This window comes from Natrix helvetica (assembly GCF_964273705.1).
Source record: "Natrix helvetica genome assembly, chromosome: W".
In the NCBI taxonomy this organism is placed as follows: domain Eukaryota; kingdom Metazoa; phylum Chordata; class Lepidosauria; order Squamata; family Natricidae; genus Natrix; species Natrix helvetica.
The window spans coordinates 76851921-77084771 of NC_138555.1; the positions used below are offsets into that span (position 1 = coordinate 76851921).

The following is a 232851-nucleotide window of genomic DNA, read 5'->3' on the forward strand; positions in this document are numbered from 1 at the left end:
GCTTGGTCACTCCTTTCATACTTCAACTGCAAACCTGTTGGGATGACAGTATTCCCACAAGAAAGCTGTTTGTTTTGACCGCTAGCCAGTCTATTTGCTTCCCCCTCCCTTCCCCATTTCAGAATTCGTGGCAGCTATGAGGCAGCAAAAGATGGCTCCAGACAGGTTTGTTTCAGAGTTGACAGCAAGTTTTTGGATGCCCTAGGCTTCACCACTTCCAAAACTAGAGCCCGGATCCAGATGTTGTTACAGATCCAGATGTTGCCTTTCCCCCCCCCCCCCCTCTCTCTAGGAGATTTTGACCTCATGGATCCTGCAGGGAAGCCCAATGGCTCCATCCACCTCAGCCTAGAATGGAAAGCCCTTTACATCCCTCCTGAAGATGTTCGCTACAAGGCCACCCAAGCACGTTCCTTGGAGATGCAGATTGCTGATGAGCAAAACCTGTTGCGCAGACAGGTAGGGCAAATATCCGTAGCTCAGGCGTACGATGAGGATGGAGATGCATTCAACTGAGCTTGTGAATTGCTTTCGGGACATTTAGTTCCCAGGCTAAGTAGCAGTTCTACTGAAGATGTTACAAACAAACTAAAAACAACAAAAAAGGAGAACTGTTTCCCCTTTTGCATTTGAGCATGTAAGAAGGGACAGAAAAGGAGAAAGGGAAACCGGAAAGGGAAAGAAAAGACAGATGGGAAGAGAGCAAGGAAGGAAAAATAGGGAAAAAAGGAAGAAGGAAGAAAAGAGAATGAAGAGGGAAGGAAAAAGAAGAAAAGGAAGGAAGGAAGGAAGGAAGGAAGGAAGGAAGGAAGGAAGGAAGGAAGGAAGGAAGGAAGGAAGGAAGGAAGGAAGGAAGGAGATTATGAGAGTGAAGGGGATCTGAGACAACTCCTGCCCTAGCACTTGGCCACCACAGGTGCCCTCAAGATGAGTGATGCCCACCCTGGCCCCCCAAGGTCAAACACAACTCTGAGGCAGCCCTTAATGAAATCGAGTTTGACACCCCTGTTATAGAGCAAAGATTTGTAAGATGTTCAAGGGACGCAGTGGCTCAGTGGCTAAGACACCGAGCTTGTCAATCAGAAAAGTCGGCAGTTTGGCGGTTCGAATCCCTAGTGCCGCATAACAGAGTGAGCTCCGGTTACTTGTCCCAGCTTCTGCCAACCTAGCAGTTCGAAAGCACGTAAAAATGCAAGTAGGAAAATAGGGACCCCCTTTGGTGGGAAGGTAACAGCATTCTGTGTGCCTTTGGCGTTTAGTCATGCCGGCCACATGACCACGGAGACGTCTTTGGACAATGCTGGCTCTTCGGCTTTGAAATGGAGATGAGCATCGCCCCCTAGAGTTGGGAACGACTAGTACATATGTGCCGGGGGAACCTTTACCTTTAGGTACATGTTTCGAATGTAATAAATAATTTCGTAAAGCCTGCCCAAGATTTGAGGGTGGGGAGAATAAAAATGATCACCTGCCAATGTCAAATGTTGGTGCAATTGCAAGAGAAAGAACTACGTCTTGTCCTTTGAAACCTTCCTTACAGGTGACTGAAAAACACCTTCAGAAAAGCAGAAGGATAAAAAATGAGCTGGAGCTCCTTTCGGCCCAAGTGATTCCAACACGAGAACTCAAGCGAAGAAGGATAAAGAAGAAAGGGGTCAAAACTTTCACCAAGGTAAGGGATAAGAGAGCCAGCTGGTATAGTACTTAAAGCACCAGGTTAGAAACAAGGAGACCTTGAGTTCTAGTCTCACCTTAGGCATGAAAGTTGGCTGGGTGACTTTGGGCCACTGACCCGGAGACTGGGAGTTCTAGTCCCACCTTAGGCATGAAAGCTGGGTGGGTGACTTTGGGCCAATACTAGGAGACTTGGAGTTCTAGTTTCACCTTAGGCATGAAAGTTGCCTGGGTGACTTTGGGCCAATGATCAGGAGACTGGGAGTTCTAGTCTCGCCTTAGGCATGAAAACTGGCTGGGTGACTTTGGGCCACTGATCTGGAGACTGGGAGTTCTAGTCCCACCTTAGGCATGAAAACTGGCTGGGTGACATTGGGCCACTGATCTGGAGACTGGGAGTTCTAGTCCCACCTTAGGCATGAAAGCTGGGTGGGTGACTTTGGGCCAATGACCAGGAGACTGGGAGTTCTAGTCTCGTCTTAGACATGAAAACTGGGTGGGTGACTTTGGGCCAATGACCAGGAGACTTGGAGTTCTAGTCCCACCTTAGGCATGAAAGTTGGCTGGGTGACTTTGGGCCACTGACCCGGAGACTGGGAGTTCTAGTCCCACCTTAGGCATTAAAGCTGGGTGGGTAACTTTGGGCCAATGACCAGGAGACTGGGAGTTCTAGTCTCGCCTTAGGCATGAAAACTGGCTGGGTGACTTTGGGCCACTGATCTGGAGACTGGGAGTTCTAGTCCCACTTTAGGCATGAAAGCTGGCTGGGTGACTTTGGCCCAATGACCAGGAGACTTGGAGTTCTAGTCTCGCCTTAGGCATGAAAGCTGGTGGGGTGACTTCAGGCCAATAAACAGGAAACTGGGAGTTCTAGTCCCACCTTAGGTATGAAAGCTGACTGAGTGAGTTTGGACCTATCAAATTGCTTGGAAGAATAATTTGACCCCCTCTTCATTGTGGCAGTTCCTCAAATACTGAAATACTCCCATCATGTCCCACCTATACCTTCCTTTTTCTAGACTAGCCAAAACCAAATCCTGCAATCGTTCTTCATATGTTTTAATCTCCAGGCCTTTAATCACCTCAGTTATTTATTATTATTATTACTTATTATTACTTATTAATATTGTTTATTATTATTATTATTACTTAATATTAGATAGGAATTTGCCACATACGATGTGCAATCCGCTTCAGGTTTCCCCGAACCGTGACAAGAGAAGTTAAATTCTCTAACATTATAATATCTAATTCAGTGGTGAAATCTAAATTTTTTTCCCAATGGTTTTGTGGGCGAGGCTCGGTAGGGGGATCATGTGACTGAGTGGGCGCGGTCAACTTTTTTTCACTTTTTAAAGCATTTTTTTCCTGCCGGATCGGGCAAATAGGCAGGAAAAAAATGCTTTAAAAAGTGGGGGGGGGAAGCTTCCGACGATCACGCGGATCAGCTGTGAGCCCCGCAATCCTTGGAAGCTTTTTTTTTTTTACTACCGGTTCGCAGAACCAAGGACAATTGTCCCAACCGGTTCAGGCGAACCGGATCGAACCAGGCCGAACCGGGAGGATTTCACCCCTGGTCTAATTGAAACGTATCTGTGGATATTTGCTTATCTGACACCAACTATAGTCCTAAAGTCACAATCCATTTTGTGAGCAAACTGGGTTTTATATCTGGGCAGATGGAGGTGGAAGAGAAGATAGAGGAGGAAGAAGAACATTCAACACCGAATATTGAAGAGACAGCAAAGATGGCCGAACACCGAGAACTGGATGAAGAATCGATTCTAGAGTCTGGGCCAAAGGACAATGGTATACTGTCACATGACATTGTTGAAGGACTGTAGGAAGAAATGTCCACATGGGTGCAGTTCCAAGTGGAGAAAAACACACTGGATTCATGGAAGTTGCTTGGAAAAAAATGGTTTATTAATGAACAGGATCGCATGGCTTGAGATCCTGGGCAAAATGAGAAGAGATGCTGAGAGTACCTGGGTTTTATGCCCTCCGTTGGGCTTTGAAATTTGAGCTTGTGTTCTGATTGGTTGTCAGACTCCCATGGAGCCATGCAGGGGTAACTTTGTAGGTTGTCGTTTGAGCCCCAGGCTTGGTTGACTCTTGCTGAGTGATGATGTAATGAAACAGCTTTGGGCAATTCCTACTATGGCTGTGCTGAAGGAGGTAGATCTTTGTCAGTGACGTGCAGTCAGGGGAGGCAGAGCCTCGCCGCTCTCATTATGAAAATTTTAAAAAAATTACTCCGGGAAGCCGTGAAAGTGGCTGGGAGAGGCGCGCGGCTTGGTTTAGCCTCCTTGGACATCGCAGCAGCAGCCCCAAGTGCGTCGATCTCGCCATTTTTTGCATGGGGCGAGCCCGGGATCCTTGCAAGGGGAATGGGACCACGTGTACAGGAGGCTCCTCAGCGCCAGCCTCAGATCAGCGCAGCCGCGGTCCCCTTCATGTTGGCTCAGGAAGGAGAGGAATGGGACCACGTGTGCAGGGGAAGGGGACCGCGGCTCACACTGATCCGAGGCTGGCGCTGAGGAGCCTCCTGCACACGTGGTCCCATTCCCCTTGCAAGGATCCCGGGCTCACCCGATGCAAAAAAATGCCTAGGTAACATCATCAGTGCTAGAAGGGAGTGGGGGGAGGAGGAGAAAGGAGAAGTTTCTCTTCTCAGAAATGTCTTCTCAGTGGAGCTGTGGCAGCCTGCCTGTCCCTTTCTGACATTTCTGAAAAGAGAAACTTCTCCGGTCGGGCTGCGCCCGTGCGATCGAAGCAACCACACGGTTTGATGACGTCACCAGCCTCACCAGCCATAAACCTCACCGCACGTCACTGATCTTTGTTATGTAGAATATGCTGGCCTGGACCTGAACATTGACAAAGGTAGGGGAGGAGCTGAGTTTCTGCCTCCCTTTTAGGGGAAATATTCTGCCCTTTTCATATTTCCTAAAATATCTCATTTTTTCTAGGAGAGGGGTGGGTGCTAACTTCCTACAGGACAAACCTACACCAGTGTTTTTCAACCTTAGCAAATGTAAGATCTAGTCCCACTTTAGACATGAAAGCTGGGTGGGTGACTTTGGGCCACTGACCAGGAGATTGGAGTTCTAGTCTCACCTTAGGCATGAAAGCTGGGTGGGTGACTTTGGCCCAATGACCAGGAGACTTGGAGTTCTAGTCTCACCTTAGGCATGAAAGCTGGGTGGGTGACTTTGGCCCAATGACCAGGAGACTGGGAGTTCTAGTCTCACCTTAGGCATGAAAGCTGGGTGGGTGACTTTGGGCCAATGACCTGGAGACTGGGAGTTCTAGTCTCACCTTAGGCATGAAAGCTGGGTGGGTGACTTTGGCCCAATGACCAGGAGACTGGGAGTTCTAGTCTCACCTTAGGCATGAAAGCTGGGTGGGTGACTTTGGCCCAATGACCAGGAGACTTGGAGTTCTAGTCTCACCTTAGGCATGAAAGCTGGGTGGGTGACTTTGGCCCAATGACCAGGAGACTGGGAGTTCTAGTCTCACCTTAGGCATGAAAGCTGGGTGGGTGACTTTGGCCCAATGACCAGGAGACTGGGAGTTCTAGTCTCACCTTAGGCATGAAAGCTGGGTGGGTGACTTTGGCCCAATGACCAGGAGACTGGGAGTTCTAGTCTCACCTTAGACATGAAAGCTGGGTGGGTGACTTTGGCCCAATGACCAGGAGACTGGGAGTTCTAGTCCCACCTTAGGCATGAAAGCTGGGTGGGTGACTTTGGCCCAATGACCAGGAGACTGGGAGTTCTAGTCCCACCTTAGGCATGAAAGCTGGGTGGGTGACTTTGGCCCAATGACCAGGAGACTGGGAGTTCTAGTCTCACCTTAGGCATGAAAGCTGGGTGGGTGACTTTGGCCCAATGACCAGGAGACTGGGAGTTCTAGTCTCACCTTAGGCATGAAAGCTGGGTGGGTGACTTTGGCCCAATGACCAGGAGACTTGGAGTTCTAGTCCCACTTTAGGCATGAAAGCTGGGTGGGTGACTTTGGCCCAATGACCAGGAGCCTGGGAGTTCTAGTCCCACTTTAGACATGAAAGCTGGGTGGGTGACTTTGGCCCAATGACCAGGAGACTGGGAGTTCTAGTCTCACCTTAGGCATGAAAGCTGGGTGGGTGACTTTGGCCCAATGACCAGGAGACTGGGAGTTCTAGTCTCACCTTAGGCATGAAAGCTGGGTGGGTGACTTTGGCCCAATGACCAGGAGACTGGGAGTTCTAGTCCCACCTTAGGCATGAAAGCTGGGTGGGTGACTTTGGCCCAATGACCAGGAGACTGGGAGTTCTAGTCTCACCTTAGGCATGAAAGCTGGGTGGGTGACTTTGGCCCAATGACCAGGAGACTGGGAGTTCTAGTCCCACCTTAGGCATGAAAGCTGGGTGGGTGACTTTGGCCCAATGACCAGGAGACTGGGAGTTCTAGTCTCACCTTAGGCATGAAAGCTGGGTGGGTGACTTTGGCCCAATGACCAGGAGACTGGGAGTTCTAGTCCCACCTTAGGCATGAAAGCTGGGTGGGTGACTTTGGCCCAATGACCAGGAGACTGGGAGTTCTAGTCTCACCTTAGGCATGAAAGCTGGGTGGGTGACTTTGGCCCAATGACCTGGAGACTGGGAGTTCTAGTCCCACCTTAGGCATGAAAGCTGGGTGGGTGACTTTGGCCCAATGACCTGGAGACTGGGAGTTCTAGTCCCACCTTAGGCATGAAAGCTGGGTGGGTGACTTTGGCCCAATGACCAGGAGATTGGAGTTCTAGTCCCACCTTAGGCATGAAAGCTGGGTGGGTGACTTTGGCCCAATGACCAGGAGACTGGGAGTTCTAGTCTCACCTTAGGCATGAAAGCTGGGTGGGTGACTTTGGCCCAATGACCAGGAGACTGGGAGTTCTAGTCTCACCTTAGGCATGAAAGCTGGGTGGGTGACTTTGGCCCAATGACCAGGAGACTGGGAGTTCTAGTCTCACCTTAGGCATGAAAGCTGGGTGGGTGACTTTGGCCCAATGACCAGGAGACTGGGAGTTCTAGTCTCACCTTAGGCATGAAAGCTGGGTGGGTGACTTTGGCCCAATGACCTGGAGACTGGGAGTTCTAGTCTCACCTTAGGCATGAAAGCTGGGTGGGTGACTTTGGCCCAATGACCAGGAAACTGGGAGTTCTAGTCCCACCTTAGGCATGAAAGCTGGGTGGGTGACTTTGGCCCAATGACCAGGAGACTGGGAGTTCTAGTCTCACCTTAGGCATGAAAGCTGGGTGGGTGACTTTGGCCCAATGACCAGGAGACTGGGAGTTCTAGTCCCACTTTAGGCATGAAAGCTGGGTGGGTGACTTTGGCCCAATGACCAGGAGATTGGAGTTCTAGTCCCACTTTAGGCATGAAAGCTGGGTGGGTGACTTTGGCCCAATGACCAGGAGACTGGGAGTTCTAGTCTCACCTTAGGCATGAAAGCTGGGTGGATGACTTTGGCCCAATGACCAGGAGACTGGGAGTTCTAGTCTCACCTTAGGCATGAAAGCTGGGTGGGTGACTTTGGCCCAATGACCAGGAGACTGGGAGTTCTAGTCCCACTTTAGGCATGAAAGCTGGGTGGGTGACTTTGGCCCAATGACCAGGAGATTGGAGTTCTAGTCTCACCTTAGGCATGAAAGCTGGGTGGGTGACTTTGGCCCAATGACCAGGAAACTGGGAGTTCTAGTCCCACCTTAGGCATGAAAGCTGGGTGGGTGACTTTGGCCCAATGACCAGGAGACTGGGAGTTCTAGTCTCACCTTAGGCATGAAAGCTGGGTGGGTGACTTTGGCCCAATGACCAGGAGACTGGGAGTTCTAGTCCCACTTTAGGCATGAAAGCTGGGTGGGTGACTTTGGCCCAATGACCAGGAGATTGGAGTTCTAGTCCCACTTTAGGCATGAAAGCTGGGTGGGTGACTTTGGCCCAATGACCAGGAGACTGGGAGTTCTAGTCTCACCTTAGGCATGAAAGCTGGGTGGATGACTTTGGCCCAATGACCAGGAGACTGGGAGTTCTAGTCTCACCTTAGGCATGAAAGCTGGGTGGATGACTTTGGCCCAATGACCAGGAGACTGGGAGTTCTAGTCCCACTTTAGGCATGAAAGCTGGCTGGGTGTCCTTAGCAAATGTAAGATGTGTGGACTTCAACTCCCAGGATTCCCCAGTCATCCTGCTGGAATTGAGGAATCCTGGGAGTTGAAGTCCTCACTTCTTCAGAGGTGCTAAGGTTGAAAAAACACTGGCCAGGATGTTGAATTCGTACAGGAAAACATAACAACAATTAAATTATTACATCAGGGTCAGAGAGAGAGAACTTTTCCACACTCCCTCATATTAATCCCAATAGATATTAAACTAGGTTTATAGGGTGCTTCATCACTGCAAATTTTGAAGAAGAGAGTAGGCTGCCATTTGTCCTAGTCCTGGATAATACTTATGAGGTGGCATCAAAAACATTGCACAACAAGATCTTGATGGAGTAAACCCAAACATCAACAAAAGATTGTATTTGTAGCTCAGGGTTACACTGGGGAGTCCTTGGTGCTTGGTTTCTTTAGTCATTTCAATACCCAACTAGATGAGATCTGTGTTAAAAGGAAAGGATGATCAAAAAGTTAGAAGAAACAAGAATAACCGAGCAATCCACACCCAGATAAGCAGGGATTGACTCTCCAGAAAACACCAGACCAACAATCAAGAGTAAACAATACTCCAATCAAAGAACGGCCAAGCCAGACGAGCAATTAAACAGTAAATAGCTTAATCGAGGAACTACCAAGAAGAAAACAACACTCCCACAATTACTGATTGGGCAAGCCACTAATATATAGAGGGCAAACCCTACTCCCTTCTAGCACTGATGATGTTACATAGTTGGGTAATGAAACGATTGCAAGAAAACCGCCAAGCTCAGAGAGCATTACAGCCAAAGGCCAGATAATATCCTTCTTTGATTTCTGGAGAAAACCAATGAAATAGCGGTGGTCTTATTTCAACACCGGTGATGGGATCTTATCTTGCAACGGGTCAATTTAAGAGAGCTAAAAACGGGGCCCTAGTTTTCTAGACAATAAAAGAAACTAGTTTAGATTGTGTGTGCATTCACAATACTACTTTCCCCTGCTCAGCGGGTGCTACAATTTTTTTTTACTCCGCTCTTATCTGCAGATGGGGGGGAACAAGAGACGAGTGAATCTCACACCACAGAAAGCGACGAAGTGGTGGTGGGGTTACCCACACTGCAGGGGTATCCTGATCTGGTGAGTAGCTACCACTAAGTTCCAGAAGGAAAAACTGATTCTTACAAAGGCTGCTTACCAAATACAGTGGACTGACTTGGTTAACACACTGGGCTAAAAGACGCTGGAAATAAAATGCAGGCCATGTGGAAGGACTCTGCTTATTTGGTTTCCAGAAACTTCAGTGACAGGAGCCGTGTTTCTGGGGTAGGTGGGGCCAGCCAGTCCTTGCAACTACCAGTTCAGCGAACGAGATGTAAAATTAGTATCCGGTTCGCCCAAACTGTTTCCGAACCGGCTGAATCTCACCCCAAGATATGCATAAGGCCGGCAGGTGAGACCAAAATAAGAGGACAAGATAACGTGAACTGTAAGAATATAATGACGGCGGCGAGAAAAGTTGAGAACTTTTTCTCGGCAAGAAATCCCTCAACCTCAGAGAGCGCCAACGACCCCACAGTGCAATCCTGAGCTACAAATGTTTTTTTTCCCCTATTGGTTCAATTCTTTTCTATCCTCAGCAACCTTCAGAATGGATTCGGGTGGAGGTCATTTCCCTTGGCCTCTTGCCCGAAAGCTGGCCTGCGGTCGATGAGACCATCCAGCAACTGTACGTCGAGTTTCACTTCCCTGGAGTGCCTCTGGAGGAAACGGAGGCCCCTTTCTCCTTGCGGAAACCCAGGGGGACCGAGGAAATCTATTTCCACTTCAGCAAGGGTGTGCACACGTTCACGTACCCCGTTTTTAAAATTATTATTATTTGCTAAGGGAGAAAATAGAGGGAAAAGTGGATTTCTGTAACTTGAATCCCCTCCGGATGTTATTACTATGTTGGCTTGTGGGGGGGCGGGGGGGAGCAGAAGAAGCTTCTTGGATGAGAAGCAAAACCTCTTCAAAGAAAAAAAACAGAAAGTCCAGTCGCCTCTCAAAAAAGCACCTTTGGGTTTTCAAGGGAAAAACCCCCATTGCCATTTGCAAAAAGGCACCTCTGGGACAACCATGACTTGGATAATTTGAGAAATTCCATGGATACCAGAATTAAATAACTTGCTGTATTCTTTTGTCACAGTGGTCAAACTGGACGCAGATCCCGGAAGTTTTCAGAGGCAAATGCTGCTTTCCATGCTTGTGGCTGAGGATCCCGAATGGAACAAGTGAGTGTCACAGCTGCTCTTGTTCTGACCTAGGCTTCCCCAAAAAGCACGAGGGAGAGTCCTGGTCCCGACAAAACCCCTTTTATTAAACAAATGTGAATTCCTCTCATTCACATTCAGCAAGGCCTGGCAAACAGTCTTTCAAAGGAATATTTACGACCACAGACCTCATCTATCTTGGAAAGCTGCCATGTAAATATTTTCCAAATGAGGTGCTGTGCAGGGAAAGACTGGGCACAGAGTCTCTGAGATTCACGGACAGATCTTCACACTCCTGAAATGAATCTAATGACCAAACGAACGAATTGTTACTTGTAAAAGCCCACTCCCCTTTTGCTCCTCTTTTATGTCCTATGGAAGGGGCCAATTTTCTTCCACCTGTGACATTACTCCCAAGTCTACCCTGATTTATGAGTTTTTCTTTTCTTCTGGCAGCTCTGTGCATGCGCACACTGGGAACAGGCTCCAGCTGTTCCTCTGCCTCACTGCTGTCTAGCTCCGTCACTGCCAGACGGCCCCGGCCCCATCTCTGCCTCTGACGCAGAGCCTCGTCTGAGCCTTCCCCGGACTCCAGGACTGGCCCATGCTCCTCCCCAACATCCTCACTCTCCGACTCTGCTGCCAGCTCCGCCGGCTGCTGGCGGGCCACAACAGCTCTTCTCCTAAAAGGTTGTGGGGAAGAAATTCCCAGGGCATGTATGGATCAAGTTTTCCCCTTGGCTATAGGCTGCAGTTTATAGTGGTGAGTGAGCCACTTCCTGGGGCCAGCGGGGAATGCGAAGACGTGGGTTTCTCCAGCGTGGACTTGCGAGAGATTCTTCTGACTGGAAACGACATCTTTGCACAAGACTTACAAGGTAAGACGATGCCCACCCTCCCTCCAAAAAATGGAAGAGATCTAACACAACCCAAGGCAACGCTTAAGGCAGGGGTATCAAACTCAAGGCCCGCGGGCGAGATTCGGCCCACGGTGTGCTTGGATCTGGCCCATCGGCTGCCCTGGAATGAGTAAAGGACTGGCCTGCGGTGCTGAAGGAGCCAGGGAGGGCCGTGCACAACCCCCTGGGCTCCATTTTCACTGGCAGAAGGTTGCAGGAGGCAATTGCAGCCCAAAACAGAGCCTGTTTTTGTTGGCACAAACAAAAACAAAACAAAAGGAGAAATGTTTCCCCTTTTGCATTTGAGCACGCAAGAAGGGACAGGCAAGGAGGAAGGCAAAGAGGAAAGACAAAGAAGGAGAAGAAATGGTGGGAAGCGAGCAAGGAAGGAAAAAGAAGGAAAGAGGGGAAGGAAGAAGAAAGGAAGGAAGGAAGGAAAAAGAAGAGAAGGAAGATTATGAGACTGAGGAAGAGTCTCGGGGAAGTCCTGCCTTAGCAGATGGCCGCCACAGGCGCCCCCGACACCAGTGACGTCGAGCTGGTCACGTCCACCCTGGCAACGCCCCCCTCTGCCTCCCCCCGCCATAGGTCAAATACAACCCTGCTGCAGCCGTCAATCAAATCGAGTTTGAGACCCCTCGCTTAAGGGATTAACATCCAAATGCGGTTTGATTGCCTGATGTTCATAGAGGGTGAAAGCTTTGCAGCTGCTCAAATGTGGCTGGATTTGAACTCCAGCCAGTCAAAATCCCGGGAACTCCTTTCCCAAGGCCAGAGAGAAATAAAAATAAGAACAGAAGCAGAGTTTTCACCTGAGGTTTGGATAGCTTAATCTATCTATCTATAAATGGGTGTCTGTGTGCGTGTTCCAGCATAACTCTGGATTGCCTCGAGCAATTTCAATCAAACTTGGTACACAAATGACACTCTCTGGATACAAATACCGTGGGGGGTAATAACACCCCTCAGTGTGTGTGTGTGTGTTCCAGCATACAGTAACTCTGGAACTCCTGTGACGCTGAAATGACTTTGTACACAAATGACTTACTCTTTGGAAATACGGTGGGGATAAGACACCCTTTGGGGGTGTATGTGTGTCTGTCTGTGTGTGTTCTAGCATAACTCTGGAACGCCTGGGCTGCTGAAATGACACTATAGATACAATTCTGCTCTGACCCCCCTCCATGCCTGTGAATAAACCAGAACACAGACTTGGCTGTTTGCCACTATTTAATTACTGAGATAACGAATCCTTTGGCTGAGGGCCCACACAATTCACTTTCAATAGATTAACTCTGCAGCAACCCAGATAATTCAAATGAAGCCACGCAGATAGTCCAAACGAACAGACACGGCTAGAATACAGAGAGATTTTCTTAACTACTAATTCGAACGGTTGTTTCCTGCAAATGTCCCCTCCCAACGCCTCACCTATAATCTCTCTTGGGAGGGGCCAATCCACAACCACCTGTGCTTAATCATCTTCTGTGAGTCTGCCTACGGAGTTGCTGCTTCCGTTTCTCAGTCCTTCTCAATCTAGCATCAGGGACAAACTGCCTTTGATCCTCCCCACCGCTCCATGCCTCAGCGCCTCCTGGTGGACAATCAGCCTCTCTGGTCCCTGCTCTGAGTCTGAACCCTGCACAGGGTCCTCCACATCGTCCAGGGCAGACTCATATGGTTCCTCGCTATCCGAATCCATCAGCAGCTCAACGGGATCCTGCTAGGCCACAACACAATTCATTCCTTTTCCTGTCCGGATTAGGATGAATAAATAGCCAGGCAACGTCGAGTTATCCACTAGTTTAAAATTTAATTTAAGAGTATCGGAATACCGGTAGCCCTTGACTTAAAACAGTTCATTCAGTGACTGTACAAATTTACAACAGCACTGAAAAAAGTGACTTACTGTAGGACCGTTTTTCACTTATGACCTTTGCATCATTCCCATGGCCACGCGGTGAAAATTCAAACACTTGGCAACTTGTCTCCTATTTCTGCCGTCGATGGGAGAAGCGTCTGAGGGGGTTCGGGAGTTCATGGCTTCCATGACAGCCATGGACCTGACCCAGTTAATTCAGGGCCCTACTCACGAGGGAGGCCACACCCTGGACCTTGTTTTTGTCTCTGGCCAGTGGACGAGTGATCTGGGAATAGGGGATCTAGACACTATTCCCCTGTCATGGTCGGATCACTCACTTCTCCGGCTGGACTTCCCTGGTGCCACCCCCCGCCGCGAGGAGGCGGAACTGGAAGGTATTAGATGGTTCCGCCCCAAGCGCCTGATGGAACCGGATAGGTTCCAGACGGAACTTGGGCCACCTACTGTGGACCTGACCCGCCCCCGAGTGGAGGACCTGGTAGACGCATGGAATAGTGCGACTACCGGGGCCCTAGACCGGGTGGCGCCTTTGCGGCCTCTCTTGCGGCGACGAACCACCCTGGCACCTTGGTTTACCGAGGAGCTAAGGGTGATGAAACGCCACAAGAGACGCCTAGAGAGTCGTTGGAGATCCTCCCGTTCCGAATTTGACCGAGCACAGGTACGAGCATATTTGAAGACGTACCTTGTGGCATTAAGAGCGGCCAAACGTCAACATTGTGCCGCTCTTATTGCGTCTGCAGATAACCGCCCTGCTGCCCTGTTTCGGGTGACCCGTTCCCTCTTGTTTGAGAGACCACGGGAAGCCCCATTACAGGGCAGAGCAGAGGAGTTTGGGAATTATCTACAGGATAAAGTCGCTCAAATCCGGATGGGATGGACCCCTTTCAGTGATTCAGTAGAGACGCCCGTTGCGAGTCTTGAGGGACCGCTTTGGGAGGAGTTCGACTCGGTTGCCATCGAGGATTTGGACAGGTTGCGTGGACGTCTGCGACCTACCACATGTTTATTGGACCCGTGTCCCTCCTGGCTTGTACTGGCATCCTGGGAGGTTACGCGCGACTGGCTCCTGGGCCTGGTGAACGCCTCGCTGGGTGAGGGTTCTCTACCGGCCGCCTTGAAAGAGGCGGTGGTGAGGCCCCTGCTCAAGAAGCCTTCCCTGGACCCAACGGACCTAGTCAATTATCGTCCAGTCTCCAACCTTCCTTTTTTAGCGAAGGTTGTAGAGAGTGTGGTAGCACAGCAGTTCCCACGTCACCTGGAGGAAAATGATTATCTAGACCCGCGCCAGTCCGGCTTCCGACCCGGGCACAGCACAGAGACGGCCTTGGTCGCATTGGTTGATGATCTCTGGAGGGCCAGAGATAGGGGTTGTTCCTCTATCCTGGTCCTATTAGATCTCTCGGCGGCGTTCGATACCATCGACCATGGTATCCTGTTGCACCGGCTAGAGGGGCTGGGAGTCAGGGGCACCGTCTTACGGTGGTTTGGCTCCTACCTCTCTGATCGGACGCAACGTGTGTTGACAGGGGAGCAGAGTTCGACCCGGAGGCCACTCACATGTGGAGTGCCACAGGGATCGGTACTCTCGCCTCTCCTGTTCAACACATATATGAAACCGCTGGGCGAGATCATCCGTGGTTTTGGGGTGGGATATCATCTGTATGCTGATGATACTCAGCTATACATTTCCACCCCGAACCACCCCAATGAGGCCGTCGAAATGATGTCCCGGTGTCTGGAGGCCGTACGGGTCTGGATGGATGGCAACCGACTAAAACTCAACCCTTCCAAGACGGAGTGGCTGTGGCTTCCGGCCTCCCGGTTCAACCAGGTGTTTCCATCTCTGGCCATCGGGGGCGTCCAACTAGCCCCCATGGAACAGGTGCGCAATTTGGGCGTCCTCCTGGATGCCCGGCTGTCCATGGATAACCATGTAACAGCCGTGGCAAGGGGGGCGTTCCATCAGGTCCGCCTGATGCGCCAATTGCGCCCCTTATTGGACCGGGATGCCCTACGCACAGTCACCCATGCGCTAGTGACGTCTCGCCTGGATTACTGCAATGCTCTCTACATGGGGCTTCCCTTGAGATGCACTCGGAGACTACAGTTGGTCCAGAACGCGGCCGCGCGGGTGATTATGGGGAGGACTAGGTACTCCCCTGTAACACCTCTCCTGCGCGAGCTGCACTGGCTTCCTGTGGTCTACCGAGTGCGTTTCAAGGTTTTGATTATGATCTTTAAAGCGCTTCATGGCACAGGGCCTAGTTATATGCAGGATCGCATCCTGCCCCACACATCCCTACGACCAATTCGCTCACACAGAGAGGGACTTCTCCGGGTGCCGTCCGCCAAACAGTGCCGGGGGGCGACACCCAGGAGCAGAGCCTTCTCTGTGGTGGGCCCAGCCCTGTGGAATGACCTCCCCCGTGACATCAGGATTACTTCCGATCTCCGCTCCTTCCGTGTACAGCTGAAGACCCACCTCTTTCAATTATCTGGCCTGGCTCAATCGTAATTATTCTTATTCCTCCTAACTGTTTTTAAATTGTATTTTAAACGTTAAATCTTAATTTTATATCGGGTTTTTACAATTGGGGTATTTTAATGCGGGTCTTTTAACTGTCTATATGATGTAAATTGTTTACCTCCTCCGAGTCCGTGTTTGTGTATCTGTATGTATGTTCTGTATGTACGCCTATGTGTTTTATATATTTTCTGTGTTTTATATGCCCCATTGTACGCCGCCCCGAGTCCTACTTGGAAAGGGAGCGGCTAATAAATTCAAACTTATTATTATTATTATTATTGTGACGGTCCCCTTTTGCAACCTTCTGACAAGCAAAGTCAATGGGGAAGACAGATTCACTTAAGAACCGTAGTACTAATTAACAATGATGATAAGAAAGGTTGTAAAAACCGAGCGAAATTCACTTAAGAAATGTTTCCATCAGCAACAGAAATTTGGGACTCAATCGTAGTTGTAACTTGAGGACAAGCTACAGGAAATTAAATTGATGGGTACAAACATTTCAGTGCCATTGTAACTTTGAACGGTCACTAAGCAAACAGTTGTAAGTCGTGGTATAGGCTCTCCTGCTTGAGCAGGGGGTTCGACTAGAAGACCTCCAAGGTCCCTTCCAGCTCTATTCCGATTCAAGTGTATGCCATTTACACAATACAGGTAATCCTTGATTTACAACAGTTTGTTTAAGGACTGTTCAGAGTTACAACAGCATTGAAAAAAAGACTGAGGACTGCTTTTCAGTTACCTTTCCCGCATTCCCATGTGATCCAAATTCCTATTTGTGGCAATTGGCTCATATTTATGACGTGGGTCCCGGGGGTCATGCGATCACCTTTTGCGACCTTCTGACAAAGACAATAGGGAAGGCCAGATTCACTTAACAGCCGGGCGACTGATGTACCAACTGCAGTGATCCACTTAACAACTGAGGCAAGAAAGGTCCCGAAATGGGGCAAAACACACTTCACAAATGTCTTACTTAACAACAGAATTTGGGGGCTGTATTGTGGGTGTAGGTCGAGGACAGTGGTGGTTTCCGGATCCCGGTGCGCCCTTACCTCCTGCAATGCTCCCGCAACACTCCAGTGCCGTGAAAGCGCTGTATTTGCCGTGCATGTGCAGGGAAGCGCCGAAGAGCTCAAATACAGATAAGGACGGTGGGCGGGTGGGCCATCCGGAGTACCGTACTGGAACGGTACCTGGTGCTCCCGGCGTACCGCCTACAACCCACCACTGGTCGAGGACCTGTATTAAGTGTACTGCTTTTATTATAAAGGCAATTTTTTGCGTCAATTTACATATGTACATGCATGCGTGCCTACGCAACTTCCTAGCTCAACTGATTCTGCCCTCCAGTCCGATTCTCATGTGGGAAAATCATTGAATTTTTAGGGGGGCAGGACGCACTTCCACCCCTCCCCAAAATGTGGGTGGAAATGTCTGTGCGTCTTACACAGTGAATATTGTGGCAGCACGGGAGGGAGGGGGGTTGGTGCAATGCTGCTCAGCTATTCTAAGTGGCGGGGATCCCTGCCAATGCCTATCGTCACCACATTCGCTGTTGATTAATGGCGAACGGGCCCCAGCAAACAGGACGTGACGGCGGTAGCTTAGCTTAGTTGACCAGTAGTGGGCACAAGGGAGCAGAGCCCTGACAAGCAAGGTGTTGGGGCTACGATAACGCGTTGAAGCTGACCAGGCTGTTTGCTGCTTGCTGCAAGGATGCTAGCCACCATGAATACCAGATGGATGCTGGGAGGCTGAGGCAGATTTTGTTATTCTTGTTTTCCTCCGCTAAAGCTAATGTACGTCTTAATAGTCCAGAGCGTGTTATAGTCCCCAAAATACAGAAATTACCCACCTGAGGCAGGCTGTATATACTGTAAATTCTGGGGAAATGTAAAAAAAAATTGCCACTGGTTCTCTAGGTGTGGCTTGGTGGGTGTGGCTTAGCGGGGATTCATGTGACTGGGGTGGGAGGCAAACTTTTAAAGCATTTTTTTACTACCTATTTGCCCGTATTGGCAGTAAAAAAATGCTTTAAGAAGCGGGGGGGAAAGATTCAGCTGTGCCATGTGATCGTGGAAACCTTTTTCACATTTTGAAGCATTTTTTTTTTTTACTACCAACCAGTTCAGGTGAAAAAGTAGTTTAAAAATGCTTTCAGAAGTGTGGGGAAAAAAGGTTCCCTCGATCACGCGGCACAGCTGATTGTCATGGAGCCTTTTTCTTCACTTTTTAAAGCATTTTTTCCCTGCCTATTCGCCCGAACCGGCAGGAAGAAAATGCTTTAAAAAGCGGGGGGGGGGGGGGGGGGGACTTCCGAGGATCGCTAAGATCAGCTGTGAGCCACGCGATCGTCAGAAGCTTCCCCCCCCCCCTTCCACTTTTTATAGCATTTATTTCCCCCCTGCCGGTTTGGGCAGGGAAAAATTGCGTTAAAAAACGGAAAAGCTTCCAATGATCACGCGGCTCACAGCTGATCCTCGCGATCCTCAGTTGTTTTTTACTACCCGTTTGCAGAACCAATGACAATCGCCTCTATTGTTTCACCCGAAGTGGTAGCACTTCACCCCTGCTGCCAAGTAAAGGGTGATACCAGTTACTATCCATGTTTCTCTGAAAATAAGACCGGGTTGTAGATGCTCCAAAAGACGTCATTAGGTCTTATTTTTCTAGCTAGGTCTTATTTTTGGGAAAATACATTACTAAACGCGTCCAACTGGCCGACACTCTTTACTGGGACTTATTTTGGGGGCAGGGCTTATATTACAAACATCCTGAAAAATCATGCTAGGGCTTATTTTCCAGTGGGGTCTTATTTTGGGGGAAACTGGATATCAGCAGCGTCAGGAAGTTCCCGTGTTCAACTTGAAAACATTCCAGTCGTTTTTCTCTTCTTCTTCCTCTCACCCCCCTTCGCGCACGATTTCCAGATCGGTAAACAACACTCTCTCGTACTTTTCATTTCTTATCACCCAGTTTTGAGCTCTTTAGACCACGCCACCAAGATTGGGAACCTGAAAGTCTCTGTTGAAGCGGCGGCCGCGCTGTACGCCATCTACCGTACTGGGGAATGGCCGGGCGGCGAAACCGAAGAGGGATGAACAGGCTCCCATCGTGAAAGTGAGGGTTTCTTCGGCGCCAGGGATCGAGCCAGCAAAATAAACTTTCCAAATCTTTTTTTTTTTTATTTTATAAAAAAAAAACATTTTTATTGTTCAGTTTGTCTCCAAAGTCAAAAATATCGAGAGTGCTAACGGCTACGAAAGAAAAAAAGAAAAAGAGAAAAAGAAAAAGTAGAGAAAGCCCCATTCCCCTAACCCTCCCCTCCCTGGCCTGGATCAGGTGGAGCCCGACCCACCCACCCGAAGGAAACAAGGGAGGGTCAGGGCAGGCAATGCATTTCTTCCGTTCCCTCTACGCCCCCCTCCCTTCCAACGCTCGTTCACTGGATACCTTTGCGGCGACCCTGGAAACAGATAAATACAAACAGGGAGCTTGACAGTTAGAAAAAGGGGAGGGAGAAGATCCCGTAAAAGGGGGAAAACAATAAAAATAAAATAAAGAATAGAAAGAAGCAAGAATCTTTTCTTTCGCTTGTGTCCTAATCTCCCGGTCCTGCTAGCTTGCGTCTTTTTAGGTAAGCTTGGTTGCGTATTCCTTTCCATCACAGTCCCAAGGTGGATTTCCTGTTGTCGCTTGCGTCAGAAAAGCGCAGCGCGAGTCCGCTTTTCCCTATCGGTTCGAAACGCCCACAGAACGAGCAGTTGGCTTGAACCTTTGAGTTCTTGACATGGGTGTACTTTACAAAGTCAATCCGGCTTCTGAGGATGCAGACCCAGGGGGGAAATTGGGGGGGGGGGAATGGGGAAGAGTCCCTATGCAGAAGGGGGTTCGAAGCGAATATACCCCTCCCCCCGGGGAGGAGAGCGGGAAAGGGAGGGGCAGTGTAAGCTGCAGAGAAGTATGGTCAAGTCACTCCCGCATTCCTGAGTCTCGCCCAAGACGGCCTTCCGTGCCTCCTCTTGCCCCGGCATGGGGTTGTTGTTGTTGTTTTTTTGTCCATTGTGAACATGGCTTGGAATTCTCTCGCAGCGGATTGGTCCATGCGAAACGGTTCGAAAAAGACGCGGGGAAGAAATAAAATAAAATAACCCGAAATGTGCTCCAGAGAAACAAAAAGAGGGAGCCTGAAGGGGTGTGGATGTGGGAAAGGTGAAAAAAAAAAACAAGAACGTAGTTTGTGTGGAGGAGCTGACCACCTCTCCCGGGACCCTAAAGACTGGCTGGATGGAGGGAGGCCTCTGTAGCTCTCAAAATTTCCCCCGCCTCCCTCCTCCTCCCAACTGACTGATGGGAAAGGTTTGCCATCCCCCGAATCTACTTCCTCTTCTTCTTCGGCGGGGCGGAACTTCGGCCAGGGCTGCGACTGTGGGAGCTGCGGTGGTGTCCCGAACTCTGGGAGGGGGGAACCTTCCTCTTGCGGCTCAGGGTGCGCTCCTCCTCCTCCTCGTACCGACTCTCTCGATCAGCTGCAAAGGAAGGGAGAGGGAGATGTCAGGACCTCCGCAGAGCTATGGGTGACGTGATAGCAGTGAGATCAGCGTCATCGGACAGCAGAGGGGGACCCGCCTCTTCTCCAAAGCCCCTGAAGGGCAAGACAAGAAACAATGGGTGGAAACTAATCAAGGAGAGAAGCAACTTAGAACTGAGGAGAAATTTCCCGACAGTTAGAACAATGAATCAGGGGAACAGCTTGCCTCCAGAAGTTGTGGGGGCTCCAACACGGGAGGGTTTCAAGAAGAGATTGGATAACCACTTGTCTGAAATGGTACATTTCTACACCTTTCTATTCCCCCTCCCAATTACTACATTAATGAAACAGCATAATGAAATAATAGAGTGTGTGGCAGGCCAAAGATCCTAAAATGGAATATAACTGCAGGTCTGACAAGAACTGGAAGAGGGAAGGAGGCTTACCTTTCCGGGCTTCTTCCTCCAGTTCATCCCAATCTTTCCCGCTCTCCTCCTCGCTGCCCAGGGACTCTTTGGAGTAGTCTGTGGAAGAGAAGACAAGACTCAGAATTATACACACCTTGAAGGAGCAAGGGGAAGAGATGGGTGGAAAGAGGTAGGGAAGAGAGCAAGAGGGGGAAAAGGGGGCAGAGAGAAGGGGAGAGAGAGAGAGGGAGAGAGAGGGGAAAGGGGAGGTAAAGAGACAGAGGGAGGAAAAGAGGGAGGGAGAAAGGGGGAGAGAGCGAGGTGAAAGGGGGGTGGAGAGAAGGGGAGAGACACAGAGGGAGAGAGAAGGGAAAGGGGAGGGAAAGAGACAGAGGGAGGAAAAGAGGGAGGGAGGAAGAAGGGAAGAGAGCGAGAGGGGAAAGGGGAGGGAAAGAGAGAGGGAGGGGGAGAGAGGGAGGGAAGAGAGGGGGAGGGGAAAAGGGGGCGGAGAGAAGGGAAGAGACACAGGGAGAGAGAAGGGAAAGGGGAGGGAAAGAGACAGAGGGAGGAAAAGAAGGAGGGAGGAAGAGGGGAAGAGCGAGGGAAAAGAGCGAGAGGGAGGAAGAGGGGAAGAGAGCGAGAGGGAGAGGGGAAAGGGGAGGGAAAGAGGGAGGGAGAAAGAAGGGGAGAGAGGGGGAGAGAGGGAGGGAAGAGAGGGGGAGGGGAAAAGGGGGCAGAGAGAGGGAGAGGGAGGGGAAAGGGGAGGGAAAGAGACGGAGGGAGGGAAAGAGGGAGGGAGAAAGAGGGGGAGAGAGGGAGGGAAAGGAACAGAGAAGGGGAGAGGAAAGGGGGAGGAAGGGAAAGGAGGGGGAGAGGGAGCGAGAGAGCACTTACATGACAAGGGAAGGAATCCTCCAGAGAAGTCCAGAGTGACCTTCCTTCTTACCCTCACCTGATTCTTCTGCCTCTGAAGAATAGTCTTCATCACTGTCCTCCTCCTCATCTTCATACTCTTCCTCGGAAGGGTTGAAAGTCTCGTCCTCTATTTCGGACTCAGATTCCCCAGCTTCAGCATCACTTCCCTGGGAAGGAAAGGGGGACAGGAATGGCGTCTCTTAAGGAAACCCAGGCCTTCAAGTTGCACTCCTTTATGGGTTTGGGGGCTTCGTACTGGACAATGATTGTTCCCCTCCCTGGGCTCAAAACCCAACACTACATTACGAGAATGGGAACAATTTCAATCTGTCAATGGAAGACGACGTGTGTGTGTGTGTGTGTGTGTGTTACAGATTTAGGACCCTGATGAAAAAGGTATGCTTGAGGTTAGGAAGGCATGCTATAATTCTAGATTTGTTAGACAAATATCCTGCAATCCATACGCTATAAAATATATATTACAAACCTGGTGTTGTCCGGGTATTTATTTATTTATAAGGGAAAAATGTCCGGACCAAACGTAATTTTTAATGTTGGATTTTCCCCCTTATCAGAGGGAGTCCCCTTTGTGGAGTACTGTGAAGCTGTTACCATGGCAACTCCACTGTCCTGTAGAGTAAAGCCATTTTATAGCCGTACAGTAGAAGCCATTTTAAGGCACAACAGGCTGCATCTTAACAGAACACACACACCGTGGGGTGTTAGGGGTGTCTTATCCCCACAGCATTTGTTTCCAGAGAATAAGTCATCTGTGTATCAAGTTTGGTTGAAATTGTGCGAGGCGTTCCAGAGTTATGCTGGAACACACACAGACACACATAGACAGAACCATTTTTATATATACATATTATATAACATGCCACATGACACCACTCCACACATATAACATCCCAACCCAACCAATCCAAGCCAAACCAACCCACAAGTTTCCCCATCCTCAAATCATTCTTTCAATCTTTGGCACTGACACCCCTCTACTTTTCAAAGAAACTGATTGTGATTGGAGGTGTGTGTGTGTGTGTGTGTGTGTGTGTGTGTGTGTGTTGCCCACATCCCTTCAACCCAGGTTGGTTCACCCAGCATACCTCTCCCTCTGGCTCGAGGAACGACCAGCCGCCTTGCTCAAAAAAGCCTTCTGGGTCATCCACAATTGTTTTCATGATTTTGGTCCAGTTGAGGGATTGGACCCCTTCGGTGTATTTAATGTCGCAAGAGCTGATTGAAGACGAAAAAGGAAGACAAGAGATGAGTGCATAGCCTTCCTCACGCCCACTTCTCCAAATTAGCCCTATTCACAAAGCCAGATGTGAACGTGCTTCACTTCTGGGCCAAACTCAAACTAATAAGGCTGTAACCGAGACTCCCCTTGGATTTTTCACTGACACTGGAGGGAGAATAACAGGAGCATTTCAGTGGAAATATTGCCTTTGAGAAGAACAAGCATTTTGAGGGTGGGGGGTATTATCTAAAATATCCCTTTTGTCAAGAGGCAACTGGACTTTCTTGTTTTTTTCTGTTGAAGACGTTTCGCTTCTCACCCAAGAAGCTTCTTCAACTCTGACGGGATGGTGGGGAAGGATTTATACTCCTTGCAGACAACTGGTCATTTGCATCCTTCTAGAGAGTCGCTGAGGCCACTTGGAGTTCCAAAGTTGCTTTTTCAAGAGGCAACTGGACTTTCTTGTTTTTTTCTATTGAAGAGGTTTCGCTTCTCATCCAAGAAGCTTCTTCAGCTCTGACTAGATGGTGGGGAAGGGAAGGATTGATACTCCTTGCAGACAACTGGTCATTTGCATCCTTTGAGAGAGTCAACTGAGGCCATTTGGAGTTCCAAAGTTGCTTTTTCAAGAGGCAACTGGACATTCTTGTTTTTTTCTGTTGAAGACGTTTTGCTTCTCATGCAAGAAGCTTCTTCAACTCTGATTGGATGGTGGGGAATGGAAGGCTTTATACTCCTTGCAGACAACTGGTCATTTGCATCCTTTCAGAGAGTCACTGAGGCCACTTGGAGTCCCCAAAGTTGCTTTTTCAAGAGGCAAGTGGACTTTCTGTTTTGTTTTTCTTGGAAGACGTTTCGCTTCTCACCCAAGAAGCTTCTTCAACTCTGATTGGATGGTTGGGAAGAGAAGGATTTATACTCCTTGCAGACAGTGAAACATCTTCTAAGAAAAACAAGAAAGTCCAGATGCCTCTTGGGAAAAAAAAATCACCTTGGGGTCAATTGTGACTTGCATGCCTGCAAAATCTCCAGAGACATTTAAGTAGGTACTTTCTGATGAACACTGTTGGAATGTTGCGGGAATATGAACGGATTTCCAGAAAAAAATGGCAGGTTACAGGAACCCTTTCACCAGTTCCCAAAAGGCTCCCCACCCGTTTACACTGCTCAGGTGACCTCAACCACTCTCTAGAGCAGTGTTTCTCAACCTTGGTGACTTTAAGTCCTGTGGACTTCAACTCCCAGAATCCCCCAGCCAGGAGTTGAAGTCCCCAGGACTTAAAGTCACCAAGGTTGAGAAAAACTGCTCTAGAAGGATGCAAGGAATATAAATCCTTCCATTTTCCCACCATCCAGGAAAAGCTGAAGAAGCTTCTTGGAGGAGAAGCGAAACATCTTCGAGGAACAACGGGAAAGTCCAGTTAACTCTTGAAAAAAAAAAGCACCTTTGGGATCCTCTTTGCCACAGCTTCATTGGAATGTGGGACAAAATCCACCAGTGTCTTGATTTGCGCACTGCTCATCTTATTTAGAGGTGACTCTGGGGCCGTTTACAAACATTAAAAACCAGTAAACATTAAAATGATAAAACTGTAATTTCGTGGCTATCCAGAGTTGCCCTGGAGTAAGGCAGGCAGTCAATCGATTAAACCAACAAACAACGATAACTTAGAATGGAAAGATGAGGGGAACCGAACACAAAGCATCTGGGGAAACATGGGGTTCTTCTGTTAATCTGATAGCTACGTCCAGGGTGGGGTTCCCCCATTGGGGTCCCAGTCCTTGAGGAACGTCAAGAGGGTGAGTGCGAGTTCTACCTCGGGGAGTACAATGTGCCAAAGAGTAGAATAGCCTCTTCTTCTGGACCCAATCAGCTGAAATTCCTTGACCTGATGGTGGTCCATAACATGGTCTTTCCGTCAGCAAAACTGGGGTGGGTCACTCCCATGGGGATGAGATGGTTCCTCAGACAGTCTGGACCAGGGGTGTCAAACTCAATTTCATTGAGGGCTGCATCAGGGCTTTGCCTGACCTGCCGGGAAGTGGGGGGGGGGGGGGGCAGAAGCGACTGGGTGGGCGTGGCCAGCTGCTGCCATGTTTGCTCTTCGCATTGGGCAGACTGGGCCGAAGCCACGCTGGCCCGATCTTTCCTCTTCGCATGGGGTAGACCAGGACGGCGCCGCGGGCTGGATCGGACATCGCGAGCCGCATTCGGCCCGCGGGCCTGAACTTTCCTCTTCACGCTGGGTAGACTGGGCCGAAGGTATGCTGACCGGATCTTTCCTCTTCGCACTGGGTAAACTGGGCTTAAACCACACTGGTCCGATTTTACCTCTTCACATTGGGTAGACAAGGACAGCCCTGTAGGCTGGATCTGACCATATCACGGGCCGGCTTCGGCCCATGGGGCTTGAGTTTGGCATCCCTGGTCTGGTGCCATGAAGATGAGAAACCTCATGGGTTGGAAGGGACCTTGAAGGTCTCTTAACACCTCAACAATTACCACTCAGGGGAAAACGATACCAATGCAAGAGATACGCCGCCTGTGTCCATACTCACTTGAGCCACTCCTTGATGGGGTCGAGCGAGGCCACGGGGATGGCGTTGATCATCGTGACCTTCTTGCTGTAGTCCTTGTAAACGATGACCATGTCGAAGTTCTTCAGGTGGAACTGCACCCGCTCAAAATGGATCAGCTCCACCTCGTCCAGCGTTACCACAAACGGAGGCTGCAGGGAGGGAAATGTGATTGGTCTTCCAAACCTTTGAGACATTGAATGGCATGGGAGCGATGCTCTAATTCAGAGGTGTCAAACTCAAGACCCGTGGGCCCTCCCCTGCCTCTAGCAGCACTCTGCCGGCCAAAAATGGGCCACATTGAGGGCCCGCAACACCTCCGCGCAGCCTGTTTTTGGCTGGCAGAGTGCTGCAAGAGGCCATTCAGGCCGAAAACGGGGCAGAGGGGGCTGCATGCAGCTCCCCCTCACTCTGTTTTGGCCAGCAGGGCGCTGCAGGAGGCATCCATCCCGTTCCCCCCCCCTGCCTTCAGGCCCATGGAAAACCACCACCTCCGGAAAACTACAATGCTTATCCAGTCCTGAAAGAAATCCAGTTTGACACACCTGCTCAAGATCAGGAGTCTCCAGACTTGGCAATTTTAAGACGTGTGGACTTCAACTCCCAGAATTCCCCAGCAGGACATGGCTGGCTGAGGAATTCTGGGACTTGGAAGTCCACAAAGTCTTAAAATTGCCACGTTTGGAGCCCCTTGCCCTAGACTACAATGGCCACAGACTTTTCTTCTCAAATCCTGACCCTGCTAACGTTGCATCGCTCTGGTGTCAGAAGCACTGAGGCGCTTCCGGTTGAAAGGATGAGCTGGGTTCTCGCCGTTGCACCGGGGAATCCCAGTTTGGGTCTCTTTCCATGTTCTCGGCACGAGCTGGAGCGAAGGATCGGAGCTTAACCCTGCTCCACGACAGCACTCAGGTCTCGAACACAGTCTTGCTATAACCTCCCCCTCCCCCAGCGTCCTAGTCTCACGAGCCCCCGTCTCCTACCATGTTACCATAATCTTAGCATATCGAAGACAACTGTCAGTAAATATCACTTAACGGGAATGCAGATCAAGAGATGAGTGACACACGAGGATTTGAGAAGGCCTAGGAACCAATTACTCTACGTGGGCACTAGGGCATCGCCTGCCAGTTTGTCAGAATTGTCCCTTGCTAAGCTCTGAAGGCCAGATCCAAAAAAGCCACTCCGAGACCATCCCTTTATATCCTTCCTCTCACCGAGCAAACAAGCACTCACCCATTCAGTACAATTCACCAGGGCGCTGCTGGTTGGTTGGAGCAGGCAGGTGCTTCGGTAGGGGGCGCCGTTGAACCTTTCACATGAGATGAAGGAGGCAAAGAGCAGAGAGTGAATAAGCCCCTTATAGGAAAGATGTACATAAAATCTCAAAAGAAATCAGAGATTAGCCCTACCATATTGATGGATAGTACCCGTGTTTCCCCGAAAATAAGACCCAAGTCTTATTTTCTTTTGGGCCTCAAAATAAGTTTCCCGTTTCCCTGAAAATAAGACCAGATAATAAGCCTAATTGGGCTTTTGAATGCATGCGCTAAAATACGTCCTCCCCTGAAAATAAGCCCTCCCCAAAAATATTGCAACGCAGCAGCAGCCATGAGGTAACCATGCTCGCTGCCTTTTGCACCTCAAAAATAATAAGACCTCCCCGAAAATAAGGCCAATCACTTATTTCGGGGGTCAAGTCTTATTTTCGGGAAAACACAGTATATGAGTTCTACTATCTATCTCTCTCCCCTCCCTCTCTCTCCCTCCCTCTCTCTCATCTGTCTATCCATCTATATCAGGAGTGTCAAACTTGACGCCCGTGGGCCAGATCTGGGGTACTTAGATCTGACCCGCAGGGCCACCCTAGAAACAGCAAAGGACCGGCTTGCAGTGCCTCTACCAGTGAAAACAGAATTCGGGGGGAGAGGGGGATGCTCCATTTTCACTGGCAGAGGGTTGCAGGAAGGTGGCATAGTTTGGGAGCTCCGTCCACAAAACGGAGCTTGGGAGCCAGTTTTGACTGGCAGAGGGCTTGGGTCACCACAGGTGCCCCCGACACAAGTGATATCAAGCTGGCATCACCCCGACATGCCCCCTCTCCCAAGGTCAAATACAAACCTGATCCAACCTTCAATAAAATAGAGTTTGACACCCCTCATCTATACCTACCTACCGCCCATCTCAACGTGCCTTAAAGCCTGCCTATCTATCTATCTATCTATCATCTATCTATCTATCTATCATCTATCTATCTATCTATCTATCTATCTATCTATCTATCTATCTATCTATCTATCATCTATCTATCTATCTATCTATCTATCTATCTATCTATCTATCTATCTATCTATCATCTATCTATCTATCATCTATCTATCTATCTATCTATCTATCATCTATCTATCATCTATCTATCATCTATCTATCTATCTATCAATCATCTATCTAATCTATCCATCCATCCTCTGCCAGGACTCAAACAAAAGCTACCAGACCACCGGCGGTCCTTACCCCAACTCTCGGAAGGGAACCTCGAATTCCAATTCCTCCTTGGTCAGACCTTCTACCTTCTCAATGAAATTCTTGAAGGCTGTTTTCAGCTTGTGTCTCATCTCCCGTTCCATCTGGGCCGAAGAGGATCAATCAGTCAACATGGCCCCCAACTGGTCTCCCGGCTTCCCAGCTTCCCCTGTCCACACACACACCCCGGCCAGGGTTTCAAGCAGCCTCTTTCCCTCACCTGCTCGGCGTAGAGGTCGTCCCGATCGTGCATGTGCTGGTGCTTGCCCAAATCGGTGGTGATTTCGCCCACCTCCGTGTAAAATTGCACATCCGTGTGGCGTTTCTTCCCGAACATGATAGCATTCTGGAAGGGCAGAGAGGGGACTGATAAAAACTTCAGGACTATGCAGAATTATAGTCTGTGCTTGGGTAAGAGTGGGAGTAATCTTCTACTGGACTTTGTAGTGGGTGGGGGAAGAATAAGATCTCCTTGGTGCTCTCTAAACTTGGTTTTTTTTTGGCAGACTGTCATTACCAAAAGACCGTATTTTGAGGAGTATAAGACACAACTTTTTCCCAGAGGCGGGGCTTGACGTCGCTATGACACGACATGCAATCTTGGGGCTCCAGGACTGTTGTCGATATCTCTGTTGCTGGATGATCCTTTTTGGATCTAAACCGTTCTGAAGGAACGGTGATAGAGGGGCAAGTCCTGCTGATCTCAGGGGCATCGCAAAGCCTCTGATTGATCCAGGGAAAGTTCTTTTTGCCGGCTACAAGAGAAGCAGCCATGGCTGCAGAAGACTGGGACATGCCCCTGAAATGGAAGCAGTACAGGAGAGACAGTGTGTCGAAATGGTGAGAAAAATCTTTATTATTAGAGAAGAGAAAACCCAAAAGACTTAAGAGTTAAAATAAAATTGAAGACAGAAGGAAACAAGCGGTGAATTAACCCTGGTTTAAAACTATTGTGTTATCTTTTCCACTTTAATTTTGTTTGTTTTCTATGGATGGACCTTTTACAAATGCCTCTTACTTTTAAACTGGACTGGTCTTTTTTTTTTCCTTTTTCTTCTATACTTTTCCCATTTTTTGTATTCGTGGATTAAAAGCCTCTTTCCTCGCAAGGCTCGGACGGATCGTAATCTTTAAACATTTCAGGAGTTCGGAGCTTAGAAAAGAGAGGCAAAAACAGAGGGAAAAGATGTAACACTGCCATCTAGAGGCTAGAGGCTTCGCAACATCTGATATTACAAAGCTATTGGCTTTGTTTACTGAAAGGGTCAGTGGAAAACATTTTGTTTATACAGGTGTTTCTTTGAAGGAAAGAGAAAGCCTTGACCTGAAAAACTTCACTGAATTTGTTTGAAACCTAGCAAAAGTCTTGCATGTTTTAGTGGCAGTGTTTATAACTTGGAAAAATGGCGCAATATGAAGAAGAAAAGGAACTAACATTGCAAAAAATTGTTAGAAATTCAAAAAGTCTTAATAATCACAGAGAGAATTGAAAAGAGACTTGAAATTATAGATCAAAATACAGAAAGTACGGAGGGAAGAGTTGAGAATACTTATAAAACAATGATGAAATTTGAGGACAGAGTTCAAAAAAATCACAGAGACATATGAAAGTGATAAGAAAATTGTTCACACTGACAGCAAATTGAGTGCGGAGGGAAATGATAAGTGCAAAATACGGAAAGGAGAGATCGATGAACTGGAACTCTATCTCAGATGTCAAAACACAGATGAAGAAAGGGGAGAAAATTTGGCAGAAACAATGAGAGTAATTTCGGCAGAAGCACCAGTGATAACAAAACTCAAGCTGATGAAAGGAACAGATGGAGGGTTTCGAGTCCTTATAAGATAACCAATGAACAACAACTTGTCAAGAGAAGTCCACATAAGACTTATCAAGAAAACACTTAGAATACAAATCCTACAAATGGCAAGAGATATTGGACTGCACTATTTCTGGAAGGATACAGGATGATGAAATGAAATGTCACAATAAAATTTAGTTAAATGTAGTTAAACTTTGAGTACTATGTATAAGATAAAGTAATAATAGCTACAGTCAAATAAATGATCAATAATGATAATAAAGCTTTTATATATACTAGATTGATAATATGAAATTTTATACAAACTGTTAAGTGAGGATAATGGAGATGATGTTGAAAAGCCTTTTTATAAAAGATAAATAATTCTATATAGAATAGAATATAAAGATGGAATATCATTAGATGATTTCAGGATGATGTAATGAAATGCCATAACATAAGCTTACTTCAAATTTAATATGCTTCATATAAAAAGGATGTAATAATAGCTAATGGATGTTTAACAATTATAACAATTTTTATACATGTATATTAGATTGATGATACTAATAATGGAAAAACATGGAATTGAAAATTATTAGAGAATGTTATTAATGCTAAAATAATAGTATGATTTAGAATAGGATATAAAAAATTCTTTATTATTGGATATAGTGAAGATGATATAATGAATCGTTATAATATAAATGGATATTTAGAATACCTTGTTTAAAATGGAGAAACAATAGTGATAATTAAGTATAATAACAATGTATACAAAGATATTTGATTGACAATATGTGATTTTTGGTAAAGCTCAAGTGATGACTATGAAAAGGACGCAGAAACCAATCGACACACTGTATGCAGTTGAAGAGGTTTTTATGTTATGTTTTGTGTGTTTGTGTTTGTTTGAAAATAAAAATTTTATTTAAAAAAAAAAGGCACACCTTTTTCCCCCCAAAAAAGAGGGTGAAAATCTGGGTGTGTCTTATACAATCAATACAGCATTTTTGCCCTACTGAAACCCCGCCCCCTTTGCAAAAATGGACGTGCAGAGGGTTTGGGAGGCTGCGCTTGCATTTTCGAGCACCCTACAAGCCTCCCAAAGCCGCTGCGTGCTCTTTTTCTTTGCAAAAAATAGCCTGTTTTTGAGAAAAATGGGCTGTTTTTGGGTTGTTTCCTCCCCCCCGCCAGGAGCTCTCTACCAGCCTCCCAAAGATATGCATGCCATTTATTTATTTATTTATTTATTTACAAAAAACAAGGCGTACAGAGCATTTGGGAGGGCTGCAGAGTGCAATTTTTTCCTTAAATTTATCTCTTCAAAATCATGGTGGGACTTATACTACTTTATGACCTTCTGTGTGTTTATCTCCGCTTGCTGGAATTATCCCTCGGTCCTGGGACTCCCTATCTTGCCCTGCTGGAGTGATTGATGGCAGTCATTCTGCTTACAGCGTTTGGGCTGCAGGTTTGTGGAAGAGTTGAAAGGCTCAAGCTCACGTCTGAAAACAGGGCAAACCGCTGATCAAAGTGGCAAGCTGACTCAGTTAGAGCGATGATGCAACACGGTGCTAAAGAAATGGTGGTGAACCGACCTCCGCAGCACAAATGACTCTCTCTGTATTCCACCGCAGATTGAGCGTGAAAGGAAAACTCCGCCCCTTCCTGTTGTTTTTCGGCTGGGCAAGGCTACTAACAGCTCAAAATGGCCGGCGCTAGCAAACTATGGCTGCCATTCTTCTCTATCCGGAAGGAAAGGCTCCGGCTGCCGAAATGACATTGCTAAGCTCACCCGGGACTGCACGGCAGCAGCAACGCTCCAAAACGATAGGGAACGGTCATCCGATGCATGGTTGACCGCGCTCGCGCCTGCTGGAAATAATGATGTGCTGCCTCTCTCTGCGGCAACCAGGAAGGACGGGAGGTGGTAACAAGCGGGTCGTTCACCCCCGCGCCAACTCGAGAGCGGCGAACCGACTCTCACCACGGCCACTGATCAAGATTGAGAGTGGCGAACTGACTCTCTTCTGATTTAAAACCCATTCAAACGCCCGATAAGCAATCCTCCTGGCGAACGTTCTTCTGGCCACTAGAGCCGCAAGGAAACGCCAATTATTTAAATTCAAGCGCGAACGAACTCCAACAATCCTCAATCAAACTGTATTCCAAGACAAATTTGGTAGCAATGAAGAATCGGAATTAATGAGTTAATTTTGTCTATTATCCTAGAGGAAATTTTTTTGCATCTCTATAAGGCTGGACTGAGTTAAAAAACTGAACTATCCCGGTCAGAGGAGGCATGGTCAACAATAACATAACTCAGTCTCTAGGCTAATGGACAAAGTTAACCCATGTTTGCATTCCCCAAGCAGCGCACAGGAGAATGGGGCGTTTTTTGCTTGGTTTTGCCCCTACAGCCCCCAAGAGCATTTTACAGGCCTCCCAAACCTTCTGCACTTCCATTTTTTTGCAAAGTGGGTGGGGTTTCAGGAGGCCAAAAATGCTGTATTTAGTGTATAAGACGCACCCAGATTTTTACCCTCTTTGTTGGGGGGGGGGGGGGGGGAAAGGTGCGTCTTTTACTCTGAAAAATACAGTAATTTTCAGTTTGGATCATGAACCGCCCGCCTGAAAACACTCAAGCTCAGAGAGCACCAAGGATCCCTCCTTTAAACCCTGAGCTACAAATATTCTCCTTTATTGGTAAAGGGCTTTTCTCTGACCGTAAAGGATGGGCCAAGTTTCTCCTCAAGATGAGGCTGCGCTAGGCAGGAGATGCACCCATCGGTTTGAGGATTTGCACGACGGCGCGAACCACCGGGCAGTAAAGGCTTGCAGAAAGTTCAAACGCAGCAGGTCGCGTTAAGGGAGAAAACCGAGGGCCTCGTCTGTCCTTTGCTACCCGCTTCCCCCTGCGAGGATCTTCTCAGCCCTCCCACCCTCTCCCGAGGCGCAAGGATTACCTTCAGATGGAAGTGAAGCACGATGATCATCTCCCCGTCGCAGGGCTGGAACACGGCGTGCTTGATGTTGTTGTATAGGATGTCCACTTTGTCCCCCCGCACGGAGGTGAAACGAAAGCCTGCGGAGGGAAAGCTGCAATGAGAGCCAATCTGGGCTGTCAGATTGGAAATGCCAGCAGAACCTCCCTGAGCATGTGGGAATTCATTTTTTATTTATTTTATTTAGAGTGTGGCGTGGTTCCATTAGTCAGAAGACTACAATGCCAATGCAGAGTAGTGGTTTGCCTGCCAATTGACGATCGCGTTTCCCCGAAAATAAGACAGGGTCTTGTTTTCTTTTGACCTGCAAAATATGGCCCGGGCCTTATTATCGGGGGGGGGGGGGTTGCTTTGGGGTTGCCAGGTGGCTGCTCTCTTGTGAATGGGCTCCCGAAGAGCTGGGCACAGCCCCAGGGGGGAACGGCTGTGTTGCACTCACTGACGGTGAGTGACGCTCTACCTGGACGGTGGGGGAGGGGGGGGTATTGTCCAAGGGTCTTATTTTTTTTGCCCACCCCAAAAATCTGGCATGGCCTTATTTTCAGGACATGTCATATTTTCAGGGAAACATGGTAGCTCTGTTCTGGGACACGTTTGCACACTTCCCGAGGTGTGCCACAGCAGGGCAAGCTAGCTTCACACCAGAACGAAAGAAAAGTGTCTCTTCTTGCGGCGTCATCCCTTGACCGGAGCTGCCTCGGAAACCGGCGTCACAATCGGGAAGGTTCAGAAGCCGGCAGGAATCTGACTGCCTGCATGAAGCACCAGCTCGTCTCCCCACCAAAGTGGTACCCATTTATCTACTTGCATGGAACTGCTAGGTGGGCAGAAGTCGAAGTGAGTGATGGGAGTTCACCCTGCCACGCAGTGCTGGGGCTCGAACTGCTGGAGAGGAGACCATCTCCAGGGTCATCAAGCCGGAGCCGACGCACCTTTCAGGCATGGAAATATGGAAGATACAAACTTGGGAAGGCTGGTTGGGCAAAATTCCAGGGATGGGGTTGCTCAAGAGACGATGGTGAAACTCAGGGGAACCTCTTTTAATGTTCTGCTTTTGAACTACCTGGCCTTAAAAAAAGTCTAAGGGGATGTCCTTCCCAGAGGCACAGCTCTGTTCATCTCGCAATTACCGTTGACGTGGGCTTCCAGCGATCCCTGCATCCGCTTCTGGGCAATGTTGGGACGGATGTAGAGGTCCTTCAGTTTTGGATTGCTGCGGTTGAGGTTGATCACCAGAGAGTCTTGTTTGACAATTCCCTGCAGAAAGAAAGAAAAAGGTTCAACTGCTTCCACTCCAGGAGCCTCTGTGTCTTCTAAAGGTGTCCTCTCCTGGTTGTTGATCTCAGCAAACATCTCCTCCAACCAACACGCTTTGCTTTCTCCAGCCACCTTCAGGAGATGCTTGCCTGGAAATTTGGCTCACCTCCTTCTCTTTCTCCTCAGCTTCCCGGGTTTTATAACGCTTCTGCACCTCCTTGATGATACGGAAGGCATTCTGGAGATTGAGAGCTGGGACCATTTGCTCCCCAGGTGTTTTTATGTTGGATGCTCGGTATGTTCTGAAGGAAGAACAGCGTTAGCATTAGCAAGCAGCCAGTGATGACACTGAATGTGATCACCCGGGACAAGACGCAAAGGTCTCACGGCCAGCTGAGAGTTCAAATTCCCCTTTAAAGCTCCAAATTTCCCCTCAAACGCTCCCACGCTCGTGGTAAGTCCCAGAGCAAAGTGTGTGAACACACAAGCATGGCAGCCCCTGACTGTGCCCAGTCCAGCAAAACAAAGGAACAAGGAAATGAGTCCATGAAATGAGGAACAAACATCAGGAAGTCAGGAAGAAGGCTCTGAGTCCACAAGTAAGGAAGAAGCAAGCAGTCCTGCAAATGTCTGTACCAGCACACTAAACTTTGCCAATTCAGTGTTTGTTCCTGACAAATGCTCCTCCCCACAGCATCTCCTTAAGTCTGTCCCCAGGTGTGTCTTATGAAGAGGGGCGGGGCGCTCTCCTCCCGACAAGACCCGGGTTTTCGGGTAAGCCTACGCTGTTCTCGCTTTCTCTCCACTCTCCGTGCTCAGGGATCAGGAGGGGGTGGTCCTTGCCCATTGCCTGAGCTCTGTCACTCCTCATGTCCAAAGTTTGCCCTCTCTCAGTCAACCAGCCCCCGTTCCTCCCTGCTAACAAGCCGTCCCAATCCTGAAGGGTCCTGGGCTGACTTGGCTTGCTCCCTCCCCACATTCCTCAGACGTTAACGAAGCCAGGCTCGATCTCCATAGCTATGGCTTGTCCTCCTCCAGAGATTCAGGCTCCAATGGGGGCATGGCACTGAAGTTCCTTTTGATTGGGCAGCAAGGAGCATGAAGGAGGGAGAGGGAAACTGCCTGGAGTCTGGACCTTCAGGAATTCCCATTATATCCAAGAAGGCCTCTGGTTTCTCTTCAAGGCATGGGCTCTAACTCAAGACAATCTACTCAAGAATATCAGCCCTGCAGCCCAGGTCTAAACACACAAACTACCACTATTGTAAGCACCTTCCTAATGGTAATTGCCAGGGAAGGCATTCACTCACATTTCTTTTACAAACGTGGCTTCCGGGTTAGGAAAAATGTTGCCCTCATTGCGACCCAAGGCACTGCCTGGACAGTAGAAGTTGATCCTCAGGTAAGTATAGTCGCCTTCTACAGACATGCTGATGTTCTGCACGAGAAAACCAGAATCACAAAAAATAATAACACTTGGAAAGGATCTTCGAGGTCTCCTAGTGTAACCCCCTGTTCAAGCAGAAGAAACCTATAACAGCGATGGAGAACCTTTTGTGGCTCGCGTGTCAAAAGCGGAGGGAGCGCAGGGGGGTCATGCGCAGGCACGCCCCACCCATAATGCTATGTGCACGCTCCCAGGGCATATGCGCGCACAACCAGTGCCCCCCCCCCATTTTTGGCATACTTTTTTTTGCCCTCCCCAGGCTCCAGAGGCTTTATAGGAGCCTAGGGAGGGTGAAAACAGCCTCCCCCGCACACACACAGATACACGGAGGCTGTCCGGAGCTTCCCAGAAGCTCCGAATCACGAAAAACTAGCCCTATGGGCAAAACGGAAGTTCAGGAACAGACTTCCGGCTTCCTCATAGGGCCAGTTTTAGCCCTTCCTGAAGGCTCCAGAGGGCAAAAAGTGACCCTACGAGTAAACTGGAAGTCACTTCCGGTTTGCTTGTAGGGTGGTTTTAGACCTCCAGAGCCTTCAGGGGCCTTCCGGAGGCTTCCCTGAAGGCTCCGGAGGGCAAAAAGGTTTGCTCATAGGGTCGTTATTTGTCCTCCGGAGCCTTCAGGGAAGCCTCCGGAAGGTCCCTGAAGGCTCCAGAGGACAAAAAATGGCCCTACGAGCAACCCGGAAGTGTGTTCCAGAACTTCTGCTTTGCCCGTACGATCGGTTTTTCGCACTACGGAGGCAAGCGTCCGGAGGGTGAAAAATGGCCTCAAAAGAAGTCAGCTGGCCAGCGCACGCGGGCTGGCCAACTTGACAGGGCAACGCCTTGCGTGCCCTGACAAATGGCTCTGCATGCCATAGGTTCGCTATCCCGTTTATGACTGCCCAATCTCTTCTTAAATACTTCCAGTGATGGAGCTCTCAGAATTCCTGTAGGAACGGATACTCGATTGTTTCAAGTATCAGGAAATTTTTCCTTAGTTCCAGGTTGCTTCTCTCCTTGATTAGTTTCCATCCAGTGCTTCTTGTCAGACCCTCAGGTGCTTTAGAGCAGGGGTGTCAAACACAAGGCCCACAGGCCGGATCAGGCCCGTGGAGGTACTTAGATCTAGCCCAGGGGTACGCCCCTGGAAACAGCGAAGGACCAGCCCGTGGTGCGTCTGCCAGCGAAAACAGAGCTCGAGTTCCGTTTTCGCTGGCAGAGGGTTGCAGGAGGTTTTCCCAGCCGAAAATGGAGCTCGGGAGCCTATTTTCGCTGGCAAAGTGCTTAGGCCACCATAGGCACCCCCGACAAGACTGAGGTTAAGCTTGCCACGCCGCCCCTGGCCACGCCCCCAGCCACCCCCATGTCAATCTGGCCATGCCCACCCTGGCCATGCCCCCCAAGTAACCCTGATGTGACCCTCAATGAAATCGAGTTTGACACCCTGTCAGGCCTGCAGCCATCTTTTCTTTTGGATCTTTGGCCTGCCACTTTTTCTATTATTCTACTATGCATTTTCTCTTGTGGGAAAACGGGAGGGGGGATTGTATGGAGTTAGATGCTACGTAGCCAAAACAAAATTCCTTCTAGAAAACCAAGGTCATCCTTTGTCTTCGCACCTCTGCACCTGACTGGAACTGGATGGGTGGAACTGCCAGCACGGCAGTGGGAGATTGGACCATGGGATGGACTTGTGGGCGTGGGGGCAAGATCTTGAACTTTCAACCGGGTGGGGAAAACCGGGAAGCTTTCAGATTCGGGTCTTCCCAGATGTGCCAACACGGCTCTCTTAATAAATTGGAACTTTGAGCAATACTTTGCCTTAGACTCTTGATTTACTTTTGGATGCTATTTGGAATCCTGACACACGCTTTGGAGAATAGATTGATCCCCACTTCTGAGGTCTCCTCCCCCTCCAATAATTGGGTGGTCTTTTCTAAGCCCAGCCCTCTCCCAAGACCACAACCATACAAAGCAATACCCTCTGTTTATTCCTTTTTTTCTTGGGCATCTCAACAATCACATTTCAGCAGTTTTCCTTTTCAACGCCATTCTCTGCTCCTACTTCTCCCGAGTCGTGCCTTCCTAAGACCTGATTAAGCCTCTAGTTCCCACCCTAGCCCAAGGAATGGAAGTCCTCATACCTTGATGGTAGCAATGTGGAATGGAGTAGCGATGCCAAAAACAGGCATGATGACCGTCTCGTACTTCTTGTCGATGTAAATCTTCATCTCCCGAATGTACGGTTCTTTGGGCATTAGAGATGGGTTCTTATAGGACACATTTGACTTGCGGGCTCTGCAAAAGACCAGAAAGAATAGGAAAAAAATCAAATAGAATAGAGTCTCCTACAGGCCTCAGGGAACATGGCATGCAGAGAGGCAAGCAAGCTCAAGTATGGAGGTCCTTGGTGCTCTCGTGCTTGGCAGCTGTACAGGTACTCCTCAACGGACGACCACAATTGAGCCCCACATTTCTGTTGTTAAGTGAGACATTTGTTCAGGGATCCATCTGCTCCTAATCTGCGTCACACGGAGGTTACTTAACTGTTGTGGCCCAGCAGGATCCGGTTGAGCTGCTGATGGACTCGGATAGCGAGGAACCATATGAGTCTGCCCTGGATGATGTGGAGGACCCTGTGCAGGGTTCAGACTCAGAGCAGGGACCAGAGAGGCTGGTTGGCCACCAGGAGGCGCCTGAGGCATGGAGCGGTGGGGAGGATCAAGGGCAGTTTGTCCCTGATGCTAGATTGAGAAGGGCTGAGAAACGGAAGCAGCAACTCCGTAGGCAGACTCACAGAAGATGGTGGTTGTGGATTGGCCCCTCCCAAGAGAGATTATAGGTGAGGCGTTGGGAGGGGACATTTGCAGGAAACAACCGTTCGAATTAGTAGTTAAGAAAATCTGTGCATTCTAGCCGTGTCTGTTCGTTTGGACTATCTGCGTTGCTTCATTTGAATTATCTGGGTTGCTGCAGAGTTAATCTATTGAATGTGAGTTGCCTGGGCCCTCAGCCAAAGGATTCGTTATCTCAGTAATTAAATAGTGGCTAACAGCCAAGCCTGTGTTCTGGTTTATTCACAGGCATGGAGGGGGGTCAGAACACTTAACTATAGCCCAGGAACAACAGACAGCCAATCAAACAGTCTGAAATCAGACCATGACTCAGAAATAGCCAAACAAAGAACATTCAGGCACTTTTGCATCTCATAAAAAGCTGATAGACCTGATAGAGGAACACAACTCAAAACGTGTTGAAGAGGTCTCTTCAAATGGGACGAAGACTCTGCCAATCGCAGAGTCTCAAACCAACAGCTTAATTTGTTCAGTGAGTTTTGCCCCATTTTACGACCTTTCTTGCCTCGGCTGTTAAGTGAATCCCTGCGGTTGATAAGTGAAGTCACCCAGTTGTGAAGGGAGTCTGGTTTCCCCATGGACTTTGCTTGACAGATGGTCGTAAAAAGGGGATCACGCGAGCTTGGGACGCAGCCAACGGTCATAGATATGAACCCGTGGGCAAGCCCGTGAATTTTCGATCCCACAATCGTGGGGATGCGGCAAAGGTCGTAAGTGGGAAAAAACGGTCCTAAGTCCCTTTCATCAAGGCTGTTGTAACTTTGAATGGTTCACTAAGTGAACTGTTGGAAGTTGAGGACTACCCGTATTGCAGATGTTTCATTGCCGAACTAGGCAACGTCATCAGCGTGATGATACCAGCTAGTTTTTAGTAGCTTTGGATTATGAAGGACTCCAAAATTCAATCCTAAGCGACAAATATTCCCTTCTAATTGGTAAGCTCAGATACTTTTTGAAAAGAAGGATGCTTTCTTGTCCTGTATGAGCCAGGAGTGGCTATTCGGCTGCATGTGACATGCCCCCCCTGCCCCCCCCAGGTTGGAAACAGGAGAAACCCATTATTGCTCCCACCGCACACAATTCTTACTTCTGGATCTGCTGCTCCCCTTTTTGTTCCGTTAAGCGTCTCCGGGCTTCTTCGTTTAGCTGCGTGGCCAGCTCTTTCTGATGTGCCCGGCGTTTCTCTTCAGCGGTCAGTTCATTCTGGAAAGATGGAATGATTGCTGCTCACAAAGCATTGGAAGATCCCTCTCTCCATCCCTCCCTTTAATTTACTACCTCTGCCTTCGGTGACCTGGCGTTCTGATCCAGCTCCCCAAACACCAAAAACTCCCGGAAGTTAAATCAATGATTGTTTTATTTGGAGCGCCAGCAGCCCTGGCAAAACGTTTCTCTCTCACCGCAGGCTAACAAGTCCATGTCTCTGCGTTAATTGTTTGCTAGCTGAACTGAAGAGTTACTGCGCAGGTCATAGGCCTTATCAGCAATGATTTACTGCGCAGGCTTCTTAACACGTTTCTAAATACATCACACATTCCAGAGACTTCTTTTACTTTTGATCTTTGTTCGTCTGCCAAGTAGGTGGACGATAACTGCTCTTGCCAAAATGTAACAATTAGATAGGTTTGTTTTATTTTATTTTCATATTAAAGTTTGTTTTCATTAGAACATGATCTCGGATTTTTATTTTCGCTTCTTCTGAAGATATGCTGTTTGGAAAGCCATTGATTCTAGACCTCGTTAGCTCAGGGTGAAATTTTTTTCCCTGACAGTCCATCCGTGTCTGCCACACTTATTCATCTCCGCTCCCTCCCTTTTATACCCAGAGCTAGGGTGGGGCCTCGCTAGCAACGGTGGCTGTTCTTTCCCGAGGACCGGCCCATAGATTTCCACTGCTCTCCTCTCCTCTGCCTTCTGTGCATCCGCACGTCAGGCACCGAACCCAGCTGTTCCTCCTCTTCCTCATCAGCAACCTCCAGACCTGGGGGCTGTTGACTCTCCATCTGAAGCCTGACGGATGGCCCAGGCTCTGCCTCTGTCTCTATCTCTGACAGTTCCATTCCCTCTTCCTCCTCGGAGCTCTTAGGTGCCTTGATGCTGACCCTGGCTCCCACCCCTCCTCTGATTTGGCTGCTGGAAAGGCCGGTGCCTGACAGGCCACAACACTTGGTCTGCCGTTGGCCGGGCAGAGAAATCTGGAGTTGTAGTCCCAACAGTTGTGATGTTTGCGTGTGTGTGTGTTGGAGCAAAGAGCTTGAGGAAGTATAGCCCAACCGTTGAGCTAAGAAATATCTCACGCGAAGACACTTTTTTCAGTGTTACATGATACAACTCCCTCCCTCTCTGCCCTCAACCCATCTACATTTCTCTACCCGTGTTCTTTCTGGCAGCAGGGCTGCCCGCGAGCCACGCCCAAGGAGGATTCCTTCCGTATCATCTTCTTCTTCCTCTTCCTCCTCATCCTCTTTCTGTGACAAAAAAGGAGGAAAACGACATCAACATTCGATCTGAAAAGGGCACAATTTTTCACACCCAAACGTATTGTGCAGTACAGGTGGTCCTTGAGTTCTGATTATAGTGAAGCCTGCCTGTCACGGTTGCAAAGCAGATCGCCCTGCGTGACCGGCCTGATTTCATGACCCATTTTCTGGAGTCCGTTAAGTGAATGCCAATGTTATTAAGTGAGCCAAGGGTTTGCTATCGGCCAGTTTTGGACAAAAACATCGTAAAATTGTGGCCACGTGATTACGGGACTCTGCAAACAGCTGTAAATGCAGGCTGTTTACCCAGTGATATGATAACGTGGGAAGGCCCAGTTGACAAACCTGGCTTATAAAGACTCTTGGGGAGGATCGTCATAACTTTGAATGGTTGCTAAGCGACCGTTCCTAAGTCAAGGATTGCCCTCATTAGAAATTTCTCATAGACTGTAGAAGTAAAGGCAAGTTTCAGGGAAAATGTTCTCATCATGGTCCTCAAATGCCCTTTTTGAACTGACGTTTGAAAAGGTAAAAACACCCACCGAGCCCTTATCTGTTTGAGAGTGATCCAGCTGAGAACTGAAAATGTGATATTCCCCCCACCCCCCAAAAAAACGGGAAAGGAAATCTAGGGCTGACATATCTGTTCGCGCGAGAACCCATCTTCTTTTTAAAAAACAATATTTATTGTATTTTAAACATGCAAACACATTGACAAAGACATTCACAAAACCCCGGAACTGAATATTCCTTCTTACAGCAGATATCTATCGGTGCATCTTTACAAGTATTGTTTCCCTCTCTATACATTCTAAAAAATGTTACACTTAAGGTCCTTTTATTTCTTATTCCTTTGCTTAACAATCTATGTTGGGTCTTTTGTATTAGACTGTTACCTTTCTTCTATTGTACATCTTTTTCTACTTTTACAAATCCTACTTTCTTATCCCTGTTTCCTCATTCTTCTATGATACAAATTGCATTTCCCAGATTCTTATTTCCTATTTCTATTATCTAACCACTAACTGTATTTTTCGGAGAATAAGACGCACCCTTTTCCCCTCAAAAAAGAGGGTGAAAATCTGGGTGCATCTTATACACTGAATACAGCATTTCTGGCCTCCCGAAACCCCATCTCCTTTGCAAAAATGGCTATGCATAGCCTTCAGGAGGCTTCCAGAGTGCTCCTGGGGGCTGGGGAGGGAGAAAATGAGTGAAGAAATGTGCTGTTGTTTGCTCATTTTTGCCCCCCACCCCTGGAGCACTCTATAAGCCTCCTAAAGGCTATGCATGCCCTTTTTTTTGACAAAAAACGGATCGGTTTTTGCTCGTTTTTGCCCCCACAGCCCCTAGGAGCATTCTACAAGCCTCCTAAAGGCTATGCATGCCCTTTTTGTGACAAAAAACGGGCCCGTTTTTGGGAGGTCTGCAGAATGCAAAACCCTTTTTCTTTTAAATTTGCCACTTCATAATCTTGGTGACGGCCATGTGACGGCCGTGGCTAGGGGAGCGTTCCACCAGGTTCGCCTGGTGCGCCAATTGCGCCCCCTACTGGATCGGGACGCCCTTCGCACAGTCACTCATGCCCTGGTGACGTCCCGCCTGGACTACTGCAATGCTCTCTACATGGGGCTCCCCTTGAGATGCACCCGAAGGCTGCAGCTGTTCCAGAATGCAGCCGCGCGGGCAATTATGGGGAGTACTAGGTACTCCCATATAACACCGCTCCTGCGCGAGCTGCACTGGCTACCTGTGGCTTTTCGGGTGCGTTTCAAGGTGTTGATTATCACCTTTAAAGCGCTCCATGGCTCAGGACCTAGCTATTTGCGGGATCGCATCCTACCCCACACATCCCTGCGACCAATTCGCTCTCACAGAGAGGGACTCCTCCGGGTACCATCCGCTAAGCAATGCCGGCGGGCGATGCCCAGGAGTAGGGCCTTCTCTGTGATGGGCCGAACCCTCTGGAACGACCTCCCCCCCGATATTAGAATCATTGCTGATCTCCGCTCCTTCCGTAAGAAACTCAAGACCCACCTGTTCCAATTAGCTGGCCTGGCCCAATCATAATCATAATCTAATCCCCGACCCTCCTGGCCAGTATTTTAAATTTTGGGGTATTTTAATTGGTTTTAATTATTAGCTAATTTTATGATCATTGTACAGACTTTTTGTTTAATTTGTTTTTCTGGGGTTTGTATTTCTGTTGTTTATAGTGCATTTTATTTCTGTCTGTACACCGCCCCGAGTCCCCTCGGGGAGAGGGGGCGGTTTATAAATCTAATAAAATGAAATGAAAAAATGAAAAATGGTGCATCTTATACTCCGAAAAATACCATTTTCCCCAAACTAGAGAGTACTCTGATTCCTCTTTTCCTTGAATTTCCTCAGAACCCCTCTTCAAGTTCTTTAAAAGCTTTTCTGCTTTTCTGAACTCCGTCGAGTTTTGGACTCACCTTTAATAAAATGCTCACGTTCTTCACCTTCTTTTTGACAGAGGTGAGGAGAGTAGCTGGACCGTCCTGAGAGGATTAAAGGGAAAAAACAAAACCATAGCAGAGAAACACAGCCACACCCATTTTCACCACTCAGGACACAGATGGCCTCAACGACTCTCTAAAAAGGATGCAAATGACCAGCTGTCTGCAAGGAGTATCAATCCTTCCCTTCCCAACCATCCAGTCAGAGCTGAAGAAGCTTCTTGGGTGAGAAGCGAAACGTCTTCCAAGAAAAAGAAAACAGAAAGTCCAGTTGCTTCTTGAAAAGCAACGTTGGGACTCCAAGTGGCCTCAACGACTCTCTAAAAAGGATGCAAATGACCAACTGTCTGCAAGGAGTATAAATCCTTCTCTTCCCAACCATCCAGTCAGAGCTGAAGAAGCTTCTTGAATGAGAAGCGAAATGTCTTCAAAGGAAAAAAACCAGAAAGTCCAGTTGCCTCTTGAAAAAGCAACTTGGGACTCCAAGTGGCCTCAATGACTCCCTAGAAGGATGCAAATGACCAGCTGTCTGCAAGGAGTATCAATCCTTCCCTTCCCAACCATCCAGTCAGAGCTGAAGGAACTTCTTGGGTGAGAAGTGAAACGTCTTCAAAGGAAAAAAACCAGAAAGTCCAGTTGCCTCTTGAAAAAGCAACTTGGGACTCCAAGTGGCCTCAATGACTCTCTAGAACAGTGATGGCGAACCTTTTTTGGCTCGCGTGCCACAAGTGGGGGGGGGCGCAGGAAGGGTTGAGTGCGGGCGTGCCGCACCCATAATGCAATGCGTGACCCCCCCAGTGCGCGTGCGCGCACAATGCGCGACCCCCCCATTTGTACATGTTTTTTTCGCCCTCCCCAGGCTCCAGAGGCTTTATAGGAGCCTGGGGAGGGCGAAAAGAGCCTCCCCCGACCCCCCGGAGGCTTCAGGGACTGTCCGGAGGCTTCCCTGAAGCCTTTGGAGCGCTTAAAACCACCCTCTGAGCAAACTGGAAGTGACTTCCGGGTTGCTCGGAGGGTCGTTTTAAGCGCTCCGAAGGCATCAGGGAAGCCTCGGACAGTCCCTGAAGCCTTTGGAGCGCTTAAAACCACCCTCCGAGCAACCCGGTTTGCTCGGAGGGTGGTTTTAAGCGTTCCGAAGGCTTCAGGGACGGTCCCTGAAGCCTCCGGGGGAGCGGGGGAGCCTCTTTTCGCCCTCCCCAGGCTCCTATAAAGCCTCTGGAGCCTGTGGAAGGCGCAAAATAGCTTTTAAAAAGGTGAACTCAGCTGGCCAGCGCGCGCATTCGTGCTGGCCAGCTGACAGGGCAGCGCCTCGCGTGCCCTGACAAATGGCTCCGCGTGCCACTTGTGGCACGCGTGCCATAGGTTCGCCATCACGGCTCTAGAAGGATGCAAATGACCAGCTGTCTACAAGGAGTATCAATCCTTCCCTTCCCCACCATCCAGTCAGAGCTGAAGAAGCTTCTTCGAGGAGAAGCGAAATGTCTTCAAAAGAAAAAAACCAGAAAGTCCAGCTGCCACTTGAAAAAAGCACCTGTTGGGACAGCCGTGACCTGCATGACTGAGAATCTCCATAGAGCTGCAGGCTGGATTTCCTGGCAGAGAGGGTTCCTTCCCACGACTGGGAATTAGCGTTTGCCCTTATGCAGGTAGCCTTCGACTTACAACAGTTCATTTAGTGACCGTTCAAAGCTACAACGGCACCGGAAAAAAGAGACTTTTGTTCGTTTTTCATACTTATGACCCACAGTCATGTGGTTTACATATGGATGCTTGACAACTGGTTCATGCAATGGTGCAAAGCTCACTTGGGAAATGTCTCACTTAGCAACATAAACTATGGACTCGATTGTGGTCATACGTAGAGGACTAAGTAGACCGCAGAAAGAAAGCAAGAGAAGTTTTTTTTTGGTTGAATTTGCTGAAAGGGAATAATCTGCCTTCGATGTTTTCCGGCTGCCATTTCACCTCTCTTTCTCAAATCCCCAGGACTAATTTCTGACTTTTCTTCCTTCCGTTAACACTCAGAAAGTAATACAATAGTAGAGTTGGAAGGGACCTTGGAGGTCTTCTAGTCCAACCCCCTGCCTAGACAGGAAACCCTATACCGTTTCAGACAAATGGCTATCCAACATCTTCTTAAAGACTTCCAGTGTTGGGGCATTCACAACTTCTGGAGGCAACTTCTGTTCCACTGATTAATTGTCCTAACTGTCAGGAAGTTTCTCCTCAGTTCTAAGTTGCTTCTCTCCTTGATTAGTTTCCACCCATTGCTTCTTGTTCTACCCTCAGGTGCTCTGGAGAATAGTTTGACTCCCTCTTCTTTGTGGCAACCCCTGAGATATTGGAAGACTACTATCATGTCTCCCCTAGTCCTTCTTTCTCTTAAGCTAAACATACCCAGTTCCTGCAACCGTTCTTCATATGTTTTAGACTCCAGTCCCCTAATCATCTTCGTTGCTCTTCTCTGCACTCTTTCTAGAGTCTCCACATCTTTTTTACATTGTGGCGACCAGAACTGAATGCCGTATTCCAAGTGTGGCCTTACCAAGGCATTATAAAGTGGTATTAACACTTCACGTGATCTTGATTCTATCCCTCTGTTGATGAAGCCTAGAACTGTGTTGGCTTTTTTGGCAGCTGCTGCACACGGCTGGCTCATATTTAAATGGTTGTCCACTAGGAATCCAAGATCCCTCTCACAGTTACTACTACTGACCAAGGTACCACCTATACTGCTCAATAATAGTAACTGTGAGAGGGATCTTGGAGTGCTGGTGGACAACCATTTAAATATGAGCCAGCAGTGTTTTAGTAATATTTAGTAATATTACAACTCATTAAAAAATATACCAGAGCGTGGTGCGATGGCCTAGAGGCGGAGCTCTCACCTGCCAATCAGGAGGCTGTGAGTTTGATCCTAGGTGCAGGCCAATATTTCTCTCTCTGGGCTCATCGAGAATATATCTACTGAAAAAAACTCCGCACTGGGGACGGGAAAGGCATCTGGCCAGTAAACGCTCTGTTAGCTCCATTCAGTTGCCCAGATTCCACCCCACGAGGGATTATAAAGTCATTGAAACAGGATGATTAAAAGAAATATACCAGACAGATTACAGGTAGTCCTTGATTGAAGACCACATTCAAGCCCCAAATTTAGGTTGCTAATTGAGACAGACCAGTGAATTTTTCCCCCTTTTACAACGTTTTGTATCACAGTTGCTAAGTGAATGACTGTGCCTGTTGGGTTAGTAACACCGTCATTAACTGAATTTTTCTTGTCAGGAGGTCGCAAAAAAGGGGATCCCGTGACCCAAGGGACACTGCAATCGTCATAACTATAGTTGGCAAGCATCCGAATGTTGATGACGTAACCCGCAACCGTCGTTAAGTGTGAAAACCGGATACAAAGTCCCTTTTCCCCGCCCAGCGCCGTTGTAACTTTGAACAGACACTAAGCAAACTTGCTGTAAGTCGGGGACTAAAATAAGAGAAGAAGAAACTCCTTCATTGGAAACCAAGCCCAAACTTGCCAAAACTTTTTGCGTGTTGCTCCGGCCACATCTCCCCCTCACTTCCTCGCTGCCCTTGCACCCACCTCTTCCACCAACACGGTGTCCCCGATGAAGAGGGCGTAGGTTTTCTCCTCAGGTTTCTTCCCCTCTCGGTTGGGCAAGTCGGAGAGGCCAACGTTGAGGCTGAACACCATCCCTGGGTGGAGAGAACAGAGCTTCGTCAGTCAACAAGCTACCTACACGGGGCCTCTGGGACTCTCTACCCACCACAAAAGTGTACGTGACCTTCTAAGAGCAGGGGTGTCAAACTCAAGGCCCGCAAGGTGCCTAGACCGGCCCGCAGTGCCTCTGCCAGCGAAAACTGGGCCAGTGTTCTGACCTAGGCTTCCCCAAGTAGCACGAAGCCGAGTCCTTGTTCCGATAAACCCCTTTTATTTAATTGACAGTGAATTCCAATCCAGCAAAGTCTCTCCTCTCCTGCAGTCTTTCAAGATAGTTCACAATTACCGGCCTTTTATCAGGCTTGGAGAGCGGCCAGGCCGATATCTTTCAGACGCCGCAATACTTGGCAAGAATGCAGGAATGAACTAACTGTCTCCTGCAAGCTCCACTCCCCTTTCGCTCCTCTTTTATTCCCTAGGGGAGGGGCCATTCACGCCCCACCCGTGGCATGAATTTGACGTGGGATGTATTTTATCAAGGGTTAGACCATGGGTCGTCAACCTGGTCCCTACCGCCCTCTAGTGGGCGTTTTGGGATTCCAGGTGGGCGGTGGGGATTTCGGAGGTTAAAACCTCCTTTTGAACTAACGCGCGCGAGAAGCGCCGTCCCGTCGCCAGGGAAACAGTGAGTGAGGTGAATCACGTGGTTGCTCAGATCACACGGGCGCAGCCCGAGAAGACATTTCTGAGAAGAGAAACTTCTCCAGTCGGGCTGCGCCCGTGTGATCTGAGCAACCAATTCACCTCACTCACTGTTTCCCTGGCGATGGGACGGCGCTTGCCTGCACTTCACCAGCTCAGGCGCGACCGGAGAAGTTTCCTCAGCTCCTCACCGCTCCACTGAAGATATTTCTGAGAAGAGAAACTTCTCCGGTCGCGCCTGAGCTGGTGAAGTGCTAGAAGGGGGGAGGGGGGAAGGAGCAGAAAAGACAAAAAGGAGAATGAAAGGGAGAAAGAGGAGGTGGGGGATAGTGGGATCCTTGCTGCTTTCTGAGCTTGGGGGGGGGGGAGGAGCAGAAAAGACAAAAAGGAGAATGAAAGGGAGAAAAAGGAGGTGGGGGATAGGGGATCCTTGCTGCTTTCTGAGCTTGGTGGTTTTCTTACAGACATTTCATTACCAAACTAGGTAACATCATCACTGCTAGAAGGGAGTGGGGTTGTGGGGAAAGGAGGAGGAGGAGGAGGAGGAGGAGGAGAAGTCGAGTAGAAACTGATAGCAGGGACAGGCAGAAGCGGAGCAGAGCAGTTGCAAAATAGGAGAAAGGAAAGGCAGGAGAGAATTGTTGTTGGCTAATAATAATAAGTGGGCTAACTAGCTCAGCCTTACTTTTGTACATAGCCCTAAGGAAGATAAAAAAAGGAGATAAAAAGGAAAAGCACCAAAAGAGGAGACCTTCATTTTTTCCTTACGAAAATCGAACCAGATATCAAATATTTAGTCTCGCAGCATCAGCCTCAAGGATCTCATTAATCACTAGTAAAGCTAATTTCAATTTACTTTATTGTTTTCTAATTAAACTTTATAAAGTTAAAAACATTATAAACATGCATAAAGTAGAAATAAAAAGATAAATGTATGTACATTTCTTTTTTTTTAAAACACCCTCCTTTCTAAAAAATATTCCGCACTTGCGCAAAAACTGGTGGGCGGTAAGGAAATTTTTCCATCAAGAAAGATCCATTAGTGGGTGGTAGGTAGAAAATGGTTGACTACCACTGGGTTAGACAATAGAAGCAGAAGTTAGACAGGAGGAGATATAAAAAGAGGAAATGTTAACGTGGAATTTGACAACGAAGATGTTATGTATTATCGCAATTGTATTAAGGTATAGTTATATTATTAACATTAGGATGAATATGATAACAAATAGGTGGATTATGACTGTTCAAATAACTGGACCCAGATCGCACACCGTTTGACGGAAATGGAAAGTAGTACGAACAAAACAAATAAAACATGAAAGAAGAGAAAAAGGAAATGATGTAGTATCTCCTGCTTGAGGAAGGGGTTGGCCTAGAAGACCTCTAAGGTGCCTTCCAGCTCTATTCTGATGGGATGGATTGAATTGGAGAACAGAAGACCCTCCCCAACACTTCGTAGGATCTGCCTCCCCGAGTCTCACCTTTCTTGAGGCGGTACTGGTTTTTGCTATTGATGACGAGGGATCCCTCTCGGAACTCAATGCCCATGGCAAACCTAAGGGAAGAAGAAAGGATGAGTCCTCCGAAGGACGTTACACCTGTGCATAACTCTCGGAGGGGAGGAAAAGCTGGTTTACCCCAGGTTCTTGGTGATTTTGCTCAAGAGCTCCGGCTTCTGCTTCTTCACCATATCCATGACGGCGGCGTAGACCTCGCACAGCTTTGCACCTAATGCCAACGGGAAGCAGATCAGAGGAACAGAAGAAGGCGGCTCCGCCTCGGAGGAGAGTCTGCTCGTTTTGGCGAGACGTGTGGGGCGTCCGGGGGGCTCCAGCTCTTTCCCCACTCACCGTGCCGCAACTCCTTCAGCATTTCCTCCTGCAGCTGCAGCAGGAAGGCGTAGTTGTCCTGGGTTTCCTGAGGCGGGTCCACCATGAGGGTGCGCACCAGATTGGAGCAGTACGATTTGTAACGTATGCCCATGGCACAAGTGACAGTCCCAAAGTGCATGTAGCTCTTTTCGCTGAGGGCAGAGAGGCCAAGGTTAGAAAATCGGGACGCCGGCACAGCATTTGAACTTTTAAAGAGCTCGCTCTGACGATGTACATTGTTGCTCTTGAATTTCTTGGAAGGAACAAACCCGAAAGAGCTTTTTCAAGATATAGAAATGGGCTGTGTGTGTGTGCTTTTGTGTGTGTGTGTGTGTTCCAGCACAACTCTGGAACGCCTAGAGCAATTTCAACCAAACTTGGTACACAGATGATTTACTCTATGGAAACAAATACTGTGGAGGTAAGATGTCCCTAACACCCCGGGGGGGAGGGGGCTGTTCTGTTACGATACAGCCTGTTGTGCCATAAAATGGCTTCCACCATGCTGCCTTAAAATGGCTTCTACTGTACATCGCTGTGGAGTTGCCATGGTAACGGCTTCACAGTGCTCCACAAGGGGGCTCCCTTTTGGTAAGGGGGAAAATCCAACATTAGAAATTACGTTTGGTCCGGACATTTTCCCCCTATAAATAAATACCCGGACAATGCCGGGTTATCAGCTAGTTATAAATACAGTAGAACCTCTGGTCCCGACCATAATTTGTTCCATACCTTTTGGTCTCAAATTGATTTGATTGTGATCCGAACCTAGTTTTGGAAATTTGGTGCGTTCGTGACCAGAGGTTCTACTGTATTTTCATTGGGTTGGCTTTTATTTACTCATGCCATGTTTCCATTCGCTCCTTCCATAAATGTCTATGGCAGTGATGGCGAACCTATGGCACGCGTGCCACAGGTGGCACGCGGAGCCATTTGTCAGGGTACGCGAGCCATTTGTCAGGGCCATGCGCGCGCTGGCCAGCTGAGTTCACCTTTTTAAAAGCCATTTTTCGCCCTCCCCAGGCTCCAGAGGCTTTATAGGAGCCTGGGGAGGGCGAAAAGAGCCTCCCCCGCCCTCCCAGAGGGCCTCCGGAGGCTTCAGGGACCGTCCGGAGGCTTCACTGACGTCTTTGGAGCGCTTAAAACGACCCTCCGAGCAAACCGGAAATGACTTCCGGTTTGCTCGGAGGGTCGTTTTAAGCGTTCCGAAGGCTTCAGGGACCGTCCGCAGGCTTCCCGGAAGTCACTTCCCGGAGGTCACTTCCGGTTTGCTCGGAGGATCCTTTTGAGCGCTCCAAAGGCTTCAGGGAAGCCTCCGGACGGTCCCTGAAGCCTCCGGAGGGCTTCCGGGGGGGGGGGGGAGGCTCTTTTCACCCTCCCCAGGCTCCTATAAAGCCTCTGGAGCCTGGGGAGGGCGAAAAAAGCATGTAGAAATGGGGGGAGGGGGTCACGCGTTGTGCGCGCATGTGCACTGGGGGGTCGCACATTGCATTATGGGTGCGGCATGCCCGCACACGACCCCCCTGCGCTCCCCCCCTTGTGGCACGCGAGCCAAAAAAGGTTCGCCATCGCTGGTCTATGGAGATTCTCAGTCATTCAGGTCATGGTTATCCCAAAGGTGCTTTTTCAAGAGACAACTGGGCTTTGGGTTTTCCTGGAAGACGTTTCACTTCTCACCCAAGAAGCTTCTTCAGTTCTGAAGAAGGGGTTTGTGATCCGTCAGAACTGAAGAAGCTTGGGCGATAAGCGAAACGTCTTCAAAGTAAAACCAGCTGCTTCTTGAAAAACCATGCCCTAGAAGACTGAAAATCTCCATAGACATTTGTGGAAGGAGCAAGTGGAAACGTGGCATGAGTAAATAAAAGCCAATCCATATCTATAATTTCTATGTTCTGTCTTCCCATGCTGTATGGAAGAGGAATATGGACTGTGCAATTCCTCTGTGCAACACACAGTATAATTATAATTTCTATGTTCCGTCTTTTCATTACCGTATTTTTCGGAGTATAAGATGCTCCGAAGTATAAGACGCAGCTAGATTTTGGGGAGGAAAACAAGGGAAAAATATCTGCCTCTCAGCAATTTGCCTCCTTGCAACAAACAGTACAGACAATATACCCTGCTTGTCGTGTTATATTCCAGACTAAACTGGTACAGATAGCTGTTAAAATGGATGTGCTTTCTGGGAGTAGAGTTATTCTCTGCTATTTAAAAGAATAGCACTTTTTAAAACAACAGCACGGGGCCTCTTCAGAGCAAGCATTTATTTTAAAAAGCTTCTTCATTTTGTTAAGTTGTCTAGAATAATAATAAAGCAGTCTTTAAAAAATAAGTCTAATAATTTGAACATTCTATAGGCATTTAGAGTTGTTGCTTACCTCCTTGCAGCAAACAGCCTGATTAGCACAAGAAAAAACAACAACTGCCTCCCAGCAATTTGCCATGTGGAGCAAACAGCAAGTTTCATTTTCAATTTCTCCTGATCATCAGCTGTTACAGGCTGCAGGGATTGCTATAGCTTCTTGAAGCCTCCGCAAACCCCAGTTTGCTGCAAAGCGGTAAATTGCTGGGAGGCAGAGGCCAAAGGGTGGGGGATGGTGAGTGGGTGGGGCTACATGCGTTGTATAAGACGCACCCAAATTTTCACCCTCTTTTAGGAGGGAAAAAGGTGTGTCTTATACTCTGAAAAATACGGCATGTGTGGAAGAGGAATACGGTCTGTGTAATTCCTCTTATTATAATTATGCACATCACATTTATAAAGAAGATTTATTTTAATGGCAAATCAGGGGCCGTTAGTGGTTGGTTACAAACCACGGTGATGGGTGCTCCGTTACGGCGGGCTCTCAAAAAGAGACTAAACCGTTTGTCTGAAATGGTACTGGGTCTCCTGCTTGACAGGGGGTTGGACTGGAAGACCTCCAAGGCCCCTTCCAACTCTGTTATTCTATGTTCTAAACCTGTTTGCGTGTGATTTCATTCAGGAGACGTGAGAGTTAACTCCAGGAACGTCATTTACGCCTTGATCCGACGATCAAATAATTGAAAAGTGAATTTTTACACACATTTGCTTACCTGACAACACTGAACTTGAGATTGTAAGTTCCTCCACTTTGGATAATCGGCGGGTAACACATCTCCACGGTGGAAGGGTCAGCTCCAGAGAGGTATTTCTTCTCCTCGATGGCCTTCTCCACAGACTCGGCCAGCTTGCTATGCCGTACTTTCTGCCAGATGATGGAAATTATGAGGTCATCAAACATTGGAAGGAAAGCGCCCCGCAAATTATACTTGACGAGGGGGCTGCTTGGCGGAGGTTACGATGCACCCACTGGATTGGGGAAGACTGTGTTCTCAACGAGGCTTCCCGAGAGCTCCTGGTCCTGACAAAAGCTCCTTTTATTTATTGACTGTGAATTCTGCTCATTCATATCCAGCAAAGTCTTTCAAGGGAGGATTTACAGTCACAGACCTTATCTGGCTTGGAGAGCTGCCAGGCCGATAACTGCAAAACTTGGCCAGGAGCCTCGGAGAGTCACGAACCAATGAAGAGAACTAATTGTCTCCTGCAAACTCCACTCCACTTTCGCTCCTCTTTTATTTCCTCTGGGAGGAGCCATTCACTGTCCACCTGTGGCCTTACTTCCAAGTCGACCCCTGTTCTTTAGCTGTTCCCTTCTTCTGGCAACTCTGCGGATGCGCACACTGGGAACAGGCTCCAGCTGTTCGTCTGCCTCAAATGTCTGACTCTGAAGGCAGCTGATAACTGCCATACGGCTCCGCCCCTCTCTCTGCTTCCGACGCAGAGCCCTCATCAGAGCCTTCCCCCGACTCCAGGACTGGCCCATGTTCCTCGCCAACCTCCTCACTGTCTGAATCTGCTGCCAGCTCTGCTGACCGCTGGCGGGCCACAACAGACTGATCCGCAGAACTCCCAGATGTTTGGCCAACGTTTGTGAGACAAGTGTAGCAATTTGGATAAAGCCCTTTCCTCCAACCTAAAAAAATATCAACTCTTTCTCTTGCCCCTTAAAAGAAAAAGTCGATGCAGCCAGCAGAGTCCTGTGTAATTTTATTGGGAAAAATCAGGAGAGCCGTGATGCCCCAGTAGGACATCCAGGTTTAAAAAACCAGGATACGTATGGATGAAGCATTGGCATGGCATCGGGCTCAATTTGAGAGAGGAGATGGAAGCAGAAGGACAAGCTAGTCCAAGGGTCAGCAACCTTAAAAATTCAAAGAGCCACAAAGGTCCTAACTGGAAGCCTCCCGTTCATTTCTGGAGCCGACCGGAAGTCCAGTTCCCCCACCATAGAGTCTCTTCCTAGTGCAGCATCCTTTGTCCTCTACGTGTCCTAACCGAAAGCCCTATCAATTGTGGAGCGACAGGGAGCCGCAGCAGAGGGATAAAAGAGCCACTTGCGGCTCCAGAGCCGCAGATTGCTGATCCGAGCTAATCCATGGTGGCGCTCTTCTTAGAAGGCACCCCAAAGGTCTTTTTTTCAAGAGGCAATAGCTATAGCACTAACACTTAGACTTATATACCGCTTTACAGTGCTTTACAGCTCTCTCTAAGCGGTTTAGAGAGTCAACCTATTGCCCTCAACAATTTGGGTCCTCATTTTACCCACCTCGGAAGGAATGGAAGGCTGAGTCAACCTTCAGCCTGGTGAGATTCGAACTGCCAAATTGCAGGCAGCTGGCGGCCAACAGAAGTACTGCACTCTAACCACTGTACCACTGTGGAAAGGCAATTGGACTTTCTGGTTTTTTTTCTTTGAAGACGTTTTGCTTCTCATCCAAGCAGCTTCTTCAGCTCTGACCGGATGGTGGGAATGGAAGGATCTTTACTGCTGAAGGTGCAGACAGGATTTCCAGAAAAATTCCAAACTACAGGAACCGTTTGCAGTTCAGTTTGAGGGGAAGACACGCAGACTCATCCCCGACAGCCTACAAACGACCAGCTGTCTGCAAGGAGTTTAAATCCTTCCCTTTCCCCACCATCCAGTCAGAGCTGAAGAAGCTTCTTGGATGAGAAGCGAAACGTCTTCAAAGAAAAACCAGAATGTACAGTTGCCTCTAGAAAAAGCACTTTTGGGACAACCATGACCTGGATGACTGGGAATCTCCATTAGATACTCCTAGAAGGCAGTATTGCAAGCTGACTCTGCTCACTGCCAAGTTAGATCCTGACCGGATCAAGATTGAACTCAATCTTCCATCCTTCTGAGGTCGATAAAAATGAAGACCCAGATTGTTGGGGGGCAATATGCTGACTCTGTAAGCCACTCAGAGGGCTGTAAAACACTATGAAATGGTATTTCTTTCTAAGTGCCATGTGCTATTGTTAGTCAATGGCCACAATATGTGGGAAAATTGCTAAATAACAATGCTTAGATCCAAGGAGGAAAAATGACCATCTTCTACCATCCAAGTATCCGTCCATCCATCCATCCAAGCATCCGTCCATCCAAGCATCCATCCATCCATCCAAGCATCCATCCATCCATCCAAGCTTCCGTCCATCCAAGCCTCCATCCGTCCATCCAAGCATCCATCCATCCATCCATCCATCCATCCAAGCATCCGTCCATCCAAGCATCCGTCCATCCAAGCATCCGTCCATCCATCCAAACATCCATCCATCCAAGCATCCGTCCATCCATCCAAGCATCCGTCCATCCAAGCATCCGTCCATCCAAGCATCCATCCAAGCATCCATCCATCCAAGCATCCGTCCATCCAAGCATCCGTCCATCCAAACATCCGTCCATCCAAGCATCCGTCCATCCAAGCATCCATCCATCCATCCAAGCATCCGTCCATCCAAGCATCCGTCCATCCATGCATCCGTCCATCCAAGCATCCATCCATCCATCCATCCATCCAAGCATCCATCCATCCATCCAAGCATCCATCCATCCAAGCATCCATCCAAGCATCCATCCATCCAAGTATCCGTCCATCCAAGCATCCGTCCATCCATCCAAGTATCCATCCATCCAAGTATCCGTCCATCCAAGCATCCGTCCATCCAAGCATCCATCCATCCATCCAAGCATCCATCCATCCAAGCATCCGTCCATCCAAGCATCCGTCCATCCAAGCATCCATCCATCCAAGCATCTGTCCATCCATCCAAGCATCCATCCATCCAAGCATCCTTCCATCCAAGCATCCGTCCATCCAAGCATCCATCCATCCAAGCATCCGTCCGTCCAAGCATCCGTCCATCCAAGCATCCGTCCATCCAAGCATCCGTCCATCCAAGCATCCGCCCATCCAAGCATCCGTCCATCCAAGCATCCATCCATCCAGGCATCCGTCCATCCAAGCATCCAAGCATCCATCCAAGCATCCATCCAAGCATCCATCCATCTTCTATATATAAAAAAGGCTGTATGTATGTATGTATGTTCCAGCATAACTCTGGAGCGCCTGGAGCAATTTCAACCAAACTGGGGGTTGCAGCATGGATGGGGGAGACACCCCTGGTCTGTGTGTCTGTCCGTCCCAGCATAACTCTGGAAGGACTGGCCCGTTAAGGAGAGCAAGTGCCGCATCCTAGAGCGGCAATTGTTTGTGATGTCATGGGAGGGAGAAGGGAGAGCCTGGCCAGGATGATAGACTGAGCGGGAAAGAGGAGCAGATGGGAGGGGGAAGGGAGAGGGCAGGGATGATGGGCATGGGAGTAGGAGGAATAAAGGCCCCTCCCAATGGCTCCCCGTCAGACAAACGCTTCCACGTCTATAAATACCCAGGCAACGCCGGGTTATCAGCTAGTCAAACATAAAAAGCTCCTCTCCCACTTTCCAGAAAGCCCCAATATTCCATTTCACCCAGAAGTGACCAGATATCTCTGCCCTTACCTCGTCAGCGTCTACAATCTCCATGACTCGCTCCTTCAAGAACTTGGTGAAGACCTCTGAAGTGATGGCGGCCGCTTTTCGCATCAGGCCGAGTTCCCCGTCCTCTTTCACCGCCATGGTGTAGGCCACCACGGCACTGATGTCCCCCTGCAGCAGAGTTAGGGGAAAGGTGAGCGAAGGCCCCCTGTTCCCCGAGCCGGAGTCATCACCTGAGTGTGTCTTCTCCTCACCTTCTCAAAGCCTTCCTTGCTGAGAGCGTCGTTCCAGCTGTTCATGAACTCCCCGGGGAATTTGTCTTTGCTGAAGACCCCAAGGCGCTTGCCTTTCTTGCTGCTCTTCAGAGCGTCGATCATCTTCTCGAAGTTGGCCTTGTTGCTTTCATTCTAGAGCAGAGGAAATCGGGACGGAGTGAGAAGCAATTTCTCAGCTCCTTCAACCCTCCAAACTTATTTTATTCCACACGGTACACGACCAGGTGGGATGCCACGCCTCCCCTTTTGCGTCCCTGAAAATCCCATCCAACTGATAGCTGGAAGGGACCTTGGAGGTCTTCTAGTCCAACCCCCTGCCTAGGCAGGAAACCCTACACCACTTCAGACAAATGGCTATCCAACATCTTCTTAAAGACTTCCAATGTTGGGGCATTCACAACTTCTGGAGGCAACTTCTGTTCCACTGATTAATTGTTCTAACTGTCAGGAAATTTCTCCTCAGTTCTAAGTTGCTTCTTTCCTTGATTAGTTTCCACCCATTGCTTCTTGTTCTACCCTCAGGTGCCCTGGGGAATAGTTTGACTCCCTCTTCTTTGTGGCAACCCCTGAGATATTGGAACACTGCTATCATGTCTCCCCAGTCCTTCTTTCTCTTAAGTTAAACATACCCAGTTCCTGCAACCGTTCTTCATATGTTTTAGTCTCCAGTCCCCTAATCATCTTTGTTGCTCTTCTCTGCACTCTTTCTAGAGTCTCCACATCTTTTCTACATCGTGACGACCAAAACTGAATGCAGTATTCAAGTATGGCCTTATCAAGGCATTATAAAGTGGTATTAACCCTTCACGTGATCTTGATTCTATCCCTCTGTTGATGCAGCCTAGAACTGTGTTGGCTTTTTTGGCAGCTGCTGCACACGGATGGCTGCTATTTAAATGGTTGTCCACTAGGACTCCAAGATCCCTTTCACAGTTACTACTATTGAGCAAGGTACCACCTATACTGTACCTGTGCATTTCGTTTTTCTTGCCTAAATATAGATCCTTACTCTTTTCACCATTGAATATCATCTTAGCTGCTCTTCTCTGAACTTTTTCTAAAGTCTCAACACCTTTGTTGTAGTATGGTGACCAAAACTGGCTGCAGTATTCCAGGTCTGGTCTTACTAGGGTTTTATAAAGCGGTAGTGATACTTCACTCCATTGTTTCAAATAACCAGCATGCCCCTAAAGTAGCCTTAAAACAAACACACACACACAGAGACTTCCTAAAGTAGTCTTAAAACAAACACAGACACACACACACACACACACACACACACACACACAAACAAAGACTTCCTCACACTGTGGCCCTTGCTTTCCCAAAACTCTCCAAAGCTTGTGCATTCCAGGTGTAACACAAAAGAACCTCAAAGGAACCATGGGTGGTTAGAGTGCAGCATTGCGGGCAAACTCTGCCCACCGCCAAGAGTTCGATCCTGACTGGCTCAAAGTTGACTCCGCCCTTCTTCCTTCCAAGGTCAGTAAAATAAGGACCCAATTTTTTGGATACAACTAGAGGGGCAAATACGAAGCGGTACATAAATCTGGGTGCTATCCTGGTGCCATTTACCTTTTCCCGTACAAGTAGGGTGACGGCCGGCACCCCGTTCGTATTCTCGTTGCTTTTGCTGTTTGCAATCTGCTTCAGGAATTCCACCTTCTTTTTGCTGGCCATAAAGATGATCTTGTCTTCGCAGAAAATCATGATGGTGTCCGTGAGTTCGTAGCCAAAAAGCCACGTCTGGAGGGGGGGTAGAAGGGGAAGAGGACAGGTGATCAATGAGGATTCTTTTCCCACACCAGATTCCCAAACCTGCCTGAGGCGAGAGCAGGCTGGCCCCAGACTGCCTTACCTGCAGGGCCGTGGACTTGGCATAGACCGTCTCTTCGTCCACTCCCACGGAGACCACGATAGCGTCAATGGTCGCATATTCATCCTCTCCTTTCTGCAGGGAGGACAAGAACGCCAACCTCAGGCGGAGAGTTTGCTAGTTAACACCCCGCGGATTTTCCCCTTTAAAAAAAGCTGCGGCATATGTGCAAGGTCCCACCCGATAAGAGTTTTTAAGTGAATCAATTTTCTCAAATGGGCATTTCTTTTGCCGGATGCAGGAAGTAAATGCAGGAAACTGGTTTTAAAAAAAATGTAAAAAAAATAAAATAAGCATGGTCATGTGACCACAAGACACCATAAAGGGGAGCTGACTGTCAAGCACTCAAAACGCAATCAAATGATTACAGTGTGTTTGTGTATGTGGCCATGGTTACTTTGAAAATGGGTCGTTTCGAGAGGGTCTGTTGCAGTGGCGAAACCCTCCAAAGTCTGCTGCCGGTTCGGTAAGTCTGCTACCGAGTTCACGCTTTGCGCGCCTATGCACGCCTGAGGTGCGCCCGTACAGGGCTACAAAACATTTTGAAGCCTTCTGAGTCTGCAAAGATAAGTAGAACAGCAAAGGAGGGGGGGAATCCATGCAATTTATATTAGCTATAAAGCAGGAAATCTGATGATTCTAGCTAATATAAATCGTGCATCCCAGCTGATCGTCGGAAATACCAGTTTGCTCTAACCGGTAGCATTTTTTTACTGATGTCCCCCTGCAGCAGAGTTATGGGAAAGGTAAGCAAAGGCCCCCTATTCCCCAAGCCGGAGTCGTCACCTGAGTGTCTCTTCTCCTCACCTTCTCAAAGCCTTCCTTGCTGAGAGCGTCATTCCAGCTGTTCATGAACTCCCCAGGGAATTTGTCTTTGCTGAAGATCGTCGGAAATACCAGTTTGCCCTAATCCAGGGGTGTCCAAACTTTTTGCAAGGAGGGCCAGATTTGGTGAGGTGAAAATGTGTGGGGCCGATCATTCAGCCTGACATTCTTTGAACCCTTAACATTAAATGCGAATTGACTACCGTATTTTTCGGAGTATAAGATGCACCAAGATTTTGAAGAGGCAAATTAAAAAAAAGAGTTTTTGCACTCTCCCCAAAATGGCCCATTTTTCACGAAAATGGGCCTTTTTTTTAAAGGGCATGAATAGCCTTTAAGAGGCTTCTAGAGTGCTCCTGGGGGCTGGGGGGGGGGGCAAAGTTGAGCAAAAAAAATGGACATTTTTTGCTCATTTATGCCCTCCACAGCCCCCAGGAGCACTCTGAAAACCTCCTAAAGGCTATGCACAGCCATTTTGGTGAAGGGGGCAGAGTTTTGGGAGGCAAAAAATGCTGTATTCAGTGCATAAGATGCACCCAGATTTTTAGCCTCTTTTTTGAGGGGAAAAAGATGCATCTTTATACTTCGAAAAATATGGTATTTTATGAAAGACTAAACAAATAATTCCAGTGGGGAGAAGAGGCTGCGGGCCGCTTGAAATTTGAAAAAGGGCCACATTTGGCCCCCGGGCCGCACTTTGGACATGCCTGCCCTAATCGGTAGCATTTTTTTTTACTACTGTTTCAGGCGAACTGGTCTGAAACGGGAGTATTTCACCGCTGGTCCATTGTAACTTTGAATAGATTTTAAGCGACCGCTTATAAGTCGAGGATTACAAGTTAGCCCTCAACATACGATCACAATTGAGCTCAGCATTTATGTTGTTCAGGGAAAAATTCATTAAGTGAGTTTTGCCACATTTTCAGGACTTTTCTTGCCACATTTGTTAAGCGAATTGCTGTTAAATTAATAAGATGGTGAAGTGACTCTGGTTTCCCAGCTGACTTTGTTTGTCAGAAGGTCGCAAAGGGCGGGGGATTACGTGACTCCCGGACACCGCGACTGTCATAAATGTGAATCAGTTATCAAGCATTGGAATGTAAATCACGTGACTGTGGGGATGCTTCCCAATGGTTGTAAGTCTGAAAAATGGTTGCAAAGTCACCTTTTTCAGGGATGTTGTAACTTTGAGCGGTCGCCAAATGAACTGTTTGTAAGTTGAGGACTATTTGTGCCTGTATTTATGTAACCAGCTGTTACATTGTATACTGAAGAACATGCCAGTTTTTTTCTCATTCCAATTCAGTCGCCTACTTACTTCCCTGAATCATATATGTCTGTCTGTCTGTCTATGTACGTTGCAACGTAACTCCGGAGAGCCTCAAGCAATTTCAACCAAACTTGCTACAAAGATGACATTCTCTGGAAACAAATACTGTGAGGTTAAGACTCCCCTAACACCCCTCAGGATGGGTGTGTCTGTGTTCCAGCATAACTCTGGAACGCCTGGGCCGCTAAAATGACTTGGTACACAGATGATTTGCTCTCTAGAAACAAATACAATGGGGGTAAAAAAAAACTAACACGCCTTGTGTGTGTGTGTGTGTGTGTAGTGTGTGTGTGTAGTGTGTGTGTGTTTTCCAGCATAACTCCTGGGCCACTAAAATGAAAAGGAATGAATTATATCTAGAGTGTCAAATCACAGTACTTTTGACAGTGATAGTGTGCATTTTGGATTCAAGTTTGTGTGTGTGTAATGTGTTTGTGTTCCACCATAACTCTGGAACGCCTGGCCCGCTGAAATGAAAAGGAATCAATTATATCTACAGTGAATTACTTTGACTTGACACTATAGATATAATTCATTCCTTTTCCTGTCTAATACAGGGTTAGGATAAATAGATACCCGGCAACGCTGGCTTATCAGCTACCGTAGTTATTTGATAAAAGATTAGCTGCTTTGCTTGGGTTTTGATCTGCTCAGTACCTTTTTCCCTGGAAACGTTTAAGTACTGTAGAAATTCAGTCTCCCAGCAGCCTTCTTGAATACACATGTCCATTTGTCGACTTAAGTTAAGGTTAATGAATACACTGGTGTAGATTGGGCCGTTAACTGCGGACGATTATAACAGCTGACATCGATAATTTTTGAATATTGTAGTGCCAGGAAGACAAGAAAACATGATTTGGGACAGATCATTACCTCATTTTTCCACCCTGAGTGTCACTCAATAACCCAAAAAATCCTCTTAACATCTTAAACCGAGACTACAAATGAGAAGTCAAGGCAACAAATAAATGTCAAAGTTTGCTAACTGGACTGTTAAAAGAGCTTTTAAAATAATATACATGGGTAGGAGATGGTGTTGCCTGCGAGGTCCTTACAATCCACACCTGGGAAGTCCCAATCCTCACAGCTTATGCAGGGAGTCCCTGACTTAACAACTGTTCATTTAGCCATCAAGGTTACGACGGGACTGAAAAAAAGTGACTTACGACCGCTTTTCACACCGTTGCAGCATCTCCCATGATCAAAATGCAGACGGTTGGCACTTAGTTTCATATTTATGACGGTTGCAGTGTTCCCCGGGTCAAACCTTCGGACAAGCAAAGTCAATAGGAAATCCAGATCCACTTAAACAACCGTCTGAACAAATGCAACGATCCACTTAACAACAGCGGCCGGAAAAGTCGAAAAACGGGGCAAAACTCACTTAACGAATGTTTCGCTGAGCAAGGTAAATTTTGGGCTCCGTTCGTAATTCGAGAATTACCTATTAATTGAACATTGCATGACAAGACAGTGCTTTATATTAGGGTTGTTTCCTTTTTAGATTAGATCCATCGCAAAAAAAAACCTGGTCACTGTAGCACGACTAGGGATGCGGTGGCTCAGTGGTTAAGACGCTGAGCTTGTTGGTCAAAAGGTCAGCAGTTTGAATCCCTAGCGCCGCGTAACGGAATGAGCTCCCATTACTTGTCCCAGCTTCTGCCAACCTAGCAGTTCAAAAGCACGTACACAATGCAAGTAGAAAAATAGGGACCACCTTTAGGGAGAAGTAACTGCGCTCCATGCGTCTTTGGCATTTAGTCACCGGGCCACAGCTCTTCGGCTTTGAAAAGGAGATGAGCACCGCCCCCTAGAGTCGGGAACGACTAGCACATACACGGGAGTAGAACCTTTACCTTATAGCACAACTAGCCCCAACAAAGTCAAAGTCTAAGAAGTATATAAAAAAGATGTTCAGGCTACTGCAAGCCACTTCCATTTCCTGATTTGTTATCTCCTGCTCTTTTACCAGCTTCCTCCCTCCCCAAAACTTATCTTATCCTCTTTCAAAGTTCCCTGCCATACCACAACAGATTAGATGCTGCTCCCTTCTTGAGCTGTCCCCCACCTCCCTCCCCAAAAAAGCTGTTAAGACACAATATAAGAGAATCTGGCTCAAATGTTACTGTGCATTACATGATTTTTTTCACTCCAAAAGAGGCATTACGGCTTATTTTCTGGTTAGGTCTTATACTGGGGGAAAATACAATACTAATTGCATCTGTCTGGCTGATGATCTTGACTGGGGCTTATTTTGGGGGGTAGGGCTTATATTACGAGCATCCTGAAAAAAATCACGATAGGGTTTATTTTCCGGTTAGGTCTTATGTTGGGGGGAATGGAGTAGCTTTTTCAAACATCACGCTATGTATGCGCTTAGCATAGACGTTGCCTATGGAGATTCTCAGACATCCAGATCACGATTGTCCCTTTTTTTTCAAGATGGAACTGGACTTTCTGGTTTTTCTTTGACGGCGTTTCTCTTCTCATCCGAGAAGCTTCTTCAACTCTGACTGGATGGTGGGGGTGTGCAAATGGGTGCGGAGAATCTATTTCCAATCTACAACACAGTCTTTTCGACAGTTCCAAGAAGGCTCCACATTCATTTGCACTAATCAGGTAGCCTGGAGGACACAGGGAAACCTCCAAGCGGCCTCGACGCTCTTCTGAAAGGATGCAAATGATCAGATGTCTTCAAGGAACATAAATCCTTCCATTCCCCCAGCATCCAGTCACAACAGGCAGTCAAGGGTTCATTAATGGTTTCCTGAGATTCAGTCTCTTTGGTGTCGTCCCAAAGGTGCTTTTTTCAAGAGGCAAGTGGACTTTCTTGTTTTTCTTTGAAGACGTTTCGCTTCCCATCCAAGAAGCTTCTTCCGAGCTGAAGAAGCTTCTTGGATGAGAAGCGAAACGTCTTCAAAGAAAAACAAGAAAGTCCACTTGCCACTTCGGGGGGGGGGGGAGCACATTTGGGATAGCATAGAAGTGTGATGGCGAACCTACGGCATGCGTGCCCACCGCGCAGGCAAATTCGTCCCACCGGCCAGCTGATTTTCGGGTTTCTGCCGCACATGCCCGGGGGGGGGGGACATATGGGAGATGCGTGTGCATGCGCAGGGGGAAAGGGAGGTCACACATGCATGCACGGCATTATTATAAGGTACTTCAGCATAGGGAAGTAGATCTGTCCAATCATCCTGCTGATATCGTATGTAGCAACGTCAATATCGCTCAACCATAGCATTTGCTTTCTCTGCAGCCCCATTGGTTGCTGGGTGCCCTCCCCCTGCCCCGCGGCCCGTTTTTGGTCCCAGGAGGCTGCAGGGAGGTCGACTAGGCCCCAAAAGGGATGCGGAGGGGTGGTATTGCACAGGGGGTGGGGGGATGTCGCGCATGCGCAATTTCAGTACGCAACAACAAAAAGGTTAGCCATCCCTGGCATAGAAGTTGTTCCTGGATTGTATTATAATATTCATTGCCACTGTTTCACTTATTGAAATCCTTTCCACCACCACCCTCTCTAGAACATTTTGAAAAGTTATTTTGAACAAAAACAAGATGTAACTACATATGCAGAACTTCTTAGTATGGATAGAGGTGTACTACAGTTAAAATCTTTGAATGCATTAAGAGACGAAAGAGTAATTCAAACCTGGTTCCAGTATGGTCAGTTACAGGCCAGATGGAAAAAAGACCAGAAATCCGGTATTATTCAAAATGAGGATAATTTGATAAAACAAATTAGGGACCAGGGTCAAATGCACATAAAAAGGTTGTATAATGTATTGATAGAAATAGACTCAGAAACAGAATTAGTTAAAGATTGTATGATAAAATGGGCACAAAATTTTGAAGAACCAATAATGATGGAAACATGGGAAGAGATCTGGGTAAGAAATGTAAAATTTACACAAGCTCAGAACTTGAGAGAGAATTTCTATAAGATGCTGTACAGATGGCATTTAGATCCAAAAAGGCTAGCCTGTATGTATCCGAACCTACAATCTAAATGTTGGAGATGTGATTGTGTTGGTGCCACGTGCTACCATATTTGTTGGACTTGTAAAAAAGTCAAAGCATTTTGGATAAAAATATGGTGGGTTATTCAAAATATTTTGAAAAAGAGGATAAAGTTTACACCCCAGTTGTTTTTGTTAGGCATAGTTTCAGATTGTACTGTTATAGAGACTAATCTGATCTTGAACCTAACAACGGAAGCAAGATTGTTGGTGGCGCAATACTGGAAGAAGGAAGAGTTGCCCACTATCCAAGAATGGACGTTAAAAGTAGTAAACTTAGCAGAGATGGCCAAAATTTCAGCGTACCTGAAGGACCACTCAGATGAGAAGTACAAGCTGGACTGGAGAAGGAGGATTGACTATATTCAAAACAAATACCGGACTAAAAAATTTCAGTTAGCTTATGAATGAAGGCATAAGGAATGCTACAACTTATTCAAAGCTAGTTTAATAAAGGGGGAGTTAAAGCACAAGAATAGTAACCTGTTAAAATTAGTTAGCTTATGTTAGTGTACGGTTGTTAAATGTTTATACCCTGTATTTTGCTTTGGGAGTATTTGTGCAAAATACGAATGGGGGTTATAGGAAGCAGCTTGATTTTGCCCTCACCCTCTTTAAGATGTTTGAAGAAAATATATGATCTGATGTGATAGTAAAATGCATCATATGCCTTTCCTGGTCATTGATACAGCTTTGCACTGAATAATTGAAACAGTTTATCTATTTGTCCCCTGTCATATATGCAAATGTAACATGCAATATATCAACAATGACTGGCTTCTTAGGAAAACTGAAGACACTAGTTAGATTTGGACAAATCTTTTCCCTTACTTACGTGTTCCCTTTTTGCAAAAAGGAAGATTATTATGCCAATCAAACTCTTGATGAGAATCAAAGAACCGAGAGAAACAACACATGTGTTTTCAAGTGCTTATGTAGCATATCAACACCACAATGGTAGACCTACAACTGAATGTGTTCCTAAAACTCAACACCATTATTCCACCTCCTCTCCAGAATCAGAGATAATAGGTCGTGACCTCCTGTGTGGCATCTTTTCAAGGTGTTTGAAGAGTGCTGTCATATTCCCTCCCTTAGCTGTGTTATCTTAAGCCTAAACTTCCCCGTCCCTTCAATCTGCCTTTACAAATCTTATCTTCCAATCGCCCTGATAGTTATTGTTGCCTTTCTCTGATCCTGTCCAAATCCTTCTGAAAGTGTGGTCCCCACATTGGGCGACTATTAAGGTGAGTAGCTAAGACGATGAACTTGTTGATCAGAAAGATCGGCAGTTCGGTGGTTCGAATCCCTAGCGCCGCGTAACAGAGTGAGCTCCCACTACTTGTCCCAGCTTCTGCCAACCTAGCCGTTTGAAAGCATGTAAAAATGCAAGTAGAAAAATAGGAACCACCTTTGGCGGGAAGGTAACAGCGTTCCGTGCGCCTTCGGCGTTTAGTCATGCCGGCCACATGACCATGGAGACGTCTTCGGAGAGCGTTGGCTCTTCGGCTTTGAAACGGAGATGAGCACCGCCCCCTAGAGTCAGGAACGGACTAGCAAGAGGAACCTTTACCTTATCTCAATCAAAGCACCAAAATCACGAATCCCTTCATTAATTTTAAATAAAGGTGCTAGCAGCATGGCATCCATGACTCTTTTTGAAAAGTTTAGGAAACAAATGTTTTCTTTTAGCCAAAGCCATTTTTTTTTTAAACCGAGTCTCTTTAGAAACTGAACAACATGGAGCATATTCTGGAAGTCCTTGAATAGGCTTGTAAGAGTTAAGAAAGGAAACAAAACTCAAGCTGGAAAAGAAATGATGTCATCCATTGGCACTTGCTGTACATTATCTAGAATCAATGTTTGCTATTGTTTAATTCTCAGGTCTAATTTTCTCTTGTATTATTTGATTAGTTTCCAACACATCACATCTACAAAAAAGTATGTATCATTTGTTTGTGCAACCTATGTACCACCTACAGAACTTTTACTTTACCTGAAGTATAGGTAGTCCTCAACGTACGACCACAAGTGAGCTTTACAGTGAGTTTTCTCCCATTTTACAAACCTTGCTTGCTGCAGTCGTTAAGTGAATCACGGCCGATGTTATGAGTAATATGGCTGTTAAGTGAATCTGGCTTCCCCATTCATTTTGCTTGACAGAAGGTCGGAAAAGGTGGGTCACATGAACCCCCGAGACATAGCAACGGTCATAAAAATGAGTCAGCTGCCCAGCGGCTGGATTTTGATCACATGACTGTGAGGAGGCTGCAACGATCGTTAAGTGTGAAAAAAAAACGGTCGTAAGTCAGCTTTTTTCAGGGCCGTCGTTAACTTCGGTCACTAAAGGAACTGTTGTAAGTTGAAGACGGCCTGTACTTGGGTTTCATGCTGGTGTGTTTACGTGTGTCTGGAAAAGCCACTCTGCAAAGCCAATTTGTCTCCCAAATTCAGATAAGTTCTTAGGACACTTTAAAGGAAACAACCACAATTTGGGGGAAAAAAAGACTTATGTCCTTACAACCTGAAATCACACTTCTTTGCAAGCACACAACACACTTTGTCCTCTTTGCCTTGCCCTCAACTGCTATTCCAGGTTTTTTTTCCCACCAGGACCACATTCCAGCCTTAAGCTTTCTGATTTTGCTTTCCTACACAACAAAACTTCACACATCACTGCGAAAGTGCCTTCTAACCTATTTTCTCGGGCAACAAACTCACCCAGCCAACATCTGGGTGAGTTTGTTTTCTCCAACATCCACCAATATCGCTTGAAGTTTCACTCCGTCCGCTGGGGTGTCCGTTAGCCTCAATTTAGCGCCATCTGCGACCCGAACAACCTTCCCCGCATTAATACAGGTAGTGCTCGACTTGCGACAGTTCATTTAGCAACTGTTCGAAGTTACAACGGCACTGAAAGAAGCGACTCGGCAATGTCTCAGTTACAACTTTTGTAGCATCCTCACGGCCACGTGATCAAAAATTCAGACACTTGGCAACAGCCTCATATTTATGACAGTTGCAGAATCCCTGTGTGTGTGTGTGTGTTTGTGTGTGTGTGTGTGTCACACGATCCTTTTTTGTGACCTTCCAATGAGCAAAGTCCACGGGAAAGCCAGATTCACTTAACAACCGGGTTACTAATTTACCAATGACACTGGTTCACTTAACAATGGGGGGGTAAGAAAAGTCATAAAATGGGGCATGCTGTCTTAAGTTTCGCTTAGCAAACGGCAACGTTGGGATCCATCGTGGTCGTTGAGTCGAGGACCATCTGCCTCTCATCACGCTGTCATCCAACGGATTCCTATTTATGACCGTTGCTGCGTCCAAATTCCCGCGATCCCCTTTTGCGACAGTCTGACACGCCCGGATTCCCTTAAACAACTAAGTCGCTAACTTTTAACAACGGCAGGGATTCACCTAAACCAGGGGTGTCCAAACTTGGGAACTTTAAGACTTGTGGACTTCAACTCCCAGAATTCCCCAGACAGCCATGCTGGCCTAAACCTGACCTAAACCATCACGGCAAGGAAGGCGGTCCAATGGGTCAAAGCTCCCTTTCTTTGCTTAGCAACGGCAATGTTGGGCTGGATTGCGGTCGTAAGTCGAGGACCACCCGTATACCGAATGGCTGGATGGATCCAAGGGGGGAAGCTGGTTGGAGGCGACTTCCTGCACCGAGCCAGGCCTCGTTGGACCTCCTAAGAGAGGGAGGGGAGCAGGGACCGACCGGCTGCTGCCTAACCACCCCGGTTTAATGACGTTTATTACAGCTTTGGGCTTTCGGGGGAGTCACCGGTTCCCGCTTTAAACTAACCCCCCAGTGAAGCGATGGGACCTTTGGAAGTCGATCGGGCCTCCCGAGGATGGGGAGATGCTCTAACGGCCAACCCCGCCCCCTCTAACCGTCCCAGTCGCACACGGGCCTGTTTCAAGCATGCGAGAACGCGGCGCCCGACGGGTTTAAGGTCGGAGGAAGAGACCCCCCCTCCCCCCCTCCCCCCCCCTCCGCCGGCGGGCCCTCTCGCGCGCGCCTGAGGCCCGACCTGCCAGTTGCTGTAGAGGCGCGAGACGCGGCGGTAGTACGCCTCGCGGTCCAGACTCAGCGCCATCGGAGCGGCTCCCCCTCAGCGTCGTCCCGCCTCCCCGCTCGCTCGCACGGCCGCTCGCGCCGCCGCCGCCGCGACCTCTCTCCTCGGGGCGACCCCGGAAGTGGAAGGTCTTCCTTCCCCACGCCCCTCAACGCGGCTCTCTGACGAAGCCACACATTCTTCTCGCGAGATTTACCGCGCTGCTGCTGGCGGTTCGGCTTCGCGCGCCCTCGTTCTCCTTTACCTTTAAGCGAAATGGAAATGCCCCCCCCCCATGTCACCCCAATACGTCTTCACCTCTTTCCGCCCCTTCGCTTTTATTATTTAACGTTGGTTGCTTAATGGTGTTGGTTTATTTATTTATTTTATTCGAATTATTTTATTTTGGATTTATTTTTATTAATTTAATTTCATCTAAATTTTATTTATTCATGATCAAGCAAGCAGGCCTTCATTTCTTCCAGCGTTGCGTTAGCAGGCAGCGCGCGCCCTTCTATGCGAGCCGTCACGTCCTTAAGGAATAAAATATGTCTTATTTTATATATGTGTGTTATATATGTATATGTATTTTTTGCTGATAAAAAAATGGAGACTACTATAAATCTATTCCAAGCTATTTAGCTCATCAGCTGTATGTATGTATGTGTACACGAGGAGAAAAATAAAACTGCCGAAGTAATACAAATTATCGATACTTTTTCAATAAACACAATATATACACCTATAAAACATGTACGTATGTATGTATGCTATAATATAGATATGGATATAGATACATGTTTATATGTGTGTATAGCGATATATTAGATATCGATATATGCGTACATATGTATATGTGTGTATATATGTGTGTGTAGATATTAAAAAAGTGTTTTATTATTTCTCCCGCGCTTTCCCCCCCCAGAGTGCGTTGAACTGAGGGGACCGCGCATGCGCATGCGATTGGCCTTTCAACTGCCTCCCTCGCTTTGACCGGGTTCATGCTCGCGCGCTTACCACGTGACCGCGAATGGCGGGAAGGGTTTTTTTTTTTTTTGCGGATCACGCGACCTCTTTTCCCGCTTTCTTTTGGCCCGCCTCAGGCTGTTCTGCGGAGGGGGGGCGGTCCCCTTCGCTATTGCCAAACGGACACGTGATCTCGGGAAACTGTGAGGAGAAAGCACGCATGCGCTTAGGGCAAAGGCCCTCTGTCTACAGAGATAATAACAGAACACGTGGTTTACAACTTTTGGAATGGGTCAGAATGGGTTTAATTTTTTTAAAAAAACAACCTGCATTCACGGCTGAAAAGTCAGGATCACCCAACGCTTTTATTTTCTATTTATCTTGCAACGTTGGCATTTGGCTAACACTCCATAGTTGCCCTAAGCCAGTTTTTTTTTCTCAGCCTCTTATCTTTAAAGGTGAAAGGCCGACTTTCCATAGGGACATAAAATCTATGGATAGATTGAAAACGCAAAGCAATTTTGTAACTCCCTGCTTGATGCCCGTCGCCCCCTCTTCCCAACAGAAATAAGTTCTTATAGTTATTGACATGACAATAATAGTATGAAATGATCCCGGAAGTATTGTATCCATGTATGGAGGCGCTCTAATTTGTAGCTCTTATGTCAAAGCCCTTCCACCGCCCTGGAGTTACATGAATATTATTCGGCGCATGCGCGGAGTATATTCAGATCCAGTGGTGGCTGCTTAATGGGGGGGGGGGGGAGTCCCAAGGAGTGTTACACAACATTTAAAAGTGCACGTGTGTACGTGCGCGTGCTTTACAAAGAACACAAAATTATTTCCCCTGCAGTGTCTTAGGAAACCTCAATCTGGCCTCTGATCCAGGATATGGGGCAAAAAGTAGGAACTACTTATGGTTAGTCCTCCAACTTACGACCACAATTGAGCCCTGTTGCTAAAGTGAGACATTGGTTGATTTTTGCCCCGTCTGACGACCTGGCCGCTGTTGTTATGTGGGTCACTGCAGTCATTAAGTGAATAACTTGGCTGTTAAGTGAATCTGGCTTCCCACGTGGATTTTGCTTGTCAGAAGGTCGCAAAGGAGGATCGCAGAGCCTTGGGGCGCTAAATACGAGTCAGTTGCCCAGCGTCCGAATTTTGATCATGTGACCAACGGTCGTGTGAAAAATAGTAATTGAGTCCCTTTTTGTCAGTGCTGTTGTAACTTAGAACAGTCACTAAATGAACCGATGTTAGCCAGTGGCTACCTGTATTCTCTCCTTAGGCTCTGGAAGGAAAAGCACATAAAAATATAGTAACTCAGGCTTAGATTTGAGGTACAGGTAAATAAGGGACTTACAACCATTCCATTTTGTGACCGTTTGAAGTTACGACAGCACTGGAAAAAGTGACCCATGATCCTTTTTCGTGCTTTCATGTTTGTCGCCGAGACGTTTGTGTAAAAACTTGGCAACTTTTAAGATAAGTGTCAACTTGTAAAGCGTTTCCACGACTATTATCAAGTTGACATAAAAAAGGGAGGAGAATTCCATGCATACCTTCGGCCAGAGTCGGATCTCATACTTCTACAGCTGGCATGTGAGGTGCGCAAGTTCATGGGCTGCCACAGCACCTCGTTGGTGGATGTGATTTATGACACAGATGGAGGGAAGGGGAGGGGAGCCACAGTGGTAAAGTTCAGACGCCATTAAACAGAAATCAGATTTGGCTCTGCAGCAGAATGTTGCTCCTAATAAATGACTGGATTTCTTTTTAACTTTGTCTCGAGGCTCGTATTTTACTTAGGGCATCTTTTGGAAACCTCACAATAGGTGGATTTGAACTAGCCAGCAGGGAAGTCTTGGACTTACAACCGTTCGTTTAGTGACCGTTAAAAGTTACATCGGCGCTGAACAAAGTGACTTAAGGCCGTTTGTCACACGTACGACCACTGCAGCATCTCTACAATCACGTGATTCAGATGCTTGGCAGCTGACTCATATTTATGACTGTTGCAGTGATCACCGATCACCTAACAAACAAAACCCCAAGGGGAAGCCAGATTCGCTTCACAGTTGTTACTAACTTAACGACTGCAGTGATTCACTGAACAATTGTAGCACGAAAGGTAGTAAAGTGGAGAAAAACCCATTTAGCAACTCTCTTTGCAATAGAAATGTGGGTCTCAATTGTGGTCGTAAGTCGAGGACTACCTGTAATGTGTGGGCTCAGCAATTTTGGTCCACCCCATAAGCCAGTGGTGGGTTTCAAAATTTTTCAGAACCTCTTCTGTAGGTGTGGCCTGCTTTGTGGGAGTGGCTTGCCGGCCATGTGACTGGGTGGGAGTGGCTTGCTGGCCATGTGACCACTGTGAGTGGCTTACCAGCCATGTGACTGGGTGGGTGTGGCCAACTTGTAAAATGTGGTGAAACTCACTTAACAATGCTCTTGCTTAGCAACCAAAATGTTGGCTCAGGAACTCTGGCATTTGAAGTACGCAAGTCTTAAAGCTGTCAAGTTACAAGATCCTTGCACCCCTCTTTAGAACCCCCCCCCCCCAGGAGTGTTCAAACTTGACAGCTTTAAGACTTGTGGACTTCAACTCAGAATTCCTCCTCCAGTCATGTTGGCTCAGGAACTCTGGCATTTGAAGCACGCAAGTCTTAAAGTTGTCAAGTTACAAGACCCTTGCACCCCTAACCCTTTAGAAAAAAAAAACCCAGGGGTGTTCAAACTTGACAGCTTTAAGACTTGTGGACTTCAACTCCCAGAATTCCTCCTCCAGTCATGTTGGCTCAGGAACTCTGGCATTTGAAGCAGGCAAGTCTTAAAGCTGTCAAGTTACCCCTAACCCTTTAGAAAAAAAACCCCAGGGGTGTTCAAACTTGACAGCTTTAAGACTTGTGGACTTCAACTCCCAGAATTCCTCCTCTCGCTCTGCATCTTGATGATGTGCGGACGGGCGGGGGAAAGGAGCTGGAATCGGTTCTAAACGGCACTGTAGATTTGTGGAACCTCTTCTATAGAAGAGGTTAGAACTGGCAGGAACCCACCCCTGCCACAGCCATAGGTCAGAATGGTGGGGAGACAGGAATTCCTTCCAAGATAGGGGGAGAGAGAGACACCAGAGATGGGATCTGCATATTTGAAGGCAAGGGCAATCCACTCTTCGGGGATTTCACACAAGATCGAAGCTCCAAGAGCAAACTGCATATAGTAAGGACAAGTTAAAACCAACACGTGTACAAACCATACCCCAAGTTCAAAGACCAGTGTCCCTTATAAAACCAAATCCCTGCACAAGGGGTCGGTTGCTGCTGCCATTACTAGCGGTTCGGGCGCCCAAAGAATTTGTAGGCTTTCGTGAGCCTTGCTGGATGATGTCATCTTCCCAGGTGCCATGCGGCGAGATGGGTAGAGGGCTAATCCTATCATGTCTTGAGGGCAACGGTGAGTTCCGGATCCCAGTGCAACTGGTATGGTGCAACGGGGCCCGGCGTTTCCCACATGCACGAGTGCAGCGCACGCATGCGTCCTTACCTCCACAATGCCTCCGTGATGGGTAGAGGGCTAATCCTATCATGCCTTGAGGGCAACGGTGAGTTCCGGATCCCAGTGCAACTGGTATGGTGCAACGGGGCCCGGCGTTTCCCACATGCACGAGTGCAGCGCACGCATGCGTCCTTACCTCCACAATGCCTCCGTGACACTCCAGCTGCTCGGCGGAGCGTCGAGCAGCTGCTGTACGTTCCGTGCACATGCGCGGAACAGCTCAAATACACGTAAAGAACTCGGGCGGGCAGGCCCTCTGGAGCAGCGTACTGGAACATTACCTGGTGCTCCTGGCAGGCAGCGGTATGCCCGTACTGGGCCGTACCGGCTGCAACCCACCACTGTTTGAGGGCCATGTCTTAATCCCATTAAGGGGTGGGGGGGCATGTCTTAATCCCATTAAGGGGTGGGGGGCAGGGAGCTGCAGGAAGCTGCCTTGTTTTTACAAACACGTTTCTCCTTTTCTCCTCCAGGGAAATATAGTATTCCTCCTTTTTAATATTTCCCAGAATACTTCATTCTTCTAGGAGGGAGAGATGGGTGCTTAACTTTCTACACTCCTTTTTCGCGATGTGTCTGGGTTTCATTTTTTCCCCTTCTTTTGATCCGTTGTTCCTTCGCCCCGGCGCGTGAAAATCCCAAATGATCATTCTTCTAACAAAAACCGTGAAGGTCACAAATAGTGACCGTGTGATTGTAGGATATATTGTGACTCAGTGGTGGGTCCCGGATCGTGGTGCAACCGGTACGGTGCAACGGGGCCGGGCATCGACCACATGAAAGCGCAAAGGCCGCGCATAAATACTTACCACCCGCGATGCTCCACGACGCCTCAGCAACGATCCAGCTGCTCGGCGGAACGTCACACAGGTGCCGTACACTCCGTGCGTGTGCGCGAAAGCCCCAAAAACCTCAAATACCAGATAAGGAGCATGGGTGGGCGAGCGGGCCCTCCTGAGCATCATACCAGAACGGTACCTGGTGCTCCCGGAAGGCAGCGGTACGCGTGTACCGGGGAGTACCGGTCGTAACCCACCACTGCTGTGACCCTTGTAAATGCATGCCGGTGGCCAAATGCCCAAATCACAACCATGTGACCACAGGGACACTGTTAGCTGCAACTTTAAGGACCGGTTGTAGGCCTTCTTTTTCAGCATCCTTTCAAATGATTAGCAACAGCACTTAAGAATTTATATACCGCTTCACAGTGCTTTTTTCAGCTTCCTCTATGCGGTTTACAGAGTCAGCCTCTCCCCTCCCCCCAAACAATCTGGCTCCTCATTTTACCCACCTTGGAAAGATGGAAGGCTGAGCCTGGTGAGAATCGAACTGCTGGCAGTTGGCAGAATTAGCCCGCAATACTGCATTCGAACCACGGCTCCTATTGCTAAGCGGTTGGTAAATGAGGATTACCTGTACGTTTCACTCTGCTGAAGTTATACCAGTGCTCAGTTACAACCCAATTAATTGAGGAAAAACGGGGGGAGGAGGGGGGGGAAACGTTCTCCCAGAAAACTACAATCCCGAGGGACAACATTGTACCAATAAAGGAGAATATTGTCCCCAAAAGGAGAAAATTGATTGACTAGGAATTGAAGTCACAACCCTACTTAAAATTGCCTGTAAAATTCATATGATCGGAAGGGACATTGGAGGTCTTCTAGTCCACCCCCTCCAATCCCCTTCCATTGGTTTTGTGGAAACGGCTAATGATTTTAGAAAAGTTTCCAATTCAGGGTGGGGATGCCTTTAAAAAAAAAAAAACTCCCGCAAAAAAACAAACAAACTTCAAAGTCTCTTTTGTGAGTAGCCAATCACAACTTTTGAAAGCCAGAATAGTTTCGGTGGTTGTCTGAAATTTTGCAGTCTAGGTGGAGGCAGAACCTGGAGTGATTGCAGGAATGCAGACGTCAATAAGTCAATTATATTAACACAGAACCAAGCTTGTGTTTGGAATACATCTTGTGCTTATTTACTTATTGCCTGCTAGAAATACTTCTACCAGATTCTGTAACAGCTTTGTTCCCTGTGCCACCCATCTGGTAAACTGGCAAGATTTGTTTTTCTTGCCATGCACATTTATACGTCTAGACTGTGTTGTTTCTGTGTCATATGTGAGTATATGCATACGTATGTATGTATGTATGTATGTATGTATGTATTTATGTGTGTGTGTGTGTATGTATGTATGTATCTATTTTGTCATGTTTATGAGGTATATTGGAAGTGACCCTTTGAAGTGTATGCAAAGAAATTTCATTTTAATGTATGATGATTATTGTACATTAAGTGACAAGTATTCTATTCCTTTCTATTCCATATTCTATAGGTGGTACCTTGCTCAGTAGTAGTAACTGTGAAAGGGATCTTGGAGTCCTAGTGGACAACTATTTAAATATGAGCCAGCAGTGTGCAGCAGCTGCCAAAAAAGCCAACACAGTCCTAGACTGCATCAACAGAGGGACAGAATCAAGATCACGTGAAGTGTTGATGCCGCTTTATAATGCCTTGGTGAGGCCACACTTGGAATACGGCATTCAGTTCTGGTCGCCACGATGTAAAAAAGATGTGGAGACTCTAGAAAGAGTGCAGAGAAGAGCAACAAAGATGATTAGGGGACTTGAGACTAAAACATATGAAGAACGGTTGCAGGAACTGGGTATGTTTAGCTTAAGAGAAAGAAGGACTAGGGGAGACATGATAGCATTGTTCCAATATCTCAGGGGTTGCCACAAAGAAGAGGGAGTCAAACCATTCTCCAAGGCACCTGAGGGTAGAACAAGAAGCAATGGGTGGAAACTAATCAAGGAGAGAAGCAACTTAGAACTGAGGAGAAATTTCCTGACAGTTAGAACAATTAATCAGTGGAACAGCTTGCCTCCAGTAGTTGTGAATGCCCCAACACTGGAAGTCTTTAAGAAGATGTTGGATAGCCATCTGTCTGAAACGGTATAGGGTTTCCTGCCTAGGCAGGGGGTTGGACTAGAAGACCTCCAAGGTCCCTTCCAACTCTACTATTGTATTGTATTGTATTGTATTCCATTCCATTATATTCTATTCCAGCGATGGCGAACCTTTTTTGGCTCATGAGCCATAAGTGGGGGGAGCGCAGGGGGGTCGTGTGCAGGCGTGCCACACCCATAATGCAATGTGCGACCCCCCCAGTGCACATGTGCGCACTACAGGCGCAACCCCCGTGTTTTGCATGCTTTTTTTGCCCTCCGCAGGCTCCAGAGGCTTTATAGGAGCATGGGGAGAGTGAAAACAGCCTCCCCCGTCTCCCTGGAAGCCCTCCAGAGGCTTCAGGGACCTTCAGGAGGCTTCCCTGAAGCTTCCGGAGCAGTGAAAACGACCCTCCGAGCAAACCGGAAGTCACTTCCGGTTTGCTCGGAGGGTCGTTTTAAGCGCTCTGAAGGCTTCAGGGACCTTCAGGACGCTTCTCTGGAGCCTCCGGAGCAGTCAAAATCACCCTCCGAACAAACAGGAAGTCTATTCCCAAATTTCCGGTTTGCCCATAGGGCCGTTTTTTTGCGCTCCGGAGGCTTCAGGGAAGCTCATGAAGCCTCCGGAGGGCCTCGGGGGGGGGGGCAGGGGGAGGCTCTTTTCGCCCTCCCCAGGCTCCTATAAAGCCTCTAGAGCCTGGGGAGGGCGAAAAATGGCTTTAAAAAAGGGTGAACTCAGCTGGCCAGCGCGCACATGCGCGCTGGCCAGCTGACAGGGCAGCGCCTCGCATGCCCTGACCAATGGCTCTGCGTGCCACCTGTGGCACGCGTGCCATAGGTTCGCCATCACTGTTCTATTCCATTCCATATTCTATTCTCTTCCATTCCATCCCATATTCTATTTTATTCTATTCCATGTTTCATTCCATTCCATTTTCTATTCCATTCCATCCCATATTCAATTCTATTCCATTCCACATTCAATATTCTATTTTATTCTATTCCATGTTCCATTCCATTCCATATTCTATTATATTGCATATTCTATTCCATTTCATCCCATATTCTATTTTATTCTATTCCATATTTCATTCCATTCCATCCCATATTCTATTCCATCCCATATTCTATTTTATTCTATTCCATGTTTCCTTCCATTCCATATTCTATTCTATTCCATTCCATTCCATATTTTATTTTATTCTATTTCATGTTTCATTCAATTCCTTCCATATACTATTCCATTCCATCCCATATTCTATTTTATGCTCTTCCATGTTTCATTCCATTCCACGTTTTTATTCCATTCCATGTTCTATTCTATTTTATATTCTATTCCATATTCTATTCTATTCCATCCCGTTTTCTATTCTATTCCATCCCATATTCTATTTTATTCTATTCCATGTTTCATTTTATTCCATAGCCTATTCTATTCCACTCCATATTCTATTGTATTCTATTCCATGTTTCACTCCATTCCATATACTAATCCATATTCTATTTTATTCTACTCCATGTTCCATTCCATATTCTATTCCATTCCATAATCTATTCTATTCCATATTATTTTATTCTATTCCCTGTTCCATTCCATTTTATATTCTATTCTATTCCATTCCATTTTATTCTATTCCATATTCTATTTATTCTATTTCTATTCCATATTTTATTCTATTCCATTCCTATTCTAATTCTAATTCTAATTCCATTCGATCCCTATTTCTATTCTATTCCTATTCTTCCTACTCCATTCTATTCTATTCTCGTAAACCATACTGAAGGCAGCAGACTTTGCTCCCAGGTTCAGGGGGGCTGTGGTTTAAATGAAAGCAATAGGTCATTTCCAAACGAGACTGCAGCTTGGTGACCGTTTTCTGAGCATCCAAGCTGCTTTTCCATGAAACTAAACATCTACTCCAAACCCAAACTTCCCCAAGGTGTTACCCACCAGAGCTACCGGACTACAAATTCCATGCAACCTGTAATTAAAGATGGGAGTTGACATTTCCAGAAGGCACCAGGGTGAGAAATGATGTTTCGATACATATCATTCATCCAATTTCTAAGGCTGCTTCACAGTTAACCCCACAACGGTCCCGAGAAGTGAGTTATGCGAAGAAAGGGGGTTCGTTTCTTAAGAGGGGATTCATTATGTTAAGAAAGGGGATTCAAAACCAACTTTTTCTGATGGCAAATGCTGACTGTGGGGTCACGCCAGACTTATAATAGCCAAAGTCTCTCAAGAGAGACGAAGGCAGGAAAAGGAAAACTCTTGAAGAGGAAAACAAAACACCCTGCCATGTAATTCTCAATCTAAGCTCAGACCCCTCGGTCAGAGTTAAAGAGGGTTAACCCTACCGTTGGAGCAGCTGCCAAAATAGCCAACACAGTTCTAGGCTGCATAAACAGAGGGATAAAATCAAGATCACGTGAAGTGCTAATACCACGTTATAAGGCCTTAATAAGGCCACGTGTGGAATACTGCGTTCAGTTTCGGTCGCCACGATGTAGAAAAGATGTGGAGACTCTAGAAAGAGTGCAGAGAAGAGCAACAAAGAGGATTAGGGGACTGGAGGCTAAAACATAGGAAGAACAGTTGCAGGAACTGGGTATGTCTAGTTTAATAGGAAGAAGGACCAGGGGAGACATGATAGCATTGTTCCAATATCTCAGGGGTTGCCACAAAGAAGGAGTCAAGCTATCCTCCAAGGCATCTGGGGGTAAGGCAAGAAGCAATGGGTGGAAACTAATCAAGGAGAGAAGCAACTGAGGAGAAATTTCCTGACCGTGAGAACAATTGATCTGTGGAATGACTTGCCTCCAGAAGTTTTAAATGCTCCAACACTGGAAGGTTTTAAGATGATGTTGGATAACTATTTGTCTGAAGTGGTGTAGGGTTTCCTGCCTAGGCAGGGGGTTGGACTAGAAGACCTCCAAGGTCCCTTCCAACTCTGCTATTCTAAGTATTGAAAATGACATCAGTGCTCGGGTTGACTGAAGGTCTATGATTATGTTTCTGTATCTTCCTCCCCCCATTGCCACTTTCAAATATCTAATGCAGGGGTGTCAAACTCAATTTCATTGAAGGCCACATCAGGGTTGTGTTTCAACTGGGGTGTGTGTGTGTGGCAGCCAGGGTAGGTGTGGCCAGCTTGATGTCATTCGTGTGTGGGGGCACCTGTGGTGGCCAAATGCTAAGGCAGGACTTCCCTCAGACCCTCCTTCCCCTCTCATTATAATCTCCTTCCTTCCTTTCTTTTCCTTCCCTCTTCATTCTTTCTTCTTCCTCCCTCCCTCTCTTCCTTTTCCTGTCCCATCTTTCTTTCTTTCTTTCTTTTTCTTTCTTTCTTTCTCTCTCTCTCTCTCTCTTTCTTTCTTTCTTTCTTTTTCTTTCCCTTCCTCACCCTTCTTGGATGCTCAAATGCAAAAGGGGAAACAGTTCTCCTTTTGTTTTTAGTTTGTTTTGCTAGCTGTCTGCCAGCCAAAATGGAGCCCTCCCCCCCCGCATGGTCCGCCAGGCCCAGGGGTGAAACCCAGTGGGTTCTGATAGGTTCTGGAGAACTGGTAGCAGAAATCTTGAGGAGATTGGAGAACCGGTAGCGGAAATTTTGAGTAGTTTGGAGAACCGGTAGCGGAAATTTTGAGTAGATTGGAGAACCGGTAGTGGAAATTTTGAGTAGTTTGGAGAACCGGTAGCGGAAATTTTGAGTAGATTGGAGGACCGGTAGCGGAAATTTTGAGTAGTTTGGAGAACCGGTAGTGGAAATTTTGAGTAGTTTGGAGAACCGGTAGTGGAAATTTTGAGTAGTTTGGAGAACCGGTAGTGGAAATTTTGAGTAGATTGGAGGACCGGTAGAGAAATTTTTAGTAGATTGGAGGACCGGTAGCGGAAATTTTGAGTAGATTGGAGAACCGGTAGCGGAAATTTTGAGTAGTTTGGAGAACCGGTAGTGGAAATTTTGAGTAGTTTGGAGAACCGGTAGTGGAAATTTTGAGTAGATTGGAGGACCGGTAGCGGAAATTTTGAAGTTTGGAGAACCGGTAGCGGAAATTTTGAGTAGATTGGAGGACCGGTAGCGGAAATTTTGAGTAGTTTGGAGAACCGGTAGTGGAAATTTTGAGTAGTTTGGAGGACCGGTAGTGGAAATTTTAAGTAGTTTGGAGAACCGGTAGTGGAAATTTTGAGTAGATTGGAGGACCGGTAGAGAAATTTTTAGTAGATTGGAGGACCGGTAGCGGAAATTTTGAGTAGATTGGAGAACCGGTAGCGGAAATTTTGAGTAGTTTGGAGAACCGGTAGTGGAAATTTTGAGTAGTTTGGAGAACCGGTAGTGGAAATTTTAAGTAGTTTGGAGAACTGGTAGTGGAAATTTTGAGTAGATTGGAGGACCGGTAGCGGAAATTTTGAAGTTTGGAGAACCGGTAGCGGAAATTTTGAGTAGATTGGAGGACCGGTAGCGGAAATTTTGAGTAGTTTGGAGAACCGGTAGTGGAAATTTTGAGTAGTTTGGAGGACCGGTAGTGGAAATTTTAAGTAGTTTGGAGAACTGGTAGTGGAAATTTTGAGTAGATTGGAGGACCGGTAGCGGAAATTTTGAGTAGTTTGGAGAACTGGTAGTGGAAATTTTGAGTAGTTTGGAGAACCGGTAGTGGAAATTTTAAGTAGTTTGGAGAACTGGTAGTGGAAATTTTGAGTAGACTGGAGGACCGGTAGCGGAAATTTTGAGTAGTTTGGAGAACCGGTAGTGGAAATTTTGAGTAGTTTGGTGAACCCGTAGCGGAAATTTTGAGTAGTTTGGAGAACCAGTAGCAGAAATTTTGAGTAGTTTGGTGAACCGGTAGTGGAAATTTTGAGTAGTTTGGAGATCCGGCAAATGCCACCTCTGGCTGGCCCCAGAGTGGGATGGGAATGGAGATTTTGCAGTATCCTTCCCCTTTCACGCCCGCCAAGCGACACCACGCCCATAGAACCGCTAGTAAAAAAATTGAATTTCACCACTGGCCGGGCCCCATTTTCGGCCATGTGCACCCCACCCCAAGCTCCATTTTCACTGGCAGAGGCCCCACAGGCCAGTCCTCTGCTGTTTCCAGGAAGGCCCCACAGGCCAGATTTAACCACCCCATGCGAGCCGGATTCAGCCCGCGGGCCTTGAGTTCGACACCCCTGATCCAGAGGGAAAGAAACCCAAACCAGAGACACCGATCCCGAGTCGTCGAGATTATTTATATGTTCGATTTACGCAACTTGTATAACAGCGCCGCAAAAAAAAAAAGAAAAAAAAAGAACGGGCCGGGCCGGGGAAGGCTGTGGTTTTGTGCATTTTGTTCCTTTTATTAAAAAAAAAAAAACAAAAGAGAAAAAAAAAGGAGGATCCAGCTACAGGAAGCTCTCTCTATCTTCTCTTTCTCCCTCGGCCCCCTTGCCACCCGAAAAAAAAAACCCGCCCTGGCCGTCGTTTTAAATTCCCTCGCAATCAATTCTTTCTCCCCCTCCCCCCCCCACAGCCTCGGCCATTATTACACAAGACATATTACATATTTATAAATATAAACCCCTCCCACCCCACACGGAGACAGGGGGTACGGAGGGAAAGGAAAAGGCGTCCTCCCCTCCCAACCTCCCTTTTGCACTTATATTACAGCATGTGAAATGGCGGCGGCAAACGGAGCCGGCGGCTGTGGGGGGACCCAAAGGAAAGGTAAGGAGTTGCTACCTAGAGCCAAGGTCGTCTTAGCTTAATGGGGTTGGGGGGAGAGGAAGAGGACGAGGAAGAGGGCAGGGTGGGTTTTTTTCCGCTGCCTCGAGATGGCAGCCACGGAGACACGTTCTCGGGCGACAATTCCAAGTGCTGCAGGAAGAGAGGGCGGATCTGCTCACCTGGCCGACAATTTTTTCTTTCTTTTCCTTTTTCTTTCTCAAAAATAAGAAGCCCTGGGAGGCAAGTCGCTTTTCCCCCCCACCCCCATTATTTCAACCCCTCGCTGGGGTTTTTGAAGGACCCTGTTTTGTCCTCCGGGCAACCGACGTGGGGGACGAAAGGGAGCCTTGTCTGCCTGAAGCGACCCCCCCCCTCTCGACGGGACTCCCCGAGTTCTCTGGCCTTTCAAATTCAATGTCATGAGGACGGCTAGCTCCCCCGGGGAATGAGCTGGCCTTGTCGGAATCCGTCCGTTTGCCCTCCGGACTTCAGTTCAGTCTTCTCCTTCCTCCTCTCCTTCGTCGCTGGAGTCGGAGTTGGCCGGCATCATGGGGTCGTCGTCCAGCAATGAAAAGTCCCGTTCCGAGCTGGCGTAGCCCTGAGACAAGTCGTCCATCTCGTCTTCCTCCTCGTCTTCATCCACGCGCTGAGGGTGGCCCAGGTGCAAAGGGGCGGCGGCGTAGCCGGCGTGGCCCAGTCCCGGATGGAGAAGGGTGCTGGAGGTGGTGGCGGCAGTGGCCGCGGCCGCTGCGGTGGGGAACGGCATGTATTGCAAGGCGGAGCCATGGGCTGGGGTGGTTTGGAAGTGGGCGTGGTGGTGCAGAGAGAGGGGTCCCGTGGCTCCCAGTTGGACCCGGCCGGCTCCCATCAGAGCCATCATGTTGGAAAACTCCATCGTGGTCTGGCGACCACGTTTCTGTGCGTTGTCGGCCCCCACGGCTCCGGGAAGGAGGCGATTCATCGTCGGATCCGGAAGGAAACCCTGAAGGGGAAGCGAGAGGCTAAATTAGGCCATGTTCATACTCCCGTTGATGGAACCTGGTTAGTGGCTCCTTCAGTGAATGGGCTCACTCTGGGCACTGGCAGCAATTGATTTTCAGTGACCTGCTCAAGTGGGAGGAGCCAGTCTCTGGGTTGTTTTTTCTTTTTTTGAGAGAGAGAGAAGGGAAAATAAATTCAGCCCTCGACTTACAACAATTAATTTAACCACCATTCAAACACTGGAGAGAGAAAAAAAGACTGGTCCTACACTTAATAAGAGTCGTGACCTCCTTAGGGTCACCCAATCAAAATTCAAGTGCTTGGAAATCCACTTGAACTTATGGCATGCCAGGGTCACGTGATCGCCTTTTGAGACCTTCCCAGAAAGGTTTTGACAAGCAAAGCCAATGGGGGAAGCTGGATTCGTTTAACGACTGGGGCAAAAAGAGTTGTAAGATCAGGTGCAACTCATTTAACAACTTCATCACTTAACAATGGAATGTCCAGGCCAAATTGTGATCATAAATCAAGAACTACCTCTCTCTCTCCCTCCCTCCCTCAATTTTTCCATCATTATCTACATATCATCCATCTACCTACCTATCATTATCTATCATCCATCCATCATCTTTCACCCATCCATCATTATCTATATATCGTCCATCCATCCTCCATCCATCCATCCATCCATCCATCCATCATTATCTACATATCCTCCATCCATCTATTATCCATCCATCATTATCTACGTCTCATCCATCCATCTATCAACTATCATCCATCCACCCATCCATCATTATCTACGTATCCTCCATCCATCCATCATCCATCCATCCATTATTATCTACGTCGCATCCATCCATCTATCATCTATCACCATCCACCCATCCATCATTATCTACCATCCATCCATCATTATCTACGTATCATCCATCCATCTATCATCCATCCACCCATCCATCCTTATCTACGTATCATCCATCCATCCATCTACCTACCTATCATTATCTATTTTCCATCCATCCATCCACTACGTATCATCCATCCATCTACCTATCATTATCTATCTATCTATCTATCTATCTATCTATCTATCTATCTATCTATCTATCTATCTATCTATCATCCATCAACTATGTGTCATCCATCCATCCATCTACCTACCTATCATTATCTATCTATCTATCTATCTATCTATCTATCTATCTATCTATCTATCTATCTATCTATCTATCATCTATCTATCTATCTATCTATCTATCATCTATCTATCTATCTATCATCTATCTATCATCTATCTATCTATCTATCTATCTATCATCTATCTATCTATCATCTATCTATCTATCATCTATCTATCTATCTATCTATCTATCTATCTATCTATCATCTATCTATCATCTATCTATCTATCTATCTATCTATCATCTATCTATCATCTATCTATCTATCTATCTATCTATCTATCTATCTATCTATCTATCTAACATCTATCATCTATCTATCTATCTATCTATCTATCTATCTATCATCTATCTATCATCTATCTATCTATCATCTATCTATCATCTATCTATCTATCTATCTATCTATCTATCTATCTATCTATCTATCTATCATCTATCTATCATCTATCTATCTATCTATCTATCTATCTATCATCTATCTATCATCTATCTATCTATCTATCTATCTATCATCTATCTATCTATCTATCTATCTATCTATCTATCATCTATCTATCATCTATCTATCTATCTATCTATCTATCTATCTATCTATCTATCTATCTATCATCTATCTATCGTCTGTCATCATCCATCCATCTTCTTAACAGCCCATCATCCTCATAGAAAGCCTCTGGGCGGTGTAGAATTTAATCAATATATTACACCAAAACTGAATAACTTTAAGATTAATTTTTTTTAAAAAATGTAAAAGAACATTATAATATTGCAGAAGACGGAGCATTCTAAGATGGGCAGACTAGAAGCAGGGATAGGTGTGTTGGCACCACCATTGGCAGAGGAAAGAATGGGGATTTATCTACTCTTGCTATTTCTTGACACCCCTCTCTCCCCGCTTCATTGTGCCCTCCGGTTGTCAGCATGAAACCTCAAAGAAGGTCCGAGGTCGAGTTCTTAAAAGCATTTTTTAAAAATATACAATTCATTAAAAAACTTAAAAGCATCAACCATCTACTATGACACAACGTTAGGATGGTCGCAAGGTCTCTGTTTTAATCACCTTTTTACCGTTGGCAGAAATGCCAGCTACCTGCATCCTCTCCAGCCCTACCAGACAGTTTGGCTCGATCGGAACAGGTTTTGGGAACCGGGGCCATCTGTGCTTCCGGCGTTCTTCCATGTACTGGAGAGAAGAGGAGGGAAAAGAGGTTGAGTAAGGCCTTGCTCAGTGAGTACAACTCCTTATTACATGCGTGTTTTAAAGCAGGGGCGTCTGGTGTATGGAAAAGTGAAAACACCCCTTCAGAAAAGGAGATAATAAGGAAGCTATTAACACGCGCAGAAATGGATAGACTAACGTTAGAATTAAGAAGAGAAGAGAATAACAGAGTTGGAAGCAGGGTTGAAATCCAGCAGGTTCTGGAGAACCAGTAGCAGAAATTTTGAGTAGCTCGGAGAACCGGCAAATAGGCTGGCCCTGCCCCCTGCTGCCTCCCAACTGATCTTCTTTTGTTGCCCTGAACAGGAGAACGGAGCTGGAAAGCAGGTTAACGGGATGGCGAGGGAATGGGGATTTTGCAGTATCCTTCCCCCGCCACGCCCACAAAGCTACGTCACGCCCACAAAGCCACGCCCACAGAACCGGTACTAAAAATTTGTTTGAATCCCACCACTGGTTCTAACCAAAAGCCCTGACCCTAACCCTATCAATTGTGGAGTCAACCGGCGACAGGGAGCGGCAGCAGAGGGATGAAAGAGCCACATGCTGCTCCAGAGCCGCTCGTTGCTGACCCCTGTCTTAGCAGGTAGGACAACATCCTGCAGGAGGCGTGGAGGGAGAAATGATGTCTGTGGATGGAAAGGAAAGGCTTCCAGAAGGGAAGGGAAGGGAAGGGAAGAAGGTTAGCACCCCATCTGCAAATGGGGAGCAAAGACATGAAGCTAAAGAAATACTTACAGCCAGGAAGCGAGGATCTACCGCATACTCCGGGTGGGCCTGCAGCCACACCTCAAGATCAGCCCGGCGGGGAGCCGCGTCGCCCACCAGCAGCGTCCCGTCTGTCTTGTTCACCACTGGGATATGAGCCTCCAGGTCGATATCGGGGCCTCTCAGGGCTTCCAGACACTGCAATTCCAGCTGAGATGAAAGAAAGAAAGAAAGAAAGAAAGAAAGAAAGAAAGAAAGAAAGAGAGAGAGAGAGAGAGAAAGAAAGGAGAGGTAGAGGAGTGGAGGAGAGGGAAAAAAGTAAGTAAGAAAGAAGTAAGATGGAGATGGAGGGAAGGAAGGAAGAAGAAAGATGGAGAGAGAGAAAGAAGGACAGAAAGGAAAAAAGAAAGGAAGGAAGGGTGAGAGAGAGAGAAAGACAGAAAGAAAGGGAGAGAGGAATGAGGAAAAGAAAGAAGGAGGAAGGGGTGGAAGGAAGGAAGGAAGAAATAAAAGGAAGAAAAAATAAAGGAGGAAGGGAGGGAAGGAGAAAGGAAAAGAGATGAGAGGGATGGGAGTGAAGAAAGGAAGGAAGAGAAAGAAAGATGGAGAGATAGAAGAGTGGAGGGGAGGAGAGGGAAGAAAGTAAGAAGTAAGATGGAGAGGGAAGGAAGGAAGGAAGATGGAGAGAGAGAAGGACAGAAAGAAAGGAAGGAAGGAAGGAAGGGTGTGAGAGAGATAAACAGAAAAATAAAAGTAGGAAGAGAACGGATGGGTGAAAAAGAAAGGAAGGAAGGAAAATAAAGAAAGAGAGGGAGGGGAGGAAGGAGGAAGAAAAAAAGAGAGGGAGAAAGGAAGGAAGGAAAAGAAAGACAAGAGGGAAGGGAGGGGAGGAAGGAAGGGGGGAAAAAGGAAGGAAGAAAAAGAAAGATGGAGAGATAGAATAGCGGAGGGGAGGGAAGAAATTAAGAAGACAGAGAGGGAAGGAAGGAAAGAAGGAAGATGAGGAGAGAGAAAGAAAGAAAAAAAAAAGAAAGAAAAAGAGAAAACCAAGCCAGCCAAAAAGTTAGGGTCTCTAACACGGTTTCTCCCTCCTTCCGCCCTTTGCACCTCAGGGCCACAAACCTCCTCCCCTCCCCTTGACTGATGGGCCAGCTGCCTCTGTCTGCCCATCCCGAGGACCGGACTCCGCGAACCAGCAACCGCTCACCTCCACCATTTTCTTGCTACTTTTCTTCTGGGTGAGAGCAGGCCGATCCCGCACGGTGCCATTAGGGATCAGCTTGTGCTTTTGGAAAGTCAGTTTGATGCCTTCTTCCTAGAGAAAGGGACGGAGCGTTAGGGGCGAGGGTGCAGAATGCAGGAGCTCACTTCCGCCCCCTCCGCCACACACCTTCCCAATTAGCCTTGCAAGCTCCCAATGGGTGGGGTGGTGGGAATTGAGGGGAGGGGGGGGGGAAATAATAATAATAATGTAAGATAGGTGGCACAAAAATCTGTGGATTATCCACAGGATAATCGAAGTTTCTAGACAGGCGTGGAAGGAGTGGGGGTGGGGGGGCACATAGGGTCCTTAGCAGATTTCCACTTCTGTCCTTAGCAATGGATGGAAACGAATCAAGGAGAGAAACATCCTAGAACTAGGGGGAAAGGTTCTAACACATGGGTGTCAAACTCGATTTCATTGAGGGCCGCATCCGGGTTGGGTTTGATCTCAGAGGGCCCGGGGGGGAGGTTGTGGGTGTGTCCAGGGAGGGCGTTGTTATGGTGGGCATTGCCACGGGACATGACACAGGACCGCACCTCTGCACATGTGGTTTTGTACACTTATAAAAATAGGTAAAGGTTCCCTTCGCACATATGTTCTAGTCATTCCCAACTCTAGGGGGCGGTGCTCATCTCCGTTTCAAAGCCGAAGAGCCAGCGCTAGCCGAAGTCATCTCCGTGGTCATGTGGCTGGCATGACAAAACGCTGAAGGCGCACGGAACGCTGTTACCTTCCCACCAAAGGTGCTTCCTATTTTTTCTACTTATATTTTTACATGCTTTCGAACTGCTGGGCTGGCGGAAGCTGGGACAAGTAACGGGAGCTAACTCTGTTGCGCGGTGCTAGGGATTCGAACCGCTGAACTGTGCTGATCAACAAGCTCAGCGTCTTAGCCACCACATCCCTATAAAAGTAGAGAGGTGTACATTTCTGTGATTTTGGTTTTTTTAAAAATACATACTTGATTACTTCAAAGCTGTCAAACTCATGGCCGGGGGCGGGAGGGGGAGTAGATCTGGCCCGCGGGATGCTTAGATCTGGTTCACAGGGCCACCCTGGAAACAGGAAGGATCGCCCCGCGGTAACTCGGCCAGCGGAAATGGAGCTTGGAGGGCAGCTCTCCCAAGTTCCATTTTTGCTGGCAGAGGGTTGCAGGCGGCCATCGCAGGCAAAACGGAGCTTGAGAGCCCACTGGCAGAGCGCTCGAGCTGCCAGACACCCCCGACATGAGTGAGGTTCAGCTGACCACGCCCCCTCTGCCCCGACAATGGTGGGATTCAAATATTTTTACTATTGGTTCTATGGGCGTGGCCAGGTAGGCGTGGTGTGGCTTGGTGGCCGTGGCAGGGGAAGGTTACTGCAAAATCCCCATTCCCTCCTGATCAGCTGGGACTCGGAAGGCAGAGAATAGATGGGGGCGTGGCCAGCCAGAGATGGTATTTGCTGGTTCTCTGAACTACTCAAAATTTCTGCTACTGGTTCTCCAGAACTGGTCAGAACCTGCTGAAGACCATCTCTGCTCCCCAAGGTCAAACACAACCCTCAGTGAAATCGAGTTTGACACCCCTGATCTACTTGATCCCCCTATGAGAGAGACCAGATCAAGAAACTGACTTCATAGGAAGACTAGAACTATAAATTATTGACGTAGCCTATAGTCGCAGAATCCTGCAAACCTGAAAGGTATAATATTTTACCTTTCCTCCCTTTTATAACCGTCTGAGTCAAGGGCGGCCTCCTCCTGCAGCACTCTGGCAGTCAAAACGCCCCATTTTCAGTAGCAAAAGCACCCCATGGGCCAGTCCTTAAGTTATTTAGAGGCCGGCCCCACAGGTCAGATCTAAGCACCCTGTGAGCTGGATCTGGCCCGTGGGTCTCGAGTTTGACACTCCTGTCCCAACAGAACAATCAATCAGTGGAACGACTTGCGTCCAGAAGTTGTGGGTACTCCAACACTGGAAGTTTTTAAGAAGAGATTAGACAACCATTTGTCTGAAATGGTACAGGGTGTTGTGACTCTGACAGTGAGGAGGTTGGGGAGGAACATGGGCCAGTCCTGGAGTCTGGGGAAAACTCTGATGAGTGCTCTGCATTGAAGGCAGAGATGGGGCCAGGGCCATCCAATAGTTATCAGCTGCCTTCGTAGTCAGAGATCAGTGGGGCAGAAGAACAGCTGGAGCCTGTTCCCAGTGTGCGCATGGACAGAGCTGCCAGAAGGGAACATGTTAAGGAACGGGAGTAAAGGCACAGGTGAATGGCCCCTCCCATAGGGAATAAAGAGGAGCGAAAGGGGAGTGGAGTTTGCAGGAGACAATTAGTAGTTCAATTCATTAGGGTAAAGATCTGTTCCTGACTTCTTGCCAAGGAATTGCTGCTACAGCGTGGCGTTTGGAAGATATTGGCCTGGCAGCTCTCCAAGCCTGATAAAGGTCTGCAGTTGTGAAATCTCATAAAAGACTTTTGGCCGGGACTTTGCTAGAGAGGAATTCCCTTTAACCTAAAGAAAAGTGGTTTTATCGGGACGATAATGATCTTGGGAAGCCTAGGTCAGAACACAGGGTTTCCTGCCTGAGCATGGGGTTGGATTAGAAGATCTCCAAGGTCCCTTCCAACTCTGCTATTCTGTTATTCTCACCAGACGAGCTAAAACTAGCCTACAAAAGGATGACCACGGGCTGTGAGAAGCTGGGAAAAAGAGGTCCAAGAGTGGGAATGGGCACAAGGAGCTGCTCTTCAAAACGGTCTAACGTGGAAACATGGTGATTTTTGCCGCTTTATTTAGTAGCTGAATCTCCATTTCCATCCATTTTTCAAATTCCCTAATGCAGGGGTCAGCAAACTGCGGCTCTGGAGCCACATGTGGCTCTTTCCTCCCTCTGTTGTGGCTCCGTCACCTGTCGGTGCCACAATTTTGAGAGGAGCTTCCGGGGGGGGGGGGGGGAAGCACAGTGCGCCAGGAGAAGACTCTATGGCAAGGGGAGGTTATCTCCACAATTGTACGGCTTTCGGTTATGACAGGTAGAGGAAAAAGTACGCCGCGCTAGGAGGAGACTCTATGGTGAGGGAACTGAACTTCCGGTCAGCTCCAGAATTGAACAGGGGACTTCCGGTTAGGACTTCTGTGGCGTCCGGTGTTTTCTTTTCTGGGGAAACGGGTCCAAATGGCTCTTTGAGTGTTTACGTTTGCCGACCCCTGCCCTAATGATAGAGCTGTTTGGTTTTGCGCAGGGACTCGATCCTGGCATGCACAGAGGGCTGGGTGTGGGTGGGGATGGATGCTGTTCTTCCAGACCTATCTTGAACTCACATCTTTGATCTGCACGGTAAACTCCTTCTCTTGGCCACCGTGTCGGAGGCGGGTGAAGGAAGCTGTGCCTTCCTCTTGGGATGCCAGAGGGCAGATGTGAGGGATGGGGGTGGTGGTGTACTCTCCGTGCAAGTGGGGCAGGCCTTCTCCCTGGCCAACGCAGGACACTACCTGGCCCTGTTGCGGGGAGGGCCACTTTCCGGACAGCACAGCCTGGCACACCAAGTCGATACGGGTGATGAGGACACGATCCTGCAGAAACAAAAGGAAGAGAGAATCATCTGGGCAAAAGACGCCATTCCCCTGTAAAATTGCCTTCAAACTCAATCCGCAATTTTCCCACTTGGGAACTGGGTATCTCCAAGGCATCTCCGCTTCTCTCCAACACTTAATGCTTTGATGACGTTCAACCCTAGTCAACCAAGCACCAAGGACTCCATACTTCATAAGTGCATTTACAGCTCTCTCTAAGCCAGGGGTGTCCAAACTTGGGAACTTTAAGACTTGTGGACTTCAACTCCCAGAATTCCCCAGCCAGCCATGCTGGCTGGGGAATTCTGAGAGTTGAAGTCCACAAGTCTTAAAGTTCTCAAGTTTGGACACCCCTGCTCTAAGCGGTTTAGAGAGTCAGTCTATTGCCCCACAACAATCTGGGTCCTCGTTTTACCCACCTCGGAAGGATGAGAGTCTGAGACAACTTCGAGCCGGTCAGGATTGAACTGCTGGCAATCAGCAGAATGATCCTGCAATATTGCATCCTAACCACTGTGCCACCACAGTTCTTAATAGCAATTGCACTTAGACTTATATATTGCTTCACAGTGCTTTTACAGCCTCTCTAAGAGCTTTACAGATTCAGCCTATTGCCCCCCAACAATCTGGGTCCTCGTTTTACCCACCTCGGAAGGATGGGAGTCTGAGACAACTTCGAGCCGGTCAGGATTGAACTGCTGGCAATCAGCAGAATGATCCTGCAATATTGCATCCTAACCACTGTGCCACCACAGTTCTTAATAGCAATAGCACTTAGACTTATATATTGCTTCACAGTGCTTTTACAGGCCTCTCTAAGCGCTTTACAGAGTCAGCCTATTGCCCCCCAACAATCTGGGTCCTCGTTTTACCCACCTCGGAAGGATGGGAGGCTGAGTCAAACTTGAGTCGGTCTGGATCGAACTGCTGGCAGTCAGCAGAATGATCCTGCAATATTGCATCCTAACCACTGTGGCACCACAGTTCTTAACAGCAATTGCACTTAGACTTATATATTGCTTCACATTGCTTTTACAGGCCTCTCTAAGCGCTTTACAGAGTCAGCCTATTGCCCTCCAACAATCTGGGTCCTCATTTTACCCGCCTCGGAAGGATGAGAGGCTGAGTCAACTTTGAGCCAGTCAGGATCTAACTGCTGGCAGTCAGCAGAATTAGCTTGCAATCTTGCGTCCTAACCACTCCTCCACCATAGTTCTTAATGCTTTTTCTGTCACAAGGACTTAAGTTTTGTGAGTGGTGAGGCAGCCTAGAGGTGGAGCTCTCGCCTTACAATCAGGAGGCTGTGGGTTCGATCCTAGGTAGAGGCAGATATTTCTCTCTCTGGGCACCATTGGTGGGTTCCGGGAGGTACGGCCCAGTACGGCCGTACCGGTAGATTGCTCCTGGGAGCTGGGGTGGGGGGCAAAAACAGCCTGTTTTTGCCCTCCCCAGCTCTCAGGAGCACTTTGCAAGCCTCCCAAACCCCCTGAACGTCCATTTTTGCAAAGGGAGCAGGATTCCAGGAGGCCAAAAATGCTGTATTCAGTGTGTAAGACGCAACCAGATTTTCACCCTCTTTGTTGAAGGGAAAGGGTGCGTCTTGTACTCCGAAAAATACGGTACGTCTATTTTTTTTAGACTCATACAGATATCCGAAGAAGACGGCAGCTGCCTTAAATTAGGAGGCTTGAAGCACTCCTGAATCATTTCCAAATATGTAGAGACCTAATAAATTGGGTAAAAGATAAAGGTAAAGGTTCCCCTCGCACATATGTGCTAGTCGTTCCTGACTCTAGGGAGTGGTGCTCATCTCTGTTTCAGAGCTGAAGAGCCAGCGCTGTCCAAAGACGTCTCCGTGGTCATGTGGCCGGCATGACTAAACGCCAAAGGCACACGGAATGCTGTTACCTTCCCACCAAAGGTGATTCCTATTTTTCTACTTGCATTTTTTACGTGCTTTTGAACTGCTAGATTGGCAGAAGCTGGGAGCTCACCCCATTAAGCAGCACTAGGGATTCGAACCGTCAATCTTTCTGATCGACAAGTCTTAGCCACTGAGCCACCGCGTCCCAATAAATTGGGTTAATCCTGCCTAAATGGTAGGGGGAAGCTTCATAGATCTAAAGTGACCACAATATGGGCATATCATGTATTCTACTACAAAGGTGTGCTATTAAAAAAACCAACACTAATACCTGCCCAGATAAATGAGAGAGGTCTGTAGAGATTCTCCATCATCCAAGTCATGGTTGACCCAAAGGTGCTTTTTCAGAAGGCAACTGGACTTCCTTGCTTCTTTCTTTGAGGATGTTTCGCTTCCCATCCAAGAAGCTTCTTCAGCTCTGACACCTTTGCTTTAGCTACGCAATTTGGGATTGAACATCTTTCGAATGGTGTGGGAGTATGAACGGATTTCCAGAAAAACTGGAGATTCAATTTTTCGCGCAGAGTTGGAAGGGACCTTGGAGGTCTTCTAGTCCAACCCCCTGCCTAGGCAGGAAACCCGATACCGTTCCAGACAAAGAGGAACCATTGGCACCACTCAGGTGACCCTGAGGACACGGTTAAACCTCCAAGTGGCTTCAACGTCTCTTGAAAAATCAACCTTTGGGGTCCCTTTTGCAAATTCATTGGAATTTGGGACAAAATCCCCCAGTGTCTTGATTTGCGTACTGCCCATCTTATTTAGGGGTGACTGGGGCGTTTACAAACATTAAAAACCAGTAAACCTTAAAATGATAAACTATAATTTAAGGCCACCCAGAGCTGCCCTGGAGTAAGACAGGCGGACAATCGATGAAACAAAGAATGATGAGAAGCGAAACGTCTTCGAAGAAAAAAACAAGAAATATTCAATTGCCTCCTGAAAAAAAAAACATCTTTGGGACGTATATGGGACGTATTTATCCCTGTTGAGAAGCAGAGCAGGGACAAATTAAAAAAAAAAATCATTGCCCAAGACAAACGTTTGCATTAAATTACTTCTTCTGAATCCTATGGGAATGATACAAGTAAAAGTCTGCTCAGGTGGAATGGGTACAACTCGCTATGGAAAAACATCCTGCGGACAATTCAACAATTCAATTTCATTCTTTATCGTAATTTTTTAAAATTTAAAATTTATTTTAAATGTTGGTCATTTGCATTCCATTCCGCCTCTCCTTTTGCGCGCTGCCTTTAATGATTCTATTGCCCCGTTTCTTCAATATTACGTAACTCTTGTCCCTGTGCCAAGTTGCCCTGCGGCGAGTTGGCCAACGGAGCAAGCTGGCGGTGGCAAATTGACGGTGGCGAGTTGGCCGTAGACAACACCGCCCCCCCCCCCGGCCCACATTTGAGTCTCAAACGGAAGACTATGCTCTTGGTGCACCATACAACTCCAGGAGTGTCCCTGCCTTCTCCGGCTCGCCATTACCTTTGGCCACTCGTGGGCCCTTTGGCGCTCCTGGAGCAGCAGATCCGAGGCACTAGGCTGCGGGGAGTTCCCCTCGTGGGAAGTGGGCAGGGAGAGCAGCGAGGATTCCTCCTCCTCAAACAGCTTCCCACCACAAGAAGCCTCTTCACCTGGGACAAAAAACAACGACGAGAAGGTAGGAAGGGATGGAAAGAGAATACGGGTCTGCTCCAGAAGAGGGCCCTGAAGAGAAGGAAGTGGCTGGGTGGATTAAGTTACAACAGTTCGCTTAGTGACCGTTTAAAGTTATGATGGCGCAGTTACATTAATTCTACTCACCTCATTATGATAGCATTGGACATAATACAATCATCTCTCAACTTCTAATCCTTTCCTCTACATACTGATTTTAAAAACCTTTATATATAAAAGTGTGTGTGTGTGTGTGTGTGTGTGTGTGTGTGTGTGTGTGTGTGTGTGTGTGCTCCAGCATAACTCTGAAGCACCTCAGGCAATTTCAACCAAACTTGGTACACAGATGACTTACTCTCCGGAGACAAATACTGTGGGGCTAAGACACATCTAACATCCCTCAGGGTATGTGTTCTGTTAAGATATAATCTGTTGTGCCTTAAAATGGCTTCTACTGTACTGCTGTAAAATGGCTTCTACTGTACAGTGCAGTGGAGTTGCCATGGTAATGGCTTCACAGTACTCCACAAGGGGGCTCCCTCTGGTAAGGAGGAAAATCCAACATTAGAAATTACGCTTCTGAGGGCACAGGGAAAACATTTCTAACTAATTTAATTGTTGCTGAAATCCGGACTCAGGGAGAAGTCGCTCTTGCCATCGCCTCTTCAGGAATTGCGGTGACATTAATGGAAGAAGGGAGGACAGCGATGTTGCACTTACGTTGCCACTTGACATCACCATTCCTGTCTAATACAGGACTGGAATAAGTAAATACCCGGGCGACGCCGGGTTATCAGCTGGTATTATATAAGAATATACAGAATAATATTTTCCCTCTTCTAGGGAAAATTCTATTCCTACCTCTATTTTAAACCTTAATGGCACAAATCTTATATTAGTAAGATTGCCAAAATTGTCAATATTATCGCTATTATTTTATATAAAAATTAACGACATCCAGATGCCACACTGTTCATGTATTCAATATTTATACATATTTAAAATAAAATAAAATATAGAAAATAAAAAGTCACAATGGCGCTAAAAAGGGACTTACCGCCAGGTTTTTCCTCTCTGCGTCATGTAATATATGTGGGCATGTACATAATTTTATATGCATTTATTTATTTTGTCATGTTTATATAGTGTAAAATTGGAGGTGGTGACCCTTTGAGAGCTGCATGCGACGAAATTTCATTTTTAATGTCTGCCAATTTGTGTACAGTAGTGGCCAAATTTATGGAAACCTTTTGGGAAAAGTGTAGTTTCTAAAACTAGCTAATAACACCACTTTTTATTTTGGAGTAGTACCATAACATTATATATCAATGGAAATATAATTTACTGACTGTAAGATTGCAATGCAATAACTTTTATGAAGGATTTGCTATTAGAATAGCAGTTTATAAAGAAGAAAAACGAAAGGAAATATACAAAAATGATCACCATAGAAAAAACGAAATATACAAAAATTAGCACCGTGTCAGTTAATATTTAGTTGGGTAACCTTTAGCACGAATTACGGCCTTACGTCGTCTTCCCATGGAGTGAACCAAGTCTTTTAGTTTTGCAGCTGTTATAAAGTGAAACCAAGATTGAATGATTGCTTCTATTAACTGGGTTTTATTGTTGGGTCCCTTCTGACTAACAAGTTAGTTGGCTCCATAGATGTTCAATTGGGTTAAGATCTGGGTATTCCCAGGCCATTCCAGGAGTGGAATCTGATTATCTTGAGACTCCCAAAGAAAGGTGTTATTAGCCTTCAAATCTCAAAAATAACACTTTCCCCCAAAGTTTTCCACAATTGTGGCCACTACTGTACATTCAAAGTGACAATGAAGTTATTCTATTCTATTTTCACACTTATGACCTTTGTAGAATTCCCCAGGAACGTGTGATCAGAATTTGGATGCTTGGCAAACTGACTCGTGTTTATGACGGTTGCAGTGTCCCGGGATCATGGGATGGTCACCTTCTGCGAGCTTCGGACAAGCGAAGTCCACAGGGGAGACAGGTTCTCTTAACAACGGTGTTACCAATTGAACCGCTGCAGCGATCCACTTAATGAAAGTCATAAAATTAGGGGGGGGGGAAAATCACTTAACAAATGTCTCGCCTACCAATGTAAATTTGGGGGTAAATTGTGGTCATAATTTGAGGACTACCTGTACTACAGTGCTAATAGAGGGGTTTTGGGGTGGTGGTAGCTTTTAAGTAAGGTCATGTATGTCCCTTTGCTAAAAGTTAATCCAGGCTGGCATTGATTCAATGCTTGGCAAGAGGACCAGCTGAATATCTCCTAGTGTGCCGTTTTACAAGTTCCACAAAAAAGCGAACGTCAAAATATTTTGGACATGCGATGCGGCACCAGGAAAAATACGGCATACTTCCACTTAGTCATCCAAGGAAAGATTAAAGGTAAACCAGGTCCATACAGAAGAAGGACATCATGGCTTCAAAATCTAAGGGACCGGTTTGGACAAAACTCAGCAGCACTTTTTCCTCTTGCTGTTGATCAAAATAGGATCGCCAAAATGACAACCAACGTCCGGCGATGGATATGGCACAACAACAAGAAGTTAGTTAACAAACAGTCCGTAACTACAGCACAGGTAGCTAGATTCTGTGCAGAAGCACTGGGGATTCGGCAGAAAAACAGGTGTCTAATCCACCATGGCTATTTTATACTACAAATGTGGCAAAGCCCTTTGCACTACCTATTCCTTTTAGTATTAAACTGACTACGGGCCTCACTTTTTATGGATTGTAATTTTAGTATAGTTAGACCATGTGACAGATTGGATTTTATCATAGATTTTACCTGTTTTTATACTTCTATTCTAAAATGTTTAATTGTATATTCACTGAGTGTCTTTATTTGTTCTGGTTTCAGACAGTAATAAACTATCCTGACTCCTGAGTTTAAAGGCTATAGTTCTGTTAGTGGAGAAATAAGGGACAGAAAAGGCTTTTAATAAACTTGAGTGGTAAAAAAATGCTTACTATGGAATGCTGTATTTCGTAAAAGACTGCTTTAGAGAAAATCAAGTATAATCATAAATAAAAAGGCTTGGCTTTTAGAAGAATTGCAGATTGATCCAGCAATGATAGATTTACGACTAAATAAATGAGACAGGCTACAGATACGTTCAGCCACTAACACATCCCACACAACAAAATAAACCAGTATTAGCGACAAATAAACTGGGGTTGGATTCCGTAATATGCCTGTCAGGACAATCTATGTTTGGGCTGTTGGTGTATGTTTAATCAATGTTTAAGCTGACTTATTGAATTGGTGTTGTGGCAGACCCGAGCAGTGAGGAGGTTGGGGAGTAACTTGGGCCAATCCTGGAGTCTGTTGGGTGCTCTGGTCAGAGGCAGAGATGGGGCCAGGGCCATCCGACATTTATCAGCTACCTTAGGAGTTGGAGATAAGTGGGGAAGAAGAAAAGCTGGAGCCTGTTCCCGATGCACGCATTTACAGAGCTGTCAGGAGAAGGGCACAATTAAGGAACAGAGGTCAATTTGGGAGTAAAGGCACAAGTGGATGCTAAATGGCTCCTCCCACAGGGAATAAATAGGAGCAAAAGGGGAAGTTTGCAGGAGACAATTTAGTTCGTTTATTATCGTGAAGATTTGCATATCTGAGTTTGTGCCTCACAGAGATTCTTTGCCAGGTATTTCATTGTACAGAGTTGCAACTAGAAACTCTCGGCCTGGCATTTATCCAAGGACTAATGAGGTCTGTTGCTGCAATTAAACCTGGAAAGACTTATCGCCAGGACTTTTCTGGATGTGAATGCTAGGAATTCACATTAACCAAATAAAAAGGGTGGGTTTTTTTGCAGGACAAGAAGTCTGTTTTGTGATTCTGTGAAATGTAGGTCAGAACAAAAGAATTCTTGTGAACTCCCTAGAAGAGGGGAGACAGTTTGGAGAGCCTATAAAAAAGGCAAGTTAAAAATACCCTTTCTATCAACAGGCATTTCTCTCCTGCCCTTGCATTCCGGAGCTGTCAACAGTTTCAGCAGTCATTAATGGCTGCCTCGCAGCTGCCGGTAAAAGGGGCTTTTCCCGGATCACCAGAGACTTTGCAATGTCTCTGGGATCAACAGGATGTGCCCATTCCTGTCACCGTCTCTACGGGACAGTTTAGGTCCAGATGGAACGTCCAGTGACCTGGATATCGGCAGCAATCTTGGAGCTCCAAGATCGCCCGACCATTTCACTGTGACGTCAGCTCCGCGTCTCCAGGCATTTCTCAACTTTAGTAGATAGGTTGTCTTTTTGGCCAATCTCTCCTGATTTTTTTTTAAGCAAGGAAGGCCTTGGCTATTTCTCTTCAGGAGATGAGGGGGAAAGAAGAAGTGATATCTTTAAAAAAATCAAAACACCAACTCACCCTCACTGTCGTCAGAGCAGCCCGAGGAGGACGAACACGACGATGACGCAGAAATCTTGCTGAGGTCAAGTTCAGAGTCAGAGTCCTCGGCCGATTCAGGTTTGGGGGGCAAGGCGAGCGGATGTGGCGGAGCAGGTGGCTCATTCAAAGGTGGAGCAAGGAGCAGGGGAGATGGAGCAGCCGCCATGCTGACCCCTGGAAGGGGTAGCCCTGTAGGCTGGGCTGGCCCTGGGGGCGGAAGAGGGGGTGTCCCTGTGCCCCCTGCCCGACTGTGCAGGTGGCTGAGCCGAGCCGCCAGGAAAGAGAAGTCCGGGTCCTGCATGATGGTGGTGTCGGTTTGGCTAAGACCGTGGCGGGCCACTCCCCGGAGCAGCTCTCCATCGTGGCGTCCGCACTGCCACCACGGTGGCATTTCAGACCCGGGAGGCTGGCACAGGGCAAGGCGCTCTTCCAAGAGGGGATGGCACAGCACTTGCTCCCGCAGACGGCGCAGGAGATCAATGCGGTAGAGGGTGCGGGAGGCCCGCTCTTCTGTGATGGGTTCGATGAACAGGGTGGGGTCTGGAGACTCTGGAGAGGAAGGGAAAACCGGGTGAATCTGGAATCATTCTACTTCTCGCTCTTTTCCTCAGTTGTTTCTCTTCTGTTCCACCCCATCCCTCCTGGCACACTGCCTGAAGCCCTTATAGCAGAGGTCCCCAACCCCTAGTCCACAAACTGGCACCGGTCCATGGCATGGCAGCAACCGGTCCGCGCAAACAAGCGAAGCCCCATCCCCGTGAAGCAGGCGGCACGTGAAACCACGCCCCCTTCGGTCCACGGAAAAACCTCTCTCCACGGAACCGGTGCCTACTGCCCGAAAGGTTGGGGCGCATGGCTTTATAACACCAGTTCAGAATTTTAGCAACTTTAAGATGGGCATAATTTAATTCCAGTAAATGTCTGGAATTCTGGGAGCTGAAATTCACCCATATTGAAGTTGTTGAGATCGAGAAACGCAGCTTTATTGTTGGGGCTGCAGTGCCGGGCTGTGGACTGGAAGGGGTGTGGTTTCATGTACTGCCGGCATCCCGTGGATGAGTTGCTTTCTCTCTTTCTTTTTTCCTTTCTTTCTTCCTCTTTCCTTCCTTCCTCTTTCTTTCATTCCTTTCTCTTCCCTCTTTCCTCTTTCTCTCCTTTCCTTTCTTTCTCTTCCTTCTTCTTGTTCTTAGTTTCTTTTTCTTTCCCTTTTTTTCTCTTCCTTCCTTCTCTTTCTTTCTTTCTTTCCTTTCTTTCCCTTTTCTTTCTCTTTCCTTTCCTTTCCTTTCTCTTTTCCTTCCTTCCTCTTCCTTTCTTTTTCTCTCTCCACCTTTCCTCCTCTTTCTTTCTTTCTCTCTCCCCCCTTCCTTCCTTCTCTCCCCCCTCCCCGTCCCCCTTGCCAGTCTGCCCAGCCAGAAAAGGTTGGAGATCACTGACTTACAACTTATTTTGAGACATGTCCCCAAGACCCTCTACATTCACATCTCCAATGTGATTGGAATTAAAAACCCTCATTCATTCCCACTAATCTCTGAAGATTGTGGACAAGACTCACGGACTCTTTCAAACAGGCAGTTTATTGCCTTTTTTTAAAAAAAGTGAAATGTAAAAAAAAAAACAAAATAGGAACGACTTAATATTTCTTTCCATGTTTTGAAAAGCTTCTTTCCAGGGTTCCCTTAATTATCCCTTATTAGAAAATGCGCTAATAAACTTTTCTATCTCTTGATTGTTCACATCCGTTTAACAATTAATCAGTGGAACAGAAGTTGCCTCCAGAAGTTGTGAATGCCCCAACACTGGAAGTCTTTAAGAAGATGCTGGATAGCCATTTGTCTGAAATGGTATAGGACAGCGATGGCGAACCTTTTTTGGCTCGCGTGCCACAAGTGGGGGGAGCGCGGGGGGGTCGTGTGCGGGCGTGCCGCACCCATAATGCAACGCGCCCCCAGTGCGCATGCGCGCACAACGCGCCCATTTTTGCATGATTTTTTCGCCTTCCCCAGGCTCCAGAGGCTTTATAGGAGCCTGGGGAGGGCGAAAAGAGCCTCCCCCGCCCCCCCCCCCCGGAGGCTTCAGGGAACGTCCGGAGGCTTCCCTGAAGCCTTCGGAACACTTAAAACCTCCCCCCCCCCCCCGGAGGCTTCAGGGAACGTCCGGAGGCTTCCCTGAAGCCTTCGGAACACTTAAAACCTCCCCGCCCCCCCCGGAGGCTTCAGGGAACGTCCAGAGGCTTCCCTGAAGCCTTCGGAACACTTAAAACCTCCCCGCCCCCCCCCCCCCGGAGGCTTCAGGGAACGTCCGGAGGCTTCCCTGAAGCCTTCGGAACACTTAAAACCTCCCCGCCCCCCCCCCCCGGAGGCTTCAGGGAACGTCCAGAGGCTTCCCTGAAGCCTTCGGAACACTTAAAACCTTCCCGCCCCCCCCCCCCCCCGGAGGCTTCAGGGAACGTCCGGAGGCTTCCCTGAAGCCTTCGGAACACTTAAAACCAACCTCCGAGCAACCCGGACTTCCGGGTTGCTCGGATGGTCGTTTTAAGCGCTCTGAAGGCTTCAGGGAAGCCTCGGGACGGTCCCTGAACAGGCACGAGACGTGCGTCTCCATCGCCCGGGCCCGGATCGCCTCCACCGCGCGGCGCCTCAGGCTCGGCGTCCTTGCGCCCGGCCTTCAAATCGCCGCCGCCGCCACCGCCGCTAGGACGGGCTAGGCTTCAGCCGCGCCACCCTCGCCTCCTCCTCCTCCTCTACCCGCGCCATCGCAAGGATTAAGGCGAAAGGGGGCGGGGGCGGGGAAAGCGAAGGGGGCTTTGTATGATTTTTTCGCCTTCCCCAGGCTCCAGAGGCTTTATAGGAGCCTGGGGAGGGCGAAAAGAGCCTCCCCCGCCCCCCGGGAGGCTTCACGGAACGCTCGAACGCGGTGCCGGGGCCCGGCAGGCAGCGAACGAGTCGGAGCCTGCCGACTGGAGGAAGAGGGTGAGAGGCTGGTCCTGTGAACGGCGGCAGCAGCGGCGACAATAGTCGTAACTTGCCGGCGGGCCGCCCCGGCTGGGAGACAAAGGAGGGGAAAGGCGGCAGGCAGCCGAGTTGCGACTATTGTCGCCGCTGCTGCCGCCGTTCACAGGACCTCTCACCCTCTTCCTCCAGTCGGCAGGCTCCGACTCGTTCGCTGCCTGCCGGGCCCCGGCGCCGCGTTCGAGCGTTCCGTGAAGCCTCCGGGGGGGGGGGCGGGGGAGGCTCTTTTCTCCCTCCCCAGGCTCCTATAAAGCCTCTGGAGCCTGGGGAAGGCGAAAAAATCATGCAAAGCCCCCTTCGCTTTCCCCGCCCCCTTTCGCCTTAATCCTTGCGATGGCGCGGCTAGAGGAGGAGGAGGAGGAGGCGAGGGCGGCGCGGCTGAAGCCTAGCCCGTCCTAGCGGCGGCGGCGGCAGCGATTTGAAGGCCGGGCGCAAGGACGCCGAGCCTGAGGCGCCGCGCGGTGGAGGCGATCCGGGCCCGGGCGATGGAGACGCACGTCTCGTGCCTGTTCAGGGACTGTCCCGAGGCTTCCCTGAAGCCTTCAGAGCACTTAAAACGACCATCCGAGCAACCCGGAAGTCACTTCCCGGTTGCTCGGAGGTTGGTTTTAAGTGTTCCAAAGGCTTCAGGGAAGCCTCGGGACGTTCCCTGAAGCCTCCGGGGGGGCGGCGGGGGGGCTCTTTTCGCCCTCCCCAGGCTCCTATAAAGCCTCTGGAGCCTGGGGAAGGCGAAAAATAGCTTTTAAAAAGGTGAACTCAGCTGGCCAGCGCGCGCATGCGCGCTGGCCAGCTGACAGGGCAGCGCCTCGCGTGCCCTGACAAATGGCTCCGCGTGCCACTTGTGGCACGCGTGCCATAGGTTCGCCATCACGGGTATAGGATTTCCTGACTAGGCAGGGGGTTGGACTAGAAGACCTCCAAGGACCCTTCCAACTATGCTATTGTATTGTATTATTGTATTGTGTTTTCTCTCCATTCCTTTCCCAGTCTTCTGAAACAATTTAGAAGTAGTATTTGGGAAGTCACAAGAGTCTATCTACTTCTGTTGATTAAAACACCCTTTAAAAAAAAAAGCCTCAATCTTAACACCCCCCAAAAAAGTTGCAACTGCTTTTAAAGTTGCATTAACATGTACATGTCTTGGTATATGTCTTTGTTATATGTATGTCTTGTCTATATATTTATTTCATATGTTTTATTGTACGCCGCCCCAAGTCCTTCGGGAGAGGGTGCGGCTAAGAAATAAATAAATAAATAAAAATAAATAAACGAGTGGTTCCTAATTGTTTCTCAGGCTCACGCAGATGCTGAAAGGAAGAGAGATATTGTAAAATGGAGAAATAAAAAAAAGTTGGGACCTTGACATTAAATATATATGTGCATGTATGTATGTATGTATGTATGTATGTATGTATGTATGTATGTATGTATGTATTTGTGTTGCAACCCCTGGTATGACTAAATATATATATATAATTTGTGTTGTATTTGTGCTGATAAATAAATAAAGGGAGACTAGTATAGATCCATTTCGAGCTATTTAGCTCTCATCAGCTAGCCATACTCTTACTGGGATTTGAACCTGGGCTGTATTACATATTAGGCAGGAATCTTATGTAATACAGCCCAGGTTCAAATCCCAGTAAGGGTATGGCTAGCTGATGAGAGCTAAATAGCTCGAAATGGATCTATACTAGTCTCCCTTTATTTATTTATCAGCACAAAGACAACACAAATATAAAAAGGCAACATTAAAAATAAAAATATGGTTTTCTGCCTGGATGGTTTTCTGTGATAGAGGGAGTAGTGACCTTCCTCCCATATTTAGTCATACCAGGGGTTGTAACACAAATACATATGTATGTATGTATGTATGTATGTATGTATGTATGTATGTATGTATGTATGTATTTGTGTTACAACCCCTGGTATGCTGGTTTTGTTGTATTCGGGTCTTTTCCCGTGTAAGGTTGAGATTGTCTTTGCAACGTTTCGGCAGGATCTCACCTGCCATCTTCAAGCGATTGATCTTCATCTTCAATCTTGAAGATGGCAGGTGAGATCCTGCCGAAACGTTGCAAAGACAATCTCAACCTTACACGGGAAAAGACCCGAATACAACAAAACCACTTGGTACACAGATGACTTACTCTCTGTAAACAATACTGTGGGGAGTTAAGACACCCCTAAAACCCCTTGGGGTGTGTGTTCGGGTGAGATACAGCCTGTTGTGCCTTAAAATGGATTCTACTGTACAGCGCAGTAGAGTTGCCATGGTAACGGCTTCACAGTACTCCACAAGGGGGCTCCCTCTGGTAAGGGAGAAAATCCAACATGAGATATTATGTTTGGTCCGGACATTTCCCCCCTATAAATAAATACCCGGGCAACACCGGATTATCAAATTATAAAATATTGATAGAATTATGGGTTATCAACTAGTATTTAATAAATAGCAGAAAAAAAGGGTGTTGAGCTCACATTCATGATAAATCTGAACTGTTTTTCTCAGAGTTCTTTTCAAAATCCACACAGCCTTAATAAATAAAACGAATATAAAAAGATTTCCGCCCAATTGCGAATGGCGCACCAGGCCAACCTTGGCAGACCACAAAAAAATCGGAAACAAAAACTTAATTTAACATAAAACAATATGAACAAGTCCATCGAATCAGTGGAATCAAGTCAATTCAAGGAGGTTTTTTTTAAAAAAAAACTTCCTGGCACGACTCAAAATTGTGGCACCTCACTGGAGCTGTCTGTCCCATTCATAATTCTCGAGTTGGATCCTAGGTCTAAATTTTCAGCACTTAAACTGGGAAGGACTTGAGGTATTCAGATCAGATTTTGCTAATCCTAATCCAGGGCTCAGGCTAATCCTTAAGGTGTTTCTAGTGGGAAGAGGTTCTAAAACAACAGAATTAAAAAGGAGAAAAAAGATTGGCAAGAAAAAAATGTAGAAATTTTAAGATCAAGAAAAAGAAAAAGCTAGGCAAATGGGTAGAGAGAAGAGAAGATAAAAGAAGTGAAGTTCCTGAGAGACTAAGAGAAAATGGTTGAAAGGAGGAAAGAAAGAAAAGGATTTATTAGTAAAATAGAATGAAATTTGGTAAATATAGCCAATGGTATATATTCAATACAATGGGAAGGAAATAGATTAATATTATTACTTGTGGATAACTAATTACCATATTTTTCAGAGTATAAGACGCAGCAGAGTATAAGATGCACCAAGATTTTGAAGAGGCAAATAGTTTGACTCCCTCTTCTTTGGGGCAACCCCTGAGATATTGGAAGACTGCTATGATGTCTCCCCTAGTCCTTCTTTTCATTAAACTAGACATACCCAGTTCCTGCAACGTTCTTAATGTGTTTTAGTCTCCAGTCCCCTAATCATCTTTGTTGCTCTTCTCTGCACTCTTTCAACATCTTTTTTACATTGTGGCGACCAAAACTGAATGCAGTATTCCAAGTGTGGCCTTACCAAGGCATTATAAAGTGGTATTAACACTTCACATGATCTTGATTCTATCCCTCTGTTGATGCAGCCTAGGACTGTGTTGGCTTTTTGGGCAGCTGCTGCACACTGCTGGCTCATATTTAAATGGTTGTCCACTAGGACTCCAAGATCCCTCTCACAGTTACTACTATTGAGCAAGGTACCACCTATACTGTACCTGTGCATTTTGTTTTTCTTGCCTAAATGTAGAACCTTACTCTTTTCACCATTGAATTTCATTCTGTTACATAGTGCCCAATGTTTGTCAAGATCCTTCTGTATCTTAAGCCTATCTTCTGGAGTGTTGGCTATTCCTGTCAGCTTGGTGTCATCTGCAAATTTGATGAGTTCCCCATTTATTCCCTCATCCAAATCATTGATGAAGATGTTGAAGAGTACTGGGCCCAAAACAGAGCCTTGGGGTACTTCACTGCCTACTTCCCTCCATGTAGATGCAGTTCCATTGAGAACTACACGTTGAGTGCGGTTGGTCAGCCAGTTACGAATCCATCTGATGGTGATGCTGTCCAACCCACATTCTTCTACTTTTATCTAGTAGTAGGTTACGGTCTACCTTATCAAATGCCTTACTGAAGTCCAAGTAAACTATATCGACGGCATTCCTCTGGCCCACTAATTCTCCGGCTTAATTTTAATTTCTTCTTAATATATAAACAATATTATTATTTGCCTCTCCGAATTAATCAAATTTAACATATCATTTCCATCTATTATTCTGTTTTACTATTAATAACATATATTAGCAAATTTAATTTTATACAGTAAACATTTCATTTACCATATTTTTCGGAGAATAAAGACGCGCCTTTTTCCCTCAAAAAAAGAGGGTGAAAATCTGGGTGCTTCTTACACACTTAATACAGCATTTTTGCCTCCCAGAACCTGTCCCCTTCACCAAAATGGCAGTGCAGAGCATGTAGACCGTTTTTTGCTTGTTTTTGCCCCCCAGCCCTCAAGAGCACTCTACAAGCCTCCTAAAGGCGATTCTTGCCCTTTTTTTTGAAAAAACAAAAAATGGGCCCGTTTTCGTGAAAAACGGGGCGTTTTGGGGAGGTTTGCAGAGTGCAAAAACTTTTTTAATTCTCCAAAGCACCTGGGGATAAGACAAGAAGCAATGGGTGGAAACTAATCAAGGAGAGAAGCAACTTAGAACTGAGGAGAAATTTCCTGACAGTTAGAACAATTAATCAGTGGAACAGAAGTTGCCTCCAGAAGTTGTGAATGCCCCAACACTGGAAGTCTTTAAGAAGATGTTGGATGGCCATTTGACTGGAACGGTATAGGGTTTCCTGCCTGGGCAGGGGGTTGGACTAGAAGACCCCCAAGGTCCCTTCCAACTCTGCTATTGTATTGTATTGTATTGTATTGTATTGTATTGTATTGTATTGTATTGTATTGTATTGTATTGGTCGATTTAAATCAGTAGTAAACAAGGCTTGATTGTATTGTATTGAATATGGAATGAAAATAAGCTGACTGAAAGGTAAAATGAAAATATGATGTAAAATGAACTATGTATAATAGAAGATGTAAAGGGTTATAGAAGAAGTTAAAATATGAAACAAAAAATAAAAAAAACTTTGGGGGGGGGGGGAAGAGATTTTTCTACCCATTCCAAACTCTGCTACTAACCATCACTTGCAGCTGGCGGAAGGCGGCACACCTGTCGACACATGGCCACGAAACCGTGAAAATATTTGGCTAGGCTTTCGTCCGTCTTCTTGTCTAAGCGGGCAAGGGTCCGAAACCGACTCCAATGGAACCGCATCGTGTCTGGATCGTATTCCACCCCAAACGTGGACACCACACGATAGAAGTCCGACTGCTCACGGCGCGTCCACCTTGGGGATAACAAAGAATCGTTGAGCTCCTTTTCGTGGCACGTCGAACCCATTTGGCAACAGGGTTTTGCCCGCTGCTGATCGACAGAATGAATCATCCGACTTTTCTCTAAAATGCCCCAGTGAAGAATTTTTTTTAAAAAAATCTCTCTACAGCAGGGGTGTCCAACTCGAGGCCTGCGAGTTGGATCCGTCCCGTGGGGTGCTTAGATTTGGCCCACGGAGCTGCCCTGGAAAGAGCGAAGGACCAGCCCGTGGTACCTCTGCCAGCGGAGCCCCCTTTTCGCTGGCGGAGGGTTAAAGGAGGCTGTCGCAGCCGGAAACGGAGTTCGTGAGCCCATTTTTGCTGGCAAAGCGCTTGGGCCCCCGACATAAGTGATGTTGAGCTGGCCACTCCCACCTCAGCCTCCCCCCCCCGCCTCCGGGGTCAAACACAACCCTGATGCGACCCTCAATGAAATCGAGTTTGACACCCCTGCTCTGCAGTGATGCAGGTAGTTTGGGCTAAAGCAAGGCAACCAACTCAGAAGTAGCTCAATAATTCTGTGATTGATGATGTAGAAGAGCGGGTAAAGCTGGAGGGTGGCGTTAAGCAAGTCACCAGCCTAGAATCATTACGTTCCCATAAATGATCCCAAGTCTAATCCTTCTTGAATTCAGTGGACCCTTTTCAGGCTCCAACTCAGTACGCAGGTAGTCTTCGACTTACAACAGTGACCGTTCAAAGCTACAGCGGCGCTGAAAATAAGTGCCTTATGGCCATTCCTCCCAGTTATGACCTTTGTCGCAGACCCAAGATCATGTGAACGTCATCGTATGAAATGCAGATGCTTGGTTCATACTTATGACCGCTGCTGTGTCCCAAGATCACGGGATCCAAAATGATGAACCTCGGTGATTCACTGAACAACTGTGGCAAGGAAGGTCGTAAAATGAGGCAAAACTCACTTTACAAATATCTCACTTAACAACATACATCTCGGGATTAATTGTAAGTCGAGGATCACCTGTATTGACCTTTAGTCCATCAGATTCTTTTGCAAAGGTTTGAGCAATGAATCTTAACTGCAACTTAACCTAGGTTCCTGATACTTTATGAGGGATTCAGTCGCAGGTTCAAGTACCGTATTTTTCCATCTAGAAGACGCGCCCGTGTTTCATGCAGAGCAGCGATGAGTAACCTTTCTGTTTTGGGGTTCCAAAAATGTGAGGGTCATGTGTGACAGCGGGTGTTTGCACCCATAATGCAAAGTGCGCCCCCCTGAGCCTCTCGGTAGCGCTATCCGCTTACTGTGAACAGGCTGATTACAGAGCGCACGAGAGGAGGCTACACTAGACAACGCTCTTAGCTGAAAGGAAAAAAGATCTTGTACCAAGGAGAGGCAGCTAAATTAGTTCTTTCTGGGCCGAAGACTGAGTTTAATCTGGGGAGTCAGAGGAGGAGCAGAGGGAGTGGCCTTAAGATTTCCCTCAGTCTCCGGGCAGATGGGCCGTGACAATACCCAGATGTGACTCCTCCCAAGCCCCACTTCGGAGACCTCCTGCCCCCACCGGGCGGGCTGCACTGCCGGTGTGCTGCTTGCCGCCAAGCTGACCTTAATATTTCCTCCGGGGGGGCTGGAGAGGCCACTTTCGCCCTCCCCAGGCTGCAGGAAGTCTCCGGAGCCTGGGGAGGGTGAAAAACGGGCCTACTGGGAGTTCAGAAACAGACCGTTTACGCCCTCCCCCGCCCCCTGGAAGCTGGAAATGGTCCATGTCTGACCTTTCGGTAGGCCCATTTTACACCCTTCCCAGGCTCCGGAGGCTTTCTTGGAGCCTGGGGAGGGCGAAAACGGCCTCCCCCGGCTCTCCGGAGAGGCTAAAAATCAGCTGGCTGGCGTGCGCATGCGTGCCGGAGCTGACACGGGACAATGGCTTGCATGCCCGCAGAGATGGCCATAGGTTTGCCATCGCAGATGTAAAGTAAGTGAGTAAGCATGCTACAAGCCACCCCTGTGCAGAAGCCATCTTATTAGAGAGAGAGTAATACAAGAACAGAAAATGCATCACAGGAACAATAGAGATGAAACCTAGAGTGGCAATGTGACACAGGAAACGACCGCAGCAGAGAGGAATGACAGAGCTGCATATAATGTAGAGGGCTTGTCGGGCATGTGCAGCAGAGCTGGAGGACGGGGATGGGCCACGCCTTCTCTCCTCGGCCTCCTGTGTATAAGACGCCCCTCCGTCTTCAAGCAAATATTTTAAAGGGAAAGTAGCGTCTTCGACACGATAAAATACGGTACCTCTCCTGACCCAGCTTCTCCAAATAGAGAGAGCGGGATTCCAAAGCAGGCCCACAAGATTACCTCTGCTGCTTCTCTCGGCGCACCATCTCCTTCAGCTTGAAGGCGGCCTCACAACGCCGCCGCCGCCGATCCCCCCGCTCCGCCGCCTCCATCTTCAGTTGCTCGCGCTTGTAGCTCCGCTGGAAGGCCGTGATTAGTCGTCGCAAACGGGCGGTGAGCGCAGAGGCTGGAGGCCAGAAGAGATTCCCTGGCTGACCTAGAGAATTATGACAGGGACGGTGGTGTGACTCGTGCGTCCTCCAGTTGACCCTCTTCCCATGGTAGAGATAGATTACAGATTAACAGAAGGGACCTTGTAGGTCATCTAGTCCAACGTCACCACCACCCGCCCAAGCATGAGACCCTACACCATTTATGACAGGTGACAGTCCAATCTCTTCTTGAAAGCCTCCAGTGATGAAGCCCCCACAACTTCTGAGGACAACTTCTGTTCCATTGGTTGATTGTTCTGTTAGAAAATTTCTCCTTATTTCTAGCTTGAGTCTCTCCTTGATTTGCTTCCATCCATTGTTTCTTGTCTGGTCTTCGGGTGTCTTGGAAAAAGCCTTGACCCCTTCCTCTCTGTGTCAGCCCCTCAAATATCATGACTCCCCTGGTCCTTCTCCTCACTAGATTAGCCATGCCCAGTTCCTGAAACCATTCATTGTGTTTTAGCCTCCAGTCCCCTCATCATCATGGTTGATCTTCTCTGCACTTTTTCTAGGGTCTCAACATCTTTTTTACAGTATGGTGACCAAAACTGGGTCCAGTATTCTAGGTGTGGTCTAACTAAGGCTTTATAGAGTGGTATAATTACCTTCATCCCCATCCACCACCGATATGTCTTCATCCATCATCATTAGCGCTTCGCCCTGGAATGGAGACATTAGTTTCAGTTTCAGTTTAGTTTCAGTTTATTAAATTTATAAACCGCCCCCTCTCCCCGAAGGGACTCGGGGCGGTGTACAGACAGAAATAAAATATACAATAGACAACAAAAATACAAAACCCCAGACAAAACAAATTGAACACACAGTCTGTACAATAGTCATGAACTAACTGATGATTAAAACCAATTAAAACCAATTAAAATACCCCAAAATTTAAAAATTTGAAATGCCGGCCAGGAAGGTCAGGATTAGATTATAATTATGATTGCGATTGGGCCAGGCCAGCTAATTGGAACAGGTGGGTCTTGAGTTTCTTACGGAAGGAGCGGAGATCAGCAGTAATTCTAATATCGGGGGGGGGGGGGGGGGGGGGGGAGGTCGTTCCAGTGCAATTAAACTGCCAAGTACCATTACAGTTGGGGATGATGGGTTTTGTCCTAAAAGTCACACGTTTGCTTTACTTGTGGAAACAAGATCTGGGCAGTGAAAACGTGGAAGCAGATAGAAGTTTTCAAACGTTTCCCCCATGTTTCTCCATAACTCAAATTTCCCAAAGGGAAAAAATATATCGTTCCCGTTAGTTAACTTTGCCCTTAAAACTTCCCTCGGTCACGCAAACAGCATGGAGTGGGGGTGAGAAAGCAGCCTTGAAAGGTGCCAATGAGCCCTCAAGGCAGCCTACAAGCTGACTTTCCCGGTGATCGGTACATCTAGACGTAGTTTTAATTCATCCCCAAGGATGTCTGCGGAGAACCTCAGTCATCTAAGCCACAGTTGTCTCGAAGGTGCTTTTTTTCTAAAAGCAACTGGTTTGTGGATTCCCCCCCACTCCCCCACTAAGGAAAAAACAAACAAACACATTTTGCTTCTCATCCAAGAAGCGTCATTGCTTCTGGCAGGATGGTGGGAATGATGGAAGGAGTGTGTGTCTGTGTGTGTGTGTGTGAGAGAGAGAGAGAGAGAAAGAGAGAGACAGAGAACGAGACAGAGAAAGAGAGAGAGACAGACAGAGCGAGAGAGACAGACAGAGAGGGACAGAGAAAGAGAGACAGACAGACAGAGAGAGAGAAATAGACAGAACGAGAGAGACAGACAGAGCGAGAGAGACAGACAGAGAGGGACAGAGAAAGAGAGAGACAGACAGAATGAAACAGAGAGAGACAGATCGAGAGAGACAGACGGAGAGGGACAGAGAAAGAGACAGAGAGGGACGGAGAAAGAGACAGAGAGAGACAGAGACAGAGACCCAGATAGACAGAGAGGGACAGAGAAAGAGACAGACAGAGAGAGAGAAAGAGACAGACAGAAAGAGACAGAACGAGACAGAGACACAGAGAGACAGAGCGAGAGAGACAGAGAGAGAGAAAGAGACAGAGAACGAGACAGACAGACAGAGCGAGAGAGACAGACAGAGAGGGACAGAGAAAGAGAGAGAGAAAGAGACAGACAGACAGAACGAAACAGAGAGACACAGATCGAGAGAGACAGAGAAAGAGACAGAGAGGGACGGAGAAAGAGAGAGAGAGAGACAGAGACAGAGAGAGAGACAGAGACCCAGATAGACAGAGAGGGACAGAGAAAGAGACAGACAGAGAGAGAGAAAGAGACAGACAGAAAGAGACAGAACGAGACAGAGACACAGAGAGACAGAGCGAGAGAGACAGAGAGAAAGAGAGAAATAGACAGAGAACGAGAGAGACAGACAGAGCGAGAGAGACAGACAGAGAGGGACAGAGAAAGAGAGAGAGAAAGAGACAGACAGACAGACAGAACGAAACAGAGAGACACAGATCGAGAGAGACAGAGAAAGAGACAGAGAGGGACGGAGAAAGAGAGAGACAGAGACAGAGAGAGAGACAGAGACCCAGATAGACAGAGAGGGACAGAGAAAGAGACAGACAGAGAGAAAGAGACAGACAGAAAGAGACAGACACAGACAGAGCGAGAGAGACAGAGAGAAAGAGAGAAATAGACAGAGAACGAGAGAGACAGACAGAGCGAGAGAGACAGACAGAGAGGGACAGAGAAAGAGAGAGAGAAAGAGACAGACAGACAGAACGAAACAGAGAGACACAGATCGAGAGAGACAGAGAAAGAGACAGAGAGGGACGGAGAAAGAGAGAGAGAGACAGAGAAAGAGACAGACAGAGAGAGAGAGAGAGAGAAAGAGACAGAGAGAAAGAGACAGAACGAGACAGAGACACAGAGCGAGAGATACAGACAGAGGGGGACAGAGAAAGAGACAGAGAGAGAGGGAGGGAGAAAGGGAAGTGGTTCCTACTGATTAGGACTGGTGTGGCCGAACCGGTAGTAGTATGTCAGCCTGGGTGACTGGAACCAGCAACGCCCTAGGCCTGCCATGCCCCCGAACCGGTTCCCCGGTCACCACCATCTTGTTTTTGATTTTAATTGAAGTGTGAAAGTGAGCACAGCACACATCCGGCATGCACAAAAGCAAAACGGGAGTAAAGCGGGCTAGAACCCACCCTTGGTGTGGTGTGTGTGCGTGTGTGCGTGTGTGTTTGGAAGGATTATCCAAAGGACTGCAAAGAAATACGATCCTTCCAACCTTCTTCCCCCCCTCCAACCACCAATCCTGTCAGAACTCTAATCCTCCCATCTCTCCTACCAATGAAGCTTCTTGGGAGGGGAAGCGAAAAATCTTTTTTTCTTCCTCAGGGAAAAAACACTCCAGCTGCCTTAAAAAAAAAAAAAAAAAAGCACCTTTTGAGATTCCTGAAGGATATTCTAAATATTCAGACAGACGGAGGAGAAGCTGGGCATAGCCACAGATTCGCTCAACTACCATTCCCAGCATGCCTCCCTGTCAGTCTTAATGGCAAAGGATGCTGGGAGGGGTATTTCAGCTACAATGGAAGGACCGGGCACATGTTCCAAAGCACATCCTTTTATATATAAAGTTTTTATTTTTTATTTTTCTCATTTTCATAACATATAAACCACATGTATACTATTACATAACCAGCAGCGTATTATATTATCAAATGTTTGCATCAATCGTCTTACCGTCAACTCCCAAAACACATATATTGGCTCTTCTGCTCTCCATCCACCATATTTGTATACCTTATCCATCACTTTCTTCTCCCTCTCTCCTCCCGCTCCCTACCTCCTTTCTTCCCTCTGTCGTCCTTCTCTTCTCTCCTTCCCCTTCCTCTCTCCTTCTCCCCTTTCCACATCCTTGGCAGGCCGTGGGCCCAAGAAACAGTAGGGGGCCGGAAAAAAAAATAGATTTCTTTCTAAAAAGGAGTCGCTTGGATTGGGGTGGTGTAAAAATGTAACAAATAAATAAAACCCAGGACCAGTAGCCTCGGTTAGGTTTGAATGGCAATGGGTTTAAAACGTCTCGGGTTCTGGTTTTTTAAACATGGGAGGTGATGAGGTATATCCATGATGGCGAACCTCTCGGCGGGCACGCGAGCTGTTGCTCAGCTCAGCTCCACCCGCCGGCCGGTAGATTTTTGCGTCTCCTGCCCCATACATCCCTTCAGCCGATCCGCTCTCACAGAGAGGGACTCCTCCGGGTGCCGTCCACTAGGCAGTGCCAGCGGGCGACGCCCAGGAGTAGGGCCTTCTCGGTGATGGGCCCGACCCTCTGGAATGACCTCCCCCCTGATATCAGAACCACCACCGATCTCCGCTCCTTCCGTAAGAAGCTTAAAACCCACCTGTTCAAGTTAGCCGGCCTGGCCTAATCCCAGTTTAGTCCCTCAAGTCTGCATTTTTAAATTTTTAGGGGTTAGTTTTAGGTTGATTTTTAACTTTTATTATCTTGTACAGCTGTTAGGTTTAATTCGATTTTAAGGGTATTTAAGGGTATTTATTTTTGTATCTGGTTTTTAATGAGATGCCTGTACACCGCCCCAAGTCCCTTCGGGGAGAGGGGGCGGTCTATAAATCTTGAAAAATAAAATAAAAATAAAATAAAATAAAACATGCGGGAGAGGCACACGCATGCGCCAGGAGGAGGGGGAAGCGTAGAGAGGTGCGCCCCTCTCCCCGTTTTTGGTTTCTGGAGGCTTCAGGGAGGCCTGCTAGGCCCAAAACATGGTGCGAGGGGAGGAAGGTGTCGCACCATGGTTTTTTTTTTTTGGGGGGGGGGGTTGTGCGCATGCACAGGAGAGTGAGGGAGGGCAGGGTGTCATATGAGCATGGGTGCGTTGCATTATGGGGTGTGGGCATTCTGGGTGTTGATTTCGGTATGCAAGGAGAAAAAGTTTAGCCCTCACTGGGCTATATTAACAGTGCAATTGGGTTTAGGATCCCACCTCTTCATCGTGTTCCTTGGCCGGGGCTCCGACCGGTTTGTATTCCGGATCCTCGCAGTCCTTGTCAAAATCCACCCTGCCGGCGACATGAGAACTAGTCAATTCTTGCGGTGGAAATCCCGGCATCCTTTCCCCCGCTTTCCAGACACACCTCAGAACTTCCCTTGAGAAGCAAGGTGAACTCACAGACACCCGAGTTTCGGGGCCAGTGGTCCCCTCCCTCGGTGCCTCGGTATTAGCATGGCAGGTCATCATGGGTGCGGTTCCCCCCCACACCCCCATTGTCCGTCGTCCGTGCCCCCCCACTCCCCCCAGCCTTGAGAATGGCTCAACTCTAGCCCAAGCGGCCTCTCACCCCTCGCCCACATCCGGTCGGTGCTCAGCGGCAATGGCCTTGTCATCCGGGCGGCCGGCTTTCTCCAGGAAACAGAGCGCGGGGTCGGCTCGCATGGTGTTGTACTTCTCGTAGCCTGAAGGAAAGGTCAAACATCAGTGCCTCAAGGGCTTATGTCCCCATGTAACCTCAGGCAGAGGTTAGACTATATAAAGTCAGCTTCCCGGTTACGCCTCTAGTCCTGGCGTTCCTTAGAGGGCTCTTATCCAAGAGGAACCAAGTGTCAGCCCTAACAAAATAAGACTCCGTGTTGTGGCCCGCCAGCGCCCAGCGGAGCTAGCAACAGATTTGGAGAGCGAGGAGGTTGGGGAGGAACATGGGCCAGTCCTGGAGTCTGGGAAAGGCTCTGATGTGGGCTCCGCGTCGGAGGCAGAGGTGGGGCCAGGGCCGTCCGACCGTTATCAGTTACCTTCGGAGTCAGACATCAGTGGGGCAGAAGAACAGCTGGAGCCTGTTCCCAGTGTGCGCATGCAGAGTTGCTAGACGAAGGGAACAGCTAAGGGTCGACTTGGGAGTAAGGCCAGAGGTGGACGGTGAATAGCCCCTCCCATAGGGAATAAAAGAGGAGCGAAAGGGGAGTGGAGTTTGCAGGAGACAATTAATTCAATCCTGCATTCTTGCCAAGTATTGCAGCGCCTGAAAGATATCGTCCTGGCCAGTCTCCAAGCCTGATAAAAGGCCGGTAATTGTGAACTATCTTGAAAGACTCTGGGAGAGGAAAGACTTTGCTGGGGAGAAATTCACTCTAAAATTACATAAAAGGGGTTTATCGGGACGAGGACTCGGCTTTGTGCTGCTGGGGAAGCCTAGGTCAGAACAGTTTTGTTGTTTTTAGAGTCCTCTATATTAAGTAAATTTAAATTGAGTATAATTTAGATTTGGTGGCTTCTGTTCACTGACAATTTATTGGTAGTCCTTGACTTATGACCACCATGGGGGCAGGAATTTTCACTGCGAGGCAAACCGGTTGCTAAATGAATCACATCTATTTTATGATCGTTGTAGCTGTTAAGGAATCTGCCAATTAGGTGTAAGCAAAAAAAGGACTGGACTTGACTGGGTCTCATTGTCTCGTCTCTGGTTTGGGGCCTGATCGTTGGATCTGCTCCTCATTGCGAAAGGAAGGGGCATTCCCATCCAGAAGTTATCACTCACCATGTTTGAAGACCCCAAGGAGCAACGATTTGTCGGCTTCCGTGTCCCACCAGGCCGTGGGGACTTCTGCCTGATCCACGAGCGGAAACCAGATGTCCGTTTCGCTGCAGGAACGAAGATGGGAAATGGAAACAAAACAAGACAAGGCAAAAGGGGTTGTGAGATGTGAAACAGGAACCAAGACGCCTTTCCAAAATCCTAGCTCGGCTTTCGTAGCCTCACTCATGGCGCCGAGTAGATTGTCCTTAGCTCAGAGGTAGTCGAACGCAAGGCCCGTGGGCTGCATCCGTGGTAATGTGGTTGGATCCGGCTCGTGGGGCCATCCTGGAAAATGTACCGTATATTCCGCCGTATTAGGCGACTGGGCGTGTAAGACGACACCCTAATTTCAGGCGCGAGCCGTCTGAAGACCTCCGCGCTGCCAGGCTTTCGTACTTTTGAGCTCAGCGCCTTCCTCCTCCAGACCGCCAGCCAGACCTTACTAAGCCATCCCAGCCCTCATCCATCCGTGTGCCCAGGCGAGGAGCGCCGAGGTTAACGATTGAAAGGCCAGCGTCTGTGCTGGTGGCGGTGCGGCTTTTTGCTTGGCGGCGCTGCTTTTTCTTTTCTCTTCTTTTTTTTGGGTGTGGCTTTTCTTATACCTGGCATATAAAGACGACCCCCAATTTTTGAAATATTTTTGGGGGGTTAAAAAGTCTTATACGCTGGAAAATACGGTAAGCCGCGTGGCTTTGGCTGGTCTTTGGCGGGATCGCATTCTACCACATACATCCCTGCGACCAATTCGCTCACACAGGGAGGGACTCCTCCGAGTGCCATCCATCAAGCAGTGCCAACGGGCGGCACCTAGGAGTAGAGCCTTCTCTGTGATGGGCCCAACCCTCTGGAATGACCTCCCCCCTGATATTAGAACTACTACCGACTTCCGCTCCTTTCGACAAAAACTTAAGACTCACCTGTTCCGATTAGCCGGCCTGGCCCACTTATAGTTCTACTCTTACCTCCTGGCGGATATTTTATTTGGGATAGCTTTTAAGGTTAATGTTTTTAACTTTTTTAAATTTTTAAAATAAATTTTAATCTAACTTAACTAAATTGTAAGGGAACTTTCACTACCTCCTCCAGTCCTATGCTTAATTTATTTATTGCATACCTATAATATGTATATTTACTGTTTAACTTTTTTAATATGACTGTACACCGCCCCGAGTCTCTTTTGAGAGAGGGGCGGTCTAGAAATTCAATAAAGTTAAAGTTAAGTGGTCTACCCAATGCAAAGAGGAGACATCGGGCCAGCATGGCTTCGGCCCAGTCTACCCAATGAGAAGAGGAAATATCAGGCCAGTGTGGCTTCAGCCCAGTCTACCCAACGCAAAGAGGAAATATCAGGCCAGCATGGCTTCGGCCCAGTCTACCCAGTGCGAAGAGGAAACATGCCAGCAGTTTGGGGAGTGATGTTAAGCTGGCCATGCCCACTCAGTGTCCCTGTCCCGACCCCCCTCGAGGTCCTGATGCGGTCCTCAATGAAATTGAGTTTGACACCTTAGATGCACCACAGTAATCCATTTACAAGAGAAAAATAAATAAAGAGATGCTCTTTTGCCAGGATAAAAAAAAATCTCTCTCTAACAAAATGATTGACTTGGAGAAGTAAACACGTTTAATAAAAAAATAAACAAACTCAGAAGTTGCTAAGGCGATGCCACAATGGCTCATCATTAAGAAGAGTTATCTGGTGGGGTGGGCGTCTTCAAAAATCAGAGTAACAAGAGTTGGAAGGGACCTTGGAGGTCTTCTAATCCGACCCCCTTCTCAAGCAGGAGGCCCTATATACAAATCCTCTTCTTAAACAAGGACTCAAAGAAACACACCCCTAACGGAAAAGGTTTCTGTCACGAAATCCACTGAGACAATCAATGCCCGTTTCCCATACCAACCATACCCATCCATCTATATACTATATAAAACGGCTGGCTGGGTGTGTCTGTTTGTGCGTGTGGGTTCTAGCATAGCTCTGGAACGCCTTGAGCAATTTCAACCAAACCTGGTGCACAGATGGCCTAATCCCTGGAGACAAATACCGTGGGGGTAAAACACCCCTTACAGCCCTCGGGGTGTGTGTGTGTTCTGTTAAGATGAAGCCTGTTGTGCCGTAAAATGGCTTCTACTGTACTGCCGTAAAATGGCTTCTACTGTACTGCCGTAAAATAGCTCTGGAACGCCTTGAGCAATTTCAACCAAACCTGGTACACAGATGGCATAATCCCTGGAGACAAATACTGTGGGGGTAAGACACCCCTTACACCCCTCGGTGTGTGTGTGTTCTGTTGAGGCCTGTTGTGCCTTAAAATGGCTTCTACTGTACAACGCTATGGAGTTGCCATGGTAACGGCTTCACAGTGCTCCGCAAGGGGACTCCCTCTGGTAAGTGGGGAAATCCAACATTAGAAACTACGTTTGGTCCGAACATTTCCCCGCTATAAATAAATACCCGGGCAACGCTAGGTTATCAGCTAGTTAGTTAGAACCGCAAAGCCGTCGTACAAAAACAAAAGGTGGCATGTCAGTAATTTCGGGGGATAAGCCCACAGAACATCCCCCAGGCAACCTTTGTAAACGTTATTTTTTTTTACCTGGCAACAGCACCTGCCAACACTTTCTCAGCCTGGTCTCCGATCACCTCCTGGCGCAAGTAATAAAGCATTCGGACCCTGAGCAGCACCCTAAGGAGGAAAATAATACCTTTCTGTTGGGAGGACCAAGCATCGTTTGATAAATTGCACACCACCCACATTCCAAGACATTGGCTGTCTCCACTGTTAAGTCAGTGACGATGACAAAAGGTTAAGCATGAAAGCCAGCTTAGTGGCCTTGGGCCAGTCACTCTCTGTCAGCTCAACCCATCTCACAGTTGTTGTGGGGTAAAAAAAAAGGAGAAGGGATATTATGTATGTTTGTTGCCTTGAGTTATGTATAAAGTAATAAAGGTGGGATAAACATCAGATGGATTGACAGGATAGATAGATATAGATATAGATGAATGGGTGGGTGGATTATAATGACAGATATATGATAGGTAGAGGTAGATATGATAGATAGATAGATAGATAGATAGATAGATAGATAGATAGATAGATAGATATGGATGACAGAGATGATAGATAGGTAGGTTGATAGGTAGATATGGATGGATGGATGAGATGATAGATAGATAATTAGAGAGATAGATAGATAGAGAGAGAGAGAGATAGATAGATAGATAGATAGATAGATAGATAGATAGATAGATAGATAGATAGATATAGATATAGATGGATGGGTGGGTGGGTGGGTGGATTATAATGACAGATAGATGATAGGTAGTTTGAGAGGTAGATATGGATGATAGATAGATAAATAGATAGATAGATAGATAGATAGATAGATAGATAGATAGATAGATAGATGATAGATAGATGATAGATAGATAGATAGATAGATAGATAGATAGATAGATAGATGATAGATAGATAGATAGATAGATAGATAGATAGATAGATAGATAGATAGATAGATATGGATGACAGAGATGATAGGTTGATAGGTAGATATGGATGGATGGATGAGATGATAGGTAGATAGATAGGCAGATAAATAGATTAGATAGATAGATAGATAGATAGATAGATAGATAGATAGATAGATAGATAGATAGATAGATATAGGCAGTTAGGTAGATAGAAAGATATGGAAGGAAGGAAGGAAGGAAGGAAGGAAGGAAGGAAGGAAGGAAGGAAGGAAGGAAGGAAGAAAGAAAGAAAGAAAGAAAGAAAGAGACAGCATTACCACCATACAATTATTTTTCAGTGGACCACACCCAGCCTCTCGAACAGCAAATTGGAAAAATGCCAAAACCAGCATTTTTGAAGACTGAGGTTGGGATCTGGCACTATCTGTCTACCCTCCTCGAGTTCCCATCTTTTCTGCCTGGAAAAAAGATTGGGATCCAGGGAGTTGGCTTCTACTGGCTTTACAGGAGCACCCCGGGCTGGATCTCCCTTCATCCCCCCCTCCCTTCTTACTTGTTGCATTGGTGCTTGAGATGTTTCTTGTACCCTTCGTCTTGGAAGAGAGTGTCCGGGTTGTACTTGTGGATCCACTCTGCTTTCTGGAGATCAAACGTGGTCTGAGACTTGACTTTCTTCCCCTTGCGGCCCCGTGGAACCGGGATGGACAGGCCTGCCCGAGGAACAGGAAGGGAGCTCAGAGCAGGGGCTAGGTACAACATGGAACCAGTGCAATAGGGATTAGGTCACCCCGGCTTTTGCAGAGTAGCTCAACTCACACACACAGACACACAACACAGAAGGAGCCACTTAAAGGGCCCAACAACAGCAAAGGGACACCAACATTATTCCATTTCCCAAGAGTCCACCACCCTACATTCTCTCCACCCCTGGAAAAGGATTAAGGAGGCCAAAATCTCAAGCTTGGATCAAAGTCCTCCTATCAACAGAATGGACACATAGGTGTGGGTAACACTCTCAAAGGACAGCAATAGAGGGGGATATTTTTTACAGAGGCATGATTGGGCATGTCTTAACAAACTCAGGCCGCAGTGCCTGAGATAGAAAGCCCATAAAGGGAGTGGTGAGGACAGCGGAGATGATTATAGGAAGCTCACTTTCTCTCGTTCAGGATGCTGCTTATAAACGCTATGTGCTTAGTGCTTGAAGCATTGCTAAAGACCCCATACTTTACGGTCTGTTTCTGTTGCTCCTCCTTTGGGAGGTTTCTAGTAGGACTGATTCTGGAAAAGCTTTGTTCCCTAAGCCATACGTCAGGTATAGATTCATTTTTCTCACCGTGTACATACATATATCCAAACTAGACTATGTTCTTTCTCTCTGTCATAGAATGTATGTGGGTACATGCAGAATTTATTTTGACATGTTTTTGCCGTGTTTATTGGAGATGGTCACCCTTTGAGAGCTGTATGCAACGGAATTTCATTTTAACGTGTGCCGATTAGTCTACGTTCAACGTGACAATAAAGTTATTATTCTAAGTTCTATCAAAGGAGCCCCTTCCCTCTCGCTTACCCGAGTGGTTCTGAAGCTCCTTGGCTTTGCCGTTCTCAACCGGGCTGATGAGATCCCAGATGAATCCTTTGATGTTCTCGTCGCCCCGATAATGCATCAAGCAGTAGACCAGGATGGCGCGGCATATGGTCTCCACGTCCCGCTCGGACATCCGCCGCTTGAAACGTCCATGCGACAGGATCTCCCTCCAGCGGCCCCAGCTGCCAGGCAAAGCAACAGAGACATTGCTCAGATGGCTAATAAGGATGGGGAAGGGCCCTTGGTGCTTTCTGAGCTGGCTTGTCATTGCTCTAACTTCCGGGTTTCCCCCCAAATAAGACAGGGTCTTATTTTCTTTTGCCCCGTGAAATATGGCCTTGGGCTTATTATAGGGGGAGGGCTTATTGTTTTGGGGTTGCCGGGCAGCTGCTCCCTTGTGAGGGGGCTCCTGAACAGCCGGGCACAGCCAAGGCACGTGGTGCTCTGCCCGCTCCCCAGCTCCCGCGGCTTGGCACATTTGGGATACCTCCTAGTTCAGTGCATAGAGCTCTGCCCGGCTAGAGAAGGGGGTTGCGCAAGCGCCTGTTCTACCCCCAGCAAGCATGCCTCCCAGCCTCACCATGTCCTGGCCCAGCCGCCGCCGCGCCGCGCCGAGCATAACTTCTTCTCCGGTTTCCAAACTCCAAAACTTGGCTGCCGAGTCTTCCAGCAGCGGCCGCTCTAGGAGTGCGCTCTACGGTGTGGGATGGCTGCTGGAAGACTCTCTGTCCGGAAGACTCTCTGTCCGGCAGCTGGCCCACAACCATAGAGCGCACTCCTAGAGCGGCCGCTGCTGGAAGACTCGGCAGCCGAGTTTTGGAGTTTGGAAGCCGGAGAAGTTATGCTCGGAGCTCAGCGGCGACGGCGGTTGAGCTAGGGCATGGTGAGGCTGGGAGGTATGCTTGTTGGGAGCGGAACAGGCGATCGCGCAACCCCCCTCTCCAGCCGGGCACAGCGCCATGCACTGACCTAGGGGGTATCCCAAATGTGCCAAGCCGCGGGAGCTGGGGGGTGGGCAGAGCGCCACATGCCTTGGCCCCTTAGGTATCCCCTAGGTCAGTGAATGGCGCTCTGCCCGGCTGGAGAGGGGGTTTGCCGGGCGACTGCTCATGAGTGTGCTCACCTCATGGCTGCTTCGCCCCTGAGGATGTGCCCGGCTCTTCGGGAGCCCGCTCACACGGGAGCAGCTGCCCAGCAACTCCCCCCTCCGGCCAGGCAGAACGCCACTCCCCAACCTAGTGGTATCCTGAAGGCGTCAAGCAATGTGAGCGCCTTCTCCCCCCCCCCCGCTTGGCACCTTCGGTATACCGTTAGGTCGGTGAGCGGAGCGGGAAGTTGTCCATGGGGCTTATTTTCGGGGGTGGGCTTATATTTTTGCTAACGCGAAAAATGTGGCAAGGCGTTAGTTTTAGGACAGGTCGTATTTTCGGGGAAACACGGTAGGTAACATTGTCAGTAGTGCTACGGGGAGCCCTACCTACCGTAGAAATCAAGGTATTCTCTTTCAGCAACTGCAACTATACACCTAGACCTGTGATGGCAAACCCATGGCATGCGTGCCAGAGGTGGCACACAGCGCCCTCTCTGTGGGCACGCAAGCCGTAACCCAGTTCACCTCCTCTGCGCATGTGCTGTCGGCACTTGGTCCGGAAAAGATTAGCCATCACTGACTAGAACCTTTGCTTCTTAGGGAGCGGGGGGGGGGGGGGGAGCAAAGGCTCTATCATCCTCTTTTAACGACCCCATAATCCCTTGTGGGGTGGAGACTGGGCAACTGAATGGAGCTAGTAGAGCATTTAATGGCCAGATGCCTTTCCCTGTTGCCAATGCAGAGTTTTGTTCAGAAGATATATTCTCATTGTGCCCAGAGAGAGAAATATCTACCTCTGCCTAGGATCGAACTCACAGTCTCCTGATTGTGAGGCGAGAATTCCACCTCTAGGCCACCGCCCCACTCCAAGAACAAGACGCTATCTTCACAGGGATTTAGGTCCAGTGAAAAAGAGAGGACAATCTTTTGAACCATTAACGTTTTCCCCCTATCCGGTCATGATAGACTCTGGGTGCCAGCGCTCATATCGGATTCCTAGCCAAGGGAGCCAGTGTTGTCCCAAAGGGCTTCCGTAGTCATGTGGCCCGTATGACTGCAGGTAGCCTTCGATGTGCGACTGTAATTTAGCTATGTTGCAAAGTGAGGAATTTGTTAAGTGCAGCTTTGCCCCATTTTGCGACCTTTTCTGCCCCCTTGTTAAGTGAATCACTGCCGTTGAGTAGTAAGACAGGCGCTTGCTAAGCAAATCCGGCTTCCCCATTGCATCGGCTTGTCCAGAAAGTCGCAAAAGGTGATCACGTGGCCCCGGGACACAAGTAATGGTCGTACGTCTGAATCAATACAATCGCAGAGTTGGAAGGGACCTTGGAGGTCTTCTAGTCCAAACCCCTGCCTAGGCAGGAAACCCTATACCGTTTCAGACAAATGGCTATCCAACATCTTCTTAAAGACTTCCAGTGTTGGGGCATTCACAACTTCACAATCAGTTGCCAAGCATCTGAATTTTGAACCTGTGAACATGGGAATGCTGCAAAGGTCGCAACTGTGAAAAACCGTCGTAAGCCGCATTTTCCAGCGCTGTTGTAACTTTGAACTGTCGCTGTGAACTGTTGTTGAGTTGAGGACTAACTCTATATTGTATATGCCAAAACGCACGGAAAGCTGTTAGTTTCCCACGAAGGGGTACCTATTTATCTGCTCGCATTTGCATGCTTTGAAACTGGTAGGTTAAGTGAATTCCCGCAGCTGTTAATGCAGTAACAGGGTGGCTTCCCGATTGATTTTACTTGTCCCAACTTTGCAACAGGTGATCACATGACCGCAGGACAAGGGAACCGTCATAAATATGAACCCGTTCCAAGCATCTGAATTTTCATCACGTGACCATGGGAATGCGGCAAGGGTTGTAAGTGTGAAACATGCATCGTAAGTCCCTTTCCCCCCCCCAGTCCCGTTGTAACTCTAAACAGACACTAAATGAATTGTTGTTAAGTGGAGGACTACTTGTAGTAGCAATGGTTCACTTACACACACATGTGATCCGGGAATTCATTTCTCTATCAGAATTGTATTCACCCTCCCTCTTTGTTTTTTTTTGGCAAATAAAAAAAAGCTATTTTTTTTCTTGCCTCAATCGAACTAATTGTTACGTTTAAATTCAAAAAGTAAATTATTGGGAGTTGAACTAACTCCCTACCTGTACTACGAGGAAGCCAATCTACCATAACTATGGAGATTCTCAGTCATGGGTTTTTTTTTTTCCTTTGAAGCCTTTTCGCTTCTCATCTAAGAAGCGTCTTCTTCTTCAGCTCTTTGGGACAACTCAGCTGAAGATGCTTCTTGGATGAGAAGTGAAAGGGCCCCAAAGAAAAAAAATCAGAAAGTCCAGTTGCTTCTTGGAAAAAAAAACCTTTGGGACAATTCACCATGACTCTCTCTCTCCTTGGGTAGCTCTCAATAACCCAGCAACCTAGAACTAAGGAGAAATTTCATGACAGTTAGAACAATTAATCAGTGGAATGACTTGCCTCGAGTAGTTATAAATGCTCCAACACTGGAAGTTTTAAATAAGAAATTGGACAACCATTTGTCTTAAACTCAACCCCTCCAAGACTGAGTGGCTGTGGCTACTGGCGCCCCGGTTCAACCAGTGGATGCCATCGCTGGCCATAGGGGGCGAACAACTGCCCCCCCGTGGAACGGGCGCGCAATTTGGGCGTCCTCCTTGATGCCCGGCTGTCGATGGATGACCATGTGACAGCCGTGGCGAGGGGGGCGTTCCACCAGGTTCGCCTGGTGCGCCAATTGCGCCCCCTATTGGATCGGGACGCCTTACGCACAGTCACTCATGCGCTGGTGACGTCTCGCCTGGACTACTGCAATGCTCTCTACATGGGGCTCCCCTTGAGATGCACCCGAAGACTTCAGCTAGTTCAGAATGCGGCCGCGCGGGCCATCATGGGAGGAACAAGATACTCCCATATAACACCACTCATGCGCGAGCTGCACTGGCTACCTGTGGTTTTTCGGGTGCGTTTCAAGTGTTGGTCACTATCTTTAAAGCGCTCCATGGCATGGGACCTAGTTACCTGCGGGATCGCATCTCACCTCACACATCTCTACGACCTATCCGCTCTCACAGGGAGGGACTCCTCCAGGTGCCATCCGCCAAGCAGTGCCAGCGGGTGGGGCCTAGGAGTAGAGCCTTCTCTGTGATGGGCCCAACCCTCTGGAATGTCCTCCCCCCCGATATTAGAACTATTAACGACCTCCGCTCCTTCCGACAGAAACTTAAGACCCACCTGTTCCAATTAGCTGGCTTAGCCGATTTATAGCTCCATCTTTCACCTCCTGGCAAACATCTTATCGTGGAATTTTTAAGGGAATTTTAATCTTATTTGTATTTTTAATTAAATATGGTACAGTATATTTTCTACCTCCTCCGTCTATGTCTATGTTTATGTATATGTATTCTATTTTGATATGTATATGATTTTTAATAATGACTGTACACCGCCCCGAGTCCTGTTTAGGAAAGGGCGCGGTTTATAAATAAAAGTTTGATTGATTGATTGATTGATTGATTGTCTCAAGTGATGTAGCGTTTCCTGACTTGGCAGGGGGTTGGACTAGAAGACCTTCAAGGTCTTTTCCAACTGTTATTCTATTCTATTGTATTCTATTCCTAATTTTATTCTATTTCATTCCATTCCTATTTCTAGTCTAAGCTTCCAAGATAATCCCCCCCCCCTCTTCCCACAAGGAATTGGATTAAAACACACACACAAGCACGCACATCTTCCCCTACAACTCCCATAATCCTCCTTTCCACACATCCCGTTGCTTTTCGGGAGGCCTCCCTCCACGCCACATACCCATAGACCAGCAGTTGTTTCTCCACCTGGAAGCAGTCGGTGCGCCCGTACGAATGGTGGAGGGGATGGTGGTGCCGGTCGTGGCGCCGGGAGCGAGGCCGGTCGTCATCGTCGCTCTCCAAGTCGGAGAACTCAACCAGGTCGTCGTCCTTCAGGGTACTGAAGTGGCGAGTCTGCTTGCGGATGCGAGGCGTGTCAATCACCAGGTTGTTCTGTAGGAAACGAAGAGGAAAAACCCTCTGGATCTCTGAATGTGTGTCAATTCCCGTCTGGATCTCTGAACGTGTGTCAATTCCCCTCTGGATCTCTGAGTCTGTGTTAATTCAACATGTCTCAACATTTCAATTCCCCTCTGGATCTCTTGAGTGTGTGTCAATTCCCTTCTGGATCTCTGAACATTTGTCAATTCCCCTCTGGATCTCTGAACGTGTGTCAATTTCCCTTTGGATCTCTGAACATGTGTCAATTCCCCTCTGGATCTCTGAACGTGTGTCAATTCCCATCTGGATCTCGGAATGTGTGTAAATTCCCCTCTGGATCTCTGAACGTGTGTCAATTCCCATCTGGATCTCTGAACGTGTGTCAATTCCCCCTCTGGATATGTGAATGTGTGTCAATTCCCTTCTGGATCTCTGAACATATGTCAGTTCCCCTCTGGATCTCTGAATGTGTGTCAATTCCCCTCTGGATCTCTGAATGTACGTCAATTCCCCTCTGGATCTTTGAACGTGTTGGATCTCTCACCGTATGTCAATTCCCCTCCAGATCTCCAAATGTATTTCAATTCCTCCATGGACAATTCTCACTTCTGCCCTCTTTCCATCACTGAATCTTAAGACTTGGAAACAGCATAGGAATGCAAATCCATCCTTCCAAGGTCAACAAAATGAGGACCCAGATTGTTGGGGACAATAGGCTGACTCTATAAACTGCCTAGAAAGGGCTGTAAAGCGTTATGAAGCGGTATATATGTCTAAGTGCTATTGCTATCATCAGTTAAAATCAGCAGTCACACTGATGATATTCCCTTGTTTGGGTAATGAAATGTCTGCAGCAAAACAACCAAGGACCCCTCACACTATCCCACGTTCTACATTTGAAGGCAATCTTCCCGTTCCCCCCCCTCTCCCAATCTCTTATAACCAAATTTAGTCTCCTAATTGCTCTTCTCTGTTCCTTATCTAAACCTATTTTGGTTTGCCCAAATCCTCCTTAAAAGTAATGCCCAGATTTGACGCATGACCACTTCACTGAGGACTAGGAGCATAGGCTTTCCAAGCAGAGGGAAGGCCTGCGGGAGTGCAAGGCCAAGTACCGGCCCCTGGAAGCTCAGCAGACTGAGATGTCAGCCAGTTCCAGGCCATGATGCAGTCCCACTGGAACGAGCCCTTCCGGCTCTTCGCCACCAGCGGGAACTTCCCTCCAGCCTTCGCCCAAAGCCCCCCACCAGGAGGCTGAAGCAGACCCCAAGTCAGAATTTCTCCCCCCCCCTCTGACCCACACAAAAAGACCCCAAAGGGGGAGACTCTCTTCAGCAACACAAACGTTCATTGCACGTATACGTCCCAGGGGCCGTAATTGGAAGACCCCTGATTTAGTGCAATATAAAAAATGCAAATAATTTTTCTGTGGACCACCAAACTTTTCTCACAAACCGCCAGTGGTCCGCGGACCACCAGTTGGTGACCGCTGCTTTAGAGGATCCAGTCCTGGAGCAGAGAAAATAATCTGTCATCCACACAACTAGGATTCTGTGCCATGAGAGATTAAACGTCATGCCATCCTTCTCTTGATTCTTCTATTACTCAGCCAGCCAATCGTACGAGTTGACTGCATCCCTCGTCCCGGTTCAACCCACCTTACTGTTCAGGAGATCCAGGTCCAAATCTGCTTTCTTGGCCCATTTCTGCCAGAAGTTGGGGTCATCCAGGGCGATGTCTGTCCTGTTTTCAGAGGCCACAAAACTTGCCTGGGAAAGGAGAAGAGGCAAAAGAAAGGAAGACGACCGTGTGAGTTAGCAGGCTTACTGTAAAGCAGACTTCACACACGCTCTCATGTACAAAACTTTCTGCTAGATCTGTGCCAGTGACGTGCAGTCAGGTGAGGCAAGTGAGGCACAGCCTCACCGCTCTCATCATGAAAAGAAAAAAAAATTTAAAAGGAAAAAGCTGAGCTAGTTGCTGCCTCACCGTGGATGACTCTGCTTAACTGTTTAAAAGAGCCTCTAAAAAAGCGCCCTCTACTATGAGGCAGGAGAACTGCATGCCTCATCTAGTCTGACTTTAGGCGTTTTATGATCACTCGAGCAGAGTTAAGCAAGGGTTAAAAGCCTAAAAATTCCTGACGTAGGTGAGGCACGCAGTTCTCCTGCCTCATAGTAGAGGGCGCTTTTTTAGAGGCTTTTTAAATAGTTAAGCAGAGTCATCCACAGAAGCCAGGCAAAGAGCCATGCTGTAGCACACACACTTTCCCCCAGCCTCTTTCTTTTGGAAGGCTTGGATCGGCTCCCCTCTGGCTTCTCTGCCTCTCCTCTCACCCCATCCTGCCAGCAGGAGGTGAGTGGGCGGGCTTTATTGCATTCCAGGCATTTCCCACCCAGTCAGCAGGCTGCATTTGCAATGGTGGAGGTGTTTGGGGAAGGCAGCAGGGGAATGGGGGGGATGGCAGAGGAGCTGCTTTCAAGCCACTGGAAAAGATATCCAATCCAACTTGTGTGTGTGTGTGTGTGTGTGTGTGTGTGTGTGTGTTTGTTTGAAAGTGATGAGAGGGAAGGGGGTAGGAGAGATAGTCCAATCCAAATTCTGTGTGTGTGTGTTTGAGAGAGGGGGAGGAAGGGAGAGAGGGAGGAAGGAGGGGAAGGGAGAAGAAAAAGAAAATGAAAAAAGGAAAGTTATTTCACAAAGGAGAAAAACAAATGCTGTCATTTTAAATCAGAACTGAGCATGCCTGGCTGTGGAATTCTGGGAGTTGAAGTCCACAAGTCTAAAAATATTTGAAACCCACCACTGGGTCAGTGCCTCACCAGCCATAAACCTCACCGCACGTCACTGATCTGTGCAACCCACCAGAATCGTGGCGCTTAGATACTTTGTGGCTCAGTGTGTTGTGGGAAACTCAGTTCGTTGCCTTAAAAGTGTGAACGATCAGAAAGACTTTGCTTTAAGAGCAGCGGTGGCAAAGTGGTTAAGAGGGCATTTACTGCCGGTTACTTCTGCTGAATGCCGGCTGCCTGCAATTTTGGGAGTTTGAATTTCACCAGGCTCAAGGTTGACTCAGGCTTCCATCCTTTCGAGGTGGGTAAAATGAGGACCCAAAGGGTATGCACAGCCATTTTGGTGAAGGGGGGGGCCTTCAGGAGGCAAAAAAAATATATGATGTATTCGGTGTATAAGACCCACCCAGATTTTCAGCTTCTTTTTTGAGGAAAAAAGGTGCGCCTTATACTCCGAAAAATACGGTAGATAGACGGACAGACAGACGAGGATACCTTGGCAAAGGTGGACCCTTTCCCTTCACTCTCGATGGTGATGGTGGTGGTGCGCCGAAGAAGGATCTGGTCAATGTCTTCTTCGCAGAACTTAGACCCTTCATCATCCTCTTCCATAATGGCGGCATAGGCCCCTTTGCGCAGCAAATCCTCAATCTCTTTCTTCGAAAACTGCTGAATCTGTGGGGTGGGAAAGGAAGAAAGGGTCGGTTTTTTCCCCCCCCCCTCTTCTCTTTTGGTTAAACCAGAGTCAGGGAGCAACCTAGGAAAAGCCAGCTGTGCCATCAAAATACTTTGAAAGCAATACATTAAAAAAAAAAAAACTTAAGGAAACTTAAGAATGGCTAGAAAAAGCCCTAGCTGTCCATTGACTCTGCCCTTTTGAGTCTTTGTTTCCCCCCCCCCAATCGGTCAATCCAATCAATCAATCGAACCATCAATCAATCATAATCGTTGCAAAAGTGGCAAGTTATATGTCAACGCCTAAGGCGTTTCCATGACTACTATCACCTTGAGAAGGGGAGGGAAATTCCATGCATAGTTTTGGCCAGAGTAAAAGTCTCATATTTCTGTACTGGGATGTGAATGCGCATGTCTAGAACCCTGCTTAAACGTCCCGTTGGAGAATGTGATTAATGACCTCAGCCAGAGGGGACGGGGCACGGGGGTAAAGGTCAGACGCCATTCAGTGTGATTTAGTTTCAGCTACACAGAAGTCCGTGCTAAGATGTTAGTCCTAATAAACGAATGGTTTTACTTTGAATTTCGTCCCTGGGCTTGTAAATTAATTAGGGCAAACTCTTGGAACCTTCACATTATAATTATATATTTTTTTTAATTTTAATTTTTGACAGATGATAGGACAGGTGCTCAGCGGTGGGATGCAACTGGTTTAACAACTAAGTTTAACCCTAACCCTAACAACCGGTTCAGCGCGTGTGTGCAGCATTCAAAAGACGACCGTTATAAGCTTCAAAACCTACCTTCTATGTCAGCGATGGCGAACCTTTTTTGGCTCGCGTGCCGTAAGTGGGGGGGAGCGCAGGGGGGTCGTGTGCGGGCGTGCCGCACCCATAATGCAATGCGCGACACACACCCCAGTGTGCATGCGCACACTACAGGCGCGACCCCCCAATTTTTGCATGCTTTTTTCGCCCTCCCCAGGCTCCAGAGACTTTATAGGAGCCTGGGGAGGGCGAAAACAGCCTCCCCCGCCCCCCCCCGAAGCCCTCCGGAGGCTTCAGGGATCTTCAGGAGGCTTCCCTGAAGCCTTTGGAGCAGTCAAAACGACCCTCCGAGCAAACCGGAAGTGACTTCCGGTTTGCCGGAGGGTCGTTTTGAGCGCTCCAAAGGCTTCAGGGACCTTCAGGGCGCTTCCCTGAAGCCTCCGGGGCACTTCCAGTTTGCTTGGAGAGTTGTCTTGGGACTGTTGCTTGTATTCTCACAATTTATGTTGATATTATTTCCTGATTCCTTATTTGTACCCTATGGCTATCATTAAGTGCTGTACCTTAGGATTCTTGACGAATGCATCTTGTCTTTTTATGTACACTAAGAGCCTATGCACCCAAGGCAATTCTTGTGTGTCCAATCACACTTGGCTAATAAATTCGATTCAATTCTATTTTATTCTGCTGCCTTGTCGGACCAGTTCCGCGCTTCGCCTGCTGTACTCCCCGGCGCACCCTGTGACAATCAGCTGCATTTTTGAAGCTGCGTGTCTGCCCCAATGAGGTGCCCGCAAGTGTAGCGAGTGAATGCTCTCACAACCTGCGAACCTGTTAACGTTCACCTCTGGAGAACAGCTGATTGGGGGGTATTCCGGGAGGCCGATCCACCCGCCAATCAGCTGCTCGTGCTGAATCAGGCTAATGTGCTGAAGCAGATCAGGCTCTTTGCTAAGGATGCTAGCCTGATGAATTCACGATGGATGTTGGTAGGCGGAATCATAATGTGCCCCCCCACTTATTTTCCTCCCCAAAAACTAAGGTGCGCCTTATACTCCAGAGCATATTATACTCTGAAAAATACGGCAATCAGAAGAGTTGTCTTTTTATTGCTGCTTTCCCTTGTATTAACCTGACAGGGTGCAATTCTGCACTCCCAGACGTGAATTTCCCAAGAAGCGAGAGAAGCTTCCACCTTAAAAGTTTGGGGCACAGAGGTTGAATTTCTGATCAGTGGGTTTTCCCCTCTCTGCTCTTTCCTCGCTATATGCACCGGACCTAGAAAAGCAGGAAGGTTGGAAAAAAATCCTGCTTTGTTAGATCAGTAGCAGGAATGGAACCTGCAAATCTTTCCCCCAACCAATTCTCCCGGAAACTAAGGCGGAGTCTTTATCTGAGCTCTTTCCTCTCCACATCAGATTTGTTTTTGGGCTTCCGCTATGCTTCTTGGGAGGGATATCTCGCTTATCTCCTCCGCCAAGGTCATCTTCTTTTACTCTTTCCGCAGCAGCTTCCCATTCTCTCCCTTACCCCAGTGATGCTCCCTTCTCGTCCACTCATGGACTGCAGGACGGCCTTATCCAGGCCCAGCTTGAGGCTGGCTTTGTCAAACATCTCCCGCTCGTAGGAATTCCGAGTGATGAGGCGGTAAACTTTCACAGCCTTGCTCTGTCCAATGCGGTGGCAGCGAGCTTGTGCCTGCGGGGGAGGGAAACAAACAGAGGTGTGAAGCCTACAAGCATCCTTCAGACCCAGAGGCCGCGTGGATAAAACCCGATGATTTTTAAAAAAAAAATTAAATCAGATTTTTAAAAAATCACAATTTATTTTAGCAAAATGCTTTTCGACTAAAAATCTTACCTAAAGGTAATTATCTATTTAAGGTACATTAATAATTTAGTTCATTCAGCATGAAATGGAGCTTAGTTACGCTTCTTTACGTATTTTGGGAAATTCTTTCAATGAATCCAAGCTTGGCAAAGCTGAGATAATATGCACCGCGTTGATGCTTTTGCACAATTTCACCGTAACCATGAGATAAATCCAAAATCCAAAGTTCTGGAATAGTCCCTTATCCTATTGTTTTGCAAATCTTTCTTTTTAAAATATATTTTAATTATTTTTACCTTTAAAACAATGCGGTACCGCGAAGTCGAAGTGATCATACATTCACGTTATTTACAGCTAGTCTCACCCATTAACGATTAGCCTACTTAATACATTGTCTATCCTTCTGTCCAATCACAATATATACATTTGTTCCAGTCTTGTCACCTTGTCTTATACCAATTATAAAATCTGTTCCAGACTTCAAAATATTCTGATTCCCCTTTATTTTTAAGTTCAAGAGTGAGCCTATCTGCTTCTGCACAGGCCAACACTTTGCTGATTATATCTAGCTCTGATGGTATATTTTCTTTTTTCCAATATTGTGCATAAGTTATGCATGCCACAGTTAGTACATATATAATTAGATAAAGTGTATCTTTCTTAAACCCCTCCAGTATTATACCTAGGAGAAAAATTTCTGGATTAAACAAGATTTGGTCTCCCACCATTTGTTCTAACCATGATTGGATCGTTTTCCAATATTTTTTTGCCTCATTGCACGTCCACCACATATGATAAAAAGTGCCTGGTGTTTTTTATACACTTCCAACAATTTGGGGCCAGATTTTTAAACATTGTGGAGAGCCGTGCTGGGGGGGAGATGCCATCTGTAGAACATCTTATAAAGATTTTCTTTATACGCCGTAACCATTGTTAGTTTGTGATTAAGTATCCACTTAGCCATTGTTTTGCAAATCTGTGTACACTACAAACTGTATGATGGTTTGAAGAGAAATGCACCTGTGCCACCAGGCTCTACGTGTGAGGAGGAAGGGCAAGCAGTGAAAATGAAAGTGAAACCTTCGAAGCAGCTTATAAATATAATATTAAAGGGTGCCTGTTATTTCAGATCCATCATGGCCGCAGGCCATGTTAGCGGGCATCCACTCACTAGCTGCCTACCAAGTCCCTCCCCTTGTGTCACTGCCGCGTCACCAGCTGTCCCGTTAAAGTGAATGGGACTAAATACTACATGTACATAATGCTACAGGTAATAACTGCAGCAAGAATCATACACGCACAAAATTGGAAAAACAAAAATATACCAACAGAAGAAAATGTGTAAAAAAAAAAAAGCATTAGAATGTGCTGAAATGGACAGGCTTACAAAAGAAATAAAAGACAAAGGGGAATCTGAGTATTACTTAGCATGGAATGTACGGTACAAATGGTGAGAGGAAAGATGCAAAGAATAAGAAAGCATTAAAGGATAAAAGATTAAGAAATTAGAAAACAATATTAAAACTGCATAATTAAGAAGGGGGGAGGGAAAGTAAGACATGTTGTATATAAAACAGTACAGAATAATAGTTATAAGAGGAATATATATACACAGAATGATATAAGATGTATTGTATAGAAATAAGTACATTGCAAGTCATACGTATAGAAGAAATATGTATAAATTACCATATTAGTAGATGAAATATTTGTGTTTAAAAAAATGGGGGGAAAACTGTTTAATAAAAAGATTTTAAAAAAGAAAGTGAATGGGACTGTCGGTGAGTCAACAGCAAGTCAGAGGTGGAGCTGCTGCTCTTTAAAAATTATGATTTAAATCAAATTGATTTAATTCAAGTCTTTTTTACTACTGATTTAAATCGACTTATACAATACAATAGCAGAGTTGGAAGGGACGTTGGAGGTCTTCTAGTCCAACCCCCTGCCTAGGCAGGAAACCCTATACCGTTCCAGACAAATGGCTATCCAACATCTTCTTAAAGACTTCCAGTGTTGGGGCTTTCACAACTTCTGGAGGCAAGCTGTTCCACTGATTCATTGTTCTAACTGTTAGGAAATTTCTCCTCAGTTCTAAGTTGCTTCTCTCCTTGATTAGTTTCCACCCATTGCTTCTTGTTCTACCCTCAGGTGCCTTGGAGAATAGTTTGACTCCCTCTTCTTTGTGGCAACCCCTGAGATATTGGAACAATGCTATCATGTCTCCCCTAGTCCTTCTTTCTCTTAAACTAGACATACCTAGTTCCTGCAACTGCTCTTCATGTGTTTTAGTCTCCAGTCCCCTAATCCTCTTTGTTGTTCTTCTCTGCACTCTTTCTAGAGTCTCCACATCTTTTCTACATCGTGGCGACCAGAACTGAATGCAGGATTCCAAGTGTGGCCTTACCAAGGCATTATAAAGTGGTATTAACCCTTCACGTGATCTTGATTCTATCCCTCTGTTGATGCAGCCTAGAACTGTGTTGGCTTTTTTGGCAGCTGCTGCACATGGCTGGCTCCTATTTAAATGGTTGTCCACTAGGACTCCAAGATCCCTTTCACAGTTACTACTACTGAGCAAGGTATCACCTATACTGTACCTGTGCATTTTGTTTTTCTTGCCTAAATGTAGAATTCAAAAAAAACCTTGATTTAAATCAAATCCATCCTGCCGAGAAGAGACACACAATTGGTACATACGGCAGTATGTAAGTCTAAGTGCTATTGTTATTCCAGACAAATGACATCTTAACAGAACCGATGTTTCAATTCTCACGTTTCTGGGCTACCGGTGTCTGATTCGCCAGAGGCCCCAACAGTACCTGCAAGTCGTTTTGAGGATTCCAGTCCGAGTCGAAAATGATGCAGGTATCAGCCGCCGTGAGGTTGATCCCCAGCCCTCCCGCCCGGGTGCAGAGAAGGAACACAAAGCGATCCGAGTCAGGCTTGCTAAAGCGGTCGATGGCGGCCTGCCGCAGATTGCCACGCACCCGCCCATCGATACGCTCGTAGAGATACCTGCGCGGGAAAGAGGCACAATTCTGTAAAAATCAGCTTGCGGCACCGGCAGCCAACATCCTAACCCATCCGTCTTCACTGCAATCGCTCGCGCACCTGCCTCTAATTCAGGCTACCACGAATTCTGAATGAATGCTGTAGCTCAGCATTCATTCCTGGTTCCTGTAGTCTGCAGTTCTTTTCCTCTGGAAATTCCCCCCTCCCCCCCCGAGTTTCCAGAGGAAACATTGCAACTACCATCACCTACTCAGGTGACCCTGAGGACACAGATAAAGCCCACGTGCTTCAACGACCCTCTAAGAAGGATGCGAATGAACAAACTGTTTTCAGGAACATAAACTTGCATTTCCCACCATCCAATCGAGAGCGGAAAAAGCTTCTTGGATGAGAAGTGAAATGTCTTCCAAGAAAAAAAACCAAGAAAGTCCAGTTGCCTCTTGAAAAAGCAACTCTGGGACTCCAAGTGGCCTCAACGACTCTCTAAAAAGGATGCAAACGACCGGCTGTCTGCAAGGAGGATAAATCCTTCCCTTCCCCACCATCCAGTCGGAGCTGAAGAAGCTTCTTGGATGAGAAGCGAAACGTCTTCCAAGAAAAACAAGGAAGTCCAGTTGCCTCTTGAAAAAGCAACTCTGGGACTCCAAGTGGCCTCAGTGACTCTCTGAAAGGATGCAAATGACCAGCTGTCTGCAAGGAGTATCAATCCTTCCATTCCCCACCATCCAGTCAGAGCTGAAGAAGCTTCTTGGATGAGAAGCGAAACCTCTTCAACAGAAAAAAACAAGGAAGTCCAGTTGCCTCCTGAAAAAGCAATTCTGGGACTCCAAGTGGCCTCAGTGACTCTCTAAAAGTATGCAAATGACCAGCTGTCTACAAGGAGTATAAATCCTTCCAATCCCCACCATCCAGTCAGAGCTGAAGAAGCTTCTTGGATGAGAAGCAAAATGTCTTCAACAGAAAAAAACCAGAAAGTCCAGTTGCCTCTTGAAAAAGCAACTGTGGGACTCCAAGTGGCCTCGGTGACTCTCCAAAAGTATGCAAATGACCACCTGTCTGTAAGGAGTATAAATCCTTCCAATCCCCACCATCCAGTCAGAGCTGAAGAAGCTTCTTGGATGAGAAGCGAAACCTCTTCAACAGAAAAAAACAAGAAAGCCCAGTTGCCTCCTAAAAAAGCACCTTTCTTTGGGCCAAAGAAGCAGTGCAAGATCAGAAGATGTGGAGAGGCCCACTGAATCACCAAGAGTTGGACACAACTGAACGGATAACAACGTCGTCGTCGCCATCGCTGCACAAGCTCTCACCTCTTTTGGATGAGGTAGTCTTCCAGGATGTCGAGGCAACGGACCATCTGGGAAAAAATCAGCACCTTGTGTCCTCCGGCTTTCAGCTTAGGAAGCAGTTTATCGATCAGCACCAATTTCCCGGAGGAACGCACCATGGCCTGCAGGGGAAAGTCATGGGGCACGTGATGGTGGCAGGAATCCCGAAACTCCGTCAAGATCTTCTCCTCGGCACCTAGTTGTTTTTTTTTGGAGGGGGGGGTGTGTGGAGAAAAGAATGCAGATGAAGGAATTATCCACATTTTCCACTATATATCATGACAATCATAAGTCAAGGCACTGACATGACCAATTTAAACTTTGAATCCAGGTCGCAAGTACCATTTTGGGGATCTGTCAAAAGTTTGAATGGTTGCTAAATGACCAAGGTAAGTTGCAGACTGCCTTTATTTTGCAAAGAGCAGTTTCCCCACTTAGATTTAATTGAACACCTACCGTATTTTTCGGAGTATCAGAGGCACCTTTTTTCCTCAAAAAAGAGGCTGAAAATCTGGGTGCGTCTCATACACCGAATACAGCAGCTTTTGCCTCCCAAAGCCCCGCCCCCTTCACCCTTCACCAAAATAGCTGTGCATACCCTTATGGAGGCTTTCAGAGAGCTCCTGGGGGCTGGGGAGGGCAGAAATGAGAGATAAACGGGCCGTTCCCCCCCCCAGCCCCCAGCAGCACTCTATAAGCCTCCATAAGGCTACAGTATGCATGCAATTTTTTTTGACAAAAAATGGCCCCGTTTTTGTGAAAAATGCATGCCTTTTTTTCGGGGGGGGGGGACGGGCCGGGCCCATTTTCATGAAAAATGGGCCGTTTTTGGGAGGTTTGCAGAGTGCAACCCCCCCCCCCCCCGAAAGCTCTTTAACTGATTGATGAGAATTACATTGAACAAGTGCTGTGCCAGCAGAAACACATAGCTATCTATTGTATTTCTCTCTCTCTCTCTCTCTCTCTCTCTCTCTCTCTCTCTCTCTCTCTCCCTCCCTTTATCTACCTACCTACCTACTCTCTTTATCTACCTACCTGTCTACTGTATTTTTCTCTCTCTATCCCTCTACCTACCAACCTACTCTCTCTCTCCCTATCTACTGTATTTCTCTCTCTCTTTTTCTCTCTACCTCCCTCCCTCTCTATTTCTCTCTTGCTCTCTCTATCCCTTTATCAACCTACCTACTTAACTACTCTCTCTCTCACTACCTACCCACTGTATTTCTCTCTCTCCCTGTCTATCCCTCTATCTACCTACTTTTTTAAAAAAATTGCCTCTTCAAAACCTTGGTGCGTCTTATACTCCGAAAAATACGGTGATTCCCACTGCACTGTCTTAGGCCTAAAGACATTTACCCATGTAGTAGGTTACAGTGCTATTATTATCCTTCTCATCTTTCCTGCTATTTCCCTTATTGGTATCTTATTATTTATCACTTGTTTGTAATTTATGATTAATGAATATGACCTATGACATATCACTTTGTTTTTTGTATGTACACTCAGAACCTATGCACTGGAAACAAATTCCTTGTGTGCCCAATCAAACTTGCCCAATAAAAAAAATCTACTGTATTCTGTGCTATTCTATTCTATATATAGTCTATTCTATTCCTATTCCTATTTTCTATTCTATTCATATTCTATTTTATATTCTATTCTATTCTATATATAGTCTATTCTATTCCTATTCCTATTTTCTATTCTATTCTTATTCTATTTTATATTCTATTCTATATATAGTCTATTTTATTCCTATTCCTATTTTCTATTCTATTCATATTCTATTTTATATTCTATTCTATTCTATTCTATATATAGTCTATTCTATTCCTATTTTCTATTCTATTCATATTCTATTATATATTCTATTCTATTCTATTCTATGTTGCCAATTCTATTCTATTCTCTTTCCTAATCCTAATCCTATTCTATACACTAATCCTATTCCTAACCCTATTCCATTCCGTTCCATTCCAAGTCTGCATTCTAGGCAGCTCAATCCTTCCGTTATCCACACCCCAAAAAGCTTTTCCATCCATTTCCTCACACTTACCATTGATGAGGTAGGGGTGGTTGCAACACTTGCGTAGTTCCATCATGGTGTTGAGAAGGTTGGGCATGTTGCTGTGCCCCGCCCCCTTGGAGAGGAAGTTGAAGTTCTTCTCTAGGATGGCCCGGTAGTACTTCTTCTGGATGTTGGTCAGCTCCACCTCAATGATTGTTTCCTGCTTGGGAGCCAAATTCTTCTCAACATCCTCCTTCAGCCGCCGGAGCATCATAGGCTTCAGGATTGCCTGCAGTTTCTGTACCTGGAGGGTGGGAAAGAGCAGCAGTTAGAGCCGTTGACATCTTGAGGTGGAGCAAGCTGCAATGAAACGAGTTTTGCAAGGACTGTTGGCTTCTTAAGACAGATGGACTGGAAAAAGATGTGTTAAAATATTCATGACTGGGAGAGACATGGGAACAAGGTCAGCCAATGACTAGGCATAGCAACTAAGTCAGCCGATGGGAGCTTTAACAGATCTGAGTCTGTGCACAGAATTGAAACAGAAACTTAAGCAGTCTGCTGCTCTGAGAAGTAAACTAGCAGTCTCTCTGGGCTTGTCTGCTGATGTGAAACTAACTGCTTGTGTTTGCCTGTAACTCTCCTGCCTTCTGTTTACTTGGAAGAATCACCTGTTGGTATTGTACATTTATTCACCTATTCTTATGTATATAAAGAAGTTAATGAATCCAGCTGCATCAGTTATCTGTCTCTGCTTTCTGGATTTGATTCTTCTGCAACAAACTCTGACAGGATGTCCCATCTCTTAAAGATGGTTTACCGGCTTTTCATGCACATTGCAGAAGTTTAAGCATGTGAATAATGGGCGAAATCAGCCAGAAGGGAAGGTAGAAGCAGAGGAAACGGGTGGTCGAGAAAGAGGAAAAAAGAGTGCCAACATCCAACAGCTCCCTTTTTTTTTACCTGCTCTTCAGTTTTGAGGTCCCCAAAGTCCTTGAGGAACTCCGACTCAGAGGGGAATTGGGAGGGTTCAAGGAAGTGCAGGAGGCTGAAGAGTTCTTCCACTGTGTTCTGGAGAGGGGTGCCTGTCAACAACACTTTATGTTCCTATAAGGGAGGAAGATGGAAGAGACATCAAGACAGATGATGAGATCACAGTACCTTAAAACACAGATGGCGAACTGAGTTGCCAAAAATAATAATAATAATAATAATTTTATTTGATTAGCCGCAACCCTCTCCCGAAGGACTCGGGGCGGCGTACAATCAAAACAGATAAAATACAGATAAAGACAAACATATATACATAAAGAACAAAGACATATACATGTGCATGGAGGAGGTAGACTCATAAGTGAAAGACAATTAAAAAACACAATTTAAAATCCCATTAAATAAAATTACTGAATTAAAAAACCCATCAGGAGCGTTATGAAGTTATGATTGAGCCAGGCCGGCTATTTGGAATAGGTGGGTCTTGAGCTTTATACGGAAGGAGCGGAGGTCAGTAGTGGTCCTAATATCCGGGGGGAGGTCATTCCACAGGGCTGGGCCCGCCACAGAGAAGGCTCTGCTCCTAGGTGCCGCCCCATGGCACTGTCTGGTGGACGGCACCTGGAGAAGTCCCTCTCTGTGCGAGCGGATGGGTCGTAGGGATGTATGGGGCAGAATACGATCCCGCAGGTAACTAGGTCCTGAGCCATGGAGCGCTTTAAAGATCGTAATCAAGACCTTGAAACGCACCCGATAGACCACAGGGAGCTAGTGCAGCTCGCGCAGGAGAGGTGTCACATGGGAGTACTTAGTACTCCCCATAATCACCCGCGCGGCCGCATTCTGGACCAACTGCAGTCTCCGAGTGCATTTCAAGGGAAGCCCCATGTAGAGAGCGTTACAGTAGTCCAGGCGAGACGTCACCAGCGCATGGGTGACTGTGCGTAGGGCGTCCCAAAAAAGGAGTGCACGTGTCAGGACCATAACCCGGAAGAGGAGCTGCCCAGGGAGCATGTGCGCGGCAGAAAATGAACTTCCAGTTTCCGACACGTGCATGCATGCCGGCAAGTTAGTCTTTCCATTACTGGCGCATGCGCATCAGAGGTGGTATTCAGCCGGTTCTCTCTGGTTCGGGCAAACCGATAGCAGCGGGTGCGGGAGGCTCCGACCACCCGCCCCAACGTAATGCGCAAGCGCTGCACATGCGCAAAAATGCGCCCTTACATTTGCGAATTGGTAGGGAAGGCAAGTGAATCCTACCGCTAGCGCGCGTGCGACAATCAGCTGGCCGGCACCCATGCTCACACCGAAAAACAGAAGACCAGCTCTTCCAGTTTCCGGCATGGGCGCATGCACGAAGGACAGCTGATCATGGCGTGTGCAGGTGCGCCAGACGTCCGGAAGAGGAACGGGCAAGGCGGCGCGTGCCAGGCGAGATGGCTCTATGTGCTACTTCAGGCACGGGTGCCATCACAGGCCTAGAAGAACAGAATACCAGAGATGGAAGGGACCTTGGAGGTCTTCTAGTCCAACTCCCTGCTCAAGCAGGAGAGAGAGCCTAGACCAGGGGTGAAATTCAGCAGGCTCTGACAGGTTCTGGAGAACTGGTAGTGGAAACTTTGAGTAGTTAAGAGAACCAGCAAATACCACCTCTGGCTGGCCCCAGAGTGGGGTGGGAATGGAGATTTAGCAATATCCTTTTCCCTTGGAGTGCGGTGAGAATGGAGATTTTGCCTTACCCTTCCCTTTCCACGCCCACAGAACTGGTAGTAAAAAAATGTGAATTTCACCACTGCCCTATACCAGGGGTCCTTGAAACTATGGCCCGCAGGCCTGATACGGCCCGCCGAACCCATTAATCCGGCTCACACGGGACAACAAGGCTGCCCTGCCCACATCGCCTCACCTACCCGACCCATCGGCCGAACATAGGTCTTACCTTTGTGAGCCCCAAGGGCTGGAACTGGAAGGTAAGATCAACGTTTTTGCCTATCAGAGTGCTTCTAGAGGCCGGGGAGGCAAAAAACTGGAAGTGGGAGGCCTCCTGGGGCCTCCCCGTCTCCCATTTCTGGCCATCAGAGTGCTTCTGGAGGCCAGGGAGGCCAAAAATGGGACATGCGGAGGCCCCAGAATACTGCAGGACTGTATTGAAGGAGGGCTGCCTGCTTGCCTTCCTGCCGGCCAGACTGACTAGCGCGGAAGCGCCACGTCCCCTGGTTGTGGGCCGGATGCGGGGCCCAAGGTGGCGGGGAGGGCGAGTGCGGCCATCAGGGGAGAGCACCACACTGTTGAGTAGCTCCAGCAGCTACAACACAAATGTTCCAAGCAACAAGAGATGTGTTATGACTCGTCGACCTCCGAAAGTCAGATTCCCACAACCCAGCACCAGTTCAGGGGTTCCTCCCCCCCTTCCCCAAATCAAGGAGAGAAGAAACTTAGAACTAAGGAGAAATTTCCTGACAGTTAGAACAATTAATCAATGGAACAACTTGTGTCCAGAAGTTGCGAATGCTCCAACACTGGAAGTTTTTAAGAAGATGTTGGATAGCCATTTGTCTGAAATGGTGTAGGGTTTCCTGCCTAGGCAGGGGGTTGGACTAGAAGACCTCTAAGGTCCCTTCCAACTCTGTTATTCTATACGTCCTATCTCCTCACGATGAGAAGTCTCTCAATGCTGGAGGCGCTCCTCGAGGGAAATCTCCAAAACAGCATATCCAGCAACGTGATCCATCAAAAAATATTTCGCAAGCAGGACAGGCGGCTTGGGCTCCTACCAGGTCCATATGCTTGAGGCTGTCCAGCAGTTTGCAGTTGCGGTTCTTCAGGCGGTGAGCTTCATCGATGATCACACAGCGCCACTCGATCTCCCTCAGCTCAGGGCAGTCCGACAGGATCATCTCAAAGGTGGTGATCAGGGCGTCAAACTTGTAGGCGCCTGGGATCAGGCGACCCTGTTAGGGAGCAGAAGCGAGCGAGAAATAAAAACTTAATTTCTGGGAAAGTCATTAGCAAAGCAGTTTTCTAGGCAAAGTTTGGAAGAGTTTGGCCACCATCTTCTTCTGGGGGGTCACTTCCCAGAACTACCTACAATCCTGGGTTGTTTTTTTTTGGGGGGGGGCACCCTCACCAAATATTAACCCCGTCTTATCCTGCTTAGCTTCCAAGCCCTGAGGAGATCATCCCACCTTGCTGAGGTGGCGGCAAAATCCACCAAAAACGTGACAAAATCACAAGCAACCGCAAAGATTACTAGGTGCAAATAGAAAAATACACATTGTTTCCAGAGCAAAGAAGATGAAAGTAGGAATGGTTAAATGGATGATTTTATTCAAAGAGGGAAATAGGTCTTTGTTTGGATATCACTTCTGGAATTTGTGCTTGTGAAGAAATAAAAATTGAGACTTTGACTTTGGTTTTGTTGATTAAAAAGATCTGGTGTTATAGGAATAGCGAGTTATATAGGGTTATATAAGGTATAGGGTTTCCTGCCTAGGCAGGGGGTTGGACTAGAAGACCTCCAAGGTCCCTTCCAACTCTACTATTGTATTATTGCATTATATATGTTATATATTGCTTCTTGTTCTACCCTCAGGTGCCTTGGAGAATAGTTTGACTCCCTCTTCTTTGTGGCAACCCCTGAGATATCGGAACACTGCTATCAGGTCTCCCCTAATCCTTCTTTTCATTAAACTAGACATACCCAGTTCCTGCAACCGTTCTTCATGTGCTTTAGCCTCCAGTCCCCTCATCATCTTTGTTGCTCTTCTGATTAGGGGACTGGAGACTAAAACATATGAAGAACGGTTGCAGGAACTGGGTATGTCTAGTTTAATAGAAAGAAGGACTAGGGGAGACATGATAGCAGCGTTCCAATATCTCAGGGGTTGCCACAAAGAAGAGGGAGGCAAACTATTCTCCAAAGCACCTGAGGGTAGAACAAGAAGCAATGGGTGGAAACTAATCAAGGAGAAGCAACTTAGAACTGAGGAGAAATTTCCTGAGTTAGAACAATTAATCAGTGGGACAGAAGTTGCCTCCAGAAGTTGTGAATGCCCCAACACTGGAAGTCTTTAAGAAGATGTTGGGTAGCCATTTGTCTGAAACGGTATAGGGTTTCTTGCCTAGGCAGGGGGTTGGACTAGAAGACCTCCAAGGTCCCTTCCAACTCTGCTATTGTACTGTATTGAATATGGAATGAAAAGAAGATGACTGAAAGGTAAAATGAAAATATGATGTATTTATTTTATTTATTTATTTTATTAGACTTGTTAGCCGCTCCCTCTCCATGTAAAATGAACTATGTATAATAGAAGATCTCCAAGGTCCCTTCCAACTCTGCTATTGTATTGCATTGTATGTATATTAATGTGTAAAAACAAAAAGTCGAGTTTGGAAATACACATTATTCCAATAGCAAGGAACATGAAGCAGGAATGGTTAAATGGATGATTTTATTCAAAGAGGAAAATATGCCTTTATTTGGATATCACTTCTGGAATTTGTGCTTGTGAAGGAAAAAAATGAAACTTTGGGAGGAGGAGGAGCTTCCGGAGGGAATGGAGGACTGCTTCTGAGCTCCGCTAAATGCGGAGGGCTCTTTGACGGGCGGGATGCTGCCGACCCTCATTTCCACCTTGAGGGTCGGGGATTTGGGGCGCCGAAGATCCTGGCACCCTGCCCGGCTCCAAGCTGGCCCGTTGGGTCGGCCGGGTAGCCGGACAGGAGGAAGATAGCGCGCCAGTCAGCGCGGCAAGGCGGCTGGCGTTTTAAGCCAGCATGGCGGCTGGCGTTTTTTGAGTCGGAGCGGCAGAGAAACGGAGCGCCAGCGCCAGCGGAGCAGCGCAGCGGTAAAGACTTGAGTGGAGAGGGCGGAGAAGGCTGGAGGAGGTGGAGGACGGCGGCGGGGGTCTGTGTGACTGTGTGACTGTGTGGATTTTGGCTTGGGATACTTAAAAAGATGGTGGCAACCCAGGAGAGCCGAGCAGCCCAAACTATAAATCTATGGATCGCTGAGCTCCAAGCTAGCCGGCGATTGTGCTTTAGACCGGCAAGAGGGCCCTGGGAAGGAGTGCAAGGCCCGAGGGAGGCCCGTGAGATCCGAGGCGCTGAAGGGAAGAAGGGAAGGAGAGTGAGGCCTGAGGCGCCGGAGGAAGTAGAGAACGGAAAGAACGGTGGAAGGGCTGCAGGGAGGCCGCAGGGAGGCCGATGCAGCCCTCCCGGGCCCAATAACAACGAATGTGGATTGCCAAATGGACGGAGGACCATTCACAACCATGGCAGGCCATGGAATGGAGGCTTGGAACATCAGAGGCCCATGCAGAAGGTCAGACCCAGTGCTTTGCTGTACTCACCACTACCCCCCCACTCATTTACCACCTACTTACTATGGGCTATTCGCCCTACCGCCTATTATGACCTACCGAACGAACTATTTCTTAGCTGCAATCTTTTATCCATCAACTGGCTATTTTATCTTATTTCCATCAACCATCATTTCCATTCTGATGCGGACTATTTTCATCAGCCTATCCCCTTGCCTGGACTATACTCTTGCCAGGACCATCCCCTTAGTGGGAATTGCGGCTGCTGATGCATATTATCATCTACAGCACCCACTTGATGAACTTGGCCCTGTCCAATTATGTTATACACGAGGCTAGACCTGCTACAGCTACGAGAGTCCCCCCTCTCGCAGTTATGGCCTCCAGCCCTTTCGAGGGCCCACCTTGAGGACGGGTTCATTAACCCAGAGAGGTGGAGGAAGCGCTCGTTGAGGGGTTTTTTAATTAATTGTTTTTTAAAATTTTTAAAGGGTTACAGGGATGGGGGGGGGGGGAACAAGACAGGAGGGATGGGAGAGCCAGGCACCTTGGTGTGGTCGAAGGAGGAGGGAGCGGAGTGGGGGAGGAGAGGGAAGATAGCATTCCTGTGCAGGGCTCTTTGATACCAACGGTCGTGGGGAGGGGCAGGTGCGAGGACAGATTAAGAGCGCGTAGTCGGTTGGGAGACCGGGGTTTTTGGTCATTCCCGGTCGTTTGTACCAACCCCTGCATACTAGGTGGTCAGGATCTACAGACCCAAGGCCTGAGACTGCTGTTATGCAACGCGAGGTCCGTTGTTAATAAGGCCCCCCTCATTCACGATCTAATTTTGGAGGGGGAGCCGGACCTCGCAGGAATAACCGAGACCTGGTTGGGCCACGAGGGAGGTTTACCCCTCGTGGAAATGTGCCCGCCAGGTTATCGAGCATTTCACCAGCCTCGGGCCCAGGGAAGGGGCGGCGGGGTAGCAGTGATTATCCGGGAAGACTTAGAGCCGAGAGAGTTCACCGTGCCACAGACATCCGGGTGTGAGTCCCTTGTCGTGAGATGGGGCCCAGGGAGGCAGTTGGGCCTGCTGATAGTATACCTGGCTCCTCGCTATACATCAGCGGCCCTGCCTGAACTCCTTGAGCTGATCTCATCGGTGGCGGTTGAGACCCCCAAACTTTTAGTGATGGGGGATTTTAATCTGCCGTCGATGGGAGAAGCGTCTGAGGGGGTTCGGGAGTTCATGGCTTCCATGACAGCCATGGACCTGACCCAGTTAATTCAGGGCCCTACTCACGAGGGAGGCCACACGCTGGACCTTGTCTTTGTCTCTGGCCAGTGGATGAGTGATCTGGGAATAGGGGATCCAGCCATTATTCCCCTGTCATGGTCGGATCACTCACTTCTCCGGCTTGACTTCCCTGGTGCTACCCCCCGCCGCGAGGAGGCGGAACCGGAAGGTATTAGATGGTTCCGCCCCAAGCGCCTGATGGAACCAGATAGGTTCCAGACGGAGCTTGGGCCACCTCCTGTGGACCTGACCCGCCCCCGAGTGGAGGACCTGGTAGACGCATGGAATAGTGCGACTACCGGGGCCCTAGACCGGGTGGCGCCTTTGCGGCCTCTCCTGCGGCGACGAACCACCCTGGCCCCTTGGTTTACCGAGGAGCTAAGGGTGATGAAACGCCACAAGAGACGCCTAGAGAGTCGTTGGAGATCCTCCCGTTCCGAATTTGACCGAGCACAGCCACGAGCCTATTTGAGGACGTACCTTGTGGCATTAAGAGCGGCCAAACGTCAACATTGCGCCGCTCTTATTGCGTCCGCAGATAACCGCCCTGCCGCCCTGTTTCGGGTGACTCGCTCCCTCTTGTTTGAGAGACCGCGGGAAGCCCCTTTACAGGGCAGAGCAGAGGAGTTTGGGAAATATCTACAGGACAAAGTCGCTCAAATCCGGATGGGATGGGCCCCTTTCAGTGGTCCAGTAGAGACGCCCGTGGCGAGTCTTGAGGGACCGCTTTGGGAGGAGTTTGACTCGGTTGCCATCGAGGATTTGGACAGGTTGCGTGGACGTCTGCGACCCACCACATGTTTATTGGACCCGTGTCCCTCCTGGTTTGTACTGGCATCCTGGGAGGTTACGCGCGACTGGCTCCTGGGCCTAGTGAACGCCTCGTTGGGTGAGGGGTTTCTACCGGCCGCCTTGAAAGAGGCGGTGGTGAGGCCCCTGCTCAAGAAGCCTTCCCTGGACCCAACGGACCTAGTCAATTATCGTCCAGTCTCCAACCTTCCTTTTTTAGCGAAGGTTGTAGAGAGTGTGGTGGCACAGCAGTTCCCACGTCACCTGGAGGAAAATGATTATCTAGACCCGCGCCAGTCCGGCTTCCGACCCGGGCACAGCACGGAGACGGCCTTGGTCGCATTGGTTGATGATCTCTGGAGGGCCAGAGATAGGGGTTGTTCCTCTATCCTGGTCCTATTAGATCTCTCGGCGGCGTTCGATACCATCGACCATGGTATCCTGTTGCACCGGCTAGAGGGGCTGGGAGTCAGGGGCACCGTTTTACGGTGGTTTGGCTCCTACCTCTCTGACCGGACGCAACGTGTGTTGGCAGTGGAGCAGAGATCGACCTGGAGGCCACTCACATGTGGAGTGCCACAGGGATCGGTGCTCTCGCCTCTCCTGTTCAACACATACATGAAACCGCTGGGCGAGATCATCCGTGGTTTTGGGGTGGGATATCATCTTTATGCTGATGATACTCAGCTATACATTTCCACCCCGAACCACCCCAATGAGGCCGTCGAAATGATGTCCCGGTGTTTGGAGGCCGTACGGGTCTGGATGGATGGCAACCGACTAAAACTCAACCCTTCCAAGACGGAGTGGCTGTGGCTGCCAGCCTCCCGGTTCAACCAGTTGCTTCCATCTCTGGCCATCGGGGGCGTGCAACTAGCCCCCATGGAACAGGTGCGCAATTTGGGCGTCCTCCTAGATGCCCGGCTGTCCATGGATGACCATGTAACAGCCGTGGCAAGGGGGGCGTTCCATCAGGTTCGCCTGATGCGCCAATTGCGCCCCTTATTGGACCGGGATGCCCTACGCACAGTCACCCATGTGCTAGTGACGTCTCGCCTGGACTACTGCAATGCTCTCTACATGGGGCTTCCCTTGAGATGCACTCGGAGACTACAGTTGGTCCAGAACGCGGCCGCGCGGGTGATTATGGGGAGGACTAGATACTCCCCTGTAACACCTCTCCTGCGCGAGCTGCACTGGCTTCCTGTGGTCTACCGAGTGCGTTTCAAGGTTTTGATTATGATCTTTAAAGCGCTTCATGGCACAGGACCTAGTTACATGCAGGATCGCATCCTGCCCCACACATCCCTACGACCAATTCGCTCACACAGAGAGGGACTTCTCCGGGTGCCGTCCGCCAAACAGTGTCAGGGAGCGACACCCAGGAGCAGAGCCTTCTCTGTGATGGGCCCAGCCCTGTGGAATGACCTCCCCCGTGACATCAGGATTACTTCCGATCTCCGCTCCTTCCGTGTACATCTGAAGACCCACCTCTTTCAATTATCTGGCCTGGCTCAACCGTAATTTTTCTTACTCCTCCTGACTGTCTTTTTAAATTTTAAATTTTAATTGTACATTGGGTTTCTTACAATTGGGGTATTTTAATGGTGATTTTTAACTGTCTAAATGTTGTAATTTGTTACCTCCTCCGTGCATGTGTGTCTTTGTATATATGTATGTTTATGTGTTTGTACACATGTTTTATGTTCTATATGCTCCATTGTACGCCGCCCCGAGTCCTGTCTGGAAAGGGAGCGGCTAATAAATTCAAAGTATTATTAAATTATTATTATTATTGATTAGAAAGACGTGGTGTTATAGGAATGGCTAGCTTACAGACACACATACACACACACAGTGTGTGTGTGTGTGTGTGTGTGTATGTATGTGTATATATATATATATATATATATATATATATATATATATATATATATATATATATATATATATATATATATATATATATATATATATATATATATAATATATATATAAAAATGTGTTAAAGCAAAAAGTTGAAGTTGGAGCGTGTTTTTCTTGTACTGTGCTAAGAAGAGCTGGAAGTCTTTTCCTCTTTCGCCTTGTATCCCATGCCCCCTTTTCGCCGCTACCTTCCCCTTCCCTTAATTTCCTATTTTTTTCTCCTCTCCTCTGTATTTTTTTATATTAAAAATAAAAGTTTATGAAGACCAACCCCCCCCAAAACCCAACACCCTCCCAAAAAACCACCCCTCTTAACCGTAATTGCTTTCTCCCTTTCTAGAGTAAATGCAGAATTCCCTTACGCTCTGAAATTTACCTCAGGCATTTCCCCAGAAATAGGTGCGAAAAACAAGCGATACAGCAAATTTGCTGGAGTCCGCTTTTTTCATCACTACTGGTAGTCCTCGACTTAGGACCATTTGTTCAGTGACCGTTCGGTGACAGCAGCATGGGGAAAAAAGTGATTTCCAGCCAATTCTCACGCTTGCAAAACCACCCAGCATCCCCACAGTCGGGGGGGGGGGGGGGGAGGGGGGGGGGCTTCAGAATGGGCATGTATTGACAACAGCTGTGGCGTCCCCCGGGACGCACGTTATTGCCGTCTGTGACTTCCATCAAGCAAAGACAACGGGGAAGCCGGACTCACTTAACGACCGCACGATTCGCTCTCCAACTGCAGTGATTTGCTTAACAGCCATGACCCCAAAAAAAGAGGTCGTACAACAGGGCACGGTCCGCTTAACAACCAACCTTCTTGACGGCGGAAGTTCTGAATTTTGATCGCGTGGGGGATGCTGGAAAAGTCACAACTGTGAAAAATGATCCCAAATGGGATATACCGATGTCTTAGGAATGGGAAGAACGGATGTAGGACGTGGTTTTTTATATCTTTGTTTTGTAAAAAGCTCCATAAAAAGGATTTATAAAAAGAAAACCAGAAAAATGGTCCCAAGTCGCTTTTTTCGGCGGCGGCGTAATTTCGGTCACGAAGTGAACTTTTGTATGTTGAAGACTAGCTTAATATTGCGGTGTCCCCCTCCCCATCTCTCTCTGTGCTCCCTGACGTTTCCCCCTCCCCACAAAATCCCTCTCACCGTTTACCTACCCGGGAATCCTTACAGTACATCTCGTATTGTTGAATCATTTGGCGGGAGGCCAAACTCCCATGGTACACAATGGTATTCATCTCGGTCCAGGTGTTGAATTCCCGCTCCCAGTTGGTGATGGTGGACAGAGGGGCGATGACCAGGAAGGGCCCCCGGATTCCCACGTTATATACTTCCTCCAAGAAGGCAATGGATTGGATGGTTTTGCCCAATCCCATTTCGTCGGCCAGGATGCAGTTTTGCCTGTGGAGGGGGTGGCGATACGGTTGGAAGTGGGGAGAGACAGACATTTGCGCCAAATCCTGATAAGGCTCAAGTCAATTCAGTTCTCCACCCAGAACGTCTACAAAAATAGGTTGGGTCATTAGCCATGCTGAACAGCACCATCTAACTCGGGGGTCTCAAAATCAAGGCCAGCCGGTTCGATGCGGACCACGGGGTGCTTAGATCTAGACCGCAGGGCCAGCCTGGAAACAGAGGCCCAGTCTGCAGTGCCTCTGACAATGAAAACGGATCTTGGGAGGGCCATGTGAGTGCTCGTGACATGAGTGACATCAGGCTGGCCACTCCCCCTGGCCACACCCACCCACTGCAAGGTCAAACAATGAAATCTAGTTTGATACCCCTGATCTAACAACTCAATGAAATCTAGTTTGATACCCCTGATCTAATAACTCAATGAAATCTAGTCTGATACCCTTGATCTAATAACTCAATGAAATCTAGTTCGATACCCCTGATCTAACAACTCAATGAAATCTAGTTCGATACCCCTGATCTAACAACTCAATGAAATCTAGTTTGATACCCCTGATCTAACAACTCAATGAAATCTAGTTTGATACCCCTGATCTAACAACTCAATGAAATCTAGTTTGATGCCCCTGATCTAACAACTCAATGAAATCTAGTTTAATACCCCTGATCTAACAACTCAATGAAATCTAGTTTGATACCCCTGATCTAACAACTCAATGAAATCTAGTTTGATACCCCTGATCTAACAACTCAATGAAATCTAGTTTGGTACCCCTGATCTAACAACTCAATGAAATCTAGTCTGATACCCTTGATCTAATAACTCAACGAAATCTAGTTCGATACCCCTGATCTAACAACTCAATGAAATCTAGTTTGATACCCCTGATCTAACAATTCAATGAAATCTAGTGTGATACCCCTGATCTAACAACTCAATGAAATCTAGTTCGATACCCCTGATCTAACAACTCAATGAAATCTAGTTCGATACCCCTGATCTAACAACTCAATGAAATCTAGTTCGATACCCCTGATCTAACAACTCAATGAAATCTAGTTTGATACCCCTGATCTAACAACTCAATGAAATCTAGTTTGAGACCCCTGATCTAACAATTCAATGAAATCTAGTCTGATACCCCTGATCTAACAACTCAATGAAATCTAGTTTGATACCCCTGATCTAACAACTCAATGAAATCTAGTTTGATACCCTTGATCTAACCACTCTAGTTTGATACCCCTGATCTAACAACCCAATTTGTGTCTAATGACAGGAACCGTGCAAACAACAAAAACCGACATCAAAATTTTGTTTCCCGTTCGGGACGAAGGGCAACTTTGTTCTGAATTTGAAGTCAACCATTTTCAAGCTCGAGTTATATTAGTTGACATCCCTCCTTCTGTTACGCTGCTACGATTAAGACTTCTCTGACGTTGGGTTTTGGAAAAACCACCGCTCAAAATAATGGGACCGGGGTGGGTAACAATAGCGCTTGGACTTATACACCGCTTCGTAAGTGTTTTACATCCCTTTCTAAAGCGGCTTACAGAATCAGCATATTGCCCCCTAAGAATCTGGATCTTCATTTTACGGACCTGGGAAGGATGGAAGGCTAAGTCAACTTTGAGCTGGCCAGGATCGAACTCCTGGCAGTGGGCAGACTTAACCTGCAATCCCGCATTTCTAACCAGTGCGCCACCACGGCTCCTGGTCACGGGTAGAAAGCCCAGCCTTCGCAACTGACATAGGAAAGCATGGTTTCCCACTCGAGAACGAAGCCCCCTAACCAACCTGAGTTTCTCCTCTGGGCTTTCCTGCCTGTAGCCTCACCTATTGTACCAGTTGAAAAGCAACCAGTTGACGCCCTCCAGCTGATATTCGCGCAACTGGTTGCCGTTCTTGTATTCGTGCGAAAGTTCCAGCTTTTTCCAGGAACCTGCCTGGGGTCGAGCCTAAGGAAGAAAGGTTTACAAATTAGGTTGCCAACTACGTAACAGAGAGGGAAGGCTTTTTTGTTGAACGTGCTGAAGAGTATTTTTGATATTATGGTTAAGGTTTACCTTTCATTCATTTGGGTCAGTAATTCTGTAGAATACTCTTTTTTATTTAAAAAAAAAACGGCCCCTGCAAATTTCGTCCTCCTTTTTCTTGTTCTTTTGATGTTACCATATGAAGCAAAAGATGTATTACCTTCCATAAATCATAGGGAATTTTGCACCATGATATGTACTTTCTGCCAAGTTCTACACTTCTTAGATTTCTCTCTCTCTCCCCTCCTCTTTTCTTTTCTTCTTTCTTTTTCTTTCTTTCTTTCTTTCTTTCTTTCTTTCTTTCTTTCTTTCTCTGTTTCTTTCTTTCTCCCTCTCTCTTTCTTTCCTTTCTCCCCTTCTCTCTCTCTCCCTTTCCTGTCATTATTTTTACAAATATCTGAACATATCCAACACACTTCTCTACTTCTATTTTCCCCACAACAACCCTGAGGGATGAGTCGGGCCTAGAGAGTGACAGTTCCAAAGTCATCCGGCTGGCTTTCATCCTTAAGGCGGGACTAGAACTCACTGTCTTCCACGTGATTGGCCCAAAGTTACCCAGTCAGCTTTCACGCTTAAGACAGAACTAGAACTCACTGTCGCCTGGTGATTGGCCCAAAGTCACCTAGCCAGCTTTCATGCCTAGGGCAGGACTAGAACTCACCCAGCCGGCTTTCATGGGCCAAAGTCACCCAGTCAGCTTTCACGCTTAAGACAGAACTAGAACTCACTGTCTCCTGGTGATTGGCCCAAAGTCCCCCAGCCAGATTTCATGCCTAGGGCAGGACTAGAACTCACCCAGCCGGCTTTCATGGCTAAGGTGGGATTAGAATTCGCTCATTTAAAGAAAGGCATGGAGAGAATACTGCTAATAATAACAAAAGCTACCGATTATTAAATCTGCAATGGACTTTTGTTTGTGTTTGCTCCCCGTCCTGCAATAATGAGAAGGTACCAGAGATCAGTTAAGAGATCAGTTAACTTTTAAGACCTGAGGACTTCAACTCCCAGAGTTCTGGGGAGTTGAAGGCCACATGTCTTAAAAGTGGCAGAGGTTGGAGCGTCCTGCTTTAGAGTGTAGGGGATGCAGTTGTCACTCACCACCCGTTTGAGCTCAGGGTGTCTGGACTGGATGCGTTTAAACTCTCGGACCTTCCCTTCGTCCACGTCTTCTTTCAGCTCCCACGTGCTGTCTTCATAAGGGAGCGAACACCACTTTACCAGGTAATAGATCACAGGCTACACAATGTTTGAGGGAGAGAGGGGGGGAGGAGGGAGAGGGGGGGAGAGAGTGAAAAGAGGAGAGAGGGGGAGAAGGAAGAGAAGGAGAAGAGAGAGGGGGAGAGAAAGAGAGGGAGGGAGAGTGGGGAAGAGGGAGAAGGGAAGAGAGATAGAGAGGGAAGAGAGTGAAAGGGGGAAAGAGAGGGAAGAGAGAGGGGAGCAGAAGGGAGAAAGAGAGAGGGAGGGAGGGATGGGAGGAGAGAGGGAGAAAGAGAGAGGGAGATGGGGAGAGGGAGGGAGAGAGAAGAGAGGTAGAGAGAGAGGGAAGAATCCGACAGGGCGGGAGAGAGAGAGGGGTAGAGAGAGGGGGGAGAATCCAAGGGGGGGGAGAGGGAAGAGCGAGGGGAAGAGCAAGAGGTGAAGAGAGGGGGGAGGGAGAGGGAAGAGAGCGAAAGAGGGGAGAGAGAGGGGGAGAGAGAGGGAAGAGCAAGAGGAGGAAGAGAGAGGGAGGGAGGGAGAGGGAAGAGAGAGAGAGGATGGAGAGAAGAGGGAGAGTGGGAGACAGGGTGGGAGAGAGAAGGAGAGGGAGGAGAGAGAGGGAGGGAGAGAGGGAGAGGGGGGAGACCAATGGAGAGAGAAGGGGGGGGGGAGAGAGATGCAAGTACAGTGTTAGTCTTGTTTATTCTTTCTCTCAAACTACCATAAATGGAATAGCTCACGGAAGTCCAATCTTTAAACCCGGCCTAGACCAGAGCAAACGAAATATAACAAAAACATGGACAGCGTCAAAGACCTTTTTGTCAGCAAAACCAGGAATGTAGCAATCTGATCCCCATGTTTAGGTGCTGGAACAGAATTCTTATCCTACCAGGAAAACAGTCTTGAGTTTTGTAGATGAGAGACGATTGGTGGCATAGTTCAACACAGGGCTAACTCAATTCACAACCACTCATTTAATGATGGTCTGGAATTACGACCGCCTCGGAAAGCGTGTTTTAGGGGCAGTAAAGCATTTCTGGCGGATGCAAAATGTTACGCTACCGCCCCTGTGGCCTTATGATTTTGATCTGCATGCTTGGCAACTTCACGAAGCGCCCTGCATATGCAATTGCCAGAAATGGACTGGATTTGGGGGTTTATAAACTTTCCAAATGCATCCAGCTGGCCAACGACTCCGAAAGCCAGAACACAAAAGCCACCGGGTCAGATCCAGCGTGATTCTTGTGAAGTTCTTAGTTAGCTACTGCCTTCTCATCGGGCAGCCCGTATTTAAGTATCTTAAAGCGCAACAAAGGATGTTCGTTCTGCGCCAACTCAGAAAGTTAAAACTGCCTAAAGAGCTGCTGATTCAGTTCTACGGAGGAATGATTTGAGTCTGTCATCTGCACCTCCGTAACTGTCTGATTTGGCCCTGCAACCAAACCAGACAGGCACGGACTTCAACAGATCATTAGAACGGCAGAAAAAAACAATTGCTACCAATATTTGGCCTTCCATTGAGGACCTGTACATTGCATGAGTCAAAAAGAGGGGTGTGAAAATATCTACAGATTCCTCACATCCTGGACGTATATTGTTTCAACTCCTACCCTCAAAACGACACAATAGGGCACCGCACACCAAAACAACTAGACCCAAGAACAGTTTTTCCCCCGAACGCCATCACTCTGCTAAACAACTCATTCCCACAACACTGTCAAATAATTTACTAAGACTGTGTAACTATTCTTCTTCTCTTCCTTCTTAGTACCTATCTCTTCCCACTTATGACTTTAACCACATTGCTTGTATCTTTACAATTTATACTGTTCTATTTGTTTACTAACACAATTTGATTGTGACCTATGACTATTACTAAGTGTTGTATCTTATGATTCTTTAGGAATGTATTTTATTTTTATTTATGTACAATGAGAGCATCTGCACCAAAGAGAAATTCCTTGCGTGTCCAATCACACTTGGCCAATAAAGAATTCTATTCTATTCTATTCTATTCTATTCTATTCTATTCTATTCCATTCTATTCTATTCTTTAAGAGCCAATGTGGCGCAGTGGTTAGAATGCAGTATTGCAGGCTAACTCTGCTGACTGTCAGGAGTTCGATTCTGACTGGCTCAAGGTAGACTCAGCCTTTCGTCCTTCTGAGATCGTTAAAACGAGGACCCAGATTCTTGGGGCAATACGCTGACTCTATAAACGGCTTAAAGCACTATGAAGCGGTGTTCTATTGCTATTTGCATGTTCTACCCCATCAATTAATTTGAAAAGTACCAACACACCTCCCCGTTGTCCTTGTCAATGCTGTGCGATTCGTCCAGGATGCGATCAACTTCCACGTAGTCTGGGTTGAAAGGCTCCTCGTCCTAAAAGAGACAGGATAGCGTGAGGCGGTGTCGACTCCCGCACGAGTATCAGCCGCTGGGATTAAACAAGCCACTGGCCGGCTGAGCAATTCGGCGTCCAGAATCTGCCTAGGTTTCTATAGTCATGGGTACCTCATGGAAGAAGTGCCTCATCTGAGCCATTTTGGTCTTAAACCGTTTGAGCTTCTGGTGGATCCTCTTGTCCTTCTCCAGTTGAGCAATGGTGGCCCATTCACAGTGCAAGTAAGAGCTGAGTTGGGGAGAAATGGAGAGAGAGAAGGGTATTGTAAATGATGGGCATCCAGAAGAAAGCACTGGATCAATGGGAAGAGGTGGGATCCTTGGTGCTCTTTGAGCTTGGTCAGGGTGTCAAACTGGATTTCTTTTGAGGGCCAGATCAACACTGTAGTCCTCGTCCCGGGGCAGGGGGGGGGGGGGTTGGGGAAGCAGGACAGATGCCTCCTGCAGCATCCTGCTGGCCAAAATGGGGGGAGTGGGGCTGTCCGAGTTCCCTCCCTGTTCTCGGCCTGCATGACCTCCTGCAGCACTTGGCCAGCCAAAACGGGGCATGGGGGAGGAGGGCTCACGAAGTCCCTCACACCCTGTTTTGGTTGCCAGAGGCAACGTGGGCCAGTCCGTTGCTATTTCCAGGCAACGGACTGGCCCACGGGACAGATTTAAACACCTGTCAACTCCTAAAGTTGTCATGGTTAGGGAAGGTGGGAGGAGAGCATTCCATGCATACTTTTGGCTAGAGTCGGATCTCAGATTAATGCAGCAGGCTTGAGAGGGGTGCACCTCATAGGGGAATGTGATTTACGACACAGACTGAAGGGGAGGAAGGAACAGGAGTAAAGTTCAGCTGTAATTCAAACAAAGCTTAGATCTGACTGCAAAAAGGCCTTGCCAAATGGTGCTCCTAATAAATGATTAGTTTTGTATTGAAACTTGGCTCAATATTCGTGAATCAATTAGGGCATTTTTAGGAAACTTGACAGCACTTGAGTTTGACACCCGAGTTTGGTGGGTTTATTGCAGATATTTCATTACCCAACTATGTAACATCATCAATTATGTAGATACGGGTAGTCCTCGACTTGTAACAGTTCATTTAGTTACAAAGTTACGACGTCTCTGAAAAAAGCATTTTCCCCCACACACTTATGATCGTCGCAGCATCCCTATGGTCACATAATCAAAATTCAGATGTTTGGCCACCGGTTCATGTTGATGACGGTCACAGTGTCCCGGGGTCTCGTGATCCCCTTTTGCGACCTTCTGACAAGTGAAGTCAAGGGGGAAGCCAGGTTCACTTGGCAACCATGTGACTAATTCGACAAATTCAATGATTCTCGCTTAACAAAGGTGGCCAGGAAGGTTGTAAAATGGGGCAGAACTCACTTAACAAATGTTTTGCTTAGCAACACATATTTGGGGCTCAATTGTGGTCGTAATTCGAGGATTGCCTGTACTCTGTAACATCAACACTGATATTACCTAGTTGAGTAATGAAACGATTGCAAGAAAATAACCAAGGTCAGAGAGCACCAAGGATCCCGCAGTTCAACCCTGAGAGCGATCTGGCTCCAGAACTTCGTTCTTTTCCCAAACTGAGTCAATCCAAGCATTCCATTAGCGTTTCGGGCAATTACTTTGAGGCGTAGCTCTCCTTGTGTGCTTCCGTGCTGTAATTGCTGTTTTTTTGAGGTCTGACTAATGTATGTGTATGTATATATTCTTTGTATATAAAACCACTATTTAAATATAAACCTCTGTTTACTGTATTGGGATGGGAAACAATGGTACAATGATCCTTTCCATACAACACAGATCTGTGTTTCACCCTGTCAGAGTGCACAGTGTGACTGTGAGACAACCCAGGAGCAAATACAGTAAACAAAGGTTTGTATTTAAATAGTGGTTTTATCTACAAAGAATATATACATACACACACATACTTTAGTCAGACCTCAAAAAAACAGCAATTACAGCACGGAACCACACAAGGATAGCTACGCCTCAACAGGGCCTCTTCTTATTACAAGCTCTTAAAGTGATATCAGCCCCAAAACCTTGCTGACTCATTCCCAGCATTACATCATCATAGCAGCTGGTCAGCTCTTAAATCATTACCCTGACACACCCCTTCTATTCAATGGCCCAGCGCTGGGTGTGTTTGAAAGTGGAAAGGGAGTGGCGTACTTACTAGTTTTTGTATTTCACGAAGAATTCTTCTGCTTCTGTGAACTGCCCGTTGGGTAGCTGCCAATGGAGGTGAGAAACCAACAAAATCAGAGAACTGAAGAGGGAGGGGATTTGTGCCAGGTAAGGAGGATAAACAGAATAACAGAGTGGGACGGGATCTTGGAGGTCTTTTAGTCCAACTCTGTCCTCAAACAGGAGACCCTATATCGAGGGTCCTCAACCCCATCCATGGACTGGCACCGAAAACCAGGACACGCAAACAAGTGAAGCCCCATCTGTGGGATGCTGGCAGCATGCGAAACCGCACTCTCCGGTCCCTCGAAAAACTTTTCTCCACGGAACCAGTCTGGTCCCTGGGGACCAAAAGGCTGGGGGCTGCTGCCCTATACCATTTCAGACATTGGATGGTTGTCCAACCTCTTCTTAAAAACCTTACCTATAACTTCTAGAGGCAAGCCGTTCCACTGGTTAATTGTTCTAGCTGTCAGGAAATTTCTCCTTAGTTCTAGGCTGCTTCTCTCCTTGATTAGTTTCCATACATTGCTTCTTCTCCTACTCTCAGGTGCTTTGGAGAATACCCCCCCCCCCCTTTGTGGCAGCCCCTCAAATATTGGAAGACTGCTATCAAGTCACTGGACTTTCTTTTTAATAGATTCGACATTTACTGGATAGATCCAATTCCTGCAACCATTCTTCCTATGTTTTATCCCCCGGCCCCCTAATTATCCCAGTTGCTCCTCTCAGCGCTCGACAACATCTCAACTTTTTATACTTGTGACCAAAACTGGGTACAATATTCCAAGGAGAAGAACATGATCCAAACACAGTCTTGCATCTGGATTCAGAGCCACGATCACACTCAGCTTGAAAAACATAAAAGAACTTCTGTCACGGGTTCTGGAAGCAGCGCCTCCTAACTGTTACTAGACTAAATACACTTCTATTCCCGCTAAATGGCTCCCCGCTAAAGGACCATTTTGTAAAACAAATAAAAGAACTGAAGACCGGGCTCTGTCAGTTGGCCGGGGGGTGCGTCATGCTGGAGATGGCTAACAGATTTAAGACAAGAACCCCCTCCCCCCCACCTCATCCCACAGGCATCCTGCTCCCTTTCTCCCCCATCTTTTACTTGCAAATTATGCTTAGTTGCAGTCATCCAGCGGTTCAGACTGGATCTGGCATTTTTATCCACCTATCGAGTCCTTCCCAAGGACCTGGGTTAGGCAGAGGCTGATGTTTTGTGTTGTTAGAGGTTTTGTCGTAGGATATAAGCCGTTCCCAGTCAACCTGCCTTTTGTAATCGACGGATAATGAATTTATCAATTGTCACATGTAGCATTCATATGATGCTCCGGTTGCTTTGGGGATTGCGCCCGAGAGGCCCATTACTCTTGGTACAACCTTTTCCTTTCTTCTGCCACAGTCATTCTACTTCTATTGGCAGGCATCTATTTGCATTTTTTGTGATCTTCTCCAATTATTACCGTGTTTCCCCCAAAATAAGACAATGTCTTATTTTCTTTTGCCCCACGAAATATGGCCTTGGGATTATTATAGGGGGAGGGCTTATTGTTTTGCCGGGCAGCTGCTCCCTTGCAAGCGGGCTCCCGAAGAGCCGGGCACAGCCAAGGCATGTGGCGCTCTGCCCGCTCCCCAGCTCCTGCGGCTTGGCACATTTGGGATACCCTCTAGGTCAGTGCATGGAGCTCTGCCTGGCTGGAGAAGGGGGTTGCGTGTTCCACCCCTAGCAAGCATGCCTCCCAGCCTCACCATGCCCTGGCCAGGGCGGTGCCGCCGCCGCCACCGCCACCGCCGCCGCCACACTCTGAGCATAACTTCTTCTCTGGCTTCCAAACTCCAAACCTCGGCTGCCGAGTCTTCCAGCAGCGGCTGCTCTAGGAGTGCGCTCTATGGTTGTGGGCTGGCTGCTGGAAGACTCTTTGTCCGGAGGACTCTCTGTCTGGCAGCTGGCCCACAACCATAGAGCGCACTCCTAGAGCAGCCGCTGCTGGAAGACTCAGCAGCCGAGTTTTGGAGTTTGGAAGCCGGAGAAGAAGTTATGCTCGGAGCGTGGTGGCGGCGCCCTGGTCAGGATATGGTGAGGCTGGGAGGCATGCTTGCTGGGGGGGGGGGGGCTCCTGCAACCCCGCTCTGCAGCCGTGTAGAGTTCCATGCACTGATCTAGGGGGTATCCCGAATGTGCCAAGCCGCGGGACCGCCACGCAGCTTGGTGCCTTAGGGATCCCCCCTAGGTCAGTGAATGGCGCTTTGCCCAGCTGGAGAGGAGGTTTGCCGGGCGGTTGCTCGTGAGCGTTGTCACCTCATGGCTGCTTCGCCCCTGAGGCTGTGCCCGGCTCTTCGGGAGCCCGCTCGCAAGGGAGCAGCCGCCCGGCAACTCCCCCCTCCAGGCAGGCAGAACGCCACTCCCCAACCTAGTGGTGTCCCAAAGGCACCTAGCAATGTGAGCGCCTTTCCTCCCCTCCCTCCTCCCCCCGCGGCTTGGCGCCTTCGGGATACCGCCAGGTCAGTGAGCAGAGGGGGGGGGGTTGTCCAGGGGGCTTATTTTCAGGGGGTGGGCTTATATTTTTGCCCACGCCAAAAATGTGGCAAGGCGTTAGTTTCAGGACAGATCGTATTTTCGGGGAAACATGGTACTATGATGATTGTTCGTTGCTTCGGTGTTTTATCGGCTTTTAATGTTTGTAAGCCAACCAGAGCCAGCTCTCGGCGAGATGAGCCACAAACAAGATGAATGAATGAATGAATCAATCAATCGATCAATCAATCAATCAATCAACCAACCACCCAACCAGTGAAAAGTTAGCTATCTACCCCTTTGCCTGCCCATCCATCCATTCCCTCCCCCCCCCCCACTCCCTCTCTCCATTCATTCATCTTTGTTTGTTGCTTCAATGTTTTATTGGCTTTTAATGTTTGTAAGCCAACCAGAGTCGTCTCTGGGTGAGATAAGTGACAAACAAGCCAAATTAATGAAGTAAAAGTAAAAGTAGGAGTAGAAGAACTAAAAGTAAAAAAGTAGAAGTAAAAGTAAAAGTAGAAGTAAAAGTAAAAGTAAAAGTAGAAGTAAAAATAAAAAAGTAGAAGTAGAAGTAAAAGTAAAAGTAGAAGTAAAAGTAAAAAAGTAGAAGTAAAAGTAGAAGTAAAAAAGTAGAAGTAGAAGTAAAAGTAAAAGTAGAAGTAAAAGTAAAAAAGTAGAAGTAAAAGTAGAAGTAAAAGTAAAAAAGTAGAAGTAAAAGTAAAAAAGTAGAAGTAAAAGTAAAAGTAGAAGTAGAAGTAAAAGTAAAAAAGTAGAAGTAAAAGTAAAAGTAAAAAAGTAGAAGTAGAAGTAAAAGTAGAAGTAGTAAAAGTAAAAAAGTAGAAGTAGAAGTAAAAGTAAAAAAGTAGAAGTAAAAGTAAAAGTAGAAGTAAAAGTAAAAGTAAAAAAGTAGAAGTAGAAGTAAAAGTAAAAGTAGAAGTAAAAGTAAAAAAGTAGAAGTAAAAGTAGAAAAGTAAAAAAGTAGTATAAGTAGAAGTAAAAGTAAAAGAAGTAGTAAAAGTAAAAGTAAAAAAGTAGAAGTAAAAGTAAAAGTAAAAAAGTAGAAGTAGAAGTAAAAAAGTAGAAGTGAAAGTGAAAGTAAAAGTGAAGTAAAGTAAATCTGTGAAAGGTTGGCTATCTATCCGATTGTCTGCCCATCTATCCATCCCCCTCCTCTGTCCATTCATTCGTATTAAATTAAATTGAGGTCTTAACAGTGAGGACAATTAACCAGTGGAACTGCTTGCCTTCAGATATTGTGGGTATTTCATCACTGGAGATTTTTTAAAGAAGAGACTGGACAGTCCTTTGTCTGAAATGGTACCGGGTGTCCTGCTTGAGCAGGGGGCTGGACGAGGAGACCTCCCAGGTCCCTCCCAGCTCTATTCGGATGGATTGAACTTATCTAGCCTAAACATCCAGCCACTTGTCTTACATCTGCCTTAGGGTAAGAAGACTGAGAGCACAATCCTGCAGCTGCACTGAGGGTCTGCTATGAAGAGCCTGGACAAAACGAGCCGTGGGGCTTTGGACCCTTCCCCGTCCACCCACCACCTGGAAAAGCAAATCCTTACAACAAAGCAGGGCAGGGGCAGCTGGAAAGCCACAAGTCACTCAAGCCTTGGCAGCAGATCAAAGGATCTCACCTCCTTCTTCACCACCCGCATGGACAGGACCTTGTCTACGATGGCAGCATCCTCTTCACTCGGGTTTTCCTTCGGGCAGAAGGGGGGGGGAAAGAAAGAAGGGAGAGTTAGAGAGAGGACTTCATAAAGGCACGCAAAGGGTCACCCTGCCTGGCCTTTGACCCGGATGTTTCTGGGACGTTCCAAGTGTCCAAAAAAAAAAAAAAAAAGGAAGAACTTGGCAACGTCCTCAACCCCAAACACTCTTGATTGAGAGCTACATAAATCCACAAATATCAGATTCCGTAACGTCTTTCTTCCATCTATGCCAGGCGTGTCTAATTCAGTTTCATTGAGGGCCACATCAGGGCTGCGGTTGACCTTTGGCAAGAGGGAACGAAGCTGTCAGAGACAGAGACAAGAGGTGGAGCCTGAGCCGTACGTCACCCCTCAGATGGAGAGCCAACAGCCCCCAGGCCTGGAGGTGGCCGATGAGGAAGAGGAGGAACAGCTGAATACAGTGCCTGATGTACGGATGTGCAGAAGGCAGAGGAGAGGAGAACAGTGGAAATCCATAGGCCGGTCCTTGGGACGGAAGAGCCCCCGCTGCTAGTGAAGCCCCAACTCTAGTTCTGGGGATAAAAGGCAGGGGGGCAGAGAGGTGAACAGGCGCGGCAAACAACTTATTCATCTTTTGGACTGCCTGGCTTGTTAGCCTGCGTTGAGAGAGAAGCTTTTTCCCGGGGCTGCCGGCACCCCTAATAAAAAGAATCTTACGAGTTCGTGTCAGAGGGTTCGGGGAGCTGGGTCAGAACACTTTCCCCCCATTGATTTTGCTTGTCAAAAGGTCGCCCCAGGACACTGCAAGTCATAAATATGAGTCGGTGGCCGAGCAATGTCTGAATTTTTGATCGTGTGACCTTGGGGATAAGTGTGGGGGAAACGGGTGGTAAAGTCACCTTTTTCCACGCCCTTGTACATTCTGACGGTCACCAAACGAACGGCTGTTGAGGACTTAGCTGTAGTTAGTGGGCTCTTAACAAAGATGGATTTCACATAATTTTACCACCACTTTGCTCCGCACCGAAACTGTAAGTGATAAAACGTGGCTAAATAGGACGGCATAGAGCCGGGAGGGGAGGGGGGGTGGCCCACCCGCAGGTTGCCGCTACCGTTTCGCTCGAATCGGACGTAACCGTAATTGTACAGTGAATCATTACTACCTCCTCCAGTCCTATATTTAATTTATTTATTTTGTATTTATACCATGTATATTTATTGTTCAATTACTTTAATATGACTGTACACCGCCCCGAGTCTCTTTTGAGAGAGGGGCGGTCTAGAAATTGAATAAAGTTAAGTTAAGTTAACCAGCTAAATCATGCCAGACTAATCTTATTGCATTCTTTGATAATGTGACAAAATTAATGGAGCAGAGGAATGCCGTCGATATAGTTTACTTGGACTTCAGTAAGGCTTTTGATAAGGTAGACCATAACCTACTACTAGATAAAGTAGAAGAATGTGGGTTGGACAGCATCACCACCAGATGGATTCGTAACTGGCTGACCAACCGCACTCAACGTGTAGTCCTCAATGGAACTCCATCTACATGGAGGGAAGTCTGCAGTGGAGTACCCCAAGGCTCTGTTTTAGGCCCAGTACTCTTCAACATCTTCATCAATGATCTGGATGAGGGGATAGATGGGGAAATCATCAAATTTGCAGATGACACCAAGCTGGCAGGAATAGCCAACACTCCAGAAGATAGGCTTAAGATACAGAAGGATCTTGACAAACTTGAACATTGGGCACTATCTAATAAAATGAAATTCAATGGTGAAAAGAGTAAGGTTCTACATTTAGGCAACAAAAACGGAATGCACAGGTACAGTATAGGTGGTACCTTCCTCAGTAGTAGTAACTGTGAAAGGGATCTTGGAGTCCTAGTGGACAACCATTTAAATATGAGCCAGCAGTGTGCAGCAGCTGCCAAAAAAGCCAACACAGTTCTAGGCTGCATCAACAGAGGGATAGAATCAAGATCACGTGAAGTGTTAATACCACTTTATAATGCCTTGGTAAGGCCACACTTGGAATACGGCATTCAGTTCTGGTCGCCACGATGTAGAAAAGATGTGGAGACTCTAGAAAGAGTGTAGAGAAGAGCAACAAACACGATTAGGGGACGGGAGACTAAAACATATGAAGAACGGTTGCAGGAACTGGGTGTGTCTAGTTTAATAGAAAGAAGGACTAGGGGAGACATGATAGCAGTGTTCCAATATCTCAGGGGTTGCCACAAAGAAGAGGGAGTCAAACTATTCTCCGAAGCCCCTGAGGGTAGAACAAGAAACAATGGGTGGAAACTAATCAAGGAGAGAAGCAACTTAGAACTGAGGAGAAACTTCCTGACAGTTAGAACAATTAATCAGTGGAACAGAAGTTGCCTCCAGAAGTTGTGAATGCCCCAACACTGGAAGTCTTTAAGAAGATGTTGGATAGCCATTTGTCTGAAACAGCATAGGGTTTCCTGCCTGGGCAGGGGGTTGGACTAGAAGACCTCCGAGGTCCCTTCCAACTCTGCTATTGTATTGTATTATATTATAATGTCTATTGGGGGCTTCTAAACCTCACCAGCCCTAAGGAGCACAGCTGATGGTCAGAGACTCCGAGAGCTACGAGGGACAAATTTCCAGTAAAAAGGAACAAATCTCCTTTCTACAGAAACACACAAAAAAAGAGGGGAGGAGTGGAATTTGAATGAGATGGAATCATGTCTCCAATTGAATTATTCCCCACAGCTAAGGGACATTTTGCAGCCTTTTCCTCTCTGCGTGAAAGGTAAGTCTCTGAATTGGGGCTGGGATTTCCACCCTAAATTGCGGCAGTTGTTAAGTAGGCCGCCTGATTTGCGACAATTTTTAGGACGGTTGCTAAGCAAGCCATGCTCTTATTAAATGGATCCAGCTACAGGGTTGCTTTTTTTCCTCCAAAAAATAGCAAGAAAAGAAAAAAAAATAAGGGGGGGGGCCTGCCAACTTCAACCACGCAACTTCAAGATGCTGCAAAAATGCGAGCGGGTTGTCATCGGCCAGAATTGTGATCACGGAACCGCAGAGGCGGTACGGTTAAGTGCAAAAACAGATCGTACGTCAGGTTTCATCAAGACTGCTGTCACTGTGGAAGGTCGTGAAGCAAGCAGTCGTAAGTTGAGGACTCTCCGTAGAGGCAAACAATAGTCCATGAATTCACCATGGAGCAACCCTGGGGACAGGATTGCACTCCCGATTTTGTAAATGAGGTGCAGAATATCTGATGTATTCTAGACCAGGGGTATCAAACGCAAGGCCCTCCGAGTGCTGAAATCTGGCCCGCGGGGCCACACTGGAAACAGTGAGGGACTGGCCAGCGGTGCCTCTGCCAGTGAAAACCGGCTCCCAAGCTCCATTTCCAGCTGCGATGGCAAAACAGAGCTGGTAGAGGATTGCAGGAGGCCGTCAGAGCCGGAAACGGAGCTCGGGCTGCCCCAGGCACCCCTGACAGTGACATTGAGCAGACCACGCCCACTCTGGCCACACCCATCAGCCTGCGGTGCCTCTGCCAGCAAAAATGGAGCTTCAGAGGGCTGCCCACAGCAGCTCCCGGGCTTTGTTTTCGGCTGCGATGGCCTCCGGCAGCCCTCTCGCTAGCGAAAACTGCCTGGAGCTCTCTTTCCACTGGCAGAAGGCTGCAGGAGGCCGTTGCGGCTGAAAACGGCGGTCGGGAACCACAAGCAGGCCGCCTGAGCTCCGTTTTCACTGGCAGAGGTCTAGCAAAACAAACTGAAAACAAAGCAAAAGGAGAAATGCTTCCCTTTTTGCATTTGAGCATCCAAGAAAGGATCGGAAAGGAGAAAGGGAAAGGGGAAAGAGAAAGAAAAAGGAGAGAGAGCAAGGAAGAAAAAGGAAAGGGGAAGGAAGAAAGGAAGGAAGTTAGTTTATAATGAGAGTGAGAGAGAGTCTGAGGGAAATCCTGCCTTAGCACACGGCCACCACTGGTGCCCCTGACACAAGTGACTTTGAGCTGGCCACACACACCGCGTCCCACTGAGGTCAAACACAAACCTAATGTGGCCCTCAATGAAATTGAGTTTGACGCCTCTGTTGTAGACCTCTCCAAATTGACGGGTGGGTCATTAGGCGGAAACGACAATCCAGACCAAGGAAGCCCCTTACCACAAAGAACTGCATTGATGGTAACGTCTCTCCTTCAGGGATGGGTTCTGGAGCGGGAGGTTCTGGAGCTGGGGGCTGTTCGGTCTTAATGGGCCCGGTCACATCCAGCTCCTCGTCGTCTTCATCATCCGTGATCTTGATGTCCAGATCTTCCGTATATTTCTTTCGCTTCACCTGACGGTTCGAACGGCGTTTCTAGAGGAAGAAGAGGAGACGGTTTAAGGCACATAACATCTTAATTCATCGTCGTCTTCTAACCGCCCCATCATCCCTTGCGGGGTGGAGCCTGGGCAACTGAACAGAGCTGGCAGAGTATTTTAACGGCCGGATGCCTTTCCTTGTCACGACGTTAATTTGTTTGTCTAACTTGAGCTTCTATTCTGAGCTATACTGTAGAAATATAGCACGAGACGGAATATTTTGCAATATCTACATTTTGGGGAAACTCATTCTACGAATCCAAGCTCTGCAAAGCTGAGATAACATGCGCTGCCTTGATGTGTTCACCCAATTTCACAGTAACCAATGAGATAAATCGTAAAACAAAGTTCAGGAATATTCCTTTATCCCGTTGTTTTGCAAATCGACCCCGTTTTCCTGAAAGTAAGACCTCCTCGGATAATAAACTCAATCGGGGGTTTTGAGCGCATGCGCTAAAATAAGCCCGGTGAAGTGGAATCCAAGCTGAAATAATAATGATGAATCTGTCAAGCAACCAGCCGAAATAATAATAATAATGATGAATTTGTCTAGTAACCTAAGAGAGAATTATTTTGCGCCTCTTTAGGCTGGACGGAGTTAAAAAACTAAACCAGTCCAGTCAGAGGAGGCGTGGCCAGCAATTTGCATAACTCAGTCTCTACGCTAGTGATGGCGAAGCACGCGGAGCCATTTGTCAGGGCACACGAGGCGCTGGCCAGCTGAGTTCACCCTTTTTAAAAACCATTTTTCGCGCCCCCCCCCCAGGCTCCAGAGGCTTTATAGGAGCCTGGGGAGGGCGAAAAGAGCCTCCCCCGCCCCCCTGGAGGCCCTCCGGAGACTTCATGAGCTTCCCTGAAGCCTCCGGAGCACAAAATACGGCCCTACGAGCAAACCGGAAGTTCGGGAACGGACTTCCTGTTTGCTCGGAGGGTCGTTTTGACTGCTCCGGAGGCTCCAGGGAAGCGTCCTGAAGGTCCTTGAAGCCTTTGGAGCGCTTTAAACGACCCTCCGAGCAAACCGGAAGTGACTTCCTGTTTGCTCCGAGGGTCGTTTTGAGCACTCCGAAGGCTTCACAGAAGCCTCCTGAAGGTCCCTGAAGCCTCCGGAGGGCTTCTGGGGGGGCGGGGAGTCTGTTTTCACCCTCCCCAGGCTCCTATAAAGCCTCTGGAGCCTGGGGAGGGCGAAAAAAGCATGCAAAAATGGGGGGGGCACGCCTGTAGTGCACGCATGCGCACTGGGGGTGTGTGCATTGCATTGTGGGTGTGGCACGCCTGCACACGACCCCCCTGCGCTTCCCCCACTTATGGCACGTGAGCCAAAAAAGGTTCACCATAGCTGCTCGAGGCTAATGGACAAAGTTAACCCATGCTTGGATTCCCCCAAGCAGCGCACAGGAGAATAATAATCTCCCCGTTTATAAGGCCGACTGCTTATTTTGGGGGGGTCAAAAGATGGTACGTACACTACAAACTGTATGCTGGTTCGAAGAGAAATGCACCTGTGCCACCAGGCTCTAAGTGTGAGGAGGACAAGCAATAAAAATGAAAGTGAAACCTTCTAAGCAGCTTATAAATGTATAATATTATAAATATAATATTAAAGAGCGCCTGTCATTTCAGATCCATCATGGCCGCCCCTTTTAGTACGCATTCACTCATCTGCTGCTTGTTCTGACACTGCATCACCATTAAAAGTTAAAAGTGAATGGGACTGTCGGTGAGTCAACAGCGGGTCAGAAGAAGAGGAGCTGCTGGAGGGCAGAGATGACGGTTGCTCTTCAAAAATTATTTAATATTCAAATCAAGTCTTTTTTACTAGTGATTTCAATCGTGATTTAAATCAACTCGATTTAAATCGTGATTCAAATCATGATTTCAATCGACTCGATTTCAATCGTGATTTCAATCGACTCGATTTCAATCATGATTTCAATCGACTCGATTTCAATCGTGATTTTGATCGACTCGATTTCAATCGTGATTTTGATCGACTCGATTTCAATCAGGATTTCGATCGACTCGATTTCAATCGTGATTTCGATCGACTCGATTTCAATCGTGATTTCGATCGACTCAATTTCAATCAAATCCACCCTGCTCGCAACCTTTCTGGATCAGTAAAGGGGTGAGAGGAAGCAGTTGGAGCAAAGCAAGGTAACTATTTGGCTCCATGCGTGTGGAGCACCTTTGCAAAGCAAGCTCAGACACCTTCCATGGAGGACCTGTACACTGCACGAGTCCAAAAGGGGGCCGTGAAAATATTACAGACCCCTCGCATCATGGGCATAAATTGTTTCAACTCCTACCGTCAAAAGGACTGCACACCAAGACAATTAGACACAAGAACAGATTTTTCCCCCGACCGCCATCACTCGGCTAAACAAATAATTCCCTCACCACTGTCAAACTATTCACTAAGGCTGCATTACTATTACTATTAATCTTCTCATCGTTCCTATCTCCCATCTCCTCCCACTTAAGACTGCAGGACTTTGTACACGCTTTTAGAATGTTTTTTTTTAAATGTTTATTCGTTAACAAATAATTCATTATGATGATAATAATGAAATAATAATTTCAACTAGTAAAAACAATTTGGATATAAACTATAAATCGGGACCTGGGAAAAAGATTTATCAATTTTACTAATATATTTTTGTTTAGATTTTGTTATAAAGATATAATCTTTCCTGGGTACTTATAAACTCTACTAACAAATTTTTGTTTAGATTTCATTATAAAGATGTAATCTTTCTTGGGTCGGATGAGAGGAGATGTGATATAAATATTTTTTTTCATTTTTTTTTTAGATAAGTACAATAACAACAAGGAAATGTTAATGGATAATGTTTAATGATTTCTACATGTGTTGGCATGGGTAAAAGCAATCAGATATAAGCCTTAAATAGTGAGTTGGAGGGGGCGGGGAATATGTTATAAAAGGCTAATTATTGGAGGTTAATAGAAATAGCTAATGAATGCCAGTAGGTGGTTGTGTCTTTAAATACAAATGATTCTAGATAAAAGCACGTTGAAATAATTCTAGTCAAACGAGAATGATGGTACATTGATGGTAAAATACATAAAGATTTTTGATTTAAAATGTACAATTCAATATGAAGGAAGTATAAAGAATGATTGTGGTAGCAACACACGAAATTTATTTGTAACCAATCGACACGCTTTCTACAAGATGTAATGAAGGGTGATTCTTTTTTTGGGGGGGGGGGTGTTTTTGTTTAATTAAAACAATAAAAAAAGGACTGCAGGTCTGTACCTTTGTTGCTTGCATTCTTGCGATTTATATTGATATTGATTGTTTCCTGATTGCTTATTTGTACCGTATGATTATCATTAAGTGTTGTACCTTATGATTCTTGTCGAAGAGATCTTGTCTTTTCATGTACACTGAGAGCCTATGCACTAAAGACAAATTCCTTGTGTGTCCAATCACACTTGTCCAATAAAGAATTCTGTTCTGTTCTATTCTATTCCTCTTGGGGAAGGTAAAGGTTTCCCCTGTTCAGTAGGAGCAGTGCTCATCTCCCATTTCATAGCCGAGGGAGCCAGTATTGCCCGTGGTCATGTGGCCAGCCTGAGTATATGCTGAGGTGCAGGGAACGCTGTTCCCTTCCCACTTAAGTGGTACCTATTTATCTAGTTTCATTTTTGAACTGCTTGGTTGGCAGGAGCTGGGGAAAGGAATGGGAGCTCACCCCATCGGGTGGCGCTGGGTCTCAAACCTGGGCATTCTGATTTCCGGCTCAGTGTCTTTTAATGCCGAGTCATCACGCCCTCCCTTTTCTCTTGGGAAACGGTGGCAACAGAGCTGTTTGTGTAGCCTTAACCGAGCTAACGCTCTCCCCAGTGAGGGCCGGTCTCTGCGCTCACCTGGATGCTGGCCTCTTCCTCCTCACGCGGAGACTGCGCTGGCATCACCTCGGCGTCTGAATTGTCCGAAGAAGCGTTCCGTTTCCGTTTCTTCCCCACAACTGGCGTGATCGTGCTGGGGAAAAGGAGACAGTCACAAATGGAAATGACCTGGGTTTCCTTCCTTTGAAAAGGAAGACACTCCCCCCTCACCCCCCCCGAAAATGTTCCGCTGCTGTTTACCTGGGTTTCCCGCGTCCTTTGCTCTTGCCGGATCCCGCCTGGCCCCTGCCCTTGCGCGGCCGGTCCTCTTTGGGGATGCGCTCACCCCCGCCCTTCCGGCGCCGTTTGCGTTCTCCCGTCTCTTCTGGCCGAACGCTGGGCAGCTCGTCCTCATTCAACACCCGGGGGATGTTCTGCTCGCCCCGGGCTCGGGCCCGCGCAATGGCCTCTGCCACGATCCGGTTGGCCTTCTCCTGCTTCTTCTGATGCTCCAGCTTGCGGGATTCGTCCGAGCTGCTCCGTGTTGTGCCGCTGGAGGACGGGAGGGCTGCCACCTCGCTGCTGCTCAGCACCTTCACCACCGAGAGTCCCGAGGAGCTGCCTTGGGACGAGCTGGCCTGTAGAGAGTTACAGAATTAGAAGCCATTCTCAATGAAACTTCTGGGTTATCTCTAGATATGAGGCTGGTATTCACAAGATGGAACCCACCACCTGAAGGTGGGAAGACAGGGAGAGGCCCCGAAACTGAAGACCTAAAGACTCTTACTAAAGGCTGGTACCTTGCTCAATAGTAGTAACTGTGAGAGGGATCTTAAGAGTCCTAGTGGACAATCATTTAAATATAAGCCAGCCGGGTGCAGTAGCTACCAAAAAAGCCAACACAGTTCTAGGCTGCATAAACAGAGGGATAGAATCAAGACCACGTAAAGTGTTAATACTACTTTATAATGCCTTGGTAAGGCTGCATTCAGTATTGGTCACCATGATGTAGAAAAGATGTGGAGACTCTAGAAAGAGGGCAGAGAAGAGCAACAAAGATGATTAGGGGACTGGAAGCTAAAACATATGAGGAACAGTTGCAGGAACTGGGTATGTCTAGTTTGATGAAAAGAAGGACTAGGGGAGACATGATAGCAGTATTCCAGTATCTCAGGGGCTGCCACAAAGAAGAGGGAGTCAAACTATTCTCCAAGGCACCTAAGGGTAGGACAAGAAGCAGTGGGTGGAAACTAATCAATGAGAGAAGCAATCTAGAATCAAGAAGAAATTTGCTGATAGTTAGAACAATTAAACAGTGGAACAGCTTGCCTCCAGAAGTTATAAATGCTCCAACACTGGAAGTTTTTAAGATGTTGGATAGCCGTTTGTCTGAAGTGGTGCAAGGTTTCCTGCCTTAGCAGGTGGATGGACTAGAAGACCTCCAAGGTCCCTTCCAACTCTGCTATTCCTATTCCTATTCCATTCTTCCACAATTTCAGAAACACAAGGGAGGAGTGGCAGGTGAGGAGAACCCATTCCACCGCTAAATTTCTAGGCTGTCTGAAAAAGGGAAATAGATCTTTTCTTCTCTAGCCAACACAGACTGTGTGGAGTTGACGTATCTGTTGGGAGTATACTCCTAGTGTTGGGTAGGCAAGATATATCTATATACAATAACAAATGGTCGCTGTTGCTTTAAATGGGTGAATGTACTTATCAGCTGTAATTAACTTTACAATAAGAGGGAGTCAGGAGGGCTCACACTCTCTCTCTCTCTGCTTGTCCGATGCTTGATAACTACTAGCTCCCTTGATGACTGGAACGTGAACTGCGACTGTAAGCAATTGTTTGTTCTTTGAATTGTGCTTGGACATGTATCTACTATCACAGCTTGTGAAGCAATCATTAGTAGTAAAGCTACTTGTTTTTTACTAGCAGTGCCTGAAACTCTATTCGTGTGTTTCTTTCTCTACTAGCAACGTTTTTTCTCTCTAGCTGTACATTCCGCTGCGCTATTTTCTGTCTCCCAACGGAGATACCCCTAACGGTATCCTAATAGCAAAAGCACTTAAGACGTATGCAGGTAGTCCTCGACTTACAACAGTTCCCTTAGTGACTGTGCAAAGTTACAACAGCAGTGAAAGAAGTGACTTGGGACCTTTTTTTCCCAGTCACAATCTTTGCCGCATCCCAGTGAACCTGTGATCAAAATTCAGAGCAACTTGGCAACTGGTTCATACTTAGGATGACACCAAGCTGGCAGGAATAGCCAACACTCCAGAAGATAGGCTTAAGATACAGAAGGATCTTGACAAACTTGAACATTGGGAGTATCTAATAAAATGAAATTCAATGGTGAAAAGAGTAAGGTTCTACATTTAGGCAACAAAAATGGAATGCACAGGTACAGTATAGGTCAGTGATGGCGAACCTATGGCACGCGTGCCACAAGTGGCACGCGGAGCCATTTGTCAAGGCACGCGAGGCGCTGCCCTGTCAGCTGGCCAGCGCGCATGCACATGCTGGCCAGCTGACTTCACCTTTTTAAAAGCTATTTTTGCCTTCCCCAGGCTCCATAGGCTTAATAGGAGCCTGGGGAGGGCGAAAAGAGCCTCCCCCCCCCTGGAGGCTTCAGGGACCGTCCAGAGGCTTCCCTGAAGCCTTCGGAACGCTTAAACGACCCTCCGAGCAAACCTGAAGTGACTTCCGGTTTGCTCGGAGGGTGGTTTTAAGTGTTCCGAAGGCTTCAGGGAAGCCTCCAGACGGTCCCTGAAGCCTCCGGAGGGCTTCCGGGGGGGGGGGGGGGGAGGCTCTTTTCACCCTACCCAGGCTCCTATAAATCCCCTGGAGCCTGGGGAGGGCGAAAAAAGAATGTAAAAATGGGGGGGGTGTTCGCGCATTTTGCGCGCATGCGCACTGGGGGGGTCGCGCGTTGCATTATGGGTGCGGCACGCCCGCACACGACCCCCCCCTGTGCTCCCCCCACTTGTGGCACGCGAGCCAAAAAAGGTTCGCCATCACTGGTATAGGTGGTACCTTGCTCAGTAGTAGTAACTGTGAAAGGGATCTTGGAGTCCTAGTGGACAACCATTTAAATAGGAGCCAGCCGTGTGCAGCAGCTGCCAAAAAAGCCAACACAGTTCTAGGCTGCATCAACAGAGGGATAGAATCAAGATTACGTGAAGTGTTAATACCACTTTATAATGCCTTGGTAAGGCCACACTTGGAATGCTCCATTCAGTTCTGGTCGCCACGATGTAGAAAAGATGTGGAGACTCTAGAAAGAGTGCAGAGAAGAGCAACAAAGATGATTAGGGGACTGGAGGCTAAAACATATGAAGAAGGGTTGCAGGAACTGGGTATGTTTAGCTTAAGAGAAAGAAGGACTAGGGGAGACATGATAGCAGTGTTCCAATATCTCAGGGGTTGCCACAAAGAAGAGGGAGTCAAACTATTCTCCAAGGCACCTGAGGACAGAACAAGAAGCAATGGGTGGAAACTAATCAAGGAGAGAAGCAACTTAGAACTGAGGAGAAACTTCCTGACAGTGAGAACAATTAATCAGTGGAACAGAAGTTGCCTCCAGAAGTTGTGAATGCCCCAACACTGGAAGTCTTTAAGAAGATGTTGGATAGCCATTTGTCTGAAACAGCATAGGGCTTCCTGCCTGAGCAGGGGGTTGGGCTAGAAGACCTCCAAGGTCCCTTCCAACTCTACTATTGTATTGTATTGTATTGTATTATGACCGTTGCTCAAGGTCTCCTGATCGCCTTTTGAGGCCTTCTGACCAGTGAAATCAGTGGCGAAAGCCAGATTCGCTTAACAAGCGGGTTCCTAACTGATCAACTGTGGCGATTCACTTAAGAACGATGGCAAGAAAGGTCATCAAGTGGGGGAAACCTCACGTAACGAAAGTCGCCAGGTGAGTTCTAGTCCTGCCTTTAGGCATGAAAGCTGGCTGGGTGACTTTGGGCCAATCAACCAGGAGACGGTGAGTTCTAGTCCCTCCTTTGGTAGGAATGCTGGCTGGCTGGCTGATTTGGGGCCAGTCATTCTCTCTCAGACTGACCAACCTCCCAGGGTTGTTGTGGGGGAAATATAGGAGGAGGAAAATGGATTGGACAGCTTTGCTGCCTTCAGATATTTGGGTAAATAATAAAAGCAGGATACAAACAAATAAATACATTTCTGTTACGCTAGGCAAGAGCAACAAAGAGGAAGGCACCTTTTTTTTTTTTGCCAGTTTGGGAAGTAGGACTTGGACCGGGTACCCCCAATATAGTATAATTATGATTTCCAAAAAGAAGGTACAAATTTGGTACTCACACACAGGCACTAAACCAGCTTTCCTTTTCACAATGTCTAGGACTTAAGACCAAACAAACAAACCAAACTTCCTTCTCCACCAATGCTTTCCGCATCCTGTTGTAGGAACAAGAGTAGGCAGAGCTGGGGGAGGCGGAGTTGAGGGCATCATAAGCTTGGAATCGTTATGTTCCAACAAATGGTTTAACTCTCCTTGAATTCTGTTGATCTTACCAGGGACGTGTGGTCAGGGGAAGCAGAGCCTCACCTCTCTTCATGAAATAATAGTATATAATATTATATACTATATATATATATTATATACTATATATATATATATATTATAATATTATATACATCCGTCCGGCCGCGCCCGGGAGCTGCGGAGGCAGAAATGTTGTCGGCACTCCCGGATGACGAAGCCACGAAAGCAGTTGCTTTCGTGGCTTCGTCATCTGGGAGCGCCGACATTTCTGCCTCCGAAGCTCCCGGGCGCGGCCGGACGGATGTAGCCAGAGCGACGCCAAGGCGGTCCGGGCGGACGAAAGAGTGAGCGAGGCAGCCTGATCCTCGGTCGCTCGCCCGCCGGACTGCCTCGGCGCCACTCTGGCTACCTCCGTCCGGCCGCGCCCGGGAACTGCGGAGGCAGAAATGTTGTCGGCGCTCCCGGATGACGAAGCCCCGAAAGCGACTGGGGAACGACGAGAACCTTCCTGCCTCTGCTGGATTTCGCGCGCTCCTCGCGACTGCAATATGCAGTCGCGAGGAGCGCGCAAAGTCCAGCAGAGGCAGGAAGGTTCTCGTCGTTCCCCAGTCGCTTTCGGGGACTGTGGAGCGCGAGCCGACGGCGCACGCTCAGGAAGGCGGGGAATGGGATCACGTGTGCTGGAGGCTGAGGCAGCCTCAGCCTCCAGCACACGTGGTCCCATTCCCCGCCTTCCTGATGACGTCACCAGCCTCACCAGCCATAAACCTCACCGCACGTCACTGGATCTTACCTGGGGTCAATTTAATACTGAGTCTTAGTTGACTAGGCCAGTGTTTCTCCACCAGGGTGTCTTTTGAAGACATCTGAACTTCAACTCCCAGAATTCTCCAGTCAGCATGGAGGATTCTGGGAGCTGAGGTCCAACTATCTTAAAACGAGCTCAGGTGGAAAAAAAAAACATTGGTAGACTTTTCTGTCTAGGCTTGATCAATCGTTCTTTTGAATTTCAACTTAACATACCCTTTGTATCCTGATCTTTTGCACCCCGCACAGGTTATTTATTCAGCTTTTGCTGGTTTGGAAGGGGGTGTTCTGATTTAGGCTTCCCCAGAAAGCACCTGGTCCCGACAAAACCCCTTTTATTAAACGAATGTGAATTCCTCTCATTCCCATTCAGCAAGGCCTGGCAAAAAATTCAAAGGAATCTTTACGATTACAGACCTTATCTATCTTGGAAAGCTGCCATGTAAATATTTTCCAAACGCAGTGCAGTGCAAGGAAAGATTGGGCACAGAGTCTCTGAGATTCACGGACAGATCTTCACACTCCTGAAACGAATCTAACGAACGAACGAACGAATTGTTTCCTGCAAAAGCCCACTCCCCTTTCACTCCTCTTTTATTTCCTATGGGAGATTTCCAATCACCTTCCATCTGTGACTTTATTCCCAAGTCGATCCTGATTTCTGAGTTGTTCTTTCCTTCTGGCAACTCTGGGCATGCGCACACTGGGAACAGGCTCCAGCTGTTCCTCTGTCTCACTGCTGTCTACTTCCATAGGCACCTGATCGCTGTCAGACGGCCTCGGACCCGTCTCTGCCTCCGACGCAGAGCCCTCGTCCGAGCTTTCCCCAGCCTCCAGGACTGGCCCATGCTCCTTCCCAACCTCCTCATCTCTGATCCCACAGTGGCTCCTCCTCTGACCCGCTGTTGACTCAACCGACAGTCCCAACATTGCAGAAGATACAGCCTCATGCTACATAACTAAGCTCCATTTAATAAACCGAGTAAACCAGATTACGAAGGCATCTTAAATAGAACGCTATCTTTAGATAGATGATTTCTGAGTTGTTCTTTCCTTCTGGCAACTCTGGGCATGCGCACACTGGGAACAGGCTCCAGCTGTTCCTCTGTCTCACTGCTGTCTACTTCCATAGGCACCTGATCACTGTCAGATGGCCTCGGCCCCGTCACGGCCTCCGACACGGAGCCCTCGTCCGAGCCTTCCCTGGCCTCCAGGCTCCTCCCCAAACTCCTCACTGTCCAACTCCCGCTAAAAGGCCACAACAGGGGTGGACAAAGAACCTCACCGTCTCCACCACGGAAACCATTTATTCGTCCCCCTCTTCGGAAGGGCAGCTTTTCCCAACCTCCTCTTGGGGCTACCTGGATTGGAAACCTGCTTTACGTTTTCAAAGGACACCAATGTTACCTGGGGAAAAGAATCATTGGCCCCATTTCACTCGCCGTCTCTCGTCAAAACCCCAGAGAGAATGGAGCTTAACGCCTTCTTTCCCAACCTGCGGGAGGGCTCGTTCGTTTCCCTTACCTGCGGCTGCAGGACGACTTTGACGGGGACCGTCACCCTCTGGCCCGAGCCGCCAACCACTTGAGCTTGCTGGACCGCTGGGATGCCTAAAGAGGTCTGCTGGCCGGCCGTGGTTGGCTGCAAGAGCTGGATCTTCTGAGTCCCCGGCTGGCCGCTGGGTTGCTGTTGTTGTCCAGGCTGCTGGACCTGGAGCTGGATGGTTACCACTTTGGCAGGTTGCCCTGGGACGCCTTTGGCCTGGCTTAGGGCGGCCAGCTGATTCCCTTGAAGGACGATCTTGCCAGGCAAGCTGCCCAAAACAACTTGCCGCTGTCCCGGAGCATTTCCACCGGTCGGGGGTTGCTGGAGAACCAAGGTGATGCGCTTGGACTCCCCCTGAGAGGAAGAAAATAGGACAGGTGGTCAGTTTTCACAGGCTGTGGTGCCTGGGCAGCAGAAATATAATATAGAACCACAGCATTTCCCTACTCCCCCTGCACATATCGAAGGAATCCCACCCACCCCACAAAAACAAAGATTATACCGTATTTCTCGGAGTATAAGACGCACCTTTCCCCCCCAAAAAAGAGGGTGAAAATCTGGCTGCGTCTTATACAACGAACAAAGCATTTTTGGCCTCCCGAAAACCCCGCCTCCTTCACAAAAATGGATGTGCAGAGGGTTTGGGAAGCCTGCAAAGTGCTCCTGGGGGCTGGCGAGGGCAAAAACCAGCGAAAAACCAGCCGGTGTTTGCTCGTTTTTGCCCCCAGGCGAGGCATTGCGATGTCAGCTGGCCAGCGCGCATGTGCGCGCTGGCAAACTGAGTTCAGCCTTTTTAAAAGCCATTTTTCACCCTCCCCAGGCTCCAGAGGCTTTATAGGAGCCTGGGGAGGGTGAAAACAGCCCCCCCCCCCCCAAGGCTGCAGGAGCTTCCCTGAAGCCTCCGGAGCAGTGACGTGCGGTGAGGTTTATGGCTGGTGAGGCTGGTGAGGTCATCAGGAAGGCAGGGAATGGGACCACGTGTGCTGGAGGCTGAGGCTACCTCAGCCTCCAGCACAAGTGATCCCATTCCCCGCCTTCCTGAGCGCGCTCCGCCGGCTTGCGCTCCGCAGTCCCCAACAGCAGCTGCTTTCAGTACTTTTCTGAGCGTCTGGCGTTTAGGACATCCAGCCATCTACCTAAATGCCAGACGTACAGAAAAGCACTTCGCCTCCAAGTCACTTCATCTTGATGACGTCGCCGCAGCGACTGGGCGTGGCCAGACCTCCAGAGCGGCGCCGAGGCAGTCCGGGCGGACGAAAGAGCGAAAGAGCGAGCGAGCGAGCGAGGATCAGGCAGCCTCATCCTCGTTCGCTCGCCTGTCGGACTGCCTCGGCGCCACTCTGGCTAACTCTGTCCGTTCTGGGAGCTGCGGCGACATCATCAAGACGAAGTCCAGCGGAGGCAGAAATGTTGTCGGCGCTCCCGGACTTCGTCTTGATGACGAAGCAACGAAAGCGACTGGACAACGACGAGAACCTTCCTGCCTCTGCTGGACTTCGCATGCTCCTCGCAACTGCAATAGACGTCCAGAAGCGGATTTTGTGGCTAATGGGGTTTGGGCTTCCAGCCCAACAGCCCCTGCCACTTCTGGACGTCTATTGCAGTCACGAGGAGCGCGCAAAGTACAGCGGAGACAGGAAGGTTATTGGCGCTTCCGAGTACCCTCCTGCTTCCACCATTTGCCCAGCTGTCACCGCCCCGCGCGCGCTCCTCCTCCTCCCTCCTCCTCCCTCCTCCCTCCTCTTCCTCTTCACTCCCCAAAAGCTCTTCTCCTTATAGGAGCTTAGCGGGAACTGTATAAAAGGGATGGGAGGAAATATAAATTAAAATTTATTATTATATATTATATATTATTTCATGATGAGAGGTGAGGCTCTGCCTCGCCTGCCTCCCCTGACCGCACGTCCCTGCTCCGGAGTGCAAAAAAATGGCCCTTTGGGCAAACCGGAAGTTCAGGAACAGACTTCTGGTTTGCTTGTGAAGCCGGTTTAAGCCCTCAGGAGGCTTCCTTGAAGGCTCCAGAGGACTAACATTAGCCCTACAAGCAAATCAGAAGTGACTTCTGGTTTGCTTGTAGGGTCGTTTTTTGTCCTCCGGAGCCTTCAGGAAGGCCAGCAAACCCCCTCTCCAGCCAGGCAAAGCGCCATTCACTGACCTAGGGGGTATCCCTAAGGCGCCAAGCCACGTGGAGCTCTGCCTGCCCCCCAGCTCCTGCGGCTTGGCACATTAGGGATACCCCCTAGTTCAGTGCATGGAGCTCTGCCCAGCTGGAGAGGGGGGGGTTGCGCGAGCACCTGTTCCGTCCCCAGCAAGCAAGCCTCCCAGCCTCACCATGCCCTGGCCCAGCTTTCCCTGCAGGACCAGGGCACCGCCGCCACTCTCCAAGCATAACTTCTTCTCCGGCTTCCAAACTCCAAAACTCGGCTGGCGAGTCTTCCTGCATCGGCCGCTCTAGGAGTGCGCTCTATGGTTGCGGGCTGGCTGCTGGAAGACTCTCTGTCCGGAAGACTCTCTGTCCAGAAGACTCTCTGTCCGGCAGCCGGCCCACAACCATAGAGCGCACTCCTAGAAATTCTCCGCGTGCCATAGGTTCGCCACCACTGCCCTAGAAGATAGGCTCAAGATCCAGATGGATCTGGACAGACTTGAACCCTTGGCCCTCTCTAAACAAGATGAAATTCAACGTGGAGAAAAGTAAAGTCCTACACTTGGGCAAGAAAAACCCAACGTACAAACATAGACTGGGTGAAACCAGGCTTCATAGCAGTGACTGTGAGAGGGATCTTGGAGTCTTAGGGGACAACCAATTAAATATGAGCCAGCAGTCAAAGAAGCCAATGCAATCCTAAGTCGCATTAATAGAGGGATACGATAACTTGGTCCTTAACACCAATAAGACCAAGGAGCTTATACTGGACTACAGAAGGAATAGATCAGACATCCAGCTCTGGCTTATCAATGGAGACTGAGTGAAGCAGTTTTAAGTTTCTGGGTGTTATCATTAAAAGAGGACCTGACCTGGGCCGCTCACATTGCAGCACCAGTCAAAAGGACCCAGCAGAGATTATACTACCTGAGACTTCTCAGGAAACAACAACTGGATGAAAATCTGCTGGTGACCTTCTACTGCTCCACCATAGAGAGTATTTTAACTTACTGCACCTGTGTACAGTTCAGCAATTGCACAGGGGCAGATAGGGCAGCGATCCAGAGGGTCGACGTCATGGCCCAGAGGATCATGGGTTGCCCTCTCCCCTCTTTGGAAGAGCTTTATAGCTCCCGCTGCTTTAAGAAAGTTCAAAACATCCTTAAAGATCCATCTCATTCTGGGCACCCTTTTTTTTTTGAACTATTATCATTTGGCAGATGGTACAGGACAATCAAAACAAGGACCAATAGGCTGAAAAACAGCTTCTAACCCAGGGCAGTAACTATATTGAATTCTATGGTATAGTGCAGCGATGGCGAACCTTTTTTGGCTCGCGTGCCACAAGTGGGGGGAGCGCAGGGGGGTCGTGTGCAGGCGTGCAGCACCCATAATGCAATGCGCGACCCCCTCAGTGCGCATGCGCACACTACGCACGACCCCCCCCCCCATTTTTACATGCTTTTTTCACCCTCCCCAGGATCCAGAGGCTTTATAGGAGCCTGGGGAGGGCGAAAAGAGCCCCTCCCTGCCCCCCCGGGGGCCCTCCGGAGGCTTCAGGGACCGTCCGGAGGCTTCCCTGAAGCCTTCGGAGCGCTCAAAAGGATCCGCCGAGCAAACCGGAAGTAACTTTTAAATAGGTACCTAGACTACTGCATCCAATTTTGGTCACCACACTATAAAAAAAGATGTTGAGACTCTAAAAAAAATTGCAGGGAAGAGCAACCAGGATGATGAGGGGACTGGAGACTAAAACATATGAAGAACGGTTGCAGGAACTGGGCATGGCTAGTCTAGGGAAGAGAAGGACCAAGGGAGGTGTGATTGCAGCGTTCCAATATTTGAGGGGCTACCACAGAGACGTCAAGCTATTTTCCAAAGCACCTGAAGACCAGACAAGGAATAATGGATGGAAATTGATCAAGGAGAGATTCAACCTGGAAATAAGGAGAAATTTTCTGACCATGAGTGTAATCAACCAATGGAACAGAAGTTGTAGGAGCTTCATCACTGGAGGCTTTCAAGAAGAGATTGGACTGCCATCTGTCAGAAATGGTGCAGGGTACTCCTGCTTGGGCGGGAGGGGGGGTTGGACTAGATGACCTCCAAGGTCCCTTCCAACGCTGTACAATTGGTAAATATCTGTAAAAGAACCAGTTAAGTTGTTGCATCCTCACCTGGAAGAACTGTGTGCTCACCTGAGCTGGAGTCGAGGTCAGGGTCACGGCAGGTTTGAGCGGAGCAGCGCCCGTGTTCCCTCCCGCTTGGCTCTTCACAGGCTGCAGGACAAGCTGCTTGACGGGACGTCCCGGTTGCACCAGCCGGTGGAGTGTTGTGGGGGCCCCGGCTCCAGGGGACACTTTGGTGGCCAGCACTGCATTGCCCGAGACGATGGAGACCCCGGGACGCAACGGGGTCCCCGTCAGTACCTTGGCGAAGGTCACTTTGCCCCCGTTGGCTGCCCCAATGGGCTGCGCTTGAATCTGAGCCACGTGAGCGCCGGTCATGGAGCTTCCGGCCGGGGCTTTCAGGATGACGATCTTGGGGGCCGGCGGGGGCACGGCGGTTGGCTGTCCCCCGGCAGAAGAAGAGGGCACAACCGTTGAGGTGGTTGTGGCCGACGAGACTCCCATGAACGGATTGCCTTGGCTGAGGACTTCTTGATCCTGAGGGACCTGTAGGAGGCCTGGTTGATCTTGCTGGGGGGGCTCAGTCACAGACTCTGGTTGCGTATCGGGGAGGGGCAGGGTCTCTGGTTGGGAGGGCTCCGGCTGAGGGGCAACCTGCTGGTCTTTGGAGCCTCCCGCTAAGGAGTCTAAGGTGGCCCCTGAAAGCCCCAAGGCCTCTTCAATGGGATCTGGAGCGCCCTGGTTAAAGCTCTCATCGGTCAATGAGTCCAAGCCAAAGAGGTTAGGATCGTCAAAAAGGTCCATGATGGGGTCAGCCATGGCCGAAGGAACAGAGTCTTTCGCTCCTGGCTCAGGAAGGAGATGACGAACAAGTCCCTTTCCCAATTGCCCTTCCTTGATCCAAGAGTTGTCAATCAAGCAGGCTCCGCCTCATGAAGGAAGGGCGCACACGTTCCCCGGGACAGCCTGGAAAAGAGGAAATCATTGGTTAAGAACATCATCTCATTAAGCCCAAGGATCTTGTTTTAGTCCAGCTTTGTTTGCCACATAGTTAGTTATACTGAGCCGAGGTGGCGCAGTGGTTAAGAGCGCAGCACTGCAGGCTACCTCAGCTGACTGCTAGCTGCTATTCACCAGTTCGAATCTCACCAATCTCAAGGTTAACTCAGTCTTCCATCCTTCCGAGGTGGGTAAAATGAGGACCCAGATTGTTGGGGGCAAATAGGTTGACTCTGTAAAACCGCTTCAGGTAAATACAGTAAAGGTTTCCCTCGCACATATGTGCTATTCGTTCCCAACTCTAAGGGGCGGTGCTCATCTCCGTTTCAAAGCCAAAGAGTCAGCGCTGTCTGAAGACGTCTCCGTGGTCATGGGGCCGGCATGACTCAACGCCAAAGGCGCACGGAACACTGTTACCTTCCCACCAAAGGTGGTCCCTATTTTTCGACTTGCATTTTTACGTGCTTTCGAATTGCTAGTTTGGCAAAAGCTGGGACAAGTAACGGGAGCTCCCTCCATTACGGGGCACGAGGGATTCGAACCGCCAACCTTTCTGATCGACAAGCTCAGCGTCTCAGCGCAAAGTGATGTTTCACTTAGCAACTTAAAATTTCACTTCAATTTTGGGCTCAACTGTGGGTCATAAGTTGAGGACTGCCTCTGTAAGTGCTAGTGCTATACTTTTTACCTGTGCTAAGCCTCATTCCCATCAGCTTCCCTGGATGAATCCTGGTGCTAGCATGCCGTGCAAGTCCATCTTGATCATGTTTCCACTATGGGTCATTTGCAACGAAGAAAAAAACTCGAATTCCACCCACTATGAAACAGGCAGGGGTGCTTTTTCTACGAACAGCCCCACGAGAGAAGCATACCAACGGCCACACTTTCCAGAACCCATTGCTACTTCCACATGCTGACTCAGCTTTCGATGTGCAGCACATCTATCTTCTATTAAAACTCTCCGGTCTTTTGTAACCCTTAGCTGGACAAAACGCTGCATATTTTAAGGCCAACCGTTTTTCAACCTGAAAGAAGGATAAACTTACAGAACGTAAGGCCCAAAACTGAGGTCCCGTTGGCCAATTTTATAAAAACAGTTGACGACATGATAATGTCGTCATATCTTTCACGTTCAGCTGGGACACGACCACTGAAGGAAAGACAACGATAGAGACCAGCTCAAAGAACGTCCTTCAAAATTAAAAAGGTCTTCTGTAGTTACGACACAAGCCTAAGATTGAAAATCGGGCTTGTCAGATACTACATCTTTTCTTTTTTCCCCCTTTTTTTATTTATTAACAAACATGTAAAATACACACACACAAAAAACTTAAGACACACCACATTTACACAATGCAATACAAACAGGAGCTTCCTGTTCTTTCTAATAGCAATTATCAATCGATACCGCTCACCTTATATTATTTCCCCTTCTATTGTATTTCATTTGGATTTCACCATTCTTAACTCCCTTATTTTACCCATAACTATTATTTTTGAGTTTTGCTATATTCCTCCATTGATTCTTGTTTCTTTCCTCCATCCACCTATACCATTTATCCCATATCTGGTAGAATTCTGATTCTTCTTTTCCCTGAATTCCTTTAGTTAGTTTGTCCATTTCAGCACAATCCATAACCTTTCTTATTATTTCATCTTCGCTTGGAGTTAATTTGTTTTTCCATTTCTGAGTAGAGAGTTGGTCTCTGGCAGACAGCCACTTTTGAAGGGACTAGAAGCATTTGTAATGTGGATTTACAGGTGGCTGCTAGGTATAAGCTGGTTTGACAAAATCAGAAATGAGGAAGGGATAAGCTGCTTGGGAAAGCCAAGGGGGAATCATCCAAAGCATAAACAAGCGAAAGTTTAGAATATTTCGGACATGTCGATGCCACACCTGGAAAAATAGGGCATACTTCCACTTAATCCTCCAAGGAAAGATTGAAGGCAAACTAAATCCAGGCAGAATAATAATAATCATGGCTTCAAAATCTAAGGGACCGGTTTGGACAAAACCGCTGGCAGAGGGTTGCAGGAGCACTTTCTTCGTGCGGCTGTTGATAAAAATAGGATTGCCAATGTCCGATCACAGAAGAAGGAGAAGGAGGAGGAGGAGGAGGAGGAGGAGGAGGAGGAGAAGGAGAAGAAGAAGAAGAAGAAGAAGAAGAAGAAGAAGAAGAAGAAGAAGAGGAGGAGGAGCAAGAAGAAGAAGAAGAAATTTCGCTTCTCATCCAAGAAGCTTCATCTGAACCGATGAAGCTTCTTGGATGAGCAGCGAAACATCTTCTTCCTCAAAGGAAAAAAAAAGTCCACTTGCCTTTTGAAAAAGCACCTTTGAGACAACTATTACCTGGATCAGTGGTCACCAACTGGTGGTTTGTGAACCACTGGTGACCCGCGAGAAAATTTTGGTGGTCTGCAGAAAAATTATTTGCATTTTTTTATATTGCACTAAATACTATTTTGTTCTGACCCCCCCTCGCTCTGGTATACAAAGTCACTCCAACACAGTCTCTTCCAGATGTTTATTGACATACAGGTTCCACCTTGGCAGCAATCCAGCCTGCCAAGGTCAAGATAGCACTCTGGGCAGCAATCCAGCCTGCCAAAGTACGACACAGATCTGAGCTTCTCCAACTCCAATGATCAGTTGATTCCTGCAAAGGGTGTGTCCACAAGCAGTCCCTTTATAGTCTGGAGAGGAGTCTAATGATCAGCAGCTGAGAGCAATTACCTCCTGTAACTGCTCAATTGCTCCTTACGCTGGGTAGCACGCCAGCAACGAGCATCTAATAGCTCACTGCTGATGTCTGACTCACTGTCCTGTGACTCCTCCCCACTGCTCCAAGGCATGACATCAGGAGCCCCCTTCCTTTGGCTTTCACCACTGCTCCATGCCTCAGGCGCCTCCTGGTGGCCAACCAGGCTCTCTTCACCCTGCTCAGAGTCGGAACCCTGTCCAGGGTCCTCCACATCCTCCTGAGCTGACTCAGAGGGACCCTCGCTGTCGGAGTCTGGTGGCAACTCCAACGGCTCCTGCTGGGCCACAACACTATTTTATCTTTTTTTTTAAAAAAAAATCTGTTTTATGCAGTTTAGCAGAGGTTATTTTGAAGGCGTCTCCGTCTCCGAACATGTCCCCAATTTTCCTGCCAAGAGACTATGTTAGAAGCGCTTAATTTCTAAAAGAATTTTAAAGAACTTTTCAAGCATGTTAGGAGCTCTGGAAAGCATGGAAGAATCAAGTAAGGAAATGCCTCTGAAACAATAAATCAAAGGGTCACGGGGTAGTCTAATTTTCAATTACAATAATACAATAATACAATAGTAGAGTTGGAAGGGACCTTGGAGGTCTTCTAGTCCAACCCCCTGCCTAGACAGGAAACTCTATACCGTTCCAGACAGATGGCTATCCAACATCTTTTTAAAGACTTCCAGTGTTGGGGCATTCACAGCTTCTGGAGGCAAGTTGTTCCACTGATTAATTGTTCTAACTGTCAGGAAGTTTCTCCTCAGTTCTAAGTTGCTTCTCTCCTTGATTAGTTTCCACCCATCGCTTCTTGTTCTACCCTCAGGTGCTTTGGAGAATAGTTTGACTCCCTCTTCTTTGTGGCAACCCCTGAGATATTGGAACACTGCTATCATGTCTCCCCTAGTCCTTCTTTCTCTTAAGCTAAACATACCCAGTTCCTGCAACTGTTCTCCATATGTTTTAGTCTCCAGTCCCCTAATCATCTTTGTTGCTCTTCTCTGCACTCTTTCTATTAAATCAGTTTAAATTAAATCAGCCGCAGAAGTGTGTTTGTAGCTTTAAAAATAATAATAATAATAAATGTGGTATTTTTAAGCGACCAGCTCTGCCTAAGAGGAGGAAATAGTTCAGATGTTTAGCAGCCAGCCACAATGGGTTGAGCTGAACCAGCAATTTCACTGCCATTTTTTTCCACCTTTTCAAAGCAAGTTCTCTACGGACTACAGGGAAGACATATCTAGGAATCTAGGCTCAAGATCCAGGCTTCAACAATAGGCCCTATCTAACAAAATGAAATTCAATGTAGGGAAAAGTAAAGAAAAACCAAAAGTACACATATAGATGGGGTGAAACCAGCAGTAACTGTGAGAGGGATCTTGGGAGTCTTAGTGGACAACCAGCAAAATATGAGGCAGCGAAAAAAGCCAATGGAACCCTAAATTGCATGAACAGAGAGATACCATCAAGATCAAGGGAGGTTCTAATACCACTCTATAAAGCCCTAGTAAGACTACACCTAGAGTACTGCATCTAGTTTCGATCACCACACTATAAAAAAGATGTGGAGACTCTAGAAAGAGTGCAGAGAAGAGCAACCAAGATGATGAGGGGACTGCAGGCTAAAACATACGATGGACGGTTGCAGGAACCGGGCATGGCTAGTCTAGTGAAGAGAAGGACCAGGGAAGATGTGATAACACTGTTCCAATATTTGTCAAAGAGACGAGGGGGGTCGAGCTATTTTCCAAAGCACCGGGAGGCCGGACAAGGAACAATGGATGGAAACTGACCAAGGAGAGATTCAACCTAGAAATAAGGAAGAATTTTCTGACAGGGAGAACAATCAACCAAAGTTGCCTTCAGAAGTTGTGGGAGCTTCCTCACTGGAGGCTTTCAAGAAGAGACTGGACTGCCATCTGTCAGAAATGGTGTAGGGTAAGGGACAGCAAGCTTAAACATTCAAAGAGCCACCAAGGTCCTAAACAGAAGCCCCCCCCCTTCAATTCTGGAGCCAATTGGAAGGCCAGTTTCCCCACCAGAGAGTCTCCTCCTAGCGCGGCATCCTTTTTCCTCTACCTGTCCTAACCAAAAGCCCTATCAATTATTGTGGAGCCAACCGGTGACAGGGAGCTGCAGCAGGGGGATGAAAGAGCCGCATGCGGCTCCAGAGCTGTGGGTTGCTGACCCCTGGCGTAGGGTCCCCGGCTTGAGTGGGGTGGGGCTGATTCGATGACCTATATAAAGTCCTTTCGAACGCTGTTGGTCTGAGATCAGCCAATTACATAATGGGAACACCAGGATGCATAACAGGAAACCAACTCCCCCCCCCCTTTTTTTTTTAAAGGATTTGCATAGATCAGGGGTTAGGGTTTATACACTGACTGGGAGGTAGTCCTCAACTTACAACCGTTCGCTTAATGACTGTTTGAAGTTACAACAGCGGTGAAAATTGTCAAGCGCCAGGGGGAAACCAGAAGATTCAGGCAACTCAAACGAGGATGAAGATGTATTGCAAGCTTCAGCTCTCTACAAGGTCTTTAAAGAGTCACGTTAACAAAATGTCTCACTTAACCACAGAAATTTGAGCCTCAATTGTAGTCGCAAATTGAGGATCACCTGTGTAGGGGAAGAATAGGGTTTTTAAAAAAAAAAAATAATAATAATGGCACGGGTTTGGAACAATCTCCCGAAAGCTCAACTTGGCCTTAACCTCTGATTTTCCAGGCATTGGATCAAGATAACTTGAGATAATAAGTAAATCACCATTTTAAAATATATGCTCACAAAAGAAGGCAAAATATAGGTGTCCCGGGATAATGTGGCAGGATCCAAATTAGATCAGTCACCGGGACCATGACTTTCCGAGTTTTTGGACTTGTGTTGGACCCCATCCTCAGGGAACTTCTCTCTACCACAGGGGAGTCAAATTCAAGGTCCGGGGGCCAGATCCAGCCCGCAGGGTGCTTAAATCTGACCCACGGAGCCGCCCTGGAAACAGGGAAGGACCGGCCCGCTGTGCCACTGCCAGTGAACAATGGAGCTTGGGAAGGCTGTGTGCAGTGCATTTTCACTGGCAGAGGGCTGCAGCCAAATTTGGAGCTCGTGAGGGATACAGGTGGCCCTCCCGAGCACCATTTTCGCTGGCAGAGGGTTGCAGGACGCCGTTGCAGTCCAAAACGGAGTTCGGGACCCTGTTTTCGCTGGTAGAGCGCTTGAGCCGCCATGGGCGCCGACATGAGTGATGTCGAGCTACACCCCCCCATCAAACACAACCCTGATATAGCCCTCAATTAAATCGACTTTGACACCCCTGCTCTACCTGATTAAAAGACTGACTCAGATTGGATCCTGTAAAATATATCTTCTTTTCCAACTCTGGAATGGCAATAAACTTTACTTCTGGTGTATTTTGATTTGATTTCTGCCTATGTGTATTCTCTGCTGTACCCAGAATCACAAAAGGGTATAGCTGGAATGATTCCTTGGCATCCCTACCATGAAAAAGGCCCCCAAAGAAAGGCTGATCTCACCAATAAAAAGAAAACAAACCCCCCAAATTCGAGGAGGAGCTGACGTCGCAACGACACGACGTGCGATCTTGAAGCTCCAAGATCACAGTAGATACTTTTGCCGCTGGACGGTCCTTTTGGATCTAAACCGTCCCGAAGAGACCGTGACAGGGAAGAGTACGTCCTGCTGATCTCAGGGACACCGCAAGGTCCTTGATTGATTCAGGAGAATCTCTTTTTGCCAGCGACAGAAGCGCAGCCATTGAAGCTGCTGAAATTGGGACAGTTCCGGAACGGGAGGAAAACGGAAAGAGAAAGTTTGTCCATCTGGTGAGGAAATATTATTATTATAAAAGAGACTGTGTTATCCTTTTTTAAAAAAAAGTTTCTTTTACAGATGGAACTTTTGCCAATGTTTCCTATTCTTTAAATTGAACGGATTAGTTTTTCTTCTACTTTTTATATTCCTTTTTTCATACCTATGGATTAAAATCTTTTTCCTTATTTTTATAATGCTGGATTGGATGGTTTTTTTTTTGCTCCATTTAAGAATTTTGTTTTCTTTAAGCCTGGAATATAAAGAAGATTATAAAAGGAATACAAAGAGGGCTGTAATAACAGAGGGAAAGGAAGTAACACTGCCACTTGGAGGCTGGAGGCTTGGAAATACTGTCTTTTCTTTTTTCTCTTTGATCATTTGACTTTGCATCTCAAGGTTCCTCAGTTTGTTTACAAAGAGTGATAGTGAGAAGAGCATGGGTTGCTTATACAGGTGCTCTTCGGGAGCTTTATTGGCAGCTGGAGTGGAGTGAAAACAAAGCTTTGTCTTGAAAGATTATAAATGAATTTGCTTTAAATGTAATAAAAAGTTTTGAATGCCAGGGTGGCAGTGTTTACAAGTTGGAAGAATGGTGCAACATGAAAAAGAAACCTTAACATTGCAAAAGATTATGAAATTCAAAAAATATTAGAAGTAACAGAAAATTGAGAAGAGATTGGAGAACATAGATTGTAGAACAGTAAAATTTGATGGAAAAATTGAGGATGTTCATCAAATGAAGAAAGTGGAGGTCAGAGATCAAAAAACTGAAGGAAAAAATAAAGAGACAAGAAAATTGTTGATACTGACAGTGAACTGAGCGTGGTTGGAAATGGAAAGAGTGGAATACGGAAAGGGGAGATAGATGGACTGGAGCTCTACCCCAGATTTCAAAGTATAGAAGAAGAAAAGAGAGAAGAATTGATGGAACTAAGGAGATAAATTTTGTCAGAAGCACTAGTGATAACCAAAGATAAGCTGATCGAAGAAGCAGATGGAGGGTTTCGAGCTTATACAAGATATGCAATAAGCAATAAGTTGCGAAGAGACGTCCATACAAAACTTACTAAGGAAATAACCAGAATACTAATGCCACAAATGGCAAGAGACATAAGACTGCACTATTACTGGAAAGACACAGGTTGATGTAATGAAAACTTATAATAAAAAAATTAAGTCAAATTTAGTTAAATTTAATAAAATGAAGTGATAATGGATACATAATACATAAAGTTAAATAATTGATTGATAATGATAATAATGTATATATATGTATTGGTTTGATAAGAAGAAATTTGATATAAATTGCAAATGGTGACTTCGAAAGGAGGTTTAGAAATTATGTTATTAAATATAACCAATTTTTATTTAGAACATGTTATAAAGATGTGATGTTATTGGATGATATTGGGAAGAGCTAATGGAATGCCATTATGTGGTTTTGCTTTAAATCGGGAATATTTTATATAAAAGGACGTAAAAACAATTATAGTCAAATGAAAAAGTTGAGGTATGATGATAGTAATATATATAAATATATTTGATTTAAAATGTATGATTTGATATGAATTCTAGGTGATGACTGTGGAAGGGATGCACGGACGTTTTTGTAACCAATCGACATACTTTCTACAATTTGTAATGGAAGATGGTTTTGTGTTTGGTTGTTTTTTTGTGTGTGTTTTGTCTGTCTGTGTTTATTCAAAAAATAAAAAAAAATCTTTATAAAAAACAAACAAACCCCAAATTCAGAGTTGACAGAAATTTAGCTGATGAACTCGAATTATAATCTCAAGTCTTTTCTTAAGGGTTATTATTATTTTTGTTAAGAGTACGGGGTGTGTGTATTTGTGTGTGCGTGCGTGTGTGTTTGCTATTTATTAAGTAGGCTTCTGTCATTATAGGGAGAAAAAAATAGGCCACCGGCGATTATGTCAAAGGCTGCATCACATTGAAAGCTTCTGAATTTGCTCAAGTTAAATTGTGCCAACAAGCTTTCGCAGATCAAGGAAGACCATATTCTATGGAGTCTCACCGGGATGCAGGAATCTGTGGCAGCTACCCAAGTAGCTTCTGCTGAAAAGGAAATTAAGGTAGACCAAGTCGTGTTTCTATCATCTCCACTCAAGAATTTTGGACAAGTTGGCTGTCTTCTCCAGGTCCTGGTCCTTCCTATAAGAGACCGCCACCCATCCTTAACCAAATATGAGGTGTATGGCTCTCCCCCAAGCAATGATGTGTGTGTGTGTGTGTGTGTGTGTGTGTGTGTGTGTGTAAATATATATATATTGGTCTTGTTGTATTCGGGTCTTTTCCCATGTAAGATTGAGATTGTCTTGGCAATGTTTCGGCGAGGTCTCACTCGCCATCTTCAGGCTGGGTTATGGGCTTAAAGCGTGGTCAGAGCTGCCATCTTTCGATAAATCTTGGTGGGGGTGTGTGGAGTGCTGGCTTTGTTTCAGTAAGTGAAATGATTGGTTGTGTGGTTGTATCATGATTGGTAGATTGGTGTTGGCTGTGTGTCCGTTGTTGTTTTGTGCTGTAAGGGCCTGGGTGTTTGGTGGGGCTCGTTTGTTGACTAGGGCTGGTTTCCAGATGTCTGGTGGGCGGGAGGTATCACCACGTTTATTCATGTTGTAGGGGTGTTTCTCTATTTCGATAGCTTTCATAATTATTCTCTTGTTGAAGTGTTCAGTTTTGGAGATTAACTTCCAAAACAGAACATTTCAACAAGAGAATAATGGAAGCTATCGAAATAGAGAAACACCTCCACAACATGAATAAATGTGATGATAGCCCAAAACCCAGCCTGAAGATGGCAAGTGAGACCTCGCTGAAACGTTGCCAAGACAATCTCAATTTTATACGGGAAAAGACCCAAATACAAGACCAGCATACCTACACCGGTGAAAATCTACGAAAACAAATGTATGTATGTATGTATGTATGTATGTATGTATGTATGTATATATACACACACACACATACATATATATATTTATATATATATATATGCTGGTCTTGTTGTATTCAGGTCTTTTCCCGTGTAAGATTGAGATTGTCTTGGCAACGTTTCGGCAAGGTCTCACTCACCATCTTCAGGCTAGTGTTTTCGGCTTAAAGCGTGGTCGGAGCTTTAAGCTGAAAACACCAGCCTGAAAATGGCGAGTGAGACCTCGCCGAAACGTTGCCAAGACAATCTCAATCTTACATGGGAAAAGACCCGAATACAACAAGACCAGCATACCTACACCCGTGAAAATCTACGAAAACATATACGTACATACATACATACACACATACATTACACACACACACACACACACATATATACATATATACACATACATACATACATACACACACACACATATACATACATACATACATATATATATATACATACATACATACACATACATATATATACCTATATATATAGGTTAAGGATGGGTGGAGTCTCCATTCCTCTTATAGGAAGTCTCCATTCCTCCATATATATATATATATATATAGAAAGAGAAATACCACTCACGAATCATCACGAAATCTCCAGAACCGTAAAGCCTACAAACTTGAAATTTGGCATGTATGTTCTTTTTGGTTTCTGGGTGTTCACTAAGAAAGGATTTTTTTTTCCAAATGACCCTCAGATCATTAGCATTTCTTATATTATTATTAACAAACTCTGATGCTAAGGAGTTAGACATTCTACTCCCACTCCCCACCTGAAAAACGCTCTGATGCTAAGGAGTTAGACTGAGGGAGAGAAGGGGATGATAGGAGAGGCCTTTTTAGAGAAAGCCCGAGGGAGAGAAAGGGATAGGAGAGGATCGATGGGGCCAGTCTGAGGGACAGAAGGGGGATAGGAAAGGAGAGGCTTCTGTGGGGCAAGCCTGGGGGGGAGAAGGGGAGAGGAGAGGCTTCTGTGGGGCAAGCCTAAGGGAGACAAGGGGAAAGGAGAGGCTGATCAAAACTACTCATTAATTTTCAAGCTGTATATGAAATAAGCTCATGAGATAAACCAAGCCAGCCTAAAGACATCCCTCTTTTCATCCAAGATAGATGGCGTCCCATGTAGAGCAGTGTTTTTCAACCTTGGCAACTTGGGAGATGTCTGGACTTCAACTCCCAGAATTCCCCAGCTGGGGAATTCTGGGAGTTGAAGTCCGGACATCTTCGAGTTGCCAAGGTTGAGAAACACTGATGTAGAGGATTCAGAAGCCCTTCTGTTTTGGTTGTCTATTTTGGATGATTTAAAAACAGATAAGGGACATTTATTCTTTCAATCTGGCCAGTCTCTTAACAGACTTCGTAGAGGCATGGGCTACAACTCCCAGAATTCTCGAGTCAGCCCCTTGAAGAGGTGTGGACTACAACTCCCAGAATTCTTGAGTCAGTTCCTTGAAGGAATGTGGACTACAAGTCCCAGAATTCTAGTCAGCCCCTTGAAGAGGTGTGGACTACAACTCCTAGAATTCTCGAATCAGCCCCTTGAAGAGAGGTGAACTACAACTCCCAGAATTCCCCAAGGCTGGTGAAGATGTTCCAGGAATTGAACTCTACCCATCTTCTAGGGCCGTGATGGCGAACCTATGGCATGCGTGCCACAAGTGGCACGCGGAGCCATTTGTCAGGGCACGCGAGGCGCTGCCCCGTCAGCTGGCCAACGCGCATGCGGGCGCTGGCCAGCTGAATTCACCTTTTAAAAAGCTATTTTTCGCCTTCCCCAGACTCGAGGCTTTATAGGAGCCTGGGGAGGGCGAAAAGAGCCTCCCCCGCCCCCTGGAGGCTTCAGGGACCGTCCCTGAAGCCTTCGGAGCGCTTAAAACCACCCTCTGAGCAAACCGGAAGTGACTTCGGGATTGCTCGGAGGGTGGTTTTAAGCGCTCCGAAGGCTTCAGGGAAGCCTCCGGACGGTCCCTGAAGCCTTCGGAGCGCTTAAAATGACCCTCCGAGCAACCTGGAAGTCACTTCCGGTTTGTTCGGAGGGTGATTTTAAGCGCTCCGAAGGCTTCAGGGAAGCCTCCGGACAGTCCCTGAAGCCTCCGGAGGGCCTCCGGGGGGTCAGGGGAGGCTCTTTTCGCCCTCCCCAGGCTCCTATAAAGCCCCTGGAACCTGGGGAGGGCAACAAAACCATGTAAAAATAGGGGGGGGTCACGCATTGTGCACGCATGCGCACCTGGGGGGTCGCGCATTGCATTATGTGTGCGGCACGCCCACACTCGACCCCCCTGCGCTCTCCGCACTTGTGGCACGCGAGCCAAAAAAGGTTTGCCATCGCCGTTCTAGTGTGTCCAGGATGAAGAAACACGACTTTGAAGGATAATCTGGATTTAATAACTATTATTGTTTCCAGCAAAAAATCCTACGAATGGCTGGACATCTTCCTGAATCCGTGCTGCGAATTCCATTAGGATTCCCATATTCAAACTCTGTTTCTTCAAAGCACCAAGAATGCTCTAATATGGAGGTCACAAGATCCCAAATCAAACTGCTGAAGGATCCCCTTTTTGCGACCTTCTGACAAGCAAAGTCAATGGGGAAAGCCAAATCCACTTTAACAACCGGGTGACTAACTTTCAACTGAGGTGATTCATTGGACCACTGGGGCAAGAAAAGGTGTAAAATGGGGCAAACCTCACTTAACAAATGTCTTGCTCAACCACAGAAATTCTGGGTTCAACTGTGGTTGTAAGTTGAGGACTATCTAGAGTGATTCCCCATAATCCCTGCCAAATCATCATCTCCATTTAACAGCCCCATAATCCCTTGCGGGGTGGAGTCTGGGCAACGGAATGGAGCTAGCGGAGTGTTTTAATGGCCAGATGCCCTTCCTGTCACCAACGTGGAGTTTTTTTTCCCCCCCAGCAGATATATTCTCAGTGTGCCTAGAGAGAAATATCTGCCTCTACCTGGGATCGAACGCTACCTTTAGGCCACAGCGCCACTCTCCCATAATCTCTGCCAAGTGTTTATTCCAATATCTGATGCTAATATACGAGAATCTCTCCTAGAACTACAATTCAGAGGGGGGCAGCCTGTCAAGCCTGAATTTGATTGGGGTGTGGGATTGTTTGTATCCTTGGGCATTCTGATATGAATTCAGTTTGACACAGGTCGGGGCTGAAGGCTTCATCCAATTATATTGGATATATAATGTAATACCCAATGTGTATCTGAAAGTTCGTTCCTCAGCGTCTAAAAATCGAAGCAAAAAGTTCTGAACGGACAGGAAAGTATTATACTCGCTGCCTATCATTTAGGACCCATTTTTCAAAACAAACATTTTTATAACGTAATGGATGCCGTGATAATATTCTCCTTTTCTTTTCTTTCCTTAAATTTTTGTTGCTCTCCTCTCCAACCTGTTTTGTGATTGCTGAATTTGTGTGATGCTTTCTTGCGTGAATCATCGAAGCAAAGAAAGGATGAGAAATTCAGAAAAGACTAGTTATTATTATTTTTTAAATGCCAATGTGTTCCTGGAATATTTTTCAACAACCCCCGATTTATATTTGGAATATCATTCATAAAATCTGGACTGCATAATATGTATACATCAAGAAAAACAGTAGAGGGTAGAGAGAAGTGCTTAGATTGAATAGCCACACAAAGAGATGAAGATAGAGATGAAGATTCGAGAGAGGAATTGGGGAGGCAAGTCAATAGAAAAAGCATAGCAATTAAAGTATTGAAGCAGGCAAGAGACGATGGATAGATGAATTTTCTTTTGTCTTATTGTTCTGATTTGCTTTTCCTTCTCTCCCCCGCTCCCTCTTTCTTTTAAAGCATAAGCAATTAAAATATTGAAGCGGGCAAGTGAAGATGGATGGATGACCCTTCTATTTGTTGTTGTTCTTATTTGCTTTTGATTTTCTTTCTATCTCTTTTATTCTTTTTTTTAGATAGGTGACATGATTAGAATTTAGATAGGATAGAAAGAGAAAAGGTTTTTAAAAAAAAATAAACTGTGAAAGGGATCATGGCGTCCTAGTGGACAACCATTTAAATAGGAGCCAGCCGTGTGTAACAGCTGCCCAAAAAGCCAACACAGTTCTAGCCTGCATCAACAGAGGGATAGAATCAAGATCACATGAAGGGTTAATACCACTTTATAATGCCTTGGTAAGGCCACACTTGGAATACTGCATTCAGTTTTGGTCCCCACGATGTAGAAAAGATGTGGAGACTCTAGAAAGAGTGCAGAGAAGAGCAACCAAGATTGTTAGGGGAGTGAACACTAAGACATATGAAGAACGGTTACAGGAACTGGGTATGTCTAGTTTGATGAAAAGAAGGATTAGGGGAGACATGATAGCAGTCTTCCAATATCTCAGGGGTTGCCACAAAGAAGAGGGAGTCAAGCTATTTTCCAAGGCACCTGAGAGTAGAACAAGAAGCAATGGATGGAAACTAATCAAGGAGAGAAGCAAAAAGAGAACTAAGGAGACATTTCCTGACAGTGAGAACAATTAATCGGTGGAACAGAAGTTGCCTCCAGAAGTTGTGAATGTCTCAACACTGGAAGTCTTTATGAAGATGTTGGAGAGCCATTTGTCTGAAATGGTATAGGGTTTCCTGCGTAGGCAGGGGGTTGGACTAGAAGACCTCCAAGGTCCCTTCCAACTCTGCTATTGTATTGTATTGTATGATTAAAAGCTAGAATAAGTGATAGAAAAGGGGAGTGTTATAAAATATACACTTTATAATAATTAAAGTAATAACAAGATACACCATGGAATAAAATGTATAATGATGGACTATAACCTAATTTAGATGTGCATTAGTATTAGAAATACAGAGGTTGACTGAATGTAATCATTATGATTAATTCTATTAGTTTTATTTTGTTGAGTGGGTTTTTACAACCTTTCTTGCCAGAGTTATTAAGTGAATCCCTGCAGCTGTTAAGCTAATAACGTGGTGGTTAAGTTCCCTGTTAACTTTGCTTGACAGGAGGATTCAAAAGGGGATCCCTTCATCCCGGGATACTGCAACCATCATAAATAGGGGGCCGTTGGCGATCATCCAAATTTTTATCATGTGACCATGGGAAAGGCAGCAACAGTTTCAAGTGTGAAAAACGGTCGTGGCTTTTTCAGTGCCATTGAATGGTCACTAAACGGACTCATGCGTGTCAAAGATGACCTGTATATAAACAAGAGATTAATGCTCGGTGCAGGGAATTTACATCCAACTAAAGATATGTTTGCAGAGGGGATGTCCTTGAAGTAACTCTCTCTTATCTACTTGCCACGGACAATTTGGAAAATGGAATGCTAGCAAGTCCTGCATTTAAAACAAAACAAAACACCCGTCTTTTCCTTATACCATTTTTCTACATGTAGAAAAATACAGTTAATACAACAGAGGCATTGAAAATGGTATATTTTAAATTCGATACAGCTCACAGGCTGAATTTTATTTCTGACTTTTGGAATGAATTCCGGGAGAAATCATAATATAAATGAATAGCCCCCCTTTTGAAAAAAAAAGCAATCAAAGTTCACTCTATACTTCTAAAAACTATTTTTGTTTTTTATTTAAAAGCACAAGGTTCACCAACAAAAAGCCTGGTGTAAAAATAATAATGGCTAATTAGAAATGCAAAATATTTCCAAGGAACTAATTTTGATACCAGAACTAAGAGAACGTAAAACTTTCAAGCACGGGTTTTCTAAATTTCTACTGATTGGGACCCGTTGCAATGGATGGCTGTGAAAGTTGGACCCTAAGAAAGGTTGAGTGCCAAAGAATGGAGGCCTTTGAAGTCTCTGGTGCTGGAGAAGACTCCTGCGAGTCCCTTGGACTGCAAGGCGATCCAACGGGTCAATCCTAGAGGAGATCAACCCTGACTGCTCTTTAGAAGGGGAGATCCTGAAGAGGAAACTCAAATACTTTGGCCGCCTAATGAGAAGGAAGGACTCATAGGAGAAGAGCCTAATGCTGGGAAAGATGGAGGGCAAGAGAAGAAAGGGACGACAGAGAAGGAGGTGGCTGGATGGAGTCACCGAAGCAGCCAGCGTGAGCTTAAATGGACTCCAGAGGATGGTAGAGGACAGGAAGGCCTGGAGGAACGTTGTCCATGGGGTCACGATGGGTCGGACACGACTTCACAACGAACAACACACTGGCTGAGAGAAAATTTGGGGTTTTTAATCACTAATGTTAGAACTGCCGGTAAGTTGTTGGACTATTGGCAATCTTACTAGCAAAGCATCATCTCCTTTTCCTGCACCTTGCATTTGAAAATAGCAGGAACGAGAAATCTCACTCCAGTTCTAAATGCGTTAATCTAAGGCAAATTCACCCAGTTTACTTAAAACTATAAAACTAGCGTCCTTGCAGAATTCTTCAACATCTCCTTGAAGAATCTATGAAAAAAGGGGTTGAAGTAAGAGACAGAAAGTTTAAGGATTAATATCCAGTAATATTAGAGATAGGTGTTTTGATAGATAGATAGATAGATAGATAGATAGATAGATAGATAGATAGATAGATAGATAGATAGATGATGGATAGAGATAGATAGATAGATAGATAGATAGATAGATAGATAGATAGATGGATAGAGATAGATAGATAGATAGATAGATAGATAGATAGATAGATAGATAGATAGATAGATAGATAGATATAGATAGATAGATAGATAGGAGATAAATAGAAGATAAATAGCATAGATAGGAGAGAGAGACAGAGTCAGAGACAGAGAGACAGATAGCATGGATAGGAGATAGATGTTAGGTACGTAGATAGATAGATAGATAGATAGATAGATAGATAGATAGATAGATAGATAGACAGACAGACAGACAGACAGACAGACAGACAGACATATAGATGATGGATGGATAGATAGATATAAGATATAGAGCATAGATATTAGACCGACAGACAGACAGATAGATAGACACAGACAGATAAATAGGATAGATAGATGATAGATAGATATAGGTAGGTAGGTAGGTAGGTAGGTAGGCAGGTAGGCAGGCAGGCAGGCAGGCAGGCAGACAGATAGATATAGATAGGTAAGCAGGCAGGCAGGCAGGCAGGCAGGCAGGCAGGCAGATAGATATAGATATATATATATGGAACTCAACATTTGAGATGGAACCTACATGGTTGAGAAGTGTTTCAGGGATGAAATATATCCTTTTGTTTCCTTTCTAGAATTGGAATCTCGGGTTTTTATTTTTTTCCAAGTCGAGTGTCAGTTCAAAAAAGCTTTTGTGCCCAAATCGCAACTTCTTTCTTCTTTTATGTATGTGGTGGCACCCTTAACCCCAAGGATGAAACCGGCCACTGCACAGGTCCCAGGTTGCCTCCCAAGGGATGCCCATGAGAAAATCACCTACACAAGGTGGAATCCTCTGCATTTTACCTGGCTAAAAAACAGCAATAGATTTATATGTTGCTTCACAGTGCTTTAAAGCCCCTCTCTGGACAGTTTACAGAATCAGCCTATTCCCCCCCTCCCCAACAATCTGGGTCTTCGTTGAAAATAATAGCATTGGAAGGGACCTTGGAGGTCCTCTAGTCCAACCCACCCCCCTGCCCAAGTAGATAATAATAATACAATAGCAGGGTTGGTTGGGACCTTCGAGGTCTTCTAGTCCAACCCCCTGCCTAAGTAGGAAACCCTATACCGTTTCAGACAAATGGCTATCCAACATCTTCATAAAGACTTCCAGTGTTGGGGCATTCACAACTTCTGGAGGCAACTTCTGTTCCACTGATTAATTGTTCTAACCGTCAGGAAGTTTCTCCTCAGTTCTAAGTTGCTTCTCTCCTTGATTAGTTTCCACCCATTGCTTCTTGTTCTACCCTCAGGTGCCTTGGAGAATAGTTTGACTCCCTCTTCTTTGTGGCAACCCCTGAGATGTTGGAACACTGCTATCCTGTCTCCCCTAGTCCTTCTTTCTATTAAACTAGACACACCCAGTTCCTGCAACCGTTCTTCATCTGTTTTAGCCTCCAGTCCCCTAATCCTCTTTGTTGCTCTTCTCTGCACTCTTTCTAGAGTCTTCACATCTTTTCTACATCGTGGTGACCAGAACTGAATACAGCATTCCAAGTGTGGCCTTACCAAGGCAGGAGACTCTAAACCATTTCAGAAAAAATGGTTTTCCAATAGAGTTTAAATGAACTGCATGTTACCATTAAATCACGCCTGATCACAAGGGAGGGAGTTAAACGCGAGAGGTTTAGAAACGCTATTCCTCAGAATAATATACTAGTTTTTCAATTATCTTGAAGATCTTGGGAGATTCTGTTGAGAAGGGACGAGGAGGATTTAATCTGAGACCCGGGGAAGCTATTCAAAGGGCCACGACATGTGGATCCAAATACTCTCAGCAGAGAAAACAAATGGGTTCCTTAACTCACAGGTCAAAGAGTTTGAAACTGACCCTTCACTGACCAGTATGATCTAGAGCAGAGGTCCCCCACCTCTGGTTCGTGGGCCACGGTGTGCCAGAAATCGGTCCATGCCAATCAGCGAAGGCCCATCCGCGAGATGCAGGTACCACGCTCCCTCCGCTCCACACAAAAAACTCTCTCCACCATGGAAGCGGTCCTTAAGTGCCCCAAAGATGGGCGGGTGAGGGATGCCGATGTACGGGTACGAACAACCTTGGATAAGAAACTAGCCCGATCCCTCCCCTTCCCACGGGGTCCAAAGCTTGCCCTCCTGTCTCCATTTTGCTGCCCATCGTGACCCACTCCCCTGCCCCCCGGGTTATTTCTTCTGGCTGTCCTTTTGGCCAAGAGAGTTTGATTTCTCCTCGCTTCCACATTTCCCCCGATGACGCTACCTAGTTTGGCTCCTGAAACGTCTGCGAGGAAACCGCGAAGCTCCAGGTTCAGCCTCGAACGACCCGATATTCGTCTTCCGTTTCACGAACCCTGGTCCCACATCCAGGAAACCTGGGCTGGTCAGTAGCTTTTTCCGCTTATAATCACCGCAAGGGGCCGTTTTCTCTTCTATATTTCCATAATTTTCATGGAAAACGTATTGGGGGTGGGTGGGAGGGAGGCGTATCCATTCCTCCTCAACAACCCCCCACTCCTTCGCTGCCCGGCCTGGCAGTTACTCCACACTCCCACCTTCCTCTATCTCCAGCCCCCCCCCCTTCCTCTTTCCACCTGAAGCCCAAACGCCCTCCCGACATCCTCTTCCTCCTCTTTTCTTCCCTTAATCCTCATCCACTCCATGGAAGGGGAGAAGGAATCCCGTCACTCCCCTCCGGTGTCTCTTCCACCTCCCTGGCCCCTGCTACCCGCTCTCTCTCTCTCCCCTTCTTCGCCACAGAGCTGCCACCTCTCCTCCCTCCCATCCCCCAAACCTCACCTGCTGTCGTTCACATCCTTCGCCTTCACCCCAACGAAATCCGTATGCACCATTCCTTCCCCAATGCCTCCGCCCAGCTTTGCTGGGAAGGGCACCCCCCCCTCTAATTTCCCTCGCTTACCAAGCTCTCGTCATCTGCATTTTGCCCGCTCCTTCCATCCCACCCATCCCTCCCGTTCCCCTTTTCGCTTTACGTGGCTTTCTCTCTATTCCCGCCTGCCTTGCCCTCAAGGTCTCCCACCAACCCAAGAGCGGGGATCCCGGATCCTACCCTAGCCTGGTTAGCAGCAGCAGCTCCTCCTCCTCCGAGCCTCCGGGCGGGCTCCAGCACCCAGCACAAGGAGGAGGGAAGAGGAGGAGGAGGAGCTGGGGCCTGCCAGTACTCTTTCCACCCCCCCCCCCAACGCCAGCTAGCCAGACACAAGTATCTGCCAGCCAGCCAACCAACCTTCTTCCCGTGCTCCTTGCGGGGGGGGGCTTTACCCCCTCCTCTGCATTATTTCATCTCATTCCCTGCATGTCATTTTTGCCAAAACTGCTCCGGGAGGGGGAGCGAAGCGAGCAGGCGCTCCAAGGTACACACAAAAGAACAACACAAAAAAACACCCCAAACATCAAGGTCCTATATACCTACGGATATGCGAGTGTCTCATTATTGTGCAAAGAGCTCGCCTGCCCACCGCCTTCTCTCCCGCTCGGCTGCCCCAGCTTTTCCTTTATAAAACAAATAAGTAAAGAAGTGCAAATTCTCACCCCTCTGCCCTTATCTGTGCTTTCTTGATGTGCAGGGATTATTTTTCGGGGTGGAGGGTTGGAACCCCGTTAAAAGTTTAAATCAGGTCAGGCTTGATCAGTTCAACCTTGGCTTATCTGCTGGTTGAGGAAATGACTCAGGAATGACCCCGGAGTCATTTAAAAAAAAAAGGGGGGGGTTGTCACTTTGAGACAGGACAGGCCTGTTTCTTATGATCATCTTGAAAAATTGCTAGGGGTGGGGGGAAGGATTTTTTTTTTCTAAGCGAGCTCTTGTTAATTCCCCTTTTCATTACCATTTTTATTAAATTTCTTCTGCATCCCTAATGTTAAATTGAAGGAGGCTTTTAGCTGATTAAAAGCAATTCAGTCCATGTCAGTCTCTATCCATCCATCCGTTCATCCATCCACCCACCCACCTATCAGTATCTACCTACGTACCTACCGGTATCTACCCATGTATCTTTCTATACCTACCTACTTTTTCCTTTCTTTCTCTTAGTTCCATCCTTCCCCCTTTTTTCCCTTTTCTTCCCCTTCCTTCTTTCCTTTCTTCCTCCCTCCCTCCCTTTCCTTTTTTCCCTTCCTACCTACCATCTATTTATCCATCCAAACACACAATATACTCCCTCCCTCCCCTCTATCTATCTATCTATCTATCTATCTATCATCTATCTATCTATCATCTATCTATCATCTAGCTATCTATCTTCTATCTTCCATCTATCTATCTATCTATCATCTATCTATCTATCTATCTATCTATCTTCTATCTATCATCTATCTATCATCTATCTATCATCTATCATCTATCATCTATCTATCTATCTATCTATCTATCTATCTATCTATCTATCTATCTATCAATCTATCTATCTATCATCTATCTATCTATCATCTATCTATCTATCATCTACCTACCTACCTACCTACCTACCTACCTACCTACCTATATATATATGCCTACCTACCATTTTCCAGCTAATTTGTGATTAAGGTGCTATGCTGGAAATGGAAAGGCAGGAGGAGGCTGGCCCGCCTGACAGGGTTGTTGTGGTCGTAGGGGAAATCAGGAGATGGGAGTAAGGTGTACTCTGCCTTCAGTGGGACAAAATAGAAGCGGATATCAATCTAACAATTTTAAATAAAGTCAACTGTTATCTGATTTCTTCCCCTGTTCTCTCTGCTGTTTGCTCGCTCTCTATCCCGGGATGGAGAAAAAAGAGTGACCTTGGGGTCGGGAGTAACAGAAAGATGGGCCTTTCTAGGAACACAGTCTACTTGCCACTCTGACACAGGACAAGGCATGACAAGGGGTGCATGATACCCCACCCACCCACCTAGGTTCCAGTCCCCATTGGATGACTTTGAGCCAATCACTAACTCTCTCCATCCAAGTGATTGGATTGGACCATAATTTCTGAGAGGTTTGCAATGATCTGTGTCAGAATAGAATGACAGAGTTGGAAGGGACATTGGAGGTCTTCTGGTCCAACCCCCTGCTTGCGCAGGAAACCCTACACCACTTCAGACAAATGGTCATCCAACCTCTTCTTAAAAACATCCAGCGTTGAAGCATTTACAACTTCTGGAGGCAAGTTGTTCCATTGCTGAACTGTTCTAGCTGTCAGGAAATTTCTCCTTAGTTCTTAAGTTGCTTCTCTCCTTGATTAGTTTCCACTCATTGCTTCTTGTCCTACCCTCAGGGGCTTCGGAGAATAGTTTGACTCCCTCTTCTTTGTGGCAACCCCTGAGATATTGGAAGACTGCTATCATGTCTCCCCTAGTCCTTCTTTCTCTTGAGCTAAGCATACCCAGTTTCTGCAACCGTTCTTCATATGTTTTAGCCTCCAGTCCCCTAATCCTCTTCGTTGCTCTTCTCTGCACTCTTTCTAGAGTCTCCACATCTTTTCTACATCGTGGTGACCGAAACTGAATGCAGGATTCCAAGTGTGGCCTTACCAAGGCCTTATAAAGTGGTATTAACCCTTCATGTGATCTTGATTCTATCCCTCTGTTGATGCAGCCTAGAACTGTGTTGGCTTTTTTGGCAGCTGCAATTTTTCAAAAGATCTTCCTTAACAACTAAAAATATTAATCATGGACCATACGAGACAGAGTCTTCAAAACCTGGATATCAGGGCCAGGTTGATTAATTACGACCTGGAGAGCCATCACAGAGAATGGGTTCCAATCACCTATCAATGTTGGTTGCTTTTAACTGTATTGTGTCCTCCCCCCCCCCCCCCCCCCCCCCGTGGATGGATTGATTATATGAGCCACGGTGGCAAAGTGGCTAGAGCGCAGTACTGCAGGCTCCTTCTGCTGACTACCAGCTGCCTGCAATTTGAATCTCATCAGTCTCAAGGTTGATTCAGCCTTCCATCCTTCGGAAGTAGGTAAAACGAGGACCCAGATTGTTGGGGGCAAATAGGCGGACTTTGTCAAACCGCATCAGGTAAAGGTTTCCTTCGCGCATATTGTATGTGCTATTCGTTCCCGACTCTAAGGGGTGGTGCTCATCTCCGTTTCAAAGCCGAAGAGCCAGCGTTGTTCGAAGATGTCTCTGCGGTAATGGGGCCAGCATGATTAGTTATCTGCGGGATCGTATCCTGCCCCATACATCCCTTCGGCCAATTCGCTCTCACAGAGAGGGACTCCTCCGGGTGCCGTCCACTAGGCAATGCCAGCGGGCGACGCCCAGGAGTAGGGCCTTCTCTGTGATGGGCCCGACCCTCTGGAATGATCTCCCCCCGGATATCAGGACTACCACCGACCTCCGCTCCTTCCGTAAGAAGCTAAAAACCCACCTGTTCAATTTAGCCGGCCTGGCCTAATTCCCAAGTTTAGTCCCTCAATCCTGCGTTTTTAAGTTTTTTAGGGGTATGCTTTTTAGTTGCTTTTAATTTTTACTTTTCTGTACAGCTGTATTAGGTTTAATTCATTTTTAAGGGTATAGGATATTTTATCTTTTGTATTCGTTTTAATGAGACACCTGTACACCGCCCCGAGTCCCTTCGGGGAGAGGGGGCGGTCTATAAATCCTGAAAAATAAATAAATAAATGACTCAATGCCAAAGGCGCACAGAACGCGGTTACCTTCCCAACAAAGGGGGTTCCTATTTGTTATGCTTTAGCTTCCAGTCCCCTAATCATCCTGGTTGCTCTTCTCTGCACTCTTTCTAGAGTCTCAACATCTTTTTTATAGCGTGGTGACCAAAACTGGATGCAATACTCTAGATGTGGTCTTACTATGGCTTTACAGAGTGGTATTAGTATCTCACTTGAGCTTGATTGTAACCCTCTGTTAATGCAATTTAAGATTCTCCTTATTTCTAGGTTGAATCTCTCCTAGATCAATTTCCATCCATTGTTCCTAATCTGGCCTTCAGGTGCTTTGGAGAATAGCTTGATCCACCTCCTCTCTGTGGCAGCCCATGAGATATTGGACAACTGCTATCATGTCTCCCTTGGCCCTTCTCTTCACTAGACTAGCCATGACCACCAGCTCCTGCAACTGTTCTTCATGTTTTAGTCTCCGGTCCCCTAATCATCCTGGTTGCTCTTCTCTGCACTTTTGCTAGAGTCTCCACATCTTTTTTTTATAGTGCGTTGATTCACGAGAGTGAGGAGAGAGAGAGAGGAATTCTGGGCGTGCGAGTGATTGATTATATGGCGGCGCTCGACTTACAGCCCATTCAGTGACCATTCAAAGTTACAATGACACTGAAAAGAAAGTGACTGATGTGACTTTCCCATTTAACAACCGTTGCGGCATCCCTACGCTGGCGTGATCAACAGCCAGCTTTCAACATGCAAAGTCAATGGGGATTCGCTTCTGTACCTCAGTGGCGCAGTGGTTAGAATGCAGTAGCGCAGGCCACTTCTCCTGACTGCCAGCGGCCTGCAATTTGGCAGTTCAAATCCCACCAGGCTCAAGGTTGATTCAGTCTTCCATCCTTCGGAAATGGGTAAAATGAGGGGCCAGATTGTTGGGTGGGGGGGCAAGAGGCTGAATTTGTAAACCGCTTAGAGAGGGCGGTAAAGCAGTATATAAATCTAAGTGCTGTTGCTATCAGTCACTTAACAGTTGCAGTGATTTGCTTAACCCCCATGGCCAAAACGATTTCTCCAATGGGGGCACGGCTCACTGAGCAAACTGCCTTGGTTAGCGACAGAAATTTGGGGCTCCATTACAGTCGTTAAGTCGAGCAATCCATGCAGACATAAGCAGGCATACCTGCGCACAATTCTACCCGCTGTATCCACAGTCCCCTGGTTAGTTTAATCAACTTTCAGGTGAGTCAATAATAAAAAAATAACGGAGCCAAGAAAGGTGTGGGCGTGTGTCATTCAAACCTAATCTGAAGAAGGCTGGGGTGGGGAAAAAAAGGTGACCTCGAGAAATATGAGAAATATGACCTTGAAAAAGAGCAACAAAGATGATTAGGGGACTGGAGACTAAAACATATGAAGAACGGTTGCAGGAACTGGGTATGTCTAGCTTAAGAGAAAGAAGGACTAGGGGAGACATGATAGCAGCGTTCCAATATCTCAGGGGTTGCCACAAAGAAGAGGGAGTCAAACTATTCTCCAAAGCACCTGAGGGTAGAACCAGAAGCAATGGGTGGAAACTAATCAAGGAGAGAAGCAACTTAGAACTGAGGAGACATTTCCTGATGGTTAGAACAAGTAATCAGTGGAACAGTTTGCCTCCAGAAGCTGTGAATGCCCCAACACTGGAAGTATTTAAGAAGATGTTGGATAGCCATCTGTCTGAAACGGTATAGGGTTTCCTGCCTAGGCAGGGGGTTGGACTAGAAGACCTCCAAGGTCCCTTCCAACTCTACTATTGTATTGTATTGTAAATATCCTTTGGGCTACCGAGAACTGTTGACTGTATGCAGTGGAGATTTTTTTTCCCATCCCTGCTTAAAATTCTGCAGAACTGGGCAGAGTTGTCGTGCCAAGCTGCCGTGGTACATGTGAAGAGGTCACTTTTTTCTCTTTTTTTCTTTTTGCTAAAACACATCCAGCCTGCAGGAAGTACTGATGGGAAGGTGTTATGCATCCGTATACACACTAACAACAACAACAACAACAAAAACCCCACTTGGCATCTTTAGCCTTCATGAACCCAAAGCCACCGTGTTTCCCTGAAAATACAATACAATACAATAGTAGAGTTGGAAGGGACCTTGGAGGTCTTCTAGTCCAACCCCCTGCCTAGGCAGGAAACCCTATACCGTTTCAGACAAATAGCTATCCAACATCTTCTTAAAGACTTCCAGTGTTGGGGCATTCACAACTTCTGGAGGCAAGCTGTTCCACTGATTAATTGTTCTCACTGTCAGGAAATTTCTCCTCAGTTCTAAGTTGCTTCTCTCCTTGATTAGTTTCCACCCATTGCTTCTTGTTCTACCCTCAGGTGCTTTGGAGAATAGTTTGACTCCCTCTTCTTTGTGGCAACCTCTGAGATATTGGAATAATGCTATCATGTCTCCCCTAGTCCTTCTTTCTCTTAAGCTAAACATACCCAGTTCCTGCAACCGTTCTTCATATGTTTTAGTCTCCAGTCCCCTAATCATCTTTGTTGCTCTTCTCTGCACTCTTTCTAGAGTCTCCACATCTTTTTTACATCGTGGCGACCAGAACTGAATGCAGTATTCCAAGTGTGGCCTTACCAAGGCCTTGTAAAGTGGTATTAACACTTCACGTGATCTTGATTCTATCCCTCTGTTGATGCAGCCTAGAACTGTGTTGGCTTTATTGGCAGCTGCTGCACACTGCTGGCTCATATTTAAATGGTTGTCCACTAGGACTCCAAGATCCCTTTCACAGTTACTACTACTGAGTAAGGTATCACCTATACTGTACCTGTGCATTCCGTTTTTGTTGCCTAAATGTAGAACCTTACTCTTTTCACCATTGAATTTCATTTTATTAGATAGTGCCCAATGTTCAAGTTTGTCAAGATCCTTCTGTATCCTTCTCAAGGATACAGAAATAAATTGAGTCTGTCATCTGCACCTCTATAATTGCCTGATTTGGTTCTGCAACCCAATAAGACAGGCACAGAATTCAGAGGATAATCAGAACTGCTGAAAAAAATCATTGCTACCAATCTGCCTTCCATTGAGGACCTGGACACTGCAAGAGTCAAAAAGAGGGCTGCGAAAATATTTACGGACCCTTCGTATCCTGGACGTAAACGGTTTCAACTCCTACCCTCAAAACGATGCTATAGAGCACTGCGCACCAAGACAACTAGACACAAGAAGAGTTTTTTCCCCGAACGCCATCACTCTGCTAAACAAATAATTCCCTCAACACTGTCAAACCATTCAGTAAGTCTGCATTACTATTAATGTTAGTCTTCTCATCATTCCTATCACCCATCTCCTCCCATCAATGACTGCAGGACTGTATGTTGCTTGTATTCTTACAATTTATATTGATATTGTTTCCTGATTGCTTATTTTGACCCTATGATTATCATTAAGTGTTGTACCTTGTGATTTTTGATGATTGTATCTTGTCTTTTTATATACACTGAGCATAAGCACCGAAGACAAATTCCTTGTGTGTCCAATCACATTCTATACTATTCTATTCTTCTATTTTTATTCTATTCTTATTCTATTCTACTGTTATTCTATTCTTATTCTATTCTATTTCATTCTATTCTTCTATTCTTTTTCTATTCTATTTTATTCTTTTCTTCTATTCTTCTATTCTATTCTAATCCTATTCTATTCTGCTCTATTCTTATTCTTGTTCTGTTCTATTCGATTCTTCTATTCTAATTCTATTCTTATTCTATTTCATTCTATTCTTCGATTTTTATTTTATTCTATTCTTCTATTCATTTCTATTCTTCTATTCTATTCTATTCTATTCTTCTATTCTATTCTTCTATTCTATTCTAATCCTATTCTATTCTTCTATTCTGCTCTATTCTTATTCTTGTTCTGTTCTATTCTATTCTTCCATTCTAATTCTATTCTAATTCTATTCTATTTCATTCTATTCTATTTCATTCTATTCTATTTTATTCTATTCTTCTATTCTATTCTAATCTTCTATTCTATTCTATTCTATTCTATTCTTTTCTTCTATTCTATTCTACTCTATTCTATTCTTCTATTCTGCTCTATTCTTATTTTTGTTCTGTTCTATTCTATTCTAACTCTACTCTATTCTGTCTTATATTTTTCGCCACCAAAAAAGGCACCAGGTCTTATTTTCAGGGGGGGAGGGGAAGGTCATGCACTGACTCGCCTCACTTAACCACGTCACCTCCAGCCTTTTGTCGCTATCAGAGGCCTTCAAGAACTTTTTTTTGGGGGGCAAGACCAGCAAGGCTTCTCTGAAGGCCTCTGCAGTCGATAACAGAGAGATCGATCCAGAGCTCTGTCATCGGCTACAGAGGCCTTTAGGAAAGCCTTGAGGGCTGCAGCAAAAGAAATGGGCCAAGGTACAGCTGCAACTACCGTGTTTCCCCCGAAAATAAGACAGGGTCTTATTTTCTTTTGACCCCCCCCCAAAAAAATAAGCGCTTGGCCTTATTTTCGGGGAGGTCTTATTATTTTGGAGGTGCAAGAGGTGGCGAGCGTGGTCATCTCACAGCGGCTGCTGTGTTGCAATATTTTTGGGAAGGGCTTACTTTAGCGCAGGGGTGTCCAAACTTGGGAACTTTAAGACTTGTGGACATGGCTGGCTGGGGAATTCTGGGAGTTGAAGTTCACAAGTCTTAAAGTTCCCAAGTTTGTACACCCCTGCTTTAGCGCATGCTCAAAAGCTCAAAAGCCCAATTGAGCTTATTATCTGGGGAGGTCTTATATTCAGGGAAACAGGGTATCCAAAGAGAAGTACCGTATTTTTCGGAATATAAGACACACCTTTTTCCCCTCAAAAAAGAGGCTGAAAATCTGGGTGCGTCTTATACCCTGAATACAGCATTTTTGGCCTCTTGAAACCCCGCCCCCTTCACCAAAATGGCCATGCATAGCCTTTAGGAGGCTTTCAGAGTGCTCCTGGGGACCGGGGAGGGCAGAAATGAGCAAAAAACGGGCCGTTTTGTGCTCAATTTTGCCCCCACCCCCAGGAGCACTCTACAAGCCTCCTAAAAGCTATGCATGCCCTTTTCTTGACAAAAAATGGGACCGTTTTTGCGAAAAATGGGCCGTTTTTTGCTAGTTATTTGGGGGGGAACAGACCCTAGGAGCCATCTACAAGCCCCCTAAAGGCGATTCACGCCGTTAAAAAAAAAACCAGGGAGGTCTGCAGAGTGCAAACACTTTCTTTTTTTAATTTGCCTCTTCAAAACCTTGGTGCGTCTTATACTCCGAAAAATACGGTAGTAGGTCAGCTACACCACCACCCCTTCCCACCCTAGCTTAATTTCTAACTGTGCATTCTGGAGTGTGGGCGGGGTCTTAATTAGGTTTTTATTTGGGGGGGCTTATATTGGGTGCATGTGTAAAAATCAAGCTAGGGCTTACTTTCTGAGGTGGTCGTATTGTCAGAGAAACACGGTAAATTGAAGATTATTAACTCACTCTATGAAAAAAAACCTGCGTCATTCTGGGTTCCTCATATACAATTTTTGCTGCACCGCCATTGCTCTGCATCTTGGAGATGAAATTCAACGGCTGTTATATTGCGAAGAACCACAGGGCAGTGCTACCAGTATCAGTACATGATTTCTACAAATTATCTTGTTAATTGTTACTACCTTGTTTCTCCGAAAATCAGACAGGACCTTATTTTCTTTTGACCCCCCCCCCCCCAATAAGCACTTGGCCTTATTTGGGGGGGGGGGGGGATCTTATTATTTTTGACGTGCAGGAGGCCGCGAGCGTGGTCACCTCATGGCTGCTGCTGTGTTGCAATATTTTTGAGGAGGGCTTATTATAGCGCATGCGCTGAAAAGCCCTATTGGTCTTATTATCGGGGGAGATCTTATTTTTCGGGAAACAGCAGGGGTGGGTTCCTACCAGTTCTAACCTCTTCTACAGAAGAGGTTCCACAAATCTACAGTGCCGTTTAGAACCGGTTCCGGCTCCCTCCCCCCGCCCGTTCGGACATCATCAAGATGAAGAGCGAGAGGATGAATTCTGGGAGTTGAAGTCCACAAGTCTTAAAGCTGTCAAGTTTGAACACCCCTGGGGTTTTTTTTTTCTAAAGGGTTAGGGGTGCAAGGGTCTTGTAACTTGACAGCTTTAAGACTTGCGTGCTTCAAATGCCAGAGTTCCTGAGCCAACATGACTGGAGGAGGAATTCTGGGAGTTGAAGTCCACAAGTCTTAAATCTGTCAAGTTTGAACACCCCTGGGGTTTATTTTTCTAAAGGGTTAGGAGTGCAAGGGTCTTGTAACTTGACAGCTTTAAGACTTGCGTGTTTCAAATGCCAGAGTTCCTGAGCCAACATTTTTGTTCCTAAGCAAGAGCGTTGTTAACTGAGTTTCACCACACTTTACAAGTTGGCCACGCCCAACCAGACACATGGCTGGCAAGCCACTCCCACAAAATAGGCCACACCTACAGAAGAGGTTCTAAAAAAATTTGAAACCCGCCACTGGGAAACAGGGTATAAGTACCACTTTATAATGCCTTGGTAAGGCCACACTTGGAATACCGCATCCAGTTTTGCTTGCCAGGATGGAGAAAAAGATGTGGAGACTCTAGAAAGAGTGCAGAGAAGAGCAACAAAGATGATGAGGGGACTGGAGGCTAAAGCATAGGAAGAACGGTTGCAGGAACTGGGTATGTCTAGTTTAATAGAAAGAAGGACTAGGGGAGACACGATAGCAGTCTTCCAATATCTCAGGGGTTGCCCCAAAGAAGAGGGAGTCAAACTATTTTCCAAGGCACCTGAGGGTAGAACAAGAAGCAATGGGTGAAAACTAATCAAGGAGAGAAGCAACCTAGAACTGAGGAGAAATTTCTGACAGTGAGAACAATTAACCAATGGAACAACCTGCCTTTAGAAATTGCAAATGCTCCAACACTGGATGATTTTAAGAAGAGATTCGACAACCATTTGTCTGAAACAGTATAGGGCAGTAGTAACTGCTAACATTTTTGGTGCCGAGTGCCCAAAGTGTGTAGGTAACCCAAAATGCAATGCGAGCATCCCTTGTGCATGCACTCCGTGTCCCCTCGTATAGGGACGCACATCGCCTGCACATGTGCCCCGTGTCCCTCTTGCCCATTTCTGGCTTCCAGGTTGGTGCAGGAGGCTTTCCAGGCCCCAAACGACGTCTGTGGGGAGGCCCCATTCCAAAACGGGGTGCGGGTGGGGATACGCATGCAGGGGAACCCGCAAAAAGCCAATGTGAACGCACCCTGCTCATGCACCCTTACCCCCCACGCATGCGTGGCAGAGACCCAAAGACCAGCTGGCCGGCGGGAGCCACGCATGCACACGCCGTGGAGGTGGGCTGGGGCGACGGCTGACATGCCCGCAGAGAGTGACACGGGTTCTCCATCTAGGGTATAGGGCAGGGGTCGGCAAACTTAAAATACTCAAAGAGCCATTTGCACCTGTTTCCCACAGAAAAGAAAACACCGGGAGTCACAAAGGTCCTAACCGGAAGCCCCCTGTTCAATTCTAGAGATGACCGGAAGTTCAGTTCCTCCTACCATAGAGTCTCCTCCTAGCACGGCATACTTTTTCCTCTCCCTATCATAAACGAAAGCCCTATCAATGGTGGAGACTGGTGGAGTCCCTTCGGGGAGAGGGGGCAGTCTATAAATCTAATAATAAATAAATAAATAAAATAAACTGGAAAACCCTCCCCTGGCCATAGAGTCTTCTCCTGGCGCACTGTGCTTCTCTTCCTCCCCTCCCCCACTGGAAGCTCCTCTCAAAATTGTGGCGCTGACAGGAGAGGGAGCCGCAGCAGAGGGAGGAAAGAGCCACACGTGGCTCCCGAGCTGCAGTTTGCTGAAGTTGTGAATTCCCCAACACTGGAAGTCTTTAAGAAGATGTTGGATAGCCATTTGTCTGAAACGGTATAGGGCAGCGATGGCGAACCTTTTTCGGCACACGTGCCACAAGTGGGGGCAGCGCAGGGGGGTCGTGTGCAGGCATGCCACACCCATAATGCAATGCGCGACCATCCCAGTGTGCATGCGCGCAATACAGGCGAGACCCCACACATTTTTCCATGCTTTTTTTGCCCTCCCCAGGCTCCAGAGGCTTTATAGGAGCATGGGGAGGACGAAAACAGCCTCCCCTGCCCCCCCCCCGGAAGCCCTCCGGAGGCTTCAGGGACCTTCAGGAGGCTTCCCTGAAGCCTCCGGAGCAGTCAAAACGACCCTCCGAACAAACAGGAAATCCGTTCCTGAACTTCCGGTTTGCCCGTAGGGCCGGGTTTTTTTCGCTCTGGAGGCTTCAGGGAAGCTCATGAAGCCCCCGGAGCGCCTCTGGGGGCCGGGGAAGGCTCTTTTCGCCCTCCCCAGGCTCCTATAAAGCCTCTGGAGCCTGGGGAGGGTAAAAAATGGCTTTAAAAAAGGGTGAACTCCTTTTTTATCCATATAAAATCCATGCGCGCTGGCCAGGTGACAGGGCAGCGCCTCGCGTGCCCTGACAAATGGCTTCGGTTCGCCATCACTGGTATAGGGTTTCCTACCTAAGCAGGGGGTTGGACTAGAAGACCTCCAAGGTCCTTTCCAACTCGGTTATTTTATTTCTATTCTATTTCTCCCACCACCGCCATTTATAAGCTTGTGAAGAACACACTTTTCAGCCCCCAGGCCCGTGGGAAAAATGCAAAGAACACAGAGCCCATGTTGGTGTTATTGTTTTGAAATTGTTCTCTCAAATGTTCTGGCAGAGAAGGAAGATTGTGTGAGAAATCATACTTTCTTTCTCTTTGGTCACTATGCAACCAAGGAGGAAGAGACAAAAAAATAGGCCGAGGATTGCCATGTGAAGGGTAGATACAGCACACAGATTACCGAATTGGCCTTTCAACTATTTAATGCACCATATTTTTCTACAAATCATGAAAATGTCTCTTTTTTATTTTCCACTGAACGTACCTACAGGTTGTGAGGTTCTCATGGCCACACCGGTCAGCAAGGCATCAAACACAGGTAAGTCCTCGACTTACAACGGTTTCGTTTAGTGACCGTTCAAAGTTACAACCGTCCGGAGAAAAGGGATTTACGACCCGTTTTTCACACTTACGACTGCTGCAGCTTCCCCGCAGTCACATGATCGAAATGCAGACACTTGGCTAATGGACTCCTATTTACGACGGGTCCTGTGATCCCCCTTTTACGACCTTCTGACAAGCAAAGTCGACGAAGAAGCCAGATTCACTTAACAACCGTGTTATTAACCACTGCAGTGACCCACTTAACCACGGTGGCAAGAGAGGTCATAAAATGCGGGCAAAATTATTCATCTCACAAACGTCTCGCTTGGCAACAGAAATGTTGGGCTCCCTTGCGGTCGTAAGTCGAGGACTACCCGTACTCATCTTTAACCTCTAGAGCCATGAGTTCCAGTCACTTCCGCAGGTATGAAGTGGGACTGCATCACCCAGAATTCTTAGCAATTCCTGCTGGCTAGGGAATTCTGGGAACTGTAGTGTCAGCATATATGGGACTTACGCTAACTTATTCTTGCTACACTTTGTGTTCAGCTCCGATTCTTCAGCCACGTTTCCTTCTTTCTTATGGAAGGTTTGATGAAAAGACAACATTATGGACTCCTGATGACCAATTCCAGCTTTTTTCCTATAAAACCAAAAAGCTGCCAATTTGGAAAACCTACCGTGCTCCAAACAATTAATGGAATAACAAGAGTTGGAGAGGACCTTGGAGGTATTCTAATCCAACTCCCTCTTCAAGCAGGAGACCTTACACCACACAGGTGTCAAACTCAAGGCCCGCGGCCCGCAGGGTGATTAGATCTGGCCCGCGCAGCTGCCCTGGAAACAGTGAAGGACTGGCCCGCAGTGCCTCTGCCAGCAAAAATGGAGCTTGGGAGGGCTGCGTGCGGCCCTCCCGAGCTCCATTTCCGCTGGGAAACGGTTGCAGGAGGCCATTGCAGCCAAAAATGGAGCTCATGGGGGACGCAGGCAGGACTCCCAACTCCATTTTCACTGGCAGAGGGTTGCAGGAGGCCGTCGCAGCCGAAAACAGAGCTCAGGAGCCTGTTTTCGCTAGCAGAGGCCGCCAAAGACGCCCCCAACACGAGTGACGTCGAGCTCGCCATGGCCCCCAAAAGTCAAACACAACCCTGATGTGGCCCTCAATGAAATCCCAGTGGTGGGTTTCAGATTTTGCTCCCACTGGTTTGCCATGCGCGCGCCCCTTCCGTGCACGCCTCTGCCCTTCCGCTCACGTGCTTGGCTTGCGCGTGCACCTTCCGCGCAAGCGCCCGGTCCCAAAAACGTGCCCAAATAGGATGGCATAAAGCCAGGGCGGGTGCGCAAGCCCGCCCGCGATTTCCACTACCGGTCTTCGGGCGAACCGATCCGAACCGGCTGAATACTACCTCTGCCCTGTCCGATATACCATTTCATACAGATGGTTGTCCAATCTCTTCTTCAAATCCTCCCGCGATGGAACCGCCCACAACTTCAGGAGGCCAAGCCACTCTCCTGATTAACCATTCTAAATTGCCATCCAACACTGTGACTCTCACACCTGATGCCGTTTTGCTTGAAATATGTGTGTGTGTGTGTGTGTGTGTGTGTGTGTGTGTATGTATGTGTGTATATACATATAGTATTTGTACTGATAAATAAATAAAGGGAGACTAGTATAGATCTATTCCAAGCTAATTAGCTCTCATCAGCTAGCCATACCCTTACTGGGATTTGAACCATAAGGGTATGGCTAGCTGATGAGAGCTAATTAGCTTGAAATAGATCTATACTAGTCTCCCTTTTTTTATTTATCAGTACAAATACAACACAAATATAAAAAGGCAACATTAAAAATAAAAATATGGTTTTCTCCCTGCATGGTCTTCTGTGATGAGCCGAAGGACAGAAAGAGGGAGTAGTGAGCTTCCTCCCATATTTGGGCATACCAGGGGTTGTAACACACACACATATACATACATACATACATACATACATACATACATATATCCCAAGAGAGATGATGGTTTTTTTTTCCCCCCTGCACAATTTTCTCAGCCGCTTTGCTAAAAATTGCAAGGAAAAAGAGAAAGAGGACTTTAATCGCGGACACCTGGCCAAACTACACACTACCGACAATCCTGTGTCAAAAGCCCTTCCCTATAATCCGACTGAAAAACAATGCATGGAGGCTAATTCTCGGAGGGCTTAAAGGAGAGTCAGAAGCTTAGGAGGGCAGTCTCACCATTCGAAGTTAACAGCGAATGTAAGTGGTTTATTTGCAAAAGCTGATTTTTTTAAAAAAAATAACCAGTTCCCTACTGGCAAACGAAGAGAATAGCCTTTCACTTCCTGTATCAGTGATGGTGAATCTTTTGAGTAGTGAGTGCCCAAAGCAAGCAAGCACGAAACCCCAAAATGCAATGCAAGTGCCCCCTCCGCCCCCCGTGTATGCGCCTGATCCCCCTCGCCTATTTTTGGCTTCCAGGTGGGTGCAGGCGGCTTTCCAGGCCCAAAATGGGGTGCGGCGGCCAGGGTCATGGATTCCCCCCCACCTCATTTTGAGCCTGAAAGGCCTCTTGCACCAACCTAGTAAGGTTCTAGATTTAGGCAACAAAAATGGAATGCACAGGTACAGTATAGGCCAGCGATGGCGAACCTTTTTTGGCTCGCGTGCCATAAGTGGGGGGAGCGCAGGGGGGTTGTGTGCGGGCGTGCCACACCCATAATGCAATGCGCGACCCCCAGGGCGCATGCGCGCACTACAGGCACTCCCCCTCCCATTTTTACATGCTTTTTTCGCCCTCCCCAGGCTCCAGAGGCTTTATAGGAGCCTTCCTATAGAAGTCACTTCCTATTTGCTCGGAGGATCGTTTTGAATGCTCCGAAGGCTTCAGGGACTGTCCGGAGGCTTCCCTGACGCCTCCGGAGGGCTTCTGGGGGAGGGGGAGGCTGTTTTTGCCCTTCCCAAGCCTCCTATAAAGCCTCTGGAGCCTGGGGAGGGCGAAAAATGGCTTTTAAAAAGGGGGAACTCAGCTGGCCAGCGCGCATGCGCGCTGGGCAGCTGACAGGGCAGCGCCTCGCGTGCCCTGACAAATGGCTCCGCGTGCCACCTGTGGCACGCATGCCATAGGTTCGCCATCACTGGTATAGGCGATACCTTGCTCAGTAGTAGTAACTGTGAAAGGGATCTTGGAGTCCTAGTGGACAACCATTTAAATATGAGCCAGCCGTGTGCAGCAGCTGCCAAAAAAGCCAACACAGTCCTAGGCTGCATCAACAGAGGGATAGAATCAAGATCACGTGAAGTGTTAATACCACTTTATAATGCCTTGGTAAGGCCACACTTGGAATACTGCATTCAGTTCTGGTGGCCACGATGTAGAAAAGATGTGGAGACTCTAGAAAGAGTGCAGAGAAGAGCAACAAAGAGGATTAGGGGACGGGAGACTAAAACATATGAAGAACAGTTGCAGGAACTGGGTATGTTTAGCTTAAGAGAAAAAAGGACCAGGGGAGACATGATAGCAGTGTTCCAATATCTCAGGGGTTGCCCCAAAGAAGAGGGAGTCAAATCATTCTCCAAGGCACCTGAGGGTAGAACAAGAAGCAATGGGTGGAAACTAATCAAGGAGAGAAGCAACTTAGAACTGAGGAGAAACTTCCTGACAGTTAGAACAATGAATCAGTGGAACAGAAGTTGCCTCCAGAAGTTGTGAATGCCCCAACACTGGAAGTCTTTAAGAAGATGTTGGATAGCCATTTGTCTGAAACGGTATAGGGTTTCCTGCCTAGGCAGGGGGTTGGACTAGAAGACCTCCAAGGTCCCTTCCAACTCCACTATTGTATTGTATTGTATTGTATAACCTGGAAGCCAAAATGGGTCATGGAGGGCTGCGAGTAACCCCCCCCCCCAATGTCCCGGTTTGGGCCTGGAAGACCTCCTGTGCCAACCTGGAAGCCAAACTGGGGCACCAGGGTGCCGTACGGGGCCCCAAAATGCAATGTGAGTGCGCACTGCCCCCCCCCCACGCATGCCCAACAGAGACCCGAAAACAAGCTGGCTGGTAGGAGGCTCCCACGCATGCACGATGGAGCCGTGCTGGGGCGATGGCTGGCGTGCCCGCACAGCCGTCTGTGGCATGCAATGCCCTAGGTTCGCCATCACGGTCCTCTATGTGAAGGAGGTATAACATGGCTCCCAGACAACAGAAACGCCTTACGGTTTGGCCAACCGCCTCTTCAGCAGGTAGAATTGGGATCCTGGCGATTCAGATGGGACAGATCTAAAAGGTCTGTGCGCTCACAATGGGGAGGTCGGATAGGTCCAGCATCCAGCTCTTTTCAGATCACAGGACTTACAAGATCTCTCCGAGACCCTCCGAACACGAGACCCGGAGTGTGGGTAAGCCAGTCCTCCGTAACCAGCTGACATTCCTAGATTTGTCTGCCCTTCCTGCCGGGAGCTACGTGGAGGAAAAGTCTGTCTTGCCACAGGTTTTGGGTTCCCAAGGTGAAGACAGAAAAGGGCGGAGGAGGGGGAGAGATCTCCATACTTGGCAGTCCCTCCAGGAAGGAGCAAACAAAAAAGTTTGCTAGCAACCTACTTACCAGAGTTGTGTTTCCTTATTTCAATTATTGATAACAACCCGGTCCTTTTTTCCCCTAACCCTCCTTCTGTTTGCTGCTGCTCACGGTTTACTGTTAGCCTTTCTAAATACACAAGCTCTGACCAGATTTGGGAAAGAAACAGCAAAAATCCCCATTCTCCATTGGTATACTGGTGAATGCGGCCGCGCGGGTTGTCATGGGGGTACCTAGGTGCTCCCATGTCACACCCCTTTTAGGCGGCCTGCACTGGTTGCCGGTTGTTTTCCGGGTGCGATTCAAGGTATTAATTATGACCTTTAAAGCGCTCCATGGCTTAGGCCCAGGGTACCTGTGAGACCACCTACTGCCACCAGTAGCCTCCCACCGTTCAGTACGATCCCACAGAGTTGGCCTTCTCAGGGTGCCGTCGGCCAGACAGTGTCGGCTGGTGACCCCCAGGGGGAGAGCCTTCTCTGTGGGAGCGCCTTCCCTCTGGAATGAGCTGCCCCCGGAGCTTCGCATAATCCCCGACCTCTGGTCCTTCCGACGCGCCCTAAAAAGTTGGCTTTTCCAGCAAGCTGGCCTGGCCTGTTAATTTTAACTCATTGTTAAATGCATTGTCTTATAAATTTGGGTTTTTTTTGGGGGGGGGGGGGGAATATGTATTTAATTTCTTTTTAACTTTTGGGATGTGTGCTTTTAAATGTTGTACGCCGCCCTGAGTCCTTTGGGAGAAGGGCGGCATATAAATCCAATAAAAACAAAAACAAACAAACAAATATACTGTATTTCCTGAAAATAAGGCAGGGTCTTATTTTCTTTTGACATCCCCCACTCCTTCCGAAATAAGCGCTTGGCCTTTTATTCTCATAGAGGTCTTATTATTTTTTTAGGTGCAGGAGGTCCCTTAACCACGGGCCACGGATCAGCTGATCCAGGGAAGGCTGGAAACTCTGTCTGTTTCTGGCTCGCTCTCGCTGGGCCTGCCGCTCTTTTTGCGGCCGCCACTAAGAGAAGGGGCAGGGTAGCTAGGGTTCGCGGGAGCGGCCTCCGCCAGGCCGTTCCTCGTGGATGGCAGGTGCATGGGGCATGTTCGCCCCACTTCTGTCCCCAGGAAATGGCGGGCATCGGCTGTGCGTGCATTTAAATATTTTCAGGGAGGGGCTTATTTTCAGGGAAGGGCTTATATTAGCGCATGGACGCAAAAGTGTTATTATCCGGGGAGGTCTTATTTTCGGGGAAACAGGGTATTAATCTACGCTTCTGGGAGGTTGTTTGGCTTGGGTATGGGAGAGATGGTCAAGGAAACGGACGGTACTGTCTTCCTCAAACGGACATTCCCCCGAAGTCCCATAGTTGGTTCATCCCCAACTATCATGACTGTGGTGTTATGGGAGGTGTAGTGCACCACATCTGGAAGGCAACTGGATAAGGAGAGAGTATTTAAAACCCAGCCAAGAGAGATTCCAGAGGACCTCCATCCTTCCCCGCCCCACCAAGACAAGAGTCCGTGCCGTCAGCAATCCCATTCACAGAGCAGTCCAGATCCAACTGCTTTAATAGCAGTATTATTATTATTATTTTTTACACCAAGAAAATGGACCAGTCAATCATGAAATACTAAGGACCTTCCCTTCTGGAAGGGGAAGAGATACAGTATTTGGTTGTGGTTCACCAAGCCCTCTCCAAATTCCTTTTCCAACGTCCCCCCCTAATCACCTTGTTTCCCCTTCTTTAAATTATAGGGCTAAGATACAAATACAGGCCTTCCTCATTTTATTAAAAATGGATCTTTAGCTGTCATGACAGAGTCCACCCGTATGCAAATGCGGTGTTTTCATATTATTATTTCACTGTTTAGACTACTACCTCTCTACAATGTAACAGGAAAAAGCAGACTGTAATGGTTATGGAGAAATAAAGACTGAGGAGAGGATAGTGGAAAAGCTATCCTTTTCATATAATTCAGAAGAGGGCTGGAAGGGACCTTGGAGGCCTTCTAGTCCAACCCCTGCTCAAGCCGGAGACCCTATGCCATTTCAGACTAATGGCTGACCAGTCTCTTCCTAAAAACTTCCAGCGTTGGAGCATTCGGTAACATACAGGGACACCAATACAGGTCAAAAATATTTCAGACCTATAACCCACTTAGAGCAAACCCACTTTGCTTTCAAATGCATAGCACTGCTGTGCCACTGTATTATCAGAAAGGCGGAAAAAGACAATGAAACGATACATTCTCAACTTCCAAAACTCCTCCCTCCTTTCATGCTCATTTAAAAAGCGCATTTCTAACGAGTTGCGCTTGTCCTGGGTCGCATATTCATTCTTTTCGATTTTCTCCAATAACGCGGGTTTTCCGTTTCGGGCTTAAAACACATAAGCGCAAACGTTTTCAAACCCACCTCTTTTGACAGCAACCTCACAAAACAACTTTTCTGCCGTTCAGCGGTCAAGCTACACTTACCCGACGGTAAATTCACACTGAGTCTAACGGAGTTTACTTCCATGTAAAAAGCATCGATTTGCAGCTGCTTTCTGCAGAAGAAGAAAAGAAGAGATGAACAATCAGGGCTTTGCCCGGCAACGGTCCTCACTGAGTGACTCCGGTCTCACTCAGTGGCCAGGGCAGCGTGCCGCCCCAGGGGGCTTGTGGCAGTCCTTGCTGGTGATCAGAGGCTATAGCGCGGTACTGGGAGGCAAAATCCGCGGGTCCAAACCTTTTTCTTTGACTTTTTTTTTAAAAAACCGTTCAGTGAGTGGACTGAGTCAATAACTTGGTAGTACCTGGTGGCCAGGGGGTGCTCCCAAAGAGCTTATCTGACTCAGTCCAATCAATGAGAGGACAAAGTTAACCCAGTCTGGACACTCCTCCCCCTCACTATGGAGAAAATGACTGTGCCTGTAACACTTTTAGCTTTTGGAGGGAGTCCCTTTTGGAAATTTCACACTAGGGTTAAAGTTGGCTTTCCGCAACCTGCCCTGGTTGAGGCGGTGTGGGAATTGCAGTCTAACCTGCTAACCAGAGCACCACACCAGTAGGCATAAGAGCAGTGATGGCTAACGTTATTGGTGCCGAGTGCCCAAAGTGCGTGCATAACCGCAAAATGCAATGTGTGCGCCCCACCCGTGCATGCGCCCCATGTCCCCCCACCCGCGCATGCACATACATTTGCTTCCAGGTTGGTGCAGGAGGCTTTCCCAAAATGGAGTGCGGGGAGGCCTTGCGCGGCACCCCACACCCCATTCCAAAATGGGGTGTGGGGAGGGCATGCGCGGGAACCCCCAAAATGCAATGCGAATGCCCCCACACACATGCACCCCTCTCCCTCGCGCATGCGTGACAGAGATCTGAAAGACAGCTGGCCAGTGGGAGGCATGCGCGCATGCGCAGTGGAACTGGGCTGCAACGACAGCTGACGTGCTTGCAGAGGGCTCATGCGTGCCACAGGTTCTCCATCATGTGTTTCCATATTTTGACGACACCCTTTTGAAAAACTACAAGTCACACCTCTTTTCTCCACCAATCTCCTTAATTGAAGCAGAATTACAGAAAAATGACCTGTGTTTGTAATCCCATCTCTTTCCCCCCTCCCCGCCCCAATCTCAAAACAGAGCAAAATACACTCGTGGTTGGAAAAGATGATACAACAACATATTGACTTAAAACCAGAAATATTCCTGTTGGGGATTTTACCAGAAATTTATAATAAAGAAAATATATATTTGATTATCCATGCTATAACAGCAGCTGGGATTGCATTTGCACAAAACTGGAAAAGCGAAAGGATTCCTACAGAGGAGAATTGGATTAGGAAAATACTAGAATGTGAAGAAATGAACAGTTGAAGTCTGGCAATTAAAGAGAAAGAACAAACTGATGATTATATTATATGGGAATCATTTGTATCGACGGTTAGAGAATAAAAGAATTAGAAGTAAAAATAGTTGTGATGTATGTATGTATGTATGTATGTATGTATGTATGTATGTATATGTATTTGTGTTACAACCCCTGGTATTACCCAGTAAGGGTATGGCTAGCTGATGAGAGCTAAATAGCTTGAAATAGATCTATACTAGTCTCCCTTTATTTATCAGCACAAACACAACATACATACATACATATATATATGGATGTATGTATTTGTGTTATATGTGTGTATATGTATGTATGTGTATATATGCATATATATATATATATATATATATATATATATATATATATATATATATATATATATATATATATATATGCATATATGTATGTATATGTATATGTATGTATGTGTATATGTATGCATGTATGTATGTATGTATGTGTGTATGTGTACCAATAAACATAATTAACAAAAATAAATCAAGAAGAGGATTGTTACAGTATTAGACATTTAAGATGTTGGTATTAAGCTAGGAATAGAATAATGAGTAGGATTGCAAATTTTAATCGCTATTGCACAAAATATTTGTATCCAGATGACACGCTGTTTAATGGAAGATGGGTTGTCTATATTAAAATAAAATAAAAACTTTATAAAAAAACACACCAGAGCAGCTTAAGGTCATATTGTGATCTGTGAAAATGTGAATGCCATGTATTCCAGCTGCAATTTTCCAGTCAGAAGTTCCAGTTTTCAGCCAAACCAGAGTAAATGATGGGGGTTTCTCTCCCCCCTCCCCCACCCAGCCTAGGTGAAACAGGAAAAGATTCTATATTGTGACCTTGTCTGGTGTGAATGGCAAATTGAGAGAGAAGAGGGCACTGTGCCCCCTTGGGAGGGGTAGAAACTAAAACAAATGCAGTTGCAGGAGGGTGATAACATCTGGCTACCTGTGCAATGATGAATAATAATTTTGAACTTATTAGATCTGAATATTCTGACTTTGCAAAAAAAAACATCACCCTACTAGGAATTGCCTATATACTTCAGACGTTACCTGAACAGCTCTTAGGTCCTTGGTTAGGACCTACCTGAACGGTTTTTACCAGATATCACTACTGTGGAAAAGAAAAGAAAAGAAAAGAAAAAGTCTGGTTCATAGATATTGCAATACCAAATGATGCACGAATTGAGGAGAAACAGCTAGAAAAAATAATAATTTGCAAATTAAACTTGAGCTATTATGGAGGAATAAATCAAGGGTTGTTACCAATAGTAATAGGAGCCCTTGGAGCAATACCCAAAAGGGCTGCTTAGATACATGGAAATTTTGAACTTCTTAACACCTGAATATTCTGATGTTGCAAAAAGCCCCAACCTACTTGAAGCTGTCTATATCAGTGGTTCTCAACCTGTGGGTCGGGAGCCCTTTGGGGGTCGAATGACCCTTTCACAGGGGTCGCCTAAGGCCATTGGAAAACACATATTTTTGATGGTCTTAGGAACCGAGACACCAATTTTATGGTTGGGGGTCACCACATGAGGAACTGTATTAAAGGGTCGCGGCACGGGGAAGGTTGAGAACCACTGGCCTATATACTCAGACGCTACCTTAACAGCTCTTAGGTCTTTGGTTAGGATTTGAACTGTTTTTATCAGTCCCAGACAGTGAATTGAAAATTAATAATATGAATACTAATAATAGAACCTACCTTAACAGCTCTTAGGAGCTTGTTTATGACTGGAACTGGAAGTTTTTACCAGTCCCAGACTGTGAATTGAACTGAAGATTAATAATACGAAAGATACTGATACTAATAATACTCAAGATGATGCTACCTTAATAGCTCTTAGGTCCTTGGTTAGGACTGGAACTGTTCAGCTTTTACCAGCCCCAGACTGAATTGAAGATTAATACTAATAATACTAAGATGCTACCCTAACAGCTCTTAGGTCCTTGGTTAGGGTTTCAACTGTTAAGCCTTTACTAGTCCCAGATTATGAATCAAATTAAATAATATTAATAGTAATATTAATACTATAATAATAGTATTACCCCAGGTCCTTGGAAAGGACTTCACAGGCAGACAAAAAACAACAACAACCCACCAACCCCAGTCTGAATATCTGACTGGCTGGGCCACCAACCATAACCCTCATCATCATCATATAGATAGATATATAAACAGATAGATATAAATACAGACAGATCAATAGGTCGATAGATATAGATACAGACAGATAGATATAAATACAGATAGATAGATACATATAGATATAAACAGATAGATATAAATACAGATAGATGATAGATATAAACAGATAGATATAAATACAGATAGATATAGATATAAACAGATAGATAGATATAGATATAAACAGATAGATATAGATATAAACAGATATGAATACAGATAGATAGATAAACAGATAGATATAAATACAGATAGATATAAACAGATAGATATAAACAGATAGATATAAATACAGATAGATATAGATATAGGTATAAATAGATAGATATGAATACAGATAGATAGATAGATAGATAGATAGATAGATAGATATAAACAGATAGATATAAATACAGATAGATATATATATAGGTATAAACAGATAGATATGAAGATAGATAGATAGATGAATAGATAGATAGATAGATAGATAGATAGATAGATAGATAGATAGATAGATAGATATAAACAGATATATATATATATATATATATATATATATATATATATATATATATATATATATATATATATATATATATATATAAATACAGATAGAGATATAGATACAAATACAGATAGATAGATATAGATATAAACAGATAGATATACAGATAGATAGCTAGATAGATATAGATATAGATAGATAGATAGATGATGATAGATAGATAGATAGATATAGATAGATAGATAGATATAAATAGGTATAGATAGATAGATAGATAGATAGAGAGAGAGAGAGAGAGAGAGAGAGAGAGAGAGAGACAGAGACAGAGACAGAGACAGAGAGACAGATAGATAAATAGACAGATAGATATAGAGAGGTATAGGTATATATCCTGCCCTTTTCGTCCGGGGGAGGGGAACACCCTACTCAAACCATGACACAGGCAGAAATTTTCGGTCGGGAAAGCGGGCGGGTTAAGGGCTACGTCTCCCCCCCCCCTAGGTGAAGCACCCCTTCTGTGAGGCACCAAAGCCAGACCCCCACAACCAGGCAGTAGCTTGGAAAGAGGCTTACGACGGGAGCCTCAGTCCGGCCTGCTTCTCTCTCGTCCCCCTCCTCCCCATTTTTGAATGAAGTCCACCCTCCCGGGTTGGGGTGTGCAAGGAGGTTCCGGGCCGCCCCTGACGGATGCCCACCTGCAAGGGCAGCACAGCTCCCCTCCACAGACACATGGGCCCTGGAGTCCCTCTCTCTTTCCCCCCACCCCCATCCTGCGCCCCAGGCCTTCCCCCACCCCCAAGGCCTCCAAGGCCTTTGCATCCCGCCAACGTGGGCGAACCCACCTTTGCGTGGCCCTCCCCAGCGGCCCAGAGGGAGCCCGGCATCTCCCGCCTTCAGGTTCCCCGGCGGGGCATCCTTGCAGCGGGGTCGAACCCGGCTGGAAGAGTCGGACCGAAGAAGATGGGATATTGGAAGGAATGGCGGGGGGGGGGGGGGATATAGGGAAAGACCCTCCTTTCTGTCTCCCCCTTCTCTATCACCCACCCCCTCCCTTCCTCTCTCTCCTCTTGCTAAGCGGAGTCTCGATGGTTCCCCCCCCCCTTTTCAACAATTAGGGGAGCGAAGAGAGAGCAAAGGCGGCTCAGCTTCGATTCCTCCTTTTATTCCGTCTAAAATTGGGCCCTCTCTCTCCCCGTAGCAAGAGGAGGGGGAGGGATGGGGACAGTCCCTGCATCGGCCTGCATCCTGCAAAGAGGAAGGCCCATCCCATAATAGACGTGCCCCCCCCTCGAAGCCTCGTGTGGGTCGGCGAAAGGGGAAGAGTTTACTCCAAAAAAAAAAAAAGAAGCGGGGTCTTACCTGGGAGGTGTGGATGGGTGGGGGAGGGGGTTCTCCCCACCTCCGCCTCGCCCTTTTTTTTTGAGGAGCCACTCACTCCTCCCGCCCCCTCCCCTCTCGGAGGGAGAGAGCCGAGAGAACAAGGCAGCCGAGCATGGACGGTGCAACCTAACTTACCCTCGGACGCCTCCAAGCCCCGCCTACCACGCTTGCTTAGGCGACGGCTCGCTGCCGAAAAGGCCCAATGAGGTTCCGAAGCGGAGGCGGCGTAGCCGCGGAAGGGACGGGTGGGCGGGTGAAGCGAGCAAGCAGGTTAGGTTGAGAGACCGTCCAGGAAGTCTCTCGCCCGCTCGCTCGCTCGCTGCGGAGGAAGGAGGGGGGGAGGGTGGAAGCGAGAGCGGGGGGGGGGCTTCCTTGGAGGAAGCTGTCTAAATAGGCGCCTGATTTGCTCCTCCTCCTCCTCTACGGCAATGGGCTCAATGCGATATCCAATCAACTGTCGTTGGCGGGACGGCCTGCGGGAAGTGGCGCTTCCTCTGCTCTCAGGCCCGCGCAATCAGGCGGCTGTGTTAGTCACCTAGGCGGGGGAAGCCATCTTGGATCGCCTGCTTTTATTACAGGCCCGGGAATGAATGGGGGTGGGTGGGTTTTCCAAGGCCGGGCTGGCCGGAAGTGACTCCGGGCGCTTTTTAAAAGGCTTTTGCCGAAAAGGGGCGGGGCCGCCAACCTTTCCTCCCAGGGGTGCTCGACTTACGACCGCAAGTCGACCCCAAATTTCTGTTGCTAAGCGAGACCGCCCTGAAATGAGCTTTGCCCCGTTTTACGACCTTCCTTGCCAGGCTGGTTTTAAGAGAACCGCCGCCGTTGTTTTCCGATAGCAACACGGTCGTTAAGTGAATCTGGCTTGTCGGAAGGCCACAAAAGATGAGTGCGTGTGATCAATGGCAAGCCGCCCTAAATGTGAAACAGTTGCCAGCTGTCTGCATTTCGATCCCATGACCACGGAGATGCCGCAATGGTCGCTAAGTGTGAAAAGTGGTCATAAGTGTGAGAAACGGTCATAGGTCACTTTTGTTTGCCGTTGCAACTTTTACAACGGTCACTGTTGCAAGTCGAGGATTAGGTGTACAGGGCGGGAAAGCCGCTTCTGTGGTTTGGCTGTTCTCAGCACCCTGACCTGAGGGAATCAATTGGGCGCACACGACCAGACAGAAAAAGGGATTCCACACGTGGGAATCCCATCCGCGCAATTGGATCAATGCCGCATCTCCCTTGTACACTCAGAAAATAAGTGGCCTAGTGGTGCAGCTCTCGCCTCACATTCAGGAGGTGGTGAGTTCGATCCCAGGCAGATACTTCTCTGGGCCCTATGAGAACATATCTGCTGAACAAAACTCCGCATTGGTGACAAGAAAGGCATCTGGCCAGTAAAACGCTCAGCTACATTCAGTTGCCCAGACTGTACCTCGCAAGGGATTATTGGGTCATTAAAAGATGATGATACAGGTCGTCCTTGATTTAACAACAAATCATTTAGTGACCAGTTACAACGGCACTGAAAAAAGTGACTTGCGACTGTTTTTTCACACTTATGACCATTGCAGTGATCAAAATTCAGACAAGCCAAGTCAACAGGGGAGCCAGATTTACTTCACAACGGTGTTACTAACTTAACTGCGGTGATTCCCTTAACAACAGTGGCAAGGAAGGTCATAAAATGGGGCGAAACTCACTTAACTGCCTCGCTTAGCAACAGAGATTTTGGGCTCAATTCTGGTGGAGGACCGCCTTGTCTTTTGCGTGAAATGAATAGAGCTTATTTTTGAGCGGAGATCATAGAAACCAAGACTGACTCCGGAAAGATTCCTTTTGACCCCAAAGGTGCTCTTTCAAGAGGAAACTTGTCTTTGTGGTTTTTCTCTGAAGACGTTTCGCTTCTCATCCAAGGAGCTTCTTTAGCTCTGACTGGATGGTGGAGCTGAAGAAGCTTCTTGAATGAGAAGCGAAACATCTTCAAAGAAAAAAAAAAACACACCAGAAAGTCCAATTGCCTCTTGAAAAAGCACCTTGGGGACAATACTGGATGGCTGAGAATCTCCAAAGACATTGAGATGTATTTGTTCTTGGGAACTCACTAAGGAATGAAAATAAAGAGTCACGGCGTATCGCACACTCAAATCCATGATTTGCAATCTTATACTTTATTCTTATGGTACGTAGGTGATTGCTAGTTGAAAATTGAACCACTTCCACATGACCTGCTTCCGTAGAATACCGAGGAACAGGACAAGGTTCCAGACACAAAAGTCCTCTCCTGCCATCACTTCACACCCTGCTGATGAAAGGCCAGACACGCTGGGTAGGCCTTGTTGCAAGGATGCCCGACCATCGCATCCCCAAACAGCTGCTTTACGGTGAACTGTCTCAAGGAAAGAGATCGCATGGGGGACAAAGGAAGCGATACAAAGACACGTTGAAAGCCTCCTTCAAGTCCCTGGATATTGACACCATTTCCTGGAAAACCCTAGCACAAGATCGATCGATACGTAAGGTTCTACATTTAGGCAAGAAAAACGAAATGCACAGGTACAGTATAGGTGGTACCTTGCTCAATAGTAGTAACTGTGAGAGGGATCTTGGAGTCCTAGTGGACAACCATTTAAATATGAGCCAGCAGTGTGCAGCGGCTGTCAAATAAAGCCAACACAGTTCTAGGCTGCATCAACAGAGGGAGAGAATCAAGATCACGTGAAGTGTTAATACCACTTTATAATGCCTTGGTAATGCCACACTTGGAATACGGCATTCAGTTTTGGTCGCCACAATGTGGAAAAGATGTGGAGACTCTAGAAAGAGTGCAGAGAAGAGCAACAAAGAGGATTAGGGGACTGGAGACTAAAACATATGAAGAACGGTTGCAGGAACTGGGTATGACTAGTTTAATGAAAAGAAGAACTGGGGGAGACATGATAGCAGTGTTCCAATATCTCAGGGGCTGCCCCAAAGAAGAGGGAGTCAAACTATTCTCCAAGGCACCTGAGGGTAGAACAAGAAGCAATGGATGAAAACTAATCAAGGAGAGAAGCAACTTAGAACGGAGGAGAAACTTCCTGACAGTTAGAACAATTAATCGCTGGAACAGAAGTTGCCTCCAGAAGTTGTGAATGCCCCAACACTGGAAATCTTTAAGAAGATGTTGGATAGCCATTTGTCTGAAACGGTATAAGGTTTCCTGCCTAAGCAGGGGGTTGGACTAGAAGACCTCCAAGGTCCCTTCCAACTCTGCTATTGTATTGATACAGCGCACGGTGATCCACCCAAGGCTGCCAGACATCTGAGGACTGAAGAACAACCAAGAGAAGCGGGCACTCCGCAAAGCCAGAGCTGCAAAGGCTGCAACAATGGTGCCCACCCAGGTCTCCCCGACAACCTTTCATGCCCGTATAGGCCTTACCAGCCACCTGAGGACACATCGTGGGCAGCCCCACAGCCTGTTAGATGTCAAGGTGCTCTTTGAACCCGATGGATGAATATTATCATCAGTTGAAAATTAACGTATTTTTCAAAGTCTAAGATGCACCGAAGTATCAGATGCACCAAGGTTTTGAAGAGGCAAATTCAAAAAAAAAAAAGTTTTGGCACCACTCTCCGGACCTCCCCAAAAAACAGTCCGTTTTTTGTGAAAATGGGCCCATTTTTTGGGGGGGGGTCAAAAAAGGGCATGCATAACTTTTAGGAGTGCTCCTGGGGGTTGGCGGGGGCAAAATTAAGCAGATTTCACTCATTTCTTCCCTCCCCAGCCCCCAGGAGCACTCTGGAAGCCTCCTAAAGGCTCTGTACGGCCATTGTGGTGAAGGGGGCGAGGTTTCAGGAGGCAAAAACTGCTGTATTCAGTGTATAAGATACGCCCAGATTTTCAGCCTCTTTTTTGAGGGAAAAAGGTGCATCTTATACTCCGTCAAATACAGTACTTGATGGCACATCGTCGTTTATTAAAATTGCACGTATTTTAAAAAAAATTTAAATTCTCCACGCTTGTTCTACGCTACATCTGCAAGCCTGTTTTAAAAGAGCAGTCCGTTATTTATAACAAAAAATAAACAAACATAAAAAGTAGGTACCATTTTTTAAACGTCGATCACTTTTCTGAACGAATCCTGGAATTTAAGACTATAGAAAAAAGGCTTACTCTGCGAGGTTGGTGAGAACGCAGCTTCTAAAATGTACATCTGTGAACGTTGGTGAAAGAGAGGGGAAAAAACGTTCCCACTTTCAGAACTAAAATTGCAGTCGGCCAAAGTCCTTTTTGAAATAATGCATCATGAATTATTCCCGGCATATACTCAGAAGTGATGGATGGTGATCTACAACGATTAAGGTATGGGTACAGGTTCCCCTTGCACATATGCGCTAGTTGTTTCTGACTCTAGGGGGCAGTGCTCATCTCCATTTCAAAGCCGAAGAGCCAGCGCTGTCCGAAGACGTCTCCGTGGTCATGTGGCCGGCATGACTAAATGCCGAAGGCGCACAGAACGTTGTTACCTTCCCACCAAAGGTGGTCCCTATTTTGTTACTTGCATTTTTGACGTGCTTTCGAACTGCTAGGTTGGCCGAAACTGGGACAAGTAACGGGAGCTCAGGGATCCGAACCGCTGAACTGTCGACCTTTCCGATCGACAAGCTCAGCGTCTTAGCCACTGAGACACCGCATCCCTGGTAAAAGATTACCTAAAAAAGTACCTTTCCCCAATAGTGCCCATTCTGAAGAAGACAAACCTAAACGTACAATACGAACTGACAAAATTGTTGAAACCTGTAACAGAATTCTTTCTTAAAAAGACAAATATTTTGAGGCATAGTCTTCCTTCATTTTTCAGTTTGTTTCCAAATTTAATTTTGATGAAAAGGCCCAATGATCATAGTACATAATACTAATATCCAAAACGGAAATGTATGCTGATAGAACATCCATTTCCCCCCCTCTGATATTTAATCCTGGTAGCACCTAAGCGATGCATACGGTTGCAATTTGATTCCTCGAAGGTTTTTGTCATAACTTAAACCAATAGGTCAAGCGTGTTTTATTTTGGAAACAACCGAAGCCACCAAGAATAACCAAACCCAAGGTTTGTTCCAACAGAGCCTCTAAACCTGGTCCTGATCCTTTGGAACCTCCAGAGAAAAAGAAGTCAGAGAGCTGACACTGGAAAAACCACGCTGAAGGTCTTGAAGAACAATTAAACAGGGGTCATTAAAGGCAACCTTAAATGTTGGTTACGTTTGTTACACATTTATCAACCTTGTGTTTAAAAATTTCTGTGGAGATTTGCCTTTAAAATCTTTTGTGGTTTAATGTGTTTCCCCCCCCCCTCTGTAGTCCTTTCTTACTTAAGAGATAGTCCGCTATTTGTTTAGTGACCAGCCAAAGTTACAACGGCAGAAATAAAAGTGACTTACGACCATGTTTCACCCGTAACGGCCATTGCAGCATCCCCATGGTCAAGTGATCAAAATTTGGGCACTTGGCAACCAGGGTTATATTTACGACGGACGCAGCGTGCTGAAGTTAGCGGCGACCTTCGCTCGATCACCCTGTTGCTAACCCAACGAGTGCGGCGATTCGCTTTAACGATGGCGGCAGAGGGAGGTCGCAAAGTGGAGCCAAGCTCGCTTAAACCGCTGTTTTGCTTAGCCATAACCTCGGGCCGCCGCCGCCGTCGTTCAGTCGAGGACTAACCTCCTCCATTGGAAAGCTGCATTAAAAGAACCGCCATGGCAGAATATGAAACCAATCATTTGGTATAGTCCAGGGGTTGGCAACCTTAAACACTCAAAAACCCACAAAGGTCCTAACAGGAAGCCCCCGCCCTCCCCACCGTTCAATTCAGAAGCCGC

At 47.1% G+C, this 232851-nt stretch overlaps 3 protein-coding genes across 15 annotated transcripts in view; 1 reads left to right on the forward strand and 2 right to left on the reverse strand.

The window, feature by feature from the left end:
- LOC309400704 (X-linked retinitis pigmentosa GTPase regulator-interacting protein 1-like) overlaps positions 1–19551 on the forward strand; it is a 92715-nt gene extending 73164 nt beyond the window's left edge. For all 3 annotated transcript variants that reach the window (XM_081969334.1, XM_081969336.1, XM_081969335.1), the window contains 8 exons: positions 293–459; positions 1541–1672; positions 3354–3483; positions 8883–8974; positions 9475–9670; positions 10023–10107; positions 10834–10964; positions 18377–19551. In XM_081969334.1, coding sequence (XP_081825460.1) covers positions 293–459; positions 1541–1672; positions 3354–3483; positions 8883–8974; positions 9475–9670; positions 10023–10107; positions 10834–10964; positions 18377–18501 — 1058 coding nt within the window. In that variant the 3' untranslated portion in view covers positions 18502–19551. The remainder of the gene's footprint in view (positions 1–292; positions 460–1540; positions 1673–3353; positions 3484–8882; positions 8975–9474; positions 9671–10022; positions 10108–10833; positions 10965–18376) is intronic.
- LOC309400705 (FACT complex subunit SPT16) lies at positions 18766–68536 on the reverse strand. The gene is made up of 26 exons (XM_081969337.1): positions 68370–68536; positions 58129–58221; positions 57846–58016; positions 56250–56402; positions 56020–56166; positions 52226–52377; positions 49130–49302; positions 48917–49007; positions 48761–48834; positions 46500–46612; positions 42881–42946; positions 40317–40412; positions 39032–39147; positions 37234–37387; positions 34971–35098; positions 33827–33962; positions 33534–33660; positions 32365–32483; positions 27814–27939; positions 27585–27697; positions 26307–26382; positions 25053–25222; positions 22360–22489; positions 21291–21420; positions 20378–20455; positions 18766–19929 (listed from the first exon to the last, which is right to left on the reverse strand). The coding sequence occupies exons 1-26, from the start codon at positions 68433–68435 to the stop codon at positions 19778–19780; spliced, it is 3150 nt and encodes a 1049-aa protein (XP_081825463.1). The 5' UTR covers positions 68436–68536; the 3' UTR covers positions 18766–19777.
- Positions 68537–80736: 12200 nt separating this feature from the next.
- On the reverse strand, positions 80737–227197 carry LOC309400700 (chromodomain-helicase-DNA-binding protein 8-like). Of its 11 annotated transcripts, none has more exons than XM_081969320.1 (39): positions 226978–227197; positions 221523–221593; positions 181721–182638; positions 177377–177751; positions 170797–171173; positions 170575–170689; positions 166484–166678; positions 162288–162356; positions 158107–158162; positions 156033–156150; positions 155817–155900; positions 153417–153554; positions 152116–152237; positions 150020–150263; positions 142314–142490; positions 139510–139653; positions 138595–138850; positions 136521–136734; positions 135021–135216; positions 131902–132069; positions 129425–129604; positions 127796–127906; positions 125938–126149; positions 120994–121193; positions 119974–120166; positions 118546–118635; positions 115913–116016; positions 114719–114833; positions 114364–114439; positions 110002–110056; positions 109206–109401; positions 106649–106857; positions 98468–99037; positions 93892–94040; positions 90396–90476; positions 86861–86968; positions 85684–85851; positions 84787–84909; positions 80737–82540 (listed from the first exon to the last, which is right to left on the reverse strand). In XM_081969320.1, exons 3-39 carry the CDS (start codon positions 182489–182491, stop codon positions 82052–82054), a joined length of 7248 nt encoding a protein of 2415 aa, XP_081825446.1. In that variant the 5' UTR covers positions 182492–182638; positions 221523–221593; positions 226978–227197; the 3' UTR covers positions 80737–82051. The 11 variants fall into 11 exon arrangements, with proteins under 11 accessions (XP_081825446.1, XP_081825445.1, XP_081825451.1 ...); XM_081969319.1 differs by having other exon boundaries at positions 85684–85863; positions 226978–227195; XM_081969325.1 differs by having other exon boundaries at positions 80738–82540; positions 90225–90476; positions 226978–227194.
- Positions 227198–232851: the final 5654 nt, after the last annotated feature.

Bases quoted from the DNA above. Each gene is read 5' to 3' on its own strand.
- LOC309400705 (XM_081969337.1), bottom strand. From the start codon at position 68,435: ATGGCGCTGAGTCTGGACCGCGAGGCGTACTACCGCCGCGTCTCGCGC. The intron at 56,403-57,845 runs GTAAATGGCACC...CCTCTGCTCTAG, and splicing joins CCCTACTTGTACGGGAAAAG to AATGAAAGCAACAAGGCCAA. The intron at 25,223-26,306 runs GTGAGTGCTTGT...CCCTCCCTGCAG, and splicing joins TGGTGAATTGTACTGAATGG to CCTCCGTTTGTGGTAACGCT.
- LOC309400700 (XM_081969322.1), bottom strand. From the start codon at position 182,491: ATGGCTGACCCCATCATGGACCTTTTTGACGATCCTAACCTCTTTGGC. The intron at 120,167-120,993 runs GTAAGCGAGAGG...TGTTGTACCTAG, and splicing joins GGAGCTTCAGAACCACTCGG to CCCCTGCTCTGAGCTCCCTT. The intron at 116,017-118,545 runs GTAAAAAAAAAT...TCGTTCCTGCAG, and splicing joins TTGGCAGGTGCTGTTGCCAG to CGAAACGGACATCTGGTTTC.